The sequence below is a fragment of the Capricornis sumatraensis genome, chromosome 14 (assembly GCF_032405125.1).
Source record: "Capricornis sumatraensis isolate serow.1 chromosome 14, serow.2, whole genome shotgun sequence".
Classification (NCBI taxonomy): Eukaryota; Metazoa; Chordata; class Mammalia; order Artiodactyla; family Bovidae; genus Capricornis; species Capricornis sumatraensis.
The window spans coordinates 32,251,309-32,539,666 of record NC_091082.1 but is presented as its reverse complement, the minus strand read 5'-3'; positions in this window follow the sequence as shown (position 1 = coordinate 32,539,666).

The window sequence follows — 288,358 nt, the reverse complement described above, 5'->3', positions numbered from 1 at the left end:
GACTCAATGGACATGAGTTTGGGTAAACTCTGGCAGTTGGTGATGGACATGGAGGCCCGGCATGCTGCAGTTCATGGATTCACAAAGAGTTGGACAAGACTGAATGACTGAACTGAACTGAACAGTTGTTGTTTAGCCACTAAGTCATGTTCAACAGTTTTGGGACTCCCATGTACTGTAGCCCACCGGGCTCCTCTGTCCATGGGATTTCCCAGGCAGGAATACTGGAGTGAGGTGCCATTGCCTTCTCCAGGGCATCTTCCTGACCCAGGGATTGAACCCGCTTCTCCTGCTTTGGCAAGTGGATTCTTTACCACTGAGCCACTAGGGAACCCAGATGTGTCAGTTAGTATGTGGCAAACTGATGGTAAACCCAGATTCAAAGGACTTCCCAGGTGGCTCAGTGTTAAAGAATCTGCCTGCCAATGCAGGAGACTTGGGTTCAGTCCCTGGATTGGGAAAACACACTGGAGTAGGAAATGGCAACCTACTCCAGTATTCTTGTCTGGAAAATCCCATGGACAGAGGAGCCCACTGAGCTATAGTTCACTGGGTCACAAAAAGTCAGTCATGAATGAGCACACACCCATGATGCAGATTCAAAGACCAAAAGTAGCACCAGCTGTTACTATTACTACTTAATTCAAAAAGCGGCAGAGAAATGTTGACAACAAACTGAAATTGGAGGCAAAGATTGTATTTGTAGATGACTACAAGACTGAAACTTACATAAGTGGTTCTTGGCATCATTACAGGTGAAGGGGATAGATGGAAATCCAAAACTATCTAACCTAGTCATTAAAATAAGTGATGAAAGGGCTGAGCAGCATATTTCAATGACTCTAAACTGCAATGGGTGAATCATTAGAACCCTTAGCAGTAAGGACGTGCCAATGACAAGACTATCTCAGAACCTGGTTGGAAAGGAAATTTTATTTCTAGTCTACCAAGGAGACAGGAAAAAGAGTTTGCAATGCAATGTTGGGCCTGAAAGTAAATTTCTAGCAAGGAGGCTAAGCTTCAAGCTCATAGCATTGCTGACCTGCCATTGGGAGGCAGTTTGTTTGCAACCCAGAGAAGAGAAGTTACCAAGGTCAGTTCCTAAAGTGAAGCAAGTTTGCTGGCTCAGAGGGAGATCACTGGGGAATGGGATCCAGCACTTCTTATGTTGCATTTCTCCAGCTAGGTGGATGCCCCCTCCCTGATTCAAGCTTGCCTTGTTCTCCTTAACTCCCACACTTAGGAGTTCCACGGGTGCGCTGTGCTCTCCTGTTCCATCTTGCCTGACACCACAGGGCTTGGTGTAGCACATTGTTTCTGCAAGAGCGTCTTTTCCCCACCCAATTCAAACTTCTTTCCTCCACCTAACCAACTTCCACTTAGCTTTTGGGATCTGAGAAGTCTTTTGTCCATGCCCAAGAGTAGAATAGCTTCCCAGACCCGCCATAACATATGCTCAGACTTACACTACCCCCAAAGCAACTTGTCCTCCTTTATTTTCTTTGCACTGCCTTGTTGTGAGTTGCACATGTTCCAAACCCCTTATCCATAAGAGTAAAGTACAAAAAGTTCTGAAAACTAAAAGTTTTAATGTTAAGTCTAGTGCAAATTTGAGAGACAGCAATGGCATCCCACTCCAATACTCTTGCCTGGAAAATCCCATGGATGGAGGAGCCTGGAAGGCTGCAGTCCATGGGGTCGCTGAGGGTCAGACATGACTGAGTGACTTCACTTTCACTTTTCACTTTCATGCATTGGAGAAGGAAATGGCAACCCACTCCAGTGTTCTTGCCTGGAGAATCCCAGGGACAGAGGAGCCTGGTGGGCTGCCGTCTATGGGGTCACACAGGGTTGGACATGACTGAAGTGACTTAGCAGCAGCAGCAGCAGTGCAAATTTATCCCAACTGGTAATAACAGTCAGACATTTTGCTGTAGAAAAAAAATTGATGTGTGTGCCTTTGAGATAGTGCCTCAGACCCCATGTGAAAGTGAAGTTGCTCAGTTGTGTCTGACTCTTAGCGACCCCATGGACTGAAGCCTACCAGACTCCTCCATCCATGGGATTTGCCAGGCAAGAGCACTGGAGTGGGGTGCCATTGCCTTCTCCGATTTTAGACATGGTAGTGCATATATGTCAATGCTGCTCTCCCGGTTCGTCCACCCCCCCCTCCTCACTACATCCACATATCCATTCTCTACGCCTGTGTCTCTATTTCTGCCCTGCAAATAGGTTCAGCTGTGTCAACTACCTTCCTCTCTTTCACTTGGTATATCTCATGCAAACACCACTCACAGGTGGAATCTCTGTAAAAGGAGTCCGGGAAGTATGGTGTTTAGATTTTGAGCCTCTATAGTACATGGGACCTGGAGAAGGCAGGGGCACCCCACTCCAGTACTCTTGCCTGGCAAATCCCATGGATGGAGGAGCCTGGTAGGCTGCAGTCCATGGGGTTGCTAAGAGTCGAACATCACTGAGCGACTTCACTTTCACTTTTCACTTTCATGCGTTGGAGAAGGAAATGGCAACCCACTTCAGTGTTCTTGCCTGGAGAATCCAGGGACGGGGGAGCCTGGTGGGCTGCCATCTATGGGGTCGCACAGAGTCGGACACGACTGAAGCGACTTAGCAGCAGCAGCAGTAGTAGTATGTGGGACCACTGAGAAGAAAGGAGATGGCCCTAAGTATCAACAAAAATATCCACCAAGGAAAACTTTACTCTTAACTATTGCAATAAACTGTGGAAAATTCTGAGAGAGATGGGACTACCAGACATCTGACCTGCCTCTTGAGAAACCTATATGCAGGTCAGGAAGCAACAGTTAGAACTGGATATGCAACAACAGACTGGTTCCAAATAGGAAAAGGAGTACATCAAGGCTGTATATTGTCACCCTGCTTATTTAACTTATATGCCGAGTACATCATGAGAAACGCTGGGCTGGAAGAAACACAAGCTGGAATCAAGATTGCCGGGATAAATATCAATAACCTCAGATAGGCAGATGACACCACCTTTATGGCAGAAAGTGAAGAGGAACTAAAGAACCTCTTGATGAAAGTGAAAGTGGAGAGTGAAAAAGTTGGCTTAAAGCTCAACATTCAGAAAACAAAGATCATTGCATCTGTTCCCATCACTTCATGGGAAATAGATAGGGAAACAGTGGAAACAGTGTCAGCCTTTATTTTTGGGGGCTCCAAAATCACTGCAGATGGTGACTGCAGCCATGAAACTAAAAGACGCTTACTCCTTGGAACAAAAGTTATGACCGATCTAGACAGCATATTCAAAAGCACAGACATTACTTTGCCAACAAAGGTCTGTATAGTCAAGGCTATGGTTTTTTCAGTAGTCATGTATGGATGTGAGAGTTGGACTGTGAAGAAGGCTGAGCGCCGAAGAACTGATGCTTTTGACCTGTGGTGTTGGAGAAGACTCTTGAGAGTCCCTTGGACTGCAAGGAGATCCAACCAGTCCATTCTGAAAATCAGCCCTGGGGATTCCTTTGGAAGGAATGATGCTGAAGCTGAAACTCCAGTCCTTTGGCCACCTCAAGTGAAGAGTTGACTCATTGGAAAAGACTCTGATGCTGGGAGGGATTGAGGGCAGGAGGAGAAGGGGATGACCGAGGATGAGATGGTTGGATGGCATCACTGACTCGATGGACGTGAGTCTGAGTGAACTATGGGGATTGGTGATGTACAGGGAGGCCTGGTGTGCTGCAGTTCATGGGATTGCAAAGAGTCGGACATGACTGAGCAACTGAACTGAACTGAACTGATTGCATTTTTACCCAAATATTTCATTTCAATTTTTCTATAGGTCTTCAGGAATTTAAAAAAAAAAAAAAAAAGGAGGAAGAGAAGAACAAATAATCTTCATCACTGGGGGTGGTTTATTTTGTTTTCTGAATTTTTAACAAATATGACTTTAAAAAGTCAAAGTGAACACATAAAAACAGTTATAGCTGTTATGGTTGTGTGAAGCTCCAGTAGAACTGGTCCCCAGTAAAGACTAACCCAGGGACTTCCCTGGTGGCTCAGTGGTAAAGAATCTGCCTGCCAATGCAGGAGACATGGGTAGATCCCTGGGTAGGGAAGATCCCCTGGAGAAGGAAATGGCAACTCACTTCAGTACTCTTTCCTGGGAAATTCCATGTACAGAGGATTCTGGCGGGCTACAGTCTATGGGGTCACAAAAGAGTCAGACATGACTCAGCAGCTAAACAACAACAACAAAGAGGAACCCATGAGGGAAATAGCAGGTTTATGCAGAGAACCCAAGGAGGACTGAATTTATGTGGCCAATTCTTATATTTGGGCCTTATTTTTTTTTTAAGTGACTTCATGCACTCTGAGGTCTTCCTGGACTTCTAGTGCAGTTTTAGAAAACTGGATAAAAACATAGTCCTGGAGCAGTGAGAGAGTGCAATTAAAGACCATAGAAATATTCTCCTCTTAAGGAACTACAGAAATTTCTAAAAGTAGCTATTAAAATTATAATGAAAGTTGCTATTTTTCTGGCCTCAGATGAGCTAAACACAGAAGTCAGTGTTTAGTAAAATGACTGAACGTGTATTTGATCCTGAGTTACGGCTTTAATATCAAAGCTGGACAGAAATGAGCAAACTTTCCTTTTAGACTTTGCACAGTTTGCCTAATCTCTGCTGATACAAACTGTTACAAAACACCACCTTAAACCAGAAGCAACCCCTGGTCAAGATACGAGAATTCAGATCTTTAAAGTCAGCAAGAATAAGCAATTTCATGCCAGTATATTTATAATAAATGTATTTTAATCAACTCTGCTTTTACACTTCCAACCTCTTAAAAGGAAAGGCACCCCATAAACCAAGTCCCATAGGGTTTCAAAATTACCCAGGGTATACTCAGAAAATTAAAATTAATATTGAGCATGAGCACATTGAAAGAGGACATTACTCAGCAAGCATCCAAAGGTTCCAGATTCTTTGAAGTGATCCGTTTCTTTCCAAGATTTATGAACTGTCTGTCAATGAATTTAATTGGATATTTATTGAAATTAATGGCAGCTGCAGCTGATTGAACAGACTTTACTTAAATTTTGTGTTTCTTGTTTATGGCTGTTTTTCCTGGCCTTGCCTTTCCATGTTGCATGCTGATGAAGCCCTGAGCGAAATGAATGGAGAAATCTTCTCCAAATCAAGACATGACTCTCCTCACCGTCCTTCACAAAATGGGAAAATATTACTGATGATAAATCACTTCCTATTCCCAACTCATCACTATTCAGGTTTGTTAAAAGTTCATTTTCATGCACACCCTTGGGAGTGAAGGGCAGAAGCTCCACAGACACACAACCTGTGTTCAAATCTGGATCATCCTCATATTTGCTGTCATCCGAGGTCAAGTTTCTCAACCTTCTCCTTGCCTCAGTTTACCCACTTGTAGAGTAGAACTGATAATAATAGGCTCCCATAGGCTCAGAACCTGCCTAGCACAGGACCTGGAACTTGCTAATACCTCAGTAAGACTTAGTTCTTCTTACTTTTTTCTCTGTGGGAAAAAATGAAATTATATGAATCTATTTTATTCCTCTTGTGATGAACAAACCACTATACTTAAAAAAACTTAAAAACTAGACTCTGCTCTGGAGAAGTTGAAGTCCCTGCTATAAGAAAATGAGAGATGCTTTCTTCCTCTGTTTCTTTTTCCTTCTACTCTTTGCCCCCAGCCACTATTTTGACATATTCAATAAACTTCTTTCTGGGGTTCTGAAGATGCTGCAAATTCTTGAGTAGAAGCGAAACTCTAGGGGAAGTGGGAGGAAGGAGAAGACAGCTTTCTATAACAGATTGTCTTGGACTTGTGGTTAATGTTATGGTTACTTTTCCAAACTCTCCTGCACTCTTTATTATTTTTTTTTCTTTCTTTATTCAGTGAACAGGATTATGTACCTGGCATGGAGCTAGGTGCTGGAATATCAAAGCTTAATTTTAGGAAGCCAGTTCTCAAGAATCTTTCTCACTAGTGAAGAAAGCAGTATTTTACAACCTAGTGCTTCTGGAATCACATGGCGTAGTAGGTATGTGTCCAGACTCTGGAGCCAACCATGGTTTAAATCCTGTCTTTGGCAACTTAAATGTGGGTAAGGTTACTTTATCTCTTTGTGTGTTAGTCATCCAACTGTAAAGTGGGGTTGTAATAGTACTTGCTGCTGCTGCTGCTGCTGCTGCTGCTGCTGCTGCTGCTGCTGCTAAGTCATTCAGTCGTGTCCTACTGTGTGATCCCATAGACGGCAGCCCACCAGGGTCCCCCATCTCTGGGATTCTCCAGGCAAGAACACTGGAGTGGCTTGCCATTTCCTTCTCCAATGTAATAGTACTTACATTTTTAAAGATTAAGTTGTTACATATTATATTATATTATATTATATATTATCTTGGAAGAGTGGCTTATGGTTAACATTAAAGGTTAATATTAAATAAATGTGTACATTTATTACCTTTGTTACAATCATGATTCTAAAGTTTTTTCTTTTTAATTTTTATCAGTTTTATTGGAGTGTGATTGCTTTATAATGTGTTAGTTTCTACTGTACAGCAAAATGAATCAGCCATACATATATACATATCCTCTCCCTTTTAGATTTCCTTCCCATTTAGGTCACTACAAAGCACCGAGTAGAGTTTCTGGTTCTACACAATGCTGTAGAGTATGTTCTCATTGCAGGAAGGCATATTCCTTACCATCTGAGCCACCAGAGAAGCCCCATTATTTTATACATAGTGTCAATGCTGCTGCTGCTGCTGCTAAGTAGCTTCAGTCATGTCCGACTCTATGCAACCCCATAGATGGCAGCCCACCAGGCTCCCCTGTCCCTGGAATTTTCCAGGCAAGAACACTGGAGTGGGTTGCCATTCCTTCTCCAATGTATGAAAGTGAAAGTGAAATTGAAAGTGAAGTCACTCAGTCATGTCTGACTCTTAGCAACCCCATGGACTGTAGCCTACCAGGCTCCTTCATCCATGGGATTTTCCAGGCAAGAGTACTGGAGTAGGGTGCCATTGCCTTCTCCACATAGTGTCAATAGTATGACACTGAAGTTTATTTTGAGAAGTTGTGGAAAAAAACAAGAGGAGGCAGATGCACCAGACAAATGATACATTTGTTTCTGGACCTGTTGAGGTACTTTGTGGTTACCCAGATGGACATTCCTATTAGGCAGTTAGTTGGTAACACAGATCTGGCCCTTCAGCAAGTAATGTGGGCTAAAGGTAATGACTTGGACATCAGCAACATGTGAATGGAAGTTGAAATCATGGACATAAATAGGGTCACTCAGAGAAAGGGTAGGGTGTGAAGAGAGAGATGGTTAAGGACCACATCCCTGGAGCTACATCTATTTAAGACCCTGGGCAGAAAGAGAGGAGCTTGTGAACGCAGAGGCCTGGATAAAGGGGCAAAGGGTAAGCGGGAGCCTGTGAGGGAGGTGAACTGGTGGGAGGCAGCCAGGTCATGAGTTGCCTCGGCTCTTTTGCGTTTGTTTTTCTCGTAATCATCTCTGGCCCTGAGATTTGATTAACCAGAGAGAAAACAACTAACGGCCAGTGAAGCCTGCCCAGGGAAGAGTGGAAGAAGATGGCAGAGAACAGCAATGGCTTAAGCACTGCTCCCATGACACCTTCCCGCCTCACACACCACACCCTTAGTAACACCTTTTGGATTAATTTTTCTTCTTTACCAGTTTAGAGAGTTTAACTTCAAACTTTGGGTCTATCAGACCATATTCAAGATTGCACATATTATATGCCTCAAAACTTGTTTTTAGTTTTAGTTTCACAAGATTACCTGTCCTAAGTTTGTTGTGCTTTATTTATTTATTTTTTTAGCCACACCAACCTGCATGTGGGATCTTAGTATCCTGACCAGGGATTGAACTCCCACCCCTTGTATTGAAAGTGTGGAATCTCAACGGCCAGGGAAGTCTCTTACATTCTAGTTTGAGAAATAGGAGAAAGCAGAAGTAGAAGGCAGTTTCCTTTTAAGAAAGTGATCGACAATGTTCACATTCCATTGGCTGGAACTTTGTCACATGGCTCCACATGGTTGTAAGAGGAAGGGTGGTGAGTGACTTAGAGGTACAGTCGTTATAGACGGGAAAGCACTAGTTTTCTCAATTATCATCAGCATTCCGCTTGAGTAACTTCCATTGGCCAGGAATTGGGGAACTGGTGGTGAACAAAGTCTAGAGAAGGAGATAGATCGTTAAGTGACTGTAACTATTATATCATAGCAGGAGAAGGACAAGATGCCTGGCATAGATAGGGAAGGGGGGCATTCCTGAGGAATCTAAACTATCCAGTTATCCAGAAGAGAGACATGGATGAAGCGATTTTTACATTAAGAGCTAAGAAATGACTAAATGTTACCCAGGAAGAGAGGGTAGCAAACGGAAGTGTGTTCCTGGCAGAAGAAATAAGATATGCAAAAGCCCAGAGATAAGAGATGGTGAGACAAAGCTTAGAGGAGCTGGAATTAGTCCAGTCAAGCAAAAGCATCTTACAGCATAAAGGAAAGTTCTGCAAAGAAGGCTGAAGAGTTGAGTGTGTTTGGATCATCTAAGGCTAAGGGCCTTGAGTCTTTGGGTGATTAGTCGGAAGGAAGAGGTAAAAAAATGAACTCCAAAGACTCTGCACCAAGCAACATGGTGGCTAATGAGATTATTCACTGAGACAGAGGACATTAGAGGTGAGATTTCAGGCTGATGGGGGAGAGAGAGATGGTCCTTTCAGCTCTAGCCACACTGGCTGAGGAGTCCTGATTAGACCTACAGATTTGAGTCATCTGCCTATAGATGAACTGAAGCTACAGGAGTGGATGAATCTCATACAGAATGAGGAGCAATGAAAGCCCTGGACAAACTCCAGAGAAATACAGATCTTTTAGGGGTGAGTAAGAAGGAGAGCCAGAGAAGGGCAAAGGAGGGAGGGCCAGGTGGACAATAGCCATCATGGCAAAGTAAGAGATACAGTCATCTGCTGAGAATGTGGGTGAAGGGTCATCAGCCTTACCCCAGGGCTCTAGCATCATATGGGTTTGCCCAACCTATTCAGAGGAGTAAGCAGGACATCAATTACAATCTGTACTGGAAGTTTCTAGTCTTCCCATTCCAACCAGAAAAGGACGGCCTCCATCTCACTGATATCTACGCTAGTCCTGACGATTGCTTTCCTGAAGAAGTCAAGGGGTTCACATGGACCCTTTTGGGGGAAAGACTATGGACCTCCTAGTTTTAGCACTATGGAAGTAACAGCCTGCAAGATATTTTCAAGTTTATGAAATCTCAAATGTTTTAGCAAAGGCTAGTATTACTGAATGAAGTGAGACTCTCATATCATACTTATAAGATAAAGTTCACTATAGAGTATGTTTCTTGCTCCTTGACTATTGAAGATGTTTCCATCAATGACTAAAAGAAAGTCTTTAATGCTTTAGGAAAATGTGTAATCAGTACAAACTACAATGAAAGTAGACATGAGATTTGGCAGATGACAGTACAATGTTAAAGTGAGGACCTGCTAAAACAAATGTGAGCTGTCTTTGATCTCGTATCAAAAGGCAGCTGTATTTTACTTTTTTCTAATCAATGCAGAATGTACTTTGGCATTTTTGGTCTAAGATATTCTCTATTAATTTCTGTTGATCCAAGAAACTTCAGGGCCACCACTTCAACATTAATAAAATGATATGGAGAAGGATCAAATGTACTATATTTATGACCTGTAATAGAAAAATGGATATTTTCTATAAATGGTTTAGTAAGGCATAATTTGTTGATTTATTCAACGAATATTTACAGAGTGTCAACTATGTTCCTGCTTGGACTAGTTGTTAGCTGCAACCCTCTAAAGGATTTCATGGCACTTAGTGAAACAGACTTCCTTACCCTAACCTGTTAACCCTCACATCACCCGTTCCTATCTTCCTCTGGAGATCTTCTCTGTCTCCCTCTTCAACACTCCCCATGTTCTAATCATGCTGGCTTTCTGTTTTGTTCTCAGCCACATCAAACTTACTCTGGCTTCAAATGACCATCACTTTCTATTCTGCCAGTCCATAAATTTTGTCCCATATCTCTTCTCATGGCTGACTCCATCATTCAAGTCTCAGCTCCAGTTTTCTCCTGGTTCTAAAGAAGCCAGTCTATTAAGTAAATGCCTCTTGCCCAGCACTGCATCACAGTAACCTGCTTTATTCAGCTGGAGACCTTCATCACCATATGAAATTGTCTTGCTTACTTGACTATCTGCTCTTTCTCTCTTCAGAGATAACGTCAGTAACCTGAGAGCAGGAAGTGTGCTGCCTTGTCCAAGACTATATCCCCAGTGCCTAGGATGGCCCTAGATTAGGTTAAGCATTCAATCGAATTTGTTGAATGAATGAATGACTACTGGTTATGAGAAAAATGTAAAACCATGGGAAATGGTAAAACTTAGGGGAAAATGGTAAAAGAAAATGTAAAACCTAAGTAAAAAATAATAATAAATAAACAAGATCCAACATTATATATACACAGTGAATGGAGCTTTATGCTATGCCAAGTCGCTTCAGTCGTGTGCAGCCCTTTGTGATTCTGTGTTCTGTAGCCCACCAGGCTCCTCTGTCCATGGGATTCTTCAGGCAAGAACACTGGAGTGGGTTGCCATGCCCTCCCCCAGGGGATCTTCCTGATTCAAGGATCAAACCAGTCAATGTCTTTTACGTCTCCTGCATTGTCAGGTGGGTTCTTTATCACTAGTGCCATCTGGGAAGCCCCATGCAATCATATATCAGTAGTTTATCTTTTAAAAATCTGGAGATATATATATATATATATATATACACACACACATGTACACACATGTGAAAGATGCCAAGATATAAAGTTAAAGTTGTATTTTAAAATGTTTTTAAAGAAGTTGTATGAAGGCTCGCACTCCAGAAGGCCCAAAAAAATGCTATTAAAAATACTATATTAACATTTATTAATATAAAAATATTATATCAACAAATAAGGAACTCAGACATGTTACAGAAACATGGACAGGTCCAGGATAGCTTTCCTGGAAGCAATTTTTACCGTCAAACTACCTAAGAAACACATGTGTGTCTGTTACTCACAACTCTTTGTCATACACCAGAAGGTTATTCTCCTTGTTTTCAGCCTAAAGCAAGGTTGTGGGGGGCGGGGAATAACTGTAACAGGGGCACCAACTCCCTCAGAATAACTTCCCCTTGGTAGGATCATATGGTGGTGGGTATGGAGCGTGTTTATAGAAGAAAACTTGGGAAAACACAAGCAGTAAGCGAGGGTGGCTTGTGAAAGAAAAGATCTGGAGGGTTTCTATATGTGAGTGCATGAGAAAACATCCTCGGTTGGAGATTTTATTTTATTTTATTTTACTTATCTTTTTTTGAGAACAAAATATTTTATTTCTCTCAATAAAACTATAGTTTACAATAGTATTTACTAAATAAATTATATAATTTCTCTTACAAGCAATAAACTAAATCACAAATATTTCAAAGACAATGTATGTACATGACATAAGGCCTTTTATAAATAGCTTTGCTTATCTCATTTCACTAGTAAACAGTGAAAAAATCTTTATAGAAGCTAATTTTCTATAAAGTATATGCAGACCTATTACACTGATCTTTATATGAAACCAATTTAAACTTTTAATGACATGGGCTATGATTATAACTTTGCAAAAAAGAATAGAATTTAGACTTTATTTACCATTTTGCATGGATGGATCTTTAAAAAATATATGCGCAGATTACATATGTTGCTTATGGATAATCACTAGATGCATGCAAAATGAAATAATGCAAGTGTCAATAGGAAAATAGCACTTCCAGGTCCAAAAAGGTGATTGGCAATGGTATAGAAAGCAGCTTAAACAGAGTTCATGCAGTTCTTCACAGTTCAGCAAGCAACAGCAAATGCCAGAAGACTGTGGTGTTTTTCAGATCTGCTGATCAGCCTTTCCACCAAGGCTCCCCTGACATCTTGCAGACTCCAAGTCCAGTTGATTACGATTCTGTGTGTAGTGGGGTTCGGCCGTTTCCTTTGGGTAATTCTGGAGTGGAGAAACTTCTTTCCCACAACTGTGTTCATGTGTCCTCCATCTGCCAAGGTGGTCATCATTTTCACTTATAAATAGACATCAAGCACGGAGGCATCATCTTGCATTTCCAGAGCATTTGGCTCAGAAGTCAAGTAGATGGTCCCCTCTTCCAAGATATACTTGGTCTAAATTGAGCACAATGGCTGCACAACTGATGCTATGTTAGGAGTCATCTGTCCCCGAAGACTCCTAGAGTAGCCCCTCCAGGATGGTTCCCAATGATCTCCACCTCCTGGTATTCACAGCTTTGCATAGTCTTTGCCCACAAAAGTTGGTCTCTGTGATGAGTGGAGTATGGCGGAAGTGATGGTAAACATCATTTCTGAACTTAAAAGATGAAAGATGTGCTTTCTTCTCAGGGTTTCTCTCTCTGTCTCTCTCTCTATCTATCTTATGCTCTCTCTCTCTTATCACTTGATCTGGGGAAGAGACACCATGTCATGAGCAGCCTTATGCAATCACCCACAAGGTAAAGAGCTGAGGCCTCCAGACAACAGTCCACAGAGACCTGAAGCCTTCTGCCCATAGCCACACAAGCAAGCATGGAAACAGAAACTTTAACCTTAGGCAAGCCTTCAGATGCTTGGATTTGAGGCCAACATCTTGACTGCAAACTCGTAAGAGGTCCTAAGCCAGAAATAACTCATTATGCTGTTCCCAGATTCTTGTCCTTCAGAAACTGTGTCAAATATTAAATGTTAATTTTTTTAAATCACTGAGTTTTGGAGTACTTCGTTATGAAGCAATAGACTTTGAACTCAGCCACTGACAAATCCTCCTCCACACTGATATCTTCTGCTGTCCTCCATGTGGCTTGTCCAGAAGTGCAGCCTCACCCTGCAACTCCATCTCCCTGAGCTGGTAACCAGTTTATCTGGAGTGCCAGCTAATCGTTACAAAGGCACTTCTCCACTCACCAGGACAGAAGGCTCTACATCTTGGGGACTGACGTTACCAATGTTATGCAGTTAAAGAGGCAGCTTCAACAGGGGTGGACCCTTGTTCTACCCCATCCCTCAGTCCCTCCACATAACATCGTGCAGTCAGCATCCTCTCTTTGGATCACTAAGGTTTTCTAATATTATTATCTACCTAGGTATTCAAGACTATTATAAATGACTGCCAAGTAATATTCTCCAGTTTTCAAAATTACAAGTGCACAGTCAACTAAAGAAATAATAATAGACGACAACTCATGGGTCTTGCCCAATCTGAATTGGGTGAGATCCAAGAATCTGAATTCTCAGTGAATTCTTCAATAGGTCTGATTCAGGAGCTCTCTGGAGTTCACTTAGAGAGACACCCTTGGAGCTATTCCTCTGTACTGTCCTGTTTCTCCAACTAAGCTCTAGGTTCTCTTTAGAGACGATTTTCTGTCTCTTCTATTCACCCAAGGCATCAGAACACTGCTGGGTATTCACTGAACTTTCAGTAAAGTGACTTACAACAAGAATCATCATTCAAATAGGCATTTACATTCTGCCAAATGTACCCTGGCTATAACAGGAATGGATGGCAAAGTTCTTGCTTTTAAGGAACGGGCGGCATGGGTAAGGAAACAAGAGAAATGCATTGCAAGTAGACAGTAGTGAACAACTCCAGACAGGATGCAGAAGACCTGCTATGTGATAGGGTACAGGCTCCATCCAACTTTTAGTGGCATTAGAAAGATTTATGATGTCCGAAAAGCTTCAAGCAGAAGCAACATCTGGAGAACACTGGGAGACAAGTGGCCTGAATGTTTGTCCTATTTGTTTTAGAAGCCAAGTGTCTTAGAGCCAGCACATCATTCCTCTGGACTTCAGTTGATTCTTGTAGAGAGCCAGAGTAGTCTGTTAGTATCATAGTTTCCAAACTGCCCTGCAGAGTCCTGAAGGGATCATATGCGGGGAAAGAAAGACATGAAATCAGGTGTGACCACAAGTCTGCTTCCCCGTGCTTATCTGACCAATATGGGCATTTCATGAAAGTCTTAGTGTCACAAGAAGTTCTACTGCTAAAACAAAAAAAAAAAAGAAATGAGGCTTGGAAACATTGCATGTTGACTTCCTTTTTCAAAATAATTTTTTTTTGGAGTATAATTGCTCTGGGCGTCCCTGGTGGCTCAGCAGTAAAGAATCACCTGCCAATGTCAGGAGATGCAGGAGACACAGGTTTGATCCCTGGGTTGGGAAGACCCCCTGGAGAAGGAAATGGCAACCCACTCCAGTATTCTTGCCTGGAGGATCGCATGGACAGAGGAGCCTGGCAGGCTATAGTCCATAGGGTCGCAAAGAGTCAGACACAACTGAAGTGATTTGGCATACACATCAATAGTGTATATGTGTCATGCAACAGCAATCAACACATGTACACTACTGCATGTTGATTTCTGAGAATCCTTTATAAGACATCAACTAGGAGGGAGGTACTATATGGGAAGGGCCTGAAGATGGGGCAAATGGATCGTTAACATTTTCATCTCTAACTTCTTTTATTGTCACCGGCAATGTTGATTTTGCTGAGTGACGTTCCCTTATTAAAGCTCCTCCTAAGGTAGGGAAAGTTGACACATAGAGTTGACCTTAACTTGCTAGAATTAGCCATTTTATATAACATATTTCCAAATGAACGGAAGTTGTCAAATGCTATACCTAAAGCTACAGTACAGACCTGTGGTGTCCATTTGGACAAGTACTTGCCACATGTAACTATTTACATTTAAATTAATTAGAATTAAGCAATTAGTTAATTAAAGAATTAACTAAACATTTACTTCTAGACTGCCCCAACTACACGGTAAGATCTCAATACCCACATGAGGATGGTGGCAACCTGACATGGCATCACGGATCTAGAATACTTTCGTCATCACAGACTGTTTCATTAACCAGCACTGGAATGAGAAATAAGCCAAGAAAACCAGTACAGTTACCCTCTGGCCGAGTCCTCAGTTCGTTCTGTTTCTCAGAAAACACTGAATCTGTCTCTCAATAGAAGATGGACAATCTCCAAGGCTGCTGGTGTTATTTATTTATTTGTCAGCTAAAAAGACCGAGACATTTAAGCTGTTCAGGGTAAGAGGCTAAAAACCAAGCTGAAAAGTGATTAGAAATCAGTGCTTAATAGAAAGCAAGATGGAGTTCAAAATACGCCATAGAGGATCAGCTTTGCAGACATGCCTGGCTCTCAGTGGGAACCTGGAGGGCTTGAGCCCAAGTAGAGGGTAAACCAGCAGTGGAATGAGCCTTACAGAGTCCAAAACCAATACCTGATGGCAATGAGATCATCTGCCCTAATCTAGCTGCCTGTCAGAAGGTAGTGTGACTTCTGTCTGGAAGAAAACACCATCTAGAGCCTCTACCATTGAAGTTATAGCCACTCTATTTCCTGCTTTTCAGTTTAACAATTTATTGTGATTTTTTTTTTTTTTTGAGGTATAGTTGCATCCATCTGCAATGCAGGAGATGCAGGTTCAGTTCCTGAGTTGGGAAGATCCCCTGGAGAAGGAAATGGCAACCCACTCCAGTATTCTTGCCTGGGAAATCCCATGGACAGAGGAGGCTGGTGGTCTAAAGTCCACGGGGGTCCCAAAAGTGTTTGGCTTGACTTTTCTACTAAACAACAACACAGTTGCTTTACAACATTATGTTAGTTTCTGCTGAGTGATGAAGTGAATCAGCGATATGTACACACACATCCGCTCCCTCTTGGATATCCCTCCCACTCCACCCTACTCCCAACCTCTAGATCATCACAGAGCACTGAGCTGAGCTCCCAGTGCTGCATAGCATCTTCCCACTAACTGACTATTTTACACATGGTTGTGTATGTATGTTAATCCCAATCTCCCAATTAATTCCATGTCCCCCTCCATGCCCACATGTCTATTCCCTACATCTGCATCTCCATTTCTGCCCTGCAAATAGCTTCATCTGTACCACTTTTCTAGATTCCACATATATGCATTAATATACAATATTCATTTTTCTCTTTCTTACTTTACTCTGTATGACAGACTCTAGGTCCATCTATGTCTCGGCAAATGACCCAATTTCATTCCCATTTATGGTTGAGTAATGTGCTTAGTCACTCAGTCGTGTCTGACTCTTTGTGACCCCAAGGACTGTAGCCCGCCAAGCTCCTCTGTCAATAGGAATTCTCCAGACAAGAATACTGAAGTAGGTTGTCGTACTCTCCTCCAGGGTATCTTCCCAATCCAGGGATCGAACCCATGTCTCCCACATTTCAAGCAGATTCTTTACCATCTGAGTCACCAGGGAAGCCCAAGAATACTGGAGTGGGTAGCCTATCTGTCCTCCAGGGAATCTTCCCAACCTGGGAATTGAACTGGGGTCTCCTGCATTGCAGGTGAATTCTTTACCAGCTGAGCTACAGGGAAGTCCATGGTTGAGTAATATTCCATTGTGTATATGTATTTTGATTCTTGATGCATAAAATTTAATATTCTAAATTTTCAATGGTTATTATATATCCAGCAGTGTCCCAAATACTTCACAATCATTACCTTAATCATTCTTCTAATAACTTGATCAAGAACAGGTATATTAACTTACTCTCAAAATTCTGTGTTCCAGAATCAGGATGTGAAGCTAGGTCACTTGGTTAGAGAATCTTCACTCTGAACACCATAAAATACTCCCTGTCCACCCTGAATTCTTTCAATCACACAAATTCCTCCATGATGTCAGGAGAGAGAGGGATAAATCACATTTTCTTTATTCCTGGTTTTATTGAGATATAATTGACATGCAGGACTGTAGAAGTTAAAAGTGTACAGCATAATGGTTTGATTTGCGTAATTTGTGAGATAAACACAGAATAAGTTGTTAATAAGTTGTTAACATAAGTTGTTAACATTATTTCAAATAAATACAAGATACAAAAATATTTTTATTTCTTGAGATGAGGATTGTAAGGATGTACTTTCTTAATGACTTAAGTATACCTGAGAGCATCACTAACTATACCTCTTTTCCTCATAAAGAGATTTCTACTTTCTATTTTCTTTTATGTATGCATGCTAAGTTGCCTCAGTCATGTCCAACTCCTTGTGAGCCCATAGGCTGTAGCCTGCCAGGACCCTCTGTCCATGGGATTCTCCGGGCAAGAATACTGGAGTGGGTTGCTGTGCCCTCTTCCTCCTGGATCTTCCCGACCGAGAAATCAAACCCTCATCTCTTAAATCTCCTGCATTGGCAGGTGGGTCTTTTACCACTACTGCCACCTCGGAAGCCCATTTCTTTTATATTCGCTGTTTATTTTTTACAAATTTGAGTATAAATATAGTATTAAAATTGAAGAAACTGTCTTTTGACGAGACAGTGACCCACCTCATTGGCACATAACATCTAGTTGACAATTATTAATGCTCAAGAGAGCAAAGAAAGAGATAGCTCCTCAGGCTGAGCTTCCTGGCTCTGATCCATCTGTATTCTAGAGGCTTCCCAGGTGGTGCTAGTGGTTAAAAAAAAAAAAAAAAAAAAACCTGCCAATGCAGGAGGTGCTGGAGACATAGGTTCAGTCCCTGGGTAAGGAAGATCCTCTAGAGGAAGGCATGGCAACTCACTCCAGTATTCTTGCCTGGAGAATCCCATGGACAGAGGAGCCTGGAAAGCGATAGTCCACAGGGTTGCAAAGAGTTGGACATGACTGAAGAGACAGCATGCATGCCTGCACGAGGAGTGGCAAACTACAGTGCATGGACCAAGTTAGGACTGCAGTCAGTTTCTATATTCCTGGAATAAGAGAGATATTTATACTTTTAAAATATTGTAAAAGAGAAACCAAAAGTGATGACAGCATGTGGTTTCCAAAGCCAAATTTATTTACCCTCTGGAAAAATACATGTCAACCCAGCTTAAGTACCTACAGCATTTCCTTGGAGATCACAGAATCTGAAAAATATATATATATACAATTCTGTAATTTCCAGAAAAAAAGAGTGTTTAAATTCCAGCATGTCTCTGAGTAGAGGCGAACTCAGTTCCACCCTGTCAAAACCAATGCTCTGGGGTTGCTGTATAATAATCCACATGACCTAGAGAAGGACAGAGAAGGGGACTGTGAGATTAGGTTTAGGATCTAATATTTGCCTTTGGAGGGCAAAGACCGCCTCCAACTTCATAGGTGTGCTTGAGCAGATGGGGAACTCCCAGGAGAGAGGTGGGCTGGAACATGGCTTAGAACACAGGCTAGTGGATGACAGAAGAGAAAAGTTATTCAGTTGCTCAGTCATATTTGATTGTTTGCAACCCCAAGGACTGCAGCATGCCAGGCTTCCCTGTCCTTCACCATCTCCCATAGTTTGCTCAGACTCATGTCCATTGAGTTGGTGATGCCATCCAACCATCTTGTCCTCTGTCACCCCTTCTCCTCCTGCCTTCTATCTTTCCCAGCATCAGGGTCTTTTCCAAGGAGTCAGATCTTTGAATCAGGTGGCCAAAGTATTAGAACTTCAGCTTCAGCATCAGTCCTTCCAATGAATATTCAGGGTTGATGTCTTTTAGGATGGACTGGTTTGATCTCCTTGCTGTCCAAGGGACTGTCGAAAGTCTTCTCCAACACCACAGTTCAAAAGCATCAATTCTTCAGTGTTCAGCCTTCTTTATGGGCTAACTCTCACATCCATACATGACTACTGGAAAAACCATAGCTTTGACTATACGGACCTTTGTCAGCAAAATAATGTGTCTGCTTTTTTTATATGCTGTCAAGGTTTGTCATATTTATTCTTCCAAGGAGTAAGCGTCTTTTAAGACAGTAGATGTTGTGACTCATGCCCTCAGTGGTGTCCCTTACAGGCCAGAATATCAGAGACAGGAAAGGACCAGAGTTTTATTTCCACTGAGTTTATGATCTAGGTTTCAATTGCCTCTCCACCTCAGAAATGAACCTCATGAGTATTCAGCGGTAATCATGGAAAGGAAGCTTGTGTGTTTAAGTGAATAGGGTCCCTTATGAGTTTTCTTTTATGGCTCTGTGGAAATGCTGGTGATCCTTGGCAAATCTCCAGAGGCGGTATATAAGCTCTGTCAAAGGCACTTATTCTTTTAATTTCCCCACAACACCAAGTTGTGAATTGCATGCCCTCTTCTCTTCCCTGGAATCTCACTGACCTCTCAATAGCTAATAATCACCTCCTTGTCCTTCATGTCTCAGCTCCAACAGCATTTCCTCAGGGAGGTCCTTCTGACTCTCAGAATAAGTTAGGACTTCCTGCTTCCTGTTTCTGCCACGTGCTGCGTTTTCCCTTTATGACCCTCACCACATTTACAATACAAGTGCAGTATTTCTCTTCCTGTCTAAACCACTAAACACCATGGCCGCAGGAACAAAGGGTGCTTGTTTACTATTGTAACCCCAGGCTATAGCACAGGGCTTGGCACAGAGAGAACCCAGACAGTGTGGAGCGATTAGCAAGATCAAGGATTCGTGCTCCCACTCGATAGATGGGCAGCATGAGGAGAGCCTGGCTCAGAAAAATTAAACAGGAGCCCAAGGCCAAAAAGTTGTGTCAAAGTTAGATTCAGACTCTGAGGTGTTTTGTTTTTTTTTTTTAAAAGACATCCATTTCATTAAAATAATATATTTACTCATTTATACTTAATTGACTGTGTTGGAGCTTAGTTGCAGTATGCACGATCTTTGTCTGGAATCTGGGATCTTTCTTTGCAGTTCATGGACTCCCTCAAGGTGTGGCACATGAGTTCCACAACACACAGGCTCAGTAGTTGCAATGTGCACACTTAGTTGTTTCTTGGCATGTGGGATCTTAGTTCCCTGATCAGGGATCAAACCTACCTCCCCTGCATTGCAAGGCAGATTCTTAACTCCTGGACCACCAAGGAAGTAGCAAGATTCTGGCCTTTTGAAAAGAAGAAGGCTTGTTCTGCCTGTTCACGTCTGTTCCTGTTGAATGTAGTAGGACCCTGGTTAAGTCAAACTTGCTTCTCTAGGTCCACAGTGGGATCCTCCAGCCTCTGAGATCTTAAGACTTGTAAGAGTTGCTTAGGCAATGAGTCAAAGCAAGTTTTGTTTTTCACAAACTGTCCATTCATACAAAAGGAATACATCCTTTCACTTAGGAAGTGAGGAGAGCTATGTCGGTGTAGTTCAGAATGGATTCTGGCTCTGTTCCATCAGTTGTGTTTGGGAGGGACTGTGACTTTGATAAATGCTAGTGAAGAGTCTGGGGTTGATGACTGGATGACATGTCTCCAGATTCATAGGTCCAGAGCACATGGGAGTTTAATGGTCCCATAAATATTAGGTGCTGTCTCTCCCCTGCTCAGAAAGCTCCCAAATCCATTCATCTCAATGTTTTGCTGCCTCCTTCTGCACATTGCAGATTTTTTCCAGGGAAGTTTTATGATTCATTTAAGTTGCCACTCACGTCCACAGGCCAAGATTGGGGGGAAAGGAAGAGAGAATAAAAGAGCAACCTATGAATAGTGTTCCAAATGCCTGCACATTTCTGTCCACATTGATTGAGCTCTACTCTTTTCACTGCCTGAGTTGCTCCTAAATTATGACAGGTGCTGAAAAAGATGCATTAACTCTTTCATGTCAGGAAGACTAGAAAGCGCTGGATCGAAGCTCAAAGAGAAATATGCAAATCAACATCGTTTTGACTGGAGGGTGACTCATTAGAGAGGAGATGGCTTTGAATTTCCTAGTGATGAGACACAGAGCTAGCACAAGTGATTCAGATGAAGTTATCTCAGCCTAGCATGGAATCTTCTACAAATTAGGACTTGACAAGATGTTGTTAGACAAACAGATGAATGAACCACATCCCTGACACCAAAGGACAAGCTTAGCAAATTCCTCCCCAGCACCAGTCTTTACAATCCCTTAGCTTCGACCACCTGACACAACAGTAGCCCTAACTTGTCGTCAGACTACAAGAGCATTCTGGAAGATTACATATGAAGATATGGACTTCACAGCCATCAGGGCAACGAGAGATTCTCATTCCAAACCTAATATTGATTTCAAGCAGACTGCCTGAAATATAGACATCTGGTTCAGAAAGAAAAAACAACAGCAACAACAATAACAACAATGGTCGTTGAAATATAATCGTGTTTTTATGTATAGACATAACGATAGTGCTTTGCAGTTAAGGACTAAACTGTACATATCTCTTTTTAATGAACTCATCATTTTACCAATTTGTCTTTATCTTTTGATTTGTAGCAGTAGGTGAACTTAAAAGGAAAATATTAAGATGCAAAAGACAACAAAGAAATTTAGGAGGAGAATATAAATCCAAATAATACAATTAATTTGTCATGTTACTATACGTGAGTGTGGACCACAACAAACTAGAAAATTTTTAAAGAGATGGGAATACATGACCACCTTACCTGCCTCCTGAGAAACCTGTAGGCAGGACAAGAAGCAACAGTTAGTACTGGACATGAAACAATGGACTGGTTCAAAACTGGGAAAGGAATGCTTCAAGGCTGTATACTGTCACCCTACATCATGTGGAATGCCAGGCTGGATGAAGCACAAGCTGGAATCAAAATTGCTGGGAGAAATATCAATAACCTCAGATATGCTGATGATACCACTTTAATGGCAGAAAGCAAAGAGGAACTAAAGGGCCTCTTGATGAAAGTGAAAAAGGAGAGCAAAAAAGCTGGCTTAAAACCCAACATTCAAAAAATGAAGATCATGGCATCCGGTCTCATCACTTCATGGCAAATAGATGGGGAAAAAGTGGAAACAGTGACAGATTTTATTTTCTCGGGCTCTAAAATTGCTGCAGACAGTGACTGCAACTATGAAATTAAAAAACGTTTGTTCCTTGGAAGAAAAGGTATGACAAACCTAGACAGCATATTAAAAAGCAGAGACATCACTTTGCCAACAAAGGTCCATCTGGTCAAACCTATGATTTCTCCAGTAGTCATGTATGGCGGTTAAGAGTTGGACCATAAAGAAGGCTGGGCACCAAAGAATTGATGCTTTTGAACTGCAGTTGTGAAGACTTTTGAGTGTCCCTTGGACTACAAGATCAAACCAGTCAATCCTAAAGGAGATCAACCCTGAGTATTCATTGGAAGGACTGATGCTGAAGCTGAAGCTCCAACACTTTGGCCACCTGATGCGAAGAGCCTATTCACTAGAAAATATCCTAGTGCTGGGAAAGATTGAGGGTAAGAGGATAAGGGGTAAACAGAGGATAAGATGGTTGGATGGTATCACTGACTCAATGAACATGAGTTTGCGCAAACTCAGACAGATAGAGAAGGACAGGGAAGCCTGGTGTGTTGCAGTTCATGAGGTCACAGCAAATTGGACATGACTTGGTGACTGAACAACAAGTGAGTGTTATCTGAACTGATGTCCTTAAAGGTGATTATCAAAAACCCATTTTATTCTTCACAATATCAGTATCAATCAATCTTCTTCACTATATCATGTAATATATATGTATATATACAATACAATGATGATCAAACAATTATGATGGTTAATAATAATTCACATGAGTATATATAGCATTAGATAACTTAAGTCTTTTCAAATAGTTTCTTTTCATATCATTCTCCCAATCACTCTGGGATTTGGTAAGTAAAGAAAATGAAACTTAAAGACCGTGAGTGATTCATATAACTAATGTCATCACCAAGGGAACAGGAGTACTCCAGCATAGTAATACTCCATGATGGTCTTTATTTCCTTCTAAAATATCATGCTCTGTCTCCACTATCATAACAAAATCAGCAATAGGCACTTCTACCATAAGCTTGTTTACTTTCTGTATAATGTCTCTCCTTGTCCATCCCACCTGTACTATTAGTCCCTTGTTGTCAAAATGATGATGCATAACAAACACTCAAAAAACTCAGGGACTTAAACAAGTTGAGATTCTCACTCATACATTTTTTTGATCAGCTAAGGGTTAAGAGGGCTTCCCTGGTGGCTTAGATGGTACAGAATCCACCTGCAATATGGGAGACCTGGGTTTGGTATGGGAAAAGCCCCTGGAGGAGGGGAAGGCAACCCACTTCAATATTCTTGCCTGGAGAATCGTTATGGACTGCGGAGCCTTGGCAGGTTGCAGTCCATGGGGTCACAAAGAGTCAGACACAACTGAGGGACTAAGCACAGCAGAGCCCAGCACACGGGTTAAGAATTCTAGGCGGGACTCTGTCGACCTTGACTCCAATATGCAGTTCAAGTTCAGATCTTTTCTCATCCTCTGGGCCATCACTAACTGTGTCATATTTTTTATGGTTCTGGCATAAGCACAAGAGGGATGAGCAGAAACATGAGAGGCCTCCTAAGGCCTGAGCTCAAAATAGAAACTCTGCTGTGTCTGTTCATACTCTATGGCCCAAAGTGGACCCAATGGCCAAAAGTAGCGTCAATGGGGTGGGAACTCTCTCTCCTTTAGTGGAGGTGAAGAGTGTGGATTCTTGTTGGGAAAAAAGCATGGATTCCAAGCAAGAGTGCAACATGACCCTAAACAGACCACAAGCATTCATTCAGATTCATTACAATCCTCAGGAAATTCTGTTGATGTGAATTGCAAAACAGAGCTTTTTTAATACCAGCATATGAAATTAATTGACCTGGAAAAGACTATATTCATCAAAAAAAAAAAATCCTTTGAAAGTTGTTTTGCAAAAGAGACTGACAATGGTCAATGAACATGCTAGAGTCAATTGTCTCTCTGTCTTGCTCATTCGCTCCACCCTGCCTATCTGGACATTGCAGGGATTCAAAGCTTGTTTCCTTTGTTGCTACAGAGCAGAGCTAACTCCATCATTCTGGAAGTAGCAGCAGCACCTATGTCCTGAAATGAATCATCACCAGAAGCAACACTTACTGAAGAACAGTTCTGTTGGGCAGGACAACATTAAGAAAGAACATATGTAGCTCCTTGGCCAAAAAGAAAAGGTAAAAATAATTCAAAAAAAAAATGGAACTAATGCTTCATTGGAATATTTCTTGGGATGAGATGATGGAAGCAAGATAAAAAAGGTTTTCTGTGGTCCACGGTGACAGTTACATGATCACGTGAAAGCAGTGACCTTGAGTTTGTCCCTGGACTCACTCATCTGAGCAGTTGTGTTTTCACATCTCTTTAATTATCTATATCAAAGGAAAAAAGAAGAAATCAATTGCTGCTGTTGTGCTAGTGGTTGTTTGCACATATATGTGCATTTCAAAGCCATCTAGCATGCTTTTTCCTGGTTTATGTGACTCAGAGGGTAAAAGTATCTGCTTACAATGCGGGAGACCTGGGTTCAATCCCTGGATTGGGAAGATCCCCTGGAGAAGGAAATGGCAACCCAATCCAGTATTCTTGGCTGGAAAATCCCATGGACAGAAGAGCCTGGCATGCTACAGTCCATGGGGTCACAAATAGTCAGACACGACTGAACAACTTCTCTTCACTTTACTTCAGTAGTTTTTTAAAGCTGTCATAATAATTTGCCACAAAGTAGTGGCTTAAAGCAATAAAGAGTTATTCTATCAGCATTCTAAAGACTACAAATCTAAAATCAAGGTATCCATAGGCCCATGCTGGTCTTCCCCAATGGCTCAGTGGTAAAAAATCTGCCTGCAGTACAGAAGACATGGATTCCATCCCTTGCTCAGGGACATGCCCTGGAGGAGGAAATGGCAACCCACTCCAGTATTTTTGCCTGGGAAATCCCATGGACAGAGGAGCCTGGCGGGCTACAGTCCCTGGGGTCCTAAAGAGTCAGACACAACTGAGCAACTGAGCATGCAGGCCCATGCTCTCTCTGAAGCACTAGAAAAGAATCTTTCCATGTCTCTTCCTAGCAGACGATCGTTACTGGCCGCTGGTCAGTGTCCCCTGGCTTGTGACTACATCACTCTAATCTCTGCTTCCATTGTCACATGGCCTTCATCCCTGCATGTCCCCTCAGTCTCTCTGTATCTAATCTCCCTCTCCTTTCTTTTATAAAGATATCAGTCAGTGGATTTAAGACCCACCCTAATCCAGTATGACCCCTGTTTACTTGATTACATCTGGAAATGTCTTATTTCCAAATAACATCACATTCTCAAGAGGACTTCAACAGATGCTTTTCAGTTCAATTCAGTTCAGTCACTCAGTCGTGTCCAACTCTTTGTGACCCCATGAATCATAGCATGCCAGGCCTCCCTGTCCATCACCAACTCCTGGAGTTCACTCAAACTCAAGTCCATTGAGTCAGTTATGCCATCCAGCCATCTCATCCTTTGTCGTCCCTTTCTCCTCCTGCCCCCAACGCCTCCCAGCATCAGGGTCTTTTCCAATGAGTCAACTCTTCACGTGAGGTGGTCAAAGTATTGAAGTTTCAGCTTCAACATCGGTCCTTCCAATGAACAACCAGGACTGATCTCCTTTAGGATGGACTGGTTGTATCTCCTTGCAGTCCAAGGGACTCTCAGGAGTCTTGTCCAACACCACAGTTCAAAAGCAGCAATTCTTCAGTGCTCAGCTTTCTTCACAGTCCAACTCTCACATCCATACATGACTACTGGAAAAACCATAGCCTTGACTAGACAGACTTTTGTTGGCAAAGTAATATCTCGGCTTTTCAATATACTATCTAGGTTGGTCATAACTTTTGTTCCAAGGAGTAAGCGTCTTTTAATTTCATGGCTGCAATCACCATCTGCAGTGATTTTGGTGCCCCCCAAAATAAAGTCTGACACTGTTTCCCCATCTATTTTCCATGAAGTGATGGGACAAGATGCCATGATCTTAGTTTTCTGAATGTTGAGCTTTAAGCCAACATTTTCACTCTCCTCTTTCACTTTCATCAAGAGGCTTTTTAGTTCCTCTTCACTTTCTGCCATAAGGGTGGTGTCATCTGCATATCTGAGGTGATTGATATTTCTCCCAGCAATCTTGATTCCAGCTTGTGCTTCTTCCAGCCCAGCATTTCTCATGATGTACTCTGCATAGAAGTTAAATAAGCAGGGTGACAATATACAGCCTTGACGCACTCCTTTTCCTATTTGGAACCAGTCTGTTGTTCCATGTCCAGTTCTAACTGTTGCTTCCTGACCTGCATATAGGTTTCTCAAGAGGCAGGTCAGGTGGTCTGGTAGTCCCATCTCTCTCAGAATTTTCCACAGTTTATTGTGATCCACACAGTACAGATGCTCTTAGGAGATACAATTCAACACTATACCTGGATACAGAGGCCACAATGGAATTCCTTCCATGAGATCAACAGGAAACGTTGAGTGTCACAATTCTTCATGTGTTCAGCAAATACTTATAGATAATCCAGACCGTGCCCCAGAGAATAATATGGTTCCTTCCCTACTTACCCAAGTCTCTGTTCAAAAGTCAACAAGTCAGAGATGTCTTTCCTGATTATTGTATTGAAAACAGCTGTGCACCTGCCCCTCAGCACTCTCTATCCTTTATCTTTACTTATTACTTTTTTACAGCACCCATTTCCTTCTGTTGGATTACACATTAATTTGTTTATTTTGCCCTCATTAGCATATAAGGTCCAGGGCAGAAGGGATTTTGTCTTGTACATTTCTGTGTTCTCAAAACTTGTTCATTGTCTAGTATATAGTAGGTATTAAATATCTATTTATTGAGTGAAGGGAAGGATGACTTAATGAATACATTAGCAGACAAAGAAGATTTTTAAATGCAATTTTTTTTTTCCAGAATGGGTTACCATGACTTCTAACTGGTGTCTGTTTCTTACCTTTTTCTCCCACTAGCAGCGTGTTGATCAGCAATAGAGATGAATGGCCTAGTAATTTAAACATAGTTTTAAGGGTCGCAAGCTCATTTTATGCTACTCATTTTAAGTCGTAAATAAATCATTATTTGGGTTGGAGAATTATTAAATACTGTTGATTACCAAAGAAAACAATGATAGCTATATCTTATATGAAAATTGTTCAATGCATGTCAAGTGATTTTCATGACTTCAGAATAATTCTCAATCCAAAGCAATTAAAAATACTCAAATATTAAATAATGATGAAAATAACCCAATATCAAAGATAAAAAATCCCTATCAGAATAATTGGTTAATTTATTGACCAAATGCAAGTTGCCTCATCTTCATAAATGGTTAAACCTTGTTAGTGATAATGCTAAAAAATGTTGGTAAACTTACCAGAAAGGGAGATAAAACAGGAAAGGGTAATAAAAAAGAGATGTATCAGCAGCCGAAGTGACAGCAGAAAAAGTGGCAGAGATGAGTAGTAATGAATGACATTAATGAAAAATAAAGATGACTACTATTTAGAAAGAAGCATTGTCTCGGAGATGACTTAGTGCAAGGAAAAACAAACAAACAAACTCTTGTTGGCATCTATCAAGGAAATGCAGCTCAGGATTACACTTGGACTTTACAACACTGGAGTCATTAGGAAACTACTTGCTCTAGAGTTCTTCATGAGTCTATTGGACCAGTTCCTTCTTAAACATCTGCTTAGTCTTTCTTTTTCTGAAGCTTCAGTCCCCACATCTATGACCTTCTACCTTAACTGTTCAACACTTGACTGACTCTGTTTCTGAGTATCTCCATTCAATGTCTAGGACAGAAATCTAATTAGCTTAGCTTGTTGTAGGACTTTTGGCCCATTAGCCAAGGTGGCTGTATAGAAGGCGGGCTGCCAAGTTGTATTTGGGTTGCCCCTTCTAGGCCGTGAGTGGAGAAGGTCCTTTGGGAAGGAACTCTACAGTGGTAAATGTAACTGACACTTCCAGCACAGAATCAAGCCAGGGCACAACTGGGCCATCAGATTAGCCTTTCTTTGCCTTGTCATTGTTTATGCTCCTCTTTTACCCGTTCCTCAAGTGACACCCAAAGCTGGGAATACACTTCATGTTCCCCCAAACCATACCCTGTCTTAAGTTTATCTCCAGTTTTTCCTTCATAGATAATTTTCTGTGTCAAGCCACAGTGACTTTCTTGCCTATGAAGCATTTTTTTAAAAATTCATAACCAAATGATCAATATGTCATCTATTTATTGATGTATATCATATTTCATAGGTCATTTACTGATTATAGTGCTATGTATATGCTAGGATTTCAATGAAAATTGACTAATGGGGTGAATGTGTCAGTTCAAGCCGTTTGTCTCTCAATTACTGTTAAAAGAATTATCCTTCATGCTGGGAAATGTGAAAGCTAAAAAATCAGTGTTTGGCAAAAATTCTGTGAAAGGAAAATATAAGATTTTCTTACTTCAATACTACTAATAGTGCCATTATATTCAGATGATGCTGTACCGAAAGTACACAAACCACACATAGGAATTGTATGTGATGCATCTTATAGTTCATGCTATGCTATCTATCTTTGAATGAAATTAACTAGGCAGAAGTCAAAATTATTGTAGTTGTTGCACAACTACACAACAAGCTAAATGTAGTTTGAATTTCTGTATATTCTCTTTGAATTTGTTTTGGATTTTTCTATTTTGTTTTATTGGTCAAAAAGAAGATGCAAATATAAGAAGTTTATGCTAACATTAAAACATACTTGAAAAGAGATCTGTGCACACTGAGAAAATAGCAAACATGGGAAAATATTACTGAATAAGTACAATACAAGATCATTTGTGTTATGTAGACTCAACTTACAAAGACATCTGGCCAAATTTGAAGTCAAATTAAAATGCACCAATGCTATAATGCCTTATCTTGCATAGAGTTGATCTATGCCTGATTCTCTATTAAAAGCTTAGAGAACATTTTCAAACTTTGGCTAAATCAAAAGGCAAATATCTACAGCTAATAAAATTATATGACTATTCAGAAGGAGGGTTTTACTATTTCTAAGTGACTAAAAGGTCAAAAAATTAAAAGCAAATAAAAACATTTTAAAAATCTTGACACTGTAGAAAAAAAAGGGGGACTATTAGTTCATGAAAATCATTTCTAAAGTTAGCCTATTCATTGAATATGTCTAATAATGCTAATGTGAGTTATGGTAAACTTTGTAAAATGCTTCTCTGTTGGCTGCCAATTAATCTAGAGTTGCACTCAGATTTAATAAGGGCCACCGTCTTTCAGGAGCAAGCACAGAAAACAACACAGAAAATCATACCTTTAATGACTGGAATATGCAGTTTTCCGGCTTTGAAGAACTCACAAACGCTATTGCATCCTTCCTGTTACAAAAAGTTAAGACGTGTCACTCGATGCCTGTTATAAGGATCAAAGCATCTTAAAAAAGGTTTAGGGAAAACATGACCTGGCTGTTATGTTTTCAGAAGTGTTTAGTGATGATGAAGCATGTGTAGGCTTTGAAGTAGTGTCTGTCCAAATTACATTAGCAGGAATTCTTAGAGCAGTAAGCACTCTTCCTTCACACCCCATCAACAGGTAGAACCCAAAAGAAAAAAGAGTGGAAACAAGATGATGAGAAGCTTGCCATGAAACACAACTTGTCAGTTATATTCAAAACAGCAGTTTTTCTCCATGCTTAGCATAAAGAACAATACCAGTGATGAAATAGAAACGTCTCTTAAAGGTGGAAAAAATAGTATGCTTGTCCTCACAAATTCAAACTTTAATTCACTAATTGACTTTGCAGAAGAGCTATGCAAGTAAAAAGTAAAAGCAAGGAGTTAGTTGTTCAGTTGTGTCTGACTCTTTGCAACTGTAGTCTGTGACGCTCCTCTATCCATGGGATTTTCCAGCAAGAATACTTGAATGAGTAGCCATTTCCTTCTCCAAGAAATCTTCCCAACTCAGGAATCAAACCCAAGTCTCCCTCATTGCAGGCAAATCCTTTACTGTCTAAGCCCCCAGGAAACAGCTATATTATACCACAAAAAATTATCATCATTATTACAAAACCAAAGAGATAAAATGGCCAAAAGAGCAAGTTTATATTCATTCACAAGAACTGTTCATTGAGTATTTTTATTTTTTACCATAAAGGCATTTTCTACTTTGCTGAAGGAATAAATGGAAACAACAGTTTAAAAAAGAAAGAAAGAAAGAAAGAAAGAAAAGAAAATAGACAACCATTATGCCACAGGATAAAGTATAATGTGAGTTGCCAAGGGCCAGTGTTCACTTCCAACCTGAGGAGTTCAGGGAAGGCTTGGTGTAGGGGGATAACATTTGATGGCCTCAAAGGTTGAGTCAGGTGTAAAAGTGTTCAAATGGTAGGACAGTATTCTAGGTAAAAGGAAGCGTCAGTCGAGACCTACCACATTAAAGCACAGCAGGAATAGACGATGTCAGAAGGGAAGAGGTCTTGGGGTAATGAGGCCAGATCAGAGGACCTTAGATATTGAAGGAATGTTCTTTCCTCTGCAGGGTGTGGGGAGTCTTGAAAGGCATCTGGGCAGGTGAGTGACCCATTTGGGTCCTGTTTTAAGAAGAGTGTCTGGCAGGAGTGGATGAGATAAGCTGAAGGCAGGAAATATGAGCTGCAAGAGATCAATGAGGAGGAGTTAGCAAGGTCTAAATAAGAGATCATGAGGAACTAAGTTAGCTGGGGACACTGGAAATGTGGGGGGTAAAAGTGTGAAATATTTCACTGCCAGACCTGTCAGTTGCACAACAGAGCAGGCGTGGGGGACAAGGAGGAGATAGGAATGAATCAGCATGGAGTTACTCAGCCTGTAGTGATGGTGACTTTAATAGTAAGAGGGGAGAGTGTTTGGGTTGGAAGACGTATTTATTTTGAATGTCTGGACTTTGAGAGGTCAGTAGGACATCCAGAAAGATGTCTAATGGACATCATGGAATACAGCCCTAAAACTCAGTAGAGAGGTGAAAGCCAAAGACAGATGGACACCAGAACCTTCCCTTCTTCCTTTTCTTCAAGAAATCAAGTGTATTTTTCAGCCATGCGTGCTCAATCAGCAGTATTATCTACGTCATCTCTGTCTGTGTCTACTTCTGGATCCTCAGCGGTCTGTATGATGAGCCTGTACCATCCTGGGAAATATGAGAATGCTGTCTTCACCCAGATAGGGACATGTGCAGTGTCTTTTAAAAAGCTTTCCATTAAAACAATGTTTTTCTTTTTTTTTCCAACACATGGTATCCATGAAATTTTCATAGCTCATAGTCCCACCACTTCAGATGTTAAATAACAAAACTCCAAGGAGAAGGAAAAACAGAGATCGCTTTATTCTTCTTTACTCCACAGAACACAGCAGAATTTAGGCAAAGAAAGGGTGCATGATATATGTGTGAGGGTTGAATGGTCCCTGTTCCTGACAAAAGAGGGGGATAGTATGAGTTGAAGGGGTGGAGGCAGCTGTGTGGCTCAGGAGGGCTCTGTTCCCAGGGAGAAGGGCAAGGTTCTCAGGGAGAAGGGCAAGGTCTCCAGAAGCCTATAGGATGGTACTGTTCAAGAAGGACCAAGGTATCTCTCAGAGTCAGGGTGCAATAGTTGGCGGAGGCTCTGGACTCTCCATCTCTCCCTCTTCATCCACAGATGGTCACTGGCACTTCCCAAAGGCATGCCCTTCACTGTGTGAAGAGCGCTTGCTTTTTCATGCAGGGTCCTGGGTCCAAGCTCAGTCCCTTAGCATCTGCTCAAAGTGCAGCTTCCCCTTTCCCTCCGAAAACCCCTACCAGAGAGCCCATCTCCTCCTGCAAGGAAAAATGCAGCCTTGGACTTGAAGGACTCTCTGGGAAAACTGTTTCTGTAGCTACTCCAGGTTTCCAATAGCTTGGGTGAGATATTTTGGACGGCTGCATCTTGCTGCAGTGTTTGGTGCTTGCTCTGCCCTACAAGAGCAAAGTCTCTGTGTGTCTGGCATGTTTTCTCCATGCATGCAGGGCAGCTGGTTGAATGCACGCTGAGCAGTAGTAAGGTTCTGGGCAGGAGCTCAGTAGCATAAACCAGGCCCAAGGGAGCAGAGACCATGACCCAGGAGAGTGGGGAGGTTCTTCATCATTGCTATTGGTTGGAGTAGAAAGGAGGGCTCTGCATGTATTCTCTCTTTGTATCTGTGCAATCAGTACTAGAAAAATGAATGAAGGACCAAGCCCAAGGAAAAGAGTCATTAAAGTTCCTTCTTTGGGGATAGTCTTTCAGAAGTCAAGGGAGATTCCCAAAACTCTAGTACTTTTGACTAAGAGTCAAGAGTCTAAACTGGTTGCACCCTTATATTCATAGCAGAACTATTTACAATAACCAAAACATGGAAATAACCCAAGTACCCATCAATAGATGATTGGTTTAAGAAGATATTGGAATGGAATAAAATGTTACTCAGCCTGCAGAAAGAATGAAATATTGCCATTTGCAGCAACATGGATGGACCCAGAGAATGTCATACTAAGTGAAGCAAGTTCAGACAAAGAAAGACAAATATATGATATTACTTATATGTGGAATCTAAAAATTAATACAAATGAATCTATATACAAAACAGAAACAGACTCACAGACATAGAAAAGAAACTTAGGGCTACCAAAGGGGAAAGGGAGGGAAGAAGAAATAGAATAGGAGAATGGGATAAACAGAAACAAACTACAAAACGTAAAATAGATAAGCAATAAGAAGTTATCGTATAGCACAGAAACTGTATTCATTATCTTGTAGTAACCCATAATGGTGTAAATAAATATATAACTTGGTTGTTCCTTTCTTGACTAGGTCACAAAAACCCCACAAACCTAAGCCAGAAATTTTGTATCAGGCTCCAATAGTCTTTTCTTTTAATTCCAGAGCTCTAAAATCAAAGAAGGATCTCTTCTCCAGCCTCTACTCAGGGAACCCTGGGAGGTCCTGAAGCTTAGTAGGTGCTTGGTAGATGCTTAAGTAGCTAAGCTTGGTAACAACCCAACAGGATGTCTCTAGTAAAAGAATGCCTATGGTGCTTTGTTGGCCCATGAAACTTCAGCAAAATTGTGTAATAGGCAAACAGGTGTTCAGAGAGAATTCCATTTTTAGTTTTGTACTCTTAATCAGTATCGGCAACTCTTGATCTCCAAATATTTTATTCTGTTTCCTGAATGTGCTTAAATAAAAATAATACATGTTTTGTTTTTTATTTTTTGTTTTATTTTAGATATGATTTACAGCAATGTACAATAGATTTGTATACCCATTATGAAGATTTGATAGATTTATAATTTTTGTCATATTGTCCTCATCTTCTTTTATTTTTTGTAAATAAAATATCAGCTACAACTCAAAACACAATTTTCCATTGCTTTTCTCTCCCTCATCATTAGGAAAAAAACATTTCCTAAGTTTGGTACATATCATTCCCATGAATGTTTTAAAAAATTATTTTCTACATGGTGACATATTCATAAATAATTTACAGAAATTTAATATCACATACATATCCTTTTGCAACTTGCTTTTTGCCACTCAACATTGCATTTTGAAACTTTGATTCATTTTAAATTCTGTGAATATATCACAATTGTTTTTTTTTTTCCTACAGCTTTAAACATTTCGCCCTATCTCCTATGTGCTTTTGGAAGAGTCCTCCATAATACGAAGCCTAAGTCTTAAACTTTACTTGATAAGCCAAGTGCTCTTCCAAGTGCTTGTACCAGTTTATATTCCCAACAGTACTGAATGTTTTCAGTTCCCTACACTTTTGTCCATATTTGCTATTACTGGGATTTTAAATTTTGTGCCAATTTTGTGGAAATGAAATAGTATCTCTTTACTATGTTAATATGTATTTCCTCATTTTTCATGGTTCTGGGCATATATTTATAGATTTGTATTTCTTTGTAAGTTGCCAGTTTATGTCCACTAAACATTCTCCTAATGAGTGGTGTATCTTCTTGCTAATTTGTAGGGATTATGTAAAGCTATTTATATGTATTGCAAACATCTTTTTTACAATAGCTTGACGTTTTTCTCTGACTACATATGTTTTAAAATTTTAAGATGTGTGGATCACAATAAACTGTGGAAAATTATGGAAGAGATGGGAATACCAGACCACCCGACCTGCCTCTTGAGAAACCTGTATGCAGGGCAGGAAGCAACAGTTAGAACTGGACATGAAACAATAGACTGGTTCCAAATAGGAAAAGGAGTACAACAAGGCTGTATATTGTCACCCTGCTTATTTAACTTATATGCAGAGTACATCATGAGAAACGCTGGGCTGGAAGAAACACAAGCTGGAATCAAGATTGCTGGGAGAAATATCAATCACCTCAGATATGCAGATGACACCACCTTTATGGCAGAAAGTGAACAAGAACTAAAGAGCCTTTTGATGAAAGTGAAAGAAGAGAGTGAAAAAGTTGGCTTAAAGCTCAACATTCAGAAAACAAAGATCATGGCATCTCATCCCATCACTTTATGGCAAACGGATGGGGAAAGAGTGGAAACCACGGCTGACTTTATTTTTGGGGGCTCCAAAATCACTGCAGATGGTGACTGCATCCATGAAATTAAAAGACACTTACATCTTGAAAGGAAAGTTACAACCAACCTAGATAGCATATTAAAAAGCAGAGACATTACTTTGTCAACAAAGGTCCATCTAGTCAAGGCTATGGTTTTTCCAGTAGTCTATGTATGGATGTGAGAGTTGGACTATAAAGAAAGCTGAGCACTGAAGAATTGATTCTTTTGAACTGTGGTGTTGGAGAAGACTCTTAAGAGTCCCTTGGACTGCAGGGAGATCCAACCAGTCCATCCTAAAGGAGATCAGTCCTGGGTGTTCGTTGGAAGGACTGATGTTGAAGCTGAAACTCCAATATTTTGGCCACCTGATTCAAAGAACTGACTCATTTGAAAAGACCCTGATGCTGGGAAAGATTGAGGGCAGGAAGAGAAGGGGACCACAGAGGATGAGATGATTGGATGGCATGACCGACTCTATGGACATGGGTTTGGGTAGACCCCGGGAGTTGGTGATGGACAGGGAAGCCTGGTGTGCTGCGGTTCATGGGGTCGCAAAGAGTCGGACATGACTGAGTGACTGAACTGAACTGAATATATGCCAATATTTTTCTTTAAGATTTTTATTTTGGGGATGTTATTTAAAAAATACTGAAATAAGGATATTTATTTCAAGTATACTGAAATAAGGATACTTCTCTATACTGAAATAAAGATACTTTCGTGTATTTTATCTTGAAGGATTCAAGGTTTTCACTTTGTATGAAAAGAAAGGGAAAGTGCTATTTGCTCAGTTGTGTCCAGCTCTTGGCAACTCCATGGACTGTGGCCTGCCAGGCTCCTTTGTGCATGGATTTCTCCAGACAAGAATACTAGAGTGGGTAGCCATTCCCTTCTCCAAGGTATCTTCCCAGCCTAGGGACTGAACCTGGGTCTTCTGCATTGCAGGCAGATTTTCTGCCATCTAAGCTCTAGAGGAAGCATAACACAGAAGTTTAAATAGCTTGCACAAAAGAACAGTGATTAAAAAGTGGAAATTGGTTGGAGCGAGGAAACACTAACATCATTTTTAACCACTAGGCTATGATGATTTCGCATATTTAGTAGTGTTTTAGAGTATGATTTCAGATCAGCTTAATTTAAGCCAGATAAAAAATTACCATTTTTATCTAGTTTATATATATATATATATATATATATATTTAACAATTTGACATAGGGTGCTGTATATGTACATATGATATAGGGACTTTAAAAAAATTTTAATTAGGCAAATAATCACTCCAGGATGATTTTTAAAAAATAAACTCAGCCCCAGATAAATCTAAAATCCAGGACTATTTTTAAACCAGTCCATCACTTCCTGCCTATTTTTTATGCCATCTTTGTTATACAGAAAAGTCCTATAGTCACTTTACTAAGGTAAGGTTTACATTCTTTGCTTCAGGGTAAATAAGTGAATATATCTAATCACTTAGATAATGTCTACCAGGGGCCTATTGTGTGCTACACTAGAGTCTAGTTTCAGTATTCCTGGGCTAAAACTAATTTCCTTCCCTTACAATATTTATAATATTTGGGATCTACACTAAAAAAATAAGGCTATCAGGCAGGGCACTGAATTACAAAGAGTACCTGGGATGCCCAGGGATTCATTAAAGAGGAGAGAGAACAGGTTCTATCAAAAATATGACCAGCAGCATCTAAAATATTGTTACTTATGGTTTCCTTTCAGACCAATTCAAGTGCATATTGGTAGAAAATGCAGCTATAATCTCCTTTAAATTCATGGATTTTATCTTCCCAGTGCATTTGCCATAGTTTGCTCTTATGAGTCCTTCTTTTCATCTGGAGATCTAAGCCCCTTGTCCCCTGGCTTTCCCCCCCATACTCCATGGTGCTCTTTGCTATCTGTGCAGCAGGGCAGCTCCCCTTGAAGGCTTGATAAGAGCAGTTAGAGGAGTGGGAACAATAATTATTCTTGCCAATATTTATAGTTAAAGTCTCTTCAACAGCTTTTATCAGACATGCAGTGGAGCACTTGCTGCTGACAAGGCTAAAATTACAAAGAGATTCTTTTATTTATTCTTCAGTGGAAGGATGGGAATAAGACTCAAGTTAGAAAAATCAAACTACTCAGCTATAGCATTGCGTGAACACCGAAACCGGAACTCTTGTGCCTTCATTCTCAACTCTCTTGTTACTCAAATCTTTGTCAGGCTATTTTGTCCCACTTCAACGCCCTTGGAGTTTTGAGCAAACTCCAGCGATAGTGAAGGACATGGAAGCCTGGCACGTGGCAGTCCATGGGGACACAAAGAGTCAGACGTGACTTAGCTACTGAACAACTGCAACAAAGCCCTAGGAACTCAGCTTGTGTGTGTTCAGTTGTGTCCAGCTCTGCGACTCCGTGGACTGTAGCCTGCCAGACTCCTCTGTCCTTGGGATTCTCCAGGCAAGAATACTGGAGTGGCTTGCCCCTTCTCACTACAGGGGACCTTCCCAACCCAGGAATCAGAATCAGACCCGTGTCTCTTGGTCTCCTGCATTGACTGATGTGTTCTTTACCACTAGCGCCACCTGGGAAGCCTGAATGGAGATTTACATCATTTAAAAAGAAAGAGGAACTGGGCATACACACCGAGGAAACCAGAACTGAAAGAGACACGTGTACCCCAACGTTCATCGCAGCACTGTTTATAACAGCCAGGACATGGAAGCAACCTAGATGTCCATCAGCAGATGAATGGATAAGAAAGCTGTGGTACATATACACAATGGAGTATTACTCAGCCATTCAAAAGAATACATTTGAATCAGTTCTAATGAGGTGGATGAAACTGGAGCTGATTATACAGAGTGAAGTAAGCCAGAAAGAAAAACACCAATACAGTATACTAACACATATATATGGAATTCTAGAAAGATGGTAACAATAACTCTGTATGCGAGACAGCAAAAGAGACACAGATGTATAGAACAGTCTTTTGGATTCTGTGGAAGAGGGAGAGGGAGAGGTTGGGATGATTTGGGAGAATGACATTGAAACATGTATAATATCATATAAGAAATGAATCGCCAGTCCAGGTTCGACGCAGGATACAGGATGCTTTGGGCTAGTGCACTGGGATGACCCAGAGAGATGGTATGGGGAGGGAGATAGGAGAGGGGTTTGGGATTGGGAGCACGTGTACACCCGTGGCAGATTCATGTTGATGTATGGCAAAACCAATACAGTATTGTAAAGTAAAATAAAGTAAATAGATAAATAAAAGGAAAAAAAGAAAAAAATAAAATACAAAAATAAAAAGAAAGAGGAACTAAAAAGCCTCTTGATGAAAATGAAAGAGGAGAGTGAAAAAGTTGGCTTAAATTTCAATATTCAGAAAACGAAGATCATGGCATCCGGTCCCATCACTTCAACGGAAATAGATAAGGAAACAGTGGAAACAGTGTCAGACTTTATTTTTTGGGGCTCCAAAATCACTGCAGATGGTGACTGCAGCCATGAAATTAAAAGACGCTTACTTCTTGCAAGGAAAGTTATGACCAACTTAGCATATTCGAAAGCAGAGACATTACTTTGCCAACAAAGGTCCATCTAGTCAAGGCTATGGTTTTTTCAGTAGTCATGTATGGATGTGAGAGTTGGACTGTGAAGAAAGCTGAGCACCAAAGAATTGATGCTTTTGAACTGTGGTGTTGGAGAAGACTCTTGAGAGTCCCTTGGACTGCAAGGAGATCCAACCAGTCCATTCTAAAGGAGATGAGTCCTGGGATTTCTTCGGAAGGAATGATGCTAAAGCTGAAACTCCAGTACTTTGGCCACCTCATGCGAAGAGTTGACTCATTGGAAAAGACTCTGATGCTGGGAGGGATTGGAGGCAGGAGGAGAAGGGGATGACAGAGGATGAGATGGCTGGATGGAATCACCAACTCGATGGACGTGAATTTGGATGAACTCCAGGAGTTGGTGATGGACAGGGAGGCCTGGCATGCTGCAATTCATGGGGTCACAAAGAATCGGACAAGACTGAGTGACTGAACTGACCTGAAAAAGACTTCCAATGCAAAGCAGAATATGCTAAATGTGAAGTTGTAAAAAGAGCTTTTAGTGCTTATATGAGAGGTGGCAGGATTGACAAAAGATGGGACAGGAAAGGGAAATTGACTTCATGATGTGATTGACCTTGTATGTTAAGCTCAAAAGTTACATTACTATGGAGCTAGCAGTGAGTAGGCACAGAGTTTTATAAACAAGAGATAGATCTGATCAGTTTGGTTTTTCTAGCACCAAGATTCTGGCAGTGGTTTGTTCGCTAAATGTGGCTCCAGACACCCACAGAGGACCTGTTTAACTTATCAGAAATAAGGACCCCATATACTCTAAATCAACTTCTCCTGGAGATGAGCACAAACCAAAGGAATTTTTATCAAAACAAACAAGCAAACAAACAACAACAACAGCAAAGACCTTAAAACTTTTATGATTTAAAGCTGGTTTGAGGATACCCAAGGTATAGTATGGCCTACAAGAGAAAACCTACTACCATTTAGCAAATGCTTAGGATAAAACTGGAAAGTAATGATGATGTCCTCAGGGAAGGGAGAGGAAGCCAGATTCAGAGGCTTGTTGATGCTTTTTGTTTATGGAAACTATTTCTTCCATAGGTAATCTTCTAGGCATTGGAAATGCAGCAGTGATTTTAAGAAAAAACAAGTATATGAAAACAAAGAAATACATAAACAAGATAATTTCACATCCTCCTGAAGTTTTTGAAGAGATTAAAACAAGGTGGATTGTGCTTTCTGGGAAAAAGCTCATCTGAAGAGATAAAATTTGATATGAGACTTGAATGGGAAAAGGAGCCACTCACGAGAACACTTGAGCAAGCAGTGAGGGGAACTGAAATAAGAGCAATGAGATTATTTTTTGCCTGGAAATAGGCAAGGGTGGTGCAGAACAGCCCTAGATTTTATAGGGACTTAAAGTTTTAAATGCTGTTAGAGTATAATTTTCAAAAGTTGAAATTATGACAAATATCACACTAATATTTTTAGTTTATTAATTTACATACACACACATGCATACGCACGTATGTGTGTGCGCACACACAGTCAGGAATACTGAAATAAATTTGCTTATAGAAGCTAAACTACTGATAACTATAGGGCAATACCAGGCAATGTTTAGAATTAGCTCTCCCACGGGGTGGAAATCAAGTATATCTCTACTAGTATAACACTATTTGCATTTCTGTAAGATAAGAATCATTTGTATTACTATCCATTTTTTTTACAATAAGTTGCGCAATAGGCTCAAACTCTGTAGAATGAGATAATCCCAGAGGACCAACTACAAAACATCCAGTAGTCCATTAAAAAAATCTAGAAATCCCTTTTGCCTTTCCATACTCTTACAATTTCTCCTAACAGAAAAATGGGGGAATTTTTTTTAAGAATTTTAAACAGGAGAGTGGTAGGCTCTATTTCACATTTTGGAAAGATCGCTTTGACTGTATTTTTCTTTTACTGCATTTACTAATTGTTTTATCATTGATTGATAATAAGTTTTGTTTTTTGCACTAGACTGTGAGCTTTGTAAGAGCAGAAATTGTATCTTTTTCACTATCATGCTAAAATATTTCAGCAAAGTACATAGCGCAATGCCTGGCAAAATGGTTGATAGACAAAACATGTTTGTTAATAAAGGAGAAAACCAAAGGACTTGTTGACTGATACAATGCAGTATCCCTAAGGAAGCAGAACTCCAGGCTTCTGGTTTGGGAAGTTGGGTGGAAACAGATGCCATTTGCAGAGTAAAAGATTATAGAACTGGAAACAGACTGTGAAGAGAAGATAACACTGCCTCTTTAATGCCTTTTGGTATCTCTAAGAGAGACCTCCTAGATCTTTAAACCTGGATTGTCTTCACTGTATAGCTAAAATCCATTTCCCAGTCTGGCTTATATGGTTAGATATGGCCAATTGACTAAGTTCTGGCCCATAGAGTGTGATTGGTAGTGGTGTGGGCTCCCAAAAGGAAGCACTCATACATGTTCCTCTTCTTCCTTTTTTAAAATTATTGAAGCATAGTTGATTCACGGGATTATATTAGTTGTGGTTGTACAACATCAGTTCAGTTCAGTCACTCAGTCATGTCTGATTCTTTACAACCCCATGGACTGGAGCACACCAGGCCTCCCTGTCCATCGCCAACTCCCAGAGTTTACCCAGACTCATGTCCATTGAGTCAGTGATGCCATCCAACCATCTCATTCTCTGTTGTTCCCTTCTCCTCCTGCCCTCAATCTTTCCCAGCATCAGGGTCTTTTCAAATGAGTCACCTCTTCACATCAGGAGGCCAAACTGTTGGAGTTTCAGCTTCAGCATTAGTCCTTCCAACGAACATTCAGGTCTGATCTCCTTTAGGATGGACTGGTTGGATCTCTTTGCAGTCCAAGGGACTCTCAAGAGTCTTCTCCAACACCACAGTTCAGAAGAATCAATTCTTCAGTGCTCAGGTTGCTTTATAGTCCAACTCTCACATCTGTATATGACTACTGGAAAAACCATAGCCTTGACTAGATGGACCTTTGTTGACACAGTAATGTCTCTGCTTTTGAATATGCTGTCTAGGTTAGTCATAACTTTCGTTCCAAGGAGTAAGCGTCTTTTAATTTCATGGCTGCATTCACCATCTGCAGTGATTTTGGAGCCCAAGAAAATAAAGTCTGTCACTGTTTCCACTGTCTCCACATCTATTTGCTATAACATGATGGGACCAGATGCCATGATCTTAGTTTTCTGAATGTTGAGCTTTAAGCCAACTTTTTCACTCTCCTCTTTCACTTTCATCAGGAGGCTCTTTAGTTTTTCTTCACTTTCTGCCATAAGGGTGGTGTCATCTGCATATCTGAGCTTATTGATATTTCTCCCGGCAATCTTGATTCCAGCTTGTGCTTACTTCAGCCCAGTGTTTGTCATGATGTACTCTGCATAGAAGCTAAATAAGCAGGGTGACAATATACAGCCTTGATGTACTCCTTTCCCTATTTGGAACCAGTCTGTTGTTCCATGTCCAGTTCTAACTGTTGCTTCCTGCCCTGCATACAGGTTTCTCAAGAGGCAGATCAGGTTGTCTGCTATTCCCATCTCTTCCAGAAGTTTCCAGAGTTCCTTGTGATCCACACAGTCAAAGGCTTTGGCATAGTCAACAAAGCAGAAATAGATGTTTTTCTGGAACTCTCTTGCTTTTTCCATGATCCAGAGGATGTTGGCAATTTGATCTCTGGTTCCTCTGCCTTTTCTAAAACCAGCTTGAACATCTGGAAGTTCATGGTTCATCTACTGCTGAAGCCTGACTTAGAGAATTTTAGCATTATTTTACTAGCATAGGAAATGAGTGCAACTGTGTTGTAGTTTGAGCATTCTTTGGCATTGCCTTTCTTTGGGATTGGAATGAAAACTGACCTTTTCCAGTCCTGTGGCCACTGCTGAGTTTTCCAAATTTGCTGGCATATTGAGTGCAGCACTTTCACAGCATCATCTTTTAAGATTTGAAATAGCTCAACTGGAATGCCATCATATCCAATAGCTTTCTTTGTTCATAGTGATGCTTCCTAAGGCCCACTTGACTTTACATTCCAGAATGTCTGGCTCTAGGTGAGTGATGACACCATCATGATATCTGGGTCATGAAGATCTGTTTTGTATAGTTCTTATGTGTATTCTTGCCACCTCTCCTTAGTATCTTCTGCTTCTGTTGGGTCCATACAATTTCTGTCCTTTATTGAGCCCATCTTTGCATGAAATGTTCCCTTGGTATCTCTAATTTTCTTGAAGAGATCTCTAGACTTTCCCACTCTGTTGTTTTCCTCTACTGGTTTGCACTGATAGCTGAGGAAGCCTTTCTTATCTCTCCTTGCTATTCTTTGGAACTCTGCATTCAGATGGATATATCTTTCCTATTCTCCTTTGCCTTTCGCTTCACTTTTTTTTTTTTTTTTTTACTTTATTTTTACTTTACAATACTGTATTGGTTTTGCCATACATTGACATGAATCCACCACGGGTGTATACAAGCTCCCAATCCTGAATCCCTCTCCCACCTCCCACCCCATATCATCTCTCTGGATCATCCCCATGCACCAGCGCTTCTCTTCTATTCACAGCTATTTGTAAGGCCTCCTCAGACAACCATTTTGCCTTTTTGCATTTCTTTTTCTTGGGGATGGTCTTGATCCCTGTCTCCTGTACAATGTCATGGACCTCCGTTCCTAGTTCTATGGACTCTGTCTATCAGACCTAATCCCTTGAATCTGTTTGTCACTTCCACTGTATAATCATAAGGGATTTGATTTAGGTCATACCTGAATAGTTTAGTGGTTTTCCCTACTTTCTAAAATTTAAGTCTGAATTTGGCAATAAGGAATTCATGATCTGAGCCACAGTCAGCTCCTGGTCTTGTTTTTGCTTACTGTATAGAGCTTCTCCATCTTTGGCTGCAAAGAATATAATCAATCTGATTTCAGTTTTGACCATCTGGTGATGTCCATGTGTAAAGTCTTCTCTTGTGTTGTTGAAAGAGGTTGTTTGCTATGACCAGCGTCTTCTTTCGGGAGAACTTTATTAGCCTTTGCCCTGCTTCATTCTGTACTCCAAAGCCAAATTTGCCTGTTACTCCAGGTATTTCTTGACTCCCTACTTTTGCATTCCAGTCCCCTATAATGAAAAGGACATCTTTTGGGGTGTTAGTTCTGAAAGGTCTTGTAGGTCTTTATAGAACCATTCAACTTCAGCTGCTTCAAAATTACTGGTCAAGGCATAGACTTGGATTACCATGATATTGTATGACTTGCCTTGGAAACGAACAGAGATCATTCTGTCGTTTTTGAGATTGCATCCAAGTACTGCATTTCAGACTCTTTTGTTGACTATGATGGCTACTCCATTTCTTCCAAGGGATTCTTGCCCACAGTAGTAGATATAATGGTCATCTGAGTTAAATTCACCCATTCCAGTGCATTTAGTGTAACACGGTGATTTGATATTTTCACAAATTATACTGTATTCCAAAGTTACTACAAAATAGTGGCTTATGTCCCTGTGTTGTACAATATATCTCTGCTGCTTATTTACCTTATGCATAGTTTTGTGCAGCTTAATCCCCTACCCCTAGCTTGCCCTTTCCTGCTTCTTTCTCCTCATAGGAAGGCACTAGTTTGTTCTATCTATGAGTCTGCTTCTGTTTTGTTATATACATTTGTTTGTTTTATGTTTTAGACTCCACATATGAGTGATAACACAGAGTATCTGTCTTTCTCTGTCTGACGTATTTCATTAATCATAGTATACTCCTGGCCCATCCATGTTATTGCAAATGGCAGAATTTCATTCTTTTTCATGGCTAAACAATATACCATTGTGTGTGTGTGTGTGTGTGTGTGTGTATGTGTGTGTGTGTGTGTATGGGCTTCCCTTTGGCTCAGAAGGAAAGAATCTGCCAGCAATGCAGGGGGACCAAGTTCCATCCCTGGGTTGGGAAGATCCCCTGGAGAAGGGAATGGCTACCCACTCCAATATTCTTGCCTGCAGATTTCCATAGACAAACGATCCCAGCAAGATACAGTCCATGTGGTGGCAAAGAGTCAGACACAGCTGAGAAACTAGTACTTTCAGTTTATATATATATATTCTTTATCCATTTATCAGTTTGGGGGCATCAGATAGCTTCCATATATTAACTAGGTTCTTCCCTGGTGGTGCAGAGGTCTAAGCGTCTGCCTGCAATTTGGGAGACCTGGGTTCAATCCCTGGGTCGGGAAGATCCCCTGGAGAAGGAAATGGCAACCCACTCCAGTATTCTTGCCTGGAGAATCCCATGGATGGAGGAGCTTGGTGGGCTACAGTCCACGAGTCGCAAAGAGTCGGACACGACTGAGCGACTTCACTTTCACTTTCATATTAGCTGTTGTAAATAATGCTGTTATAAACATTGGGGTGCATTCATCCTTTTTGAATTAGCATTTTTGTTTTCTTGGATATACCCAAGTGTAGACATATTAAATCAAATGACAATTCTATTTTTAGTTTCTTGAGGAAACTCCATTTTGTTTTTCATAGTGGTTGCATCAATTTATAATCCCACCAACAGTTTTCTGAAAACTATAAAACACTGATGAAGGAATTTTAAAATGATACCAAGAAATGGAAAAATATCCTGTATTCTTGACCTGAAAGAACTAATATACCTAAGATGCCCATACTACCCAAAACAGTCTACAAATTTAATGCAATCCCTATCAAAACACCTATGACATTTTTCAAAGAATTAGAATACATAATCCTAAAATACATATGAAACCACAAGGGACCCTGAAGTGCCAAAGCAGTCCTCTTCCTTCTTTTACTGACTGTATGTCAACATCTACAGGCACCGTAAAAGCCACATGTTGGATGGCAAAGTCTTGATTATCCTAGGAAAACTGGACTTAGCTTTGTTTCCTCTGGGTTCCAAGAGTGTTGTAAAAAAATGCTTAAAAGGTATTTTTATTTAGCATTTACTTGATTTCGTTTCCCAGTATAATTATGTAGATTTTGATCTTTTTCTCCGACTTGTAAGCCTATAATGTAATGTTTCTCAAAGGAGTGCTATTTGTGTCTTGGACTGGGCGATGCTTTATTGTGTGGGATTGTGCTTAGTTTATTTGCCATCCACTAAATGCCTGTAATCCCAGACTCTACCTCGCCGCACTTCACATGGCAATCACTGTGAAAAAGAACTGCCTTTACTTAACTACCACTTCATGAGGATAATGTCCAGGATGTTATTTTTTCTGTATTAGACAGAATGAACGAACAAAAGAAGTTGGAAAGAGCAGTGCCAATCCTAGCTCTATCATGTACGAGCTGGGTAATTTTAGATAAGTCTCTTACTTCTGTATCTTCATCAGTAAATGAAAGTCAACAAAATCTACTCCATAGGGTGATTTTAAGAATTAGATAATGCAAATTTTGTTTCGGTACCTCCTTTGCTCTTATTTAAATTAAATGAAATTTTAGAAATATTTATTATATCATTCTTTTTCCTGGAAAGTCTACGGCTCAAAAAAAAAGTTAAAGGAAATGTCTATGTGTGTATGATTGTGATTATATGTGCCTATTGGCATTATATTCAGAAAAGCAATTGTGGAAGAATTCCAATTATTTAACACAAAATATTTGTTTTCATTATAGAATTTAATTTGCTGCAATGGTCAACATAACATAAATTACTTTCACCGTTTGAAAAGAAAAATTCCAGGAACATCTGAAACTAAATTTTAACTCAGTAAAATTGGGATGAAGAGCATAGCACTCAGTTTGATAAGTGATCAAAGGGAGAGCTCGTGGCTGTTACTGACTGACTGATTTTTGGTTTTGTGTTTTGTGTTTGTTTTTAGGGTAGAAGTAAAAAGAGGAAGACAATGAGATCTTTTCAAGCTTGTCTGAAAGAAAATGAGAACTACGTCATTGTCTCTTAAAGCACAAATGTGATGAAGCTGCAAGGGGGGCTCTGCGAGGAGGGGTAGTTGACAGTATGTGAAATTGCAGCCAGGCCATTTGTCGTGAGTGACACAGCAGAGACTCTGCTCCGCAGCCTGGGTTTAGAGGGTGGAAGGAGCGGGACACCCTCACAGGACCATGCTACAGCCTCCCCTTCTGCTTCTTGTGCCTACGCTCGGGTTCCCGTGGGCCAGGACCTCGGCGAACTTCATTTGTGCCTGGGGTGTCGGTTTCCTTCACTGAGGAGCACAGGCAGTGGCAGGGGGAGGGGCAGCAGCACAGAAAACTCGGAGGAAGCATTCTGCTCCCCAGGCAGGAGAGTAGCCTTGGAATACTTGTTTACGATTTAGAATGGCTCAGTTGATAAATAATCCACCTACAATGCAGGAGACCTGGGTTCGATTCCTGGCTTGGGAAGATCCCCTGAAGAAGGAAATGGCAACTGACTCCAGTATTCTTGCCTGGGAAATCCCATGGACTGTAGCCTGCCAGGCTCTTCTGTCCATGGGATCGCAAGAGTCGAACATGATTTAGTGACTAAACCACCACCGCCTGATTTTAACTTGACTCATAGTTGATGTTGCATAAATTTTTTTTAAAAGAAAAACTATCAATAACTGAATCAACTTGTTATCATCTTTCCATCAAGAAATATACGTCTATATATAGGTTTAGTGAGATGGAATATTTTACAATTACAGAACACAAAGAGATACAGGGCAATGAAAGATTTGTGTTTAATTAGTGTTGTAAATTATTCTTTAAAAAAAAAAACAGAGAAGATTGGAGAGTTAGGGGAAAATTGTTAGTGAGAGTTGCTATGTCAAAACTAAATGCAAGACAGAGTCAGGTAATCTTCTCTGAACTGTCCTAATACTTGAATATGAGATACACTAATAAATATTGAGCAAATATCATTGTTCACATGCTAATAGCTTTGGTATTGCTGGCATATCATAGACAGAGAAGGAAAATGGATTATCCCTTTCCCCATATATTTCATACACTTCGCTGGTAGAAGTGACAAGGTTGTATGTTTGTTATCCATCAACCAGATTCCCAGAGCACATATTTCTGACAGCACCCTCCCAACAATGGGAACTGCTTTATCTTCTGGCATGTTACACTATTTCACAAATCCCCTACTACACAGTGTTCACAAAGGAAAAATACACGTTGCAATGATGTCAAGTGATAGCTGTTCACCACAAAATAATCACAGGGCTGAGTAACCCCAAGGGGGATGTGAATCTCTGTGACTAGAGATTTCTAGACAAGAAAAATACATTGGTTAACACAGACAATTTGGTGAGCAAAGCATCTAGCCACTTGCTAGAAAGGATAAATTTGTATTTTTTATTTCATGGCCAGTTTTCCTCTTCCAGGAACTTAATTATCCCATGTACACTGTTCGCAGCAGAAGCACAGACAGACACACAGCAGTCTCATTTAATCTATTAGGTTTCATTTTTCCACTCCCTCAAGGTACAGAGACAAATTCCAATTTAGTAATCAAGACTTGAATCATCAAATAAATAACTCCATTTTTCATTCTTGTTCACTGAGCCAGTTGTATGAACAAACACAATTTTTTTTTAATGTCAAGTGTGCAAATGGGCTTACTGGGACATGGTATTCAGAAATTGCATAAAAACGCCCAAAGCATTCAGAGCGCAAGAGCAGGAAGAGTGGTTTCAATGTCCAAAGAGAGAAATATATCTCTGGAGATGGGTCTCTGCTTTAAACTGAAGTATAGCTGAGACTTGGAGAAGGCAATGGCACCCCACTCCAGTACTCTTGCCTGGAAAATATCCCATGGATGGAGGAGCCTGGTGGGCTGCAGTCCATGGGGTCATAAAGAGTCGGACACAACTGAGAGACTTCACTTTCACTTTTCACTTTCATGCATTGGAGAAGGAAATGGAAACCCACTCCAGTGTTCTTGCCTGGAGAACCCCAGGGACTGGGGAGCCTGGTGGGCTGCCGTCTATGGGGTCACACAGAGTGGGACACGACTGAAGTGACTTCATTTCACTTCTTCTTCAGAGTTCATGTATAAGTGATATCACATGATATTTGTCTTTCTCTTTCTGACTTGCTTCTCTTAGTATGAAAAACACTAAGTCCATTCATGTAGCTGAAAATGGCACTATTTCATTGTTTCTAATGGCTGAGTGATACTCCAGATATATCTATGTCACATCTTCTTTATCCATTTAACTGTTGATGTACATTTAGGTTGTTTCCATGTCTTCAGTTCTGTCACTCAGTCGTGTCCGACTCTTTGCTACCCCATGAATTGCAGCACGCCAGGCCTCCCTGTCCATCACCATCTCCTGGAGTTCACTTAAACTCACATCCATCGAGTCGGTGATGCCATCCAGCCATCTCATCCTCTGTCGTCCCCTTCTCCTCCTGCCCCCAATCCCTCCCAGCATCAGAGTCTTTTCCAATGAGTTAACTCTTCTTATCAGGTGGCCAAAATACTGGAGTTTCAGCTTTAGCATCATTCCTTCCAAAAAACACCCAGGGCTGATCTCCTTTAGGATGGACTGGTTGGATCTCCTTGCAGTCCAAGGGACTCTCAAGAGTCTTCTCCAACACCACAGCTCAAAAGCATCAATTCTTCAGAACTCAGCCTTCTTCACAGTCCAACTCTCGCATCCATACGTGAGCACTGGGAAAACCATAGCCTTGACTAAATGGACCAAGGTTGGCAAAGTAATGTCTCTGCTTTTGAATATGCTATCTAGGTTGGTCATAACCTTTCTTCCAAGGAGTAAGCGTCTTTTTATTTCATGGCTGCAGTCACCATCTGCAGTGATTTCGGAGCCCCAAAAGATAAAGTCGGACACGGTTTCCACTGTTTCCCCGTCTATTTGCCATGAAGTGATGGGACCAGATGCCATGATCTTCATTTTCTGATTGTTGAGCTTTAAGCCAACTTTTTCACTCTCCACTTTCACTTTCATCAAGAGGCTTTTTAGCTCCTCTTCACTTTCTGCCATAAAGGTGGTGTCATCTGCATATCTGAGGTGATTGATATTTCTCCTGGCAATCTTGATTCCAGTTTGTGCGTCTTCCAGCCCAGCTGATGTACTCTGCAAATAAATTAAATAAGCAGGGTGACAATATACAGCCTTGACGTACTCCTTTTCCTATTTGGAACCAGTGTGTTGTTCCATGTCTAGTTCTAACTGTTGCTTTCTGACCTGCATACAGGTTTCTCAAGAGGCAGGTCAGGTGGTCTGGTATTCCCATTTCTTTCAGAATCTTCCACAGTTTATTGTGATCCACACAGTCAAAGGCTTTGGCATAGTCAATAAAGCAGAAATAGATGTTTTTCTGGAACTCTCTTGCTTTTTCCATGATCCAGCGGATATTGGCAATTTGATCTCTGGTTCCTCTGCCTTTTCTAAAACCAGCTTGAACATCTGGAAGTTCACGGTTCACGTATTGCTGAAGCCTGGCTTGGAGAATTTTGAGCATCACTTTACTAGTGTGTGAATAGTGGTGCTATAAACATGGGGGAGAATGTATATTTCTGAATTATAGTTTTGTCCAGATATATATATGTTCAGGAGCGGGTTTGCTGGATCATACAGCAACTCTATTTTTAGTTTTTTGAGGAACCTCCATACTGTTCTCTATAGTAACCACTATAGAGAGCCACCAATTTACATTCCTATCAACCATATAGAAGGGTAGAAGGACCTTTTTAAAATTCATTAATAGTTATAGCAGTGCACGCATGAGTGCTAAGTCACTCAGTTATGTCTGACTCTTTGAGACTCCATGGACTGTAGCCTGCCAGGCTCCTCTGTCCATGGGATTTTCCAGGCAAAAATACTGGAGTGGGTTGCCATTTCCTTCTCCAGTGGATCTTTCCAACCCAGGGATCGAACCCAGGTCTCCCTCATTTTAGGCGGACGCTTTACCGTCTGAGCTACCAGGAAAGAATACTAAAGTGGGTTGCTATTTCCTCCTCAAGGGAGCTTCCCCACCCAGGGATCAAACCCACCTCTCCTGCACCTTCCACGTTGGTAGGCAGATTCTTTACCACTGAGCTGCATGAGAAGCCCAGATACGACAGATTATTTCACCCACACAACAAAAACACACCAAATTATGACCCATTAACAAAGAGATAAAAGCAACCTCGAGGTTCTAAGTTAGCTCATATGCAACAAGGGTAGGAATTATTTTGTTTCAGAAAGGTAATCTGTTTATAGAAATGGTTGAGGCATCCATTCTTCATTCATTCATTCATTTATTCATTCATTGAATTAAATATTTTTGAATGCTTGACATGTTCCAGACAGTCTACTCATAAAAGAGATATAAAAATGAGTAAATCAAAATCCTTGCCCAAAGTTTCTTATATAAACAAACAATTACAAATAGTTCAATAAGCTAGTGGTAAAGATATGCTCAGGGCATCATGGAATCATTAAGAAGAGGCATCAGCTCAGTCCAAGAGGGTTCACAAAGAGTCTCACAGAATCTGACACTCAGGAGCAGTTTTATAAAAAATTACCAAAGAAATGAAGGTGGGAGTGGGGCAGGAGAGATAGTGAAGAAGGAGGCAGTGAGAACTATTATTTCTCCTTCCTGCTCTTACTCAAAGAAGACCCATTGTCTTTGTTTGAGTCAGTAGAGAAAAGGGACTCTGAGTAGTGTTTTAAAATGAGCACCAGCAGATGAAATATTACCCACCATCTCTTCCAGAGTAACAATAGCTACTACTTGCCAATAACCCAACTTCATGACAGGAACTATGCTACGTGCTTCACACACTTGATCTTGGTTAATTCTTTCAGCAACCTTAGCAGATTGGTATTTTTATCTCACTTTACATAGTAGGAAACAGAAGTTCAGTTAGATAAGTTGCTTAAGGTTACGCAGCAAATAAGTGGATATTGAAACCAGATTCAAGTTGATTCCAAAGCTTTTGCTCTTGACCTGGGCACTCAGTTCAGTTCAGTTCAGTTCAGTCACTCAGTCACGTCCGACTCTTTGCGACCCCATGAATCGCAGCACCCCAGGCCTCCCTGTCCATCACCATTCCCCGGAGTTCACTCAGACTCACGTCCATCGAGTCCGTAATGCCATCCAGCCATCTCATCCTCTGTCGTCCCCTTCTCCTCCTGCCCCCAATCCCTCCCAGCATCAGAGTCTTTTTCAATGAGTCACCTCTTCGCATGAGGTGGCCAAAAGTACTGGAGCTTCAGCTTTAGCATCATTCCTTCCAAAGAACACCCAGGGTTGATCTCCTTCAGAATGGACTGGTTGGATCTCCTTGCAGTCCAAGGGACTCTCAAGAGTCTTCTCCAACACCACAGTTCAAAAGCATCAATTCTTCGGCACTCAGCCTTCTTCACAGTCCAACTCTCACATCCATATATGACTACTGGAAAAACCATAGCTTTGACTAGATGGACCTTTGTTGGCAAAGTAATGTCTCTGCTTTTGAATATACTATCTATCACTAGACACCTCATTATTAATTACATAGTATTTTCAGACTTATTTTAGCATGCAAATTGAGATAAACTATGAAATGAAGACAGTGTTTATATTTTAATTTTATAGCTAAAAAGACCTATGCACTAGGGTTAAAGACCCATCTTGAGATCAAGCCATAAACTCTAGACCTGGGAACATCACTGTCTTATCCGTTCAGCAGATCCCTTTTCAACAGTTCTAAATGTGTATTGAACACTCTGTCACCCCTATCTTTCATATTCTCCCTCTTTCTATGTCTCATAAAATAACTCAGGTAGATGGTTAAAAATTGAATATTTCCATTTTGTAAATAAGCTCATTTGTATAATTTTGTTTTAGATTCCACACATAAGTGATATCATATCATCTTTTTCTTTCTCTGTCTGACTTACTTCACTTAGTATGATAGTCTCTAGGTCACAGACATAGAAAACAAACTTATGGTTACCAAAGAAGGTAATCAGGAGCAGATAAATTAGGAGTTTGGGATTAACAGATACATACTACTATATATAAACTAGATAAACAGAAGACCTACTGTGTAGCACAGGGTTGTTGTAGTTTAGTTGCTAAGTCATGCCTGACTCTTTTGCAGTCCCATGGACTATAACCTGCCAGGCTCCTTTATCCATAGGATTATGCTTACAATAATATTGGAGGGGGTTGCCACTTCCTACTGCAGGGGCTCTTCTTGACCCAAGGATCGAAACCATGTCTCCTGTGGCTCCTGCACTGGCAGGCAGATTCTTTACCTCTGAGCCACCAGGGAAGCACACAGCACAGGCAGTCGTATGCAATATCTTGTAATAACCTATAATGAAAAGCATCTGAAAAAGAATATATACACCTGAAACTAACACAGCCTAGTAAATCAACTGTACTTCAATTAAAAATTCAATAGTAAGTGGTGTTCAATAAAACGTAAAATTTTCTCAATCCATCCCCTCGCCCGAACCTTCTTTCTAAAAAACCCTTTCTAATGTCTATCATCATCCCACATAATGTATTTATAATCTTTATTTCTTGATTCATCTACTTTAAGCTGCATATATTGACATTTTCTCTTAAGTCATATATTTTCACACGAAAGTTTGAAAATTCTCTACTGTGGCAAATAAGAACAGTTGAGAAATACTGCAATGCAATCATGTTAAAAAGAAAGGGTAGGGGGAGGGACTGTCTCTTAAAGTAACTTTACTTCTCCAGCAGCAGAAATGCAAAGGGGAAATAAATTTGAAAAGAATGCCAGTGTATTCTTTTATGTGGTAACTCTAAATGTATTTCCAGCCATCTTCTTTTCTCCAAAAAATGAAGTACAAGTCCATCACTGACTGTATTTTTCCTTTACCAATCCCTTAATTACATTTTTATATATTTTATCACAGGAACCATTCCTATAAAATTTTATCTGACCCTAGACACTCATATTTACTGAAGACATGCAGCCTAAAAAAGATTAGCTCTGACTCTTTTGAACAATCACAGTAGATATCTCTGCAGCCTTAGTAGTGAGAGAACTAGGGTGGCTGGTACTGGCCACTCTGAATTTATTGCTGAATTCTGACTGCTGCCTGAAAAAGTAGCCTATCCCTCGTCTTGCACACTCCTATCATCTCTGCTGCTTTGAAGATTTCTGCTAAAAATCTGCTTACCTATCACCTCTCTTCCAAATTAAATCACAGCTTCTCTGAGAGACAACCTCAGGACTGCCCTTTGGTCTCCACACTCCCCACATTATCTTCTGATGACCAGTAATGTCAGGTCACTGGTAATGCCGCAGAGCCCCAGCTCTGGGATAGGGTGGTGTGGCAGAGCTACACCTTGACTATGAAGGTCGCTAAAGCTCTAGATTTATACGACCACAGCTTGAGGTGAATTCTAAGAGAGGCCACCAGCTTGCAATGAACTACTCATCCATCCTTCATGCTGTCCTGTGGGAGTGAGAGGAAATAAGAAAGGGGATGGAAAGAATGCAAGAAGATGCTCTAGAGTTGTCTGCAGCAGTGGTCTCTGTTTTCTTAGATTCTGTGTTTGTTTGTTCGGAATCCGTTCATCACAGAGCCAAAATAACGGTCAAAGTTGCTTACATTTCTCTTGTGATCCAACTTTTGCAGGCGTACAATGTTTTCTAAGCCTTAAATCAACCCAGAGCCAGGCACCAAAGGACCAGGGACAGGCTCCATGCCCCAGTGCTATGCTATACTATGTCACTTTAGTGTTGTCCGACTCTTTGTGACCCCATGGACTGTAGCCCCCCAGGCTCCTCTGTCCATGGGATTCTCTAGGCAAGAACACTGGAGTGGGTTGCCATTTCCTCCTCTAGGGGATCTTCTTGACCCAGGAATCAAACCCCTATCTCATGTCTCCTGCATTGGCAGGAAGGTTCTTTACCACCAGCACCACCAAGCCTGTTGGAATTATTCAAGCGAATAGTCAATTCTAAGCTATTTCCTCTCCCGCTTCTTGCCTTTCTCATGGACACCTCATTAAAGGTGGTAGCCTATGCTCATGTGGCCCTATATGGCATACCAGGCTGTGGCCCCTTTTCTTGGGAACTGTAAGTAGTAAATTCTTTCATGTCATCACTCTATCGCCTTTATAAACTAAAACCTGAGAACATATAAAGTAACACATAGGCACCAATCAAGTAGCTTATTCACTTACTAGTCTAAGATGAAAAATAAAACTATAGGCTCCAGAAGAGTAACAACCACCCTCTACTTTGCTTGCAAATTAAATTGCGCATACAGCAAAATTCACTAAGAAGCTAGTGATTTCTGCATCTCTTTTTACAAAGCTCCAAAATAAATACTGTCTGCTGGCCAATATTCCAGTCCCTCTAATCCAAATGTATCAAGTTCATGCAAAGGAAGGGGCTGAGGTTAGGAGAGTAAGAAGACAGAAATGTTATTCTTAAATCAGTGCTTGAGGCCTGAGATCCAAAAGTAATTTTTTTTGTGCAATCAACTCCCCTGACCAATCCTGGTCAATTGGTCAGTTAGTAATTCTCATGGAATGTTCTTGAAGGGAGCTCCAGGGGTAGATGCTAGTGAACTAGGGGATGGTTCACTATTCATTGAAGATCCTCGTGGTGTTTCTATATGTGGGGAAAGTGAATTCGCAGAGATGACTAAATATATAGTTAACATATGGAGAAACTGTGTTCTGGATTCTGACCGTAGGAAGCTATTCTCTTCCTGGACAATAAACATAAATGGCTAGAGACAATGGCTGTTTCTGGTGCTGGATGAAAGCCTGGTAGTCTGGGCCCACTCTATGTGAGGAGTCTTGGATGAACACATAGAAGGAAGGAACTGTTTTCTGCTCAGGTGGTATCTTCAGGCCTGATTTAACCTTCAGATTTGACAGAGAGAGAAGGATGTTGGAAGGAAGTGTCTAATTCTAGATAGTAGAGGAACTGGGAGGGATGTTGAAGGAGGTGGGATGAAGACATGTTTTTAAAACCACCCCTCGGATATAAACTTGAGATTGAAAGTGAAAGCAGTCTTTAAGCCCTGAGAGGAGTCAGATAAACAGCAGAGGGTGGATCCTCTTCCACATTTGAATAATGTGACCCAGAAGTCAGACCTGGGTAGGAATCCTGAATCTGTCACTTGCTGTGTGACCCTGAGCAAGTTTTCTTGTCCTCAAATTCTCCTCTGTGACTTGGAGAAGATAGTAACTTTTGCACGAGACAGCATTGTAAAGCACTTCACATTATGTGAGTTTCACTAAATAATCACTATCATTTGCCACCTTTACAATGCTATGTTTCCTGGAATGTTTACTTTTGAATGCTGGAAATGCCCCCTGCTTTGTGCCAGTCTCAACCTATAGAGAGTGATGCTATCAGCTGGGAATGCCTTGGGGCCCTAATGCTTATGATGGATCTATCCCACAACATGTTTTCCTAGGCCTGAGAGACAATTGTGGCTGGACTGGCTTTTGAAGTTCTTGTTATGATTATAGAGGTACCTCAGCAGCAACTACCAGGGAACTTTGAAAAAACTCATAGGTACTAAAGAATACACTGCATTCCCAGGACCACACAGGGAGGTCCTGTGTAGAGAAAGACAGAGAGAGAGCTTGGACCTGAGCTTCTTCTGCCTTTATTGGCATCAAAGATAGGATTCCTAGGGTTTCACAGGTTCGCTCTTTATTGGTGAACTTTTTTTTAAAGTGAATATCAAAGTGCAGGAAGGGAAAAGCAAATGGTCAGTTACCTAGGTCACAGAGGGCTTTCTGAAAAAGGAACTTTGTGTATGGGGTGGCCTGGCTCTTTTTCTAATTGTGTAGTTGGCAATGTGTTTATTCAAGGTCTCTCTCTACTCAGTCATTCAGTTGTGTCTAACTCTTTGCAACCTAATGGACTATGGTCCACCAGGCTCCTCTATGGAATTTTACAGGCAAGAATACTGGAGTGGGTTGCCATTCCCCCCTCCAGAGGATTTTCCTGACCCAGGGATCAAACCCGTGTCTCTTGCATCTCCTGCATTGACAGGTAGATTCTTTACCACTAGCGCCCACCTAAGAAGCCATTTATACAAGATGGATGCCTTGAAATGGATGTCTCTGAAATCAAAATCAACGTCAAACTCTTACACTGCAATAAAAAAAAAAAGCTAATTTTCAGGCACTACGTCCCTTGCCTGTGCCCTGGCTTAAAAATGGTAGTTTCAAATATCAGCTCCAGCACCTGTGGAATGAATGGTCTAGGAAAGGTAATGCAATCTATCCCTTGTATTCCTTGTTTCTATAAAAGGGAAATAATCATGATGCTCCAAATTTGTTGGGGGAGACTAAAGACCAATACAGATAGACTGTAATACACCTCCGTAGTGTCTGATTGCTTCACCTACCTGGACACGTCACTTCTCTCCATATGCCTATGATCTTTCCTCTGTATCGAGTGGGTAATGATGCGCTTACTTCACTTAGGTGTGGGGTTTATTTGAGTTGACACATGTTCACATGTGAAGAACACTTAGAAGAATCCTGGTCATAGATTACATAAGCATGCAATAAATAGTGGCTATTATTACAATAAGTGCTCAGAAAATAAGAGCTGCTGCTACTTCAGATGAAAAGAATGGCAATGATGATGATAACTATGATGGTAGTGATGAATTCTCTGGTGCCTATTCTAAAGAAAAGAGTTGCTCTAGAATGTGAAGAGGTTTGAAACTGAGCCATATAGTTGCTCCCTGAGGGCCTAGTTGGTGAATAATGTTCTTAAGAAAAGTCCCAACTAAATATTGAGCGGCTGAGTGTGGGGCCCCTAAATATTCAGGTAAAGTAACTGATTGAACAGTTCCACTTAGAGGAAATAGTGTGGCTCAAATATGATGCCCAAATCTGTTATTCCTCTAGGCCCTCTTTTCAGTTTCCATGGAAGTCTTTCCCAACTTTCTTGTGTTTCGCTCCATCATGCTATATCTATATGGGTTTCCCTGGTGACTCAGTGGTAAAGAGTCTGCCTGCAGTGCAAGAGAGCGGGGTTCAATCCCTGGGTGGAGAAGATCCTCTGGAGTAGAAATTGACAGCCCACTCCAGTATTCTTGCCTGGAGAATTCCATGGACAGAGGAGCCTGGCGGACCACAGTCCAGGGGATTGCACAGTGTCAGACACTACTCAAGCAACTAAACAGCAGCAGCAGCCTATATCTAACTATTCACCAGATTTTACAAATTTCATCTCAAATCAACTTTCACATCCAAATCAACTTTCTCCTCTTTCAGTTCTTGAACTTACTTATTTGTACTTATTTGAAAATGCATATTAAGTCTTTATTGGGTTCCTGGCATCTTCAGGGCTCAGGGGACAGAAAAATAAAGACAATAGTCTCTGTTCCTGCCTTCAAGGAGCTCACATTGTAGAAAAGGAAACAGATAGGAAACCTAACAAATACGCAAACAAAATATGTGCAAGTTGTGATAAATACTGATAAGACAAGCAGGCAATAGCAATCAGGAAAAGACAATGTAGATACGGAGTGTGGTGGTTAATTTTATGTGTCAATTTAACTGGGCCATGGGATGTCTAGATAATTGGAGCACACCCATAATTGATTATGGGTGTGTTCATGTGGGTGTTTCTGAATGAGATTAACATTTGAATTGGTAGGCTAAGTGAAGCAGATTGTCCTCCTCATTATGGGTGAGCTGCATCCAATCAACTGAAGGCCTATAAAGTAAAAAATGACTGAGTACGAGAGAATTGGCTCTTCCTATTCAACTACCTTTGAGCTGGACATTAGTCCTCTCCTGTCTTCAGATTTAGACTCAGACTAGAACTCACACCATCAGCTCTTCTGGGTCTCCAGCTAACCAATTGCAAATCTTGGATTTCTCAGCCTCCATAAGCACATGATCCAAATCCCTTTATAGTAAATTTTTTATTTGTATGTGTATGGGTTTCCCTGGAGGCTCAGATGATAAAGAATCTGCCTGAACTGTGAGAGACCTGGGTTTGATCCCAGGGTTGGGAAGATCCCTTGGAAAAGGGAATTCCTAGCCCCTCCAATATTCTTGCCTAGAGAATTCCATGGACAGAAGAGCCTGGCAAGCTACAATCCATGGGGTTGCAAAGAGTCAGACACGACTGAAGTGACTAACACTTTCACTTTTTGTAGATATATATGTATGTGTGTGTGTGTGTTTGTGTGTGTATTTCCATCTCTATCTTTCTATAAAACCAATTAATTTTCTGGAGAATCATGACTACTAAGTGGACTTACGGAAAGTCTGTCTGGAAATCTAACACTTGTGCTAAACTCTAGAGAATCAGAAAAACACAGGCATGATGAGAGCCAGAAAAATATATATACAATAATTCCAATAAAATGGAAGATGCGAGCAAAAGCCCAGGCCAAAAAGAACTAAAATGAAAGCAGTGAGCATGAGATTATATCAAATAGAAAAGCAAGGACCAGATTGCTTGGGTTTGATTGATAGGGAAGGAACTTGAAATTTTCCCTAAAAGCACTGAAAATCTGAATAACAGCCCCTCAATAAATATTTGTGTGACAAATGAATTAATGGATAAGTGGTTATTTCCCAAATGGTGAAAGTAATTTGAAAACTGTAAAAAGAATGACTATTTTTCCCTCATTCCTTGATAATTTTCATTTAGCAGGCCTGGCAGATGAGGGCAAAGCGGAGGATGCAGATAAAAGTTGGCCTTGTCACATCCGACAAGCAGAGGCAATGGATGTGCAACCCCAGCACAAATGAGTTTCCTGATATGTTTGCAGTTTGGATTTTTTATCTGCTGTTGCAGAATGTGTGTGCACTAATGCGGACTACATTTACCAGATATCATAAGCAATGAATCATCCACTCGGTAATGAACAAGGAAACCGCTCTTCTTCCTAGGAAGCCGGTTGCAGCTTTACACAAGAGCACCCTCTTCTGTGCAGTTGCGGCCCCAGATTTCAGAGAAATGGTGATGGTCCCCCGCAATCCTGCTGCAAGCTGCATTCTGACAGTCAAGACTACGGGAAAGCAAGCCCTTCTTAGCTTCTGTCCTTTCTTCCACACTCCCAAAGGCTATAGAATGCAGGATTGACCAGGAACACTTGCCCAAGCATGGGGAAAAGGCAGAGAGTGGAGTTTGGAGCACTTTATTGGGAAGGGAAGTGGAAGCGCTTTCCACCTAATAAAATTCTACCTCATCACCCAACATAACAGGGGTCATCCAGAATGTTCTGGCCCACCAGCTCTGGGAGCCAGGGGAGCCAAATGACACCCAGAGTCCGCAAGGCAGAGAGATACCCAGAGATTAAAGAAGAAGAACCAGAACAAACCCTGCATGTATACTGGTTGTGCTGTACTTTGAGTGAAATGACTTTAAGACAAAAGAATTGGGCTCTGGTACAATCTGGCACTGCTTGTTTGAGGGAAAGTTAGCAACTATCGGGGCACTAAGTACAGAGTACTCAAATATTTATTGAACAAATGAAAATATTGGCTTCCCCTGTCTTTCAGAAGAGGGGAAACATGAAATCTTGTCAGCCATTTGTGTCTTTAGTTTACTAGTTATTTCAGATAACTAAGGTCACAGAGGATAGAATGGCCGCAAAACCTAGTACGTGCTGCATTCAGTCACTTCAGTCGCTCAGCGTCCTACTCTCTGTGACCCCATGGACTATAGCTCACCAGGCTCATTTGTCCATGGGATTCTCCAGGCAAGAATACTGGAGTGGGTTGCCATGCCCTCCTGCAAGGATCTTCCCAACCCAGGGATCAAACTCATGTGTCTTACGTGTCCTACATTGGCAGGCAGGTTCTTTACCACTAGCCCCACCTGGAAGATCCCACCAAAGCCTCAGGAACATACAAAAATGCATTTATGTAGCTCACAGCTGTACTGGTTGGCAGCCCAGTACTATTGATCTCAACTGGGCTTGCCCAGCCATCTGCATCTGCCTGGGGTCATCTGAGAGCTGCTGATCTGGGGTGAGCTCAGCTGGATGGTTAGTCTGTTCCTTAGGACTTTCACTCTCCTCCTGAGATGAGCTGTCTGTCCTTAGGCATATTCTCTCTATGGGCATAGCAGAGGTTCAAGAATGTAGTTTAAGCAAGAAGACACTTTTCAAGACTATACTGCCTTAAAAGAAAAGAATCCCCCCCATTAAAGAAAAATATATATATATATGTACACACACACACACACACACATGTTGTTCACTGTTGTTGTTGTTCAGTCACTCAGTCATGTCCAACTCTTTAGGAAATAGCAACCCACTTGGATATTCTTGCCTGGAAAACTCCATGGACAGAGGACCCTGGCAGACTACAGCCCATGAAGTCTCAAAGAACTGGATGTGACTGATCAACTGAGCACCATAGATATATCTATATGTATATCTATATAGATAGATATATCTATCTATATAGATATATATAACTAAGTCACTTTACTGTACATATGAAATTAGTGTAACATTGTAAATCAACTATACTCCAATTTAAAAGAAAAAAAATTGAAAAGATCCTACTGCTTTATGGCTGCTGACTTCCCATTGGTCAAAACAACTCACAGAGCCAAGTTCACCATTGTTGAAGTGGAGAATCACATTTTTTTGCATGGGGGTCTTGGGAAAGGAGTGACTATTTCTGAACATGAATCTTATGTACTATGTAGAACTGTTCTTGTTAGATGAGTCAAGGCAGGACAAGTTAACATATGTAGAAAAATGGCATGCATGGGGCCTGGACAACTGAGCATATCCTGAGGGCTAATTCACAGGTTAGCCTATATCCCTTAGTCCTGAAAAGGACACAATGAAGTTGACAGTATCAACCTCATTTTATAGAGGAAAAGGTTGAAGCTGTGAAAGTGTTAGTCGATCAATTGTACCAACTCTTTGTGCAACCCCACAGACTGTAGCCCACCAGGCTCCTCTGTTCATGGAATTCTCCAGGCAAGAATACTGCAGTGGGTAGTCATTCCCTTATCCAGGGGATCTTTCCTACCTAGGGATTGAACCCAAGTCTCCTGCATTGCAGGCAGTTTCTTTACCATCTGAGTCACCAGGGAAACTCTGTAAAGGGATGCAGAAAAATTGCTTAAGACCACTGAACCAGGAAGATGCTGAGTCAGGACTTGAACTTAGATCTGCTCAGTTCCAAATCTTATGCTCTTTACCATTGTGACTAAGATTGGGAAACTACCCCAGGAAGTAACCCTGACTGGTCCCAGTTCTAATCTTTAGATGAACATAAAGCAAATGTAGCCCCTTTCCCATAAGCCCATCTTTCTCATATTTTAAAGTCAGCTTCCTTGTCTTCTCTCCTTGAGACCATGAAAGCCTGCTTCTCTGATCATCTTCCTAATTCCATTTCCCTGGACTTCATACTTTCCTAAGCATCCAAGTCTAGAAAAGACATAGATACACAGACCTGGATGGAAGCATTCAGAGAAGACTTTCATAAAGCAGCACACTATAGAATGAAGACAAATGGCTAAAGCAGAAACAAACAAGACATTTTATATGTGCTAAAAAGCAAGATGAAGACTTGGGGAAAGGTAAGCAAATTTGGTTGATACAACTATCAGGTGGTGTTTTGGGGCACACTGATCACACTGTTCCTGGATATTTAGATCAGGGAGCACGTATTAAGAAAGAAACAGAAAATAAGAATACTTAGAACTGACCAACTAGAATGATGAAGAAATCCAAAACCACATCACTGGAAGAATTTTTGGATACACTCAGGCTTTGCAGCTGGGGAAAGAAAAGAGATTTGTTAAAACATGTGAGGGGTTATCATGTTGGAAAAGGGATTAAGGTTTTAGCAGGAAGAGCTAATACTAAATGGTAGGAGTTAAATATTCTACACAATTTGATAATTAGAGCATGAAATATTAGAGCTGGCTAAATAAAGCTATGATTTCCTTGGGAGACAGTATATTTTACTGAAGTTTCAAGAAAAGAGTGGGTAATTAACTTATCAAGAATTGGTCAGAGATTGGAATTGAAGTACACATTGGACTAACTGAACTTTTTTTGAACTAGCTGAACATTAAGATCTTTCCCAAATTTGGAAATTCCATTAAAGAAATCCAAAGAAATAGCTTTTTATTACTATAAATTATAATGATAATAATGGTAATAATAATAATCCATTATTCTTCTATTTTGTAGTATGGAACATACCATCACATACTCAAAACCATTTTGTGGGACAGGTAGAATAGGTGTTTCGTTTCCGTTGTATAGAAGCGACCAAGACTCAGAGCTAAGTGATTTCCCAGGACATTAAAAGTAAGTAAAGGCCAATACATTCATTCAAAGTAAGTAAAAGAATTGAGATTCTTCCAAGAGCTGCGTTATATCAATACTATTGCTATTAAATCAGATCACGAAGAGAAAGTTAATGACCAGTCTAGATATTGTTGGAGAAAGGAAGAGCTGATTTCAGAATGGTCAGCCAGGACTTCCTGTTTGGAGGGCTCAGAGTCATGTCTCCCTTTATTAATCTACTAGGAAACAGCAATGAGCACCCTTAACAAGCCAGCAAGCCTCTTGTACAACTTACTCTTTGCAATTGCCTTGCTTTGACTCTACCCTGAGATCCTTGCCAAAAAAAAAAAAACTTATTTATGATACAGTACAATCAAGGAAACACAATCCAATTGGCAACTTTTTCTTTAACAAACTTTAGAGCTTTGATTGAGCTTCCCTGGTGGCTCAGATGGTAAAGAATCCACCTGCAGTGTCGCAGACCTGGGCTAGGAAGATTCCCTGGAGGAGGGATGGCAACTCCATCCAGTATTCTTGCTTGGAGAATATCATGGACAGAGGAGCCTGGTGAGCTACACTCCATGGGGTCACAAAGAGTCGGACTGAGTGACTAAGCACTCACAAGGCTTTGATTAGCTTTACTTGGTTTTTGAAATTCTGACTTTGAGGGCATTGTTTCCCCAACTGTTTTGTGTATTTCATTTCTGCATCTTCACTTTGGACTAGATAGACACCCCCTCCCTCACTTTCCCCCCTACCTTCCCTTCCCTACAGTTCACCACAGGGCTGAATGAGGGCAAGCAGGGCAGAGGCTCATTCAGCTGCCCCCTCACCCCACCTTCCTCGTGCCAGCCTTCCCCCCAAGGGGAGCTCTCCCTTCCTGAAGTGGAGAGCTGTCCACGCACCAGCAGTACTCCAAGAACCAGCAGCACTCCTTCAGGTTACTTGTTTCCAGGTAATTTTTCAGCTCCCTATCAGCACTTCACAGCCTTGACTTCCCCTACTGAAAGAAGACTAATTAAAATGACAAACCCTGCATTGATTTATTGCCACATGGGTGAAAACAGTACACAAGCTCCACAGTGCTAACGTGCTCGTTGCCCTCTCACCCCTCCCCCACTCTCCACACCTGTTTACCGACCGACCAAGGCAGTGGGGAAATGGTGACATGAGTGCAGTGAGGTTCCCCTGTGTTCCCTCTCTGATCCGGGCCTCTTTACCTCCCCCCATTCCATCTATCCCGCCATCCACCCTTAGAGCAAGGAACCCCCAGAACATGGGAGAATCAACTTTGACTTGACTGAGGCATTCTGCCCATCTCTCATCCAGTCTCAGGGGGACACTCATTATCACTGCATTTCATAGATGAGAGATTTGAGCGTCTAAGAGATGAAGTAATTAACTCAAGGTCACAGGGCTGCTAGACAGACTAATTAAACACGTACACTTGAACAAACCAATAATTCTTCATAAAGCTTTATTCAGTAAATATTCTTTGAATATTAACTACATGCAAATGCTGCTCTCAGGGCTAGGAGATGAATGAAAAGATAGAAGTAAGCCCCTCATGTAAGAAAGTGGGGAGGGCACTCCGGGAGCAGACCTCTGATATGAGATCCTGACAACTCTCCATGCCCTCAGTGAGTCTAGAATGAAGGAGCCAGAAAGCAACCAGGCTCTGGGTGCTCAAGTATAGGATCTCTTCCTGATTTACATCAGTTGAGTTCAGTCACTCAGTCATGTCCAACTTGTTGGGACCCCATGGACCTCAGCACACCAGGCTTCCACACCAGGCTTCCCTGTCCATCACCAACTCCCGGAGCATACTTGAACTCATGTCCATCGAGTCAGTGATGCCATCCAACCATCTCATCCTCTGTCATTCCCTTCTCCTGTCTTCAATCTTTCCCAGCATCAGGGTCTTTACATGATTTACATCATTCCTCTATCTGTTCATTTAGAACCTCTCCTGACTTCCCTCCTTCTACTGCTTCCAACTCATTTCTCTTCTTTTCACAGCAAAATCCTTGTAGTATTATATTATATACACCTGTATTTTTGTAAGGAGGAAGCCTGGCGTGCTGCGATTCATGGGGTCGCAAAAAGTCGGACATGACTGAGCGTCTGAACTGAACTGAACTCTTAAGCAACTTATGTTTTAAAATTATGCAAAGCTGAGGCTGGCACAAAAGCCCCTCCCACAAATTGCCTGTGACCAACCACTCTCATATTTCTTCCTCCACACCCTAAATTCTTTCTATACTATTGCCTTGTTTTATTTCCTTCATATCATTTATCACCATCCAGAATTTTCTTTCTGGTCTGTTCATTAGCTAATTGTCTACTTTCCTTCTACAAGGATGGGTCTTGTTTATCACTGCAAACTTAGGACCTAGAATGGCAGGTAGAATAGAGGAGATCAAGAAATATTGGTTGAATGAATGAATGAATGTATCACTCTGTACCCCGACTATGCACTCTCCACGGTCTTACTCAAGTGTATTTGTTCAAACTCATCAGAGATTTGTCTATCATGTATTCTTATGATGTCTGTGACATTGCTTAAGGGTTTAGACAAAATGTGTAAACTGCCTAACATAAGGTCAGGCATATAGGAAGTACAAAATAATTATATGATGATTATGTAGGGGAAAGGAAGATTCTATCCTCTAAAAAGTTTAGAGTTATTCTGAACACTATGAAATGTGATTAACAAATCATATCGATGCTAAATCCATATGCAAAGACCTTGAACTGGAACACCACTCTTTGCCAGGACAAGAACCACCAAATTCAAATGGATAAGGCAGCAATAGCATTAGAAGCCAGATCAGATGAAAAATGGGTTCCAGACAAGAAGCCTGTGGTGGGAACAAAGGGAAAGAAGGCTGTTGGCATTAAGAAGCTGACGAAGTCTTTGGAGGAAAAAAAAAAGTCTGCAATGATCAAGAAATCAGCAGCTGAAAAGAAGTCCACAGGAAAGAAACCCATCACAGAGGAAAATAAGGCTGCTGCATAAACTTAAATTTGTTTATTTCATAAAAATCAAATCATCTTGGACAGCTAATCTTGAATAAAGCACTTATGGAAGAAGAATGAGAAAAAAAATGAGATTCACAAATGGAATTTTTAATGACAAGCTATTACACTATTGTCTACAGACTCATGAGCTGAGCACCGAAGAATTGATGCCTTTGAACTATGGTATTGGAGAAGACTCTTGAGAGTCCCTTGGACAGCAAGGAGATCAAATCAGTCAATGCCAAGGGAAATCAGCCCTGAACATTCATTGGAAGGACTGATGCTGAAGCTGAAGCTCCAATAATTTGGCCACCTGATGCGAAGAACTAATTGATCGGAAAAGACCCTGATGCTGGAAAAGATTGAAGGCAGGAGGAGAAGGGGACGACAGAGCATGAGATGGTTGGATGGCATCACCAACTTGATGGACATGAGTTTGAGCAAGCTCCAGGAGTTGGTGATGGACAGGGAAGCCTGGTGTGCTACAGTCCACGGGGTCGCAAAGAGTCAGACATGACTGAGTGACTGAAATGAACTGATTACACTAGGTGCTGAGTTGAAAGACCCACATAAGTATAAGCTCTTTTCTGGGTTTAATAACCTACCTGGGTTAAAACCCATACGAAATCTAAATGACCATATGTGTTGAATAATTCAAGACAAGTTTGCTTACCAGGATAGTACAATAATTATTATATAATTGTGATGTTGTTTTCTAGTTGCTAAGCCATGTCCTACTCTTGCAACCCCATGGACTATAGCCCATCAGGCTCCTCTGTCCATGGGATTCTCTAGGCAAGAACACTGGTGTGGGTTGCCATTTCTTCCTCCAGGGGATCTTTCTGACCCAGGGATTGAAGCCACATCTCCTATACTGCAGGTGGATTCTTTCCTGTTGAGCTGCTGCTAATATTTATAGGGCTCTGGTGATGTGAAAATACTTGATACACGGGGTCTTATTTAATTTTTGCAGCCCCACAGGTGCGAGTATAATCCCACCTTTATAGATGATGAAGGAATTCACAAAGTTATTTCCTTTGATGACGCACCAAGAGAGGATGTTGAAGAATCTCCATTTCAAGTCCAAGCGCATTTGCTAGGAAAACTCAGTCTTCTAAACACTAGGTAATGCTAGTGTGGTAAACTGCTCATCTATGTGGGGCTGGCAATTTTGAACAAACTGAACCAAGCATTTAAGTTGGGGTGCTAATTTTTCAAATTCGAAAGCAGTGGACTTGAAGCCATTTTGGATGGCATCATTTGGGAAGACCGCACACAGACTTATGCAGTGAACCGGCTCTGCAGGGACTGTTCCGGAGTGTGTTCAAGGAAGAGGCAAGGTGATGGTATGGGTGTTCCTGCTGTGGATTAACTATAGTCTTATCCAGTACTGATTTTTTTCTAAGGCAATGAAGCTCAGCTGCATGGTTTAGAGCTGTAATATAAAGAAATGAGAACTCATTGCACAATACACTCTAGAAAAGCATCCTTCCATGTTCTTCAGAAGATGTGCACCATTGTCTCCCACACACCATGGCCTGACAAAACGTCATTACACAGAAACCCATGTGTCTGCTATCTCAAAGCATCTGCCTTTGTACATCTGAGGTCTCAGTTTTGCCTAACATCCTGGTTAAACGATACTGGCTTGAGAGGCAAAAAATCTTGTTACCATCAAATTCCATTAGAAATTGGATACACAAAATGAAGTGGGTACATACAATAGAGTATTTAGCCTTAAAAAAGAAGGAAATACTGCCATTTGTGACAATACAGATGAACCTGAAGGACATTATGCCAAGTGAAATAAGCCAGACACACAAAATAAAATACTGCATGAACTCACTTATATGTAAAATCCTAAGGAAGCTCATAGAATCAGAATTAGAATGGTAGTTGCCTGGGGTGGGGGAGTGAGAAATTGGAGGTGATGGTTAAGGCTATAAAGTTTCACTTATGCAAGACAAGTTCTGGAAATCAACTACTCTTAGCATAGTGTCTTTAGCTATCAATACTGTATTGACTACCTGAAATTTCCTAAGAGGTTTTTTCTACCAAGCAAAAAAAAAAAAAAGTAATAATAAAGGTATATTCAGGTTCAATCCCCAGACCAGTTAGATAACCTGGAAAAGGAAATGGCAACCCACTCCAGCATTCTGCCTGGGAAAACCCATGGAGAGAGGAGCCTAGCAGACTCCATGGGGTCACAAAAGAGTCAGATACAACCAACTAAACAACAGTGACAACAAAAGGGGTAGGAGGAAATTTGGGAGATGATGCATATGTCTGTGCCCTTGATAAAGATGATGGCTTCATGGATGAATACTTACTCCCAAGCTCATCAAGCTGTATACATTAAAGTCTACAGGTTTTAACATATCAATTACTGATAAACAGAGTGGCTTTAAAAAAAAAAGAAGAGGGAAAGAAAATGAGAGAGGTACATAAGGGAGAATAGAACATCTAAAGAAGGAGAAAATGGGGATGTGGCTTGGGACAGGTTGATAAAATATTTGAAGATTATTCTTCACTGAGTTTAGAAACTACCTGAATTTCTGATATCACATTCAGTTCAGTTCAGTCGCTCAGTCGTGTCTGACTCTTTGCGACCCCATGAATCGCAGCACACCAGGCCTCCCTGTCCATCACCAACTCCCGGAGTTCACTCAAACTCACGTCCATCGTGTCGGTGATGCCATCCAGCCATCTCATCCTCTGTCGTCCCCTTCTCCTCCTGCCCCCAATTCCTCCCAGCATCAGAGTCTTTTCCAGTGAGTCAATTCTTCGCATAAGGTGGCCAAAGTACTGGAGTTTCAGCTTCAGCATCAGTCCTTCCAAAGAACACCCAGGGCTGATCTCCTTTAGAATGGACTGGTTGGATCTGCTTGCAGTCCAAGGGACTCTCAAGAGTCTTCTCCAACCACCACAGTTCAAAAGCATCAATTCTTCGGCGCTCAGCCTTCTTCACATTGTAGATACTTAATTTTTGTTTACTGAAGATTATTTATACAAATGTGACAAATATCTCCTCAGACAACAATAAAAACACTTCTAAGACTAAAGGCTCAGAGGTAATCAAGTAGATTTCAATGAGTACAGTAAAGCAATCCACATATACAGAGATACCATGACTTTTTTCACAGAATATCTATTCAGATGGGAAAAAATGATTAGGTGTGAAGATTTGATGATTATCAGCTAGCTGGTGTTGAAGTGCATCCGTTCAAGGTTTTCAGAGTCGAGTTATACTTATGACGATGATTATTAGAATATAAAGAATGGGCATATGCATGCGGTTTGGATAAGGGAAGAAAGAAAGAAAACATGAGAAAATGCTTCAGAATAAGACTTGACAAATCAAGTTATACTCAGCTCTAGTTACATAGAGAAGTAGGAACGTCAGCAATAAGATAAATTAAAATGACCTTTGTCAACTAAAAAATACAGTCACAACCTGACAGTAGAGAGTAATTTATTTAGTGGGAAGGTTTAGGACTTCAAGCCCTGGAGACAGCATCTCAGTAGCTCTGAGAAAACTGCTCCAAGTAGGCAGGAGGGGAAGTCAGGCTATATACAAGTTTGCAAAAAAGGGAGCAGGCAGTTGGAACATCAAAGATCAGGTATCAAGTGAAGGAATTTTTCATTCTTTGTATGGGAAGATGTAAGCCTTCGGGCTCACTGAATTCATTCCTCTAATATGCATCTCAGATATCTGGGGCCAATCCTGTTTTCTTGTTCACCTTAAGGAGTGGCAGATGGCTGCTTCTTGCCTTTCCCCAGCTCCTCAGCAATCACCGTGGGGTGGCAGCTAGCAGCATCCACTGGATCCCAGTTTGGGGAGCCATCATTCACATTTGGAGACCAGAAATCATTGATGGCTGTAAAATTTCTTTTTTATTGATATGGTAGGAGATATTTTCTTTTCACACCTTCTTAATAATATGCTCAATGTACCTGATTCTCATTAGAGAAAGTAATAACTCAGGTTAGGAGGAACAGGAGCTTGTGGTCTGCAAGAATTCCCTGTGTTCTCTTCCATTCTAATACCCGCCCTCCCCATGCCACCACATACCAGCCAAAGAAGGAAAGGCTACTGCTGTTAACTGCTAAATGGTCAACTGAACCATGGTCTCCCCTGTCGGTTAAACCAAAGGACATCAACAATTTCCCACCTCAGAGATTTATCTAGAATTTAGTAAAATATCCTGCCCTTAAAGCTGACAAGAACATGGAAGCAACAAACCAATGAATACCTTGGAAATAATCTCCAAGGGTCAATGGCAACTCAAGGCTCCCACAACAAGCACACCTTCCCTACCCCCTCACCCCATCCCATATCTTCCTCATTTTGTTGCTGTTATAGTTTAGTCACTAAGTTATATTTGATGTTTGTGACTCCATGAACTGCAGTATGCCAGGCTTCCCTGTCCTTTCCTGTCTCCCACACTTTGCTCAAACTCATGTCTGCTGAGTCAGTGATGCCATCCAACCATCTTACCCTCTGTCTTCCCCTTCTCTACCTGCCCCTCCATCTTTCCCAGCATCAGAGTCTTTGCATCCAGTGGCCAGAGTATTGGAGCTTCAGCCTCAGCATCAGTCCTTCCAGTGAACAGTCCTGGTCGATTTCCTTCAGGATTGACTGGTTTGATCTCCTTGCAATCCAAAGGACTCTCAAGAGTCTTCTCCAACACTACAATCTGAAAGCCTCATTTCTTTAGCACCCACCCTTCTTTATGGTCCAACTCTCACATGCATACATGACTACTGGAAAAACCATAGCTTTGACCAAATGGACCTTGGTCAGCAAAGTGATGTCTCTGCTTTTTAATATACTGTCTAGTTTTGTCATAGCTTTTCTTCAAAGGAGCAAGTGTCTTTTAATTTCATGGCTGCAGTCATTGTCTGCAGTGATTTTGGAGCCCAAGAAAATAAAATTTGCCACTGTTTCCACTTTTTCCCCATCTATTTGCCATGAAGTGATGTGATCAGATGCCATGATTTTAGTTTTTCGAGTGTTGAGTTTTAAGCCAGCTTTTTCACTCTCCTCTCTCACCTTCATCAAGAGTTCTTTAGTTCTTTTTTGTTTTCTGCCATTGGAGTGGTATTATTTGCATTTCTGAGGTTGTTGGTGCTTCTCCTGGCAGTCTTGGTTCCAGCTTGTGAGTCATCCAGCCCAGCATTTCTCATGATGTACTCTGCATATAAGTTAAATAAGCAGGGTGACAATACACAGCTTGGCGTACTCCTTTCCCAATTTGGAACCAGTCTGTTCCATGTCTGGTTCTAACTGTTGCTTCTTTACCAGCATACAGGATTCTCAAGAGGCAGGTAAGGTGGTCTGGTACTCCCATCTCTTGAAGAATTTTCCACAGTTTGTTGTGAGCCACACAGTCAAAGGCCTTAGTCTAGTCAATGAAGCAGATTTTTTTTTTAATTCCCTTACTTTTTCTTTGATCCAACGAATATTGGCCATTTGATCTCTGGTTCTTCTGCCTTTTCTAAATCCAGCTTGTACATCTGCAAGTTCTTGGTTCACGTACTAGTGAAGCCTAGCTTGGAGGACTTTGACCATTACCTTGCTAGCATGTGAAGTGAGCACAATTTTCAGGTAGTATGAACATTCTTTGGCATTGCCCTTTTTGGGATTGGAATGAAAACTGACTTTTTCCAGTCCTGTGGCCCCTGCTGGGTTTTCCAAATTTGATGACATATTGATGCAGCACTTTAACAGCATCATCTTTTAGGATTTGAAATAGCTCAGCTGGAAATCCATCACCTCCACTAGCTTTGTTGGTAATAACGCTTCCTGAGGCTCATTTGACTTCACACTTCAGGATGTCTGGCTCTAGGTGAGTGACCACACCATCATGATCATTTTTGTATGTTCTTCTGTGTACTCTTGCCATCTCTTCTTAATCTCTTCTGCTTCTTTTAGGTCCTTTCTGTTTCTGTTCTTTATCATGCCTGCCCTTGCATGAAATATTCCCTTGATATCTCCAATTTTCTTAAAGAGATCTCTAGTCTTTTCCATTCTATTGTTTTCCTCTACTTCTTTGCACTGCTCATTTAAGAAAGCTCTCTTTTCTCTCCTTGCTCATCTCTGGAACTCTGCATTCAGTTGGCTATATCTTTCCCTTTCTCCCTTACCTTTCACTTCTCTTCTCTTCTCAGCTATGTGTAAAGCCTCCTCAGACAACAACTTTGCCTTCTTGCATTTCTTTTTCTTTGAGATAGGAGCTTATTTGTCCATGAGACAGTATAAAAAATTTAAAATTGTCTTTACTCAAGGTGGAAATAAAGAAATTGCCGTCATTATAATTTTCAGGTTTAGTCTGTCAGAAAATGATTTCCCCCTTCTTTTCTGAAGAGGACTTTTTAGCCACAGGGCAATTCATCAATGTTTGGGGATACAATGCTTCACCTTTGACAGAGGTCGCCATGCGCAGCATCCCTTATCACCCACTGCTTGTAACACCGCAGAAAGCTATACCCTTCCTGTCATGCTGTCTCTTCTGCAGGCCTGTTTCATCACCTCAGTGAAACTTGTGTTCGATTTGTTACTGAAAATGAAGTTACTTTATCATACTAGAAATAAAAACACACAAAATTTGCTCTTCAAGATGAAATTTGACGGTACTAAGTACCACGGTACCAGGCCGTGTCCTACTGAGTTGTTGGATGTCATTATCTAAAAATGTTAGGTTTCTTTTCCCAGATAAAATGTTGTATGGGTATGCTTCAGAATCAGGAGTGGGGTTTCCTTAGGATGTCACTGACCAGATCATTCAGAACAAAATGCCCCTCCCCTTGACCCTTGAGGACAAGAGGCAGGAAAAGTCCAGTTCACTAATCTTTATGGTGATGTAGCAAAGCATCTTCACTCTCTAATTGTAGCTGAGAAAAAGATTTCTTGGGAACCAGGTGGATTTCACATCATTTCACTTCCTGCATATATGTGATGGGTTGGAGATTGGTTTCAACTTCTTTTTTTCATAAGTTAGAAGTTATCATTGAAATTTCCAAACATGTGATAGATCAGTTCTATTCTATTCTCCTAGTGAATGTATATATCTTTATGACTCAGAATGTTGGATTCTAATACAAATTCTAGGGTGACTTGGAGTTTCAGGCAGGAATGTGTCAGCCCAGGAATTTTGGGTCCAGCCCTGGGTCTCTGGTCAGTCCCCTCCTCACTCCTAGCTGGATTCTACCTTAGGAAGGACCTTCTTGTACTTATTAGTGGGCACTACAGTCTGTCCCTCAGAGCTCAATTTGCAAATCAGCCACCCCTGTCCACCTAGACCACTTAGGTCCAGGGTGTACACAGACCCTGCAAGTGCTTAAAGATGGCCTAGGGTCATTTGGGCAGCAGATTCCAGGGTCCTGACAACTGGGCAGAGTTTTGACAGGAGGATGGATGAGGAAGCCTGGGCTCCTTGCCCATGGGAAGGAACAGGATGGATAAAACCTAGGGAAGAGCCCTCTAAGGCATGGAGGCCAAAGTGGGCCAGCTCTTGCTGAGTCTAAGGGCATAATTGCATTCCAATCCAATTATTTCATTATAGATGGATATCATTATTCTTTTTAAAGATAAATTGAACTTTTAATTTTACTTTATTTTATATAGCTGAAGTCAATGACATTTTGAACAGGATAAGAATCCATTTCTTTTTGGCTGATAAAATTAAGGAGCTATTTTATTAAGCACTACTGATGCATAGTTTTAATCATATATATTGGATTTGGACAAGGGGTTAAACAAAGGGCTTGTTCTTCTCCACCATTTCGTTATGGTCTCAGGGATCTTCTCCACCCATTTTATTAATCAGTGAAAAAATCTGGCCTGCATACTCTGTTGGACTCCCAGTCACCTCTCAGGAGCACCTGACTTGGCTCCTCAGTGATTGAGGAAAACACAAGAGCAAGGGGCTAAAAGACAGACTGGCCAAAAAGCACTCAAATTTCTCTACAGGTTGCCACTCCTACTCATGTGTACAAAAATCTCCATGTCATAGTCATTTCTATAGTGGGCTACTTGGAAGTAATGACAAAGCACACAAAAAAGTGAACGAATTCAGGGCCAAGGTCTAAAATGCATTCTTTCAACAAGTATGTATGGAGTAAGTACTCCTTTCCTGAAACACATCAGGAGACAATCCAGATCCCTAACCATCCCCTCTAAAAAATGCTTTGTCCTTATGTGGCTTATAATCTGGTTAGAAAGGAAGGAAAGTAAACATTACATAGAAAAAAATAAGTAAGTATAATATATACAGTATATTAGAAGATTAAAAATGTAATTTGATCATGCAATAAAGAAATAATAGCAAGATAAGGAGTTAGGGTGGCAGTTTGCAGTTTTAAAGAGGGTGACACTGATTAATAGGGTGATACAAGGAGATCAGTCCTGGGTGTTCATTGGAAGGACTGATGTTGAAACTGAAGCTCCCCAATACTTTGGCCACCTGATGCAAAGAGTTGACTCCTTTGAAAAGACCCTGATGCTGGGAAAGACTGAGGGCAGGAGGAGAAGGGGAAGACAGAGAATGAGATGACTGGATGTCATCACCGACGCAATGGACGTGAATTTGGGTAAACTCTGGGAGTTGGTGATGGACAGGGAGGCCTGCTGTGCTGCGGTTCATGGGGTTGCAAAGACTCGGACACAACTGAGTGACTGAACTGAACTGAACTGAGTAAATGCTTGAAGGACATGAGGGAATTAGCAGTGTGAATATCTGGGGACAAGAGCTTCTGGGCCCTGGAGACCATCAGCACAAAGCCTTAATTGTTCACAAGTCAGAAAGAGACTAGCATAGCCGAGACGAAGTCAGTGGTGGCGTGGGGGGAAGCACAGTGAACGTAATGTCAAAGAGCCAGCAATGGCCAGATCTCTAGGGCATATTGGTTTAGAACAACATAGAACGCAATTTTTAATCTGAGTGAAATGAAAAGCCATAGGAATGTTTTGTGCAGGGAAATGACACCGTCTTACTTGCATTATGAGACCTGTTAGTTTGGAAAGATTGGACTGCAGAGGCACAAGAGTTGAAGCATGGAAATCAGGAGTGAGGCTATTACAGGAATCCGAGAGATGGATTCCTGTTCCCTGGACCTGGTAATAAGAGTAGAGATGGTAGAGATGGTTAGGAGTGGTAGCATTTTGTCATATTTTGAATGTACACACATCAGGAACTTTTGACAAGCAGGAATAGGGGATGGGAGAAACAGAAAAGTGAAGGATAATGCTGAGATTTTTATCCTGAAACAAGTGGATGAGAGAGCCTGACAGAGGAGCAAGTGTAGAGGGACGATCTGGAAGGTCAATCAGATTTCCCAGTGGAGATGGTGAATATATCATTGGATATTATAATCTGCAGTGAATGTATGATATAAATGAGTCATTAATATGTAGATACTATTTAAATCATAAGATTGGATGGAATCACCAAAGACGTGAATAAAGATAAAGAAGTCAGTTGCCAAGTGGGACAAGAAAGTCTAAGAAGTTTCGGAACCCATTCTTTCTGCCTGTTGCCTAGGTTGGTTGTTAATGGCACCTGTGATGTGTGCACCTGCAAAAACATGTTTATCACTTACTGAGCATTTACTATGTGGCACTGTTTTGAGCATTTTGCAATATGGGCAATATTTAATCACCATGTCAAATACATAAAATGGAAACTATCACTAACCCCATTTTACTGATGCCACAAATAAGGCATAGCAAGGTTATATAACTTGTCTAAAATTCCCATGATAAGAAGAGGAAAGTAGTTCCAGTTAGACCACTGGTCATACAGAACCTAAGTTTTTCAGGCAGCCTTATTTTCCCAAGCACAATAGGAGACTGTCAACAGCGAGCCTGAGCATTTTATGAGAATCAATCACCCCCTCCCCTCCAAACCAAACCCCTAGTTAATTTTAGGGCAAGAAGGGAATATTTCAGGAGGATAAAACATAAAATAACATAAAAGTCTCTTGATGGTGTATTATAGAAAGGGGAATTTTCCTCTTGCCCATAAAGGGAGCCTTATAGTCAAGGAGTCATTAGAATTTTTTGTGTATATTTATATACACCCACACACATAATTCCAAAGGCACTTACTTGATTTTGAGTTTTTGCAATGAATAAAGTTAGGCTGTTTGATTAGTTTTATTTCCCAAGTTTCTGCAGAAAGATTCCTGCCAAAGGAAAGGTGACAATCCCAGTCTTAAACCAAACACTTTGTTTTGGAAATATTGTTTTCCAGTTTCCCAGGCATGGTTTCCACAATACTACGAGTGAGAGAGGCAGGATCAGTCACACATGAATTATATGTAATGGGGTTTCCGGAGGAAAAGAGTGTCCCTAATCAAACAAGGGCAAAGGGGATGTGTTCTGCGTCAAGAAAAGCTGTAAATACCACATCAACTATTATATTTTGTAAGCTAAGTGGGAGGAGAGGAGGATTTGAACTTCTGAACTAAGAGAGTGGGAAGCAAAACAGGAAAGAGAGGTGCTGGATATCACTAGTCCTTAGAGAAACGTAAATAAAGAGAATACGAGATGTCACATGACGCACCTACTGCAGTGGTTAAAGTCAAAGAGGCCAAGTACTGGCAAGGATGTGGAGAAACTGAACCTCCACAAGTTCCTGGTGGGAATATACAACGGTACAGCCACTCTAGAAAACAGTTTGGAAGTTTCTTAAAAGAGTTAGATATATACTTGCCATTGTTGTTGTTCATTGTTCAGTCACTCAGTTGTGTCCAGCTCTTTGCAGTCCCATGGACTACAGCATGCCAGGCCTCCCTGTCCTTCACCATTCCCCAGAGCTTGCTCAAAATCATGTCCATTGAGTCAGTGATGCCATAGCATGATGCCATGCCTTCCTCTGTCATTCCCTTCTCCTCCTTTGCCTTCACTCTTTCCCAGAATCAGGGTCTTTTCTAATGAACTGACTCTTTACATAAGGTGGTGAAAGTATTGGAGTTTCAGCTTCAGCATCAGTCCTTCCAATGAATACTCAGGACTGATTTCCTTTAGGATGGACTGGTTTTTATCTCCTTGCAATCCAAGGGACTCTCAAGAGTCTTCTCCAGTACCTCAGTTCAAAGTATTGAATCTTCGGCCCTCAGCCTTCTTTATGGTTCAATTTTCACATCCCTACATGACTACCATAAAAACCATAGCTTTGATTAGATGGACCTTTGTTGGCAAAGTGATGTCTCTGCTTTTTAATAAACTGTCTAGGTTGACCATAGCTTTTTTTCCCAAGGACCCAGCATCTTTTAATTTCATGGCTGCAGTCACCATCTGCAGTGATTTTGGAGTCCAAGAAAATAAAGTCTGTCACTGTTTCCATTGTTTCCCCATTTATTTGTCATGAAGTAATGGGACTGACTGCCATGATTTTAGTTTTTTGAATGCTGAGTTTTAAGGCAGCTTTTTCACTCTCCTCTTTCACTTTCACCAAAGGCTCTTCAGTTCCTCTTCATTTTCTGATATAAGGGTTGTGTCATTTGCATATCTGAGGTTATTGATATTTCTCCTGGCAATCTTGAGTCCAGCTTGTGCTTCATCCAGCCCAGTGTTGCTCATGATGTGCCCTGCATATAAGTTAAATAAGCAGGGTGACAATATAAAGCCTTGACATACTCCTTTCCCAATTTTGATCCAGTCCATTGTTCCATGTCCAGTTTTAACTGTTGCTTCTTTACTCACATACAGGTTTCTCAGGAGGCAGGTGAGGTTGATCTGGTATTCCCATCTCTTATAGAATTTCCCACAGTTTGCAAGGCATTAGCATAGTCAATGAAGCAGAAATAGATGTTTTTCTGGAATTCTCTTGTTTTTTTATAATCCAACAGATGTTAACAATTTGATCTCTGGCTCCTCTGCCTTTTCTAAATCCAGCTTGAATGTCTGGAAGTTCTTGGGTCATATACTGTTGAAGTCTGCGTTTGAGAATTTTGAGCATTACTTTGCTATCATGTGAAATGAGTGCAATTGTGAAGTAGCTGGAACATTGCCTTTCTTTGGGATTGGAATGAAAACATCTTTTCCAGCCCTGTGGCCACTGCTAAGTTTTCCATATTTGCTGGCATATTGAGTCCAGCATTTTAACAGCATTACCTTTTAGGGTTTGAAATACCTTAGGTGGAATTCCATCACCTCCACTAGCTTTTTTCACAGTGATGCTTCGTAAGGCCCACTTGACTTTGCACTGTAGGATGTCTGGCTCTAGGTGAGTGATCACACCATTGTGGTTATCTGGGTCATGAAGATCTTTTTTTGTATAGTTCTTCAATGTTTTCTTTCCACCTCTTCTTAATACCTTCTGTTTCTGTTAGGCCCATACCATTTCTGTCCTTTACTGAGCCCATTTTTGCTTGAAATGTTCCCTTGGTGTCTCTAATTTTCTTGAAGAGATCTCTAGTCTTTCCCATTCTATTGTTTTCCTCTATTTCTTTGCACTGATCACTGAGGAAGGCTTTTTTATGTCTCTTTGCTATTCTTTGGAACTTACAAAAGAATACTTATGATAAAATCCAGCAGTTCCATTCCTAGAAATCCACCAAGAGAAACAACATTTGTCTGCATAAAGACAAGGACACAAATGCTTATCAGTAGCATTATTTACAATAGTGAAAAACTGGAAATGTCCATCCACTGAAAAAATGTCATCCACTGAAAAAGTGGATAAACAAAAGTGGTCTATCCATAGAATAGAATACTTTTCATATTAAAAAGAAAACAAAGTGATGACAGGTACTGCCACATGGATGAAACTCAAAAATATTATGCCAAGTGAAGGAAGCCACATGAAAAGAGGATATAAAAGGCCACATGTTGTGTGATTCCATTCAAGTGTAATAATAAGAAAAGGTGATCCATAGAGACAGAAAGTAGATCAGCTCAGTTCAGTACAGTCACTCAGTCTTGTCCGACTCTTTGTGACCCCATGAATTGCAGCATGCCAGGCGTCCCTGTCCATCACCATCTCCTGGAGTTCACTCAAACGCACATCCATCGAGTCAGTGATGCCATCCAGCCATCTCATCCTTGGTTGTCCCCTTCTCCTCCTGCCCCCAATCCCTCCCAGCATCAGAGTCTTTTCCAATGAGTCAACTCTTCGCATGAGGTGGCCAAAGTACTGGAGTTTCAGCTTTAGCATCATTCCTTCCAAAGAACACCCAGGGCTGATCTCCTTCAGAATGGACTGGTTGGATCCCCTTGCAGTCCAAAGGAGTCTCAAGTCTTCTCCAACATCACAGTTCAAAAGCATCAATTCTTCGGTGCTCAGCTTTATTCACAGTCCAACTCTCGCATCCATACATGACCACTGGAAAAACCATAGCCTCGACTAGACAGACCTTTGTTGGCAAAGTAATGTCTCTGCTTTTGAACATGCTATCTAGGTTGGTCATAACCTTTCTTCCAAGGAGTAAGCATCTTTTAATTTCATGGCTGCAGTCACCATCTGGAGCAATTTTGGAGCCCAGAAATATAAAGTCTGACATTGTTTCCACTGTTTCCTCATCTATTTCTCATGAAATAATGGGACCAGATGCCATGATCTTCGTTTTCTGAATGTTGAGCTTTAAGCCAACTTTTTCACTCTCCTCTTTCCCTTTCATCAGATCAGTCGTTGCCAAATACTGTGTGACTGGGATTGACTGTAGATAAGCCGGAGGGAATTTTGAGGATTATGGGTGTTCTCAATCTGGATTGTGTTGACTGTTGCACCAATGGATAATATTACTAATCTTGGAGAGAGAGCAGGGAACAGTCCTAAAGAGAGATCTTAGTTCCCTGCCTAGGAGTTGGGCAAGAGTTAGTTCCCTGAGTAGGGTGGATGAAAACCAGGAATCCTAGACACTTGACCACCAGGGGCTAGAGGCTAGAAGTGAAGTGGCCTGGCTCATTCTCCCATTTGAAAGCAAGAATGTTTCAAGGAGGCAAACACTGTGAAAACAGATACAAAACTTATTATTATAGACACAGCATAACTTATGGATGAGTACACAGAGAAATAGCTTGTCTATTTAAGTCAGAAGCTAGACAGAAATACAGACCCAGAGAGAAAGGGTGGGTGGCATCCTCTCTGATGAGGAGGAGTCCAGTAAAGAGGTGATTTAAATCACTTATATAGGATAGTCCTTCCAGGCCTATGTTTACTTTAGTCAATTATCTTGTTTCTTTTTTCACACCTGCCTGGGACCCTCCCCATGATGCATGTGCAACTTTTTGCCAAGACGGATCCCATGCAGAGGACTCTGTGTGCATGTCCAATCATTATGGGTTGGTATCCCCTTCCATTTCAACTTTCAAGTAGCCTTCCTGCTCATATCCAGACAGGGACATTTTCATTGACTTCATATTGCTGTTTTTCAGTCGTTCAGTTGTGTCCAACTCTTTGTGACCCCAAGACTGCAGTGTGCCAGGATTCACCATCTCCCAGAGCTTGCTCAAACTCATGTGCATTGAGTCAGTGATGCCATCCAACCATCTTATCTCCTGTTGTCCCCATCTCCTCCTGCCTTCAATCTTTCCCAGCCTCAGAGTCTTTTCTAATGAGTTGGCTCTTTGCATCAGGTGGCCAAAGTATTATAGCTTCAGCTTGAGTCCTTCCAATGAATATTCAGGATTGATTTCCTTTAGGATCAACTGGTTTGATCTCTTTTCAGTTCAAGGGACTCTCAAGAGTCTTCTCCAACACCATAGTTCAAAAGCATCAATTATTTGGTGCTCAGCCTTCTTTATGGTCCAACTCTCACATCCATAGATGACTACTGGAAAAACCTCAGCTTTGATTATGCAGACCTTTGTTGGCAAGGTAATGTCTCTGCTTTTTAATATGCTGTCTGGGTTTGTCATAGCTTTTCTTTTCTTTTTTTTTTTTTTTTTTTTTGCTTTAAAAATGACATATGTTTTTAATCTCGTATTTTTCAAATTTGTTTGATCACAATAGCCTTATTCTCTGTAACACAGTGATACTCCATTGAATGTATTTCAAGAAGCACTTCTGTGTACTGCCAGCGTCCCTCTTTAAATGTCAAGTATGGGGGGGAAAGGCAACATTCCAAGTGTCACCTTATCCCTGCTGAGTTCAGGGTTTCTTTCTCTTTTATTTTTTATTATTTTTATTTTTTTATTTTTATTTTTACTTTATTTTAGTTTTTTTTCATTTCAGCAGAGCTCAGCTTCTGCCACTAGCTTTGTCCTAGAGTGCTGGGGGTGGGGGAGTTAGGAGAACAATGCTTCAATTTTATCTTGACAAACACTTGTCTAGCCCTCGGGCCATCTATCTCCTACCTCTTTACTAAAACTCAGCAAACCATACCCTCAAAATGGTAGGTCTCATGGTTTTAAATTTATACCTCAACAAAATTACTTTAAAAGAGAGGGATAATAATATCAAACAAGACCTTGTGGTGCTCCTGGGTACCAAAGCCTTTCTGTGTCCCCCAGTTTTTGATTACAGGAAATAGGCTTCATTTAGCCTCTAGGACCTTCCCTGAGTTCCAACTCAGCAGGTCCAAACAGATGCTAATTAGGGAAGGGAGGAAAGTCTGAAGAAACAATCAGTTCAGTTCAGTTCAGTTCAGGTGCTCAGTGTGTCTGACTCTTTGCAACCCCATTGACTACAGCACACCAGGTCTCCTTGTCCATCTGAGTAAACTCCTGGAATCTACTCAAACTCATTGCGTCAGTGATGCCATCCAAACATTTCATCCTCTGTCGTCCCCTTCTCCTCCTGCCTTCAATCTTTTCCAGCATCAGGATCTTTTCAAATAAGTCAGTTCTTCACATCAGATGGCCAAAATATTGGAGTTTCAGCTTTAGCATCAGTCCTTCCAATGAATATTCATGATTGATTTCCTTTAGGATGGACTCGTTGGACCTCCCTGTAGTCCAAGGGATTTTCAAGAGTCTTCTCCAAAGATAAAACTCTATTCCCTAGGTTTAATTCAGTGTGGGGGATACAAAGGGGTACAGAGGCCAGATTTAGCTTTAATAAATGATGGATATGAGAGAAACTGGGGATGAAGAATATTCTTGGTCCAATGCTGATTGGCTGTGAGGGACAAATGTGTAGATAGAGTTCAGGGTAACCCCCAGATTTTTGATGAGGAAATGATTGGTGACATTAAACAAATAAAAGGAAGATAATGAGTTTGTTCAGAGAAGCAACAGTTACACTACATGGTTCCCTTCATGTTATAAACACAGTGACTTCCTTTTCTATTTCCTAGAAAGTTTAGAATTGAAATAATTTCATGACCTCTTTTCCTTCACTCTCACTATGGTTCTTTAAAAGAAGCACTTTCAGAACCTTCAAACAGAGAAAACAGAGCAGCATATGAAATCCCAGGCGAGTCTGATCTAGTAAGTGTTACATTTTATTTTAGAAGTGCAGAGGCTCAGATACCTTGGCCCACTGCGTATGTAATAAACCTCTTCCTTTTTTAGCTTCTTCTCTGAAGTAACTGAAGCTCCTTCTCATAGTTACATGAGTCCAGTAGGAGAATAACTCAGGGACAGAAATTTCTACTCATAAACCAGTTAATCCCAGCCATTTCTAGCAGTGACTTAGTTAGACAAAGGGTAGTCTTCCCTCCTTTCCTCTGGAAGAGGAAACGGCAACCCACTCCAGTATTCTTGCCTGGAAAATTCCATAGACAGAGAGCCTAGTGGGCTACAGTTCATGGGGTCGCAAAGAGTCAGACACGACTATCCACACATACACGGTCTTCCCTAAATTTGAAAAGAACCAGCTTTCTAAAAAAATATATTCTTTTAAGTTTTTGTTTGTTTGTTTGTTTAAGGAAAACCTAATAGATTGTTTTCTCAGAAGCTTATATGAGGCTAATTTTTCATTGTGTTCAGTCTCTCATTAGTGTCCAAATCTCTACAGCCCCGTGGACTGAAGCCCATCAGGTTTCTCTGTCCATGGGATTCTCCAGGCAAGAATACTGGAGAAGGTAGCCATTCCTTTCTCCAGAAGATCTTCCCAACCCAGGAATTGAACCCTTGTCTCTTGTGCCTCTTGTATTAGCAAGTGGATTCTTTACCACTAGCATTTTTCATTACCTTAAAACAAACACAGTTAGAACCACAAAGCTAGTTAGAAGCATTTCTCTATCAGTACATCTAAAATGAAGTTAATTGGAGAGAGTCTATGTAAAACTTTTTAACATTGTTTGTAAATAAATAATCTGCAATCAGAGTTTCAAAATAAGAGAAAGGATTATATAGGACTTTTTCTCATATTAATGTTCTGTATCACCAAAAACTACATATTGGCTCTTTTAATACCAGTTTATTTCATGCAGTCATCAGAAGTCATATATAGTTTGAAACTTATTTTATATACTGACCAGAAACTAAGGTTTTGGAAGAAGAAAAAACACTGTATTTATAACTAGAAGTTACAAAAATATTGTAGTATTTGTTTCATCCAGACTCATTTTTTAACAAAGGTGCATTTCCCATTTAGGTGGAAGCTTTCATTTATTCTTGTGAAACGTTGAGAAGCTGTGGAACACAAGTATAGCTAGCAGTGATCTCCTGTCTTGTCCTTGCCTGGGGCAATTCAGGCTCTCCTCTTCTCCCCATCCACCAAGGAGGAACAGAACAGACTGAGAACAGCGCTGCTATACTTTGTAGTTTTTCGAAACGAAGTTTTGACTCAAGCCCTTTGTTAGAAATTCAACAACAACAATCTTCTGGTCTTACGGATCCCTGGATGATCTCTACCAGGTAAAACCTGAAAGGATTTCTGCAGTCTTCACCCATTTTTTTTATTGGGTGACCAGTTATAAGGTCTCAAGAGATAACTGTTTGTCTTTCACACTATCATTTTCCTAAACAATGTGTAAATTCTTTTCGCATATAGATAGCAATAGATTCTTCTGAGTAAATTTTTTAAAGAATGAAAGGAATCTCTTCTTCTCTACAGTGTCTTTTGCCTTCGTAAACCCACAGAAAAGTCCTTGTTCAAAAACTCAAGAGAAATATATCTACCTCTTCTTAATAAGCAAGTCATCCAAGTGAATAGAATCCTGTACCTTAAGGAACAATACAGATGAAAAGGTCTTTAAATGTGATCTCTCCCAAGTGACAGGAGGACAAGGAATACTCTAGATTGCAAAATTTGATGGGGAGAGTAAAAATGAAGGTTCTTATGTCTAAATTACAGGTAATAAGGTGATAGGTATGCTTCACTTTCATACAGTTCTATGTACATGGAATCTTAACTTATTCAAGCAATGGTTATTCAAATTACAAAATGATTCTCTTCTTTAAATGGAAAGCTTCCAACAGATACTTGTTTCTGTTGGCTACTTGAGCGAAGGGCTGGTTCAAAAGAAGGTGGAGAAGTTCATAGCTGAAATAAATAGATTAGACGTCACTGCTCACTGAAGATAAGTCTAATGAATTATCTACTGAAATTAGAAAGATGAATTTCTTCTGATGATGAATTTTTTATGATGATGAATTTCTTCTGAAATTAGACTGTAAAGAATTAGGGGAAACATTTATTAATAAAAATTGGATTTGCTGTAACTATTTTACAAAATGAAGCACATCCAAAACGTCTTCCTTTTTGTAACAGTATCTGCTCCACTGCCTGTGGCCTCTCCCCAAACAACTGTTACTAGCTTGGTCCCAGGAAAAGCAATATTATATTTCTAGCTTGTGTGGTGGGACCGGTTGCCTAGCATTGCAGTAAATTTTACAAAACAGTTGGCAGAAGGATCAGACCAGCTCGGCTAAATGAATTAAGCAATCACCTAAGACTGCAGGGCATATTAAGGAAGAATGTCCACATTATAGTACTTGATACTCCCTTCTCACAGCCCCACTTCCCCCAGTATAATGCTTTGGCTGAGCAGGCTGTAATCTGATATGAAACAAGGTTCTTATTAAGTAGATGCAATGAAATAATGCTGAGTTTTTGTTGCATTAGTGGAGTTAAATGCATTTTATTAGCCCTCATTAGAAGGAGGGAAAACTTGAAGCTAAGGACTCATTAGCCGGCCCCTGTGAGGTAGAGTGATTAAACTGCTGAGGGCCAGAGAAAGGGGACCTGGGCCACACACAGCAAACTCTGAAAGCCTGTCCTCTTTCTCCGCCATGACAACAATGTCTGAGAACAGTTCGGGGGAGAAATGATAGGTCCAACCGCAGGTCAGCTGAAAATATGTGTTTCTTTCTAAAGCTGTTAATTTGACAAAAGGCAGAAGCCTCAGAAAGAAAGCACGATTATGATTTATACCTGAGATTCAAAAGAAAGTCATTTAACTTTGGAGATTTGAACAAAGAAATGCTACCAGCTCTCCAGTTTTAAAGAATATATTATGAAATCTGCTTTTATTCTAGTTTGTTGTTAGGAAAAAGCCACACACACACACACACACACACACACACACACACACACACACACACACACGCATATGCGTCATTGCTCTGAAATAAAAGTTTCTCCCCAAAGTAAAATGAATATATGAAGTTACTTTGCTCAATTAAACTTCACAATGTCATTTTGAGCTAAAGAACTAATGTATTTTAAATAACCGTGAAACTTCAGAATTTGGGAGTTTCATTGTCCTCATCTGTCTCTGTGAGGCAGCTCTATGGAGTGACTAGTTTGTGAGTGCATCCAGCTGATGACCTGTTATTACTTCTTATTACATCTCTCCTCCCTTATTTCTGTCTCATCTGCTGGCGCCCTACCACTGGCTGTTTCACAAACCTAGTACACTCCAAACCAAGTCTATCATCACTTCTTCCAAAGCCCTCCAATTCTCCCTCTCTCTATTAATGGCACCATCATCTTCACAGTCGTCCAGCATTGAAACCTTAGCATCATTTTTATTTTTTCACTTTTAACATGTGGTCAGTTTATGAGTCCTCTAGACTTAACCTCTGAAACACCTTTGTGTTCATCCTCTCTCCTTCATCATAGTTTTACAAATCAGATCATCCTGGGTCATTATTCGAACTATAGCCATAGCCTCAGCCAGCAGACAGGAACTCCTGTCCATTATCCTTTCATTATACTCCATCTTGCACACAGATACCAGAGGGATCTTCTAGGAGCACAGCTCCAAATGGGCAGTTTTTCTTGCTTAAAATCTTCAGCAGGCTTCCACTGTCTAAATCTATAAAGTGAACATGATATGATCTATTGCAGAGTTGTAAAGCTCAAAAACGATAATGGATAAAGCTCCCTACCCAGTAGATGTCACATAGTGAGGGTTCAGCAGTGGGTACTTTTTCTATCTGTTGTCCATATCCTTTCCTCTGACCACACTGAACTGTTCATTGCCTGTACATGCCAGCCATGATGCAGTTTTCTTTTCCTGTTCTCTTTCAGTTGTCTTGGCCTGGAGAACGCTGCCCTCATTGACCCAAATTCAACCTATTTATTGTCCAAGACCCAACTCTTTCCATCTCCTTCTGGATGTAAGGGACTCCTCACTCATCTCAATAACTACAGCCCTTCAGAGAGAGTTTTTTAAAATTATTCTTGTGATTTTCTTATGCTTGCCAAGTGCTAAAATTTAAGGAAAGGATTGACACCTAATTCATTTTTATATCTATTGTCTCATAATGACTGTCAGAGAGTTTTTCTCAGGACTACTTTATGGAACTCTGCAGAGCTCAAGAAATCTGTGCTTGCCTCTGCTGTCCCAGTTCATCTTATGTCTAGGCAGAAATGGAGTGCAGTGAAACCTGAAATGAATTCCAGTTTGTGTTTGTTCGAGCAGCACTTAATGCTCAGATGCTCACGTTAATGTGCAGGAGTCAAGTATGCATTTTCTTGCTTTTCTACCAACTTGTCTTAGCAGTTCAACATGAATAGCCAAGTCTCCCTTCTATTATTATAGAAAGTCTATTTTGGCTTCTGCCTTGTGCATTTTTTATTTTCATGCAGAGATAGCTCTAAAAGGCAATATTTTTTTCATATCCATTTGTGTCCTCTATTAGCTCCCTTGCACACGGGCCAGGACCAGCCACAACCTATGTGTGTGTGACACGCAACTCTGGCACCTCCCACAGTGCCTTCCTCCTGGTGATGTTCAGACCTTGTTCACTGAATAATAAAAATACTCAGGAATTTTTCAGTTACAATCATGATTCTATAAATCTTGATCCTATAAGCTGGCTTTTAGTTCTTTAGTCTAAGAAAACACGGATTAATTTGTATTAATAAAATAGCTATAAAATAAAAATACTGAGAATTTGAAAGTGCAATATTAGGGAAGGGTTCATAACCTCTAGTAGTAGAAGTAATAAAAGCAGAAATTACACCCAGAAGTTACTAGTCCCAAGTGGTTACTATGGCAGGAAGTCTGTTGAAGGTTTTAATGAATCTCCAAAATACCTGTGATAAGTATGTTTATTAAAAAGATAAGAAAATTAAAGCTTGTTTAACTAGTTTGAGAAGGAAAAACCTATTTGATGGTGTAATGAAATAATATGTGGCTAATCTGATGATAATAGAAGATGATTTAATGACTTACGTAAATGTTTTCCAGAGAACACTATGTATAAAATAGAAAGTTGGTTATAAAACAATTTTATGATCCATATATATATATCAAAACATAATAGAAAAAAGAAGCTGAGCAGGTAATATAGCAAAATAGTAAAATCACCTATTTTTGAATAATTAGATTTTGAATGAAGGGACTGAAACTATTTTATTTTTTAATTATTATTATTATTGTTTTCTTCATTGTGTTTTAATATGTGTAAGAATTATGTTATTATTGAAAAAGAAGCCTTTTAAAATTTGTTGCTGACATTATTGCGTGTAAATGTGCTTTTAATTAAACGAAAATTGATGGAATCTGTGTCCCCCTGAATTATTCTTGGGACGTGCACTAGTTGTGCAGGTAAAACTGTTAAAACTATTCTGGACTCGAAGCTGACTTTTTTCCAGAAAGGCCTGGGCTTGTGCCTCAATGTGTGTCCTTCCATGACTTTCTGCACAGCAGTTTCTGACCAAAATGACTCTGACTACCCACCAACTGGCCCATACTACCCACAACCCCAGGGTGGTGATGCAGGGAGTTCCAACAGCTTTTTTCCAGGCAGATGTTAGGTTTGCATATTTCCCCCTACCTTCCTCAGGGACCCTTTAGCTCCTGCTGCTGACAAGGCAGGGTTTCCTGGCCTGCCTCCCTCATGGAGAGACAGTCTTACACTGTCCTGAGTAACACTGAGGCCAGCAGTAGTGAATGATCAAGTTAGACAGCCTAAGGCCCCCTTCCAAGAGTCAGGTCCCATGACAAGTCAGAAAAGAAAAATATCTCCGGAGTCATCTTTCAGAGGAGGAGTAAAATTTGCTCTGCCACTTCAAGGCACCTTAGAGACCACAAGGGATAAAACACAGTGGCTGCAGCAAATTGTGCCACTTTTTACTGGGTTTTGTTTGTTTCAAAACCACAACCTAGAAGAAAATAAGTTCTACAAATTCCCAGAATGAAGTTTCCACAGTGAAGAAGATTAAGCAAAGACTGAGTGGTGGAAATTTTAGAAGCTGTCCCCCAGCTCTGTCCCCTCCACATGTGAGTGCATGCTAAGTCCCTTCATTCCTGACTCTCTGAGACCCCATGGGCTGTAGCATGCCAAGTTCCTCTTAGGTCTCCTGCCTTGGCAGGTGGGTTCTTTACCCCTAGTGTCACCTGGGAAGCCCCCTCACATCGATGCCAATAATTGGCTTTCCTGAGGACTTTAAGAATAAGGAATTGGGGTCATTAGGAAGACCTCTAAGGTCTGAGAACATTTTGAGGAGCACAGAAATAAAGACTAATCCATTTTCTTATTTGGAGAAGACTGAACCCTTCAAGTCAAGCATAGTTTTCTAAGAAAGATGCTGTGAATGTCTACCTTTGATGGCACTATAAAGAACATTCTATGAAAGCATGACAATCTAAAAATACAACTTTTTAAAAAGCCCATTTAAAGTAGCATCAAAAAGGGTTAAACACTTAGGAATAAACAAACAAGGAGGACAAAAAATGTACACTAAAAACTATAAAACTTAAGAAAAAGCAAAAAAAAAAAAAAAGAAGAGAAGGCAGAGGACGCTGCAATACTAGGTGTGGCATTCAATTTCAGGTGCTCAAGCAATGCAACATTGACATCACTTTCTATAATTATACTTAATTTACATTTTCATCTCCTATCTGCCCAGTAATGAAAGGGTTATCTTAGCCAATTCAAAAGTCTTCAAAAATAACAAGTCTTCTTCATCCTTTCAGTAGTTATATAACCACGGTGACAAGAAATATGAATGTATATAGTATATAGAGCATTTAGACTTCCCTGGTGGCTCAGACGGTAAAGTGTCTGCCTACAGTGTGGGAGACTGGGTTCAATCCCTGAGTCGGGAAGATCTCCTGGAGAAAGGAATGGCAATCCACTCCAGTATTCTTGCCCACCCCCCCAAAAAATAGGGGCTCAAAGAAATACTTGTCATTGGTTCCATGGTGTAATGGTTAGCACTCTGGACTCTGAATCCAGCAATCTGAGTTCAAATCTTGATGGAACCTTTATGGGATTCCCTGGTGGCTCAGACGGTAAACCGTCTGCCTGCAATGCAGGAGACTCAGGTTTGATTACTGGGTCAGGAAGATCCCCTGAAGAAGGAAATGGCAATCCACTCTAGTACTCTTGCCTGAAAAATTCCATGGATGGAGGAGCCTGGTGGGCTAGAGTCCATGGGGTCACAAAGAGTCGGACGTGACTGAGTGACTTCACTTTCACTATTGTCTATTAGCATTTACTTTAAAACACATTTATAAAACATTTCTGTGGAAGAAGTAGCAGAGGGATTCTGAACAGTCTTCTCTCACCCCTGCCAACAAATTTCCCTTAATAAAAATGAGAAGCCGATCCCTCCACCTCTGAGCTAATCAGAGGACATTTAGCTCCTTCTGCGCTTGGCTGTTGTCTTAGATTTCCCGGTTGACAGATTTCACAAGAATACAGTAAGATGGACTGCTGCAGCTGCTGCTGCTAAGTCTCTTCAGTTGTGTCCAACTCTGTGTGACCCCATACACAGCAGCCCACCAGGCTCCCCCGTCCCTGGGATTCTCCAGGCAAGAACACTGGAGTGGGTTGCCATTTCCTTCTCCAATGCATGAAAGTGAAAAGTGAAAGTGAAGTCGCTCAGTCGTTCCCGACTCCAAGTTCCATAATCTGTATAACCTGAGGTGAATGTAAGTGTGCCGTGGGGAGTTCTTTTCTGGAGGAATAGTATTTCCAAGTTGTGAATAGACTTCAGACCTGGAGGTTGTATGTGAATATATTTATGAGCTTTCCTAGAATCCATTCTACTTCCCCTTCATTGTATAGCAGCCATGCTGTTTGGGTGGAATTGACCTCACATCCAGAACTATAGGCTCTGATTAGCCTATGACCTAAGCCCTGATCACTATAGTTAATTCAAGAGTAGGCATGAAACCTAAGTTGGTTCATGACCTAAGTGAAGCTTGGAGCTTTGGTTCAATGGTTGAGAAAAGGGACGTCTCCTATCCCTGTATTTGTAGATAGGGATGTAGGGAAGCCCAGTTTGCTGCAGGCAGGTGTCTTACAAGCGCAAGGAAAATTAACCTTCCTTTGTAACTTTAAGATGATGCTGACTCTGTGGAAATAGAGATACAACACAACCTAAGCCCTTTGTGAGAAAAGTGAAGCCCTAGATCAGACCTCACTTGAAAGTCACTTTGCACTAAACCTCCATTTATGAAAGCTGAAAATGGCCTTTAATTTTTAAGCCAGTTTGAGTTAGATTATCTGTAAACTGCAAGAGTAAACACTGGAACAGATGTGGAGAAGAACCTATACTGATTTCTTTAACAATCTCTCTTCTTCCTAAGAGCTTCCCAGGTGGCGTCAATGGTAAAGAACTCATCTACAAAGGCAGGAGACATAGAGACAGGGATTCGATCCCTGGGTTGGAAGATTCCCTGGAGGAGGGCATGACACCCATTCCAGTATTCTTGCCTGCAGAATCCCAAGGACAGAGGAACCTGGCGGGCTACGGTCCACAGAGTCTTATAGAGTCAGACAAGACTGAAGTGACTTAGCATGTGCACACACACACACACACACACACTTCTTCCATAACTTTGAGCTTCAGGAAGAATGTGGGTTCTTTCTGAGTGAATTTACATCTGATTTAGCTAGGTACATGGTGGTACTACTAGTCCTGGGTCTCTTTAAACCAGGGGTTCCAAACCTCTGGGGATTGAGGTGGAGCTGACGTAATAATAATAGAAACAAAGGGCACACTAAATGTAATGCGTTTGAATCATCCTGAAACCACTCTCGCCATGCTGGTCCATGGAAAAATTGTTTTCCACAAACCAAGTCGCTGGTGCCAAGAAGGTTCAGGACTGCTGCTTTAAACTAAATTTCTTAGATTGAGGGCTTTTGGATCTCCCAAGGATGTAAGCTAAAAAATCTACATGAGAGCATGGGAAATTCTGATTCATATTTACTTCAAGGTGTAGCTCTTGAAGTCCCAGTGGAAAGTGGAACCATCTCCCTGTAGACATGACTTCTGCAGAAAAGCCATCAGACCCAACTTCAATGTTTTCATACCTGTAAGCTTTCCCAAGATGCCAGCAAAGGTTTTCTGTATAAGTGGTAGAGACGGAGATAGCTGGTGACTGATTTAAATATTCCAGGTGATTTCATGTCCCAATGTTTCCACTGCTGAGCTGTAGGCTGAAGGTAAATAAAGAATTGATGGAGAGGAAGAAGTGAAAAAGATCAAGGAAGAAAGCAATTTAGCAATTTAGCCTGAAATAGATTACCAGCTATTCAGTTCAGTTCAGTTCAGTTCAGTTGCTCAGTCATGTCTGACTCTTTGTGACCCCAGGAATCGCAGCACGCCAGACCTCACTGTCCATCACCAACTCCCAGAGTCCACCCAAACCCATGTCCATCACGTTCATGATGCCATTCAACCATCTCATCCTCTGTTGTCCCCTTCTCCTCCTGCCCTCAATCTTTCCCAATGTCCAGGTCTTTTCAAATGAGTCAGCTCTTTGCATCAAGTGGCCAAAGTATTGGATTTTCAGCTTCAACATCAGTCCTTCAAATGAACACCCAGGACTAATGTCCTTTAGGATTGACTGGTTGGGGCTCCTTGCAGTCCAAGGGACTCTCAAGAGTCTTCTACAACACCACAGTTCAAAAGCATCAATTCTTTGGTGCTCAGCTTTCTTTATAGTCCAACCCCTACATCCATACATGACTCCTGGAAAAACCATAGCCTTGACTAGACGGACCTTTGTTGGCAAAGTAATGTCTCTGCTTTTGAATATGCTATCTAGGTGGTCATAACTTTCCTTCCAAGGAGTAAGCATCTTTTAATTTCATGGCTGCAATCACCATCTGCATTTTGGAGCCCAGAAAAATAAAGTTAGCCACTGTTTCCACTATTTCCCCATCTATTTCCCATGAAGTGATGGGACCAGATGCCGTTTTCTGAATGTTGAGCTTTAAGCCAACTTTTTCACTCTCCTCTTTCACTTTCATCAAGAGGCTCTTTAGTTCTTCTTCACTTTATGCCATAAAGATGGTGTCATCTGCATATCTGAGGTTATTGATATTTCTCCCAGCAATCTTGATTCCAGCTTTTGCTTCCTCCAGCCCAGTGTTTCTCGTGATGTACTCTACATATAAGTTAAATAAGCAGGGTTACAATATACAGCCTTGATGTACTCCTTTTCCTATTTGGAACCAGTCTGTTCCATGTTCAGTTCTAACTGTTGCTTCCTGAGGTCAGGAAGCAAACCTCCATACAGGTTTCTCAAGAGGCAGGTCAGGTGGTCTGGTATTCCCATCTTTTTCAGAATTTTCCACATGTTATTGTGATCCACACAGTCAAAGGTTTGGCATAGTCAGTGAAGCAGAAATAGATGTTTTTCTGGAACTCTCTTCCTTTTTCCATGATCCAGTGGATGTTGGCAATTTGATCTCTGGTTCCTCTGCCTTTCCTAAAACCAGCTTGAACATCTGGAAGTTCACAGTTCATGTATTGCTGAAGCCTGACTTGGAGCATTTTGAGCATTACCTTATTAGCATGTAAGATGAGTGCAATTGTGCAGTAGTTTGAGCATTCTTTGGCATTGCCTTTCTTTGGGATTGGAATTAAAACTGACCTTTTCCAGTCCTGTGGCCACTGCTGAGTTTTCCAAATGTGCTGGCATATTGAGTGCAGCACTTTCACAGCATCATCTTTCAAGATTTGAAGTACCTCAACTGGAATTCCATCACCTCCACTAGTTTTGTTTGTAGTGATGCTTCCTAAGGCCCCCTTGACTTCACATTCCAGGATGTCTGGCTCTAGGTGAGTGATCACACCATCGTGATTATCTTGGTCATGAAGATCTTTTTTGTACAATTCTTCTATGTATTCTTGCCACCTGTTCTTAATATCTTCTGCTTCTGTTAGGTCCATACCATTTCTGTCCTTTATTGAGCCCATCTTTGCATGAAATGTTCCCTTGGTATGTCTAATTTTCTTGAAGAGATCTCTAGTCTCTCCCATTCTATTGTTTTCCTCTGTTTCTTTGCACTGATCACTGAGGAAGGCTTTCTTATCTCTCCTTGCTATTCTTTGGAACTCTGCATTCAAATGGGTATATCTTTCCTTTTCTCCTTTGCTTTCACTTCCCTTCTTTTCACAGCTTTTTTAAGGCCTCCTCAGACAGCCATTTTGCTTTTTTGCATTTCTTTTTCTTGGGGATAGTCTTGATTCTTGTCTCCTGTACAATGTCACAAACCTCCATCCATAGTTCATGAGGCACTCTGTCTATCAGATCTAATCCCTTAAATCTATTTCTCATTTCCACTGTATAGTCATAAGGGATTTGATTTAGATCATACCTGAATGGTCTAGTGGTTTTCTCCACTTTCTTCAATTTCAGTCTGTATTTGGTAATAAGGAGTTCATGATCCGAGCCACAGTCAGCTCCTGGTCTTGTTTTGGTTGACTGTATAGAGCTTCTCCATCTTTGGCTGCAAAGAATATAATCCGATTTCGGTGTTGACCATCTGGTGATGTCCATGTGTAAAGTCTTCTCTTGTGTTATTGGAAGAGGGTGTTTGCTATGACCAGTGCATTCTCTTCGCAGAACTCTATTAGCCTTTGCCCTGCTTCATTCTGCATTCCAAGGCTAAATTTGCCTGTTACTCCAGGTGTTTCTTGACTTCCTACTTTTGCAGGCCCATCCTCTATAATGAAAAGGACATCTTTTTTTGGGTGTTAGTTCTAGAAGGTCTTGTAGGTCTTCATAAAACTGTTCAACTTCAGCTTCTTCAGCATTACTGGTCAGTGTATAGACTTGGATTACCATGATATTGAATGGTTTGTCTTGGAAATGAACAGAGATCATTCTGTCATTTTTGAGATTGCATCCAAGTACTGCAGTTTTGACTCTTTCGTTTACTGTGATGGCTACTCTATTTCTTCTGAGGGATTCCTGCCCACAGTAGTAGATATAACGGTCATCTGAGTTCAGTTCACCCATTCCAGTCCATCTTAGTTCAGTTATTCCTAGAATGTCGATGTTCACTCTTGTTATCTCCTGTTTGACCACTTCCAATTTGCCTTGATTCATGGACCTAACATTCCAGGTTCCTATGCAATATTGCTCTTTACAGCATCAAACCCTGCTTCCATCACCAGTCCCTTTCACAACTGAGTGTTGTTTTTGCTTTTGCTCCATCATTTCATTCTTTCTGGAGTTATTTCTCCACTGATCTCCAGTAGCATATCTGGCACCTACTGATGGCTGGATGGCATCACTGACTCGATGGACCTGAGTCTGAGTGAACTCCGGAGTTGGTGACGGACAGGGAGGCAACGGACAGGGACATGGGGTCACAAAGAGTCGGACATGACTGTGTGACTGAACTGAACTGAACTGAACTGATTTATAGCATATACCACACCTTTCAGTGTCCTATCTTTTTGCCTTTTCATACTGTTCATGTAGTTCTCAAGGCAAGAATACTGAAGTGGTTTACCATTCCCTTCTCCAGTGGACCACATTCTATCAGACCTCTCCACCATGACACGGCCATCTTGTGTGGCCCCACAGGGCATGGCTTAGTTTCATTGAGTTAGACAAGGCTGTGGTCCGTGTGATCAAATTGGCTAGTTGTCTGTGATTGTAGTTTCAGTCTGTCTGCCTGCTGATCTCCTCTCTCAGTGCCTACTGTCTTACTTGCATTTCTCTTACCTTGGACGTGGGGGTCTCTCTTCACGGCTGCTCCAGCAAAGCGCAGCCGCTGCTCCTTACCTCTAATGCGGGGTAGCTCCTCTCTGCCACGCTTGTGTGCCATTGCAGCCGCCGCGCTCCTGGGCCATCTATTTACTGTTTCCTTTATCTTGCCTTCTTTTGGCTATGTAATTAGGATGCCACATTAGGGATTTCATAGTAATTAATAATACATTTGAAACACGTTTAGGATTAGAAGTGAGTTTGGAAATCATTAAAATCAGTAGTTCTAACTCCTCAATAGTCAAAATCTATTTACATGTAAATCTGTTATAGGAAACAAATAAGAGAATTGTTGTCTTTGAGGCAGGAGATGAAGAAAGGGATTGTGTTGCCCTCATCCAACCCTACCCATTCCTGTGGTTTTCACAAACTTCCTTGGTACCCACCTACTTCCCCTTTGTCTCGTATTCCAGTGCACATCTTCTTGGCTTCCAACTTCCTATTATGTATCCCTATGCACAGAAGGTAAAAGATGAGAAATGCTGGGGAATCCATGCCCCTCTCTAGATTAGCCCTCAACCGACCAATTCTCAGGTGAATCACTCTTCCTGTGGGAGAATTCTGATGCACATGTCCTCAAAGTATGCTCCGTGGATATCTGGAGGTCCTCAAGAAGTTATTGCCATAATAATTTAAAAGTACTGCATAATATTTGCTGTTTTCACTGTGTTGACATCTGTATTGACAATGCAAAAAATATGGTGTGAAACTTTCCTTAGCAATCAGCCAGGGACACTCTATTTTACTAGTTGTACTGGTTATACTGATAGTCATTGCATTAGCCTCCGTCTTGGACTGATGAGGGAAAAAAACCAGTTCCACTTAAAATGTCCTTTATGAAGCAGTAAAAAATTACATTGTATTAAATATTGACCTTTGAGTATTCTATGTGATAAAGTGGGAACTCTATATAAAGCAATTCTGCTCCATACTGAAGTATGACTGTTGCTTCAAAGAAAAGCACTTGTACAATTATTTGAGTAGAAAGAACAAACCATGCTTATTCAGATTGGATACTTGGCAGATATGTTTGCAAGATGGATGAAATCTGACTGTTACTTCAAAGAAACCACTGACAGTATTTGTTTCCAACAATACAATCTGAGTTTTCAAGAGAAAATTAGAGTTTTTGAAAACTTATATCCACCACTGTGAGTTTGATGACTTCCCAAAGCTTAACTGCTTTTCTGATGACACAAGTGGGGATAATAATGAATGTGAATTTTTGAGGTTGTATAATGAAATATGTCAGCATTTGAAATATCTGCTTAACTCATTGAACCATGAATTTTCCTGTGACCAACACATGATCAAAATCAAATATGGTAAAACATTTATTCAAATAATAAAATAAAAACATTGATTTTTAATGAAATGGAGTACAAAATGTTCATGGATGTGGTTTCAAATTTCACATTAAAACTAACCTTTAAGAAATGCTCAGTTAACAAGTTTAAGTATATATCAATCAAGAATATACATAATTATCTGAGAATGAGAAATTTGTATGCAGGTCAGGAAGCAACACTTAGAACTGGACATGCAACAACAGACTGGTTCCAAATCAGAAAATGAGTACATCAAGGCTGTATACTGTCATCCTGCTTATTTAACTTACATGCAGAGTACATCATGAGAAATGCTGGGCTTGAGGAAGCAGAAGCTGGAATCAAGATTGCTGGGAGAAATATCAAGAACCTCAGATATGCAGATGACAACACCTTTATGGCAGAAAGCAAAGAACTAAAGAGCCTCTTGATGAAAGTGAAAGAGGAGAGTGAAAAAATTGGCTTAGAGCTCAACAGTCAGAAAACAAAGATCATGGCATCCGGTCCCATCACTTCATGGCAAATAGATGGGGAAACAGTGGAAACAGTGTCAGACTTTATTTTTCTGGGCTACAAAATCACTGTAGATGGTGAATGCAGCCATGAAATTAAAGGATGCTTGCTCCTGGGAAGGAAAGTTATGACCAACCTAGACAGCATATTAAAAAGCAGAGACATTACTTTGCCAACAAAGGTCCGCCTAGTCAAGGCTATAGTTTTTCCAGCAGTCATGTATGGATGTGAGAGTTGGACTGTGAAGAAAGCTGAGCGCCAAAGAATTGATGCTTTTGAACTGTGGTGTTGGAGAAGACTCTTGAGAGTCCCTTGGACTGCAGAGAGATCCAATCAGTCCATCATAAAGGAGATCGGTCCTGAGTGTTCATTGGAAGGACTGATGCTGAAGCTGAAACTCCAATACTTTGGCCACTTGATGTGAAGAGCTGACTCGTTTGAAAAGACCCTGATGCTGGGAAAGATTGAGGGCAGGAGGAAGAGGGGATGACAGAGGATGAGATGGTTGGATGCCATCACCAACTCAATGGACATGAGTTTGAGTAAACTCTGGGAGTTGGTGATGGATAGGGACGCCTGGTGTGCTGCAGTCCATGGGGTCGCAGAGTCAGACACAACTGAGTGACTGAACTGAACTGAACTGAACTGATACATACATATATGCATGCATATTTAAAGTACTCTTCCCTTTTTCAACAACATAATTGGTTAAGGGCAGTAGTATTTCAACTAAAATATACAGTAATAGACTGAACACAGAGGCACAAGGAAGAATCCACTAGTTTTTTATTAAACCAGATATTGAAGAGATTTTAAAGCATTTTTTGAAGTATAATGTCATCCTCCTCACACAGTTATCTGTATTGGAAAATATGACAACTTTTCATAAAATGTTTGTCATTTAATTAACATGTAATGAGTTGACTTATTTTTAAATTAAATATATTTTTCAGTTTTAATTTTTCATATGATAAATAGTTTTAGATATAACCCCACATGCTATAGTTTCTTGGGGTTCTCAGTAATGAGGATGATAAAGGTGAATTGAGGTTAAACATTTGAAAACTGTAGTTTCTCAGTATTTCTGAGTTTCCTGGTGGCATTCATCTCAAACTCCCAGGGATAACTTTTCTAATAACACACACTTTTTGGACTTGATTCCCTTTTGTGCTCACATCTCCATTCCAAGACCACAATTCCTGGGATCACCTTTCAAATAAACAGCTTATATGCAGATTCTCATAATGAGGTCCAGTTCAGTTCAGTTCAGTTCAGTCGCTCAGTCGTGTCCGACTCTTTGTGACCCCATGAATCGCAGCACGCCAGGCCTCCCTGTTCATCACCATCTCCCAGAGTTCACTCAGACTCATGTCCATCGAGTCTGTGATGCCATCCAGCCATCTCATCCTGGGTCGTCCCCTTCTCCTCCTGCCCTCAATCCCTCCCAGCATCAGAGTTTTTTCCAATGAGTCAACTCTTCGTATGAGGTGGCCAAAGTACTGGAGTTTCAGCTTTAGCATCAGTCCTTCCAAAGAAATCCCAGGGTTGATCTCCTTCACAATGGACTGGCTGGATCTCCTTGCACTCCAAGGGACTCTCAAGAGTCTTCTCCAATACCACAGTCCAAAAGCATCAATTCTTCGGCGCTCAGCCTTCTTCACAGTCCAACTCTCACATCCATACATGACCACAGGAAAAACCATAGCCTTGACTAGACGGACCTTAGTCGGCACAGTAATGTCTCTGCTTTTGAATATGCTATCTAGGTTGGTCATAACTTTTCTTCCAAGGAGTAAGCGTCTTTTAATTTCATGGCTGCAGTCACTCTCTGCAGTGATTCTGGAGCCCAAAAAATAAAGTCTGACACTGTTTCCCCATCTATTTGCCATGAAGTGATGGGACCGGATGCCATGATCTTCGTTTTTTGAATGTTGAGCTTTAGGCCAACTTTTTCACTCTCCTCTTTCACTTTCATCAAGAGGCTTTTTAGCTCCTCTTCACTTTCTGCCATAAGGGTGGTGTCATCTGCATATCTGAGATTATTGATATTTCTCCCGGCAATCTTGATTCCAGCTTGTGTTTCTTCCAGTCCAGTATTTCTCATGATGTACTCTGCATATAAGTTAAATAAGCAGGGTGACAATATACAGCCTTGACGTACTCCTTTTCCTATTTGGAACCAGTCTGTTGTTGCATGTCCAGTTCTAACTGCTGCTTCCTGACCTGCATACAGATTTCTCAAGAGGCAGGTCAGGTGGTCTGGTATTCCCATCTCTTTCAGAATTTTCCACAGTTTATTGTGATCCACACAGTCAAAGGCTTTGGCATAGTCAATAAAGCAGAAATACATGTGTTTTCTGGAATTCTCTTGCTTTTTCCATGATCCAGCGGATGTTGGCAATTTGATCTCTGGTTCCTCTGCCTTTTCTAAAACCAGCTTGAACGTCAGGGAGTTCACGGTTCATGTATTGCAGGAAATCAAATGAAGAGTCCCCAGAAGAACCATGGTACAGAATTGAATAGCCATTGAATTTAACTCTTTCACTGCACAAAGAAGAAACTGATGCCAGTGAGACAAAATGACATCACAGCCAGTGGTACATAGTTTACATGATCCGATAGGTCCCCAGCATTTTTGTTACCCTCAGCCTTCTTAAAGGCAATACAGTCCCAACGCTGCTACATCTGTCCGTTATTATCTTCCCATCATCAGCATACAGTATTGGAGAAGAAGCATAGTCATGCCATGAGCATTGCTTTTCATATTTGTCTGGATATTTTAAGTGCCTTTTAGTGTAGTATCCTTGCCAATCTAGGACATCAGACTTCCTCGGCTTCCAACTCTTGTTGTATTATCAGCCTTTCCCGAACTATAATACTTGAGGTCTCCTATATCTCTGAAGGATAGGAGGTCCTATAGATGGTAAAATATGCCACCAACTTTCAAAGAGCTTAAAATCTCATATTCACCTTGACATCCGTATATGTGAGTTGTTGTTACTTAGTTGCTCAGTCAGGTTCGACTCTTTGGCTACGCCATGGACAGTAACCCCCCAGGCTCCTCCGTCCATGGGATTTCCCAGGCAAGAATACTGCAGTGGGTTACCACTTTCTTCTCCAGGGGATCTTCCCTACTCAGGGGTGAAATGAAGTATTTGCTGCTATATATGGTGAGCAAGAAATGTCATAGCTATCTGTGATTCTGGCCCTCCAACTGTGAATAAGGGCTCTAAAAAGGGAACACAACTCCTGCGGCCCAGCAGAAGCTGTCATACCCCATGGTGACTCCTAAAGAGCTGGAAGGATGCAAAAAGCAGCCATCCACCACATGTGAACAAGGAATTAAGGATATAAACAATCAAGAAATAGGATTTGGCTCCAGATAGCTGAGGTGCATAAGAAATGAATGAATTCAGTGACCTCGGAGGCTTGCATTTTCCCATACAAAGAAGAACACTGAATTCCTTAACTTGATATCTGGTTTCCTTGACCAACAGTAATCTTTGATGTTCAGACTGCCTGCCCTCTTTGTTGCCAGCTTGTATATACCCTGACTCTCTCTCCTGCTTCTTTGGAGTAGTCTTCTCAGAACTACTGAGATGTTATCTCCAGGGCTCGGGATCCTAAACATTCCTACCAAATAAAATAACTATCTATTTACATGTTGTGACTAATATTTTTTTAGTCGACACAAGGATCCAATCAGCATCTCGTGCATTGGCAGGCAGATTCCTTACCACTGAGTTGCCAGGGAAGTCCAAAACACATGAATACTATGTTCTAATCTTAGGTCAATTTACTCACTAGATTCTTTTTTTTCCCCCATTGTTCTATTTCTTATTGATTAGAATCTGCCTTAATTTAGATTTTAGCACATGAATCTGAGGGGCTGTGAGAATGAAAGTATAGACAGAGAGAGCCACAACCAACCTTGATTTCTTAGATTTTTTTTTTTTTGCATTGTTACATGTGTGGATATCTACCATGCATGAGTGTGCAGTCGCTTTAGTTGTGTCTGACTCTTTGTGACCCCGTGGACTAGACCGTAGCCTGTTGCTCTTCTGTCCATGGAATTTTCCTGGCAAGAATGCTGGAGTGGATTGCCATGCCCTCCTTTAGGGGATCTTTCTGACCCAGGGATCGAATCTGCATCTCCTGCATTGGCAGGCGGATTCTTTACCGCTGAGCCACTGGAGAATCCCAAATATCTACCAACTAATGTTTATTCATCACTCATTCTACATCAGTACTTGTCCATACATCTTGCAAAGGGTGGGGCTGGAATTCTTGATGAGAGTTTTAACTCCAGAGACCATACCATCACCCTCTCACTGTCAAAACAAGCAAGATCAGGAGCATAGCCAAGTCACTCTTATACTTTAAATTTTATTTGGTGTCAAATATTTTTACCCACCAGAGATTCCCCATCTGGGTAGTTTGACAGCTCACTTCAGATGTGCAGTTCAGTGGTTTCAAGTCTTGCAATTTCTATTCTGATCTGGCACCATAACCTACAAGATTTTTATAAAGTGAACTATTTATGTACTCTAGAATTATTCACTACTAATAAGACAGCACTACAATACTCATGTCAACTATAAAACAGGGTACAAGAATGTTCTTTAATTTTAAAAATGTGACCCATGTCAACTTTCTTTGGACTGAGGAGTTTAGAACTGATTTGGGACTTAGAGTCCTGAATAAAATTAATGCATTGGAAACAAACACCATGTTCTCTTTCTACAACACACTTCTTGGAAGCCAAGAATTTTATGTCTTCAGGCAAAGTTTATATTATACTCAGGAGTTCACAATGGACCTCATTGACTTGCCAACCTCAGTGGTAGACCTCTTTTTTTTTTTTCTTTTCTTATGAGCTCAAGGACTTATAGAGAGGAAATAATGTACAGTAATTAAAAACTTCTGAGATTCCTGTTGGAAACCCACAGATGAACAGTAATTCCAAAGAGTCAGAGCATTTTATTTTCCCAAAAATGTCTTAAGAAAAGTCTCTTTTTTTTTTCCTATTGGAAAAACCAACCAGGTATACATAACTATTGAGTAGCTCCATGCCACATTCTGTGTTCAGTATATTCAAAGCTGCTGAAGAGAATATACATGAATAGAAACATGACCCGAAAATTGAGTTGCCTTGGGAATGGGGATTAAGACATATTGCCAGTGCATGCTAGAATTGGGATTAGGTGGTATTCATTACTTGGTTTACATGGCAATGATTTAGGGTTTCATTTGGATAAAAATCCCCAAATTAAAATTCTAATTTCAAGTTTAGGTGAGTACTTAACTTATTTTAATTAATTTTTTGACACACTGTATATTTTGTCCTTCCGATTATAGGTTAAATACTCATTCACTTACTTTTTCATTCTCTTAATAGTTTCAAGTGTGTTTTATATGCCAGGCATGGGCTCATTTTGGGGAATGCCAATACAAATAAGACAGGGTCCTTGCATCAAAGTGCTCACAAGTTTGATGAATATATACTTGCAGAAGAAAATATTAAATTAAAAAGTATAAAAAAGAATTTTTAAAGAAGCAATCCTGTCTTGGGTACCTACTGGGTTGTTCACATAGTTGACTATTGGCGCTTGGTGCTGAATGGAAGTTTAACTATTTACCACGGGTCTCAATTCTCCTCTACATGGGCCTCTCCAAGGGCTACAGCGTTTCCTCGCAACAAGGCAGCTGAGTCTACAATGCAGGAAATAGACGCTGAGAGTCATCCTCAGAAATGGACTCAGGACCTACAGAGTATTATTTCTGCCACACTGTATTGGTCAAAACTGATCTCAAATCTGGCCCAGAACCTATTTACAAAACAGAAATAGACTCACAGACATAGAAAAGAAACTTATGGATACCAAAGGGGAGATGGGTGCTGGGGTGAGGGGTATGGATAAATTAGGAGTTTGGGATTAAAATATACAACTAACTACTATATATATATATATATATATATATATATATATATTTTTTTTTTTCCCCCAGGTGGCTCAGTGGTAAAGAATTTGCCTGCCAGTGTAGGAGACACAGGAGACTCAGGTCAATTCCTACATCAGGAAGATCCCCTGGAGAAGGAAATGGCGACTGACTCCAATATTCTTGCCTGGAGATTCACATGGACAGAGGATCCTGGTGGTCACAAAGAGTCAGACACGACAGTGACTGCATACACACATACACTTCTATATATAAAATAGAGAGTCAACAAATATATAGTTGATAGCATGGAGAACTATCACAAGATCTTCTAATAACCTATAATGAAAAAGAATCTAAAAAAGAATATACATATGTATGTATGTGTGTATATATATATACATGGGTGTGAAAGTCACTCAGTCCTGTCCAATTCTATGTGACCTTGTGGACTATAGCCTGCCAGGCTCCTCCGTCATGGGGATTCTCCAGGCAAGGATACTGGAGTGGGTTGCCATGGCCTCCTTCAGTGGATCTTCCCAACCCAGGGATCAAACCCAGGTCTCCTGGATTGCAGGAAGATTATTTACCTGCTGAGCTACCAGGAAAGCCCTGTATATTAATATTTCAATAAAAAAATTTTTTAATCTAGCTATAAAAACTAACTAATATAAAAAGTAAAGGCATGTGCAGATGAAAAATAGAGGAATTGTCAAAGAAAGGGGACCTCTTTAGAGACTAATCTATTACATTAAAAATAAGACATATGTTGGAGTTCAAACCCTCCACAACCATAAGGACTCCTGGTATTAGGCTGATTCACTCAGCTAATCCAGGAGAGAGAGCCTCTGCATCTCAAGGTCCTGAGTTTTAATCATATCTGTAAAGTCTCTTTTGCCATATCAGATAACATATTCACAGGTATGCCTGTGGGAAGCCATTATTCCAATACTACATACTGTACTTAACATAAAATCAGCACTAATTTTTTTCTTTGAATATTTGAGAATTACAGTGCCAAATCAACTGTTCCATCATGTATGCCTAGTTCTCTTACTTTGTTTTGTCTGCAAGTCACTTTTTCATTCTGGCTGTCAGCTTGCAATCTTTCAGTTAAAATAATTTTTTTTTCCAGTCATAGACAACCACTGTTAAAAACTTAATGTGTGTTCTTTCATTTCTTATTTATATGTTTAAATGTTATGTTTATATGTTTAATTTTTTAACAAAAATTACATCTGGATGAACTATCTCTCTCTGGCTTAGTTCACTTAAGGTGCCATGAACATTTTATTCTTGTCACTAAAAATTTCTAAATACATGATGTTAATGACTGCACCATTTTTAAAATATGTCTTTGTTTAATGATTTTTCTCCTTTTCAACATTCAGGTTGTTCCCCTCAAAATGTGCTGAAAGGTCTGAATAAAAGCTTCCAGGTGACATCCTTCCAAAACTATTCTCCCTGTCCTTTTCCACTCAGATCTTTGTGGACATTGAAGGGACATGTTCTCTTGTAGGCAGATGTCCTCTGGTCTGGCTTTTACAAAAGCTAACACACATGTGCAAGTTCTAATGGAAGGTTACCACATCACATTTATGTTTTGTTACCAATACATCAGTTCATTTCAGTTGCTCAATTGTGTCCAGCTCTTTGTAACCCCATGGACTGCAGCAAACCAGGCCTCCATGTCCATCACCAACTCATGGAGTTTACTCAAACACATGTCCATTGAGTCCATGATGCCTTCCAACCATCTCATCCTCTGTCACTCCCTTCTCCTCCCACGTTCAATCTTTCCCAGCATCAGGGTCTTTTCAAATGAGTCAGTTCTTTGAACCAGGTGGCCAAAGTATTGGAATTTAGCTTCAGCATCAGTCCTTCCAATGAATATGCAGGACTGATTTTCTTTAGGATGGACTGGTTGGATCTCCTTGCAGTGCAAGGGACTCTCAAGAGTCTTCTCCAACACCACAGTTCAAAAGAATCAATTCTTCAGTGCTCAGCTTTCTTTATAGTCCAACCCCTACATCCATACATGACTCCTGGAAAAACCATAGCCTTGACTAGACGGACCTTTGTTGGCAAAGTAATGTCTCTGCTTTTGAATATGCTATCTAGGTTGGTCATAACTTTCCTTCCAAGGAGTAAGCATCTTTTAATTTCATGGCTGCAATCACCATCTGCAGTGATTTTGGGGCCCCCCCAAAATAAAGTCAGCCACTGTTGCCACTGTTTCCCCATCTATTTCCCAGGAAGTGATGGGACCAGATGCCATGATCTTTGTTTTCTGAATGTTGAACTTTAAGCCAACTTTTTCACTCTCCTCTTTCACTTTCATCAAGAGGCTTTTTAGTTCCTCTTCACTTTCTGCCATGAGGGTGGTGTCATCTGAATATCTGAGGTTATTGATATTTCTCCCAGCAATCTTGATTCCAGCTTGTGCTTCCTCCACCCCAGTTTTTCTCATGATGTACTCTGCATGTAAGTTAAATAAGCAGGGTGACAATATACAACCTTGACATACTCCTTTTCCTATTTGGAACCAGTCTGTTGTTGCATGTCCAGTTCTAACTGTTGCTTCCTGACCTGCATACAGATTTCTCAGGAGGCAGGTCAGATGGTCTGGTATTACCATCCCTTTAAGAATTGTCTACAGTTTGTTTCTTAGATAAATATTTGATAAAACTTGGAAATTGCTAAAGGACATAAAATAGTACTAAATTATTTATGCCCTACCTAAAAGTTTCTTGATGTAAATTTGAGTGTATTTCAAGCAGAATAGAACCTTCCTGACAGCACCACAATGGCAACTCTTGCTTTTTCTTTATCAACAGAAAATTGTAGCAACTTCACCTGCTTGGTCTAAGTCTTTTCTCTCCCTGCTCCTAACCTGCTCTTGCTGTTGTTTCATTGCTAAGTTGTGTCTGACTCTTTGGAGACCCCATGGACTGTAGCCTGCTAGGCTCCTCTCTCCAGGGGATTTCCCAGCCAAGAATACTAGAGTGGGCTGCCATTTCCTTCTCTAGGGGATCTTTCCGACCCAGGGATCAAACCCACATCTCCTGTTTTGACAGGCAGGTTCTTTACCGCTAAACCACCAGGGAAGCCCAACCTGCTCTGCATTATTCTAAAAACAGATCCATGATCTTGTCACTATTTTTTCCCCTGACTATCAGCAACTCCTCACTGCTCACAGAATTAGCCAGGTATTTGAGGCCATCTATTTCAAGCTTCAAACAGCTTTTTCAGCCTTATTCCCCAATTTCCCCTTCATAAATTGTTTGTTACTGGCAAACTGATAATACTGTTAGTAAGTATGGTTTACTACCTGCCTGCTATGTGTCTGGTGGGTTCCATATACCGGTAGTATTAGATACCTATGTCAATCCTGCAGAGTGTCATTGTTATTTTTATTTTGTATATGAGGAAATAGATTCAACATGTGTAAGGGGAAGTCAAGATTTGAGTCTCCAGTTTTTCCAGGCTACCCTATTTTTTCTGGTTTGTGCCTAAGAGCACAAAGGTCTAATTGACCTTTTGCTTTTCTGGTTCCAAGTTTTTTCTCCAGCTGCCACCTGCCCTGTCCTCCTTTGATTCCCTGTCTGTTGATACCCTGTTCATTCTACAAGGTTCTAGAGCTGTACTCAGTCCAGTGCCTTGAACACCATTAGGTGCTCAATATCCCATGAATAAGTAAATTCACGTTTGCTGTTTCTTTGCAAAAACATCTTCAGATCTTAGGAGGCAGCAATGAATGTCTTTCTCCCCATAGTTCGTGCATATAGTAGACAGTTCAGAAAGAGCTTATTAAATAAATGAAGTCCCCCTACCTCCTGGAACAAAAAGTCCACAGGGCCTTGTACCTCCTGGGGTGTCCAAGACCCCATGTCAAAAATGTATGTTTCGGCAGCAGGAACGCACACGTGAGGCAGGAGAATATGAAAGTACACTGGAAACTGTTCCTAGTTGGGTCAGCTCCAATTTGGCAAAAGCAGGCGTACTGCTTTTTCTCCGGGGCTCTTTCTCCTACCATCAGTTATTAATGCAAATTAGTCAGCAGTGTGCCGTGATGCAGAACACTTGTGACCTACAAGAATTAGAGAGAGAGAGACTGTCATCTCTCAAAAGACCCATGAGGGGCAGCAAGAGTAAGCGATGTGGAGGGAGGTACGGAAAGAGGGACTTCTCTCCGAAGAATTGCCCTGAAATAAGCGCAAGTAAAAATAAATCCACATATAAAACAACAGTACAAATGTTAATAGTATTTTCACAGCTGGATTTCTTTGCCTAAGATACTTAGCACTTACTTTAGAAAGCTCTCTTCTAAACAGGAATCGTCTGATGGATCACAGAAGCTGAACTCTGATGGAACTCTGACTTTGAACTTCACTTTTGCCCAGATGAGAATAAAAATGACTTTTTATAAGTAAGGACCTTAATCGTCATGACTCTGCATCAGGCCGTGGTGAGTGACCTTTATCTCGCAGATGAGGACACAGATGTAGGGCTCAGTTTAGGAAACTATATTCATAACATTCAGCGTATTTATATCTAGATTAGGACTCTGGATTTAGAACACTGGAAAACACCAACTTTGTCTGTTTCCATGGCAACACAAACACCCCACTTGAATAACTGCCCAGTCACTTATCACAGCAGGATTAGTGGTCTTCTAAAAGGATCTGCATTCACATTCCTGGTATTTATTTCCTGAAGATATTAAGAGGCTATGCTATGGTCTTTGGTTTCAAAGACTGATGCCATAGGACATGACTAATCATTATGACGCACTTTGGGGGACTCTCCCCTTAGAAATGCCACCCAAACAGCATGACAATGTGATATGCACATGTTAATAAAAATACAGGCTTCATCTCCAGATGATTGGCAGAAGCTATACTGATGAACATGATAGCTAAATAAATAATAGTAGAAAGGCTTGCAATGATTAAAATGTGTTGATGTCAACTCTCGCTTATTTATCTCATAAATATTTCATGAGTGACGGGACTTCCATGTGTCAGAGTACTAGCTATTGGAATATGCAAGTAGAAATAGACATGGGCCATGTTTCAGTAAATTTGCAATCTAGCAGACACCATTCCTATCACCTAACAGAATATTCATTTAGTGTCTTTTTGGCCAAAACAAAAGAGTTTTCAAAATTAAAAAAAAAAATGTATTCTTACCAGGTATGTGATAATAAAATAGTTAAGCACAGCAGTTATTCCTTCATGATCAAATTAAGAAAAAATTCCTTGTGCATACAGTCCCTGGTGATCACCAGCTTGAACTGGAGTCATGTACGTCACTTGGAGCTCTCCACCGTGCTGTCTCATTTTTCTGCCTAGTCATAGCCCGGATGCCAGGGCTTCTGCCCTGCTCATCCGTGTGCCCGCAGTGTCTCACATATACCTCATGCCTCCTCGTCATGAAGGCAGAGTTGGTTGAAGGACGATGTCATCAGTGAAAGGAAGGTGAAGCTGACGATAAACTGAACACCACAGACAAATGTGAATGTGTTGACTTTTACTGGGTTTTTATTTTTTAAATCATCATAGACTGACATTGGCTTTCCTTGGTGTACAGTTCTATGTGCGTTAATATACTTACAGGTTTGTATAACCACTGCTAGGACCAGGATCCAGAAAGGTTCCATCACTTCCCCAAATCCTCCCTCATGTTCCCCTTTTATGGTCATATCCTTCTCCCACCCACAACCTCTGGCAAACGCGAATCTCTTCTCTATCACTATAGTCTTGTCTTTTGAGACGGGCTTCTTTCACTCATCTTACCGTCTGAAATTCATCCAAGTTGTTGTATGTATCGATAGTTCGTTCTTTTTATTGCTGAATCGTGATGTACCCTATGGTATACCACAGTTAGTTCATCCTTTTACACAGTGAAGGATATCTGAGTGGTTCCAGCTTGGAGCTACTACACAAAAGGCTGCTTATGAACATTTGTGTACCAGTTTTCCTGTGTACATATGTTTTCAAATACCTAGTGTAAGTACCCAAGAGTAAGATTGGTAGGTCATGTGTTAAGTGTATATTTAACTTTATAAGAAGCTGTTAAACCATTTTCCAAATTGGCTGGAGCATTTTTCCATCAGACCATGTGAGTTTAAGGTACTCCACATCCTTCCAACACTTGGTATTGTCAGTATTTTTTCATTTCTGATATTTTAATGGGTGTGTAATAGCACCTCATTGTGGCTTAAAATTGCATTATTCTAATGGCTTATGGTGATGAACATCTTTTTTCATGTGTTTATTTGCTATTTTTAAAATATTTTTGGATGAAGCATCTGTTCATGTCATTTCCCCATTTGTAACTGAATTCCTTATCATTGAACTTAAGGGTTTTAAATTCTGGTTACAAGTCCTCTGTTGGACATGTGATTTGAAAATATTTTTTTTCTCATCTGTGGCTTGTCTTTTTTACTCTCTTAACAGTGATTTGGCAGAGCAAAGTTTTTAATAAACATCATTTTTTTTTCTTTTATGGATGCTGCTTTCGTTTTCATTGCTAACACTTGGCCTAACATCAGATCATAAAGATGTTCTTCTCTTTGCTTCTAAAAACTATGTTTTCATTGTGAATGCATTGATTTTTGAAAAACAAAAGAAATGAGGTGCTCGATAACAGATGGTCTTCATAATGTTGTAGCTTTCTCATTTGGATTCTAAGGAGTTATCGAAGCCTTTTAAACAAACTAGCATGTCTGTGAATGACTCTTTCATCACATAACAGGACCACAGTTTGTTGTTTACGATTTAAAAAATTAACAGTCCAATAAGCAAGTTTTTTGAATATGTCAAATGCATTTAGTGACTATACCTGATCTGAACCAACATGAGACTATTTTTTTTGTCTTTATCCTTCTTAAAAATTTTTTTGATATGAACCATTTAAGGGGGCTTCTCTGTTGACTCAGTGGGTTAAAGAATCTGCCTGTCAATACAAGACACGTAAAAGACGTGGGTTTGATCCCTGGGTGGGGAAGATCCCCTCGAGGAGGCAATGGCAGTTTACTCCAGTATTCTGGCCTGAGCAATCCCATGGACAGAGGAGCTTGGTAGGCTACAGTCCAAAGAATCTCAAAGAGTCAGACCCAACTGAGCATGCATGAATGTGTGCATACTATACTACATATTTTTCTAAGCCTTTATTGAATTTGTTACAATATTGCTTCTATTGTTCATGTTCTGTTTTTTTGGCCGGGAGGCATGTGGGACCCTAGTTCCCTTATCTGGCCAGGTCTTAACTCTTGGTCCTCCAGGGAAGTCCCTGGATCAATAGATCCCTCTTAATGGGTCCTTTATATGTTCTGTTACAGAACTCTTTGTGTGTTAATTATGATCTGAGGAGGGTGTTACATAATATTTAATATATGGACTGAACTACCTACCTAACATCTGAAAAAATATGAGTTCTGTAACACACGTGCTCATAAAGGTTTCAGGAAGAGGGCGATGTACCTGGAATTTAAATGCCTCTCATGATATGATAGCTCTTGTAGCGGCTGTAGGAAACCTCTTCCTCGGGTGTCTCCTAGTCCTTGTCACAAATTCTGGCCGCTGTGACCGACGATGGTTGGAGGGAAAGGACGTACAGTGCTTTATTCATCCTGAATGAATGTGTTTTCTCTTGTTAAAAAGAGGGTTTATGACACCTTTTCCTACTCTTCTCTGTGATAGTAAGTAAAAATGCTGAACAGTCGGCCTCTGAATATCTGGGAAGGCCTTTATTCTTGCATTATGATGCACACATGGACAGAGAAGCCTGGAAGGCTACAGTCCACGGAGTCTCAAATAGTCGGACATGACTGGAGCAATTTAGCACGCATGCACACATGTGTATATACGTACACACATGTGTGTTAGAAACAGGATGGCACACCTGGATGAGGCTCAGAAACAGAGACTTCAGCCCTCTATTCACCAGGACAAAGATGCTGAGGTTGTGTCCATCAGTGCCAGCCTCAGACACATGTGATGTGACTTGACACAGTGCTTGGTACATAGCAAAGGCCATCCTGACCACAATATCTTGCCATTTCATGTGCAGCAGTGACTGGAATTTTCTCTCATGAAGTCAGCCCATTACACTAAAGATGCCTTCTTCTGGGGTAGGTTGAGGGGACATCAGAGACTTTCCCAGCTCTGCACTGGATCACTTTATCATCACCTTGATCCAAGCAGAAGACACACTATGCCTTTCCTCCTCACTTACTCGTGCAAAGATTGACAGTGAGGGTCCGAGATTTGATTCCATCATCTGTCGAAACCAAGTACACCAGGAGGAAGTTCAAGAACTATTCTCTTTAGGTTTCTAGAAGTTTATCTCCACACTTCACAAGTAGAGAATAAAACCAGGAGCCAGGAGCAGCAAGAAAGTGGGGTTTGGCTTTCTGTTCCTTTCAGTTACGTATTTTTGTCTCACAGAGTTCCATTTGCAGAAAAGCAGTTAGACAGGGTCGTTTCAGGGGCAAGGCCATATTTAGAAGCTTGTTTTTGTAGTGCCAAAGGAATCGACACTTCTTTTTTTCTTCCCCAAAGAAAACAGAAGCTCATTATCCTGACAGAGGAAGTCCAGAAGTTTTTAGGTGGAGATTAAACTTTACTCTCAAACACTGAGGCCCCTGTTCTGCTTCTTGGTTAAGAGATTTTAGTAGCTTTTAAAAATGGTTAGCGTGCTACATCGGTCGGCTTTCTAAATAATTTAGAGAACTTGTGACCTGGAGCTTTCATGGAGTTGATGTAACTGTTCTGGAAATCTCTTGACTTGAGCTTGAGACTCACTTCCCTACAGCTGCAGTATGTCCACCGTCAACAGCAGTCTGTACCCAGAAAGCAGGAGGGGGAATGGGGGGTGAAAAAAAAGACATGCTCAAATTCTTTCCTGGGCTGCAGTTCTACGCATTCGCCACCAGGTGTCTGTCTTCACACAAGCAGTCTTTGCTTGTGTGATGTACTGCTTGACTGCTAGATTATTTTTAAAACTAAAGCCAATTTACTAGATGTTGGTACAAGTGGGTATACATGTGCACATATAAAACGAGGTCTCAGAGCCAAACTAAATAATTCACAATTCTTCATCTAAGTAGGAGTAATCAATCGGACCTTGTGTTTATCTTCTGATGTTGTTTGGGAGAACTAATTAAAGTAATTGAGTGGCCAGTGGATTTGCTAAATGGTGCAAAAAAGAAAAATAAAATGAATATTTTTTCCTCTTCCAAAATTTCATCTGGTGTTTCTAAAATTCAATGATCTTAGCATGCAGACATGTTTATGTTCCCAGGAAAATTTCTTTTGGTAAAAAATAGACAAAATTCTATTCTGAGCTGACTTCCTACTCTGGTGAAATGGAATGGTTCAGTTTTATGTTAGCAGAATTTCAAGTTCAATCCTTGGCCCTGATGTGGTTGAAAAATCCCTTTCCTTGGAAGTGCAAGAATTAGATTTGATTTCTTTCATCCCAGAATTAGGAGTGACATTGTAATAGTTACCTGATTGGATAACTCTAGTGGGGTCTCAAATGCACAATGATGGCCTTGAGTCCATGCAACAGAAGAAATGCTGTTCTTGCAGTCACCTGATTGAGCACTTTCAAGGTGACCTCTTTATATCTCCCCCTCGTTTATTTCTTTAGTCAGTTACTGAGAAGATAGTCACCATCCATTTAGGAATCTCCCCCTTTCATTCTTGCTGAGCAAAACATGGGTGTTTCTAAAAACCGTAGAAGTCCTTGTTTATGCTTTAATTAAATTGTACACTAACATAACTAAAACAATCAACTAGTCCAGGAGACATACTTTATGAGAAGAACTGCACTATCCTATACAACCACTTCCGTGGGGTCTTGGGAAGCAGAGGAGATAAACAGATTGTATATCAAAGCTCAGTGTTGAACCTGAAGTCTTCCTTTCCTGTCATCATTATTAATATTTGTTTGGTTTTGCTTATTTTTAAATTTTTGGTTTTGTTTGCTTATTATTTTTGATACCTTTAGGACATTAAAGTCAGTTTATCCAACAGCTATATCCATGAAAGTATTTGCAGCGGGAGCAAAACAAGCCCTCAGCATTGTGCTTTCATCAATACTGGCCTGTCATTTCTAGTCCTTCAAATATTTTTGGACATATTTACTAAAGCTCAGTTTCCTCCCAAATTTTGTGGTTAGTAACATTATTTCTTATGTCATTGGTTTACTAATTTGACCAATGTTTATTTACCACTTACTGTGAACTTCATACTGTGGATAAAATAAAAATGACTAGGAACCAATCCACTCAAAAAAATGACTACACCAGTGAACAGAATTTTCCAATTTATTTTCTAAATGTGTTTCTGGATCCTGTTGAATAAAGTGGAAATATTTAATGTTGCTGCTATTTGTGATGTAAACCAAATATCTGTTTTTTGGTCATGTAATACTTTTTAATAGGTAATTTTAATGTTTAGAGACTATTTTATTCCAATATGTGAAGTATTGAGCCATTTATAACAGTGGAAGTAGAACACAGTGAGGTTCATGTTTACATAAAAGTATCAAGCAAATGATCTTGCCTATATTATTTAAACTAATGGATGCAAACAGAACAGCAAGGATTGTTATACATTCTATAAAAGGGAAAAGAGAAATTCACTTTGTAAAATTATTTTTACTTGGCTTTAGTTGTCTGAACATAATTATTTTACTTTTATTATTACACTTAAGACATTACATCTGTTTCCAAAATGTTCTGGAATGGAAGAATTAACAGGAAACAAGTTCTGCAACTGAAACCCCTTTCCCTCCGAGCATAGCATCCATGGTGATGAATGAACATCAGAGGAAGAAATAAAAAGCAGCACAAAACTGGAAGGAAGCCTCTATATGCTTAGGTGAACCTTGGCTAGAATGAAATGGAGAGGATCCATCTCTGTTTCCTCTGAAAACCATCCTTAAAAATCCCAGAGTACATGCTATAGCCATAGTTGAAAGACCAAGTGAATGTGTTTCTTTCTTTTTTTTTTTTTTCTTACTAGGCAAGAAAACACAGTGGAGAGAAATTTACATTTTTTTGAGGGCTTCAAATCTGGGCCAGTTACTCTGATTTGAAAAGGAATAGTGTTGTAAAACTATGAAAATAAGAAGCAGGAAGAACCCCTGTAAAGCCTGTACAGGGTCAAGGAAATTTAGTTTCATCTATTTGCTGAGCTTTGGCTAATTCTCCAACTATAAGCTTTTACATTCATCTTGCTGTTTTCCATTTAAGGAGGTCATTCGTGAATTCAATCAATTAATGCTTATTGAACATCAGTTCAGTTCAGTTCAGTCGCTCAGTTGTGTCCAACTCTTTGCAACCCCATGAACTGCAGCACACCAGGCCTCCCTGTCCATCACCAGCTCCTGGAGTTCACTTAAACTTACGTCCATCAAATCAGTGATGCCATGCAGCCATCTCATCGTCTGTCATCCCCTTCTCCTCCTGCCCCCAATCCCTCGCAGTATCACAGTCTTTTCCAATGAGTCAACTCTTCACATGAGGTGGCCAAAGTACTGGAGTTTCAGCCTCAGCATCAGTCCTTCCAATGAAAACCCAGGACTGACCTCCTTTAGGATGGACTGGTTGGATCTCCTTGGGACTCTCAAGAGTCTTCTCCAACGCCACAGTTCAAAAGCATCAGTTCTTCAGAGCTCAGCTTTCTTCACAGTCCAACTCTCACATCCATACATGACTACTGTAAAACCCATAGCCAGCACTTACTAATGGGCAGGTAAATGAACGGACATGGGCCCAGTCCTCAAGCTGTTCTCTGTTTAATGAGATCCCTCAACTCACCAAAATTATCATACTATGGATTTACAGTGATAGGAACTCAACTCCAGTAGCTCAGAGGGTTGATTCTATCACACACTAGGGAGTATTTGAGCTTGGCCTCAGAATACAATGAACTTATGGTCAGCCATGAGGTAGGGGAAGGTATTTTAGGGAAAAATGAAGAATATAATGAAAATATAGACAACATGGAATTATATTCTTCGGAAGGAAACATAGAATAGCATGGGTGAAACATATATACATGGGACAGAAGTAGTAAGAAATTAAGACAGAAAAAGTAAATTGAAGAAAATATTTTGATAGTTCTTGATATCATGAAAAGGAGCATAGAAGTTATTATGTAATAGCTACATTCAGAAAATGCTTTACAGTTTAAAAAATAGTGAACCATGACTTTATCACTTAGGACTCTTTAAGATATAAGCAACAGAACATGCAGGATGGATGGTTTGAATAGAAAGAGAATATTTTGGATTGCATAAATGAAAAAGCTCATAGGTTGAATTCAGTAACAAAATGACATCACCAGCATTCATCTTGGTATGGGTCTGAGGTTGGCTCTATTCTCAGACTCCTGGTGACAATGTCTTCCCTTGCTCTGTTGCCATGACCTCAAAGGGACATCATCAAACACCCAGCTAGAAAAGCCCATCTGCTGAGAGCTAAATGGCCCAGGAGGCACTGAGTCCCAGATTCAGTCACACACCGAGTCCTGGAGCAAGCACTGTGGTCAGGGTAAGGGGATGGACCACTGATCTTTTAGCTGAAGACAGACACTTCATCCCTGTCACCTGGAGTCTGTCTGAAGCCCTGATGCCCTCCAAGCACTGTGGCCAAAAGAAAGAGGAATCCTTGTTGAGCCCCCAGACAAATGACTAAAGTCAGTCCTTGAGGAGTGAAGGGACTTGCCAGGACGTTCTCTCCCTGCTGGCCCGCCCTGGTGGAGCCTTCGCGTTCCCTGTTCCCTGCTGTTGTACGCTACCATTTCAGGATAGCACTAGGCACCGACCACCAGATATCTGGCAAGGGAGTGACACTGCCAGGCCCACTTTCATGACGTAGATCTGTGGCAGCTTGGAAGACAGACTGAAGGTGAGAGAAACAACAGATGGGATGAGAGACCAGGAAGACTTCCTCCTCTGAAGGAGGTCAGGGAGAAGGTAAACCAGAAAGGTGCATCCATAGTATCAATTGCATTAAGTGATCTTAGATGGATTTAATGAGGAGGGAGAGGAAAACATACTTTATGCTCCTTGTCACCCTGAAAATTGTGTTAGCAGTGAGTTTTCTGATAATCTGATATTTCCTTAATCCTTTTTGTACCGGCTAGTCATTGATGTAACACCTCAGTCATCCAATAATTTGTCAGAGAATGTGTCTGACTCTCTGCCGGCTAGAGGATGGATACTCAAAAGGCAGAAACCCATTCTTCCTGCCAGAAACTGCCCACCAGAAATTCTGGGATGAGGCTGCCATGAGCAAGGCCAGAACACAGGCAATGGACAGGAGTAGAAAGAAGGAGAGATGAGCAGGATGGACAGAGTGGATGCTGTGATTCTGCCTCCATCCTCTCTTTAAGATTAAGGCAGCTACAATTCCTTCAGTAATGGGAAAGATTCTGCTGACAGCTTCTCAGATTTATCTCCAAGAATTGTCCTCAACTGAAGAGAGTCACCCACTCAAGAGCAGATCCCCTGGAAGTAATAGGAGTTAACGGTGTGTGCATGTGTGCTAAATCACTTCAGTCGTGCCTGACTCTTTGCAACCCTATAGATGGTAGCCCACTAGGTTCCTCTGTCCATGGGATTCTCTGGGCAAGAATACTGGAGTGGGTTGCCGTTTTCTCCTCCAGGGATCTTCCCGACCCGGGGATGGAACCCACGTCTCTTACATCTCCTACATTGGCAGGTGGGTTCTTTACCAGTAGCACCAACTAGGAACCAGTCAGTGGTGGGATATAAATTCTCAGACCCCTTCCGCAAGTCAGGGGAACTCTGAAGGGCCATCTAGCTTCAAACCTGCTAGTCAGACCAGCTGGGGCCTCTGCTGTAAATACATCACCCTTCAACCCACCTCCTCCACCATACATTCTTCACTCTTCTATGGGTTTTTATCCAAAGAGTCTCCCCAGTAGACTTTCTGGATGCACACCTTCTCAAAGACAGTGGACAAGGAATGTTCAGTTGAGATGCCAACAGGAAGTCTGTGCAGATGTCAGGCAGGCAGGAGTTAGTCAGATCTGGAGCTCAAGTTGCAGCTGAGGATACAAACTTGTGAGTCACCAACAGATGGGTAATGGTGAAGCTTAGAACTAGATGGACTCATACCAGGGAAGAAGGGGATTAAACATACAAGAAGGAAGTGCTGTCTCCATTAATCGACCTTTAAGCACAATTCCTTTTCACCCTATACTTCAAATATTCAAGTGCTATTTCTGAAGCATTTTTATTCTGAATAAAATTAACTGCTGACAGTAATACAGGTAGTTTCAGTTTTATGATTATTGGGAACTATAAAATATGTGCAAATGAATATTTTTGTATGTTAAAAATGGTGATGAAATGAAATAAATTTCCTTCTAGTATGAAAGATGAAACATTACCAAGAACTCTGAATTTCCTACGTACCTTTCCTATCACTTCCTCTCTCTATACATCTCAGCGTTTCTTCCAGGGCTAATGCTTAGCTAGTGCACATTGAGATAACCATACCTGAAGTAGTTATACATCGTTAATAGAACCACTACCTTGGGATTCCCCAGCCACTCAAGTGCCTTTCCTGGAACCCTCTGGACAACTCCATTACCCAGCATCTTAAACGAGTGCTCCCTGTATAGCAAGAAGCAGAATCCATTCTACCTGGTCACTATCTATGATACACCAGGGGCTGCAGTGTATAAACAGATAATTATTTGGGAATTACTATTTTAAATGTGGGGTTCATGATTCTCCTAATTTTTTTTGAGGGCAAAAGTCCTTAAACAATATAATTTATTATATGTGTTTCAGTTCAGTTCAGTTCAGTTCAGTCGGTCACTCATGTCCGACTCTTTGCGACCTCATGAATCGCAGCACGCCAGGCCTCCCTGTTTATCACCAATTCCCGGAGTTCACTCAGACTCACGTCCTTTGAGTCCGTGATGCCATCCAGCCATCTCATCCTCGGTCGTCCCCTTCTCCTCCTGCCCCCAATCCCTCCCAGCATCAAAGTTTTTCCCAATGAGTCAACTCTTCTCATGAGGTGGCCAAAGTACTGGAGTTTCAGCTTTAGCATCAGTCCTTCCAAAGAAATCCCAGGGTTGATCTCCTTCAGAATGGACTGGTTGGATCTCCTTGCAGTCCAAGGGACTCTCAAGAATCTTCTCCAATACTACAGTTCAAAAGCATCAATTCTTCGGTGCTCAGCCTTCTTCACAGTTCAACTCTCACATCCATACATGACCACAGGAAAAACCATAGCCTTGACTAGACGGACCTTAGTCGGAAAAGTAATGTCTCTGCTTTTGAATATGCTCTCTAGATTGGTCATAACTTTTCTTCCAAGGAGTAAGCGTCTTTTAATTTCATGGTTGCAGTCACCATCTGCAGTGATTCTGGAGCCCAGAAAGATAAAGTCTGACACTGTTTCCACTGTTTCCCCATCTATTTCCCATGAAGTGATGGGACCAGATGCCATGATCTTAGTTTTCCGAATGTTGAGCTTTAGGCCAACTTTTTCGCTCTCCTCTTTCACTTTCATCAAGAGGCTTTTTAGCTCCTCTTCACTTTCTGCCATAAGGGTGGTGTCATCTGCATATCTGAGGTGATTGATATTTCTCCCGGCAATCTTGATCCCAGCTTGTGTTTCTTCCAATCCAGCATTTCTCATGATGTACTCTGCATAGAAGTTAAATAAGCAGGGTGACAATATACAGCCTTGACGTACTCCTTTTCCTATTTGGAACCAGTCTGTTGTTGCATGTCCAGTTCTAACTGTTGCTTCCTGAACTGCATACAGATTTCTCAGGAGGCAGGTCAGCTGGTCTGCTATTCCCATCTCTTGAAGAATCTTCCACAGTTTATTGTGATCCATACAGTCAAAGGCTTTTGCATAGTCAATAAAGCAGAAATAGATGTTTTTCTGGAACTCTTTTGCTTTTTCCATGATCCAGCGGATGTTGGCAATTTGATCTCTGGTTCCTCTGCCTTTTCTAAAACCAGCTTGAACTTCAGGGAGTTCAGGGTTCATGTATTGCTGAAGCCTGGCTTGGAGAATTTTGAGCATTACTTTACTAGCATGTGAGATGAGTACAGTTGTGTGGTAGTTTGAACATTCTCTGGCACTGCCTTTCTTTGGAATTGGAATGAAAACTGACTTTTTCCAGTCCTGTGGCCACTGCTGAGCTTTCCAAATTTGCTGGCATATTGAGTGCAGCACTTTCACAGCATCATCTTTCAGGATTTGAAACAGCTCAATTGGAATTCCTTCACCTCCACTAGCTTTGTTCATAGTGATGCTTTCTAAGACCCACTTGACTTCACATTCCAAGATGTCTGGTTCTAGAACAGTGATCACATCATCATAACTATCTGGGTCATGAAGATCTTTTTTGTACAGTTCTTCCATGTATTCTTGCCACCTCTTCTTATGTGTTTAGTTTTATATAAAAAATGCTCGTACCATATATATTTTTTCCTGAACTTGTTTTTCTTTCACTCAGTGTCACGCTTGAGGGACCCATCCCTGTTAATGCTTGTGATATATTTTTTTTCCTTTTTACTGGTGTATGAAATTCCACTTTAATTTTTTCCATGTTGAAACTAATTTTTCAGCATCAATTTTTATTCATCAGGTGCTATGTCACATTTGTCTAACATCAAGTTGCTGTTTGTTCATCTATATCACAGACATCTGCCACGTTCATCGCTCTTTCTAATGCTGTTTCAGTATAACTCAGCATCTCTAGGAAAGTTTACACAGATGTCCAAGTATCTGATTGAGAAAATCTTCCTTATTTGCCTTCTGCAAGACCCTTTTGACTATTCTTGGCCCTTTACTTTTCATATACATTTTAGGATCAGGTTTTCAAGTTCTAGTTAAAAAAAATACTCTATGATTTTGATAAGACTAGTATTAAATCAATCAATTAAACGTGTGGAGAAAAGACATAGTTATAATATTAAGCATTGTTAATCATGGACATTGTCTATATTTTCATTCAATTGGGTATTTAAAACTATCCAATACATATTTATAAACTTCATACACATATTTTACCTTTATCCATGAGTATTTTACATGTTCAATTGATGCTATAAATAATGTCTCAACACTGCATTTTCTAGTTGTATCTGGAATATATAGAAAACTTGTATAACTTTCTTACAAGTCTAAAAATGTCTGCAGATTCTTCTGGGATTTCTGTGTAGAATATGATGCCATCTGAAAATAATATTTTTTATTTCCTTCCAACAGTTACATCTATTTTTATTTGAGTCATTATATTGGATAGAACCTCTAAGTTAATGTTGGATAGAATTCGTGAGAGTGGGAAGACATGTCTTATTACTAATTTTAAAGAGAATGCCTTAAGTGTTTTACTACTTGTACAGTGATTTCTTTAATATTTTGTAAGTGCATTTTTTTCAGGTTGCAAAAGCACTCCTTACTCTTGGTTTACTTAGGAATTTTTAAATATAAAGAATTGGTATTGAATATTATTGTGTGTTCTTTCTGTATACATTGAAGCAATCATATATTTTTGTTTGCTTGATTTGTTCATGTGGTGAACCACATTAATAGATTTTCTAACAGTGAACCAATCTTGCATTTCTGCCACATATTCAAATTAGTGGCCATGTATTTGTTTTATGAAATAAAGGATTCTGTTTGCTAATATTTTCCTTAGTGTTTTGCACCTGTGTTATAAATACAGCTTGTCTGATTCCCTTGTCAAGATGTCCTTATCATTGGTTAGTTGTGCAGGTTATACAAGCCTCATAAAATTAGTTGGGAGTGAGTTGTCTCCATTTTTCTATTCTTTGAAATATTTAGTATACAAACTGAGTTTTGCATTTCTTAGAAATTTGAATCACTCATCTCTAAAATCATTCTGTGCCTCATGTCTTCTTGAATTAGTTTTTAAAATTTACAGTTTTTCAGGAATATGTCAATTTCATGTAGATTTTAAAATATATTGGCATGAACTTTTCACAATATTTTACTTGAAAAAAAATCTCTGCAGTTAAGTCTTTTCATTTGTCACATTGTTTATTAAGATCTCTTCCTTTTTTTCCCAAGTCTATCTTGCCATTGTTCAAATATTTTCAAAGAATCAGTTTTGCCTATGCTTACCCTTTCTTCTTTAATGGGTTTCAATTTCAATGATTGCTATTCTTACCTTTATTATTTCCTTCTTCTACTTGAGTAAGGTTTATTATATTGACCATTTTCTAACTTGAAAAGTTGGGTATTTGGCTAATTAAGTTTGGGACTTTCTCCTTTCATAGTATAAACATTTAAGCTTTTATACTTTCTTAAACAATTGTTTCAGTTAAATTCCATAAATTTTCAAATGTGGTATTTTCATAATTATTCTGTGCCAAGTACTTTCTAATGTTCACTATAAGAATTTTGTGAATTTTTGCAAATTTTAGTATTATTTCCAAACTTACAGATTTTTTCAAAGTAAAATGCTTATTTTAAATAATTTTAAATTTATAAGAAAGTTTCAAAGATTATAGTACAGAGAATTCAAAGAGTTTCCATATATTCTGCACCCAAGTTCAGCTATCATTAACATTTTATGTTACCATGGCACATTTGTCAAAACTGATGAACCAATAATAAGTATAAAGTTTATGCATTATTCACATTTCCTTAGTTTTTACCTATTTTTTTTCTGTTCCAGAATCCCATCCTGGACATCACGTTAAATTCAGTTTTCGCTTTTCTTTAAGGTCCTCTACATTGTGACCATCTGTTAGACTTTCCTTGTTTCTTGATGACTTTGACAGTTTTGAAGAGTACGGGTCAAGTCTTTTATAGAATGCTCTTCAATTTGGATTTGTCTGACTTTTTTTCATGGTCAGGCTGAGGTTATGAGTTTTTGTGAGAAGGTAAAGTACCATTTTCATCACATCATATCAAAATACATGCTACTGACATGACTTATTATTAATGATGTTTACCTTGATCACCTGGCTTAAAATAATATCTGTCAGATTTCTCCACTGTGAAGTTATTATTTTTGCCCCATTCCATACTGTGCTCTTTAGAAGGAAATAACCGCACACCATCCACCTTTACAGAGTGAGGAGTTATGTTTCATTGCATTGCAGGATGGGGGTAGGGGGAGTATCTAGATTATTTTTCTTCTGAAAAGCAGATTATCTTTTTTCCCCTATTTATTTATTCAATAAATTATTTATATTACGATAGACTTGCAGAATGTTTATTTTCTTTTTCTGTATTATATTCTAATACTGTGTTATTTATTATGTTTCTCAAATCATTTCAGATTTGACTTATTATGAATTTCGAAAGTTTAAAAGCTATCTTTTCACTATTTATGTCTATCTTAACTGCATTGTGGGCAGAGAAGAGAATCTGTATGCTACTAATTTCTTAAATTTAGTAGAATTGCTTTATATCCTAGTTGATATTAAAATTTGTAAATGATCCAAGTACTGGAAATAATTATTATTTTCTAATTATTTAGAGCAGCTGTCTATATATATTGATATATAACTATATATATTGATATATAACTTCACTAAATTTTTGTCTACTGAATATATATATATGTATATATATCTATATACTCATATACATACACTCTCAATGGTAAATCTATAAATTTCTCTTTGTGTATCTGCCATTTTTTATTTATACATTTGCAACTACATTATTAGGAAATTACTAGATCAGATGTATTTTATTTCCCTGATAACTTAAAGCTAAAATGTTATATGGTAATCCTCTTTATCTTTAATAATGCTTCTGGTTAAAGTCTTATCTTTCTGACAATAAAATTTAACAAGTTTTCTTCTGATTGGTGAATGTCTAGAGTATTTTTTCCATTAATTTACTTTAATCTTTTCTGTGTCCTTATGTTTTAGAGAAAGAAAGTGAAGTCTCTCAGTTGTGTCAGACTCTTTGTGACCCCATGGACTGCAGCCTACCAGGCTCCTTTGTCCATGGGATTTTCCAGGCAAGAGTACTGGAGTGGGTTGCCATTTCCTTCTCCAGGGATCGTCCCAACCCAGGGATCGAACCCGGGTCTCCCGTATTGCGGGCAGACACTTTTACCGTCTGAGCTATCTAAAAGGGAAAACTTTTAGATGTTTAGAGATGTCTTAGAGATCTTAGAAATGTTGGAGATATCTATTGTAAATATAAGATATTTGAATTAGAAAGATATATTTTAGCTTAGAATCTTTATCTTTGAACAGAAAAACAATTTACATTTATCACGATAATTTCATTAATATTAATATAGCTCTAACTCACTGTAAGGTTTCTATTCTGTTTTCTCTCTGTTTATTGCCATTTCCTTGCTTATTTTATAATGTTTGATGTTGTTTACCCCTAATTTTTAGAAGGCATATAGTCTGGATTTTTTTGCAATTATAGAAATTTTCTATGTATATATAACATACTACTATCTATAATTAATGACTACTTTGAATTCTATTCCCAAATAGTTTAAGGAATTTTGAAAACCTTAACTTAACTTAGATTACCATCTTACTATTTTATGTTACTAATTGGTTAATATATTCATTATGCTCTAAGCCCCATGCTGCTGCTGCTGCTTATAAGTCACTTCAGTCGTGTCCAACTCCATGTAACCCCATAGACGGCAGACCATCAGGCTCCTCTGTCCCTGGGATTCTCCAGCCAAGAATACTGGAGTGGGTTGCCAGTTCCTTTTCCAATGCATGCATGCATGTTAAGTCACCTCAGTCGTGTCTGACTCTGTGCGACCCTATGGATGGCAGCCCACCAGGGTCCTCCATCCACAGGCAAGTAAATTGGAGTGGGCTGCCATTTCCTTCTCCCTAAACCCTATGAATTAGACTCAAATACATTGGAGTATAATTTGTACTGCATTTAAAACTTTTCCTTGTTAATATTGTTCTAAATTATATCTGCTCCCCATGCTGCTAGAAATGGAAGTCCTGGCCTAGATTTTTAGTTTCCCAGAGAACTCCTTAAAATTTCTACAGGCTAGAATTTCACAGTTCCTATCTGTCACATAACCGTGACATGTCTGTGTTAATTCTCTCTCTTTAACTTAAGTCTCTTGGCAACTTTTAAAAGTTGCCTTTGCTGCAGAACTAACAGAAGTTTTCCAGAGCCTGATTTTCTTTGTTTCATTTAAAATGGTAATTGTTTTTTCTCTCGTTTCTCACGAAAGTAACATCTCTTCTAAAGAATGAAGCCCTTCTACCAAGTCTTCTTCATCCAAAAAGTGGATTTTTGACAACTGTTCGATTATAGTAGTGCCATAGAACAGTCTGTCATGTGAAACACTAATTCCATTTAAGATCTGTGTTTTGTGTTAGAAAAGAATCAAAGCAAACCCCCACACTCTAGAAAGGCATGAGACATCTGAACATTATTGTAGCAGGCACATCTGGTACCTAAGAAAGCATGAAGAGCTCAGAATATACCTGCAGCCATTACAAATATGATATATAAGTCCAGAGCATGTACACACTGATGGAGAAATATCTCCGGTATGAGACTCTGTTCGTGAAATATGGAACTTATTACTGGGTTTTCAGTTATTAACGAGTGAACCAAAAGGTCTTGTGACTCAGCTGCACAAAAGCAGGTTTATTCCTGGCTGCACACGATCTGTCAACATATCCATTCCGAGTCTAATGTCCTCAAAACCTGGACTTTCAGCCAAGTTTTTCCCGGGGCTCTTAGACTTAGAAAGTCTTACGGTTAACATCTTCCTGCTAAGTATGACCCTAAGCAGAAATGACAGAGTCTGGCTCACTACAGTGTCAAGGGAGAAGGAATGTCCGAGACAGAGTGGCTACCCCAAGACAGGGGACAATTGTCAACATATTCGTCTCTGTCCAGTGGGGAGGAGGGTGGCGTTATTGGCTTTGATTATAGGAGCCGAAGCTGGGGATCCAAGCCAAGTTCCACTGACATATAGGAAGCACACCTTCTGTTGCTTTTATGAGAAATTGTGGGTATTAATATCATAAATCTCAGTGATTGCTGAGACGGGCCTGCATATTGGGGCCCCATTGTTAGTCCGTACATGGCTCAAACCTTGCTCTAACACCAATCTCCTTTCAAATTATTTTGGCAGGTGTGTAGGCTGTTCAGCAGTAATTAGGAAGAAGAATGGAGGAAGCAGAGGCTCCCCCTTCCTTATATAGTTCAGTGGCCTGCTGCACACCCTGTGCTGCGAACTAGCTCTGGAGGGCCAATGCTGGCATCTGGCCTGGGAGTAGGGTGAACACGGAAAGTGATAAAGGACTTCAGGATAGTCGTATCTCCCCATCAGAGCAGACCTGAAACATGTTTTATCCTTACATGTTCCCCTATACTCATACTGATTGTATATATTCACATTTTCTGAAACAGCCATGATTGAAAAGAGCCTATCACGTTGTTCCTGAAAGAACAACATTTAATTCCTTTCATTCCTTTCATTCTTTTGTGTATGCACCAAGTCGCTTCAGTTGGGTCTGACTCTTTGTGACTCTTTGGACTGTAGCCCCAGCAGGATCCTCTGTCCATGGGATTCTCCAGGCAAGAACACTGGAGTGGGTTGCCATGCCCTCCTCCAGGGGATCTTCCCAACCCAGGGATAGAACCTGGGTCTCTTGTGTCTCCCGCATCTGCAGGAGGTTCTTTACCACTAGTGCCACCTGGGAAGCCTTTTTTTCTTCTTTTATTGGTGTATAATTGCTTTACAATGTTGTGTTAATTTCTGCTGCACAACAAAGTGCATCAGTCAGTCAGTTCAGTCATTCAGTCGTGTCTGACTCTTTGCAACCCCATGGTCGCAAAGTGTATCAACTATACTTATATCCCCTCCCCCTTGAGCCTCCCATCCCACCCTGCTTGGTCACTGCAAAGCACCAAGCTAAGCTCCCTGTTCTATATAGCAACTTTTCACTAGCTATCGTTTTTACACCTGGTAGAGAACACTTGGGCTTCCCTGGTGGTTCAGTGGTAAAGAATCCACCTGCCAATGCAGGAGACACAGGTTCAATCCCTAATCCGAGAAGATCCCCTGGAGAAGGAAATAATCTGCTCCAGTATTCTTGCCTGGGAAATCCCATGGACAGAGGAACCTGGCAGGCTACAGTCCATTGGGTAGCAAAGAATTAGACACTACTGATCAACTTAACAATAACATTTACTCTTATGAGACAGCTCATCCCAAATCCAGGTTTGGAAATTTCTCAGAACATCCTCAAATACTCTGTACTGGAATCTGTCCCCATTCAAGTCGAAATGAGTTGGCAAAGCCAGTCCCACTGTATATACATTCTAATGCTCCAGTACCAGAGTTCTCTTCCTTCCGAAATGACTTTCAAGACACCATCCAGGTTTGTGAGCCTACCACTTAAATCAAGTGGGAAAACAAGAGATGAACCTCTCAAGCACCATTCATGAATTCACTTTTTGCTCACCCAGGACTCTTTTCTTCACTGGGTATGACCCTCCTAGACTGAACCAGTTCACTGGGCTTGAAGGATAGCATCTCAGGCATGGCAAATGCTCCAGACCATTCTCTCACTGCTTCCTGTGCCTTCCACTCTTCAGACCCATGGGTGCTGATTTCCAATTTACCCCCAAATTAGAATTCACATGCACTGGATGGTTTTCCCACTTCTAAAGCAGCACTGAATCCTGCCTTTGTGTCTGGAATACCACCAACTCACAGTTTTCATGTGGGGTGTCAGATGTGTTTTCCCCACCACGATTACACCAGTTCTAGACTTGCTCTCAGTCCATGGGGTCGCTGAGGGTTGGACACAACTGAGCGACTTCACTTTCACTTTTCACTCTCATGTATTGGAGAAGGAAATGGCAACCCACTCCAGTGTTCTTTCCTGGAGAATCCCAGGGACAGGGGAGCCTGATGGGCTGCCATCTATGGGGTTGCACAGAGTCGGACACTACTGAAGTGACTTAGCAGCAGCAGCAGCAGACTTGCTCTCAGGATGGATGAGCGATCTAAGGTGCTGCATTCAGGTTTCAGTCTCCCTTGGAGGTGTGGGTTCGAATCCCACTCCTGACAAGCCAGCCTTTGGGCTTCCCTGATAGCTCAGTTGGTAAAGAATCCACTTGAAATGCAGGAGACCCCGGTTCAATTCCTGGGTTGGGAAGATCCTCTGGAGAAGGGATAGGCTACCCATTCCAGTATTCTTGGGCTTCCCTTGTGGCTCAGCTGGTAAAAAGAATCCACCTACAATACAGGAAACCTGGGTGCAATTCCTGGTTTGGGGATCCCCTGAAGAAGGGAAAGACTACCCACTCCAGTATTCTGGCCTGGAGAATTCCATGGACTGTATAGCCCATGGGATAGCAAAGAGTCAACTGAGTGACTTTCACTTTCACTAGACTTTCACTAGAGCGTCCAGCACCTCAGGAAAGAGATACAATTGCAGAACCATCCACTGAGGAGGTTAGGTGTGTACGCTGGTCAAAACCCATTCCTGGCTTTCATTTTTCCTTTTTACTTGCACTTTAAATTACCAATAGAACTCCTTCTTGCTGTGCTGTGCTGTGCTAAGTCGCTTCAGTCATGTCCCACTCTTTGCAATCGTATGGACTGCAGCCCGCCAGGCTCCTCTGTCCATGAGATCTTCCAGGCGAGAATATTGGCATGGGTTGCCATGTCCTCCTCCAAGGGATCCTCCTCACCCAGGGATAGAACCCACGTCTCTTGTGTCTCTTGCATTGGCAAGCAGGTTCTTTACCACTACCGCCACCCGAGAAGCCTGCCCCCTGCTGGGCTGTCTTACAAACCACTTTAGCAATAGTTGCTTCTGTGAGAAGATATGATATTTTTTTAATTAAGCTAGGCTGTTTTCCAAACGGATTTAAAATTTTGCGTTATCACCAAGAGTGCATAAGAATATTCATTTCCTCACATTCCCTCCAGCAGGTGTTATGATCCTTTATATCCGTTACCAGGCTCTTGGGTTCAAAGAGAGAGTACATTGCTACTAGATTTTGTAATTATGTGGCTTCTACAGAATTAGAACATCTTCTCAGGTGTTCGGTAGCCCATTTGCATATGATTTTCAATGAGTTGCCTCTGCGTGTCTCATATCAAATTTTCTGGTAAGTTAAAAAGCTATTTAAATATTATAATATTTCCTTTTGCTCACCCTCCATGTTATATTTTCCAAAAATAATCATTTGTTGACAATGTTTGTATTTTCCACACACATTGTTAATTAAAAATTTTTAACGTTCTAATTAACATTTAAAATTATATATGTGTTGTTCTTGTTCAGTCATCAGTCGTGTCTGACTTTTGTAACTCTGTGGACTGCAGCATACCAGGCCTCCCTGTCCCTTACCATCTCCCGAAGTTTGTCCAAGTTCATGTCCATTTCTTTGGCGATGCCATCCAGTCATCTCTTCCTCTGACACCCTCTTCTCCTTCTCCCCTTAATCTTTCCCAGCATCAGGGACTTTTCCAATGAGTCAGCTATTTGTATCAGATGACCAAAATATTGGAGTTTCAGCCTCAGCATCAGTCCTTCCAGCAAGTATTCAGGGCTGATTCCCTTAAAATTGACTTGCTTTTATCTCCAAGGAACTCTCCAGAATCTTCCCCAGCACCACAGTTTGAAGGCATCAGTTAAGCACTCTGCCTTCTTTACCGTTCATACAGTTCTATACTTATGCAACTTATGGATCACAACCATATGTGACCACTGGGAAGACCATAGCCTTGATTATACAGACCTTTGTTGGCAGAGTAATGTCTCTGCTTTTCAACACACTGTCTAGGCTGGCTCAGACAGTAAAGCATTTGCCTACAATGCAAGAGACCCAGATTTGATCCCTGGGTAGGGAAGATCCCCTGAAGAAGGAAATGGCAACCCATTCCAGTACTCGTGCCTGGAAAATCCCTTGGAGAATCCTGGTAGGCTACAGTCCATGGGGTCGCAGAGTCTGACATGACTGAGAGACTTCATTTTCACTTTCACTTCCTGCCAAGAAGGAATTGCCTTCTAATTTCATGGCTGCTGTCCCCATCCACAGTAATTTTAGAGCCTAAGAAGAGGAAATTTTTCACTACTTCCATTTTCCCCCCTTCTATTTGCCATGAAGTAATGGGGCCAGATGCCATGATCTTGGTTTAAGCTGTCTCTTTCACTCTCCTCCTTCACCCTCATCAAGAGGCTCTTTAGTTCGTCTCTGCTTTAGGCCGTTAGAGTGGTATCACCTGCATATCTGAGGCTGCTGATATTTCTCCCACCTATCTTGATTCCAGCTTGTAACTCATCCAGCCTGGCATTTCTCATGCTATGCTCAGCGTATAGATTAAACAAACAGGGTGACAGCAAACAGCCCTGTTGTTCTCCTTTCTCAACCTTGAACCAATCAGTTATTTCATGCAGGGTTCTAACTGTTGCTTCTTGATCTGCATACAGGTATTCCCATTTCTTTATATATATATGTATGTATATACAAAAGCATCTTTAGATTTTTAATTTCTAGTCTTATCTAAAAAGGCTTGTCTTACCTTTGGATGTACTTGGAGTATTCATTCTAGATTCTCAAATACGTAGTCCCACTTTTAAGGCTCTATTTCATGAAAATAAAAACCTTCGGACATAATGATATTTGCAGAGGAATATTATTTTTAAATGTTTTACCATGGAATAATAAAATATGCTCTCAATCAGAGAAGGATTGAATAAATCAAAGAGAATTAACACCATTAAAAGAAGAAAGATTTTTTAAAAAGAAGAAAGAAAAAGAACTGTAAAAGTTGTCTTTGAGAGATTTCCATGAAATATTTTTGAGTGAGAAAAGCAAGTTGTAGCAAATTATGCATAATATGAAGATATACTTGTAAAAAAGAAATATTTGTTAAAAAAAGAAACACTTGTATGTATGAATACTTACACTGAGTATTTACATATATATATATATATATATCTATATGAGCACAGAAAACTACAGAAGGCTATATACTGAGTTGTTAATAGAGATGAGGGAATTTTCTGGTTGTCCAGTGGTTAAGACTTCACCTTCTAATCCAGGTGACGTGGGTTCAATCCCTGGTCAGGAAACTAAGGTCCCACATGCCTCTGGGCCAAAAAAAGAAAACATAAAACAAAGCAACATTGTGACAAATACAATGAAGACTTACAAAAATGGTCCACATCAAAATATCTTAAAAAAAAGAAAAAAAGAAGAGATGAGTAGGATAATGAGAGGTGGGGAAAGAGAAGGGTGGAGGAAGATAGAATCAGAAAATTGCGGAAGGCTGTTTTAAAGACAATGTACAAGAACAAAAATACTTGCCTTAAAAATCAAGTGACATTTTTAATTTTCATTTAAATATCTTGCATCACTGTAAGGTTTGAAGGTGAAAGTGAAAGTCACTCAGTAGTGTCTGACTCTTTGTGAACCCATGGACTATACAGTCCATGGGATTATCCAGGCCAGAAGACCGGAATGGGTAGCCATTCCCTCTCCAAGGGGTCTTCCCAACCCAGGGATCAAACTCAGGTCTCCCACATTGCAGGAGGATTCTTTAATAGCTGAGCAACAAGGGAAGCCCAAGAATACTGGAGTGTGTAGCCTATCCCTTCTCCAGTGGATCTTCCCAACCCAGGAATCAAACCAGGGTCTCAAAGTCTCCTGCATTGCAGCCAGATTCTTTACCAGCTGAGCTACCAGGGAAGTACTGTAAGGTTTACCTTTCTGAATCTTCACCTTAGGTTATAGAGGAGAGAAAACTGTATTTTATATTAGATGAGTGTGTGATAGAATAGAAAGTACTTAGGCATAGCTTGGCTTCAGCTACTTGGCAACTTGGCATTATGTCTCAAAACCCTGCATGGGTCTGATGATGGCAGGTCCTAAAAAAGCTCCAACTGTTCCTCATCTATGATCTAACCCAGAGTTTCTCAATAGCATGGCTACTGACATTTTGTGTTGGATAATGAATTTCATGTTGTGAGGGGCCATCCTGTGTGATGCAGAAGGCTTATCCGTATCTCTACCCCTATGTGCTAGAGGCCTGTAGCACCCAGTAGTGACAACCAAAAATATCCCCAGACTTATTAAACATTCCTTAGGGAAGTGAAATCATTCCATTTTGAACCACTAATCTCATCTGAATGATTATTATATCTTTTCCTGAAATTTGTTTTTCTGGTAACAAGAGGACACCTCTTAATGATTCCTTTGAAGATTGACCCCTCTGAATTATTTCAGTGCCCTTTATTTTGATTAAGTGTATGTCACCTTATTATTAGCTCAAGAGGGAGATATGATCTTGTTGTTTTCCTGCCAGTATTGCACAAACAAGTTAAGAGTGACTCATCCACTCTGGGTACAAGGAACCTCAGCCTTCAGGTGCTCTGGGAATGTTCATCATAAATCACAATTATCTGGATTGTTTGGAGCTACAATTATAGAGCTAGGGAACAATGACCTCAGATTTTTTGAAAATGAAGGAAGTTCCTTTCTACTTATTTGCTTTATTCCTATAGTAATCACACATACACAGGAACTGCGCTATTCTTTATTGCACTCTTTTATCTTAGAATTCCAGGCTTTTACACAACCAATAATCTAGGGCAAAGAAACCAATCAGGAATCTAAAACCTGTTAGGGTTTTGATTATTTTTGCTTTAAGGCTATAATCTGACTTCATACAGTTCAGAAACCTCTGGAACCCTAAGCAGCCTAATTGTTACAACCTAAGGGAAATTCTCCCCAAATGTCAAATAGAGATTAAGAATTTCAGGTCAGGAACACTTTGGTTTTGCCTCAGGCATAGCTGTCAATGACTATCTCAAATAGCCAAAAAGTACAGAAGGCTGTTGGAGAAGGAAACGGCAACCCATTTCAACATTCTTGACTGGGAAATCCCATGGACAGAGTAGCCTGACGGGCTACAGTCCATGAGATTGCAAAGAGTTGGACACAACTTAGTGACAAAAATAACACAGGGCATGGAAATCCACTCCAGTATTCTTGTCCGGAGAATCCTAGGGACAGAGGAACCTGGTGGGCTACAGTCCATAGGGTCGCAAAGATTCAGACATGACTGAAGCAACTTAGCACACACAGGCAATCTCACTAAAAGCTTTTAATGAAAACAAGTCTCAGATCACATTTTGCTACAAAATAAACAAGCAAACAAACAAAAACAGTCCTGTAAACATGACAATGCTTCACAACCTTTTGTTGTTGTTTCAGTTGCTGAGTTGTGTCCGACTCTTTGCAGGTTAACCCTATGGACTATAGACTGTCAGGCTCCTCTGTCCATGGGAGTTCCCACATCTCTTCCAACTCCTGCATTGGCAGGTGGATTCTTTACCACTAGCACCACTTGGGAAGCCCTTTAGGAAGATTACTTTTAGCAGTCTGGTGGCTACTAAGATTTATTTGGGTTTCCCAATGCAGGAGACGTAAGATTTAAAGTGAAAGTTGCTCAGTCGTGTCCGACCGTTTGCAACCGCATCCCTGGACTGTAGCCTGTCAGTCTCCTCTGTCCATGGATCCTCCAAGCAAGAATACTAGAGTGGGTAGTCGGTTCCTTCTCCAGAGGATTTTCCCAACCCAGGGATCAGTGGCTGATCTTCCCAACCACAGTATTCCAGGTGGTAAAGAATCCGCCTAAGAGCCGTAAGAGAGGTAGGTTCAATTCCTAGGTCGGGAAGATCCCCTGGAGAAAGGCATGGCAATCCACTCCAGTATTTTTGCCTGGAGAATCCTATGGATAGAGGAGGCTTGTGGGCTACAGTCCAAGGGGTTGCAAAGAGTTGGACATGACTGAAGCAACTTAGCATGCACACAGTATTTATTTAAAAGAAACTAATTACTTGTTAAAACAAAACAGCTTACACCAATTCAGAATACAAGTAATTTTTTCTGATCTCCACAACAATATTAAAAATGTTTGTTTATTCATTTATTCATAATAAAACTTTCCTAAATACTACATGCAGGCTTTGCGCTGGGATTACAATGGTAAACAAAAATGCTCCTCGTCTTCATGGAGTTAAAGCACTATAGGAGTGGAGGCACCAGTTATATACTTTAATAAATATGTGCTATTATTGTGTGTTTTGAAGATGAGGTCCATGGTACTATATGTGATCTGCTTTGCTCAGAAGGGCAGGAAAAAATTCCTGGAGAAACTAATGCTTACACTGAGATAAGAAGCATCTTTAGAAGTTAACTTGGTGAAGAAGGCAGAGAATAGTATTTCAAGAGGAGACAGATCATGTGAAAAATCCCTGAAGAGAAGGAGCATGGTGAGGACAAGGAGCAGAAAGCAGAGCAGTGTGACCAACACTGAGATGGCAAATGAAGACAGCCAGGTAGGATAAGCCTGAAAGACAGACAGAGGAAAGATTTTTTTTTTTTTTTAATGCAAAACAAGTTTCACCTAAATCTTACAGCCAATGGGAAACCTTGAAGAATTTTAAGAAAAGATTTGCTGTAGTCAATGTTATTTAAGCAAGAGGTTGACAAAATTGTGTTTTGAAATTATTCTGGCTGAGTTTAAGGAATGGGAATAGAGGGGGCCAAAGAGCATGTTGGCAGGTAATTGAGGAGAGTAGTTAAGTGGCTCAAAAAATGGAATATGATAGTTGGCATTAAGATGCCTGAAACAGTAGTGGAGGAAATGAAGAGAGAAAATTCAAAAATAACCTATTAAGGAATAGTAATTGGACTTTATGATACGTATTGGTTGTTGGGGGGATGAGAGATGAGAGAAAGAGATTGTAAAAATATTCTGGGAAAATTAGATTCATAAGATGAATATTATTTTGTTTAAATTTTAAGTGAACCTCAGATAATTTAACAAACATTTCCCAAGTTCACAGAAATAAACCGTGGCTTAGCCAGAGTTGAACCCAAGTGAGTCACAGCAAAGCTAAAAGTTTATTCATGGCTGAAACAGTTTACAAGAGAGTAAATTTGACCTAGGAAATGAAACACTTTAAAAAGGTCTGGTGGCCTTTGGGGTAAAAATTGGAGACTAGGTACTTTTAATGAAATATAAAATGCATCTCTTACCATAGACCTCTTATTCTACTTTTTTTCATTCACATTTTATTCAGACTGTTTCATACTTTTAACATCTAGAAAACAAATTAAATTTTTTTCTGGAAGAGAGGCAGCAGTATCAGCTACATTGTTTTCTAATCTTTCCAAAACCCAACATGAAAAAAAGACAGAATTTGACTAGACAGCAAAATAAAAAACCCATAGATGATATTTTAAAATAAAACTGGATAACACAATTCTTAAACAATAAAAGAATGAACACAAGCTACTACCAGTCAAGATCTGCATAATTTTAGTATTTGTATGTGTTAGTTAGCCTGAAATATCTGAGAAGAGGAGAAATTAAAAATAGCTCACACAGTGTGGTGGGAAGTGTCATGGGCCAATTTCAGATGAGCAGCTGAAATTAGGAGAGGTTTTTCTCAATGTAATTGTAAATTAGTGAAACAGGCCCATTGTAAATACCAATGGGTCTGTAGTAGTAACTTTGCAATAAATTCTCAAAACTAACCTACAAAATCTTCTTTACAGGTAGGTCCATGTGCAAAGGAGAAACTTCTGGGAGTTGAATCAAGATTGTTAAGAATAGGGAAAATGGAGATGAAATAACAGGAGGTCCTAAAAGTGAGAAAAGGAAAAGAGACAGGAAATCTCAGAAGCAAACAACCATATTTTTTAAAACTACAAGAAGCAGTATCTAACAGAATCCTCTGTGGAGTAAGAGCTTCCCTGAACCACATTTCTTTCTAAAAGTTGGGGAAAATTAGTTTCACACACACACAAAAAAAAAGAACACAGAAAAGACTTGAAGTTAAATTTCATACAGAATTATTAAAATAAAAAAGATAATAAATAATATCCTTACAGGCAAAGGAAATATGCCAGAAAGATAGGCTCTAAAACAGAATATAAGGCTATTGTGTTCAGTTGTGTCTGACTCTTTTGTGACTCCATGGACTATAGACTGCTAGGCTCCTCTGTTCAAGGGATTTCCCAGGCAAGAATACTGGAATGGGTGTCTATTTCCTACTCCAGGGGATCTTCCCAACCCAGGGACTGAACCTGTGGCTCTTGGGTCTCCTGCACTGGCAGGCAGGTTCTTTACCAGTAGCGCCCCCTGGGAGGCCCCAGGATAAACTATAAACTTATCCTCATTTAGAAGAAAGAAAACATAAATAAGAACTGGGAAATAGAAATCAGATTTAGAAATATTCATAAATTTAGTGACGGAACGCAGGAAACAGAAGATTAGATCTTTTCAGAAATGAGGGCTAAACCAGGAAAAATATAAAAACTGCTAAACACAACAGATGATACCTTAAGGAGAAGAGATGATGGAAGGGACTAAGAAAAGCAAGAAAGACCTAGATCCAGTACAGGTATAATGGGAGCCCCTGATGTTAGAAACCAAAACAAGAGAGTATAACAAATGCTAAAAACAATAATTTACGTTTCTTGAAATAACGAATAGCTTGCAACTGCAAATTGAAAGAGTATGTTATGTCTCTGAGAATACTGAACTGGAATGACCAACATCAAGACATGTTTTAGAGAAATTACTGAACCTAAAGGTTTATTTTTGAAATTTCACTAGCTGCTGTGAAGCTGTTGCTTGACAGATCTCATTTTTAATGACCTCTTCAGTAACTTGCTTGGCTGAGGAAAGCCACAATGCCCAACACCATATCCACTTACTAGGGAACTGGTCAGCTCTAGGATTAAAAGATGCAGTTTCCTCTCCCCAGTTGAGACCAGCTGCAGTGCTCCCTTCAGGGTTGGTGAAGCTTTGTTGCGACCACGTCACAGCTCATCTTCTCTCTTTACCCAATTTTCCTTTCTTTCCTCCCCCAACCCCCAGCTAGTGTTAATCCTGAGGACATTCTCTAGTAAACTTCCTCCGTGCTGATGGTCATATCAGTACGGGCTTCCTTCCTAATCTGAAATAGGCAAGTAAGGAAAACAGCATGTGACTTATAAGGGAAAGAGTGTAGTTTATCAACAGGCTATCTGACAGCAACACTTTATGGGAGAAGAAAATAGAGTAACATGTTTAAGATATTAAGAGAAGAAAAGGAAAAGGAAAGTACAAGTGAAAATGAAGTCGCTCAGTTTTGTCCGACTCTTTGCAAGCCGTGGACTGTAGCCCACCAAGCTCCTCCATCCATGGGATTCTCTAGGCAAGAATACTGGAGTGGGTTGCCATTTCCTGAAAGTACAAGGGGCACAGAAAAATTGTTATCAATCTGAATAAGCTCAGAAAATATTATTCCTAATGGGCCTTCCCTAAAGAATTTACCAAAGAATGAGCTTCAGATAAAGAAAGGGATTAGAAACACATATTGATAAAACCTGGAGAGGAAAATTTAATATATAGATAGTTGTACAATTAGGACTAAATGAGGATTAAAAGAGAAAACAAATATAACCCGCAATGTGTGCTGTGTGCTCAGTCGCTTCAGTCGTGTCTGACTCTTTGTGACCCCATGGAGTACAGCCTGCCAGCCTCCTCTGGCCATGGGGTTTCCTGGGCAAGAATACTGGAGTGGGTTGCCATGCCCTCCTCTAGGGGATCTTCCCAACCCAGGAATCAGTCTCGAGTCTCCTGCTTCTGCTTTGCAGGCAGATTCTTTACCACTGAGTCACCAGGGAAGTCCCATAACAGGCGATAGCTAACCACAGATAATGTAGATAGAGTGCAACTATAGAAAGGGACAGAATATGCACTACAAATGAAGTCTATTTTAACTGTCTTAGTGAGTATATGGCTCGTAATAGTATTATTATCATTATTCTGAAACTGTTGAATGTATGTAATGCGAGACAAGCAAAAGAGCAGTGATTAATCTATCCATGATCTGTGTCTTTAAGAATCAAGATTGCCAATGGAGAATAAGAGTTGGCAAGCTATAGCTCATAAGCCTACCACCTTTATGTGTGTAAATGACATTTTGTTGGACTATAGCCACATCCTGGAGAAGGCAATGGCACCCCACTCCAGTACTCTTGCCTGGAAAATCCCATGGCTGGAGGAGGCTGGTAGGCTGCAGTCCATGGAGTCACTGAGAGTTGGACACGACTGAGTGACTTCACTTTGACTTTTCACTTTCATGCATTGGAGAAGGAAATGGCAACCCACTCCAGTATTCTTGCCTAGAGAATCCTGGGGATGGGGGAGCTTGGTGGGCTGCTGTCTATGCGGTCGCACAGAGTCGGACACGACTGAAGCGACTTAGCAGCAGCATAGCCACACCCATACTTTACATATTATTGATGGCTGCTTTCCTGCTCTAATGATAGAACTGAGTAGTTGCAACAGAGACTACCACTACTACAGAGAAGAAAGGAGTTGCAGAAATAATATAGAATCTGTTCGAGAAAAACCAGTTAGTCCTGATTTTGAATTTGACGTATCAGTATGAACACATGGGGAGTGTGTGTGTGTGTGTGTCTGTGTGTGTGTCTGTGTGTGTGAGCATGTGTGCACACCTGTGAGCACATGTGAGTTTATTTTCTAGCTGTGTCCACTGAAGAGGCTTAGAAACAATAATCAAACAGACAGAAATAAACATCTTATTGATCATATTGTAGTCTCAAAACATATTTGACTATTAAAGGAATCCAGAGCTTCCAGGAGATTAGAAATATACAAAATTATCATACTGGATAGTGACGAAGCTGTGAAAAGATCCAAGAGTCAACTTGAAGAGGTTCCATTCTGCAGCAGCTCAATTTTGTGCTTGAAAAAACATACTAACTGCAGTGGATTAAAATCCATTAAAATGTTCATGGTGGTGGTTGAGTTGCTAAGTCACGTCCAACTCTTCTGACCCTATGGACTATAGCCCTCCAGACTGCTCTGTCCGTGGGATTTCCTAGGCAAGAATACTGGACTGGGTTTCCATTTCCTTCTCTAGAGGATCCTCCCCCCTCAGGGATCCAAATCCAATCTCCTGCCTTTCAGACCGATTTTTTTTACCAACTGAGCCACCAGGGAAGCCCTCATGCAGTTGAGTTGATGTTAAAAAATAAAACTAGCAGTTCATCGGGCAATGGCACCCCACTCCAGTACTCTTGCCTGGAAAATCCCATGGACGGAGGAGCCTGGTAAGCTGCAGTCCATGCGGTCGCTAAGAGTTGGACTGAGCGACTTCACTTTCTGCATTGGAGAAGGAAATGGCAACCCACTCCACTGTTCTTGCCTGGAGAATCCCAGGGACAGGGGAGCCTGGTGGGCTGCTGTCTATGGGGTTGCACAGAGTTGGACACAACTGAAGCAACCTAGCAGCAGCAGCAGTTCATCACAAAAGATTATTGAGAAACAATTTATCATCTTAAAAACTTATCATCTTGAAAATTAATGACAAGAAAAATCATTTGCCCTTCCTTTTCAATATAAACTTTTCTAGTAGGTAATCAATTGTAGATGAGGAAGTTTCTCTTATAAAAGATTCTGATCTAATAAATGATAAATTTAGACTGACACCATGGGAAACCCCACATAATATTAAGGAACCTATTCATCAAGCATCAGTTGCCACTAACATCACAAAAAGAGAGTCAACCAGACATCAAATGCCTTCTATTGTAAACATACCACCACCTATAGTCCTACTCAATAAAGAGAAACTGAGTCTGATGAGGATTTGTTTCATCAAATCCACATTGTAGCAAATCTCAATGATAGATGAATGTATTGAATTGAACCTTGTGTTGGCAATCAGCAAAATCCAGACTGTGGGGGCATTCATATCAAATGCTCCTTACTGAAAGATAAATTGTAAAGAACAGTAAGGTATAAAGGGGGTAACTGTGACTCAAAATTATATCTATTTTCTTTAAATGATCAAAGCTATGGTTATTGGAGTGCTCACAGGGGTAATGGGGCTTGCCTTGTGGCTCAGAAGGTAAAGAATTCGCCTGCAATGTGGGAGACCTGGGTTTGATCCCTGGGTCAGGAAGATCCCCTGGAAAAGGAAATGGTAACCCACTCCAGTATTCTTGCATAGAGAATCCCATGGACAGAGGATCCTGACAGGCTACAGTCCATAGGGTCATAAAAAGTCAGGTATGACTGAGCAACTTTCATTTTTTCACTTCACGTGGGTGATAAAACTGCAAAGAAAGTTGAAGAGGAAATCACCATGAAAATGCAAGCCATGGTTAAATTTGAAGGGCGAGAAAATAGAATTGGAATAGCTTCTGAAGTGAAAGCAAATATTTTTTCTTTTAATGCTAACAATGAAGTTCATTTTATACTAACTCATTAAGCCCTACATTAACATTAACTTTGTATAGGTTTTCCATATGAAGAAAATTTTACATTATAGATTTATACAAAGACAGCAAGAGGAATTGTAATGCATTTGAACTAGCCCTGCTGCTGCTGCTGCTAAGTTGCTTCAGTTGTGTCTGACTCTGTGCGACCCCATAGACGGCAGCCCACCGGGCTCCCCCATCCCTGGGATTCTCCAGGCAAGAACACTGGAGCGGCTTGCCATTTCCTTCTCCAATGCATGAAAGTGAAAAGTCAAAGTGAAGTCACCCAGTCATGTCCAACTCTTAGCGACCCCATGGATTGCAGCCCACCAGGCTCCTCCGTCCATGGGATTTTCCAGGCAAGAGTACTAGCCCTAGTTTATTCTAAAAAAATAAAACAAATGGCTAGGGAGATACACTGTTGTGCAAGTAAGGTGTTAAACATATGGTCTACGCTCCCTAACTGTGCAGGAAAGATAGTTCCACTGAGAATTAAGATAGAAAAGTCACTTATAAACACAATTTATAGCTTTACTTGTTTTTGAGTTAAGTGACATAGCATTATGTTTGAAAGTTATCTTATCTAGGTATAGTATGTTTCCTCAAGTCTTTTTCTTATTCTAATAAAACCTTTGCTCTCTGGATGATTGGCTGTTCCAAGACAATTGAAATTATTGTGAACAATACCCAAGCCCAAGTGTTACCTTACTACATAAGTTGACAAAGGGGAAAGTCCATGGTTGATGCCAAAGTCAAGGAACTTGGATGAGAAATGCCGCTTGGTTCCCCAGGTTTTATTAGCAGAAATTTCCCAGAACATGAAAGAAAAGGATAGTGAATATTTAGGAGCTGCCTTGGGTACCCACAAGATGTTTGGTTCATTATTGTGATGTTTCCACAGCTGTCTACTTGTAGAAAGAGCTGCAGGAAATATGTCATCCTTCTTAAAAACAAGCAAGGGACACTAAAGCCTCATTATTGGCCCAAAGCAGGAAATAGAACAAAGCCCAACATAATACAGTTCTGCTGAAAGGAATGTGACTTAGGAAAGAGTGGTAGGTTTTTCTAAGGATTGATAGTCTAAACTGTTCCCAGGCCAGTGTGTTTAAAAGACATGCTTATTTAATGACCAACAATTTATGACAAATTGCAAAGGCTATCAATAGGAGAAGGAAGCCTGTGCATCAAGATGTAATCCTTTTCTGATGCACCAGGAAATATTAACTACTGATGACAAAGAGGTATAAAACAAAGATGATTGTTGACATGCCATTCTTGAATGAATGCCAGCACTGTTACTGCCGTTGGAGATGGGGAGGCCAGGCAGAGTCTCCCATAAGGACAATTACATTAGTTCTAGTGCTGGCTTCTCTACCAAGATCCTTTGTGATCTAAGGGAAGCATTAAACTGCAAAGGAGAGGGCATGTGGTTTTTTTTTAGGTTGGTAGTCTCTTTGTGACTTTCATTAGCAGAGTCATTAGTCAAAATCAGCAGGTCACCTTTCAGAGGAAGTCAAGCCGTGTATATTCTAGGAGGTATATGAGAGCTAAAGATACAGCTTTTAAAGAAAATCTGTGTCCATGTGCCAAGTATAAAATATTACTAGATAGTAATTGACAGGATACTGTGAAGTTTCAACTTTTATCTAAAAATAGACACTTAAAGTAATCTAGTGGTTTTCTTTCCATTGCAGAAATGGTAGCTGTCCTGTATCTCAGTTTGCTCAGGGTCCACTCAACTGTATTACTATCCTCTCATGAGGACGCTTGGACCCACCCCAGTCTTGAACCTCTGAAGCCTAAGCTTCTTGATATATTGAGAAATTCTTCCTCACTAGAGAGTTAGGGGCGCATATTGATCTGTTGCCCTGCACCCAATAACCATTGCACTAAGGGTAATAGACCCTTTGTCCTCTGTGAGCATTGAGCCCCAGATTCAATCTTCCTTCCACAATGCACGTTCTTTTTGCCTGACAGTCTAATTGGCCTTCTATTTCTATTCCCAGCTCAGCCCTCTATTCAGATCAGTCAGATAGATCTTTCCTTCCTTCTCTTCCTCATTCCCTCTTTTTTTCTTACAGAATCATTATTCAAAGGGTGTGTGTGCATTCATGCTTGCGTGTTCCTGTGTGTGTGCGTGTGTGTGTGCTCACTCATGCCTACATACACTACCTATGTTCCTGGATACAAGCATGGAAGATAGAAAAATCAGTAATACTCAGTTTTTGCTCTTACAGAGTTTTCAATCTGGTGAAAGAAAAAGTCATGTAGGAAATTAGCAACAATATGTGTTTAAGAAAACTGTAATGAATGGGTTTCCTAGGTAGTGCAATGGTAATGAATCAATGCAGGAGATACAGGTTCAATTCCTGGGTCAGGAAGACCCCTGGAGTAAGAAACAGCATCCTGCTCCAATAGTCTTATGTGAAAAATTCCATGGACAGAGGAGCCTGTCAGGCTATAGTCCTTGGGGTCACAATGAGCCAGACAAGACTGAGCAACTGACCACCCCCCCCCCCACAGACACACACACACACATACACACACACACACATTCTCTGTCTCTCTCTCTCCCCAATTAAAGAAACAGAAGTAAATGTCAAAGACAGTGTTTATGATCCATGTATTTAAATGCTCCCTGTCTTCTCAGGTCAAGCCCAAGTCTTACTCTTATGTATCTGTCATAGCCCAGAGTATGGATGCTAACAAGTCAAACACATGATTACATGTCATATATATTACATGCTGTATATAGTCTCTATAATTTGTCTTCTTGGCCAGATAATAGACTTCTTGGAAGGCAGGCATGCATTTCTTCTTACCCAGGTTCTCTGACATTATAAATTTCTCCATATAACATTGGACACAAACTAGATAGAAATAATGATAATAGCAAATACTGAGTCCTTGCTACACACTAGGCAATGCTTTACATGTACTAAATCACACACTTATCATCATAAAAAATCTTCTTTATAAAGATAAAGATGTATGTAGAGAGAGGTTAAATAACTCATATGATATTGAAATTTTCAATGGCACCCAACTGATAGCAGTCATCTTCCCAACCAACTTATGAGTTCTGAATCGATTTAGGAATTAACCAAAAATAAGAAAGACAGGATTGATATATCACTTTTTTACTCATTACACCTGCATTCCTGTATTGGAGGGAGTAAATAGCTTAAGGAAAAATGGTGTATTAATTAATACTGAGCCCCAGAACTGGAAAAGTTTACCCACCCAGCTGTGGCAGTGCTGGACTGACGCCTGTGCTCTGCGGGCAAGTTATGTCCAAGAGGATGAGGAGAGTAGCTAAGTTGATAATATGTTAATAGATTGTTTCCAAATTTACCAGTCAGATCTATTTTTCCATACTCCATGGGGGTGCAGCCAGTAAAAAGGAAACAGAAATATGCAGAGCATTCATGATTGAGCTCCTTCTATATGGAGGAAATAACAGTACTTGGGAAAACATTTTCCCCTCTAATATTCCCTAGATGTTTATTCCCCTAGCCTATCAGACTTAGCCATTAAGCCTACTATCATCCAGAATTGCAACTATCCCAATTTGTGGTAACAACCAGCATTGTTGTCTCCATCTTCACGAGCTGCTGCCCAATTCTAGAGGGTATCTTCCTGATCTAATTGGTGAAAAGCTTAGATTTTTGTTCTAAGAAGATTGTAAAATAGATCAGAATCTAATCAACTATAGTCAACTCTATACCAACATAGCATAGCACAGACTTGGGGATGAGATGAAATGAAAACACTAAGATATCCAAATATTGAAATGCAGAATAAAATGATAATAACCTAAAAGTGAACATGACCAAATTTGAACGTGAAGTCCTTGACATTATAACTTTTCTAGAGAGACACTAATGTTCAATGATTAAATTCCTTTCAACTTAAAACATTCAAGATTAAAAGATTTGAAGTCCAGCTATGATTTTTTATATTTAATTCCAGGGAGAAATTAAGATTTAACGATTAAAGCTCTTTGAGACCTAAGATCCAGAGAAGAAATCAAATGTGAGTCAAAAGTCCAAGGAAGTTCAAATTCTCCCACAGCTTTTTACTCATTTCAATGTCAGAAGTGTTCTTGAGGAGGGCATGGCAATCCACTCCAGTATTCTTGTCTGGAGAATCCCATAAACAGAGGAACTTGGTGGGCTATAGCCCATGGGGTTGCAAAGAGTCAGACACAACTGAACGACTTAGCACGCATGCACAGAAGGGTTTCTACTCCCTAAGTAGAATTCCTATGGCTGATAAAGTCTGGGCTGCATCTCAATGGAGTAACAGTAGCTAAGCCAGGCTTCTATTAGCCCAGTGTATTAGACAGTGTATTAGCTTTTTTAATATAATACTTTACCTTTTTAATAAATTCAAGAGTGAATAGAACACACAAGATTATGTAGGATCAGTCCACATCTACCAAATTTAGAAAATAAACTCCCTCCAGCTCTAGAGCAATATCATAGGAAAAATTTTATTCCTAGAACCCAAAACGTGTAGTAATCCACAGTCCCTTATCTGTATTTCCAAAAATCAAATGCATTTCATGGCAAATATTCATGTCAACTGACTGATGTGATTTATAGTTTTCATGTGTCATGCCAAGTATAAATATTTACATATTTTGTGGCAAAAATATGAATGTTAGATTATGGGGTGCTTCTGCAGACAGTATTTGAAGTATTTTGTGATGTTGGATATAATCTGAATAACTCTGAATTCAGAAACACAGAAGGTTTGGGAGAAGGAATTACAGACCTGTATGGTCAAAGAGTATCATGGAATTAGAATAGATGGAAATTTCATTTTCTTCAGTCATACCACATTACAAGTTGTCAGAATTAATAGCCAAGAAACTCAAAGTCAATTGAAAGAAAATTTTTAGGAAATCTGAGGATGAAATTTTGACATGCATTCTGCCCTCTCTTTCTCCAAAAGGCATTTATGACATTGCTATCCCCTTGTGAAATTGGGAAGTTTGTCATAATGGCAGCCCCATCATTGGGTCCTATTTGGGGTGCCTTTCTTCTGTACAGTATTAAATGGCTCCAAAGAGCTCCAGGAGACATCTGACCAAACATGAAAGTGTTTTTCAGCTTCTATTTGCATCAGGTTTGCTATACTTTCATTGTGCAAAGAAAACAGGTGGCCAATTCCAATTGAGAAGAGAAGAGCATTCCAAGTTAGATGGTGACAGGAAGGAGAAAGAATCTGTGGCCATTTATATAACCTATCATAAATTCTTTCCAGATGGAAGGAAACGTGGCGGGGGAGAAACATTCATGGTCACACGGCTAGAAAGTGGTGAAGATAGGGTTTAATCTGATTTTTGATTTGTTGTCAACCCAGATGCTAACTTGTCTCCTCCATTGCTGTCTCAGTGATTGACTCCCAAGTCCTCTCCAGGTCTGGAGTCTATTCATTAGGATGGACTTGGCCAGAATTATGTTACGTGTAAATAGAGCCTTACACTCCATCCCCCCAGGCATGGCTGCTCCATCACTGTGGGTAGTGCTGGGTGCAAGTATGATAAGAATGGGAATGGTATGGGTGACTCTAGGGTAGGCATATACTATAGCTCATGATAAGCCTGAAAGAAGCTTCTCTCCCTTCACCTCATATGACTGTCCAGGTATTCAGACACTGATACCACTGCAGCACATGATTCAGGCATAAAGCAAAAGATTGAGGTCTAATGTTCTGATCTACCCTCTGATTTCATCATGCTATCCTAAGGAAATCCACTTCATGACTTGAAAGCTCAAAATAAGAGATTTATTAGAATATAAGGCTACCTTAAGAAAAGTATAATAAAATGTGATTGCTTCCAAATGAAACATATTTTATTTTCAAAGAAAAAAATTCCCTGGGCTTTTTTAAAAATATAAATTTATTTATTTTAATTGGAGGTTAATTACTTTACAATATTGTATTGGTTTTGCCATACATTAGTGTGAATCTGCCACAGGTATACACGAGTCCCCAGTCCTGAACCCCCCTCCCTCCTCCCTCCCTGTACCATCCCTCTGGGTTGTCCCAGTGCACCAGCCCCAGGCATCCAGTATCATGCATCGAACCTAGACTGGCAATTCATTTCATATAAGATATTATACATGCTTCAATGCCATTCTCCCAAATCATCCCACCCTCTTCCTCTCCCACAGAGTCCAAAAGACTGTTCTATATACATCTGTGTCTCTTTTGCTGTCTCGCATACAGGGTTATCATTACCATCTTTCTAAATTCCATATATATGCATTAGTATACTATATTGGTGTTTTTCTTTCTGGCTTACTTCACTCTGTATAATAGGCTCCAGTTTCATCCACCTCATTAGAACTGATTCAAATGTATTCTTTTGAATGGCTGAGTAATACTCCATTGTGTATATGTACCACAGCTTTCTTATCCACTCATCTGCTGATGGACATCTAGGTTGCTTCCATGTCCTGGCTATTATAAACAGTGCTGCGATGAACATTGGGGTACACATGTCTCTTTCAATTCTGGTTTCCTTGGTGTGTATGCCCAGCAGTGGGATTGCTGGGTCATAAGGCAGTTCTATTTCCAGTTTTTTAAGGAATCTCCACACTCTTCTCCATAGTGGCTGTACTAGTTTGCATTCCCACCAACAGTGTAAGAGGCTTCCCTTTTCTCCACACCCTCTCCAGCATTTATTGCTTGCAGATTTTTGGATCGCAGCCATTCTGACTGGTGTGAAATGGTACCTCATTGTGGTTTTGAGTTGCATTTCTCTGATAATAAGTGATGTTGAGCATCTTTTCCTGTGTTTGTTAGCCATCTGTATGTCTTCTTTGGAGAAATGTCTATTTAGTTCTTTGGCCCATTTTTTGATTGAGTCGTTTATTTTTCTGGAATTGAGCTTCAGGAGTTGCTTGTATATTTTTGAGATTAGTTGTTTGTCAGTTGCTTCATTTGGTATTATTTTCTCCCATTCTGAAGGCTGTCTTTTCACCTTGCTTATAGATTCCTTTGTTGTGCAGAAGCTTTTAAGTTTAATTAGGTCCCATTTGTTTATTTTTGTTTTTATTTCCAATATTCTGAGAGATGGGTCATAGGGGATCCTGCTGTAATGTATGTCGGAGAGTGTTTTGTCTATGTTCTCCTCTAGGAGTTTTATAGTTTCTGGTCTTACGTTTAGATCTTTAATCTATTTTTAGTTTATTTTTGTGTATGATGTTAGAAAGTATTCTAGTTTCATTCTTTTACAAGTGGTTGACCAGTTTTCCCAGCACCACTTGTTAAAGAGATTGTCTTTTCTCCATTGTATATTCTCGCCTCCTTTGTCAAAGATAAGGTATCCGTAGGTGTGTGGATTTATCTCTGGGCTTTCTATTTTGTTCCATTGATCTATATTTCTGTTTTTGTGGCAGTACCATACTGTCTTGATGACTGTGGCTTTGTAGTAGAGCCTGAAGTCAGGCAGGTTGGTTCCTCCAGTTCCATTCTTCTTTCTCAAGATTGCTTTGGCTATTTGAGGGTTTTTTTTATTTCCATACAAATTGTGAAATTATTTGTTCTAGCTCTGTGAAAAATACCATTGGTAGCTTGATAGGGATTGCATTGAATCTATAGATTGCTCTGGGTAGTATACCCATTTGCACTATATTGATTCTTCTGATCCATGAACATGGTATATTTCTCCATCTGTTAGTGTTCTCTTTGATTTCTTTCACCAGTGTTTTATGGTTTTCTTTTCTTTTCTTTTCTTTTTTACTTTATTTTACTTTACAATACTGTATTGATTTTGCCATACATTGACATGAATCCACCACGGGTGTACATGCATTCCCAAACATGAAACTCCCTCCCACCTCCCTCCCCATAACATCTCTCTGGGTCATCCCCATGCACCAGCCCCAAGCATGCTGTGTCCTGCGTTGGACATAGACTGGCTATTCGATTCTTACATGATAGTATACACGTTTCAATGCCATTCTCCCAAATCATCCCACCCTCTCCCTCTCCCTCTGAGTCCAAAAGTCTGCTATACACATCCGTGTCTTTTTTGCTGTATTTCATACAGGGTCATCATTGCCATCTTTCTAAATTCCATATATATGTGTTAGTATACTGTATTGGTGTTTTTCTTTCTGGCTTACTTCACTCTGTATAATTGGCTCCAGTTTCATCCATCTCATCAGAACTGATTCAAATGTATTCTTTTTAACGGCTGAGTAATACTCCATTGTGTATATTATGGTTTTCTATATACAGGTCTTTAGTCTTTAGGTAGATATGTTCCTAAGTATTTTATTCTTTTCGTTGCAATAGTGAATGGAATTGTTTCATTAATTTCTCTATTTTCTCATTATTATTGTATAGGAATGCAAGGGATTTCTGTGTGTTGATTTTATATCCTGCAACTTTACTATATTCATTGATTAGCTTTAGTAATTTTCTGGTGGAGTCTTTAGGGTTTTCTATGTAGAGGATCATGTCATCTGCAAACAGTGAGAGTTTTACTTCTTTTTTTCCAATCTTGATTCCTGTCATTTCTTTTTCTGTTCTGATTGCTGTGGCCAAAATACCCTGGGCTTTTTGATTGGTATTTTTTTCTCCTTCTTTATGCTATGACTCTTTCAACCTTAAAATGTAGGATGACTATTGATCCAGAATTCTTTGAATGAGGTTGATCACTATAGTTAGTTTGTTTTAGCTATTAACACTAAACATCATCTATAATGTGATTCCATATGTTAGCTTTCCTCTGGTTATGGATAATACATAGTGTCAAGTATGGAATTTAGGAAGAAGTCCAGGAGTTTATAGGGTGATAATATTGAAGCAGTGAAGGAGGAAAGTATTTCAGAATGGGGATATAATGTTGAAGCTTTAAAAATAATGTAAGAACGTATGTGACTTGCTTGTCTTGGTTAGAATGTGGGCTCAGATGGTAAGGCCAAGAATTTAAATCATACAACAGCACACTTAGACATGTCCTAATCCTGCTGCAGAATGTCTATATTTTAAGCAGGTGAGAAAAAAAAAAGTGAAGCAAAGTCTGCAGGTAATATACAAAGAGTAGAAAAGCTGCAAATGCCTTAAAAAGTAGAAATATTGGTGACAGATGTTTTTAGATTATTGGAGGTCCCTTACTGCAGACAGCATCTTTATCATCTCTCTGATACTACCTCTTTCTCCAAGCATGTGACAGGCACCATAATGGCTTTCACAAGTGTGCTAGACAAAGGGATGCTGTGAAACAGCAGCATCCCTTCCACCTAGTACCTTCACAGAAGTCTTGTAAATAACTTTCCTTAATCTAGCCACTCAGCAGGACACAATTCTTTTGAGAAAGAAATCTCAGACCATATCATAGTTTCTCAAAAGAAATACTCTGAAGAAGACTGAGCATTAAACCTTTTATGGCTAGTTGATAAAAGCTTTTAGACATCTCTGTCAATCAGAGAGAAAATACATATGCCAGATAGTTTATATTCTTTATACTACACTGACTAGCAGACTGGAAAGAAAGAAAGTCACTCAGTCATGCCCAACTCTTTGCAACCCCATGGACTGTAGCCTACCAGGCTCTTCTGTCCATGGGATTTTCCAGGCAAGAATACTGGAGTGGGTTGCCATCAGACTGAATGACACATATATTTCGGTAGGTAGGTAGGCAGATAGATACATTTCCATTTATGTATCATTGATTCATTTAAATAATTGAATTAATAAGCTTCAGTGAGAATAGCCAGTTCCTGAAGCTATGGAGAGTTTGGAAGCTCCAAAGAGATCTTTTCATAGCTCGAAGGAGCAAAACTGATGTTACAATTTCTGGGACAAGCTAAAAGAAACAATGTGTACATAAAATTGAGAAAAATGGGAGGATCAGAAGATAAAGCAAAACAAGTCATAGATTTTAGGTTGTGTTCAACTTAAATCCATATTCTGGGTGACAAACTCATACCAAACAGTTATTCATTTTCCACTGGATTTCTACTTCTAATGAAAATGGAATAGCAGAGACTGTATTTTTCTTTCCACCAGATACAAGCCTAAGTAATTAATTTGTTGTTGCTGTTTAGTCACTCAGTCATGTCTGACTCTTTGTGACTATAGGCCGCCAGGCTCCTCTGTCCATGGCATATCCCAGGCAAGAATACTGGAGTGGGTTGCCATTTCCTTCTCCAGGGAATCTTTCTGACCCAGGGATCGAACCCGCTTCTCATGTGTCTTCTGCATTGGCAGGCAGAGTCTTTACCACTGCACCACTTGGGAAGCTGTATCTTGTATCTGTGCCTTATAAATGTACATATAGTGAATGCTCATCCAATGGATGAATGGTCATAAGAAAAAATTAGAACTTTTGCTTCCAATGTAAACTCAAAAATTGTATCTATGTACTCAACACATATACTAGAAAATAGAAATGAAAGGCTCTGAGTGGAAGAATTTCTGCCTAAAAAGGGAAATGATCTAGAAAAGAGCCTGGGTTTGTAATTGCCTTCAATTACAAATGAGAAATGCCCTGAATGGGATCAGGGAGCAGCTTTCTAAATTACATCTAAACTTAAATTTTCTTAAAAATTTTTGCTCTTTAGTGCTCATAAAGCACGTTTTACTCTGTCTTTCTGAGTCCTGGACCACTGGTAAATCAACTCTAATTTAAAATATTGTAGCTTTGGTTTGCATTTCTCTAATCTTTAGTGACATTGAGCATCATTTTCCTGTGTTGGTTTGCCATCTGTAAATGGTATTGATGATCCTATTTGCAGGGAAGGAATGGAGATGCAGATGTAGAGAATGGACTGTGGACACAGTGGGAGAAACTGAGAGTGGGACAGCTGGAAAAAGTATCATCGACTTATATACACTACCATGTGTGAACAAATAGCTTGTGAGAAGTTGCTATATAACACAAGGAGCACAGCCTGGTATTCTGCAATGACCTAGAGGGGTGGGTTAGGGGGAGAGGAGGGTAGTTCAAGCAGGAGGTGACATGTATAATTATGGATGATTGGCATTGTTGTATGGCAGAAACCATCACAATATTGTAAAAAGATTTTCCTCCAATTAAAAAATAAACTTAAAAAAAAGAGAAAGAGAAAAAAAAAAGACAGCATTTTAGCTATTGTTCTTATTTATCCCAGTGAAGAGTCATTTCTGATGCTATAAACATCAGATGTTCCAGGTCAGTGAGTGGACTTTCTTTTTTTTTTTTCTCCTGCTTTGGCCATTCTTCCTTGGCAAAGCTTTCCTCAAGATTACAGACAGAACAAAGGATTCCACAGTGGAAAACTTACACTAGGAGTTCCCATCGTTCTCTTCAAATGTCCCAGCTGTCTCTAAGGGCTGTGACAGCTGCCAGCCAGGACAGGAGACAGGAGCTCCTGAGGTGGGGGTGTTTCCCTGCCACATTGTGCTGGATCAGACATAACAAAGGAGCTAACCAGCTGGTGATGCTCAGAAAGCCCCCTCTCTCTCAGTCTATTATATGATGATGAGAAAGGAAACTCAGGCAAGATCGATACATCCTCTGTGTAGACGTCAAATGGCTTGTGACGTTGGTTCTTCGGAACTGTTTTGAGTGAGGATATTCCAGTCTTATGAATTCAACATGAATTTGGCTTGATGCCCCGACAGAATGCAATGTAGGCATAATTTGATCTTCCTGTAATTGTCTGTTTGACTTGGCAATCCAGACGAATTTTTTCCTGTGAAGTGAGACCAGAACGTCACCAAGACAGTGGTTGAGTTAATTAATGAGGCATAATAATGTGCATAATAAAACCTTATAATCTGAATTTTTCTTCCCACTGTTTGTCTCTGTCCTTGTAAAGAACTGCTTGTCTCACTAGAACCCAGGAGTCACCTTTCCTTAAATGAGCCTCTTATTCTTGTAAACAACATCAAGGGGAAGATAATAACTCAAGAACCATCTGTTTGATTGAGTCCTTGACTTTTTTTTTTCATTTCCCCCCATTGCATGTTAAAGGAAGTAAATAGGGGAAAAATTCTAATTATATTGCTGTTTACTGATTACAGGATAACTTTTATTGTATTTATCTTAAATACCGCTTGGTCCACGCCCAAAACTTTTATCATCACTCTGCTCCTTCACAGCTCCTTCTTTTTTTTCTCTCTCTTTAGCATGTAGCTAATTAGATTTAAGCCTATTCTGAAGTCCAGAGGCTTTGCAGTCCAGGGACACCAAGAATCGTTTGTTTGCAATGGTGTAAACAGTCAATTGAGAAACAGAAATATTTTCACAGGTACCAATGACAAGAGCATTAAACACAATGCGTAATTTATGGCTTTAAGTTCTAGAAATTTTATCTGGTATGGTTGAGTTTGGGGAAATCATCAAATACTCTTTCTATTATAAAAATATGGATCCAACAACTTCGACTCTATAAAGAACTATAAAGTGGTAACTATGTGTGGAGTAGGCACTGAGAGAAACCTGGATGTAGCAACAAGAATATCAGCCTTGCCCATCACAAGGGATCTCTACTAGGATCAAGTGAGGTTAAATACATGAATGTTCTCTGTAGATTATAAGAGATTTAGGCTTCCTAGGTGACAGCTGTGGTACAGAACCCTCCTGCCAATGCAGGAGACACAAGAGATGCAGGTTCGATCCGTGGGTGGGGAAGATCCCCTGCAGAAGGGCAGGGCAACCTACTCTAGTATTCTTGCTGGGAAAATCTCAAGGACAGAGGAGCCTGGTGGGTACAATCCATAGGGTTGCAGAGAGTCAGACACAACTGAAGCAACTTAGCACGCAGGTACACATAAGAGATTTATTGAGATTATTATCACAGCAAAGCAGCTCATAGTTGCACTGGCCCCTTCATGACCTTAAGGTTGATTGGTTACCTTATATTTCAGGGTTGGGCAAGGAAATAAGAGTGCACTAGTCAGTTTGGCTTTAGCATTTCCATGGATAATCCTTCCTCAGAGAGAAGAAACATTACTTCCATATTAGGAGTACCAACTGATGCCATTTGGCTGCTATCATTTAACACATGATTTATTTCCATTGAAAGTCCTTGATTTCACAACACCATATTTTTTCTAAGACTTAGTGCCTTTCTCGAACAAAGTCAAAATTTGTCAAAAGCAACTTTTGTTAAAAAGAGAGCACTAAAAAAAAGAGAGAGAAAGCATAAATACTCTGATGCCTGGCACACTGTGTTACATGCCTGTGTTTGGTTTTCATCATTGCCAAGAGTTTGGAAGTAGAAATCTTACTGGAACACAGGGTTTGGACAGAATGGGTGCATTCCACGTGAGTCACAGGCAATGAAGTCATAATTCAACTTCTAGTCTGATCAACTTCTTGAAAATGAGGCACGTCAGGAAACAACAGTTTTCATCAAAGGAAACATTTAGCCTGTCCTACTGCTAAACCTCAGTTAAGTCACTTTTATGTAGATGTATAATACCGCTATTAGGTTTGTTATCTTTTCTTTAATCCATTTTCCACCTCTGGGGAATTGTGGCAAATGTGTGTATTTTTCCCAACAACTCTTTAAGAAGTATTTTCTGGAACACTACATTTTTAGATTAAGATTAATTGAAAATTATTTTAAGAATTTAGTCATTAGGATATAGATACCAGAGAGGGAAAAGTGGATATCACTAACAAATACCTCCAGGATATTGCAAAATTTGGGCATGGTATGACTGTTCTAACTCAAAAGAGAGAGGTACAAATGAGACCCAGTGTCTATCTCCTAACAGTCTACAATTTTAGACAATAGCAATCCACATAAATATATGAAAAAAAAAAAACCCAAGATTAAGATAACATACATTGCATAACAATTCAGGACAAAAATGGTAATAGTGTGTGACAGAGAAAAAGAAAAAAAGAAGAAGAGAAAGTTGGAATTGAGAGCTGTTCAGGGAAATCACAGTTTGAGGCTGAGATTGAGTTAAGAATATATTGACTTACTATTACTCAGAAACATTTTGCAAATGATATTTGAAACATGATATAATTCGTGTACCTTTTCTTTCATGGTATTGGTTTCACCAAATTAGGAAAAACCATCCTTGGTAGAGAAAAGCTCAGTTTACAGTCTAGTAGTCCAGGTAAGTACTAAACAAAAATTATTCAAAACACAAGTCAGTGAAAGCTAAATGCCATATAAATAGCTAGCTGGAATGATTAGAGAAAATTTAATGAAAGTATTGTAATATTTGATATGGGCTTGGGAATCATTTTGGGAATGGCTATTTAATTTTCCTAATCTTTCAATTTTATTTACTCCTTAACAAATTTCTGGCAACAAAAGTCCAAGCCATGCTTCCAGGCAAGAATTTTGTTTGTCTGTTTTTGGGGGTTTTTTTGTTTTGTTTTTTCTCTAATACATTTTATTGCATTTTTAAGTTGGAGTATAGTTGCTTTACAATTTTGTGTTCATTTCTGCTGTACAGCAAAATGAATCAACTGCACTGATATACCCCCTCTTTTCTGGATTTCCTTCCCATTTAGGACACCACAGAGGACTGAGTAGAGTTCCCTGTGCTATACAGTAATTTCCTATTAGTTACATGTTTTATACATGTGCAAGCTAAGTCACTTAAATCATGTCCCACTATGTGCGACCCTATGGTCTATAGCCCGTCAGGCTCCTCTGTCCATGGGATTCTCCAGGCAAGAATACTGGAATGGGTTGCCATTTCCTATGCCAGGGGAGTTTCCTGACCCAAGGATCAAACCCGCATCTCCAGTCTCCTGTATTGGTAGGTGAGTTCTTTACCACTAAAGCCACCTGGGAAGCCCATTGAGTTGGACACAACTAAAGCGACTTAGCACACATGCACACAGTATGTATGTATATATGTGTATATATATATATATATATATATATATGTCAATCACAATCTCCCAATCCTCCACCCCCTTTCCTCCACAGTGTCCATAGGTTTGTTCTCTATGTCTGTGTCTCTATTTCTGCTTTCTAAATAACTTCATCCAGGCAAGAATTTAATGCTTGCAATAAAGCTGGCCTGTCTGCTTGTGCCATTGCTGGGAGTGCTACCAAAGCCTGCTTCACATGCAGCCAGCATGTTTCCACAACTTGCCTAGACTGCTCCCCATCTTTTGCATTAGAACCACATTCCCTGCATTTGTCTCCTTGGCCCTTGGATGCCTTAGCTTCTCTAGCATCAGATTCTGCTCCAATCCCCTACTTTGGCGCTGTTCACCCTCATCCCTTCTATCCTTGCCAGTCTATCATCTTGCAATCCCTTGCACTTCCTTGATGGATCCCCTCTGCTGAGTGATCCTCCTGCCTTGAGCATATTCCCAATGGTCCATATGAAATGAGCTTCTCTGGTAGCTAATATGGTAAAGAAGTTGCTTGCAATGCAGGAGACCCAGGTTCAATCCCTGGGTCAAGAAGATCCCCTGCCCATTCCAGTATTCTTGCCAGGAAAATTCCATGGGCAGAGAAGCCTAGTGGGCTACAGTCCACGGGGTCACAAAGAGTCACACGCAATTGAGAGACTAACACTTTCACTTTCAGCCATGCCCATAGGCCCAGGGAAGAAGATTGATCCTCATCAGAAGCACACGTGATCATTCTGCCATCAAATAATTATTTACTGAGCACACACTATTATTCAGGCTTTATTTAAACAAGTTGCTAACAATATAAATAAGGCCCCTGCCTCCATGGAAATCATATTTGAGTGAAGGAAGTAGATAATAAGCAAATAAACTAATAATTAATAAGATAAATTCATATAACTAATATAAAAACATGCAATGAATAAATACCAGGCAATAATAAAAGTCTGAATTTATTGTTTTCTACATTCACCATCCTCAACACTTTATGTGGATTTAATCTTTAGAACAACTTTATGAAAGAGGGACAATTATTATCCTTTTTTTATAGATGAGGAAACTGAAACTCAGCAATGTTAAGAGACTTCCCCAAAGTTTAACTGATGCTAGGGGTTGAGACCAGGACTTAAAAACAGTCAATATGCTGACTTTAGAACTTATACTTTGAAAGCTGAAGAAGTTGGGAGGGGGTATATTTAAACCAAGACTTCAAAGAGATACAGAAGAGAGCAAAAACACTCTTGGCTTTCCTTTGTCTTTTTGGCAACTTTTCACCCAAGGGAATCCTCCAAATTATATACATCGAGGCCCCTTTTCTCCTGCAAGTTTACTAAAGGCTCTTATCCAGATGGGCTTAATTCTAAACTTGGTAAGTCTCAGAGTCTCCGTAGGTCTCCTTCCATCAGAGTACAGAGCCCTTTAAGTCCAGGCTGAGGGTGTGGTGTTAGACACCTAAAGAGTTGCAACGAGAAGGACAACTTCCTGCATCCATCCCCTTTCTAGGAGGGATCATGGGCAGCTACCATGTGGATTTTCTTCTTCTCTCTGTAGGCTAAAGCAGTGAAAACCCAATGTTCCTCTTAATTTTCTTATCTACAAAATTTTATATGCTTGTTACATCACTTTGCAAAATTGATGAATAATAGAAAACAAAAAAATTGTACTCAATTTCATCACCCAGAAATGTCTTACCCTCCCTGTTATGTATTTTCTTCCTTTATTTTTTCCATATAGATTATGTGTTGAGCTCATACTGCACGTTTGACTTAACATAATATGTAACCTTATGATACACATTTCTGCATGTTAAAGCACATTTAAAAGCTGCATAATATTCTACCATGTGATCATATCACAACCTACAGGTAATTCTCTCAGTGTTTGACATTTCAGTTCAGTTCAGTTCAGTCGCTAAGTTGTGTCCAACTCTTTGCGACCTCATGCACCGCAGCACGCCAGGCCTCCCTGTCCATCACCAACTCTCGGAGTCCACCCAAACCCACTTCCATCGAGTCAGTGATGCCATCCAACCATGTCATCCTCTGTCATCCCCTTCTCCTTCTGCCCTCAAACTTTCCCAGCATCAGGGTCTTTTCAAATGAGTCAGCTCTTTGCATGAGGTGGCCAAAGTATTGGAGTTTAGCTTCAATATCAGTCCTTCCAATGAACACCCAAGACTGATCTCCTTTAAGATGGACTGGTTGGATCCCCTTGCAGTCCAAGGGACTCTCAAGAGTCTTCTCCAACACCACAGTTCAAAAGCATCAATTCTTTGGCATTCAGCTTTCTTTATAGTCCAACACTCATATCCATACACGACCCCTGGTAAAACCATGGCCTTGACTAGATGGACCTTTGTTGGCAAAGTAACATCTCTGCTTTTTAATATGCTATATAGGTTGGTCATAACTTTCCTTCCAAGGAGTAAGCGTCTTTTAATTTCATGGTTGCAGTCACCATCTGCAGTGATTTTGGAGCCCCCCCAAAATAAAGTCAGCCACTGTTGCCACTGTTTCCCCATCTATTTCCCAGGAAGTGATGGGACCAGATGCCATGATCTTTGTTTTCTGAATGTTGAACTTTAAGCCAACTTTTTCACTCTCCTCTTTCACTTTCATCAAGAGGCTTTTTAGTTCCTCTTCACTTTCTGCCATGAGGGTGGTGTCATCTGAATATCTGAGGTTATTGATATTTCTCCCAGCAATCTTGATTCCAGCTTGTGCTTCCTCCACCCCAGTTTTTCTCATGATGTACTCTGCATGTAAGTTAAATAAGCAGGGTGACAATATACAACCTTGACATACTCCTTTTCCTATTTGGAACCAGTCTGTTGTTGCATGTCCAGTTCTAACTGTTGCTTCCTGAACTGCATACAGATTTCTCAAGAGGTAGGTCAGGTGGTCTGGTAGAATTTTCCATGGTTTATTGTGATCCATACAGTCAAAGGCTTTGGCATAGTCAATAAAGCAGAAATAGATGTTTTTTTCTGGAACTCTCTTGCTTTTTCCATGATCCAGCGGATGTTGGCAATTTGATCTATGGTTCCTCTGTCCTTTCTAAAACCAGCTTGAACATCTGGAATTTCACAATTCATGTATCGCTGAAGCCTGGCTTGGAGAATTTTAAACATTACTAGCGTGTGAGATGAGTGCAATTGTGCAGTAGTTTGAGCATTCTTTGGCATTGCCTTTCTTTGGGATTGGAATGAAAACTGACCTTTTCCAGTCCTCTGGCCACTGCTGAATTTTCCAAATTTGCTGGCATACTGAGTGCAGCACTTTCACAGCATCATCTTTCAGGATTTGAAATAGCTCAGCTGGAATTCCATCACCTCCACTAGCTTTGTTCATAGTGATGCCTCCTAAGGCCTACCTGACTTTGGACTTCAGGATGTCTGGCTCTAGGTGAGTGATCACACCTTTGCAGTTATCTGGGTCATGAAGATTTTTTTTGTACAGTTCTTCTTTGTTAGACAGTTAGACATTTAGACTGCTATTAATTTTGTACTAATGTAAACAATGAAGAAGTTGATATCTTGTTGTACAAAACTTTTGTTGTTGTTCAGATTATTTCCTTGGAATAAATATGCAAAGTTAAAATTACTGAGCCAAAATGTATGAATGCAATAAGTTTATCTATGCATATTTTTAAAACAGTTTCCAAGAATACTATATACATACCTAAACTCCTAACGGATTGCACAGTGTTGCCAGTAAGACTGCATCATTGCTAGCTTTGGAGATTTAGAAAGGGAACCAGAAAACTAAAAAGAAATTTTCCCCTAGTTTGTCATTTTCTCCAGGCCCTGTCTTAAACCAACCATCATAGAGGTTTCCTCCAGAGATTTTGGAACTAAGAGAGAGAAGGGGGGTGTTGGCTAAACAGCAGTAGGGAAACATGGAGAGTGGGTAGAATTAGTCTTCACATATAGAAAGTCTGCATAAGAAGAAGAATGGGGACCTCTGGAATTTGGAGGAATATCTGTATCATAAAAGAAATCAAACAGAAAGCAAAAATATGCAGCCAATGGCCAATGCTATCAAAAATAAATAAGTGCTTGGATTATAGCATTTTCCCCCAAATAATTTGTTTTTGTTTGGTTTTTACTTTGGGATGGTTTGGCTCATTCCGTTGAGTTGTCTTCAGTAGTTTTCGATCCATAAATTCTTTCTTAAGTGTGCTTCTCCTCTGAGCCCTGACTCCAAGGAGCAGTGATTAAGCAATAGGCTGAGGATAATTTGGGGCTGGAGATCTTTAGTCACTGCTAAAGATTTTCTCTAATGTGCTAATGTCCTACAGATCCAGGCAAGATTCTGAAAAGACTAGAAATACAGTTATCTTCATTGGAGCTAACATCTTTATTCATTTTGCCTTTGGCAGCAAGATAAGTTTAATAACTACATTATTTATTATCAACTTTGAACTTAAGGATACCTGTAAACATCTCTCTTGCCTGTCCTTGAAATTAGCCAAGAGTAAATCAGGAATTGTGCCAAACAAGGCAATAGAAAAAAAAAATCTATTGGGGAAAAAGAAGGTTGTGGATGAGTCGAATTAAAACCATTCCATTGCCCTCAGAGATGATTTTGAAAATGAAATAAAATAGTTACTGCCGCTTTGAGCCATGACAACATCTCAGAAAATTTGAAAGGCAAGATGCCAGCACGTTAATCAGTCATTAGGGAAAGCAGAGAGTGCTGGAGAAAAAGCAAGAACTACCCTGCAGGAAAGCAAAGAATCACTCACAGAAAAAAAATGAAGAAGAATGGGAGATCTGACCAACCGCCCTGCCTCCAGGAAGAGCCAAATTCTCAAAACAAATGGATTTCCCAACTAATACTGGCTGGAACATAATTTCCCTGGCAAAGTTCCACCATGGGAGGAGAGCTCTTTCCCAGGATCAGGGCTAGTAAGGGGGACTTTCCTGATGGGGAACTGTAGGCCATCCGTCACTAGGGTGGCTCCATGCCTTCAACTGAGTTGGACTAACTGATATTTTAACTTTTGGTCTAGTAAAATTATGAAAATAGGTCATATAAATCTTATTTTTAATATAAATTTTAAGTGTCCCCATTTCAGGCTAGGCTGTATGAGTTTGTGCTGTGCTAAGTCATTTCGGTCATGTCTGACTATTTTCAACCCTATGGATTATATAGCCTGTCAGGCTCCTCTGTCCATGGGATTCTTCAGGCAAGAATACTGGAGTGGGTTGCCATGCCCTCCTCCAGGGGATATTCCTGACCCATGTATCAAACCCACATTTCTTATATCTTCCGCATCGGCAGGCGGGTTCTTTACTATTAGCACCACCTGGGAAGCCCAAGGCTCTATGATGTCATTTCAGTCTTTCAAGGCTCTATGATGTTATTTCAACATGATGTTATCTCAATATTTCTAAAGCTTGGATGACTGGAGGGAAAGACAGAAAGCTATTCAAAAATTGCTAGGGAAAAAAAAATCCCCTTTTGACTATAAAGGTAGAAACAGAAATTCTAGGTCAGGCAGTCTCGTTAGCTGCTTCTGTGAGGCCTCTTGGTCAATTAAGTTCTCATTATCCTTGGTATTACTGTTGGGCTTCCATAAAGTAATCCAGATGCAAGCTTTTTCTCTGATGATGTTGTGTTTTGTTTAATAATGTGCCATGGAGGATGGGATATTATAGAAAACTCACCCCACAGTGCTAGCTGGAGTTCTGGTATTTCAGTGGAGAACATCTGGGAGCCCTGGTCCCCAAAATGGTTTTAAGCAGAGCTGAGGACAAAGAGCTCAATTCAAAGTCAGTATTGATAGCGAAGTGGACAAATGAGAGAGAAATGAACAAGCCTGGAGAGCCAGCTGGGATGAGGATCCAACTGAAGTCAAAGGAAATAGAAGCAATCTCTGGCAGCTTGGCCTTTCTGAACTTCATTTTTTAAAGACTGCATTAGATTTTCATCTGAGGCAATTTGTGGGAAAATGGTACTATCTCCTCAAGTCAGATGCCACTGACTCAGAATAGATGATAAGTGAAGGCCAATGTAGTGTTCAAATACAGCATTTGGGAAATCCTTAAGCTCTTCGTGTTTAATTGGAATTCCATCTAAAGGCAATAGCTGTTTTAAAATGAATTTTGTGTTCCACAAGGTTTCATAGATTTTGTGCAACATAGTTTATTGTGAATAGAAATAATTCTGTTTTCTTATTTGATTAAATACCATCCATATTAGTATTTATTTATACTTCATCTAATGGCTATTAAGGGCTCAGATGCTAAAGAATCTGCCTGCATTGCAGTAGAGCCTGGTTCAATCTCTAGGTCAGGAAGATCCCCTGCAGAAAGGAATAGCTACCCACTCCAGTATTCTTGCCTGGAAAACTCCACAGACAGATAAGCCTGGCGAGCCACAGTCACAGGGTCACAAAGAGTCGGACACAGCTAAGTGACTAATACATTAACCTAGAATAGTTTTCAGTCTATTTTAAAACCTGGTAGAATACACTTTCCCCTCAATTACACCATTCCCTCCTCAACTGTCACCCTGACCTCCCATAGCAACTACAGCTGCAATTTTAGGTCACTCTGAATTTTCTCTTTAGATAGTAGATAATCTTTTTTTTTTTGGTAATCTTTAATTGTTCACTTCGTGCAAACTACTAATATATCAGACAAGATTTGGGTCCAATAATTGATTTTACTCCAAAGAAATTTTTTCCAAATTCTCTCAGACATTTCTTCTAACCCTGAAAGTGAAAGTGAAGTCATTCAGTTGTGTCCAACTCTTTGTGACCTCATGGACTGCAGCCTACCAGGCTCCTCTGTCCATGGGATTCTCCAGGCAAGAATACTAGAGTGGGTTGCCTTTTCCTTCTCCAGGGGATCTTCCCGACCCAGGGATCGAACCCAGGTCTCCCACATTGCAGGCAGACACTTTAACCTCTGAGCCACCAGGGAAGCCTGAAAAGCCCCAATTAATCATAATCACTTTTATGGCAAAGAGTATATAGGGCTGAGTGGAAAACAGTGGCAGACTTAGGATCAGACGGACCTGGATTTTAATATCAGCCTTAACATTTACTTCCCAGGTGGGTCAGACTACCTACAATATGGAAGACCTGGGTTCGATCCCTGGGTTGGGAAGATCTTCTGGAGAAGGAAAATGGCAACCCACTCCAGTATTCTTGCCTGGAAAATCCCATGGATGGAGGAGCCTGGTAGGCTACAGTCCATGGGGTCACAAAGAGTCGGATACGACTGAGCAACTTCCCTTTCACTTTAACATTTACAAGGTAGGGACCTTGAAAGTGAAAGTGAAAGCTGTGCAGTAGTGTCAGACTCTTTGCGACCCCACGGACAACACGGTCCATGGAATTCTCCAGGCCAGACTCCTGGAGTGGGTAGTCATTCCCTTCTCCAGAGGATCTTCCCAACCCAGGGGTCAAACCCAGGTCTCCTGCATTGCAGGTGAATTCTTTACCAGCTGAGCCACCAGGGAAGTCCCCCACACCAGAAAAGCATTAAAAAATCAAATCTGCCTGTAGCTTCTGCTTTGTGAGTGCTAAAGTCACTTCAGTCGTGTCCGACTCTTTGAGACCCTATGGACTGTGTAGGCCACCAGGTTCCTCTGTCCATGGGATTCTCCAGGCAATAATCCTAGAATGGGTTGCCACGTCCTCCTCCAGGGGATCTTCTGGACTGAACCTGCATCTCTTACGTCTCCTGCATTGGCCGGCAGTTTCTTTACCACTAGCGCCACCTGGGAAGCCCCGAGGGACCTTGGGGCCTCCTCTAACATCTCTGTGCCTGTTTCCACATCTGACAGGTGGAGGTAGTACCTACCTCTAGGCATGTTGTAAAGAACAAAGGGGAAAGCCGATGTAACTTACATAGCCAGTGCCCGGCCTGGTCAATTCTCCCAAGAAGTTTGCTGTTTATTCTCATTTTTGCATCTTCCCTCAGGCATCCTTTTGGCCACTACTTTAAATTCAGCATTTCATCCACAATGTACCTGCTCTGTTCCCCACAGCTTTCTGGTCTCTTAAGGACATAGTATAGTCATAGATCTTTTAGACACTGTTGGTGGGTCTTGCTTTCCTATAGTTTGGGCTTCTGGATAGTTATTGCCTGACCTCTGGTTCTACACAGAAATCTATGTGGGATCTGGCCTGGGCAGCACGATAGGAGGACTGGCTCGCGGAACAGAAGAAGCAGCTTTTCCCTTCTTCTGATGGAAACCAGAAGAAGCTGTGTAAGTGCTGCCTCCGCCTCCCATTAACAAGAGCTTTAGCTCTTCCACTGAAATGCAGAAATAACAGTATATACCTCTAAGGGTTATTAATGAGAACATTCACATACAAAATGCTATAGAGATGGAGGTGTTTATGATTACCTGCGTGTCATACCCTTATTTATGAACCATAGCAGCATGTTGCCAGTTCTGTTGTATAATAATAATGTAATTATATAATAACATATTCCATATTTAGCTTATTATATGTCAGAGTCAGAAATCTGTTTGTCACATGTGCCCACAGTCGATTCCTCCCTCCTCTGTGCCAATCAGTCCCCTTGATTTTGTTCCCATTCACCACATGTGAACAAATTGCTTTCAATATTGTGGGGCATAACTAGCTCTCCTCAAACTCCTACCACAGTGCACAACGCAGCACTTGAGACTGCGTGGCTTCCTGCTTTGTTTCTTCTTCTCTCCCTGGACCACATCTTCTAGCTCTTGACTACCATTTTCACTGATTAACACAACAAAGTTCTGAGGACTATCTTTAGTCTCTTAGAGTCATTGGCTAATTCTGTGTTAAGGGAAGCACTATTCCTGGCTTCTTGTGGTTGGAGTTGTCACTCAAACCGGGAACCTCACTTATCCTCTGATTCAGCTCACCCCGGTGCAACTAGTTGCACTGCTCTTGCACATGTCTGTAGCCATAAATTTGCATACTTGAATGTCTTCTCCCGGAGGCATGGCTGATGTTTCTAATTAGACTATACATGGGTCACCTAAATGGGGAAGAAGACATCGCCAAATGTAACTGATCCATTGCACTGTTCTCTTATCAGAGATGACAGTAAGACTTAGGAAAAATTGTGAAAGGCTTTTAAATATGCCATGAAGATTACTGAGTTTCTTTTCAAAAGAAAGCTAAGCTTTGTTTAGTATGTATCCTTCTGGGCTATATGATTCTATGAAGACTGCATTTTTCATTGACTTGGAGCTGTTTTTCAATCAGTTTAGAAAACAGATGTTAATGCTAACCCTTCTTATTCATAGAAATTCAAATGAAATTTTCTTCCTGTGGAGGTGAAATTCATATAACCTTGTGCCCATGGCATAAGTCAATTTTGCATCTGTTACACAAACTCATTTCAGCATCATTGATTGCCTGCTCTTTCCATTCTCCTTTGAACAAGTTTTTAGCATCTTATTAATTGCCTCATTAATTAATAAGTTAAATAAAACCCTTGACACTTTTCATTTTATGTTTGTATGAAAGTCAACATTTAACTCTTTTTTCAAAAATAAATGATCACCTAATAGATTTACTTAGACTTTTATTCCCATGGGAAATCACAGACACTGAAGACTGTTTCAGAGAGCACAGTCTACACTCAGGCAAACTCTCTACATTATTCCAAGTGTTATTCTCAGTTGACTTACTTCTATATCTCTAAAAGCATCATGGAAAGAATTTTAGTCTGCCTTCTTGAACTCATCTATATGCAGCTGAATTCTCAAATTGACATCCTTAAATTTCTGCTTTTGTCAACCCGAAATATCCAGATAAACACACTTACTGCTCCTCCTACTTTTTTATTGTTAGTATTCAAGAAAAAAGTGAAATTGTTAGTCGTTTCTGACTTGTTGTGACCCCATAGACTGTAGCCCACCAGGGTTCTCTGTTCATAGGATTCTCCAGGAAAAATACTGGAGTGGGAAGCCATTCCCTTCTCCCGGGGGTCTTCCCTACTTGGATTGAATCCAGGTTTCCTGCTTTGCAGGCAGAGTTTTTATTGTCTGAATCACCAGGAAGCCCATCAGTGGTCATATTACAGATGAATTTATTGATGCATCTAGAAAAGTCCAGAACATCCGATTTTATGGGGAGGAGTCAGAAACTAGGCAGATTTCTATGAGGAAATCCCAGTGACAGTGACTTTTAGGGAAAGGGGAAAAAACAGAGAGGGTTGACCTGAATTCTTGGATCCTTATCCAAGCAGAGGGTGCGCTGGATCCCTGGCAACTGGAGATTGACAGGTAGTGTTCTTATTTTCTTGTCCATCTTTCTAGATGATCTGTGAGTAGAATCTAAGTCAGTCTAGTTCATTATATCCTCAACACTTAATCAGTGCTGGAAATATTTGTTATATTAAATTTTTAGTAACTATTTTTTAAATTAATAAATGAATGAGTAAAGAACAAAGCAATGAATTAGAGAAAATAGATTATGAGACAACTGGAAATATCAATTTCTTGGATAATCCAAGGGTGAAAGTGAAAGTGTTAGTCACTCAGTCGTGTCCAACTCTTTGGGACCCCATAGACTGTAGCCCACCAGGCTTCTCTGTCCATAGGATTTTCCAAAAGCAAGAATACTGGAGTAGGATGCCATGCCCTTCTCCAGGGGATCTTCCTGACCCAGGGAAAGAGCCCAGGTCTTCCACACTGCAGGCAGATTCTTTACCATTTGAGCTACTCAGGAATCCAATCCAAGGGTAGACTATAGTTTCAAATCCAGCTTCTCACTGTTTCCAAGCCTGACTTGCATTTTTCCCATGCTTATGTTGTGCCTTTGTTTGAAATATCCTCCCAAACCTCCAGACCTATTTAGATACAGAACTCCAGACCTATTTAGATATAGAACTCATTCTTTCATTATAACCCAAATCCTTTTATAAACCCTTCCATTAGGTTAGTCCCTAAAATATGCCATTATCCATCTTTTATTTTTCAAACTTCTTTTTCTCCCAGTTTTAGCAATGTATATTTGACATACAGTACTGTATTAGTTTAAGGTGTGCAGTATAATGATTTGACATACATATATTATGAAACGATTATCACAACAGGTTTATTGACACCATCTCATATGGATACAACATTAAATAAATAGAAAAAAATTTATTCTCATCATGAGAACTCTTAGAATCTACTTTCTCAAAAAGTTTTATATACGATGTACAGCAATGTTAATTGTATTCATCATATCATACATTAGATCCCTAGTAGTTATTTATCTGGTAAATGAAAGTGTATACCTTTTAACAACCTTCATTTCATTCAATTCTCCCACCCCCAAAGCCCCTCCTCTGGTAACCACAAATATCTCTTTTTCTATGAGCTTGTTGTTTGCTTGCTTGTTTGCTTTTGAAGTATAACTGACCTATGACACTATGTTAGTTCCTGGTACACAACATAGTGGTTCAGTATTTCCATACATTTTGAAAGGATTACCATGATAAGTCTAGCTACCATCTGTCACCATACAAAGATATTACATAATGATTTGCTATATTCCCCACGTTTTGCTTTTCATACCAGTGACTCATTCAATTTGTAACTGAAAGTCTGTAGCTCACAATCTTCTTCATCTATTTCTCTCCTCCCCCTATGTGACATCCCTCTGGCAACCACATATTTGTACTCTTTACCTATACTTTTGTTACACTTGTTCATTTGTTTTATCATTGGTTATATTTGTTCATTTGTTTTGTTTCTTAGATTCCACATATAAGTAAAATCGTACGGTATTTCTTTTCCTCTGTCTTACTTATTTCACTTAGTGTAATACCCTCTAGGTCCATCCATGTTTTCCCAAATGTTAAGATTTTATCCTATTAGGCTGAGTAATATTCCATTGTGTGTGTATATATATAATATATATATTCTATTGTGTATATACATATATATACAGTTTTCTTTAGCCATTCACTTGTCGATGGACACATAGATTGCTTCCCTGTGTCATCTATTGCAAAGAATGCTGCAGCGAATAAGAATGCACATATCTTTTTGAATTAATATTTTCATTTTCTTCAGATAAATCCCCAAAGTGGAATTTCTGTGCCCTATAGTGGTTTTATTCTTATTTTTTTTTTTGAGGATTCTCCAGACTGTTTTCCAAGTATCTGCACTGATTTACACTCCTGGCAACAGGGCACAAGGGTTCCTCTTCCCCACATTTTCACCAACACTTATTTTTGATAATAACCATTCTGACAGGTGTGAGATGACATCTCATTGAGGTTTTGATTTGTATTTCTCTGATGTTCAGCATCTTTTCATATGCTTATTACTATTTGCATGTCTTCTTTAGAAAAATGCCTATTCAAATATTCTGCCCATTTTTAATTGGATTCTTTGCTTTTTTGATGTTGAGTTGTATGAATTCTTTGCATACTTTGACTGTTAATTCCATATCAGAAGCATCATTTGGAAATATCTTCTCCCATTCAGTAGACAGCATTTTTGTTTGGGTAGTAGTTTCTTTCTACTATGCAGGGATTTTTAGTTTGATGTAGCCTGATTTGCTCACTTTTGCTTTTGTTTCTCTTGCCTGGAGAGAAATATGCAAAAGAACTGCTAAGACTGATGTCAAAGAATGTTCTGCCTATTTTCTTCTAGAAGTTTAATGGTTTCAGGTCTTACACATAAGTGCATAATTCTTTAATCCACTTTGAGGTGTGTTTTGGGTTTATTATTTGAGAAAGTAGCCCATTTTTATTCTTTTGCATGTAGCTATTCAGTTTTCTCAACACCATTTATTGAAGAGGCTGTTTATCCCCATTGTATATTCTCACCTGCTTTGTTGTAGATTAATTGCCCTTATAACTGTGAATTCCTTTTAGGCTTTCTATAGTGTTCCATTAATTTATGTGTCTGTTTTTATGCCAGTACCATACTGTTTTTTGATTAGTGAAGCTTTGTAGTATAGTTTGAAATCAGGGCTCATGATACCTCTTGGTTTTTCTTCTTTCTCAAGATTGTTTTTTGCAATTGAGGGTCTTTGTGTTTCCATACGGATTTTATGATTATTTATTTTAGTTCTGTGTAAAATTCCTTTGGCATTAATAGGTATTGCATTGAATCTGTAGATTGCCTTGGGTAATATAGTCATTTTAATGGCTATATTTTAATCATTTTAGTATTAATTCTTCTAGTCAGTTAGCACAGTATAGTTTGTGTCACCTTCAGTTTCTTTCCTCAGTGTCTTATATGCCATCATATAAAATATCTCTGAATCTGATAGTTTTTGAGGTTTATCTCAGTGTACCATATGTTACCACTATGTACTTATGGATCCCTCCCTCCAAAATAAAGAAGGTTTTTGAGAGCAAACGCTGTCTTACCTCTCTATTCCTTGAAATGCAGAGATGATTTTCTTATACATAAGAGGCTTTCAACAAAATGGTCTTGAATTAATGAATGAATAACTGAACAAGTGGACATATCTATACCATTTGTTGCAGTTATCTCCACCAGATGTAAAGGGGCAAATTTAGACCATTACCAGAATATCACAGATTGAAACAAACTTCAAAGTCCTTCTCTGAAGAAACTTATACTCAAGATCCAGACTTGCTTGTTCCTGGGAGTTTAGCCATCTAGAGCTTCTTCAACATTTCCATTTTTCTCTGCTGCTAGTAAACATGCAAATCTTCAAAGATCTTGCATAGACTCTTCAAGAGATGTGCTGTTGAAAGGAGCATGTTCCCCTATTGACCTTTACCAGCAAGGCTGCTGTGCAGAGAATGTTCCAAATACACTGCATGCTCTGGTAACACCAGCCCCACATGTTCTGCACTGATGGATGGTGGTTTATAAAGTACTGTAAATACTTGGAAGGATAATATTAGAACATGAAGGATGAGCTTTTATTTTTAAAAGACACATGGATGAATTAACTATTTTGTTTCTCAGTAATGCTACTTATTTTCAATTATGTTATTTATTATGATTAAAATATTTGAAATAAAGGACACAAGTTTTTTGCTTTTTCTTTTCAGAAAAAAAAATGCTTTAAGGTTGCTTGTCCTATGCTTTTTAGTTATAGTTGTGACTGGATCATGAAGAAACAATCTACATACAACCCAGAAGTCCTGCAACTGTGTAATAGCATGAGAACACTGGTTGATAAGGTGGAGAAACCTTCTCATAATTGCTGCAAATCAGAGATCCTAATTTGCGATAGGACCACAACTTCAGTTTTGTTAGAGTATCTTTCCTAAACAACTTAGAGTTAACTTGTCTATACCACAAGGGAATTATTTGCTGGTAGGTCTATTCGAAGGATAGCCAGACCCACCTTATCTCATTAGCTTCTATATTTGCTGGAGCTGTTAGCTTAGGAGAATACAAGTCACAAAAGAAGTTTGGAGGTGCAGGTGACATCAGTGGTTGCCAAAACCCACTTGGAAAAGCTATCCACCCTCATTTGCAGGAGTCTGACCTCCACAGCAGCCGTCATAGCAATCCTTTCCCAGTTGTTCCAAACTCAACTGGGGCCCATGTCTTGGCCCTCTGGTTTTTCAGGGAGCCTGTCCATGCAAGGAATATCCAGCACAAGGGCTGTTGCAAGCTGTCTTCCTGATTTAGAAGACTCAGGGGAGAAACAAAAGCCATCTATAAAGGCCTTTTAATTTTTAACATAAGCTTCGGCTTGAGTTGTATAGTTATCTCATTGGTCATCTTGATCTGAAGTCCATTCCATTCCCCAAATTCATCAGTGTGTAACTGCCACATCTGTGGAGACTTTGGCACCTGCAGGGTACCCCAAGAGGGGCTCTCCAAACAGATGGTTTTATAGGCAGTGAGCCTAATGGCAAAAAATTCAAGATTTGTTTTTCAAATAAGTGCATGTTAAGTGAAAAAAAAAAAAAAAACTTTACAATGTCAATGAACCAGAGAAAGTTTTGTTGGTTAAAAGGAGCCTTATGAAAAATCTATCATACACCTTTGATTTAGAAATATAAAGAGAAACAGATTGACTTAGACTTAAATAAGGGGCAGAAAGACAAAAGTGACAGTCTCTAATGAATGTCATACCTATGTTCTGATTAAGGACTCCTTCCAGCTGTAATGTTTGTCTCTAATGAAGAAGTGTTTCTCAGTTTAGAAGCTAATTCCCAGAAATCAATTCGGAGGCCAGAACATGTCTTGGGTTTAGGTCGTGTGTCTGCTCACTTTGCTTTAAATCTCAGAGGGCCATAAAATCAAGTGAAAGCAGGACTGGATTAGAAATCAACGGCTTTGAGCTCTGAACCATATCCTTCTGATACATTGCTTTGAGGTCCTTGACTTCTACTATTCATGCTTTGGTTGTCCCATGGGTTGGTAGAACCAGAAGTTGGTAGAACACTGAACAGGTGCTAAGATCTGAGCTCTGTAGAGACGGGCATCCCAGCCATGACTGTCAGCAGAGAGGCAAAAAGGAGAAACATACTACCCCTAGACAGCGTTGGCATGTAAGATATCCCCTCATGCCAACACAGCTATTCTGGCAGCACAAAGCTCCTTACCCCTACCCCCGCAAAAGTAACTTCCAATGGTTTCTGAGAATAAGTGGTCACTATGCTTTTCTCCCTCTCCTCTACCCAAACATAAATGACTCCTTATTTTACACACAAAGGCAACTAATGAGAAATTTTGTTGAAAGAAAAAAAATCAACATTTTTCAAAGATTTTTTCATTTTGAAATTTTTATTTAAAAATAGTATATATTATAGGGTAGAAAAGAAAACTTAGGTGAACTTCAGTGATTAAACAGGATACTTCAAAAACTTTTAAATTTTTCTTAGACTTTAAAACTAGATGCAAATCTAGGTTTCAAAGCTGGCTAAATTCCAGATTTATACTGCAAGATGCTAAATAAGCAGATAACAGCATTTCTCAACTCTTCACTGCATTCTTAGTACCAGTCTATGTTTGCATTTTTAATAGTGAATAATGTACTAAACCACATGGCTTGGAAGTGAATTGCTGCACACCTTTCAGCTGGAGGCCATGCAGTGTAGTAGAGAAAGACAGTGTATGAAACACAAAGAAACTGGAATGATGGTCTCTGCTGTACCCTAACAGCCAGGTTTCCTGGGGCAAGTTTCTTAGCTCCTTTAACTTCAGTTTTCTCATCTCAAATTTTAAAAAATGACTTTAATGCCCTGCTTACCTCTGAAGTTAAAAAGAAAAGGTATTGTGGAGGGAGGTCCAAGAGGGAGAGGATATATATACACATACAGCTGATTACTTCATTTGCAGCAGAAACTAACACAGCATTGTAAAACAATTACACTGCAATTAAAAAGAATACATTAAACATTCTCTATGAAATTCTAAAATCATGAGTATGCATCTTTTAGTACCTCCCTGGTAGTCCAGTGGTTAGGACTTCACCTTCCAATGCAGAGGGTACAGGCTTGATTCCTGGTCAGAGAGCTATGATACTATATAGTGCAGAGCCAAAATACACACATACACACACACAAAAACAGAAGCAATGTTGTAAAAAATTCAATAAAGACAAAAAAATGGATTTAAAAAATAAGTATATATCATTCATATCTAAACCCTTCTAAAAAAGCAACTTTGGTGAAAGATTGACTTGCTGATTGAGTCCTCATGATTTTTGTGGAAGAAGAGACACAGATCCATTCATGGGTGAACTCCTCAGCCAGGTTTAGACACTCAAACTGAAGGAATAAGCTTTTAGTAAGTGTATCTTCATGATTCGCCCATCGCTTTATTAAGGTAAGATTCCCATCTCTTGTGAGGTCCCCTTTTCTCCATTCAATTCCAATCACCTCCACAGAGGACCCCATGTCTGAACTGGTCATCCTTTAAGAAGCACAGGTACAGTGCTTCCTGAATGACCCCTTTATGTGCCCTGTGATGGGACCAAATGACTGGTATTTGGGTAAACACAAATCAGAGCAGCCTAAAGTAAAGTCTAAAAGTCTTTGACATACCCTAGTTTATGACCAAAATGCAAATAAGTTTTGCATTTGACTCCATATATATTATGATTTTTTTAAACAAAAAAATTTTAAATGGAGACAAAATTTTAGTAATCATTATTTTTTCAGCAAAATGAACCATAGTTTTGCTTTAGCTATCTTCTCCTTCTCCCTCTCCCCACAATTCCACCTAACGCAAGAGTATCTTTCTTAAGAATTATGTCCCCAAATTCTCTCTCCTTGAGGGCCTTGCATTTCAATAAGATCTCTTAAAAACAAAATTCTAGAAAATAGTACAGTTAAGTGAGGGAAGAGCCAGTGTAGGGAAATTCTTTTTCATAGAATTTGATCTTAAGGAGTTTGATCTCATAGAGTTTAATCTCGAGGAGATAAACCAGTCAGTCCTAAAGGAAATCAAACCTGAATACTCATTGGAAGGACTTATGCTGAAGCTGAAGCTCTAATACTTTGGCCACCTGATGCGAAGAGGTGACTCATTGGAAAAGATCCTGATGGTGGGAAAGATTGAGGGCAGGAAGAGAAGGAGGCAACAGAGGATGAGATGATTGGATGACATTATCGACTCAATGGACATGAATTTGAGTAAACTCTGAGAGACAGTGAAAGAACAGGGAAGCTTGGCATGCTGCCATCCATGGGGTCACAAAGAGTCAGACATGACTGGGCAACTGAACAACAAACTTCTCCAAGCAACTGATGGGATTCCTGGGCAACTCAGCTTACAGACTCAGTCTAGCCACCTTCTTGGGGAAGACCTACAGGCAGCTGTCCATATTCTCAGGGCTATTGGGGAGACAGTAACCCAGAATGTGGTACTTCATCTCTGAAATATCACTGTCCTCTGAGAAATATATGTCTGGGTTAGTCCTGCTCAGAGATGAGGTTTCTGAGTAGAACTTTTTGCTTTTTGCACAACTGATTCCTTTATTCCCCGGGAAGAGACTGTAGATTTGCCAAATGTGCTATGGCTCAGGAGGGGAAGACTAGAAAGTGCTGGGCTCTGTTCTGCCCAGTGTCATCCATGGCAGGAACAACAGCGCCATATCTGACTGATGAGGGGTCGCGTGCAGTCGCCTCACATCCAAAACATGACACATATGCAAAGCGAAGGCAGGCCTCAGTCTCCCACTGAGGGACAGCAGACAGTGTCTGCCTGCACAATCCATCTCCAGGGCATGTGTGAGGGAGGCGGAGTGGAATGGGGTAATGTGAAACATAAAAACGTACAGCTGAAACCCAGAGTCACAACTGCAAACGGCCCTTAACCAGCACCAGGCCTCATCTGCTGGGAGTGTTTGAAGTCTGTAGACAGAGGCTGGTGCCATTCCACTCTAATTTCTCTTGCTGGAGCTCATCAGCTGTGGAATGCAGAGAGACTAAGCCTCTGGCTACAGCCTGCTGTCAGGAACCAAAACCAGGTCCCCAGGACGGGGCAGTGCGTGCCCTAGATGACCCAGCTGTCTCCCACCAGCAAGAAATTCGAAAGGGGGCTGGCAGAGGTGCCCATGAGGTGAAGGGCTGTGACTGGGTCTGTTTGTCAGGTGGGAGAAAAGCAAGTCAGGTTGTGAAGATGGAAAACAGAGCCTTATAGACAAAGGGCAAAAGAGGATCTAGAGCAGAGACTTCTCAGAGATGTCCTCTGAGCTCTTGCCCTCGGAAGTGTCCCCAGAGAGAAGAGTGGAAGCTTGGTGTTTGATGGGACATTCTTCTTTCTCCAGGGTGCTCTCTTGGGAAGGGTTGTACAGTCTGAACGCTGTCTTCTGTCCTTTCTGCATTATCAGAACACCAGAAGCTCCAATTGCTAAGGGAACATTAACTAAAATCTCTGATCCATGTCATCCTGGAGTTGCTGGTAATTAATGTATGGTTCAACTCAATCCCCTGTCCTGGACCAGTCCTCCAAACCACAGAGGTTCCTCAGTCTCTTCCGCATGAACTCTGGGCACTTTTGGATCTACTTTTCTTTCATTTTTCAAGAACTTTCTGGCCCTTCGTACAATAACAAAACATTCAGATTTTCTTATTGCTGTGTTAATTTTGTATTTACAGGGAGCTCGTCTGTGACTAGAATCAAGAAAATAAACCTACAGACAAATCCTGCAAAAATAGATGTCATATTCCTTTCAAAACATCTAGCCCTTACTTGGCCATCTGCATTTATCATGCTGTTAAGGGAGAGATTCTTTAGTTTTCATTCCTTATTTCATTCATTCACCAGTTACATATGGAGATCTATTATGCGTCAGTTTTGTTCTAGTTGCAGATCAATTTCTGCTTAAACGTAGATTCTTGAAGAGTAGTGTGTTTTTCAACAACCAGAACCTCGATTTATTTATTACAGGCAATTCTCAGTAAATAATTTGGAAATGTACATGGTCCTGTCAACTACTGACCTCCCAGAGAAGATTTGTTTAGCCAAGATTCCATGTATTCTTAGTCATTCTGTCTAAAACATAAATTACGTCCAGAGAAGACAGTTATAGGTTTGTTTCTCTCTGCTTCTCCTCTCTAAATTCAATTTAAAACCTTGGAAATAATTTAAGACACAACCAAAAGAGAACCTTGGAAGGTAGACACATGAAGGAAACCTGGTTAGGGACTCCAGCACTGAAGGAAAAACATAACACAGTCCCAGTGCCTCTTACAAACTCCCACCCAGCAGAAGAAGGTGACCCAGAGTCTGTTTCCTCACAGCTAATATAGCAAAAAAGGTGGCCCAGGTAGAGCCATTCCTACCTAGGAGGCAAGACCAGCAGCTCTAGCAAGAGATCCCCACTGACGACACATGGCCAGGGGAAACACTGTCCTTTTCACCAGGACTGGGATTCTCTTCACCTGCCCAGAGATGGTTGACAGTGTGTCAAGTGGGAATCTCACCACAATAACCACTCTGGTTTAAGAAACATTCTATATCTCCTCTGGACTTGAGCATTTCCTTACCATCGAGAGATACTAGGCAGCTAGGAATGCCTGCAAAGGGGATTCTGCCACAATAAGAGGCCAACTCGGGAAGCTCCTTGTCCCCACAAACCTGAGACTCCCTGCAGCTCCTGCCCCTAAGACAACAGGTGACCAGGCAGCATCCGGAAGAGAGAACCTTGGCACGACAGATGTCCTGGACCAGGAAGCCTCTTCTTTCCAATGGACCAGACACTCCCTTACTTTACCATGGTACAGGCAGCCTGGAAAAATCTGTACATTTCCTAAGCAGCAACCAATGACAGTCTCATCTACATCAGATACACCAAGCAGACCAAATTAACACAGCAAAAGTGAAATAAGCTTGCCATTGGAACCACAGCCCACAGTGGGTCATGGCCACAAAAGTAGGCCACAATCTGTATGTTAAACCTAAACAGAATCACCTGCTAAAATAAAAGATTTATATATAAGCCACAGATTTCTGACATGATAGTTCAAATGTCCAGGATACAGTAGGAAATCACTTGTCAGGAAAATCACAACTTGAATGGCAAAACACAGTTGAATGATGCTGCCATCAGAATGAGAGAAGTGTCAGCATTATCTGAGAGGAAGTTTAAAGCAGCCATCATAAAAATGCTTTAATACACAATCATAAATTATCGAGACAAATGGGAAAAAAAATAACTAGAAAGTGTGATGAGAAAATAGAAGGTATCATAAATGAACCAGATATAAATTATGTGAAAAAATACACTAATAAAAATTGTGAAACTTGCTGGATATGCTCAGTAGTAGAGTTGAGGTGACAGAGCACAAACTGGTGAATTTACCTAGTCTGAACAATAGAGATAAAAGAGACTGGGGGAAAAATTGAACAGAGCCTCAGTGACCTGTGCAAATATGACAAAAAAGATCTAATATTGAATATCATAAAAGGGGAGGAGAACCAAAATGGAACATAAAGAGTATTTGAAGCAATAATGTCTGAAAACTTCCCAGGTTTGGAGAAATATAGATAGAAATATAGATAGATCGATTGATTTCAACAATCTGAGCAAACTCAAAGAAAGCCACACCAAAACAACTTCTGAACAATAAAGAGAAAGGAAAAATCTTGAGCGCATTCTGAGAGAAAGAGTGTATCACCTGTTAGGAAAAAAAAACAACGTCAAGGCTGTATATTGTCACCCTGCTTATTTAACTTATATGCAGAGTACATCATGAGAAACGCTGGGCTGGAAGAAACACAAGCTGGAATCAAGATTGCCAGGAGAAATATTAATAATCTCAGATATGCAGATGACACCACCCTTACAGCAAAAAATGAAGAGGAACTCAAAAGCCTCTTGATGAAAGTGAAAGAGGAGAGTGAAAAAGTTGGCTTAAAGCTCAACATTCAGAAAATGAAGATCATGGCATCCAGTCCCATCACTTCATGGGAAACAGATGGGGAAACAGTGGAAACAGTGTCAGATTTTATTTTTGGGGGCTCCAAAATCACTGCAGATGGTGACTGCAGCCAGGAAATTAAAAGATGCTTACTCCTTGGAAGGAAAGTTATGAGCAACCTAGATAGCATATTCAAAAGCAGAGACATTACTTTGTCGACTAAGGTCCATCTAGTCAAGGCTATGGTTTTTCCAGTAGTCATGTATGGATGTGAGAATTGGACTGTGAAGAAGGCTGAGCGCCGAAGAATTGATGCGTTTGAACTGTGGTGTTGGAGAAGACTCTGGAGAGTCCCTTGGACTGTGAGGAGATCCAACCAGTCCATTCTGAAGATCAGCCCTGGGATTTCTTTGGAAGGAATGATGCTAAAGCTGAAACTCCAGTCCTTTGGCCACCTCATGTGAAGAGTTGACTCATTGGAAAAGACTCTGATGCTGGGAGGGATTGGGGGCAGGAGGAGAAGGTGATGACCCAGAATGAGATGGCTGGATGGCATCACGGACTCGATGGAAGTGAATCTGAGTGAACTCCAGGAGTTGGTGCTGGACAGGGAGGCCTGGCGTGCTGCGATTCATGGGGTCGCAAAGAGTTGGACACGACTGAGCAACTGAACTGAACTAAACTGATGCCAGTGACAGTAAATTTCTCATCTGAAACCATAGAAACTAGAAGAAAGTGGCACATTTTTCAAGTGGTGAAAGAAACCCTAACCCTGTCAGGTGCAGATTCTGTGTCCTGGGAAACTATCCTTTCGAAATGATGAGGGGGATACAGACACTTTCAGGTGAAAGAAAGCTAAAAGATTTCCTCACTAGACCTGCTATAAAAAGGACACAAATGCAAGTAAGTCCCAAATTTTACCTGAAGTGGGAAAATGTTTATATCTGTAGGCTGTTCACAAGTCATATGCTCAGCACTTAAAAAAAGTATGGAATGAGAAACAACATAAGAACACTGTAAATCAGTTAAGACAGAATCCTAAATATTCAAGTAACCAGTGGGAAGGCAAGGAAAGATATCTAGAAGGAAAAAAAACACAAAGGAAACAAATAATAAAATGGCTGACTAAAGCTCTAATATATCAACAATTACTTTAAATGTATTGACAGAAAGGCTAAATAGGTCAATTAAAAGGCAAAGATTGGTAAGATGAGTTTAAGAAAAAAAAAGTATACACCAACCCAACCAAATGCTGTTTACAAGAAACTGACTTTAAATTCAACAATTAGACTAATGTAAAAATATAGAAAAATATATTCCATGAAAGCACTACTCATAATAAAATGCAAGGATTGTCTTATTAATATTAAAATTGTACAGAGGTGAATTCAGCAGAGATATTTACTAGAGGCAAAAAAAAAAAAGAACATTAAGTAATAATTAAAGAATCTATCCACAAGGAAGATACAACCATTCTAGTGTGTATACACCCAAAAAAAATGAGCTTCAAAATACATAAAGCATATTCTGATAAAGCTGAAAGAAGAAATAGATAAGTTCTCACTGGGCACTTCAAAACTCACCTATCAGCTTTAAAAATTTCATAAACAGAAACCTCAGTTAAGTGGAGGTGGAAAACCAGAAGGGGGAGCTCTTATGCCCTACCTTGATAGCCAAGCCCAGCAAGAAGACTCCTTCCCTGGCAAGGTCTCAGCCAATGAAATGCCTGTTTCTTTACGACATTCTTCCCAACTTCTTTTCTTCTAGGTAAAAATGCTCTCCTTCCCTTGTGCTGTAGGGACCTGCATATGGCTTTCCGTGGTTGCAGACCCCAAATTGCAATTTTCTGCTGATCCTGAATAAACCTATATTTGTTGGAGAAATATTTGGCAGGTGGCTCAGACAATAAAGAATCCACCCTTAATGCAGGAAACCTGGGTCAGAAAGATCCCCTGGAGGAGGGAATGGCCACCCACTCCAGTATTCTTCCCTGAAGAATTCCATGGACAGAGGAGACTAGCAGGCCACAGTCCATGGGGTCGAAAAGAGTCACACATGACTGAGCAACTGATACTTTATTTCAGGTCAACGTAATAATTTATACAACTACATCACAGAAAATCAACAAGGATATGAAAGATCTGAACAACGCAATCAAGCAACAGGATCTAATTCCTACATATAACCCAATAATAGCTAAATACACATTTTTTTTCCAAATGAGAAGTGTATGTTCACCAAGATATTAATAAATTATATCTTGGGCCATAAAACAAATCTCAACATTTTTAAAAGAATTGCAATTATATAAAATATGTTCTCTGAACAAAATGGAACAAATCTAGAAATTGGTAACAGAAAGACAAGAGAAAAATTTCCAAACATTTGGAAATTAAACTTCAGGCTCTTAAGTCATCTGTGGGTAAAAGAGCAGTCTCAAATGCATATTTGAAATATGAAATATGTATTTGAAATATTAAAATACAAATAATGAAATAAAAGTGAAAATGTGTCAAATATTCAGAACATAGGTAAATCTGTTCTGAGAGAAGTGTATAGCACTAAATGCCTGTAGAACAGATATTTCAGTAAAGAGAATATTGACCAGGAAAATAAACACATGGAAAGATAATAACATCAATAGTTATTAAGGAGATGCAGATTAAAACCACAGTAATCTATGTCTATGCACGCTTTAAATTGGTTAAAAGGAAAAGTAGTGATAACAGAAATATCTCAAATTTAATATAATCTAAGTGCCTTCCTCAAAATATTAGAAAAATAAGAGCAAAATAAATTTAAAAAACAAAGAATAGAGATAAGAGAAATCATCTAACTTTAAAAAAGTAAAACAGAAAAAAATCAATAAAACCAAAAGCCTGTTCTTCAAAAATATTAATGCAGCTTACAAACCTCTAGAAAGACGGATTGGGGTTGGAGTGGAGGAAAGAAATGGGAATAAAGGGGAATATTATAATACTGCAGACCCTCCAACCATTAAAAGGATAGTAAGGTAATAGTATAAATAGCATTGCAGTCATAAATTTAATACCTTTTAAGAGATGGACCAATTCCTTGAAAAATCACCAACCAAGAAACTCAACCAAGATTAGACATTATAAACATTCCTATAACCATTAAAGAAATTTAATTCATGATTTAAAAGCTCTACTAAAGGAAAATTCCAGACCAAAATGGTGTTACTAGAGAATTCTACCAAACTTTTAAAGAATAAACACTGGTTTTACACAATCTCTTCTAGATATCAGAAGAGGAATGAACATTTACCAATTTATTTTATAAAGTCAGTCTTACAAATATATTTAGAGATAATAGCATCCGTTCCCCGCCTCCAAAACAAAAATGCCCTACACTGTCTCTCATGGTTTAAAGTGGACATTCATAGGTGAAAAAAAAATAAAATAAAATAAAGTAAACCCAACTTCAAAGTAGACCTAATACCTCACACAAAAATTAACTCAGAGTGAATTATAGACCTACAGACAAAATGCAAAAATGTAAATTTTTAGGAAAAAAAGCATGGGAGAAAATCTTTAGGATTTAAGGCTAGGCAAATATAATATTTGGAGAAGGAAATGGCAACCCATTCCACTATTCTTGCCTGAGAAATCCATGGACACATGAGCCTGGTGGGCTACACAGTTCATGGCATCATAAAAATGTCAGACACGACTTAGCAACTAAACAACAACAAACATAATATTACTTAAACCTGATATCAAAAGCATGATCCATAAAAGAAAAACTTGATAAATCGTACCTTATCAAATTCAAGATTTTGCTGTTAGGAATATGGAAAAGAATTTTAAGCTGAGATAAAATATTTTCAGATTTCATGTGTGCCAAAAGAATTGTGTCTAGAACATATAATGAACTCTCAAAACTCAGCAGTCAAGAAAGAGAAAAAAAATCAAATTTCAAAAAGGGAAAAAGACATATGCAAATATTACAGTAAAGAGAATACTGATGTGGCAAGTAAGCACATGGAAAATAATAACATCAATTGCTACCCAGGAGTTGCAGGTTAAAACCCCAGTTAAAACCCCTCTCTACACTCTTTACACTGGTTAAAAGGAAAAATAGTAATAGCAGAAAATGCTGTATGTGAGAAAATTAGACAATCCATACATTGCCTGACAGAATATAAAATGATATAGCCACTCTGGAAAATAGTTCAGCCATTTCTTATAAAACTAAGTGTATAATTATCAAACAGCCCAGCCGTTGCATTTGGTGTATTTATCCCAAAGAAATAGAAAACCTGTATTCATGCAAAAACTTGTACTCAAATATTCAGAGCAGCTTTACTTATAATAGCCAAAAGTAAAGACAACTCATATATTCTTCAGTGGATGGATGATTAGACAAAACATAGTACATCCATCCATGCTATGGAATACTACTCAACAATAAAAGGAGTGTGCTCTTGATACAAATAGCAATTGGATAAGCCTCAAGAGAATTATGGTGAGTGAAAAAATAAACCCTCTAAAGTTACATATTATATGTTCCATCTATATAACATTTATTAAAAGAAAAATAGAAATAGAGAGCAGGTATAGTGAGTCGTTTCCCAAGTAAGTGAGAGGCAGGCAGGTGTGACCGTGAAAAACACTGAGGTAATAGACTCTTGTATGTCATTATAGATATGTGTGATATACATGCCTATATACCTATACATATCATAAAATTGTACTGAACTAAATGCACACACAAATGAGCACAACTTACTTATTTTATACCTAATACATTGTAGCTCTTAATCTCCTTCCCCCATGTTGCCTTTCCCCACCCTTCTCCCCACTCGTAACCACTGCTTTGTTCTCTGTATCTGTGAGTCCTTTTCTGTTTTGTTTAGGTTCCACATATAAGTGAACGGGCTTCCCTGGTGGCTCAGAGGGTAAAGAATCTGCCTGCAATGCAGGAGACCCAGATATAATCCCTGGGTCACAAAGATCCCCTGGAGAAGGGAATGGCTACCCACTCGAGTATTCTTTCACGGAGAATTCCATGGACAGAGGAGTCTGGCGGGCTACAGTCCAAGGAACCGCAGAGTCAGACACGGCTGAGCAACTGACACTTTCACAATGAGTGAAAACAAACAGTATGTGTCTTTCTCTGTCTGACTTATTTCACTAAGCATAATTCCCTTCATGTCTGGATGTAATATCTGGCACAGGAAATATAGCCAATATGTTATAATAACTTTATATGGAGTGTAATCTATAAAATATCATATCGCTATATTGTACAGCTGAGATTAATATAATACTGTCAGTCAGCTATACTTCAATAAAACAAAACAAAAAGGAAACCAAAACAAGCACAGTAAAATTCAGAAAATGTGTAGGAAGAGTATAAAAACCACTCTTAGTTCATGGACCGTATCCACAGAGAAGCTTGTTGAAGAGGACTGAAATGATTCTCACTTCCATGAGGACATAAATAAGGCCACATTACTGGAAAGGATTTTAGGTAAGAAATCCGAACTACTAGGTCACTGTAAAGGACAGAAGACAACAATGACAACCACTAATTGAGGGAAACGATGGGGAATGGCTTAGAGGAAACAATTTCTCTCTGCCATTTGTGCCACTAGTATTGAGCACGAGGAAATGAAGAATGGCGGGCCAGTTTAGGAAGACGTTTTTTTTATGGGGTTGAAACAGTGATCCTCAAGAAATTGTTTTAAAGAGTTTTGTAAAGTTATGCTCTCTTTTACATGGTTTTAAGGTGACTTTATATTTTTTTTATTATGAGTTTAAATATTTATAGAGGATGAAATTAATGTGTCAATACTGACATGTGGACAGCTGACCTTAGTTCAAGAATATCTGCACCAGGAGCATTTACGTGTTAATAAGGGATCATGCATTTTAAATGGTTGTATTTCAATTACGTCTAGGTATTTTGAGATATTTGGGGATAGGTAGATTGTCATACTTCCTCTAAAATTTTAGTTCACTTAACATTTAAGCTACTAAGTTATATGAGGCCTGAATTTATCTATTGTATTAATTCCTGTCCTTAAATTTAGACTCACTCTTTTTTCTTTTTTTTTTCTTCTTTACAGTATCTTATAATTTTCTCTCACCTGCCATGCAATTCTTTCTTTTGCCTTATCTATTATTATTAACATAAATGGAATCATGCTAGTGTAAGCTTGATTGCCACTGTCTTTTAAAAATGCTTAAGAAAGGACATGATTAGAAAATATAAATTTGGCTTACACAAAACATCTAGAACTTATCTATTTCCATCATAAAATTTCTATCCAAATAGCCTTTCCTTCAGAATTTACTTCTTTTAATTTATTTTTTAATTGGAGGAAAATTGCTTTACAATGTTATCTGGGTTTCGGCTGTACAACAACATGAATAAGCCATAATTAAAGATAGATCCCCTCCCTCATGAGGCTCCTTCCCCTTCCCCCTAGGATCCTGCACAGTATATGGGATCCTAGTTTCCTGACCAGGAGTCAAACCCAAGTCCTTTGCATTGGAAACACAGTCTTAATCACTGGGCAGCCAGGGAAGTCTTAGACTCACTCTTTTAAGAAAGGAAATTTTGTTTTTCTAAGTTGTTATTATTGTTCAGCCGCTCAATCATGTCTGACTCTTTGCAACCCCATGGACTACAGCACAGCAAGCATTCCTGTCCTTCACTATCTCCCAGAGTTTGTTCAAGCTCAGTCCATTGAGTCGAACATCCTATCCAACCAACTAATCCTCTGTCATCCCCTGCTCTTCCTGCCTTTAATCTTTCCCAGCATCAGGGTCTTTTTCAATAAGTTGGCAGTTTGCATCAGGTGGCTAAAGTATTGGAGCTTCAGCTTCAACATCAGTCCTTCCAATGAATAGTCAGCATTGATTTCCTTCAGGAATGACTGGTTAGATATCCTTGCAGTCCAAGAGACTCTCAGGAGTCTTCTCCCACACCACAGCTCAAAAGCATCATTTCTTCAGCACTCAGCCTTCTTTATGGTCCATCTCTCACATCTTTACATGACTACTCGTAAAACCATAGCTTTGACTATTCAGACATTTGTCAGCAAGTGATGTCTCTGCTTTTTAATATGCTGTCTAGGTTTTACCTTGCTTCCAAGGAGCAAGTGTCTTTTAATTTCATGACTACAGTCACCATCTGAAGTGATTTTGGAGCCCAAGAAAATAAAGTCTGTCACTGTTTCCAATCTTTCCCCATCTATTTGCCATGAAGTGATGGGGCCAGATGCCATGATCTTAGTTTTTTGAATGTTGAGTTTTAAGCCAGCTTTTCCACTCCCCTCTTTCACCTTCATAAAGAAGCTCTTTAGTTCTAAGTACTACAAATCAAATAACATATTTTTAAGTACTACTCATCAAATAACACATATTTCATTGAAATGGAAGATCATATACATTTCATTATTAACAGTTACATGTGTGGCTCTCTGTTTCACCAAAGAGTAATAAAAAGCAGAGTAGCATCATTATGAACAGCTTAAGAGTACTCTCTGTTGGGCTAGTGTATAAAATATACATTTAAATGATCCAAAAGAGTGGAATCAAATTATTAAATAATTTAATAATTATGTCATTCTATGTCATTCTCCATAACACCCCTCCGAAACAATGCACTGATTTTCTTATATCAGAGATATAAAATAACAGCTTGAATGTTAACATTTCTCACTTTTCAATTATAACAGATTCAAAAATCAGGTCAGAATTTTGGAAATGGAGGATCAAAGGCTTGAAGCTCTATATTATCTACTTTTAGCTACAGTATAGCTACATAGAAGTTTCCCTGGTGGCTCAGATAGTAAATAATCCACCTGCAAAGCAGGAGACTTGGGTTCAATCCCTAGGTTGGGAAGATCCCCTGGAGGAGGGCATGGCAACCCATTCCAGTATTCTTGCCTGGAAAATCAACATAAAGGAGCCTGGCGGGCTACAGTCCATGGGGTCACAAAGAGTCAGATGCGATTGAGTGACTAAGCACTAAGTGCATAGTTACATAAGCATGTATTTATTAAATTTGTCCTAAAACACACTAGATGGACCAATATCAAAATCCTTCATTACAACCTAACAACAACAGAAAATATAAGCCAAATTTTAAAAATGGGCAAAGGACATGAATACACATTTCTCCAAGGATGATACATAAATGGTGAGTAAGACCATGACTCCAGCACAAGCTGGAATCAAGATTGCCAGGAGAAACATCAATAATCTCAGATATGCAGATGACACCACCCTTATGGCAGAAAGTGAAGAAGAACTGAAGAGTTTATTGATGAAAGTGAAAGAGGACAGTGAAAAAGCTGGCTTAAAACTCAACATTTAAAAAAAACTAAGATCATGGCATCTGGTCCCATCACTTCACGGCGGATAGATGGGGAAACAATGGAAACAGTGACAGACTTTATTCTCTTGGGCTCCAAAATCACTGCAGATGGTAACTGCAGCCATGAAACTAAAAGACACTTGATCTTTGGAAGAAAAGCTATGATCAACTTAGAAAGCATATTAAAAAACAGAGACATCACTTTGCTGACAAAGGTCCATTTAGTCAAACTATGGTTTTTCCAGTAGTCGTGTATGGATGTGAGAGTTGGGCCATAAAGAAAGCTGAGAGCTGAAGAATTGATGCTTTTGAACTGTGGTGTTGGAGAAGACTCTTAGGAGTCCCTTGGACTGCAAAGATATCAAACCAATTAATCCTAAAGGAAATCAGTCCTGAATATTCATTGAAAGGATTGATGCTAAAGCTGAAGCTCCAATACTTTGACCACCCAATGTGAATGAATAACTGACTCTCTGGAAAAGACCCTGATGCTGGGAAAGTCTGAAGGCAGGAGAAGGGGATGACAGAGGATGAGACATTGGATGGCATCACCAACTCGATGGACATGAGTTTGAGCAAGCTCCAGGAGTTGGTGATGAACAGGGAAGCCTGGAGTCCATGCTGCAGTTCATGGGGTCGCAAAGAGTCAGACATGACTGAGGGACCGAACTGAACTGAACTGAAGACCATGAAATAGTGCTGAACATCAGTGGTCATTAGGAAACAAAACACAGGAAGATACTACTTAGCATTTAGAATGGCTATTTTGTTTCCAAAATGGAAAATAGCTAGTGTTGATGAAGATGCAGAAGAAGCAGAACCCTCAGGGTTTGCTTGTGAATGTGTAAAATTTTACAGCACTATGAAACAGTTTGGTGGTTTCTCAAAAAGTTAAACAGAATCACTATATGATCCAGTGGTCCTACTTCTAAATATGCATCAAAGAAATCGAAAACAGAACTCAAATGTTTGTACACCAATGTGCATAGCAACAGTATTCACAAGATATGAAACAACCCAAATGATGTACTTTAAAGGTTGAAAATGGACAGATAAACAGAATCTGTAGAGTGAGAGAGAGACGACAGAATATGATTCAAACTTTAAAAAGTAAAAATTGTGATACATGCTACAACATGGATGATATCTCAAAATATTGTGTTAAGTGAAAGAAATCAGACACAAAAAGATAAATATAGTATGAATTCATATATCTGAAGTACCTACAGCAAGCAAATTCATAGACATAAAGTAGAATAGAGGTGACCAGGTTTTCAGGGGAGAAAACAGTGGGGAGTTATTTTTTAATGGCCACAGTTCCTATTTAGGATGATGAAAACATTCTGAAAATGGATAATGGTGATGTTAGCCCAGCATTGTGAATGAACTGTGCATTGAAAAATGATCAAGATAGTAAAATTTATTAGTATGTGTATTTTACCATAATAAATAAAAACAACCACAATAACCTACAATTTGTTGCTGTTTTAGTCACTAAGTCATGTCCGATTGTTTGTGATCCCATGGACCTCCAGACTCCTCTGTCCATGGGATTTCCCAGGCAAGAATCTGGAGTGGGTTGCCATTTCCCTCTCCAGGGGATCTTCCACACCTAGGGATTAAACCATGTCTCCTGCATTGCAGGTGGATTATTTACCACTGAGCCACCTGGGAAGCCCAAACCACCATTTTAATAAAATAGGTAAAATTTCTATGGCTAAAAATAATATCAATGATGCAGAACAAACAAAACCACTGACGGAATTGTAAAATGGTACAAACATTTTGTAAAACAGTTTGACAATATCTTACAAAGCTAGACACATGTTCAGCTATCCTTAGTTTTTATTGAAGGGAAACAAAAACAGATGTACACACACAGGTTTTTTAAAAAATGCTCATAGGGGCTTCCCTGACAGTCCAGTAGTTAAGATTCTGAGCTCCCATAGTAGGGGGCATGGGTTCTATCCCTGATCAGGGAATTAAGCTCCACATGTCTCACAGCATGGCCTAAACAAAAAATTCCTAATAAACTTCTTTCAATTTCAGAAGTATTATTACTTTCAGAAGTATATAGAAGTATTATTCATAAAAGCAGAAAACAAAATCAATTCACATGTTCACCAACTGATGAAAGGATATGTACACACACACAGACACTGGAAATTTACACAGCAATAAAAATGAACAAAAATGTCTTGGAGAATATCAAGATAATTTTGCTGAGTGAAGAATTACAAACAAAAAAAAATCCTATACACTCTATCACTCTATCTATGTAATTCTAAAAGTAGGCAAACCCCAGTGATAAAAGTAAAGTCAGTGGTTATTTGAAGATGGAAATCAGAGTGGGTTTGAAAGGGGATAGGAGGAAACTTTTTGATGTTGTCATATGTATTAATTGCTTTATATATTGATTGTAGCCATATTTATACAACTGTATGAACCTATGGAAAGTCATTAAACTGGATAATTTAGAAAAAAATCACTCATCTTTCTCCTGTGCCATATTACAAACCCTGGATTTCAGCATTTCATTGTCACCTGTCCCATAGAGTGTGAGAAGGAATGGGACAATGTCTAAGTTTGCCCCTTTGCTCTGTTCAAACCTCCTAGCTTGCATAGTTTTCCCTAATCCCTAATTACTTACAGTTTTTCTCTGAAAGGCTATAGCATTTCTTTTGAAAGCAAAAACATTCCACTTTTAAACAAAAATAGCAATCACAAATATATCCACTTAGTTTTGGCTTTGGCCTCTAATCCGCCCACCCTCTCATGCTACCACTGTTAACAGTGGTAGCATGCTAACAGTCCCTACCACTGTTTCATCAAAAACGTTAGAACAAGGTAAACCACCCTGACCACAGCCCATGCTCAACTCCATAATCATTATGTAATTTCTATCATCAAACAGTGTTTAACCAATGTGTGAACACATTCTTCAGACATGCTTAAAAACATATGGAAAATGGCTTTTAATTCCTTTGCATTAAGCTTATCTAGCAGGAGAAAGCTGGGGGCCAAGGTAAGAGTAGAAAGACTAGAGGAAGAAATAACGGAAAGGCTATAATGTGAAATTATATGAAGCAATATATTATGTACTGTAGTGTGGGCCTTAACATTTCTTTAGAGAACAGCCATAATAAACAACATTCTACTTGAAGAACTGTGACACCTGCTACTGATTTTTCTCCTCTCAAATTGGAAGTTATTGGTGGAATTCTACAAACAGAAGAGGGCCTGGCTATGGCTTTCAGACAGCTGGAAAATGTGGTTTCAAGATGTCTGAGAGAACCCAGATGGTAGCCTGAACACAGAGCTGGTTAGGGGAGGAAGACCTGGAGGGACAGACAGGCAGAGAGAAGCCTGGAGAGATGGAGGGAGAGAAACAGTAAAATCCAGATTCAATTTCTCATGGCAAGGCTGTGCTGCTTGTTTAACTTGCTAACTCTCTAACCACTGCTCCCGTATTTTGGATCTAATAAAGCCCCAGTAAGATTTTTACCCCAAGCACCCTTTTGTGTTTAATTGTTAACCTCGTACGCAATTGGAAGGAAATTTAATCCATGTGTTTCTACTCATTTACACTTAAATCATCGGAATATGGTGTTTTAACCCCAATTTGTCATTCACAGAAATTTTAGAGACTTAAATAAATCTCTGGAGGCCTGTCCCAATCCCTCTGCCGCTCCTTTGTGATCCTCAAGTAAACACATGTATTCGAATTCAAGAGTTTGAGGGTAAGTACAGAGATTTGCAGGAGGTTTCAAAGCAAACTTTACCTCCCTTTGTTGGTTCCCGTCCAACTTTAGAATGAATCAACCCCCTCCCAGGCACAGTTCATGAGCAGGCCCACTGGTTCAGAGACATGACAGAAAACCCTCCAGGCTGTATCTCTAATGATCCTGAAGAGCCGTATACTGATCTCAAACCTTGCCATAGCTACAGTCCACACGTGGTTCTGCTGGTTCAAGGAACTATTGGGATACACTCCCATCTGTAGCCCTGAAGATCCTGAAATGGTTTCAGTCCCTCTCAGCCACAGTCCACAAACAGTTCTCCTGCACACGGACCAGACAGGAGACACCCATGTCTGAACCTCAGGGATCCTGAAAGGGCCCTCTATTTGGCTCCAAGCACTTCAAACACAGTCATGGACAGTCTAGTACACCCAGAGACTTGGTAGGAGACACACCCATTCAGAAGCAGGCCTGAAGACAAATAATGACTAAAGAGATTGAAGCAGTAGCCAAAACCTCACAACAACAACAACAGAGACATCCAGGTCCAGATGGTTTCACTGGTGAATTTTACAAAACATAAAAGAAGCATAAAGCCAATCCTTCTCTAAGTCTTTCACAAAAAACTGAAGAGGAAACACTTCCAAACCCATCTTACAAGCCCAGCTTAATCCTGATACCAAAGGCAGATAAGGACGCCACAGGAAAAGAAATTTGTAAAAAAAAAAAAAATTTCTTAATGGATATAAATGCAAAAATTCTAACAGAATACTAGCAAACCAGATTCAACAGTACATTCAAGTGATCATACGCCATGATCAGTCTTTTTATTTGGAGCGTTTAGTCCACTGAAATTTAGCATAGTTTTTGATAAGTTATAGGTATGGTCTTATTGGGCTTCCCTGGCGGTTCAGCTATAAAAAGAATCTGCCTGCCAATGCAGGAGACCTGGGTTTGATCCCTCAGTCAGGAAGATGCCCTGGAGAAGGAAATACCAACCCACTCCAGTATTCTTGCCTGGGAAATCCCATGGACAGAAGAGCCTGGTGGGCTACAGTCCATGAGGTCACAAAAAGTCAGACACGACTTAGCAACTAAACAACAACATGTACTTATTGCAGTTCTAAATTTGCTTCTTTTCTTGTTTTCATAGTTCTGGGTTTTTGTCCCTCCTTTTTGTTTTTTCCTTGAGGTTTGCAGATTTTCTTTAGTGGTATCCTTATGTCCCTTTCTAGTTTTTGCACATTTATTATAGGTTTTTGATTCGTGCTTAGCATACATGGGGTTTATATATGTTGACCAATAGTTAGAACTACTTATTTACAACAGTCATTTAAGTTTAATCACATTTTAAAAGGTCTACCTTTTTATTTCCCTCCCCAACATTTCGTGCTTTAAAGGTCATATTATTACATCTTTATATTTTTCCTTCCACTGTTAATTTATTGTGATTATAGTTTACAATTTTTGTGTTGTAATCTTCATAATAATGTATTTAAGGGTTGATCCTCAGCCTTTATCATATATTTGAGCTTACTTGTGGGATTTTTCCTTTTTTGTAGTTCCTTTTTATTCCCTGTTGGCTCCGTGGTAAAGAATCCTCTTGCCAATGCAGACACACAGTTTTGATCCCTGGGTTGGGAAGATCCCCTGGAGAAGGAAAGAGCAACCCACTCCAGTGTTCTTGCTGGAAAATCCCATGGACAGGAGCTTTGTGGGCCACAGTCCATGAGGTCGAAAAAGAGTCGGACATGACTTAGCAACTGAACAACTAATGAATTTAATACAATTCTTTCCCATAGTATCTTACTTTTTGATATAGCCATTTCTTTCCCACTTAGAGAAGACCCTTAAACATTTCTTTTAGGGTAAGTTTTAGTACTGAAGTATTATATTTAGGTTTTGCTTGTCTGGGAATTTCTTTATCTCTCCTATTCTAAATCTTACCGGATGGAGTATTCATGTTGAATAGGCTGCAAATTTTTCCTTTACACCACTTTGAATATATCACACCACTCCCTTTCGGACTGTAAAGTTTCTGCAGAGAAATCAGCTGATAACCTATTTACTTATTTAGTGTTAGTTGCTCAGTCATGTGTGACTCTTTGCTACCCCATGGACTGTAGCCCTCCAGGCTCCTATGTCCATGGAATTCTCCAGGCCAGAATATTGGAGTGGGTAGCCATTCCCTTCTCCAGGGGATCTTCCCAACCCAGAGATTGAACCCAGGTCTCCCTCATTGCAGGCAGATTCTTCACTGGGTGAGCCATCAGGGAAGGCCTCTTTTTTTTTTTTTTTTCCCCTTGCTGCCTTTAGAATTCTCTGCTTATCTTTCACTTTTGACACTTTAATTATGATGTTATAATTCTTAGTGCAGCTTGAATTCATTCTATTTTAAATCCTCTGGGTGTCCTGTACTTGGATATCTGTTTTCTTCTGCAGGTTCAGGAATTTTTCAGTTATGATATCATGAAATATATTTTTGACTCCCCTCTTTTCTCCTTCTTATGTTTCTAGGACCCCCCTAATGCAATTTTTAGTATATTTCGTGTTATCCATTTTCTATTTATTCATTTATTTTTTTCCATTCGGATTTGGTGATTTCCATTATTCCGTCAACCAGTTTACTTCTCGATTCTTCTGTATCACCCAGTCTGCTATTAATTTCTTCTAATGTGTTTTTCATTTCAGTTATTGTATTCTTCAGTTCTCTTTCTTTTTCATATGTTCTTGTACCTTGTTAAAATTCTCACTGTCCATCTATTCTTATTCTTAATTCACTTAGCATCATTTTATTAATGATTTTAATTGTTTATTTATTAAATTATTTGTTTCTGTTTCATTTTTGTATGGATTTTCTCTTGCTCTTTTGGCTGAGAAAAATTTCTTCTGTCTTCTTATTTTGCTTAACTTTTTTGTCTCTATGATTAGATGAGGCGTTACCGACTGCATGAAGTTTTGAAGGCATGTCCTTATGTTGGAGCATCCCTGTAGAGTCTGAAGGCGCCCAATGGTTTTGGTGGGAGAGCTGGATTTTGACATGAACCCAAGTCACATCTTTCCTCAGGGTGTGCTGGCAACTATCACCTCACTGGGAGATAGGGCTATGGAAAGAGTGGTTAGAACCAGAGGTAGGAGTGAGCCCAGGCTTCTACTCTGCTCAGTGGCTGTCCCCACCCTATCAGGGGTAGGCCTAAGAAGCAAGTTGCTGAAGCAGAAGCGCTAAGGCTCAGGTTCAAGCTGGTTCTGTTCCCTTTAAGTGTGAGCACTACCCCAGCATAGCCCTTCCCAGGGTGGCAGTAGGGATGAAAAACCCATCTGCCAGTGCAGGAGATATAAGAGATGAAGGTTTGATCCCTGAATTGGGAAGATCCCCTGGAGGAAGGCACAGCAACTCACTCCAGTATACTTGCCTGGAGAATCCCCATAGACAGAAGAGTCTGATAGGCTACCGTCCATGGGGTCACAAAGAGTCAGACACGACTGAGAGACTTAGCACAGCACCCCAGCATACTTGCCCTTGAGAGGAGCAGTAGCAGAAGCAGAGGGGCCATGGCAACTCTTGAATATGTGATGGTGTGTGGGTTGTGGCCGTCTCTCACAGACAGAGTTCAGAACTGCTTCTGACATGCTGCCTGTGTGTCAGGAATGGCTGCCCCTGCCTTGCTCAGATGCCACTCATATCTGAATCTCCTTTATCCCTCACGGTCAGTCTCTTCCCTCAGCCTCTGCTGTTCCCCCTTCATGTGGAGCTGTGCTGTAGGGCAGGCAGGTCCCATGTGGACTCTTGGAGTGTATCAAGGGCAAGCTGTGGCAGTCTGGCTGCAGCCAGTGGTCAGGGTTGCTTTTGAGGCATTGCCTGTGTAAGTGCCAGTAATGGCTGTGCCCTCTGTCCCCAGCTCAGATGCTGCTTTGAGCCTGATCTGGCTTTGTTCTGATGCCTGAGCTCTTTCCTTGGTCATGGTGGTTCTTGCTTAAATGTGGAGCTGCAGTGTGAAGAAAGGGCGGCTGGGGCCTTCACTCAGATTAGGCTGAGACGTTCGCAGGAAAGAGTCAGCCATCTGTGCAGTTTTAATCTGTCCTCTCTGCCCTGTTTCAGGAGCAAGCAAATGTTCCGGTGCTCCTCCCAAGTGGACTTTTCCTATAGTCTTTGCATTAGTCCCATTGGCCCTCCAACCAGCCAAGGGGGCGCGTCTTTCCATATTGGATCTCAGGGCTGGGGCACCCAATAGGATAGCTCAAAATGCTGACTTCCCAGGGAGGATCTCCATCCATGTAATCTCCCTTTTCCTCCAAACCCCCTTTCTGGGGGCACAGGTCCCAACTTCCTGTCCCTGTCTTTTCCCTTCCTACTTGATTCCATGCAGATCTTTCTTTCAGCTTTGGTTGTACAGGGTGCTCTCTTTCAGTTTCCGGTTAGTTTTCTGTGAGAGTTGTTCTGCGTATAAATGCATTTTGGATCTGCTCGTGGAGGGAGGTGAGGTCTACCTCCTCCTACTCTGCCCGCACAATCCCTTCCTTTAAACTTTTATGAATGTGTCTGCTTATGCAATCTTTAACTCATCCTTTATTTCTCAGCTCAGGCTTTTATCCCACTGTACTTTCTGCTTAACACCATTAACTATATTATATTATGGAGTTAATATCATTATATTTATTTATTTACAACTCTGTACTTCCCATTCCTTGAGAACATAGACTGTGCTCTCTACCAATTTATCATCAACCCCTAGCGGAGTTCCTGACACAAAAATTGACTCAAGCTTAAATGTTTGTTAAATTTGCCAAACACTTTTATGTACTTTATGTCCTTTCATAACAAAACAATCCCCATAACAATCCTGTGAGGCGGGTATTATTATCCCCATGTAAGCGTGGAGGAAATTAAGGCTTAGGGAGATTAAGTGATTGGGACAAGGGTGTATAGTTAATAAATGTCATAAATTTGACTGTAGCCAAGATCTTTTAAATACCGAAGTCTATATTCTTTCCATTATGCCACAGTTGCCTTTTGAGATGTTTTGTCTCAACTGAGGAAATGACCATCATCACCATTTTGCAGGTCGAGTAAAGCAGACTCTGAAATTCTGCCACGTAATTCAGTTCTCTGGCAGCAGTAGGAACCAAGAATAGGAAACCAGCATTACTATTCTGCCTCATAGTCAATTCATTTGCATGTAATTAACACCATGTGTTTCTCGCTCAAATGAGCCTACAAATAAGATGAACATGGACCAACATACCAGTCTAAATCCTCCTCACAGTGGGCGAGTTTGGTATTGTGCAGGACAGAGAAGAAATATTTATAATAGACATTGTTTCCTTTTGCTTTTTACCTAACACACTTAGGAAAGTTAACAATAGCATGCTTCAACCCACTCTAGTACTCTTGCCTGGCAAATCCCTTGGACGGAGGGGCCTGGTAGGCTGCACTCCATGGGGTTGCTACGGACACGACTGAGAGACTTCACTTTCACTTTTCACTTTCATGCATTGGAGAAGGAAATGGCAACCCACTCCAGTGTTCTTGCCTGGAGAATCCCATGGATGGGGGAGCCTGGTGGGCTGCCGTCCTTGAGGTCACACAGAATCGGACACGACTGAAGCGACTTAGCAGCAGCAGCAGCAGCAGCAGCAATGACTTCTCACCCCACGATAGACACATTCTCCCATTCTCATCCTCTCTGTCTCATCTTTCATATATTTTTCACCTTGGCACCATTGGACATGAGGAACCCCAATGTGAATGTTAAAACCTCTGAAATTAGCTTCTGAACTCCTTCAGTATGGGTATAAAACTGGGATTTACAGCAAAAGCAGGTATATTCTATTCAGTTCCTAAGTTGGAGGATTCTAAAGAGAATACTCAGGCATCCTGAAATACTCAGGGAATAAAGAACATTTTGCTTCTATCTTAACCACCTGTGATCTTTCCAGTGTAAATAAGAACTCCCTGGGGTCTCTCACAGCCCCAGCACCCATTTGAATCCACTGTCATCTCAACTTCCTTAGACATTTGGCAGTTTCTGCACCTTTCCTCTATAACTTAGTCCCAAGGTTTGGTCATCAGAGTTCATTCCTCTGCTTTGATTTACACAATGGCTCAAAGGGCTCAGCCTCAATCACTGGTTAGCAAGAAACAAAGGAGTTTTGTGGTCTTACTAAAAATCTGTTTTAAAGCAAAGAGTGGTTCCATACATCTATGGCTCATTGACTTCCATGTTGGAAGTTAGATACTGACTCACCTCTAATTCTGAAGAATACTTTTCACTCTGGAGTCAGAGAATTGCCAAATGAAAAATTGAGCTTTCAAAACATAAGAGCCCTGAGTTATTATTTTGCAACAAGAATATGAAGAAAATTGGCAAAAATTAGCCAGAATCTGGTAATAAGAAAGAGAGAGAGCCGAGGAGCAATAAGATGTCTAAACTTAGAATAAGGAGTCATCATGATCATGATGCTATGTTTTACCAAATACATCTAGAAAACAGACTTTGAAGGAATCCCAGAATCCATTAGAAATGTTATAATTTCAAAACCTGAAAGATTTGAGAATTGACTGAGAATGTGAATGATGGACAAAGGTGAGGGATAATCATCAAAGAAGTATTAGGGGATTTTCCATCCCAAAAGCTCAAAGATAATGTAATTCAGAATCAAATGATAATATCTTGAAAAGGATGGGCTTATTTTATGGTGCCTAGTTCACAGAACCTCTTGTCTTTCCCTTTTGGCTGTCTTAGAGAGATAATTGGCTATGTTCTGTACTGTGAGGGTATAATGTCCCTGCTAACCATCAGCTACAAGAAGGCTGCTCATTACTACTACAAGTCCTAAGTGGTCCTCAACTTCTAGAATGGAACTGGGAATACTTTTCTTTTAAAAAGTTAAATAATAAATGTTGAACACTAAAGATTTCATCAGATTTATCTGAAAACCTGGTAATGATTCAATAAATGTTTATTAAATTAAGAAGTGAATAAATGCAGAAGGATAATAAATTTTGGTCCCACAAATAAGAGTTCTCTGGCTTAGGAGGAAGAATTAAACGATTTAGTACTTGAATGCTGACCACCACCATTGCTTAATAATTAATTTTAGTACTATATATATCTCTTTCTACAATTTTTATTAAATCAATATTTGTTTCACATGCTAGATAGAAAATGTATTGCATCTGTTAGGTACAATATTCACCAGTGATATAAAAATTTATACCTATACTGATTACATTTTAATTAGTAGATAAATAAACAGAATATCATCATAATGGAGGTTAAGTTCTATAATAGCAGTAAAAACACTTTTCAGTGCAAATCAAAAGAGAAATATACTTAATAGATAATCTCATTGAATTTTGTTTCCCCATGCCTAATATTGGAATTTAAATTTTTTTTGGACAAACGAATGAAGGGATAAATTGTACAGCATTGAATTTAAACACCCTGGAGAAGAAAATGGCAACACATTCCAATATTCTTGCCTGGAGAATCCCATGGACGGAGGAGCCTGGCGGGCTGCAATTCATGGGGTTGCAAGGAGTCTGACACGACTGAAGTGACTTAGCATGCATTGAATTTAAACAACTCACACATGAAAATAAGGCTGGGGCAGTCTTTCTTGAGGAATTCTTGGGTTCCCACTAAAGAGGAGATCAATCTGGGGGCCTCAAGTCTTAAATCTAGTTCATTAGCAGTATTTGAGGTAAGAGGCATTGTTCCGTCCTAAGACTGCAAGGTGGCAAGATAGTGAAGACTTCTCCTTAAGCGAAGCTGGAAGTTCATCAGACCTGGCCTCTCTAGGAATGAAATCAAAGCTGAATCTGTCCTGGAGAATTCTCTGCCCTTTATAATTCTAGACGACACAAGTTGAACAGTATTCATTTCTCAGAACCTCTACCAGTTAAGTGGCTGGGCTTGTGTGCCAGACCTTGTTGAAATCCACACATTGGGAACCACCAGAAACCTGAAGAATTCCACAAAAGCAAATGTACAGCCTGTAGTCTGACTTCGGTAAATACTCCCCTTTCATCATCTCCCAATTGGGGGAATGGAAGGAAGGGATCAGATCACTGACTCTTCACATTTCGAGCACCTCCTAATGAACTTTAGGGGATAACCTGGCAGGAGAGGCAACCCTCCATTCCTTTTAAGAAACTGTAAAATCAATGTCACACTTCAATGTCACAGTATGAGAATATCAGCTCAGAAAGTTGCTGGTTATTTAGCAATCAACCCCATCCATGGAGTTATAATTACAACTAGACAACTAAGTTGGTTCAAGATATCTGTCCTGGACCACTCCCTTCCTATGCTCAACCTGCTGCTTTTACTCTTGTCTACTCACTCATGACCCATTCTTCTATCCGCTCCTCATCTCTGATGCATCTCCCAACCTCCTTGGCTTTGGAGAATGTCCCATTCCTTTTAGGATCTGTGACCTTCTGATCCCCTTTGGTTGTTACCCTCACTAGTACCCACAGTTTTGGTAGCTGTTTCTTCCTCCACTTCTACCTCACCCCAAGATCTGGAGAGGAGGTCTGGGGCACCAGAAACCATAAAAATGCTTCCACAGCAGTCTGCTGGTGGAACTCAGGACCCCAGATTCAGAAATAGATGTGGTCCAGTAGAATCAGCAAACACTCTGAGACAAAGGCCTGGATTCAACTGCTGGCTAAACCAGTGACTGGGTGAACTTGTGCAAGCTCAACTTTTTTTAAGTAACCTCATTCATATAATAGCAATGACAACATAACATTAGGTCCAGAAAACCTCTCCAAAGGCACAAAAGAATAAGATGTATGGATATGCTTTCTAAGCAGTATTCACTCTTATTTGGCACTCGAACCAGCTTGAATTGGATCTTACAGAAACAAAAATCTGCGCCTCTGGTCTTCGTAGGTAACAGCAGGGAGTAGGATGCCCCTCAGCCGAAGAACTGATGCTTTTGAACTGTGGAGTTGGAGAAGACTCTTGAGAGTCCCGTAGACTGCAAGGTCAAACCAGTCAATAATAAAGGAAATCAACCTTGAATTGGAAGGACTGATGCTGAAGCTTAAGCTCCAATACTTTGACCACCCAATGCGAAGAGCCAACTCTGGAAAACACCCTGATGCTGGGAAAGATTGAGGGCAGGAGGAGAAGGGGGTGACAGAGGCTGAGATGTTTGGATAGCATCACCGATTCAATGGATATGAGTTTGGGCAATCTCTAGGAGATGGTGAAGCACAGGGAAGCCTGATGTGCTGCAGTCCATGGGGGTCACAGAGTTGGACACAGCTTAGCGATTAAACAACAACAGCTGATACTAGGTGATTTAAAAGCAAAATTAAAGTGCACGAGGCAGGCAAAAGAACCATACTTGAGTGAAATAAAGAAACTTAGAAGAAGCTATTATTTGAAAGATTAGAAAAGTAGAAGAACTAAGCAAACAACCCTGAAGCAACTGCCCGGGGAAGGAGCAGAGTTGTAAACAGTGATGAGCACAACAGCACACCAATGTCAGCCCCCAGCTGTGGGGTTGGAAACGCAATAGAAATCCCCGGCACCATGATCTCTTTGGATCCATCCACCTACACAGAGTAGAGACAACAAAAGACAAGAGCTCTGTGATGGAAGGAACGTGAAGACTAAAATTCAAGAGGGAGCCATGTAGCCCAGAGGTTAAGTCTCATGGGCTGAGCTCAGAGGGCCAGCTTCCAATCCAGCACTTCTGATCCTCATGCCAGACTGCAGTCAGCATGATCCATCATCCATTAAGAGAAGCCTAGCCTCACCATCAGCTTGGAAAAAAGAATTAGCATGGCACTGTTGCCACTGATGAAAATAGACTGGTAAATTTGAGCAATTTCGTCTAAATTTGCCCCTATTAAATTCACATGTGCAGCAAAGCAGTTGGCGCCTCATATCAGTTACAACATGTGGATTTTGGAAAGTGAGACCATGGCCAAAAAGCAGGGGATGGGGGCTGTTAATTGTAAATGTGCTTTGTAAGCAGCCCTAAATCATCAAGGAGAATTGTTTCCCCATTGTACATGGGTGCACATGTGTGAATATGTGTGAGTATGTGTGAGTTTACATGCTCACACAGACCCCTTAAAACACACAAAATATACTGCATCTTTGACCTTTCTCCTCAGGAGTATATCAAAGAAACTTCTTTTCCCTATTGCCTACATTGTTCAGTCTTTCAGATTTGTACCATGGGGGCAGGGAGGGAAGCTAAGTACAAAATGAAAAATTCTATTTTCTTGATGGCTGCATACCATCTACAGTGAAGCACAGATGTTTAAATTGTTGTTGCTGTTTAGTTGCTAAGTCATTCCTGACTCTTTTATGACCCCATCGTGGGGCTCCAGGCTCCTCCATCCACAGAATTTCCCAGGCAAGAATACTGGAGTGTGTTGCCATTTCCTTCTCCAAGGGATCTTCCCCACTCTGGTCTCCTGAATTGCAGGCAGATTCTTTACTGCTGAGACTCCTGGGAAGCCCCAGATTGTTAAATAACCACCTCCTCTTTCACTTTGGACTTTTGCTTATGACTTTGCCTTAGACCTTCTCCACCAGAAAACAATGCTGGGTAATTATCAGTAGTTTCAATTAAGGCTGGAAAAGGAGAGGGCTGAATTTGGTATCTGATGATAAGAGTAATGGATTGTCACTACTCAAAAGACAAAATGGATCCTATGTTATGAGAATCTTTGAGCAGTAATTAAGTTTGTTGAGGAAAATCCTAATAACCTGGGTGGAATCATATCTATGGAGCTGAAAATATGACCAAAATGTTTTTTAATTACCATTAGCTTGCTTCCTAAGCCCTCCTGTGTGCTCAGTCCCTTCCGTCATTTCCAACTCTTTGAGACTCCGTGGACTGTAGCCCACCAAGCTCTTCTATCCATGAGATTTCCCAGGCAAGAATATTGGAGTGGATGGATGCCATTTCCTTCTCCAGGGGATCTTCCCAACCCAAGGATCGAACCTACATCTCTTGTATTCGCAGGCAGGTTCTTTACCACTAGTGCCATTTGGAAGCATATCAATTTTTATAATAGAAAGTCCCAAGGATCAGGTTTTAGTCTCACAGTGAGCATAAGCTGGCACATCTGTGCCCACAGAACCCCCCTCTCTGAAAGGGTAACATTGTTTGTAGTCTGGGGGCTGGTCTGTTTCTGGTTTGCTGACCCTTCAGGGCTCACTTTGGATCAGCTTTTCCTCCTAATAAAGTCTTAAGCTTTTTTCTATTACGCTATTTAAAAAGTCTTTTTTCAAATTTTAAAACGTATTCAAAGTCTACGCTTCTGGTTGTTATGTTTAATGTGATCTGTTCACTGCTTATATCTTCTGTGCCTGTTACATGTCAGCACTCAATATTTGTTGAATGAAAAAATTCAATATGACTTCCTTTTTCTGCCAATGGAATGAATGAACATAGATGCCCTTCACTTCACAGAAGACAAATTCAACCTCAGAGGAAGACTCCTTGTCAAACTCGAGTCTATGAATAAAGTTTATGGATAAAGAAACCTTCAGAGATCTTAAGCCCTCAGCCTCAGACAAAAAGAAAAACACACTATCTTGTGGGTCAGAATGCCCCCTCGTTCCGTGTATGTCCCTCTGAAAATTGAGTACTTTTACAAATCATAAGATATCAATGTTATTAATAATAAAAGTACTTATTTTGAATGTTTAAAACATGGGAAATATCATGTCTGTCGTTTTATATACATTTTTCTTGGAAGCTTCTCACTAACCCCATAAAGTAGATGTAATTATCAACATCTTACAGACAAGAGACTGGAGTTCAGGTAAGTAACCCTCCTCTAGCCAAGCAGCTAGTAAATGGCAGAGACAAAATTTGAATCCAGTTTTAAAACCTGTGATCTTAAATACTACCTAACTTCACCTACAAATACATTGACTAATGATTTATGATTGGTTATATATAATACATAAACCATAGACACAAAGTAGAACAGTGAGGAAGCCCGTGTTGTAACTGTGATGAGGTTATCATGACCTTTCGGCTCCGTGATTACAAGACGACAGCATCAACCCCAACTGAAAGTTTCTTCCTCCTAGAGTCCGAATCTTGAAATCAATGGGAAGGACATCTGACAGAGGAGCAATAGGCAGAAAGTCCAACAGGGCATAAACAGTTTGGAACCACCTCCGATTTAAGTTAGTCATTTCTTCTGGAGAGCCGTCTCTGGGGTTTACTTCCTCTGAGTAATGGGCTCACACTCTGGTGATACTTGTCCCGGATGCTCCCATGTATTGACCCTAGCAAGGTTGTTATCCAAGGAACAAAAGCCTTAGCCTGACTAACATTCCTCCTAACAGGCTGGATGCCTTGAAATTAACCATAACTGTTGGTATATCATAATGGAGCAAAGGCAAAAGAGTGATGAATGAGGATGAAAGCTAAACACAAACATTTAAATATATTGAGACTGTATTTATAGAAAAGATGCTACCAGCACCTGGTTTGTGTGTCTATGTTTTGGGAGGTGGGGCAAAAGGTCAGTACATGTACTTAGTAGGGCAAGATTTTAATAGCACCATCATTATACTGTGACCAGAGGCAACTAGTATTCATCAGAGAAATATTAAGATCCAGGCACAGCGAGAGGCTGAAGAAAGAAATGGATATAACCGGTTGGTGCCAACCCCCAATTCTCCAGCTTGTTGATGGAAAAATCACCCAAATGACTCTCTCTTGACCCAGTATTTGACAGGGAGGTATTGGATGGCAGTTATTCCTAAAAAGAGATCAGTATTAAAGACGAGGAAAGACAGCTGGTCGAGTCATTAACCATCGTAGTTTCAAAGCCTTGGTATTAATATAAAGCCTGGTGTTTCTTTCAAATGTAACCTAGAGTTCTAGAAAAGACTAAACAGTCTCTGTAGAATTAAGACGGCCCTAGAGGAAGAGATACATATTCACAAATAAAAGGGATAGCTTTTACCTGTTACAACTGTCATCCAGGAAGCTCATAGAATATACTTTCAAAATCATTTTCTTTAAGCACTTTCAGAACAGTTCACAGCAGGCATGCCTGATTATTACTCTGTGGCATAGAGGAGAACCAAAAACTGAACTCTAAAATAACTATCTCTGGATTTCTTGGTGACTAAAGGATGCTTCAGAAAATGGGTCCCATATGACACAGAGGACCTGAGAGCTCTATGAGAAGCAACCTTGATTTCTGAATATGAAGAGAACATAAAGAATAAGGTGCTATTTTGCAGAATAAAAAATGAGCCTTGAACTCAATTTATATGTTGAACAGCCCCCAAGAGATCACACCAATGAAGGAGCAGAAAAGGGGTCCCCCGTACTCCAAGACTGACTATGTCAGGTAACAGATTTCAATTTTTTTCTGGATCCTGATATCAGGAAAAAAAAAAAAAAAAACTGTTATGGGGCGGGGGGGGGGGGGGCGGGAAGTCAAGATGAGTAAATAAGAGGGAAAAGAACTAGTGACTTTTGGACTTGGAAAAACACTCATGTGTTTTGAGAACGAAGACGGAGCAATATCATGAAACAAGTTGTCTGTAGAGTGAATTAGTGACACCAGCAGTTGCCTTGTGTGCCAATGTTTCCCTTTCCTAGCCCAAAACAGTTTCCAGTTCCCACTGATGGTTGCTTCTGAAGCGTTTCTAGAGAAGACAGTTGATGCAATGACCCAGATTCGCCCTGCTTGGGTGATAGGACAATCACTCCCTCTGTATCCCTTCAGATCCCAGCCCATGAACGATTTTTGTTTCTCTACCTACCCCCACCCTAGGCCTTCCCAGTTGGTGTTAGAGGTAAAGAACCCGCCTTCCATTGCAGAAGACGTAAAGAGCAACCGGTTCAATCCCTGGGTCAGGAAAAATCCCTGGAGAAGGGAACGGCTGCCCACTCCAGCATTCTTGCCTGGAGAATTCCATGGACAGAGGAGCCTGGAGGGCTAAGGTCCCATAGGGTCGCAAAGAGTAGGGTACGACTGAAGCAACTTAGCATGCACCTCACCCTGAATAACCAATTGGGATTTTGGCAACAAGCAGAGCTGTTCCCTGTTCCTGGCACTGAGAGCACCAGGCTGCACAGACACTCCTCCAGTCAGCCCGGGGGAAGAAACGGAGAATGGATGTGATACAGAAGCAAGTCTCCCGGGAGTGCCTGTGGACTCAGGGTTTATAACTTGTTTGGCTTTTATTGTTGCTTTTTTTTTTTTTTTCAAAGGCCAAACCCTTAGGCCACTGGCTAACTGATTTATCCTCTCTAGGCAGTGCTGGCCAAGAGAACTGTTCCTGTGGCCAGAAAGGGGAGGGGCTGCTGGGTCACACTGGAATGTTGAAGATCGTTAACATTCTATCTCTTTGCTCTGTGCTGTAATCTGCATCTAACCACAAGAATGTGGCGGCTTTGATGCTCTGATGTTATCTTTCTCCATCTCTCACACTCTGAGGAAGGAGCCTGGAGTTCTCTGGCTTTCACTGCTGTACAAACTGGCTCATCACCAGAGCAGATTTTTCAGTCTTTTCCTTCTGCTCCACATAGGCATCTGAGCTCTGGTTCGAGCACTTATTAGCTAGTGGCAATTTGAGTAAGAATCTACAGAGCCCTCCCAGACATCTGGAATACACAGGAGCACACACACATACCCACACACACACAAGATGGTTTTTCACTGAAGTTCTCTCTGTTGGGCAAGTCAGTGGACAGCACTGATAGTTTGTGCGTCACTAGATGGGTCAGTTGTAAGATGTCATGTCCCCATGGGACTCACAGGGAAGCATTTCACCCTGGATGGCAGTGCAAACTGCTCCCAGGAAGACAAACAAAAAGAGAAGCCTTTGTATTCAGTAATTGTTCCTCATTCAGTCATCGGCTTCCCTAGTTGGGCTGAGAAGCTGTCTTGGCCCTCTTTGATCACCCTGTTAGTTCAGTTTCCCCTGGGAAGATTGTCCAACAGGTTTCCTGAGTGGTGTCCTAGGCCAAAGGGGTACCCTAGAGAACTTAGTTACAGAGACCAGGACCTATGTGCCCTGTATTCTATTAGACATCTTTTTCCTATGGGATGAAAATGCCTCCTTTTCTTTATTTTTCCTTTTTCTCAAGAATTGCTACAAATCTGTAGTTTACAAGTCTGATGAAGTTTTTGTTTTATGTTTAAAATAAAGCCTCCCCCATCCCAGGAAAACTGGTGCTCAAATCTTAACTGTTTGTCCAAATACTTGACATCAACTTCCTCTTGGAATGTATTCTATCTGCAAGAGAAGGGAAAAATAAACCAAACAGTTTGTTGCTTATAGGTTGGTAGGAAAAGGCCTTCACATGATAAGCCCAGACTTCTATTTTAAGGCTTTATTTTTCCAAATAAATCCATATAAACAAGGGGTTTTGGAACCTAAGCTAGTCATCAAAAAGCTATGCTTCATGCGGTAGCTGAAACCAAGGCTGGGGTTTGCTGGGCAGGATTCTGGTAAGATAGGCTTCAGTTAAAAAAAATAATAATCCAAAACCCTTTCTCCCTATATTCTCATTCTGTAGTCTTCCCCTTCAACTGTCAGAGGAGGCTGGATAAGCAAGAACAGAAGGTGTCCCAGGTCTTTTCTTTATGGATGCTGAATCTGCATGAAACCATGTGCATATTGGCAGGTGAGGTCCCTCAAGACAAAGGGGTGATGGGAAAGGACAAAGTGTGGGTTTTCACAAAGCCATCAGTTGGGACATTCTATAAAAATATTGTTTATAGAATGGAAAAGTGTTTATGGTCATATATTCTTTTAGCCCTTTTGTTTCCACCGTCCTCACTCCAGTAAAGACTTTTAAAAATTGGTTTGGGGAGACTGACTTTTTTCTATTGTAAAATGTGTGTGTGTGTGCACTTAGTCTTTCAGTCATATCCAACTCTTTGCAACACCATAGACTATAGCGCACCAGGCTCCTCTGTCCGTGGGATTCTCCAGACAAAGAATACTGGAGTGGGTTGCCATGCCCTCCTCTGGGGGATCTTCCCAACCCGGGAATCGAACCAGGGTCTCCTGCATTGTAGGAGGATTCTTTACCAGTTGAGCTACCAGGGAAGCCCTTTAAAGTGTGTTCACAGAAACAAAAGTGAGAAAGCCATTCTCTGCTTCACTGTGATGACTTACCTGTGACTTCTTTCCATTCCAAAACCTTTGTTTACATGAACATTTACAAAACCAGACTCCTAAAGTACAGTTGCAATTATCTGGGCATTCTGAACTTGTATTAGACTTGAGGCATGCCACTGAGGAAGCTGCTATATAGAATGGATACTCTCTCTACTTTGTCCCAAGTGCTTTCCATTTTATCATTTTGCTCATTCTGTCTTCGCTGCAATCCACGAGGCTTTATTTACACACTATCCCAGAGGAAACTAAAACTCAGGATATATAGGTTACTTCCCTAAGTTTACTCAGCTAATACTTTAAAGGAGCTTGAAATGTAAACGCATGACTATCTGGCTACAAAGCCCATATTTTAAAATTTTAGTTGTGATAAAATATACATGATATGGGTGACTTTTCTATGTCCAGTGGTTAAGACTTTGCCTTTCAAAACAAGGAGTGCAGGTTCAATCCCTGGTCAGGGACTGAAGATTTCACATGCATAGCAGCCAAAAAACCAAAGCATAAAACAGAAGCAATATTGTAACAAATTCAATACAGACCTCAGGAATGATCCACATCAAAAAATTCTTTAAAGTAAACTTTACCATTTCAACCATTATTAAACATACAGTTCAATAGAGCTAAGCCCATTCATATTGCTGCACAACTAACCTCGGGAAATTCCTCATCTTCCCAAACTGAAACTCTGTACTTACAAAGAACAGTTTCCATTCTTCCCTGTGCCAAGCCCCTAGTAACCACAGTCTACTTTCTGTTTCTATAAGCCTGAATACTCCAGGCATGTTATATAAATGGAATTATTATGCAATGTTTATCTTTTTGTGACTGGCTTATTTCACTTAGCATAATGTCTTCAAGATTTATCATTGTTGCAGCATGTGTCATCAATTTTTTGTATAATGTTACAGATTTCATTTTTATAAATTATGTACCTATCACCATAGGTTTATATTTATATCTATGCTTTTGCCTTCTAGATCCCATAAAACAAACAAACAAAAAAAGTTGAATTACAAACAAAATTACGATAACTAAAATTTTATATTTGTCGTTTGCCAGGAAACTTTATATTTTGTGTGTTTCCTGAGTAAGTATCTACTGTCCTTTTGTTTCACTTTGAAGGAGCTCTCTAACATTTCTTGTTGGGCAGGTCTAGTTAAATAATTTCTCCAGCTTTTCTTTGTGAGAATGTCTTAATTTCTCCTTCAATTTTGAAAGACAGCTTTGTCATGTATGGAATTCTTGTGTGTGCGTTTTTTTTTATGCTTTAAATATATCATCCTGTTGCCTTGTAACCTACAACATTCAGTTCAGTTCAGTTCAGTTCAGTCGCTCAGTCGTGTCCGACTCTTTGCGACCCCATGAATCACAGCACGCCAGGCCTCCCTGTCCATCACCAACTCTCGGAGTTCACTCAGACTCACGTCCATCGAGTCCGTGATGCCATCCAGCCATCTCACCCTCGGTCGTCCCCTTCTCCTCCTGCCCTCAAACCCTCCCAGCATCAGAGTCTTTTCCAATGAGTCAACTCTTCGCATGAGGTGGTCAAAGTACTGGAGTTTCCGCTTTAGCATCATTCCTTCCAAAGAAATCCCAGGGCTGATCTCCTTCAGAATGGACTGGTGAGAAATCAGCTGAAAATTTCACTGAGGATCCCTGTGCAGCACAGTCACTTTTTCTTACTGCTTTCAAGATTCTCTTTTTGTCTTTAACTTCCATCAGTTTGAATATGTCTGTGGACTCAACCTACTTGGAATTTGTTGAAATTTTTACATTATAACTCATCTCTTTCCTCAAATTGGGGGACTTTCTAACCATTATTTCTTCAAACAAGCTTCCTACCCTTTCTCTTCCAATCTCTCTCTCCCTTCTTATGGGTTCCCATAATGTGTATATTGGTCCTTTCATTGGTGTCTCATGTCTCTTAAGCTCTCCTCACTTTTTTTAATTCTTTTTTTTTTTCTTTTTGTTCCTCAGACACCGTAATTTCAAATTATCTGTCTGTAAGTTCATTTATTCTTTGTTCCACCTGCTAAAGTTTTCTGATGAACAACTTTTATGACTCTTTTCAATTTATTTATTGCACTTTTCAGTTCCAGAATTTCTATTAGACACTTTTTTGCAATTTTTATCCCTTTGTTAACAATCTCACTTTGCTCACATGCCATTTTTGTGATTTCCTTTAGTTGTCCATGTTCTCCTTTAGCTCATTGAGTATATTTAAGACAGTTGGTTTGAAACCTTTCTCAAGCAAACCTGAGGCTTGCTTTCCTGTAGTTTGGTTTGGGGATATGTATTTTATTCCTTTGAATGATCCATGTTTCCCTGTTTCTTTGTATGCTTTGTGATTTGTTGTTGAAACGAACATTTGAAAACCCAGTTACTGCCCCCAGTCTGTGTGAACTAGTTCTGTGCAGGAGAATATCTTCACTAGTTAGCCTGGCATGAAGGCTGAAGGCCTTCTCAGGCCTTTGTGGACCTATGCGTATGCGTTTTCCCTGGACATATACGTATGCATTTTACTCCCAACCCCCTTGCATACGTGATTGCTTTTAAAAATCTTAATTTCCCCACATCTCACAGCTATTTCTTCTCAGGGTCTTGGATGTTCTATCATATTATTCCACCCTACAATTTCTTCTCCCAGATGCCCACAGATATTCGACCCCCCTGCAGATCTCTTGGGCTGCAGCAACCACCTTCATCGTCCTCTAATACAGTCTCAAAATTATGCCACTGTTCCCATTAGCACTCTGAGTCAGTCAAAACAGATGCTACTCCCTTGGGTAGTTTTTAGACAAGCAAGAACATTGCTTAAAAGTTCCATTCTTTTCTCTCCATCCTGACAGAGGAACTAGGAATCAGGTGATTTTTCTCCTGATTGTGACAGCTGTGCTGGAGAAGCAATGGGACAAGGATGAGCAACAGTGCAACTTTTTTTTTCACCATTTTGAATATGTTTTTGTTTTCCCCGTGGGTAGGCATTTGCTTGACTGCTGCAGATTCTTCACTTATTTCTAGCATTCTCACAAAGCTACTTTAAGTCTGTATGTTGCTGTTTACTTGGTGTTTCCACTGGAGACCAAGGGCTCAAATCTTCTTAGTTTGCCATCTTGCTGACATCAGTCTCAAGTCCATATTTTGTAACTACACTATGTTGCTTCCCATATGAAGTCAGAGCAATACAAAACAGAGCCATTTAAACCATTAGTGTAGTTAAGTCAAAAGCCTTGAAGCAGCGCAAGTTTTGAGCACAGAGAGAAATGATCAAAGCTAGAATAGTGAAAAGAAACTTCATGGAATACAGGGTAACTAGATTGAGCCTTATACACACACTTACACACACACACACTCAAATGCATCTCACGGGACAAGCTTTTATTGTTGAGGACCTTCCATAAAGATAGAAACCCTGAGTCTCCAGATCCTTCTAAAATAATTCTGAGATTTTTTTTTTTTACTCCAAAGATGAGGAAAGGAAATTAGTTTCATCATAGTAAAGGATGGGGCCAATTTGTTTGTTGCTTTGCTTTGTTTCATTTTGTTTTTGTAGACTGAAAACTGATATCTAGAAGTAAGCTCTAGGGTCTTCAGTACCTGTGGAGGCTTAAACATAATGAAAACCCATCACTCACCATGCAAGAGACTCTGTCATTAGCGAGGAATGAGTAGCTGCAATCTTACAGCCTGGCATCTTTTCAAGCATGTGCAAATTGCCTGGACCAAGGCTGAGCTGAAATTTAGTGTCTGAGACGGTGCCATGGGTTGGGTTTTAACAACTAGTTCGAAAGGTTTGTATTTTACTTTGTGTTGTTTTCAATTGTTCCATTTTCCAGATGTTTATTCCTAGATAATTTCCCACAAAAATAGGGAAACTCCTTTTGAAAACCTGGATGTGTCAGATTCCTTTGGGCCAGACGTTTTAGACTAAACTAAATAAAACTGGGAGGGAAAAGGTGCTTGCAATGTGTTTGAAGATTCTGAAGAAATCCTCTGTACAAAAACAACAAAGGTGGGACCAGGAAACAAAGTATTAATTTCATGTTCCCCCATTAGCTTACCACCTGTTCTTTCTGATCTCTACTCAGCCGGGAGAGGGGAAAAGGCTAATCTGTAGCACATTTATATCAACAAGCTTGCACCAAACTCTGCCTAATTATCCCCCTTGAACCTGTGTCCTCTCACTGGAAGGCAGTTTCGCGACCTGGCTAAGAGCCAACAGCGGCAAGCTGGTCTCCATAAGCAGGGCTAACAACAGCCCACTTTCACTCCAGGAGCACCATAATTGCCCAGAGCAGTTTACAGATCCATTATTTTATGGCTATATTTCAGAAGAAGGAGTCAAAGGTTGGCAGAATGCGATTCCTAGCAGTGCAGTGTATTGGACCAGCTTCACTTTGGACCCCAGATCATTTCCTGGTGAAAATCTCATAGGCTTCCACCCCGCAAATAGCTGTTTTCCTGACAAAGGGCTATATAAGAGCTGTGGTTACTGGGTGGTGGTGTGAGGAAATAGAAGGAGCACTTGACAGGGAGTCAGCATCCCTTTTTTAACCACTCACCTCCCGATAAAACCTGAGTAAGACACAAAATTGTGGCACTCAGAAGCGCAGCTACTTCCACGTCTGCAGTTCTGTTGGATAAAAGACAATGAATAGAGGCAACGAATATTTATTGCAAAACCCATTATGTGCTGGAGACTGTCCTCAATCCCCAGACTACAAAACAGGGCCCCTGTCCTTTATGCATTCCAACTCATTGTTCAGTCACTCTTAAATCGTGTCTGGCTCTGTGACCCCATCAACTGCAGCACACCAGGCTTCCCTGTTCTTCACTATCTCCCAGAGTTTGCTCAAACTCATGTCCACCAAGTCAGTGATGCCATCCAACCATCTCATCCTCTTGCCCTCCATCTTTCCCACCGACTCTTTGCGACCCTGTGGACTGTAGCCCGCCCGGCTCCTCTGTTCATGGGATTCTCCAGGCCAGAATACTGGAGTGGGTTACCATTTCCTTCTCCAGGGGATCTTCTTGACCCAGGGATCAAACCCAGGTCTCCTGCATTGCAGGCAGACGCTTTATCCTCTGAGCCACCAGGGAAGCCCCTCTTTCCCACCATCAGGCTCTTTACATTAGGTGGCCAAAATATTGGAGCTTAGCTTCAGCATCAGTCCTTCCAATAAATATTCAAGCTTTATTTCCTTTAGGATTGATTGGTTTGATCTCTTTGCAGTCTAAGGAACTCTCAAGAGTCTTCTCTAGCACCACAGTTCAAAAGCATCATTCTTCAGTGCTCAGCCTTCTTTATGGTACAGCTCTCACATCTGTACATGACTAAAGGAAAAATATATGGACCTCTCTCAGCAAAGTGATGTCTCTGCTTTTTTTAGTACATTGTCTATATTTGTCATAGCTTTTCTTCTAAGGAATGTCTTTTAATTTTGTAGCTGCAGTCGTAGTGACTTTGGAGCCCAAGGAAATAAAATCTGCCACTGTTTCTACTTTTTCCCCATCTATTTGCCATGAGAAGATGGGACTTGATGTATGATCTTCATTTTTTTGAATGTTGAGTTTTAAGCCAGTTTTTTTCACTCTACTCTTTCACCCTCATTGAGGGACTCAGTTCCTCTTCACTTTCTGCATTAGAGTGGCATCATCTGCATATCTGAGGTTGTTCATATTTCTCCCAGCAATCTTGATTCCATTTGTGAGTTTTCCAGCCCAGCATTTTGGATGATGCACTCTGCATATAAGTTAAATAAGCCGCTCATAGGAGACAATCAATAAACATGTGTATGATAAGATGTCAAGTACTGTAGCACTATAGTCAGTGGTGGGGCTAAAATAAAGGAAACTAAGGGGAAAGTGTAGAAAGAGAAGAGGCTATTATTTCAGACGTGGCTCTGAAGGACATCTCCCAGAGGTAATATTTGAAAAGAGACCCAGCTTAAGGAGGGAAAGAGCAGAATGAGTGCATAAAGCAAGAGCACTCTAACAAGGGAACAGTCTTCTGATTCTGTGACCTGAGATATAACACCTTTTCCTGAATGTGTTCCATCATTGTGCAAATGGTGTTCACCTTACTTGAGACTTTCCCCAGTTTTCTTATCTCTCTCCTAAAGCAAGGATGTTCACAGTGCCTTTTAGTTACACAGGTCCAGACAGGTCCAGAGTCACCATGGTTTTGACCAGTAGTGATATCAGCTCAGTTCAGCCTATTGAGCCTTTTTCTTTAAAAAAAAAAAAAAAAGGAAAAAAAAATATATATTCACATTTCATTTTCTTATTTTTTGGCCATGCTGCACAGCATGCTGGATCTTAGTTCCTCAGCCAGGGATCGAGCCCACATCTCCTGCAGTGGAAGCATGGAGTCTTACACTGGCCCACCGGGGAAGTCCCATATTGTGCCCTTCTTGAGAAGATATTATGGGTACTTTTGACTAAACTCCACGGTGCTCTGATTTCCTCAAGGATGGTCTTACAAAGATGCCCAACATCCCTCTCCTGGGTCGCAACTGAGAACTCAAGAGTTCTACTTCGTTTTCCCAGATGCATGTGGCCGGGTTGCCATACTCCTCTCAACTCCTATCGTTGACAATGACTTGGCATTTCAATGAGAGAAGTGAGTTTATGGCTACTTCAGCCTTAATCTTAGCAGAATCACCACCCTGTGCTATTTGTCACAAACCAAAAAGGCCAATAAAAATAGGCTGTAAATTGTGTGAATGACACGAACAGTGAAGAAGAAACAACTCAAAGTGTACAGTAGGGTAATGATGTGTCATTCATTGCCACTTCACAGGAAAAGAGTGCAGTTTGACATTTGTACTTTCATCTTTCTATATTAAAATGTATCTGTATTAGAATGTATCTATATTAGAATGATCTAGCTTTAAACAATTCATTCATAAATATTTGTGTGAGTCTGGGTATGCTGCTAGAAAAAGTATTTATATAACCTGGAATGTATGTATGACATGGAGTCTATCAGAATACAATAGTAAATTGAATTATTTGTCTGAAACTTCATTCCCTCCTCTTTTTCCATTACGCATTCCATCTACTATTGATACTGATGGTCCTTAAATTGCTTAAGAAAATAAACCCATGTTCCAAGCGTGAGTGAGGTCCCTTATTCTTCTGGTGTCTACTGTGAACAAGTTATCCTCCACCCTCCTGACAATCAAGTCCTCCAGATCTTGGAGAATGATGATTTCTCATGGGAACAAGCAAGAAAGTTATCCTGTTCCAGGATTATGAATGTGTAAGTGTGACTGAATTCTCCTTCTCTTGGATCAAATGATTAGGAGCCCCATGTTCAAATGAACTGCTGGGTCATTTGCAGCATTTCTCAAAATGCCAGAATTACTTAAAAATAAACCTCAGAGATAGAAGCATGATGACATAACATAGGAAGTCAGTTTCCTAAGGTACCCTTTACCCTGTTCCAACCAGCCTCCAGAACAGAGAAACAAAGTACAGGTAATCCAACGGCTGAGGGGAATGCTCAGAAATGGTTCTCACATTATAAAGTCATCACATCCTTGTCATCCTCTCCTAAGATATCAGTCTCTAAGAGGAATCCAGATAAGAATAAGCCATTTCAGCCTCAACCCTTAAGGCATTCACATTCTCATGAAAATAAGCACTTATTAAGTGTACTAAAACAAGGTAAACGACCGTGATGTGAAATTGGCAAGACCCACTATAAGTACTACTGAAATTCCAAGGAATCCAAAGTACCAGGACAGTGTGCAGGTCCTCTGATGCTGTCTCTGGCCTCATCTCTGCTGTTCCCTTATTGTGTCCTGTCATGTTCCAGGCAAACCAAATGAGTTGTGATAGTGCCATGGAGCCATCTCCTATATGGTGGGTGCTAGGAGATGTGAGAAGGGGCCAAATAAATGTAAAACAGGATTCTTGCCTCAGAAAGTTTGTGCTTGGTGGCAAAGGTAGGTCTAAGAAAGAGATGACTCAAATTTTAAGTGGTGCATTGGTCTAAAAAAAAAAAAGTTCTTTAAATTTGCATCATCAGCTTTATAACTTCAAAATGCAGATAGGAAAAGCAAAAGTCATATCTACTTTAATCTAAAGGTTCTGCTCTTTGGCTTAATGTGGGTTAACATGGGTAGTGCTGATCACTTTTTGCGTCTCTCAGAAAATAGACTCAATTCTAAGCATTATTTCCCTCTGGTGAACTAAAGTCTCAGGCTCAACCAAAAGCAAACCTCTCCTTGAAGGATACTAGTGATAAACTGATAATTTCTCTGGCTCTTGTCTAGTCAGGTTAGACTTCAAATCAAGTTAATCTCGTTTAAGCTGAGCATTCTTAACAGTAACACCAAGCAGAATGACAATAAACTGTTTTATTTTTTTTTTTCTAAACCACATCAGACACTCAAATGCCAGAATCACAGGCTTGGATATACCACTGAGTATAGGAAAGTCTGCAAAATTCATCAATATCCCAAAGGTGTTCCAAGATATTTCCTCTCCTTCCTGATATTTCAAGCTGGGGTTTCTACAAGAAGTTAGAGGTAGTGCAAAGGCTGTCGCTTTCCCTTACTGCCCATCTTTTTCCTGTGGTTTCATTCCACACCGATTCTGGGGAAGTCATAAGAATATTACTGGTAAAATGCCTCAGTGATTCAAGGATCCATTTGGGTCTATATCATAGGAGACACCACCTTAAGGAATTGGGAGATGAGACATTATTTTCAATAATGATGTATTCAACGTTTATCAAAAGTCAAATTGCTTAGTGAAAATAAATGTTTTCAATAAACTTGTTTTTAGCTTTGTATTTCAAAGTATCCGCCCATGAAATGATATCTTCTGTCTTTCTCAACTCTGCTGGGATTACACTTACTATAGTAAAACTCTAGGAGTTATGTACTGTACATAATAAAACTGATAGTTTATTAAGTTCAATAATAAAACTCAGTACAAAACAAAGGCTGACATATTAGAGAGGTAAACCACACTGACCCAGACTATACCTTTATAGGTTTTTAGCATCTGTAGGTAGTTATGTGGGCTTTTACTATCTCCAGTTCAATATAGTCTTCTGATTAAAAAACCTACTTACTACTTATCTGGTTATTCTTTTATTAGCTTGCAGTCACCATGCATTGCAGAATGTAATTTAGTTATACACCTTGTCTAGAAGCAGATGGGAAGAATGCTTTGAAAAAAAATGAACAGTTATTCATTGAAAAATATAAAAAAAGAAAGCTGAGAAGCCAAGGGGAGTCATGATCCTTTGAGAATGCTGGCTTTAGGAGAAATTTTTCCCTTGGGTAGAAGATTGGCCCTCTGCAGCATGAACAAAGTCTTCAGCTGTTCCCCTGGGCCTAGGAAGACAGACGGGGTTTATGTAAAGCAATGGTTGAGCCCGAGACACGAATATTGCATGCTGGCACTTGGTCCATCATGCCCAGTATCTCCACGTGGGTCCTTTCTACCAGTGTTTCTAATACACACTAAGGAGTGAAAACAAGGGAGCCTGAGATTTACTGGGAAACTCACCCAACTAAAATTACACCATCCAAATATGTAGGTCTGTGAACAATGGGGCTATGTCAAAGTAGCTTTCAAGGACAAGAACAAAGAGGCTGGTTAGCTCAAATACCCTCTGTAAGAAGCCTGGAGACTTTTTCTTTATGTAGATAAGAAGGCAGAAGGTATCTAAAGAGAGAGATTTCTTTTAATGAACTGCTTCACACGATTGCTGGAGGTTAAGTAGTTCCATGATCTGCCATCTGCAAGCTAGAGACCTAGGAAAGCCAGCAGTATAATTCATTCTGAGTTCAAAGGCCTGAGGACCAGAGGAGTTGATAGCATAAATCTCAGAAGGTTCCAGATCAAATAGGCAGGAAGGCAGAAAAGGGGGTAAATTCCTCCTTCCTTGGCTTTTTGCTTTATTCAGGCCTTTGATGTATTGGATGGCACCCATTCATGTAGAGAACAAAACCGACTTTACTGATCCACAGAGTCAAATGGCGATTTCATCCGAAACACCCTCCCAACACATCCAGAAATGACATCCTGTGCTTCGGTCAAGTTGACAAAAAAGTAACCATCACAGATTTTTAAAGCACATTTCCATCTATTATTAAACACTTGCATCAGACCTTAAAGATGAATATTGTCCCATTTGCAGTTTGAAACTGAGATTCAGGTAATTTGCATAGGTGTAAGCACTATTATTTTTGTAAAATCATAGAATTTTTAAATTAAGAAATTGATGAGATATCTTACTTCAATGTCCTCAAATAGAAAATCTGAGCTTCTCCTTTTCTACTACCAGAGAGTTTAAGGATTTATGGTGAGAGGCTTTGTGGTCTTGCAGTGACCTAACAACTGATCCAGAATGAAGTCCAGATATCCACAAAGCAGTCAAGGGATCTTTCCTGAGGCCCAAGACAAGGTGAAGAATAAAGTGCTGGCTATGTGCATACTCCCTTTATCCTGGGCTGAGAAATGGCATAGGCTTGATCAGAAGATACTAGAGGAGATGGTGGTGGTCAGGGGATCATTCCAAGTTCCATATTCACTGCCCAGTCAGAAATAACTCTACCACGTGGACCCAAAACTACACTTACTGGAGTCCTCGGTTTATGATTGTGTAGCTCAAGTTCCCTGAGGTGCTGACTCAAAGATGCTAATTAATATAGAGAAGTGAGACATGGGTTCGATCCCTGCATCAGAAAGATCCCCTGGAGGAGGGCAAATAACAACCCACTCCAGTATTCTTGCCTGGAAAATCCTATGGACAGGGGAGCCTGGCAGGCTACAGTCCATAGTGTTGCAAAGAATTGGACACGACTGAGCAACTAAACAAGAGCCATTCACAGAGAAGACTGATAACTGAAGGCTGCCAACCAGCAGGACTCCCAACAGTCTAAGAATAAGCCTATATCAGGCCCAAAGGGAGAGGGTTGGGCTGGGTGGTATATCGCAGTATACAATGATGAACAAAAGCTCTAAGCACAATCCACTGCCCTGTCCCCACATTATCTTTAATGAGCTGGGCTTTAGATGGTAAGAAAGCCTTAGATGCTTTCTTTACTGATTATATGACATTGTACATTGCAAGTACTTACACATATTTCTCGCATATTGTAAATGCTCATTGACTATATGGTTACTATTACTATTTATTATCATTATTAATAAAGGCCTTCTCAAGACTGCAAGTTGAGTCAAAGGAAGTGCAAGGACTCCCTGGAAGCCTTATTCTCTCTCCCTTTTTCAGGTCTTTATTGAATTTGTTACAATATTGCTTCTGTTGTTTATGCTCTGGTTTTTTGGCCCTGAAGCATGTGGGATCTTAGCTTCCTGACCAGTGATCCAACACAACCCTGCGTTGGAAGGCAAAATCTTAACCACTAGACCAACTCGTGCACTTGTGAGTAAAAGAACACAAAAGTATATGACAATAAGCTATTGTGACAGCTGTCTATACCATCTTGAATTTATATTTCCATTGAATGGAGGTGGAGGATTAGATCACCTCTTGTGTTAAGCAGCATTTTTATTTTGTAGGAAACATTAGCAGAGATAAAGGACTTCATTCTATGAAGCTATAGTCAAATATACGCCAGGAAAGGCATATATGCCACTATTTAATACAAGTTCCAAAATCTCCTTTATTATTGAGAAAGCATTTGTTTCTGACTAAGTGTAAGCACACAGTTAGCACAGGAGGGTCATACATGCTAAACTGCTTCAGTCCTGTCCAACTCTGTGAGACTCCATGGACTGTAGCCCACCTGGCTCCTCTGCCCATGGGATTTTCCAGGCAAGAATACTGAAGTGGGTTGCCATTTCCTTCTCCAGAGCATCTTCCTGACCAAGGGATTGCACCCACGTCTCTTTTATCTTCTGAATTGGCAGGAGCACCACCTGGGAAGTCCAGAGGGACATACAGTTCAGTTCAGTTAAGTTACTCAGTCGTGTCTGACTCTTTGCGACCCCATGAATCGCAGAAAGCCAGGCCTCCCTGTCCATGAACAACTCCCAGAGTTTACCCAAACTCATGTCCATCGAGGCAGTGATGGCCATCCAGCCATCTCATCCTCTGTCATCCCCTTCTTCTCCTGCCCTCAATGCCTCCCAGCATCAGGGTCTTTTCCAATGAGTCAACTCTTCGCATGAGGTGGCCAAAGTATTGGAGTTTCAGCTTCAACATCAGTCCTTCCAAAGAACACCCTGGACTGATCTCCTTTAGGATGGACTAGTTGGATCTCCTTGCAGTCCAAGGGACTCTCAGGAGTCTTCTCCAACACCACAGTCCAAAAGCATCAATTCTTCAGCGCTCGGCTTTCTTCCAACTCTCGCATCCATACATGACCACTGGGAAAACCATAGCCTTGATTAGATGGACCTTTGTTGGCAAAGTAATGTCTCTGCTTTTCAGTATGCTATCTAAGTTGGTCATAACTTTTCTTCCAAGGAGTAAGCATCTTTTAATTTCATGGCTGCAATCAACATATGCAGTGATTTCGGAGCCCAGAAAAATAAAGTCTGACACTGTTTCCACTGTTTCCCCATCTATTTCCCATGAAGTGATGGGACCGGATGCCATGATCTTCGTTTTCTGAATGTTGAGTTTTAAGCCAACTTTTTCACTCTCCTCTTTCATTTTCATCAAGAGGCTCTTTAGTTCTTCTTCACTTTCCACCATAAGGGTGGTGTCATCTGCATATCTGAGGTTATTGATATTTCTCCCGGCAATCTTGATTCCAGCTTGTGCTTCATCCAGCCCACCGTTTCTCATGATGTACTCTGCATATAAGTTAAATAAGCAGGGTGACAATATACAGCCTTGACGTACTCCTTTTCCTATTTGGAACCAGTCTGTTGTTCCATGTCCAGTTCTAACTGTTGCTTCCTGACCTGTATATAGGTTTCTCAAGAGGCAGGTCAGGTGGTCTGGTATTCCCATCTCTTTCAGAATTTTCCACAGTTTATTGTGGTCCACACAGTCAAAGTCTTTGGCATAGTCAATAAAGCAGAAATAAATGTTTTTCTGGAACTCTCTTGCTTTTTCCATGATCCAGAGGATGTTGGCAATTGATCTCTTGTTTCTCTGCCTTTTCTAAAACCAGCTTGAACATCTGGAGGTTCACAGTTCACGTATTGCTATAGCCTGGCTTGGAGAATTTTGAGCATTACTTTACTAGCATGTGAGATGAGTGAGATGAGGGACATACACTGAGGCTTAAAAGCCCACACTCTACATCTGTGGTTGGTGACCATCTGCCAACCACCCCCCATTCTTCTGATACTGGTACCCAGATTTTCCTTAGAGAACAAATCCTCTCACCATTCCTTATCACTCACTTCATCGCAGAGAACTTTCTTTCCCCCAGTAAGGCCAAAGCAGGAGCTCCAAGTCAAAATAGCCCATCTCACTTCTCTGGGGAATTTAATGTAGTGATGAATAAGATAAAGCCAGAAAAAAGTTGGAGCTAGTTCATCTTATTGGTGGTTGCCCAAATAAACATTCTATCAGCTCCTGTTCCCTAAACCCCTTGTTCCTGGAATTTCTGAACCCTGGTCTAACACTTCATTGATTCTGTGAGGGTTCTGCCTTTCTAATGAATTCCTCTTTCTTTCTTACTTAAGTTAACCAAGGTTGATTTATATCATATGCACCCAAGACTGTAGGATGAATAATTAGACTTCTTTAACCAACCAAATCCATCCCTAATGATAAGACCTTGGAAAATATACTTACTTTCAATAAAGAAAGGAAAGACAAAACTGTAGCTTACGTGTGGCTTCTTCATCTGGGAAGATTTTATCAGTAAGCTGCAGTGAGAGTCTGAGAAAACAGGATACCTCCACCGAACCCTTGAGTGAAGATCGATTTTTAACTATAGCATATGTATTTTATTTAAACAACTCAGAATTGTTCCCATATACAGCAAAATCTATCGATAAACTCATATTGCATTAAAAATGCCAGCACTGTCTATCAACAGTGCAACATTTAGTGCATGAAACTTCAATTATATCTAGCTGGTCTATTGGGCTGAAAATCTGAAGAGTCTGGGTTTATCTATTAGAAAGGGGCTTTTTTCCAGAATGTCTTTTCCTTAGGTATGTGCTTGCATACTGCTGTGGTTTATTTTATATCAAGAAGCACATTATAAGACAAGTCAGAATGTAAAGGGAAGTCTTCAACAGTAGAATATTTTTTCAATAAACCCTTAACCTGCAACAAAATTAAATTCAGCAATCCTTTATTGAGCATCTGCTGTGTACAGCTTGCTAGAGTAGTTTCTTTGGGTGGCTTTTAAGTGAATAAGGCAAAATCCTACTTGGAAGATGTATATGATAAGTCAATGTTGCAAGAAAATAAGGCAATTAAATCAGTATTGGCTTCCTGAAAGAAATAACATTTGAGCTAGGATTTGAATAGCATTTGCGCTAGGAGCTGATGGATAAGTAGGCTATCAGAAGATAAAGAAAAGGGATTGGGGTTTATAGAAATAAAGAATAACATAAAAAATTATTAACATATGGTGATGAAAACAAGCTAGCTAGCTGGATTATCTGGTATATGCACAAAAGTAACAAAAGATTAAGGTGCAAGAGTAGATAGCCACCGTCCTGAAAAGTGTCATAAATGCTTCAGTGATGTGTTTGGATGCATTTCTTCTTTCCATAAGACAGGGCCGAGGGTACCTACAGGATCACACTAGAACACTTGATTCTAGTTCCCCTGGAGGTTAAATTTGGGCCAAGGGAAAGAGGCTTCCCTCTCTATCATGACACAAAAATTAATTTGAGATACAACACAGACCTATATATAAAAGTTAAAACTGTAAAACTTCTAAAATAAGAAAACGTAGGTGTCTCTTTATGACCTTGAGGGAAGTAATGATTTTTTTTAGACCAGGTACAAAAAGCACTAAACATGAAAATACTAGGCAATCAAACCTCATTACAAGTAAAAGGTTCTGCTAATCAAAAGTCACCATTAAAAAAAAAAAGAAAAACAAAAAAGTGCAAAAAATGTTTGCAATACACTTTTCTGACAGTTGAAATTTACCCAAACTAGATAAACAAACAACTTCCATAATTAGATTAAAAAGACAACAATAAAACTCAGATTAAAAGAAAGCCTTGGAGTCAATATTTCACAAAAGAAAATACACGAATGACCAAATTAATATTATGAAGTTACTTAACACTTGTTAGTCATGAGGAAATGAAAGTCAGAATCCACAGACAGACCATACTGCATGCGTTTTAGGATGTCTAAAGTTAGAAAAACTGACATCACCAAAATTGGGGATGGATGTGTAGAAACTGGAACGTTTATCTACACCTGGTGGGGTGTAGTATGGTGCACCTACTTTGGAATATAATGTGGCTGCCTTGAATAGAGTAGAAAATACACCTTTCCTGTGACTCAGCAATCATATTCCTAAATACTTGCCCATGACAAATAAAAACATAGGTACATAAGAGATATATCCAAAAATGTTTCTTGCATCTTTATTCATAACAGCCTCAAACTGGAAATAACCCCAAAAGAGAAAGTATAAACAAATTGTGTTATATATAATGGAAAGCTTCTCAGCATAAAAAAGAATGAACTGCAGAAGTTATTACCAAATATACTGGTCTCAAGAAAACTTTCTACTCTTAAAAACATTGCAGAGCCAAAAAATAGCCTTTCAAATGTGGCTTACAGCTCTCAATATTTAACGTATTACCAACTGAGAAATTTAAAAATGTGTGTAGTCATTATTTACTTTAAAATAACAATAATAATCTTATTACAGGTTAACATAAATGAAATGTCTATGAAAATAATATTTTTCAAAACAAAACATTTAGTGAGAACAGTGATACTGTTTTACTTTTTGGATCTTCAGTGTCTGGCTTAAGAAAAGGTAAAAGATTATCTTATCAATTCTTCATTCAATATTATGCAATACCAGTACTTCATTTATCCTTGGGAGAATTATACTATACTCTCATGAGAGAATAAGAGAAAAAAAGGTAAATAGCACCTTTTTTAATCATTATAAAAATATTTTTTACTTTACAGACCCTTTTTAAAGAGTCTTAAGGCGCCCTAATGATGCATTTTGGGAATCACTAAACTATTGGTACACAGAACGATAGGATGGATTTCAAACACATACTGAGCCAAAGAAACCAGACGCGAAAGCTACTGACTGTGTTCCTCCATTTGTATGAAGTTTCAGGCTAGGCAGGATAACTTACAGTGACAAAAATCAGGATGGTGGTGGCCTATGTAAAGAGAGGGTTGGCTTGGAGAAGAATAAGGAATTTGATGGAAATGTTCTATATCTTTATTAGAGTGGGGTTGCATCAGTACAAACATTGAGTACTGATGAAAACACACAGAATTGCCCTCTTGAATCTGTGTACTTCACTCTACTATGTTTGTATTAATTTTAAAAATCAAGAGAGAGCCAAATACTGGACTATCGTAGAACATAAATGTTGATTGAAATTGAACATTTTCTAAGGTCTCTTATGTTGCTGCTGTTTAGTCTCTAAGTCATGTCCAGCTCTTTGCAACCCCATACACTATAGCCTGGCCAGGCTCCTCTGTCCATGGGATTTCCCAGGCAAGAATGCTGGAGTGGGTTGCCATTTCCTTTTCCAGGGATCTTGCCAACTCAGGGATCGATCCCTCGTCTCCTGCACTGGCAGGTGGATTGTTTACCACTGAGCCACCAGGGAAGCCCAAAGTCTCTTAGAAGGAAGGTAAAACTATCTGGCTAATCTCATAACTAAAGGAGGGTACAGATACTAATCTTATAAAGTTTAAGTTAAATATGTATGCTAAAATTTCTAGAGTAAGCATTAAAAGAACAGAAACAGAGAGTGTAGTTTCTGAAACAGTAGATAGTGGAAGAATGCATGAGGCAGTACATTTGCAGGATCGTGACATTTCTATATATTCAAAATAAGCAAGACAAGGGGATGGCAGAGGGAAGAAGAAAGATAAAACTGGACAAATAGAAAATACAGAATTAAAAGTAGAAATCGCATCACTGTGGCACAATGAAATGAGCTTACTGCTGCTGCTAAGTTGCTTCAGTTGTGTCCGACTCTGTGCGACCCCATACACGGCAGCCCACCAGGCTCCCCCGTCCCTGGGATTCTCCAGGCAAGAACAGTGGAGTGGGTTGCCATTTCCTTCTCCAATGCACGAAAGTGAAAAGTGAAAGTGAAGTTGCTCAGTCATGTCCAACTCTTAGCGACCCCACAGACTGCAGCCTACCAGGCTCCACCGTCCATGGGATTTTCCAGGCAAGAGTACTGGAGTGGGGTGCCATTGCCTTCTCAGTGAAATGAGCTTAGTCCATGTCAAATCCTTAACTGGATGTACAAAGCTGGATCGGTCCCTTGATTTCCTTTACAAAGTAAAGAGTTTAAACAAATGAACCTCTAAGTTCTTTTCTCTAGTTTTGCTTTTTTTTTTTTTTTCCTCCTTCTTTTTCCAGGGCTTGATTCAGGACAAATTCTTACTTAAAAATCTCATTGCAGATGACTAATAACCATAATTCACATTAAAATATTCACCCTTGTGAGGTTCAAATTGCCTTTGTTTGTTTTTCAGAATGTAAACTCTGAAGCCCTTGGTTTATCTGAGATCCTTTAATGTAGTGAAAGATTTGGCTTGAAAATGCTTTCAGTCAAGATCCTCACAGTAACACTCATTTAAGAACCAGATAAATAAATCCCCCACTCCTTCACTTAGTCCCTGGATGTGCACAGATCCCTTGTGCTCTTTCCTAATGTTTGGCTCATTAACAAATTCATTTGATACTTTCCTTGGGAATTTCCCACCTCTGTTGGGTGAATTGGGGCAAACAGCTTATGAGAGAGTCCTGCCTCCCTCTTGAGTGGTGCTGGATGGTGTTAGAGGGCAGCGCAACTCCCTTGAGGACCCCAATCTGTCCTTAATTACTAGTGCTAGCGGAAAGACTGTAAGCCCTCCCGGATGGTATCAGGAAGCTAAATGAGTGCTTCTAGCTGCTCACCTTTCAATGCAAACTGGGGAAAAAGAAATGGATTCTCCATGGCAACTCAAAGGAGAAAACTTACAAGTGTTTGCTATGAGCATTATAAATTGTTACTGGATTTTTCTTTGAAGTTATTTCTCTTTTTCTAATTTATTTATTTTTAATTGAAGGATAATCACTTTGCAGTATTGGGTTAGTTTCTGCCAAACATCAGCATGAACCAGCCATAGGTATACATATGCTGGAGTTTTTTCTTTACTACAAAGAAAATGCATACGCATCAGGGAATCACAGCACAGGGTTACATCAAGAGATCAAATCTTTCATTTAACTTTTATTTCTCTTTCTGGGAAAACATGGTTCAGTCTCTCATGCCTGTTTCCCTACAGAAAAGATTTATAATTGGGATTGCTGGAAGATTCCTTAGGGACCAGCTGTTCTCCAGAGAGCACCACAGGGAGCACTGGCAACTATCAGGGTGAGTCCCTTCCTCAGGGGTCATCGTTCTGGCCTCCAGTAGTATTCGTCTTCCAAATTCCGCTTTATTCTATTTAATTAGCATATTCCTTTGAGTTTGAAATTAGCACCACTTCAGTATCTTGTTGATAAGGGAGGCAGCCATTCCATTCACTTGGATAAGAGTCCTAGTGGGGACCCACCAGGAGCAGCTGGTCCAGAAAGTTTTATCTCCCAAAATAGAGTACTCTCTAAATTACAAAGGCTTAAGTATGATATTATCATCCACAGCTGAATATCTTGCATTAAGCTCTGAGTAAAATATATAACTTAACCATAGATATGGGTACTTGATACTTCTTTTAGCTTCTTTTATAAAATGTTATATATTTACAAACTTTAAAAAAGCCAAATTGTATTAAAAACTTTATAACAAAAATATCTACATCAGGGTCACCAACAATTCTGTGGCCAGGAAATTAAATTGAAGGAAATGTGGGTGCCATTTAGTGAGTGGATGCAGTGTGGCTGCCCCTGAAAGGTCAGCATGGGGAGTGATTGCTCCAGAGAGGAGAGGGCAGTGTTAACAAGAGCTGGGGGACACTCAGCCATAAGGATGACTGCACCGACTTGCTGGGTAGAAAGGCACAAATGGAAGAGCAGAGAACCTCGGCAGGCTACAGTCCGTGGAGTCGCAAAGAGCTGGACACCACTGAGAGAATAACAGACACAGGGAAGAGCGGTGGTTTCCAGACACAAGCCAGGCTCTGCTCCCCACACCACAGCACCTCAGAGCTGCTCAGCCATGACTGCCTGGCTTCCCACATTCACCCCTATGAGGCTAGCAAGTTTGGGGGCTAATTCCCAGATAGCTCAGTGGTAAAGAATCTGTCTGCCAATGCGAGAGACACAGGAGATACGGGTTTGATCCCTGGCTATGGAAGATCCCCTGGAGAAGGAAATGGCAACCCACTCCAGTATTCTTGCCTGGAGAATCCCATGGACAGAGGAGCCTGGCAGGCTACAGCCCAAAGTGTCACACAGAATTGGACACAAGTGAGCATGCATCCACAGACTAAACCCAGCTTCTTACTCAATCTTACATTGAGGAGTAAATCAAAAAGGTGTTTTTTTGTTTGTTTGTTTGTTTTTGTTTTGCAAGCCTTAGGGATCTCTCACATCCACACATGACTACAGGAAAAACCATAGCTTTTACTAGAAGGACCTTTGTTGGTAAAGTAATGACTCCGCTTTTTAACATGCTGTCTAGGTTGGTCATAGCTTTTCTTCAAAGGAGCAAGTGTCTTTTAATTTCATGGCTGCAATCACCATCTGCAGTGATTTTGGAGCTCAAGAAACTAAATTCTCTCACTCTTTCCACTGTTTCCCCATCTATTTCCCATGAAGTGATGGGACCAGATGCCATGATCTTAGTCTTCTGAATGCTGAGTTTTAACCCAACTTTTTCACTCTCCTCTTTCTCTTTCATCAAGAGGCTCTTTAGTTCCTCTTCACTTTCTGCCATAAGGGTGGTGTCATCTGCATATCTTAGGTTATTGATATTTCTCCCAGCAATCTTGATTCCAGCTTGTGCTTCATCCAGTCTGGCAATTCACATGATATACTTTGCATGTAAGTTAAATAAGCAGGGTGACAATACACAGTCTAGTCAAAGCTAGATTTTTCCAGTCTAGTCAAAGCTATGGTTTTTCCAGTAGTAGGGGATGGATGTGAGAGTTAGACTTTAAAGAAAGCTGAGTGCTAAAGAATTGATGCTTTTGAACTGTGGTGTTGGAGGAGACTCGAGAATCCCTTGGACTGCAAGGAGATCCAACCAATCAATCCTAAAGGAAATCAATCTTGAATGTTTATTGAAGGACTGAAGCTGAAGCTGAAACTCCAATTACTTTGGCTACCTGATGCGAAGAACTGACCCCTTGAAAAGACCCTGATGCTGGGAAAGATTGAAGGTGAGAGGAGAAGGGGATGACAGAGGATGAGATGGTTGGATGGCATCACTGACTCAATGGACATGAGTTTGAGTAAGTTGCAGGAGTTGGTGATGGACAAGGAAGCCTGGAGTGCTGCAGTCCATGGGGTCACACAGAGTCAGACATGACTGAGTGACTGAACTGAACTGATGGGGCTCTGCTTTTCATTGTATATTACCTCATTAAATGAGCACCATTCCATGAGGGAAGGATAGATACCCCAATATTTTGCCAAATACCTTTTAGTTGGAATGATATTACTGACAGAAGCAAAGCATTCTCTCTTTCCTGGGAAGTCCTTGCCTCCCTTCATTGTAAATTCCACCTTATCACACAAATTTCCATATTGTTACAAGCCCAGGAAGCACTTAAGACACAATGAGAAATAGAGCCCTGCCCATATTCCTTCCTTCCTATTCGCCTCTTTTTTTACCCATTTACCACCAAGGGTGTCTTTCTACCAGCTGAGGAATTATGTGATTCTTAGCACTATAGTGTTGTACAAAACTGCTTAAACCAATGACAGATTTGTCTACCTACCCTCAGACTCACACTGACAGGCTCATTCCTGACCATGTGTACGAAGGCACTGAGAAGAAATCTGAACACGACAGCTATTCTCAAGACCCACCGATGACAGCTATGTGGGTCTGGCTGATTTTGCTTCCAGAAAGTTATTTCTATCAGATCACAAAAAGCGACTGGGAAAATTCTCCCTGAACATATGGATATCTCCGTGCCCTGCTTCTGTTCTCCATAAAATAGAAATGATCAACCACACCTCAAGGATTACTGTATGGTGTTCTCAAATCTCTGAACCCAAAGGTTTCCATGGAAACACTTACATCAGAAGGCCCAATGATCAGGAGGAGTGAAAGAACAGGACGTCCTGTCCCTTTCTGACTGTCTTGACACGGGTCATAGTTATAGTCTTCCACATCATGTAGTTAGTCCATGGGGTTTCATGGACAGAGTTGCTTCCAGTCGCAGGAATCCTGACTCTGTGACATGAAGATAACAGCATTCACAGTGGAGGACGGCCTTCACTTACCTCCTCAGAGTGTTCAAATTGCTAATATCTACATTTCCTCATTTGCCTCTGGTAACAGGGCTAGAAGAAGGTGGGTATTAGACACCCAGTGCATTTATAAGAAAGGAAAGAAAGTGTTCAAGTGATCTGTCTTAGGCTACACAGTTTCTGACAAAAACAACTTGAGTAACTGGAGTCCAGATCTAGACATCTTTCAACTGCACCAATAATTCCATTAAGATTTTTCAAGCACTGGGTAAAAGCCAGGCATCCTACTGGGTGTTCTCATTAAGGCAGTTCTCACGTTTTCACAGCCCAGAGAAGACTAATGACTCTCTACTCTATAAGACCTCACAGTACAGAGTGCATTTTATTATAACACTTAGCATCTTCTACTCATATAGTTATTTTCCTCTCTTTCTCCTAGGACTCTGAGATTTCCTCAAAATCAGGTTGTTTTTGTTGTTGTTCAGTTACAAAATCATGTCTAACCCTTTGTGACCCCATGGACTGCAGTACCCCAGGCTCCCCTGTCCTTCACTATCTCCATGAGTTTGCTAAAACTCATGTCCATTGAGTCAGTGATGCCATCCAACCATCTTACCCTCTGTTGCCCTCTTCTCCTCCTGCCCTCAATCTTTCACAGTATCAGGGTCTTTTCAAAGGAGTCAGTTCTTTGCATCAAGTAGACAAAGTACTGGAGCTTCAGCTTCAGCATCAGTCCTTTCAAAGAATATTCCAGGTTGATTTTCTTTAGGATTGACTCATTTGATCTCCTTGCTATCCGAGGGATTCTCAAGAGTCTTCTCCAGCACCACAGTTGGAAGGCATCAATTCTTCGGCACTCAGCCTTCTTCATGATCCAACTCTCACATTTCTACATGACTACTGGGAAAATCATAGCTTTGACTAGATGTACCTTTGTTGGCACTTTGATGTCTCTGCTTTTTAATATGCTGTCTAGGTTGTTCATAGCTTTTCTTCCAAGGAGCAAGTGTCTTAATTTCATGGCTTGCAGTCACCATCCACAGTGATTTTAGAGGCCAAGAAAATAAAATCTGCCACTGTTTCCATTTTTCCCACATCTATTTGCTATGAAGTAATGGAACCGGATGCCATGGTGTTAGTTTTCTGAATGCTGACTTTTAAGCCAGTTTTTTCACTCTCCTCTTTCACCCTCATCAAGAAGCTCTTTAGTTCCTCTTTGCCTTCTGCCATTAGAGTGGTATCATCTGCAAATTTGATGACCTTGGTGTTTCTCCTGGCAATCTCGATTCCGTGAGTCAAGACTGTGAGCCGTCCAGCCTGGCATTTTGCATGATGTACTCTGCATAGAAGTTAAATAAGCAGGGTGACAATATGCAGCCCTGACATACTCCTTTCCCAATTTTGAACCAGTCCATTGTTCCATGTCCAGTTTTAACTTTTGCTTCTTGACCTGCATACAGGTTTCTCAGGAGACAAGTAAAGGTGGTCTGGTATTCCCACCTCTTTAAGAATTTTCCACAGGTACCTTGTCTTACTCAACTTTGTATCTTCTGCATTCATCCAAGTGCCTGGAACCCGGGAGACAAGAGATGTGCAGAATAAACAACAATTATGCTAATAAAATAGACTCAAATATTAACAGTGCTAAAATAAGGCTTGAACAAAGTTTTATGGAAACAGAAAGGAGAACATGACTAAATCTACCTAGAATCTTGGGAAAGCGTCACAAGGAATGTGACTCTAGAGCCAGGATTTCATGAAATAGGACAGGGAAAGACATTCTAGGTGCAGGAATTTCATATACATGTCCGACACGTGTATTAAACATGGCCCTGCCTGGCCTAAGAGGCTGTACAATGCCTGAAGAGGAGGCACAAGTAAGGACAGAAATGTGATTACAGTAAAGAAACCCATGAACTAAATAAAAATAAATTTTAAGTAACTAACATAAAGTAAGCAAAATTAACAAATTTAAACAAATGAACATGTATTTTAATTTGCATTGATTGCCTTAATTCATTAATTAGAGTTTAAAAATGTGTCTCTAATTACAGCTCCGAAGAATATTTTTAAAGTAAGATTTAATAAGGGGGGTGGGGGAGGAAATCCATACACTGGAAGGCTGAGGCTGATGAGTTAGAAGCCGCGGCCCGTTGGCCAGTGCCTGCCGGCCTCCCCCAGCAAGCTTTCTCTACGCTGAGGCTCCGCCCCCGTCGCTGCCTGGGGGGCGTGGCCCGACCTCCAGGTTGGCGTGGCAGCACCGCCGCACCTGGCACGCATTCCCCGGGCTGCAGCCGCACCTCGGGGGCAGGCCTGCGTCTGAGCTGCAGAGCCTTTAGGGATCCCCGAGGCCCTCTCAATCAATAATCCCCGGGGTTTTTTATGAGGGTTGGATTATGAGGATTTGGAAAGGGGACGATTAAGCAGTACTTCAAAGACGAGCTCTGGCCGCACCTGCAGCATTTATGAAGATCTATTAATAGAAAGCACACGATTTAGCAGTAATCCCTAATTCAGAGAAAATCAATGATTTATGCCTTGGGGTCCAAGAGGCACTGAGGACTTTGGTTCATGGGCTGCCCGGAGGCAGGGTGTGCTGGCCCCACATCTGGACACTCATGATGCTGGGTCACCGAGGCTTGGGGGGGACTCTTTTGGCCCTACCAGTAAGTGGAAAAGAGTTCTGCAGACTCGCAATCAGTCCCTCCCTCGCCCCCCTTTTTTTCCGTTTTTCCTCTATCCTGTAATATCAGCCGTTTTGGTGTAGGATCTAGGTAAATCTCAGGCCCTGCTGGTAGTAGTATAGGGCCAGTTTGCTGGAAAGTCACAGTCGGTCTAGGGGTCTGTCTGTAGCCAGACCCCAACCCTCCTCCCTCTTCCTCACCTGGTCGTCACCTGGAGAATGATGGAAGTCACACCAACAGTCATCAGAGTACCTTGTGAGTGGCACGGGAATTCTAGAATTCGTCAGAGTCCTATTGGATCCTAAAGGTTTATGTTTTTGAATTTCTCACTAGAAGAGTTATAGAACAGATCCATTCATTAATGTCTTAGTTCATCTCAGAGAGCCAAAAGCCCTTTGGATATACTTTCGCTGATTAAAACAAGAGAAAAACGTGTAAATCATGAGAGGAAGGATTCAGGTTATAATCTAACACTAAAATGAAAATTCTGCAAATAGCAAGGATAGTAAAATAGTCCTTTGTTAGTTTTTAAGAAAGAAATATTCAATAGAAGGTGAAGGGTCGGGGGAGTGGATATTTTCTTAAGAGAGAATTTGAGACCAGAGGATTGTTCATATTCATGGTATGATAATCAGTTTGCAAAAGATCCAAAAGTGTATTTCAAATAATCCATTCAACTATTTAAAAATGAACAGGTATGTATGGACATTTCTATTAAAGTCTTCATTTCCCCTCCCATGCACATATAAATATATTCTCTACCATTAATGTTGAATTATTTAATTAAATCATCATGTATATTTTAATGCAGCCCCCAGGTAACACTATGAACAGTATGAACAGAAATCTGATGCACAATACCCAAATTTCAAAACGTCATAATATGGGAAGTGGTTAAACTTATTGCAAAGAAGTATGTGCCATCCCAGAATTCACCACAGGGCTCCTTTCTGTAGACGAAGATAAGTTTATAGAGCATCAGGGTGGAGCAGGAGGGAACTCAAGCGATGGGTAGAGAGGGTACAAGCAAAACCCCACACCCCTGACTTAGAGCAGCCAGCAATGAGACCAATCTCAGGATGGAATGCACTCAGTGGGGAAGAAGAAATCAGATTCAATCACATAATTTGCCTTTGCAGTAAAAAATTTTCTTTGTTATAGATATGTTATGTGCAGATAGATTTTTTTAAAAGTAACCAACATGCAAAGTATAAAGAAGAAAATAAAAATTGCCATGCATTTCACTGCCTGGAAATAACCATTGTTATTATTTGGTATATTTCTTTCCATTATTTTTTTTTCCTGTGCTTATCTACTTAGAGAAAGATGATACAGACGTAAGCATGAAAGTTGCTGTGGTTAAACAAAGTAGGGGGTCACACTTGGTGTTGCTTTGCATTGTGCTTTTTCTCTCCATACTATCTCATGAAGGTTTCCCATGCTATTAAATATTATTTTAAAATATAAATTTTCATGGCTTTAAAACTTAGGTTGCAAGTTTATTAGTTTCCCCCTTTTGCTAAGAGTTTATTATTAACTTTTCAATATTTTCAGTAGCACAGGTATGAACATCCTAGTTTATCCCAGAGAGGTCGTAAAATGTTATGTGAAGACCACATACTCCAGAGCCAGACTGCCCAAGTTGGAATCCTAAGTCTACCACTAGCCATGTGTCTTTGGGCAAAATTATTTAACTTCTTTCACCTCAGTTTCCTTTTTTTTCACCTGCAGTCATAATAGTACTCAATTGAAGAGGTATGATTAGAAATTAATGAGTTAATGTATGTAAAGTTTTTAGAACCTTAAGATATCACCTACTGTATCATAAGAGCTATACAATCATTGATTGCTATAATATAATGAGATAAGCTTGCTTAATTTTATTCTAATTTATCCAGGATCACCCTGTATGTTTCAGGACGAATGTTTCAGGGATGATATTTATTTCTGAAACATTCATACTGATTTTTCAGAGCATTTGTGTATTTCCTTATTTTTATTGAATTACAGTTGATTTCTGTGAAGAAGCTGAGCTGTGAAGAAAGCTGAGCACCAAAGAATTGATGTTTTTGAACTGTGGTGTTGGAGAAGACTCCCAAGAGTCCCTTGGACTGCAAGGAGATCCAACCAGTCCATTCTAAAGGAGATCAGCCCTGGGTGTTCTTTGGAAGGACTGATGCTAAAGCTGAAACTCCAATACTTTGGCCACCTGATGCAAAGAGTTGACTCACTGGAAAAGACCCTGATGCTGGAAGGGATTGGGGTCAGGTGGAGAAGGGGACGACAGAGGATGAGATGGCTGGATGGCATCACTGACTCGATGGACGTGAGTTTGAATGAACTTTGGGAGTTGGTGATGGACAGGGAGGCCTGGCGTGCTGCAGTTCATGGGGTCACAGAGAGTCAGTCACGACTGAGCGACTGAACTGAACTGATAGTTGATTTGCAACTTAATTCTGCTGTACAGCAAAGCAATTCAGTCATACATATATATGCATTCTTTTTTGTCTTTTTAATTTAATTTTTATTTTATATTTGACTTTGGTTGATTTATAATGTCATTAGTTTCAGTTGTACAGCAAAGTGAATCAGATATATGTATACATATAAGCCTTCATTTTTTAGATTCTTTTCCTTTATAGCTCATTACAGAGTATTGAGTAGAGTTCTCTATGTTATACCGTAGGTCCTTGTTGATTATGCATTCTTTTTATATTTTTTTCCATTATGATTTATCACAGAATATTGAATATACTTCCCTGTTTCAGAGTATTAGCCATCGCTCATCCCCCACACTGGGTGCAGATATGGATACTGGAAAGGTGACAAACATGACGTCCAATTATCTGGACTCCTTTTTCCATGACACTGTCATCCTTTTGGTGTTTAGATGTTCACGACCTAAAATAGGGGCTTCCCAGGTGGCTCAGTGGTAAAGAATCCACCTGCCAATGCAGGAGACACAGGAGACCTGGGTTTGATCCCTGGGTTGGGAAGATCCCCTGGAGGAGGAAATGGCAACCTACTCCAGTATCCTTGCCAGGAAAATTCCATGAACAGAGGAGCCTGGTGGGCAACAATTCATGGAGTCACAAAGAGTCAGACATGGCTGAGCATGCACACACGTATATCTAAAGCAGCATCACTGAAGACTCAAATCCACAATCATTTCTTTCTTGCTTTCCTCTCCCCATCCTCTCTCACATCCACACTCCGACTCCTAGTCCAAGCCTTCCTCTTCCCACCACAACTGACATAAATCCTCAATCACAAGTAGATCAAGAGGAAAGAAGTTAATCCTGGGCCCACAAGACCTATCTTTGGAGTCATTTCTGACCATAATGTCCAAGCGTGTTTGTTACTTTCCCTTACAGTGTTTCTTTTGTTCTCCTCAGGGCTATGATTTATGCTTTAGGCTGAATTCTATTTAGGGACATTGTTCCTCCTCCTTCGGAAGGCATTGGAGGGAGAAGAGGAAAAATGTACTCTACATGTGTATCTACAGGAAATGAGGAGGGCTCGCTCTCTCTGCGGAGAGCTACAGTTTGGCAAACACCTCACCTCGGGATTTCTGACATTAATGAGGTAGCAAGGAGTGGAGAATTGCCTGCTGAGAGACAAACTTCAGGGAGATGGCTCAGAGCATCTTGCTCAGCAGAACTGATAAGATTAAACCAACCGTAACCCAGTAAACAAACCGCTTGGGAAAGACCAGAAATATGTTATGGCTTTTGCTCCAAGAAATGTAACTTTGGTGCTCTGTGTGTTGGACAAGCTGAGTTATGTGAAAGAGGACTAGGTCAGAAAGCAAACCAAGGGCCTGTTTTCCTGTTTAAAAATCTGCAGCCTGGGATTAGCTTTTATAATCTTGTGGAATAAAACTCACAGGAAAGGAGGCTCCTAAAATAGTTCTGCTGAGATCACTCTTTCCTTTCTGCACTCTTTCTCTCTTTTTTTGCCTTCCGTTGAGTTCCATACCTCTTCACAGACCTAAGGCGAAATTCCCAGCTGGCCTGAATCCAGGCAGATATTTTTAATAGGGTAATTCTATACTCTGTGTACTCCTTTCTGTTTAAATGAGTCAGCAAGCCTTTACCAATGTTGTGTTTATTTGCTTGCTGATGAAGGGGCATGCTCAGTCGCTGAGTTGTGTCTGACTTTTTGCGGCCCTATGGACAGTCGACCGCCAGGCTCCACTGTCCATGGGATTTCTCAGGCAAGAATACTGGAGCGGGTTGCCAGTTCCTTCTCCAGGGGTCTTCCCCACCCAGGGATTGAACCTGCATCTCCTGCATTGGCAGGCGGGTTCTTTGCCACTAAGCCATCTGAGATCATGTTCTCCCTTAAAGGACTGTGTATTTAGCAGCAGAAAGGCCTGTGTTCAGGTACTGTTTCTGGCTGTACCAATAATGTGGCAAAAGGGGGCCATCAAGCCTTCACTTACCCATTTGTGACATGAGAATCCTGCCAGCCAGGCCTACTATATAGGATCATTGTAAGGATTAAAAGAGATCATGTGTGTTTGCATGAAGCACTTCATAAATTTAAAAGTTCTCTCAAGTACCATACCAACTGTACTTCCCAAACCCAGGTAACTCTTCCAAGGCAAGACAGTCCTAAGGAAAATTTTAAATTCGTTCCAGATGATATGCCCCAATCATTTGCCTGGTCTCAGTCTTAATTGGCTGGTTCTGTGGGTTGAGCTTCTCCCTTCGTTAAACTGTTTGTCTTTGACCTTTTCATAGCATTCTTTCCTTACTTCTGACAAAATTAAAAAGCCATCAGAAACAATGAGGTCTTCATAAGCTCTGAATGCTAAATTTGGTGGTCAGTTGACTTCAGAGGTCAATGTATCTACACACCAGGCAAGAAAATTTAGACGTAAATATGGCTAGCTCTGAAAGGCTAGTTTTCAGAAGGTCTTTTTAAGTTCCCTCCTTGCCTCATACAATAATTGGATGTCTTGTGACCATAAAAAGCAATAAAGCCCTGGCCATTTGTCAAAGTACATTCATTGGAGTATAAAGACTCTGTAGGGTGATAAACTAGTGATAAATAGGAGGTGCCTGACTATTTACCCTATTTCTGAAGAATGATATGTGATTGGGTACGTGACACACCCTGGAAAACATGAGTTTTCAGACTGATATACTTACTTACCTGAGGAATATATCCACTATAGAACAAATACAAGCAACCAAAGAACATGAAGCTCTAGCAATGGAATAGCTGGCAATGGACACACAATGTAAAAACAAACAAACAAAAAAAAAAAAACACAATAAAAATACTCCAAGAGATAATGATACTAACAGTAAAAATCAGAAGCAAGTGATCATAAGAATCAAGTAGATATACTAAGTATATAAAACATAATAACTGAAGTAAGGAATCCAATAGGTGAAATCAATAACAGAATGGATAACGCTTAGACAGTTGGGTAATCAGAGGGGAATAAGAAAAGAATACTGTCTTTTATACAAAATATAAAAGAAAAACTAAAAAAAATAAAAATGCTATACAAAATATAAAGGGAAAACTAAAAACTGTATGCAAAATATAGAGGAAAACCTAAAACACTAAAAACTAGAAGTATCAGTGTACAGATAATGCAGGTGCAAAATAAGAGAAATAAATACAAGGGGGAAAACATTTAAAAAATCATAATCAACTTTTCAGAATTAACAAAACATGAAATGAAATAATTTAGTTTTAAAAGTCTCACAGCATACCTAAAGATATCAAAGATAAAGAAAACATTCAAAATGCTTCTAAAAGTAAGAAAAAATAACTTACACAGGAAATAGTGTCTAATTTATACCATCTTACTGGCAAGAAACTTGGATCCAAGAAGTATTATTATGGATAAATTTGTAGCTTGATATACAATTATCATGAAATTTTAAAAGTCTAAAATATATTAACAAGGAAGTCAAACCAATTATACAAAAAGGAAGAATTCAAGAAAGATAAAGATAAGGTTCAATTAAAGTAAACTAGTGGAAGAATGGGAAAAAGACAATAAAATAGAAAATAAAAAATAAATACAAATAGACTAAAAATATATAAAAAATAAAAAATAAGTAGGTTCTTTGGAAGAATTAATTTTTAAAAAAGAATCTTATCAAAACTAATAAAAAAAAAGAACAACAAATAGAACTTACCAAACAGTAGTAAAATAATATTTTAAAGTATTATGAATATATGCAGATTTGCTTCTGGAGAAAATATGATGTGGCAAAACTGAGGGAAGAAAAATGGAAAACATTGTGCAATGAACTTTAAGAACAATTTAAAAACTCTTCTCCAAAACACCCTTAGACTCACGTCTCTCAGTTCAGTTCAGTTCAGTCGCTCAGTCGTGTCCGACTCTTTGCAACCCCATGAATTGCAGCACAGCCATCTCCCAGAGTTCACTCAAACTCATGTCCATTGAGTCGATGATGCCATTTACTTGAGTTCTAACAAACTTTTAACTGGAACGTTTATTCTTGTTTTATGTAGTGTTTTCCAGAAATTGGAAACAGAAAAGCTCTACAGGCTATTTTATGAAGTTAGTATTGATTCCAACACAAAATGAAAAAAAAAAATTCAGGGGAAAAACCTTATTTCCATTTGAACATAGCTCGAACAAATCTTAGATTTTTAACTAACCAAATCCAATAGTACATTTTTAATTGAATCAAGATTAAGTAAAATTTAGGCAAGGATGGTTTTACAAGAAAACAATACAAAATACCATACTAACAGACTAAGGAGAAAATTCAGAGGATAACATCAATTGGTTGGGGGAAAGTATTGAGTAAGGGCTTCCTAGGTGGCATTAGTGGTAAAGAATCCACCTGCCAGTGCAGGAGACATAAGAGACAGGGGCTGGATCCCTGGGTTGGGAAGATCCCCTGGAGATGACTACAGCAACTCACTTCAGTATTCTTGCCGGGAGAATCTCATGGACAGAGGAGCCTAGCGAGCTATAATCTGCTATGGTCCACAGGATCAGAAAGAGTCGGACATGACTGAAGTGACTTAGCATGCACACACACTGGATAAGCCTCAATATGTATTTATGGTTAAAAAAATATAACAAATTTAGAATAGAAAGAAACTTTGTTTTTAAAGGTTATATAGCTGAAATATAGCAAAAATGTTATTTTATACAGAAACTTTAGAAACGTGATCAATAACAAGAAGAGAATGCCAAATATCATTGCAACTATTATCAGACATCTATAATTGAGTAGATGTTTACTGTTATCGAGCTTCCCTGGTGGCTCAGACGGTAAAGCGTCTGCCTGAAATGTGGAAGACCCGGGTTCGATTCCTGGGTCGGGGAGATCCCCTGGAGAAGGAAGTGGTACCCCACTCCAGCACTCTTGCCTGGAAAATTCCATGGACGGAGGAACCTGATAGGCTACAGTCCATAGGGTCGCAAAGAGTCGGACACAACTGAGCGACTTCACTTTCACTTTACTGTTATCACTGGCAAATTATATGATGAAACAGAAAATAAAAAGTGTAGGAATTGGAAGGGGGAAAATGTAATGGGCATCATTTGCAGAAGGCTCCACTTCATGGGCTTGCCACTCAGACCCTTCACTTTAGTGCTCTGCCTGTGCTTGAATTCTTAACAATTTTATTTATGAACTGTTAAGTGCAACTAATAGGACAATGGAACATGCGTGGGATCAGAGAGGAAGTGTACAGTACACTCTTTCTTCCACTGCCTAAGCACATAGGGTTCATGATGCCCCATGGGCACAGACTTCTGGCAGACCCACAATGCACAAGAGTTCGCCAGCACTCACAAGTAAAAGATAAGCATGTACTATTGATGACAAAGTAAGTGGGGTCCTGACAGCCAGGAGAAGACATCCTTTCAGTTCAGACTCAGAACTTACTTTAAATGCAGAAGGAAGGCAAAAATATTCTACGAATCATGAATGTAATGCAGCATAATTGTGAAACTGAATTATACTCTTAAAAATGTTTTAAACAGTAAACCTTATGATATATATGTTTGCAAAAATTAAAGCATCTAAGTACTGAGACTTCCCTGGTGGTCTAGTGGTTCAAACATCACCTTCCATCATGGGGGGTGGGGGTGGGGGTGCATGTTCAGCCCTTGCTCAGGGAACTAAGATCCCACATGCCTTGTAGCCAAAACACGAAAACATGAAGCAGAAACAATATTGTAACAAATTTAGTAAAGACTTTAAAAATAGTCCACGCCAAAAAAAAGTACTTAAAAATCTTGATAAATTGATAGATAAGATACATAATTTTAATTTTTATTGTTCTGATTAAAACAGGATTTTTATATATTCATGTTTATGTCAATTGCTAATATTCTATTAATGTATTCATCTTTTATTTATTGACTGGTATAGAGTTTTCATTATATTAAGATTATTAGTATACAAAGATAAAATCACACACACAATTATTTTCTATTTTTTTTCTCAAAGATTATTTATTAACTATTCTCACTCATGATAGAAAAAAAAAAGATAGTAAATAAAACTGATATAAGATGAAAAGCCAACATTTCTTCCCCAAGGACCTCAGCTGGATTATACAGAATGGACCACTATGGGCTTCATGTTTACAGCTCGCATACAGGAGAACTCAGAAAACAGAAATCAAGAAATGACAGCCTAATATTCTTTCTAAGGTATAGGGTCTCACCTGGTGCAATTAAGTCATGAGGATGATTCTTCTGAACAAAAGGTTAGAATGCTTGTAAGTCAAAGAGTGACATCCCTGCCAAGTAGCTACAGTGCTACTTTCAAAATGTCTTAATTATTGTAGAATTTAAATACATTTTAAGAATTTTAATTTAAAAAAAGAAAGAAATTTGAATGGCTAAAGAAACCTATACTCTTTCATTCATGTCACTTCCCTGTATGAACCAAACACTCATGCTAAAAATTATGACACAGAACAAAAGGTAAAGATAGGGCAACCCGTAGCTCCTTTTCCTTTCAGTCCTTTATTACCCAGTGAGTAGAAGGCTGAAAGTGTTGGTAGAATGTTCAGCACATATCAGGAAGTGAAATAAAATTAGTTGAGTTGGTCCTATGCATATCGTTTCCACTGTTCTGGTAACATATGCATGCATGAGCTATGAAAAAATGTTTAATTCTGAATACAAATTAAACCCTCTCATAGTTGCATTTTTAAGGTGGCATTGCACAGTATAAAATAAACGGTAAAATTTGAGCAGATGATTAAAAAATTTAATTTCGCTTTACTTAGAACAATGTTCAATAGCTAAAGTGAAATACCACAGCAAGCCAAGAGAGAGACCACTGAAAAAAATTGTATATTTTAGTACTCTTAGCAGCTACCTTTATTTTTTCCTGCTTTTTAAATAAAGGGCCCTGAATTTGCATTTTGTCCTGGGCCCTGCAACTTATATGGCTGCTCTTTTTTGCAGATTATATGATTGTTTACATAGGGGAAAAAAAGAATAGCCAAACTCTTAGAAGAACTGAAAGAATTTGGGATCTAGTTTCAGCACTTTTAAAAAGATCAATATCATGTCTCCAAACTATCAGTAATCAATTATAAAATATAAGAGCTTTATGTTTTATTAAAGTATAAGATATTATTTATAAAAGCTAATAAAGTGTCTAAGATCTAACTTAACCTGAAGTACACAAAGCTTCTAGAGATAATTTCAACATCCTAATAAAAGCTCTAAAGGAAAATCTGATTAGTTAGGCGGTCCAAGTTCTTGGATGAAAAAATGAATGTTATAAAGATGTCAATTCTCCCCTAATTAATCTACAAATTTAAAACAGTCCTCATCACAATCCCTGCTGGAGATTTTTATAGGTATATGGAGAATAAATGTATATGAAGAGCAAAGGCAAATTAGTTGAAAGTGAGAACTAGAGCAATAAAAACAAAACTAATCACAGGTCAATGGAACAGACTAGAAAGTTATAGTTATTCCTCAGTCACTAAGTCATGTCCAACTCTTTGTGACCCCATGAACTGTAGCCCACCAGACTCCTCTGTCTATGGAATTATCCAGGCAAGAATACTGGAGTGGGTTGCCATTTTCTTCTCCAGAGGATCTTCCCAAAGAAGGAATTGAACTCAGGTCTCCTGCATTGCAGGCAGATTCTTTACAAGGAACCCCATAAAATAGAGCTTACGCTCTATTATGCCCCATAGAACATAAGAGCCCATGAAAATACCTAATTGTGCATTTGAACTGTTCTTATGAAAGAAGAAATGCACTTAAAGCCAACTATTATTTGTTCACTCCTGTCTTATGAGCTATGCTCAATAGGAATATGCTAGCAAGTTACAATTAAGCAAAAAAAAAAAAAATAGACCTTTTCCTAAAGAACAGCTTTCCTTCCTTAGAAGGGAGAGTTTTTAACAGTGTCACACACACACAATAAAAACAGGTAATTACTTTGGTTAAAAAGTATGCACAAGTCTCACTTGAAAGTTAACAAATGGAATAAGAATGCTTTGTGGGAATGCTGACTGACTCAGTGCTTTTTATTTTCCCAATCAACAAGTTGTCTCTTGACAAATGTCATTTCAGTGGCCTCTCGGGTATTACCCTGTTCCTAAGCCAATGAGAACACTTCTAAAGTTTCACCCTGTAGTTTGATGTTTACAGGACTTTCCTGGTGATCATCCTTTGTCAAACTAAAGATGACTTCTTTATATTCTTATTAGGAGTATTTTTCAGGTGGGCACTAAGTTCTCTATTAAAATTACTATGTATTTTTGTGTCTTTTAATCTAGAAATGTGAAACATTACATTACAATCGATGTTTTCTATGTTGAGCCATTCTAGTATGACGTATTTCTTTTTTTTTAGAAGCTGCTTGATTTTACTTGCATATATTTATTTATGATATATACATGTGTGACCATGGGTAACGTTTATCTATTCGATTTTTGATACTCTTCAGTTACGGTGGCAGAAATATGGTAGCCTTTCTTGCTTTATATTTTTCTAGAGTCATCAGGTTCATACATTCCAAATTCAATGATGGAAAAAGTGGTAAGTAGGGGGATTCCTGGGCTTCCCAGGTGGTGCTAGTGGTAAAGAACTCGCCTGCCAAGGAAGGTAGGAGGCATAAACGACATGGGCTCAGGCCCTGGGTGGGGAAGATCCACTGGAGAGGTTATGGCTAGCCACTCCAGTATTCTTGCCTAGAGAACCCCATGGACAGAGGAGCCTGGCAGTCCACAATCCAATGGGTCACAAAGAGTCGGAGACAACTGAAGTAACTTAGCAGACACACTCACACCCTGGAGAATTCCCTGATGGTCCAGTGATTAAGACTCTGCATTTTCCAGTGCAGGGGACACAAGTTTGATTCCTGATCAGAGAACTAAGATTGTGTACACTATGAGGTCCCCTTCGCAAAAGAGAAAAAATAAGTGATAAGTATATTCTCTAATTTGGAAATATTTTGCATCTGTTTTTTCTTCTTTGTTGATTTATGATGTGATTTTAAATAGCTAAATATTTATCTATTTTATTGATGTTTTTAAAAAAATTCTTTTTTGTTTAATTGAAGATTGTTATTTTTATTAATTTCATAGCTTTATATTCCATTAATTTCTGCTTTACCTTTATTAGTCCCCTTCATTTACTTTTTACACTTTTTGTTGTTATTTGCTAAGTCGTGTCCGACTCTTTTGCAACTCCATGAACTGTAGCCTGCCAGGCTCCTCTGTCCATGGGATTTTCCAGAAAAGAATACTGGAGTGGATTGCCGTTTCCTTCTCCAGGAGATCTTTCCGACCCAGGGATCGAACCCCTATCTCCTGCATTGGTAGGCAAATTCTTCACCACTGAGCCACCAGTGCACGTGTATTCTTTTTAATATTTTTAATTGAATGCTATTTTATTTATATTCTTTCTTGTTTTATAGAAAAAAATGCACTAAATAACAGAGAGTCGTTTGAGTAATGAAATTTTAATGCAGTAAATTGATTTTATATGTTTCTAAATGGTCTGCAACACTACTATGACTTCTTAAATCCTAGTTTTATTTTTATTAATTTCTAAATGGATATAATATTGAACTTTTTTCAATATCTACTTTTGCATTATAATTAGAGAACATTCACCTATTGATTTGAACTTATGGAACTTATTGATATTTTTCATAAATATAGAACCAGTTTTTCCTATCTGTTTGAAGAAAATCTGTTTTTCTTGTTTCTTCATTCATAAGTTCTATACACATATATTTAACTAGTATTGTTAGTTTGATTTTTAAATTATCTTTAGCTGTTTAATTTATAAATTTCTGAGAGACAGTGACAAACCAAATCACCATCATGGAATTTCTGAATTTCTTCTTGTATTTCCTGCAGATTTTGCTTTATTTAATTTGATGTTCTTTTTGGTGAATTGTTCTTGCCTCAGGCAGGGCTTTCGGAAAAGGCAATGGCACCCCACTCCAGTACTCTTGCCTGGAAAATCCCATGGGCGGAAGAGCCTGGTAGGCTGCAGTCCATGGGGTCGCTGAGGGTTGGACACGACTGAGCAACTTCACTTTCACTTTCCACTTTCATTCGTTGGAGAAGGAAATGGCAACCCACTCCAGTATTCTTGCCTGGAGAATCCCAGGGATGGCGGAGGCTGGTGGCTGCCTGGAAGGGTCACAGAGTCGGACACGACTGAAGCGACAGCAGCAGCAGGCAGGGCCTTTGCACTTGTGTATGCGTTGTGTGTAGAGAATACATTATGCTGTTCACTCTGCCTAGGAACACTTTCCCTACCATCTCATCCCTAACATTCACATGACTTGCTTACTCCATTCAGTTCATCTCTTCAGAAAGGTATTCCTGATTACCGTACTAAAATAGAACCCTTCATCATTTTTAATCTCCTTGATCTCTTTTATTATTATTATAGCACTCTGCTGCTGCTGCTGCTGCTAAGTCACTTCAGTCGTGTCCGACTCTGTGCGACCCCATACACGGCAGCCCACCAGGCTCCCCCATCCCTGGGATTCTCCAGTAAGAACACTGGAGTGGGTTGCCATTTCCTTCTCCAATGCATGAAAGTGAAAAGTGAAAGTGAAGTCCCTCAGTCATGTCTGACTCTTAGTGACCCCATGGACTGCAGCCTACCAGGCTCCTCCATCCATGGGATTTTCCAGGCAAGAGTACTGGAGTGGGGTGCCATTGCACTTTAACCACTACCAATTACATTTATACATTCATAAATTTATTTCTTATCTTCTTTCACTAGAATAAAAGGTTCTTGAAGGCAGCAAATATGTTTGTCTAGATCAGTGTTATATTCCCAGCAATTTGACAATAGCTGGCACATTGTTGATGCTCAAAAAATAAATGTTAGTGTTAATAAATAAGTGAATGAATGTACACTTTTCTCATAAGAATTCTGTTTATCTCATTTAATGATTTTTGCTTGAGTTTTGTCTACTATTAATAGTTTTTGTGTTTGGTACATCCTTTATATTCATATCAAAAATTTTAGAAATATTTTGTTTCACCTGGACCAGCAGCATATATCTAGTTTTTGCATTTTTATTCACTTTAGCAAATTGTGTTTTAACATAAAAATATAACCTACTCACATTTATTATGGATACTGATATATTTGGACTTATTGCTGTGATTTGAAGTTGTCTATTACTATTTTTCCCACCTTTTGTAGTATTAATTGATAGCTGACATGTATGGATATTTTTGCATTCCAGTCCCCTGTGATGAAAAGGACATCTTTCTTTGGTGTTAGTTCTAGAAGGTCTTGTAGGTCTTCATAGAACCATTCAACTTCAGCTTTTTTGGCAGTAGCAGTAGTGGGATAGACTTGGATTGCTGTGATATTGAATGGTTAGCCTTGGAAATGAATAGAGATCATTCTGTCATTTTTGAGATTGCACCCAAGTACTGCATTTTGGACTCTTTGGTTGATTATGAGGGCTACTCCACTTCTTCTAAGGGGTTCTTGACCACAGTAGTAGATACAATGGTCATCTGAGTTAAATTCACCCATTCTAGTCCATTTTAGTTTGCTGATTCTTAAAATGTCGATGTTCACTCTTGCCATCTCCTGTTTGACCACTTCCAATTTACCTTGATTTATGGACCTAATGTTCCAGGTTCTTATGCAATATTGTTCTTTACAGCATCAGACTTTGCTTCAATCACCAGTCACATCCACAACTGGGCGATGCTGTCACTTTGGCTCCATCTATTCATTCCTTCTGGAATTATTTCTCAACTCTTCATCAGTAGCATACTGGGCACCTACCAATCTGGGGAGTTCATCTTTCAATGTCATATCTTTTTGCCTTTTCATACTGTTTATGAGGTTCTCAAGGCAAGAATAGTGAAGTGGTTTGCCATTCCCTTCACCAGTGGACCACGTTTTGTCAGAACTCTGCACCATTACAAGCCTTACAAATAGATGAGAAAAGAAGAGACTCTAAAGGCAAAGGAGAAAAGGAAAGATATAAGCATCTGAATGCAGAGTTCCAAAGAATAGCAAGGAGAGAGAGATAAAAAAGCATTCCTCAGTGATCAATGCAAAGAAATAGAGAAAAACTGTAGAATGGGAAAGACTACAGATTTCTTCAAGAAAATTCAAGATACCAAGGGAACTTTTCATGCAAAGATGGGCTCAATAAAGGACAAAAATGGTGCAGACATAACAGAAGCAGAAGATATTAAAAAGAGGTGGCAAGAATTCACAGAAGAACTGTACAAAAAAGATCTTCATGACCCAGATAACCATGATGGTGTGATCACTCAACTAGAGCTAGACATCCTGGAGTCCAAAGTCAGGTGGGCTTAGAAAGCTTCACTACAAACAAAGCTAGTGGACGTGATGGAATTCTGCTGAGCTATTTCAAGTCCTTAAAGATGATGCTATTAAAGTGCTGCACTCAATATGCCAGCAAATTTGGAAAACTCAGCAGTGGCTGCAGGACTGGAAAAGGTCAGTTTTCATTCCAATCCCAAAGAAATGCAATACGAAAGAATTTGCAAACTACTGCACAATTGCACTCATCTCACATGCTAGCAAAGTAATGTTCAAAATTCTCCAAGCAAGTCTTCAATGGTATGTGAACTGAAAACTTCCAAATGTGCAAGCTGGATTTAGAAAAGGCAGAGGAACCACAGACCAAACATCTAGATCCAACATCCACTGGATCATAGAAAAAGCAAGAGAGTTCCAGAATAACATCTGCTGCTGCTGCTGCTGCTGCTGCTGCTAAGTCGCTTCAGTCATGTCCGACTCTGTGCAACCCCACAGACAGCAGCCCAGTAAGCTCCTCTGTCCCTGGGATTCTCCAGGCAAGAATATTGGAGTGGGCTGCCATTTCCTTCTCCAATGCATTCATGCATGCTAAGTCACTTCTGCTTTATTGACTATGCCAAAGCCTTTGACTATGTGGATCACAACAAACTGGAAAATTCTACAAAAGATAGGAATACCAGACTACCTTAACCTGCCTCCTGAGAAATCTGTATGCAGGTCAAGAAGAAATAGTTAAAAACAGACATGGAAAAACAGACTGGTTCCAAATTGGGAAAGGAGTACGTCAAGGCTGTATATTGTCACCCTGCTTATTTAACTTATATGCAGAGTCCATCACGTGAAATGTGAGGCTGGATGAAGTACAAGCTGGAATCAAGATTGCCAGGAGAAATATCAATCACCTCAGATATGCAGATGACACCACCGTTATGGCAGAAAGTGAAGAAGAACTGGAGTGCCTCTCGATGAAAGTGAAAGAGGAGAGTGAAAACGTTGGCTTAAAACTCAACATTCAGAAAACTAAGATCATGGCATCCAGTCCCATCACTTTATGGCAAATAGATGGAAAACAATGGAAACAGTGAGAGACTTTATTTTCTTGGGCTCCAAAATCACTACAGATGGTGACTGCAGCCATGAAATTAAAAGATGCTTATTCCTTGGAAGAAAAGCTATGACTAATCTAGACAGCATATTAAAAAACAGCGACATTGTTTTGCTAATAAAGGTCCATCTAGTCAAAGCTATGATTTTCCCATTAGTCATGTATGGATGTGAGAGTTGGACCATAAAGAAAGCTGAGTGCTGAAGAATTGATGGTTTTGAACTGTGGTGTTGGAAAAGACTGTTGAGAGTCCCTTGGACTGCAAGGAGATCAAACCAGTCAATAAAGGAAATCAGTCCTGTATATTCATTGGAAGGACTGATGCTGAAGCTGAAAGTCCAATACTTTGGCCACCTGATGTGAAGAACTGACTTATTGGAAAAGACCCTGATGCTGGGAAAGATTGAAGGCAGGAGGAGAAAGGAATGACAGAGGATGAGATGGTTGGATGGCATCACCAACCTGATAGACATGAGTTTGAGCAAGCTCTGGAAGTTGGTGATGAACAGGGAGGCCTGGCATGCTACAGTCCATGAGGTTGCAAAGAGTTGGACACAAATGAGCAACTGAACTGAACTGATGAATATTTTATACTGTACAGTGTACCAAATCATATTCCAAGTACTTTTTAGTTTTTATATCTTTTGATTTACATTGCAAGTGAAGAAAGGCTTAGGAATATCCAGTAACTTGCTAAAGGTCCAATAACTGCTAAATGCCAAACCCAGGCTTGGATATTATCAATCTATCTCTAGAAACCATGACCCTAACCTTCAGATTATGCTGCTTCTCCTGTCTGAGTTTTCTTTCTCTCTCACAAATGATTTGACTGTACATTTTACTTATACACCTCTAATGATAATATGTAAATTTCAATTAATTGTATTCCAACATATTTTCAAACAACATGGATATTAGTTTCTACAACCCATCCCTCCTAAAATATATGAGACCACCAGCATGCTTCCCTCATTGCACCTATGCTCAAAGTTTTGTTGATATAATCTAGAATTTTTATTTCAGGTCAGATTGTTATTAATTTTATTTTTCATTATACTTTTTCAAATTGCTGGCCAATAATTTCTGCCTGATAGTCTAGGAAGATTTGTCCACTTACTTTCTCGATAACCAATATTCTTCATCCAAATCCACTCTCTTACCTGATCCCTTTCATTTAATTTTCTGGAAATTGATTATAGGACCACTAATGTTTTAATTTCCTAAATGCTTTCCTTCTCTGATTATTTTCTCTGTCATAACAATATGTCTTTGGTTTGGCTGAAACAGTATTAAAATTTTCCCAAAGTTACTTGGTAGAATTTTTTCCTAGTCTTCTATTTTCACTCTTCTGCACTGATTCTATTTCCTCTAGTTCCAATTATGTTTCTTCATTATGTCTTTCTTAAATACTGTATATTGTACTCAAGTGATTTTTCACTGTCCATCCAGATTTATGACAAGGATGATTGGTATTGATAGCTGTCTTTGATTTTCTCTGTGTTGTGGAAGTTTGTTTTACCACTTTAACCTGAATGGATAGGGATACTAAAGAGCAGACTTCCCTTTAGATACATGAATGAGAAACAGGAAATCCCCAATTATCAAAATGAAAAAGACTTTCCTGGGGAGTATAATGTTTTATGGAGTATTTCACTCCTGAATATAATTGAGTTCTTGCATCACTTTGGATTTCTAAAGTTATTAATAATGCAGGATCTTCTCCATTTTTCTCCCAAGTGCTTCCCGTATGAGTATACTAAGATATTTCCAAATGATACATGATATTAATCATTCTGATGAAATAACTTTTGAGCATTTTCTCTAAAACATATGTTAAGTGCTTTATTTGGATTACCTCACTTTAGTCTCAAAACCGCTCTATGAAGTTTGTGCTTTTATTGCCCATGTTTCAAAGATAATGAGACCAAGGCTGAGCATGATAATGAAACCCATGAAGACTAAATACCTTGTCCAAGGTCACAAAGTTAGTAAAGGATGGAGCCAGTATGTCGATCCTGACAGGCTGACTTAAACATAGGTGCATACTGCCTCTCTCTGATATGCTGCCACTTTTCTCTGTTGTAATGTGGAAAATGGAATCTTCTTTAACCCTTAATTGAGTCATGAAGCTTAGAGGAAAATTCCAGGAAAAAAAAAGTTTGGGTGAGACAAAGGCATGGATTATAGGAAGGTGTGCCTTGTGCATTGAGGCATGGAATTCCTATATCTGCAAAGGCTGACTTCTCCTAATGGCTTACCCAGGCCACACTTTGGAGATTTAAGGGCCTGTGATAGCTCAGTTTCAGGCTGTTGTTATGATTTATAGCCAGGATATGGCCCTGCACATAGCAGTCATGTGCCATTCTGTTTAGACTCGAGTGCTCAAAAGATTGCCTCTTGTCATTTCAACCCCAGTTTAATAGGAAACACAAGCCACCCTGGAGATGACAAACCTATCGCCTGGTTGGATGTTCAACTCCTCAGCTCTGCAAAGCTTGAGCTTTCTATTTTTAGAGTTTAGTGCAGTTGAACACACGCTGGGTGAGTTTTGTTTAAGGCCTCCTGCCAGACTTGACTTCCCACACACACCAGCCAAAGAGGCAACACGGCAGGCCAATTAGCCAGCAGCTGTCTGTCAACTGAATAAATGAGGTGAGTAGATAGCAAAGGGCTGTCTTTGCCACAGACAGTAAGCAGACACATGGATTAACTCTTCTGGTCTCAGAGCTCTGTAGGGTAACCCACACTATTTATTCAATTGGACTCCTTGATTTTTATTAGAGGAACTTGATGACCCTACCTTTGGCAAAGTAAGGGGATCTCACCTTAATTGCCACAGAGAAAATCTGTTTTCCAGGTTATCATGAGATACTGCTAACATGAAACTGCTATCAAGACTCTGGTTGTGAGAAATGATTTTTATGAAGAAATGCCTTAAAATTATATATAATATCATAGAACAGAATGCTTCAAGAGATAAAACTCCACAGTCTGTCGGTCTAGGCTGATTATCTCAACTCCCTTCTTCCTAGCTTTGTGTTTTTGAACAAATTACCTGACCTTTCTAGTATGAGTTTCCTAGCTGGCAGATGAGAATAACAGTTCCCACATAATGGACTTGCTTAGAGGATTAAGACTTCCCTGGTGACTCAGACAGTAAAGCGTCTGCCTACAATGTGGCAGACCTGGGTTCAATCCCTGGGTCGGGAAGATCTCCTGGAGAAGAAAATGGCAACCCACTCCAGTACCCTGGCCTGGAAAATCCGATGGACAGAGAAGCCTGGTAGGCTACAGTCCATGCGGTTGCAAAGAGTGGGACACGACTGAGTGACTTCACTTTAGAGAATTAAATCAGATAATCCTTGTAAAGTGCTTAGAACAGTACCTGGCACAGAGGAGGAGTTTAGTGGATGTTGATTGTTGTTATTACATATCTGACATTTTAACCAACCTGTAGAACCAATAAGGTAGGATTATCATCACAGTTTTTACTAATGGTCTAAGAAAGGATCTAAGTAAAAGGGTCAAGTTCACATATTTTGAGTTTAACTGAACTGAGACTCAATCCTCCACTGTTTGATTCTAAAATCTTGGAGTTTTTCAAGAGCTTCACCAAACTTTATTCCCTGTAGGACAGCTTTCTTCTGACTTGTTCTTTGGCTTTCTGCCAAGTCCCCACAAGTCTAAAATGAGACAGACTCATTACATCTGTGATTGGAGCAAATGAAGGGCTCATGTTAGGACTGTTGTCTACCACATCACACAGCAGTTTATGTGCTCATGAGCGAAATTCCTTGGGAATCAATTTTTGATAAAATTGTGCTCTTTCTGAATAAGTGGTTTGTTTTATTTTTCTTACAGAGAACTGTCTCTAATCATGATCTTTCTTTGTTTTGGCCATTAGGAAGCTTAGAGTCAATTTGGTTGCCCTTTTCTAGTCTTTCCAACTACTTATCTTATTCCAGATTTGTAATACCCCTTTTCTTATTCCCTTCTTTCATTCCCTTGATAATATATTTTATCCCATTGAACAGAATACATTTTAGAAACTTCTACAGTGCCTTTTAGAAAAAACAAAAATGAACATATAAAAATTCTAAAAATATAGTTCAATATATGTTCATCTCATTTCTTGGATTTGGCCTTAGCTAGTCCCATTGAGTCCAGCATTTTCCCAGGGCTAGAAAAGCCCCACTGAAAATATGAACACAATTACTTAAAGCTTCATGATATCTAGTATGCTAATAACAAGCCAAGGCTAGGCTGATTTAAACTAAATCAGCAAAATTTATGAAAATAAAAAATTTCATCATCAATCATATGCTAATTTATTTCATACACAAATGATTGACTGCTAGGGGTATTAAAAAAAATCCAGGGTAGGTAACAAGTACATATGCGCTCAGTCACATCCAACTCTTTGCAACCCCATGAACAGAGGAACCCGTAGGGAAGAATACTGGAGGCAGTTGCCATTTCCTCCTCCAGGGGATTTTCCCAACCCAGGGATTGAACTTGCATCTCCTAAGTCTCCTACACTGGCAGGCACATTCTTTACCACTGAGCCACCTAGGAAGCCTGTAGGGAACCAGAAGAGAAAGCAATTATATCAACTTATGAACAACCCTTCCTCTTCATTCAAAGCTGGTGCAAGTTCCCCTTCACTGTGCTCTCTGCCTTGTATTTATCACACTACAATGTAATAAGTGTTGTTTCTTGATTTTTATTACTTTCCTAAGCCCAAGATAGCACCATAGTGATACATTGAGAGATGATATAAATAATACAAAGTCAATGCATTTTCTTGAATGAATGAATCAAGGGTGCAGAGGAAAAACACTCAGTAGAGTTGGGTAGATGGGAGACTTGAGGATTTCTGTCTTAATAGACACATGAACATTGTGTCTACTAAGTGCAAATGTGTAAGCCAGTCAAAGAAGAAGAGGAAGGAAATTCTAAGCAAAGGAAATTCTAAGCAAAGGAATTCGTGTGCACATCATGGAAAGTATGATGTGCTGGGGGAATTGCAAATATTTCAATTTGTCTCCCATCTGGGTTAAGACGGACTAGAAGAGATGAACTTGGAATGTGAATTTTATCTTGTGCCTTATAGAGAGTCAGTGATGAATCTTAGGTAGGGGAAGGGGCAGGCTATGAGATGATCGTGTATGTGTTTTAGAGAGATTACTTTGACTCCAGTGAGGACTGGGGATGGATGGCAGACATTTAGGAGGCAATTACATCAATCTAGGAGAGAAATGATGAGGCTTTTAATTAATTAGGTAGTGGGAGTTGTGATGTAGAGAAGGGGTATACGTGAGGTTTTAAGGTAGTGGAGTCAACAGGCTTAGTGATCAATTGCAGATGGAAAATGTGGGAAGGGGAGGAGTCCTCAATGCTTCCCATATTTCTATGTTGGTTAACAGGATGGATGTTGATGTCATTTTTCTAAACAAAAAAATTAAAAAAGGAAGGTGAGGGGAGTGTGATTAAGTGAACTTTGGACACATTGCCCTTGTGATGCCATGGGTAAGGCCAAGTAAAGCAGGCTTTTAAATGCAAGGATCCAGAGCTTCAAAGATTGATTTGGCTAGACAGTGCATAACTTGGGATCTCCCCCAAGTTAGCTTTACACAGTCAGTGTAGAGCTGACTGTGGAAGACGTGAGCAGAATGTATTTTCTAAGCAGATTAGAAAAGGGTAAAGGATAGAATACAGTGAGACAATGACCTTTGGGAGATGAGCAGGAAAAGAGCATCCAACAAAGGCTGAGAAAAGCAAATGGGAGAGAAAAATTCTCAAACCAAGAGAGAAAAAAAATTATCAAGAAATCAGGAGAGCCTTTCATTTCTAGCAACTTGACACACTAGATATCCTGAACAATCCTCCTTCTGGAAAAAAATGCTGGAAAAATTTTTTTAAATATTTTCAAATGAACCAAACCGGTCAGTAAGAAATCCTCAGAAGCAAAAATCATAATGCAAGTATAGATCCAGAGAGTCAAGCTGGCACTGAGGAATAACTATTGAGCTCCAGAGAACTTGAGCTTTCACCTGGAGAGCCACGCAGCGTACACAAAGCAGGAGCAAATAAGAGGAAGAGTCTAATAGGAGATGCTTTAGAAATGTGAGAATCTTATTATAGTACGAGAGTAAAAATAAACAAATCAGCTCAGCCAAGGGAGAAAACCAAAAATCTTGCCCAGGATGAGTTGCGTCTCTTCAGTAAGCAAAGGGGAAAAATATCACCCTGAGAAAAAGTTTCTTCCAAGAATTCAGAATTGTGACCTAAATCTTACATTGTTTCAAAGTGAAATCATATTAAGGAAAAGAAAACCATGAATACTAAAACACAAAGTAAACATCAAACTGAAACAATAATCAACAGAAATAGCAGAGGTCTGCTCTCACATTAACAAAGATTATATGTTCTAAAGTTGTCAAGCAAAGAGCAAAAACAGAATGTTCCACGTATTAAAGATATTAAAGAGCATATTAAACATACAATGCAAAGTCCAAAATATTACTAATCAAATTTATGGAAGGAGGCAAGTTCAAGACTGCAAGAGAGGTAATATTTGAAGATATTATGGTTAAAATTTTAAAGAATTGATTAAAGAAACCAATTTTAACTCCAGGCAAGCTACAAAATTTCAAGCAGAATGTGTTTTAAGGCACATTAGTGAGAAGGCAATGGCACCCCACTCCAGCACTCTTGCCTGGAAAATCCCATGGACGGAGGAGCCTGGTGGGCTGCAGTCCATGGGGTCGCTAAGGGTTGGACACGACTGAGCGACTTCACTTTCACTTTTCACTTTCTGCATTGGAAAAGGAAATGGCAACCCACTCCAGTGTTCTTGCCTGGAGAATCCCAGGGACAGGGTGGGCTGCCGTCTATGGGGTCGCACAGAGTCGGACACGACTGAAGCGATTTAGCAGCAGCAGCAGCAGTGATATGCAATATACCAAAGAAGAAGAGAACATCTTAAAAGTGGACAGAGAGAAAAGAACATTCATGGTAAAAGAGGGAGAGCAACATCTGAATTCTCAGCAAAAATAGGCAGTCGAATAAAATACTCAATGTCCTGAGAAAACAAAGCTGTTGTTCTAGGATTGTTTATTCTCTTTCAGGAATAAAGAGAAAATATGAAATTTTCAGATAAGCAAAACAAGAGTTTGCCATCAACAAGACTCTATTTAAGAAACTTTGAAAATGTATACTTAATAAAGGAGAAGGAAATAGTGCAGATAGAAGGCAAAAGATAGAAAAATAAATAATGTGCAATGAAATTAATAAGTATGTGGGTAAACATCAATCATTAATTATTTTAAAAATAGCACTAACATATATGTTAGATGTTAGTGTTATTTTTATAAATTATATATATACTAGTATATTATTAGTATAATGTATAAAATATATATGATAATTATATATAATGATTATTTATATGTATTGGTACAATTACAAGAGATTGGAATGTTCTTAGATGATCTGTTATCTGAAGAGAGGTAACAATACCAGCTATATTTTATAGCTTTATAGCTTTATATTTTCTTAAGTACACATGTTAAATGCCCAGAGAAACTTTAAAGCACTTGAAAATTTTTTACTTTATCTTATAAAATTATTTATAGTTTGACAGGACAATTTCAATTATTTCTGCAACAATTCAGATAACACAGGCATAAAGCAATCAATGTTTCTTAAAAATCAGAGAGTGACCAATACTGTCAAATGTACAAGAAAGTCAAGTAAATTAAAGAGTAGAGTTCTCCTAGAATTTAGAAACTAGAAGTTTCTTTAACAGCTAGAAATCTTGAAAGAAGGAGTGTCAGTGCAGTCGTGAGAGTGGACATCTGACTATGTGAAGAAGCAACTGTGGGTAAGGAAATGAAGATAATGAGCATCAATCTTTTTTCTTTTTTTTTTTTTTTAAGAATTTTGACTACAATGGGAAAACGAAACAGAAAAGTGTTGGATGCAGAATCAAGAAGAATTTTAAGTTTAGAGATATTTGAGTTTATTTATAGGGTAAGAACAGTAAGCAATTGCCTGGGATTAGCTGAGGATGGAAAAAGAAAGATAATTAAAGAATCCACATCCCCAGATGCAGAGTACAGGTGGAGAGGATAGGCCAGAAAGACAACACCTTTCCGTTTATACAAGGATACAAGGAGCAGACTAAAATAAATAGAATCAGAAATGAAAGTGAAAATACCCTAAATATCATAGAAATACAAAGGATCACGAGACTACTATGAATAATTATACATCAACAAATTTGACAACCTGGAAGAAATAGATAAATTCCTAGATAGATACAATCTTTCAACACTGAATCATAAAGAAATAAAAATATGAACAAATTACTAGTAAAAGATTGAATCAATAATCAAAATCTCCCAGCAAACAAAATTCCAGAACCAGATGGCTTCCCTGGTGAATTCTACTAAACTCTCGAAGAAGAATTAATACTAATCTTTCTCAAATTCTTCTAAAAAATAGAAGGAAGAATGCTTCCAAATTCATTTTACAAGGCCAGCATTACCCTGATACCAAAACCAAACAAAGATGCCATTAAAAAAGAAAATTACAGGACAATTCCACTTCTGGGTATTTAACAAAAGAAAGCAAAACACTAACTTGAGAAGTTATTTGCACATCCCCTCCCTGTTTTTATTACAACATTATTTACAATAACATTATTTGCTTCCAGATATGGAAGCAAAGTAAATGCCCCTTAAGAGATGAATGAACAACATTGTCTCTCTCTCTCTCTCTCTCTCTCTCTATATATATATATATATATATATATAGGCTTCCCAGGTGGCACTAGTGGTAAAGAACTCCTGCTGCCAATGCAAAAGACATAAGACACATAGGTTCCATCCCTGGGTTTGGATGATCCCCCGGAGAAGGAAATGGCAACGCACGCCAGTATTCTTGCCTGGAGAATCCCATGATCAGAGGAGCCTGGCAGGCTTCATTCCATAGGATCACAAAGAGTTGGACGTGACTGAAGCAACTTAGTGCACACACACACACTCATATACATATATATATGTATGTGTAATTTTTAAGCCTCTGAAAAAGAATGTAATCTTGCCATTTGCAACAAAATGGATGGAGCTTGAAGGCATTATGCTACGTGAAATAAGTCAGGCAGAGAAAGACAAATGCATATGATCTCATTTGCATGTGGAACCTTGAAAAACAAAAACAAGCAAGCAAGATAAAACGTAGCTCATAGACACAAACAGTTTGATCGTCACCAGAGGCAGGAGGATGGTGGTGGGAAAAATAGATGAAGCAGATCAAAAAGTACAAACTTCCAGTCTGAAAATAAGCCATGGGAATATATGTACAGCATGATGATTATAATTAATAAATATGCAATGTAATTCCATACTTGAACGTTTCTAAGAAAGGACTTTGAATAACGAGGATACAGGGTAAGGATGGGTACAGAGATTTTATATATATATATATAAAACTTTATGTATATAGATAAAACTTTGTAAGAATCTTAAAAGAGGGAGAGAGAAAGCAGCCTAGGATAAGTATTTACGAACAGTGAGATATATTGAGAACTGCTGTTTAGGGAAGTAGAGTGGGAACTAATATAAGACTTATGGAATCTCAAGTCATGATTCAGAGCCTAACTGAGGTTCAAAATGTGACATCTGAAAGGGGACATCATACATGGTGGTATTATCTTTCCCCAGCAGTGCTCAGCAGGACAGCAGTCAAGGAAGGAGAAGTTTGAATTCAGAGTTGGGATTTTGCTGGCTTTAGGGTCAAAAGCACAAGGAGGCTGAGCTGGAGCAGAGGGAAATGAGTAGTGAAGCTAATGGAGTTTCGGGTCCAGGGCCTCTGATGTGTATGCCTGCGAGGACCCACAGAGCACTCACACGGTCACGCAGTTTCTTAAATTTTACGAAAGTGACATATTCAGTTGGTCAAGACCAATCTCTTTTTCCACTCTATTTTCAGATCTGTCACACTTCCCCGCTCTTCATGTGACAAGCACTTCTGTGATCCAGCTTAAGGGAAGCCAAGTTAGGGGTTAGGTTTAGTAGAATATGTTTATAGGAGTCACAGACTGTGCCATGTATAAGTAAGTTGTTGCTGTTTAGCCACTGAGTCGTGTCCAACTCTTTGCAGCCCCATGGACTGTTGCCCACCAGGCTCCTCTGTCCATGGGATTCTTCAGGCAAGAATACTGGAGTGTTCTGTCATTTCCTTCTCCAAGGTATCCTCCCAACCTAGGGATCAAACCCTCGTCTCTTGGCACTGACAGGTGGATCAGTGCCACCCTCTTTACCACTGAGCCACCTGGGAAGCCCATAGGTAAGTTACCATTATATTGCTAATTCCAGGGGAGGATTGGCTTTCAGAAAGTTCCCACTGCTCCTCATCACCTGAACTGTGATGTAGATTCAGGACCAAGAGTCCTCTCGGGGTGTGCATGGGTCCTGCAGAATCCAGCACAGAAGGGGTATGAAAATTGGTTGATGAAAGTTGATGATTCAAAGAGCACTGAAGATTAGTCGTTGCACAAGAAAACCTGTAACACCGAGAAATCTTAAAGCCCGTAAATGAATGAGGCTTAATAGAAATTTCCCCAAATTTGACAAAAATCCTAAAATTACTGTAACAAGTTATAAAGCTCAGGGGACGTCTCTGGTGGCCCAGTGGTTAAGACTTCACCTTTAAATTCAGGGGGTTTGAGTTTGGTCCCTGGTTGGGGAGTTAAGATAACACATGCCTTATAGTCAAAAAACCAAAACATAAAAAAGAAGCAATATTGTAACAAATTCAGTAAAGACTGAAAAAAGTTACAAAGCTGAAAGAAAATGTTCACTATGTATTTGAAATTGTTTTATTATAAATATTTCTCTTTTATTATAATTGGGGCATTATACTGATTTTTAATTATGTGTTTATTTTTTGATACTTTATTTATCATTTTTTTCCAGCTTTATGATGACATAATTGACATATAACATTGTGTTTGGATAAAATGTGATTAGTGCGGTTCTTCATCATCTTACTTCCTTAAGTCATTGAATGCTTATTTTCAGAAGAGTAATGATTTGTCCAGTGTAGACAATGCTCCTGGAAAAGATTGAAGACAAAAGGAGAAGGGGGCAGCAGAGGATGAGATGATTAGATAGCATCACCAACTCAATGGACATGAACTTGAGCAAACTCCAGGAGATAGAAGGACAAGGGAGACTGGCATGCTGCAGTCCATGGGGTCACAAAGAGCTGGACGTGACTTAGTGACTGAACAGCAACAACAACAGACAGTGTTTCAGGAGGAGGCAACGGTAGCCAAGATAAAAGATGGGACTGCTTTATTCTTGTGGTCTTCCTGATTCCATATAAATAGTTAATATTACTATTTATTTATTTTTGGCTGTACTATGCAACCTATGGGATCTTAATTCTCTGACCAGAGATAGAACACAAAGCCCTAAACACTGGACCACCAGGGAATCCCCAGTTTATATTATTTTTGACAATTTCAGGATAGTAAATAGAATCTTATGAAATATTTGCTACAAAAAGAAGCACTGACTGTGATCAGATTGAGAACCACTGTTTGGACCAACCAAGTATCTAGGGCTTAGATTCAGTCCTCAGAATTCTTCTCTGTGTCTTTCACCTCTACATGAATCTCCTTCAACTTATGACTCTCAACCATCCTTGCCAGTTTGAGGAGAGTGGGGCTGTGTACAGAGGTCTGCACCAGGGCATTCTATGGCTTTCTTCCAGTTGACGGAAATCCACCTGAAACCACTTTTCTCTCACTCTCTCTGTTCCTCAAAGACATCGGTTTGTTTCTGCCCCAGTGTTTTTGCATACTCTTTTCAGATTTGTACATGTCTAATATCTTCTTGTTCTCAGTTCCCAGCTTTAATAGAAGCCTTGGAAAGGCCTTTTGGATGCCCTGTATAAAGCTGCCCCCACAAATGCTCCATTACATGGTCCTGTTTTGGCTCCTTCATCACACTAACCACTCCTGAAAATCAACTTGTGGACGAAGAAGCTATGGCACATATATACAATGGAATATTACTCACATAAAAAGAAACGATGCTGGGTGATTTGTAGAGAGGCTGATGAACCTAGAATTTGTCATACAGAGTAAAGTCAGAAAGTGAAAACCAAGTATCATATGTTAATGCATATATGTGAAAACTAGAAAAATGGTGCATACAAACCTACTTGCAGGGCAGTAATACAGACATAGACATGGAGAATGGACGGGTGGACACTGGGGAAGGGTGGGGGTGGGATGAACTGGGAGACTGGGATTGAGATATGTGCAAGTCATGTGTAAAATAGACAGCTAAGGAGAACCTGATGTATCACACAGGGAACTCCGCTCAGGGCTCTGCGGTGACCTAGAGAGGTGGGATGGGGAGGGGATCCAAGAGGGAACGGATATATGTGTACATGCAGTTGACTCACTTCCTTGCACGGCAGGAATATCACAACATTGTAAAGCCACCCTACTCCCCCCGCCAAAAAAAAAAAACTTTAAAAATTAAATTAACTGATTCACTTTCCTTTTTAGTGACCTTCCCTTTCCACTGAAGTGCAAGCTCTATGACAGCAATCTGTCATTTTCAGCTCTGTGTTGCCAGTAACTACACAGTATCTGGCATATAATAAATGTTCAACACCTATTTCAGAAATGGGTGGGGTCAGCTTCAGGCGGTGATAAGTTGTGAGGGGCCCACACACTGCAGTGAACTGTCCATAATGGGGAGGTTCAGCTGGCACAGTACAATCAGTCTGCACCATCTGCAGCTGTCTGGGGATCACATTTCCAAATCACCTGCTCTGGCCCAGGCTGCAGGAACTGAGCTGTCAGACAATGCCTGGTAATTACCCCAGACTCATCTACACCTTCCCTGTCTATGTCCTAATTGAGGTTTAATGACTTTAGTCACAGAAGAGGACTTTTCCTGCCTTTCTAGAGGTAGATTCTTTCATCTGAGAATCAAGCCAATTAGTCTAGCATCTGGGGTAATTGACAGAAGTCAGGCCTGACTGCATGGAATTCCCAGGCCGAACAGGTCTCTGTGGTTGCTGTCAGTGATGTGCCTGTCGGTTTTCAATGTAACCGGGGTGCACTTTAGAAGATGAGGACAGAGGCAGAGATGGGAGAAGTCAGAGTATCTGAGGTGTTTATGATTTAAGCTGCACACGACCTTTCTCTACACCTGCTCTGCTTAAACGCTGCTTCTGCTTTAAAGACAACAAATTCATTACATAAAATTAGGTATGACTCATTTGAGTGTCCTTTGATTTTATCCTTTTAGCATAATTTATAATCCATTTACAGTCACAATTCAGAGACCTAATTATCATACTAAGTGAGGTTTCTTCTTGAAATTATTTTTCTTCATTATCCTGACCCCTGCCTTTCCTTTTGCCACGCTCTCCTTGGCTGCCCAGTCACGAGGCCCAGCAAAGGCAGTGCAACGAAGCAGCTTCCTCGAAATTAGATAGACTGAACCCAGGACGAGAAGGTTACCAAACTCTAACTAAAAGAGGTAGAAACAGAGATGTGGTCTCCAACCCAGGAACACCTGTGGAAATACTTGGCCTTCTAGAACCTTCAGATCCCCTGTAATGAATGGAGTGATCAGCAAGCACACAAGAGGGGTTGACACCAGTCTTTCTGGACCGCCTTTGTTTGTGTTGGATTGGATCCACCCCGGAGACAGGCAACAGCTTGGGAGATGGAATACTGCTGGGTAAAGTGATGCCCTGCAGTCAGCTCCGGGTGAGATTTTAGTTCTGCCCTAGGCGCTGGAAACCACCCTGTGGCTTTAAGCAACCCCTAAAATAGTCTCACAAAGAGTAGGATGATTATCACCAACAGAACTTGGCTGTGGAGCAACTGGTTCACTCAGATTTTCCTTTAAGTGTGAAACAGAAGATTATAGCCCTCAGAAATATTGTTTTGAGAAGGGGGAAGTGTGCATGCTTATTGAATTATTGGGTGATGTTCCAGTACGCATTGGAAAAAAGGAAGTGGTGGGTGGGCTTTGGAAAGACTGTGAATGAGCATGGCCTCTGCTTATTCATATATTTTAAATCTGGGCCTAAAGTGGCCATCTCCTGGGTCATATTACAGGAGAAGAGTAACAAACATGCACAGGTTTCTTTTTTAATATTCAGACATCAGAGGAGTGATAAACCATGAGGGTCGTGTCACTAATTCTTAAAAATACTATTCCAATCAATCAACCTATAAGTATTTCCTAACCCATTTGAATATACTAAGGGTGCTACAGAGCACAGGGCAAAGGAAAATTCACAATGGTTGGTTGAATTATATCATTTACAGCAAAAGTACTCTAGGGAATTCAGGAGGGAGAGAGAGAGGACAATAATTGCTAACATTTATCGAGTGCTTCCTATATGTCAAGCACTTTGTAAATAAATACCTGGCAGGCATTAACTTACATTGTCAATCCTCGCAACCCTCTATAAAGTGGAAACTATCATCATATCCATCTTACAAATGAGGTCCTGATACATAAAGAAGTTAAATAACTCCTACAGGGTACACACCTTTTGAATGACATACTCCTTCTTTTGGGTGACATAATTCAGTCATACAAAAAGATATAAAAAACTATGTTAAAAAAAATACATGTATACCCATCACCCAGCTTGAGAGATGTTATTACTAGAAGATAATATCCACTGGACTCTAAATATCTTCTGGACACTGTGAAATCTGCTGTCAGGATGGTTGAACAGAGTGATACTGGTTCTTAGGCCACTCTGGCAATTTCTTGAGGCTCACCATTCTTTCAGGCTCGTGTTGCAATTGGTGATAAATTGAGCTGTCATCAGATCTTTGCATCAGTTTCTCATCACATACAAATGTTATAATGAAAAGGAGAATGGTGGATAATACTATTTAGGAAAATAAAAGTCAGGTTTCTTTGAAGAAGGAATCTCTTATCACAAATCTATAGCCACACACGAAGGGACACCCCCTGCTCTTTGCTCAGCTGCACGTCGACATAGAAACTGCTCTCTGGGTAACTCTCCATTCTCCTTTACAACTTGAGCCTCCAGAACTGAGAACACAGTCTTGTTCCTGAGTTTCAACTGTAGCATTTTCGAGTTTCCTGTGCCTACAGTTCTGTAGAGAATGTAAAATCATTCACAGGAGATCAAATTTAAGACAGCAATCACTGCCTACTACTTCAGTAAAAGACTCTTAGGGAGTCCATTTCTTGAGTATTTGTCAATGTCCTCTGATCCCTCATCAATCATTTCCTGTTGAGAACATGGAAAAGTTCTTGAACAGTGAAGATATTTCAAGAGAGATGTTATTGCGTGAGTGTAGCTGCAAGCCTCAAATATCTCAGAGTAAATCACTTTCCTTTTTTGCCTCTACCCCCACCAAAGTGGGGTTTCCCCAAAAGCTCAGTGGTAAAGAATCAGCCTGCAATGAGAGAGACAAGGGTTCAGTTCCTGAGTTGGGAATACCCTATGGAGAAAGAAATGGCAACCCTTTCCAGTAATCTTGCCTGGAGAATTCCATGGACAGAGGAGCCTAGCGGGCTCCAGTCCACAGGGTTGCAAAGAGTCGGACAAGACTGAAGCGACTAAACATGCATTACTAGATGAAGCCCTCTGAACATCTTTCTCTAAACACACCTCTTCTTCCTCCTTCTAGAATTAACCACCCTCCTAAATACAGTAAGTCCTCTACGTATGAACCTTCATGTTAAGATCTTTCAAAGATGTGAACAACATGCATTCACATGTCCAATCACAAGCTAGTTCCCATGTCTGGCATACATTATCCCGTGCATGCATCCTCTATAAGTGCTTGTGCTTTTGTGGACTTTACTGAACAGTACTATATAGACTACTGGAGTATAGTATCTTTATTTCAGGCCCAAGATGTCCAGAAGCAAGTGTAAAAGCAGCAGTGATGTAACTGGTACTACTGTATTTTTCCAAGTACTGTACTAAGATGTAAAATATTTTCATTATTTTTGTTATTTTTTTATGTATTATTTGTGTGAAAAGTATTATAAAACCTATTACAGTTCAATACTATTTAGCCAATCATGTTAGCTGGGTTCCTAGGCTAACTTTGTTGAACTTACGAATAAATCGGACTTTTTAATTTTTTAACTGAGTCCAACTTTTTAACTGCTACCTTAAACTGTATCCCAAAGAAACCAAAAGGATGCTAGCCCTTGGAAATAGAAATGGACATGTTTGACTTGAATGGTGACTGGGGTTTGGTTCAGCACAGAAAAGGGACTTATGGCAAGGAGAAGACATGCGGAGAGACCAGAAGGTTGGATTAGGGAAAGAGGTCGAGTACACACTTGACTGGAGGAGAGGGGGTACACTGACAAGTGTGAGCACGTTGCTCAGAATTACAACTGATATAGAAGAAGTTACAGATATAGAGCCAGATCATGAGTGGCCTTGATTGATGCACACATTTGACACGGGAAAAATAAGACAGCAAAGTGGAGTCATGAATAAATGATGCTTCCCCAAAATTCAGCAGCCAATCACATCAGTCTTGTTTATAACCAGACATAAGGCCTTTCTCAGGGTGTGGCACACTGAAGATGCTCAACAAACGTGTGTTCCATGAAAATTTACTGACTAAATTACTAGAAAGCCTGCATCTTCCTCTGGTTCATCAACGTTGCCAGACATCTGAGAGAGAGAGAGAGAAGAAAGGAGAAGGAAATTTATCAGGCAGTCAAAGAAATTTGCCAAGAGGCAGGGGCAGAGAATCTGGGCCATTTCCCACAGAACATCAGCACATCTCAAATCCGAATTTGAAGGAGACGAGTCTTTGTTCTTTTGATGGAAATGCCTTGACAGCCTTTGGTGATACCAAAGTTCAGCTCCAAGAACCGGGCTTCTTTGCTTTCTAGATAGGCCTAATTAGAAGATGCGACCATTCTCACTGAAGTGAAAGTCACTGTCATGTCCGACTCTGCAACCCCTGGACTGTATGTCACCTGGCTCCTCTGACAATGGGATTCTCTAGGCAAGAATACTTCAGTGGGTAGCCATTCCCTTCTCCAGGGGATCTTTCTGACCCAGGGGTCGAACCCAGGTTTCCCACATTGCAGGCAGATTCTTTACCTTCTGAGCCACCGGGGAAGACCATGGCCATTCTCAGTCAGTCAGTTCAGTCCCTCAGTCATGTCCAACTCTTTGCAACCCCATGAATTGCAGCACACCAGGCCTCCCAGTCCATCACCAACTCCTGGAGTTCACTCAGACTCATGTCCATCAAGTCGGTGATGCCATCCAGTCATCTCATCCTCTGTCATCCCCTTCTCCTCCTGTCCCCAATCCCTCCCAGCATCAGAGTCTTTTCCAATGAGTCAACTCTTCCCATGAGGTGGCCAAATTACTGTAGTTTCAGCTTTAGCATCATTCCTTCCAAAGAACATCCAGGGCTGATCTCCTTTAGAATGGACTGTTTGAATCTCCTTGTAGTCCAAGGGACTCTCAAGAGTCTTCTCCAACACCACAGTTCAAAAGCATTCTTTTGAACTGCTTTTAGCCATTCTCAAGGGGCTCCAAATCCAGAAAGTTTCAGTCCTATAGGCTTTTTTACTTTCCTTAATATTCTATTCTATTGTCACATTTCTGGAGCTTTATCCAGCATATTACCTTCATGACTTTCTATTGTTTATGGACTAAAATCCAAATTTCCTAGCATGGCATATAACATTGAAGAATTTTTATACTTTGGCCTGTGTTTATCTTTCCTGCTTCATTGTCTCTCATTAAATTTATGCCATGCCAGGTGCCCTAACTATCCCCCAAGCAAGTTAGACTCTTTTCCTCTGGATATTCACTTACATGGTTCTCTCTAGCCAATATGTCCCTCCCTTCGTTTACCATATGCAACAACCCTTCATTTTTCCCAAGGTATAAATTAGATGTCACAGCCTCTATGATGTCTTCCCAACTTTCCTCAAAATTGAATTAATTTCTCCCTCCTCTGGGGATATATGTCTATTACAGCATATGTCCCATTGCATGGTATTTATTGGACTACATTTCAGCACAGCTAGACTACAAATTTCCCAAGGGTAGAGATGTAATATCTGAAACACCAGTTCCTCTTAGCATATAAAACATTACATTTATTTCTAATTAAATATCTCAGGTCTTTCCAGGCGGCTCGGTGGTAAAGAATCCACCTGCAATGCAGGAGACACGGGTTCGATCCTTGGGTGAGAAAGATCCTCTGGAGAAGAAAATGGAAACTCACTCCAGTATTCTTGCCTGGGAAATCCTGGCAGGCTATAGTCTGGGAAAGAGTTGGACATGACTTAGCGACTGAGCATGCACACAGGTATCTTGGCAGGTAATATAAAGTGTACATACTTAGTTCTAGGGCAGTGTTGAGGCGCTTAAATATATTCAGAAAGCACTTTTTACCACTTGATCAACCTTCAGTCTACTGTGAGAACACCTCCTTTTTCATGGTACCAACTTTGGAAAAACACCGCCATCACCTGGCAGAGGCTGCCCCTGTGAATGTGCGTCAGGAATGTGGGTGCACACCGCATCCCTCACCTCATCAGACACATGTGGGATTGAGACTGTCTTTCCCAACGAGTCAGTGCACAGTGAGGGAATTATGTTCCAGGACACTGTTCATGATTCAGCTCCACAAAGCCATCATTCTGATTAGTCAAAGCTATGGTTTACCCGAGAGTCATGTATGGATGTGAGAGCTGGACCATAAAGAAAGCTGAATGCTGAAGAATTGATGCTTTTGAACTGTGGTGTGGGAGAACACCATAGAGAGTCCCTTGGACAGCAAGGAGATCCAACCAGTCCATCCTAAAGGAACCCAGTCCTGAATATTCATTGGAAGGACTGATGCTGAAGCTGAATCTCCAATACTTTGGCCACCTGATGCAAAGAACTGACTCTTTGGAAAAGACCCTAATTCTGGGAAAGATTGAAGGCAGGAGGAAAAGGGGACAACAGATAATGAAATGATTGGATGGTATCACTGAATCAATGAGCATGACTTTGAGCAAACTCTGGCAGTTGGTGATGGACAGGGAAGCCTGGTGTCCTGCAGTCCATGGGGTCGCAAAGAGTTAGACATGACTGGGCAAATGAACTGAACCAAACTAATAGAATCCTCATAAAGATGTGGGCTTTAGTTATAATCAAACTAATCCCAATAAACTACATAGTCCAACTATTCACCAAATACAGTATTAAGGTAATAAATGTTAAAAGCCATCTATATATGATGCCAAGCAACTTGCACTCTCTGTTTCTCCCCAATGAATAGACCTATATATCTATTCCTGGGGGGTTCTAGTTGTGGCCATAAATTCTTAAAATTTTAACGACAAGGTTTTTCAATTACAAATACCTAAGACTTTTTATGGAGAAATCCAGATAGAAAACTACATAATGGGAAATACAGGGTCTTTAGAGTACAGATCTCTGATTTACCAATGACCCCAGAAGGAGCCATGAAATTCAATTTTCATTCTCTCCATCTTTGGGAATGCCATGCACTTCTCCACTCATCCCAATCCCTCTTCACTAAAGCATGAAAGTGAAAGTGCAAGTCACTCAGTCATATCCAGTGCTTTGTGATCCCATGGACAGTAGCCCATCCAGACTCCTCCATCTATGGAAATTTCTCAGGCAAAAATACTGGAGTGGGTTGCCATTCCCTTCTCCAAGTGATCTTCCTGATCCAGGGATCAAACCCAGGTCTCCTGCATTGCAGGCAGATTCTTTACCATCTGAGCCACCAGGGAAGCCCTAACTTCTTTACTAACTTGGCAGTAACTCAACTCTTGGGGCCTAAGGAACTCAATGCTGGGACAGAGGGTTACTTAGGTAGATTAATGGGTATAAATTATCAAATTTCAGCTTTTCCTTCAATAGGTTTCATAGGTGATTTCTGGACTATTGTCCACTGTCATTATTGGAAGATGGCTTTTTATTTGCAAATAATAAGCTTATAAATGAACTCTTTAAACACAACCCATTTCTAAGGCTGTCTGCATCCACCCATGTTGAGGAACCACATAGGAAAACAAATTCATATGCCTCTTGTACCCTGTTCTAAAGGAAACCTTTCACAATACAACATGTAGTAGCTGGCTCCGGCAGTGCATTCATATGACAGACAGTTGTCCATTTTGCTATTAGTTAATACTTCTGCCCAGGAGCAGATTTTTATATTTGCTAAAGAGACATGTGGTGCATTATGGAGGCTCTCAACGTTTCAATAAGTCAGTGTCCTATTATATGGCTAAACGCAGGGTAACTGCTTAAAGATGAATGACACTGTTTGCTGTTGTAGAAGACATGTATCTTCAGAGGAAGACAAACAGTTGATTAAAAGAGAATGAAGACATCTGGGCATCTGGTTCCCCTTTGGGGACTCTATTAATGTCACAAATAAACATGGCTTTCAATTTTCAATTAGCAATGATTTTGAGATAGAGTGACCTGTGTGAGGACTGAAATAATGGATTCAGAATTGTCAAAGGTCCTCCTAAATATCAAGGGAAAGACTGTCCAGAGATTTGGAAGTTACTTACCTCACTGGAAGAGGAGAGAATAAGTGAGTAAAGCTTCTTCAATCATCATTGCCAAGAGGTGAGACTGAATTCAAGCAAACAACTTGGGAGGTGCATTGCCTCTTTGACAAGTTGTTATAAATGATTAACCAGGAGGAGGAAGACAAGAGAAACAAGGGGAAAAAAAGATAAGAAGGAAGAAGAGAAAAGGGCAGAAGGAGAGGAAGGAAGGGGGGGGGGGAAGACGGACCTGAAATAAAAATGTTTAATCATAAACTTGTTCATATTTTTATCTGGAGAATGTCACTAAATAATATAATATTCCTCATTCGCAACTGAGATTGGGAAAGTTGACTCTCAAAAGTACAGGAAATGCTCCCTAACTCAACATCATGTGTGCATGTGTGCTCAGTCGTGTCTGACTCTTTGTGACCCCATGGATTATAGCCTGCAGGCTCCTCTGTCCATGGAATTCTCCAGGCAAGAATACTGGAGCTGGTCGCCATTTCCTTCTCCAGGGGATCTTCGCGACTCAGGGATCAAACGTGCATCTCTTGTTCCTCTTACATTGGTAGGCAGGTTTTTTACCAACTGAGCCACCATAACATAATATATTCGAGGTGGTGTTTCAAGTGCTTAAGGCATTCTGAAGCATTCAAGCCTCACAACTACCCAGGTAGTGGATGCTTTTATCATCATCACCATGAATCAACATCATCAACCTTGTTTTACAAATAAGAATATTGTGGGGGAGGGGAGGTTAATTAGTTCGTCCATGACACATAGCAGGTGAATGCAGATCCAAGATCTGGGTACAGGCATCTGGCTTGAAAGGTCTTGCTCTTAAATACAACATATTATTGCCTCTTGATACAATGCATAATTAAAACATTTTCAGACCAATGTTGTTAATGCAACAACAAAATACCTGGGTTTTTAAAAAATAATATAGTAATGATGAGACATGAGCAAGTGCTCAAAATTATGACTCCTATCAAACTTCTCTACTGGAGATTGACACATTTTGTTGAATTTGTATGTTTCTTGGTTTGCTCTTCAAAGTTTACTATAGTGCCTAGTCCATGCAGGGCTTCCCAGGTGGCGCTAGTGGTAAAGAACCTACCTGCCAATTCAGGAGATAAAAGAGACGTGGGTTCAATCCCTGGATTGGGAAGATCCCCTGGAGGAGGGCATGGCAACCCGCTCCAGTTTTGCCTGGGGAATCCCATGGACAGAGGAGCCTGGCGGGCTACAGTCCATGGGGTCGCAAAGAGTCAGACACAGCTGGAGCTCCTTAGCACGCACACCAGCAGGGCTCTGACACCCAGTGTTTATTACTTAGGGAATCTGACAATGCATCATGCTAACAGACAAATGTAGACAATGTACGTCCCTATGAACATGGTCTTCTTGCAAGGGATCACGAGAAACAAAATCTATGTGCATACATATATATGTGTGTATATGTATACGTGTATATGTATCTTCCTATGTATATTTTAATATATCTCATATACATATATGCAATATATAATCTTTGCTTACTAGGTATGGAGTGCTAGCACATTTTATCTTATTCCTCACTTACTAAAGGATTGAGTCAACTAAGTGACACAACAAGGAATCAAAGTAAAGACTGAGCTCAGCTTCTGTGGGTCCCTAGTCACCAGGAGATATGGTCTTTTTTAATTGGCTAGTCTGTGCCTCTTGTGAACTCTGTCAGCTCAGCCAAGTTACCTACCTTCTGTGAAGTCCTTTCCTCATATGTGACTTATAGATGACAAAGGCTACTCCATCATATTGTTATGCAGATTACATAAGATACATTGAAACAACATTCAGTATGCAGGAGCCAAATAGCAAAATGTTAGTCTTCCTTCTTATCAATAAAACATTTGAAATTCCCAAAGATCTTACTTTGTCCCAAGTGTCTCCCTCCATCTTGCCTGTCAGCTCTTCTATCCAAAATTTAAAAAATAATAAAAGTTCGGTGATAATCTTTACAGTTTCTGAAAACTATTGAAAACCCCAATTTCCTTCTCAAATGTGAATTCAGAGGCACAAAAGCTCAGCTTCTGTGAGAGGATGGCTGAGAGAGAGCGTGGCTCAATTGCGTAACTAAAGCAGATGGTCCATGACTCTATCTTATCCAAAAGCTATGTCATTCCCAAAGTCAGCACTTCAATCAGCAGGCCCTGACTCACTGGTAGGTCATAAAATTCATTTACAGGGTTGCAACCAGCATTTTTTTTTTTATAAAATAGAACAAAAATAAAACCAGATAGGTTTTGAAATGTCAGCATTTATGACATACTTGTAGATAAGACAGGTCATGTTTTGCACAACTCATTTCAATTGTGTTTAGTCTGCGCACAATACATTGCAACGCAATTCCAATTTCAACTCATGGGTGGTTTCTTGAAGATGAGCGTCAAAATCAAGGGACTGTTAAGGAACCTCTTTTGTAACCTAGGCCAAAAAAGGTTGACGTCCATATATTAATTTGGTTCAGAAGTTGCCTAATTCTTTTAGAAGTATCGCTCCACCTCTGTTGAAGTTTGAAATCTAAAATTAATTTATTAATGGTTGGAATCCAAAGGCCCAGGAGAGTTGGTGTCTGACTTCTTATTACTAATTTTTAGTGTAGTTCTCATCACTTAATGCTCAATATTCTTCAGTACATTTGAGAGGGGTCGATAAGTTGGTGGACTTGACAAACGCATTCGGGGAACTCAATACAAGCGTCTAAGTAGTACTTTAAAACTCATGACCCTTAAGTTCCATGAGGATAGTATCCCTATTTTTTCTCAGTTATCTTTCATCCCCTCTGCTCTTGGTCATTGTGCATTTCCAAGTCCCAGCAGATTGCTTGGTATAGTCTAGGAGCTAATTTATATAGACTGAGTGAATGAACAGTAAGTCTAGCTTTGGATGGCAAAGCAAAATGATGATCTCCCCTAACAGTCAAATCCATTTAGCTACTTCAGTATACTTCTTGTTCACCTAAAGATTGAAGAACTCAGCCCAAATTTTCTCAACCATAAATGGTCCTAACAGTATAAGAACAAGTTACATGACACCACAAGGAAGCAATCAGTCAAATGGAAAGTGCGGTTCATTTCTACAGAACAAAAATAGGGGTAACACTAACAAACCTACAGCATAAGATTTAAGAAGAAAAGGAGGAGAGGAAGGAGAAGAAGAGGAGGAGGAAGGAAAAGCAGAACAACTACTCTTTAGAACAAAAAAGATTGAGAAGCAACTAGTAGAATGAGTGGAACTTGCTCGGATTCTGAACTATAAGACGTATTGAGGGCCCCTGGGGCAAGTAAGTATGGATTTGGTACTAAATTATTTTAAGAAATTATCATTAATTTTTTAGGTATGATATGGGCACAGTGATGATGATAAACATAGAATGCCCTTATCAGTTAGCAATTCATGCTGTTTACAGGGGGAAAAAATATCTGTGATTTGTTTTTAGATCTCCAGATAAAGAAGATGTGGATGTGTGGAGGAGGATTAGATAATATAAGATTAGCCAAATGTCCATTATTGTAAAAGTTGAAGCACAGATACATGGAGGTTCTCTATACTGTTAGCTCTACTTTTGCATACATTTGAGAATTTCCATATCAAAACATTACATAGAGTTAGCCCTAGCAGAGGAGAAACGGACCAGGCAGAATTTCAGGGCTACGATTTCATGCTCTCTTGAACAGCAGTGCTCCAGGGGGCCCAAGATGGCCTTTACTGGGTCTTGTGCACTGACTTTGAACATGTTCCAAATGTGATAATCTGGTACTGCTCGCTCATTTTTTTTTTTTTTAAGTAAAAGATCATAGGCACTGTTAGAAGCATCAAAGCTTCATTCTATTCATCTTGAGCAAAATGTTGCTCCCAGTACAGCCTTTTCCTTGAAAGAGGAGGAGGGTAGCAAGAGGCTGGGGGTGAGAGGTCGGGGAGGAGAAACGACCATTGAGTTTTCCACGTTCGGGAGAATGGCAGGGTCCATGGGGAGACAGTAAATTGAAATTAAGGCTGTTTCAGGCAGCCTACAGGATGTGCCTGCAAATGTAGACATATCTAAATGGTGAAAAAGTCTGTTTGTGCCCATTCATATGAAGTGAATGCCTTGTAATGTGCTCCAGCCCCTGGGAATGGTGGCGGGATTGAGGAACAGAGGCCGGAAGAATGGGATGGATTTGACATAAGTACTTTTAAGCGCTCTGAAGGCTGGGCTCCTCCCTGCGGTTTAATAGCAAGGTCCCCTGGGAGCTACAAGGAAGGAGCCAAGTGAATCCCTACAGCTTTTCGTTTTAAGGATAACAAATCTTAAAGCAGGTGTGAGTTCAGAAAGATCCTTTTACTCCTTGTTTTCAGTCAGCTGTGGCTGGTCGGCTCTCTGTGTATTATTATCATTCCACAGAATGAAGCCTGGGGTAAGGGAAGGGAGGGGAGGCAAGAGAAGCTGAATAAACAAAAATTGCTTCGAGTGACTAATATTCATTAAGTCCGCTGGTCATGCGCTATGAAATTTATTAAACTGTGGTTTCCAAGAGAATGTATTAGAGTGGAGTTAATGAACACAAATAAAAAAGAGGCCTCCAGGAAATGGTTTCCTGGGGGCGACTTGAGATTGCTGAGTAATGTGACAAGAGATTATGACGTTAAAAGCCTCTGGTATCATCTAGAAGGCTGATTATTGGAAGGGGTTGCCCTCAGTGGAGGAGGAGAGGTAGGCAAGAGACTAAAAAGTCTGACTTGTCTGAAAAGGGGGCCTGAAGCAGCTCACTTATATTCATTAAAGAGGCTCTGTGCTGAAGGCCTCTGAACTTTAGTGCTGCCATCTGGTGGAAAAAATGCTTGTTGAGGCCAAAGAATAAAGATGGCAACCACCATCTTTAAAATGTCAGTAATTTGCGTGATAGTGGGGAAAATTCTTTGTGGTGTGAAGAGCAAAGACCACTGCTTCTAAAGTCATCAGCTCTGCATAATTAGACTTAAATATTGTATAAAGAGAGCTCTGGCATCCCATTCTGCTCTTCTTTTCTTTAGGATTTTGGGTATCTATTTCATATGATTAATTTTGTAGAATCCTACCCAACATGTTGGAGAAGGAAATGGCAACCCGCTCCAGTGTTCTTGCCTGGAGAATCCCAGGGACGGGGGAGCCTGGTAGGCTGCTGTCTATGGGGTCGCACAGAGTCAAAGAACATTTGTTTCATAACCTAGTTCAGTTCTCCAACCAGAAACCTGGGGGCCATCCTTGCCTCTCCTCCTCCTCCCACACCAGTCATCCAATCCACCAGCAAATCCTGTTGGGTCTAGAGTCCCAGTATACCAGGACCGCTTCTCACCGTGTAAATTGCTAAGACCTGATTTGAGCCATCGGCATCTTTCTCCTGGGTGACTGCAATTCCCCAAGTTGTGCTTCTTGCTTCCAGCCTTGCAATCTACTGCCTATTCTCTGCCAGCTGCCAAAATGAACCATTGTTGTTGCTTATTTACTAAGCTGTGTCTGACTGTTTTGCGACTCTATGTAGCCAGGCTCCCCTGTCCTTGGGATTTCCCAGGCAAGAATACTGGAGTGGGTTGTTATTTCCCTCTCCAGGAGATCTTTCTGACCCAGGGGTAGAACCTGGGTCTCCAGCCACATCTTCTGCATTGCAGGCAGATTCTTTACCACTGAGACACTGGGGAAGCCCAAAATGAACCACTGGAGTGTGTGAAATCATTTCACTTCTCTGTTCAAAATCTTCCCAAGTCTCTCATTATTTACAGCTTTAATGAGAGACATACAAAACAAACAAACAAACCTCCCCATGACTTCTAAGCTCACTTGGAGCAGAATCTAAAGTCCTACAATGCATATCATTGTCCTAAGTGATCTGCCCCAGCTCCCTAACTGTATCTCTTTGCTCTCCACTCAGTGTGTTCCAGCCACACTCTCCTTGCCAGTCCTCAAAGAAGACATGAATGTCCTGGACTCAGTTCCATCTGCCGGGACTGCTCTTTCCCCTGGACAAGGTGTGGCTCTCCTTCCCTTTCTCCAGGATCTCTCTAATCCAATATTACCCTACTAAGGAGACCTTCCATTACCATCCTGTTTAGAATAACACCTCTTCCTGGTCCTCTCAACAGTTTTTATTTCCTCTCTTTGATCAGGTTTTATGAACATCTCTTATTGTCCCCTAAAATGTTATCTGGGAGAAGACAATGGCACCCCACTCCAGTATTCCTGCCTGGAAAATCCCATGGATGGAGGAGCCTGGTAGGCTGCAGTCCATGGGGTGGCTAAGAGTCGGACACGACTGAGCGACTTCACTTTCACTTTTCACTTTCATGGATTGGAGAAGGAAATGGCAACCCACTCCAGTCTTCTTGCCTGGAGAATCTCAGGGACGGGGGAGACTGATGGGCTGCCATCTATGGGGTCGCATAGAGTCGGACACAACTGAAGCGACTTAGCACCAGCAGCAAAATGTTATATATTTACATGTTTATGTCCTTATTTTCCATCTTCCCCAAAACCTCTACAAACAGAACGTAAGATTCCCTGGTGGCTCAGAGGGTAAAGCGTCTGCCTGCAATGCAGAAGGCCTGGGTTCGATCCCTGGGTCAGGAAGATCCCCTGGAGAAGGAAATGGCAACCCACTCCAATACTCTTGCCTGGAAAATCCCATGGACAGAGAAGCCTGGTAGACTACAAATCCACGGGATCGCAAAGAGTCAAACATGACTGAGTGACTTCACTTTCACTTTCCATGAAAGCGGAAGAATATAGTGCATTTAACATGGTTCGTTTGTTTCAGAAACTGCAAAGGCAGGCCAACCTGCTCACAATCCTTAGAGACGCTGGCTGCCTATAAGCCCCCATATGGCAGGATTTTTTTCTGACTTAGTTTCTCTCTGTTGCCGGCACCTAGTACTATGTCTGATAAATGGTATATATATCATGTTCTCTTCTTTAAGAGCATTGTTGAATTATAATTTAATCTACTCATTATAAGTGTACATTTCAATGATTTTTTAAGTCAGATTTATAGAGTTGAACAATCAACACCACAATCCAGTTTTAGAACATTCCCTTAAACTCCAAAAAGTGTACTCATGCCCCTTGTAGTTCATTCCCATCACTCTCCTCAGCACCAAGCAGTTAATATCCTGCTTCTTGTCGCTAAACTTGTGCCTTTTTTGGAGATTTTATGTATATGGAATCATACAATATGCAGCTGTTTATATCTGGCTTCTTCAGGTCAGCATCATTTTTTGAGGTTCATGCATGTCAGTTAGTAGAATCCTTATTTCCTTTCTATTGATAAATAAATACTGCCTTATACTGACATCAGTCATCATTTTATGGATATTTGGATTTTTCCATTTTATGCTTTGAATGTTCATATACACACCTTCGTGTGGAAACGTTTTCTTGGGTAAGTTCCTAACAGTGAAATTGATGAGTCATGTAAATTTATGTTTAGCTTTTAAAGAAACTATCAAACTGTTTTCTAAAATGACTATGCATTTTATATTCCCATCAACAATGCATAATGGTTCCAGTCTCTCTACTTTCTCATTAACTCTTGGTTTTATCTTTTTTATAGTTATTCTAATCAATATATAGAGGTATAACATTGTAGTTTTAATTTGCATTTCTCATAAACTAATGTTCAACTTTTTTAGTCACAGTAATTATTAGTAACTTGAATATCTTCATTGGTAAAATATCTACTCAGATCTTCTGCCTATTTTTACGTCAGATTATTTATCTTACTGAGTTGTAAGAGTTCTTCATGTATTTTGGGTACTAGTCCTTTATGAAAAAATATGTATGACTTGCAAATATTTTCTCCTTATGTGTGTCTTGTCTTTCTATTAGGATAATGGTGTCTTTGGCAATACAAACAGTTTAAATTTTGGTAATGCTCAATTTATCAGTTTTTTTATGGATCATGTTTTGGAGTTATGTTTAATAATTTTTTTCCTACTCGAGATCACAAATATTTTCTTTGATATTTTCCTCAAGAAGTTGTATAGTTTTAGCTCTTACATTTTGATCTATAATCCATTTTGAGTCGATGTTGCATATGATATGAAGGTTCCATGTCCAGGTTTTTCCACAAGGAATACAATAATCCTAGCATCCTTGTTGAAAAGACTATTGTTTCCCAGTTAATTGTCTTGGCATTCTTTGCTAAAAATCAATTACCCTTTAATGAAATGAACTATTTATGGACTCTTAAATCTGTTCCATTGGTTATTAACTGTATCCTTACACCAATAACACACTGATTTTTTTGTTTTTTGCTAAGATGTTATAGTAAGTTTTGGAATGAGGTAAAATAATGCCTCGAGTCTGTGCTTATTTTCAAAACAAATTTTGGCTATCTAGGTGCTTTGTATTTCCTTATAAATTTTAAGAGAATTTTGTCAATTTTTGCAAAAAATATTTGCTTGTATTAGAGACTGCATTGATTGTATACACCAATTTGTGGTGAGTTGCCATCTTAATCATATTGTTGCATACCTTTGGTTGAGGTCCCGAAGTAGTTGTTTTTATCAATTTTGTCCAACTTGATGGTTGCCTTTAGAGAGATTTGCCAACTCTGTCACACAACCATGCATGTGAATTCTATAACCCCAACCAAACTCTAAGCTCTAGGAGGCAGCTGCCATATTTTCCATTACTTTGACACTCATTAAATAAAGTAAATTGCTTTTTTCTATCATATAATGTGCTGTGATGGAAAGGATTTAATAGATGTTGGAGAGGATATTGCTTGTAGATATGGCAGGAAGAATTGCAAAACAAGCATTGTCAGCATTATTATCTTCAGAAAGAGAGAAATGTCTGACAAGCTTCACTGACTGAGGTCAGACAAGGCCCAGGCAAGGAAAGTCATGGACACCAATCCAGTGTTGCAGAGTGTGTTCTCCTTCAAAGACAGGAAAAAAGAAAATAAACCTAAATTCCTATAAAATGGAATTTGGTCAGTTTTATGGGGACTTCTGGAGAGGAAAAATATATAGGGATATTTTTCTAAAGTATGTTGAAGAAAATTTATCTCAGGCATCATTTAAGAAATGGGACTATAATTATGTTTCTGTCATGTTTTATATTGAGATATGTCTGAGGCTTGGGAATGGGTTAGAGGGCCTTTCAAAAGTCCCTCCTAAGAATCTTCAAATCTTGATTTATGTATCCTTCTACCACATCCATATCCATAGCTGTATTTTCTGAGTTAAAGCACAAAAGATTTATCAGTTTTTAACATATGAGAACCCCACACATTTATCTCTCGAGTGTCATAATGGTGGACTTTCACAAGGCCCCAAAGCTTGGCACAGACTTTGAACTGTGTTTTTATTTTTATACCTTTCCTGTATTGAAAGACACATAGTGGAGAGAAGAGCGAACTATGGTTAGAGAAAGAATACAGCTGATACCCAGGTTGGGCCACCCAGAACGCACCAGGATTAATGACAATTTGGCCTGACAGCATCCTGACCGCAAGAAATGAAGTCACCCTAGGAAGTGTTTTGGAGAAGAAAATTAAATCAGCAGAGTGGAAAGGGGAAAAAAGAATTAAAAGCATAAAGTCTAAACTATACATTGTCCAAGTATTTCCCCCCCATTAATTTTGGAAGCCCTTGAGTGTTTCCAGGGAAATTTAATCTGCATGTTTCTGACCCATTTACACTTAACTCACCACAACATTGTTTTCTGAGTCATTTGTTGTCCAAGAAGCACTCTGAACCTCGTTCATAAAGACTTTTATTAAAGTGATTGTTTTCTTTTTCCTTCAAATGAAATTATGCTTTTCCAGATTGAAATGAACATTGAAATGAACCCTAAATTTAAAACTTGTGACATATAAGATGGAGCCACTTTTGATCATAATGTATTCCTAGTCAGGTTTCCAACCCAAGGTGTTTTGGTCTTGGCAGCATTACAATAAGGGGTTGAAATGAAAAGACACAGGTTTATTGCTCTTTGGATAGACAAAGTGAGCCCTCTCAGGCCTGTTTTTTTTTTTTTTTTTTTTTTAAAGGCAAAGCTTTTAAGGAACCCCAGCCAGTCTAACAGTCAGCCCTTCTTTAGAATCCATTGCAAATAAAGCTCTGAACTTGAGTACACTGGAAGGACTAGAAATGCTTCATGATCTTAAGGGCTTTGTGGCCCAAGAGACTAAACTGTAAAATGAGGGCAGCAGTAGCTTCTACCTCGCAGGATTTCAGTGAGGATTAAATGAGATAAATCATGTCAGGCAGCAGTCCTCAACATTTTTGGCACCAGGGGCCAGTGTCTTTGTGGAAGACAAATTGTCTTTGTGAAGACAATTTTTCCTGGGATCAGGGCAGTGAGGGGGTTGGTTTCAGGATAATTCAAGTGCATTAATTTTTAGGTACCTTACTTTTATTATTATTAATTGATATATACAATGAAATAACTATACAACTCACCATAGCGTGGAATCAGATCATTAGGCATTAGATTCTCATAAGGAGTACACCACACAAATCTCTCACTTGCGCAGTTCACAGTAGGTCTGCACTCCTATGAGAATCTAAAGCAGCCACTGATCTGACAGGAAGCAGAGCTCAGGTGATAATGTGAGCAATGGGGAGTGGCCGTAAATACAGATGAAGCATAGATTACGCCTACCACTTACTTCCTGCAGTGTGGCAACATCTCCAATCAGTTGACTTTAGGTAAAGGAGATTACCTCAATAATGTGGATGGGCCTCATGCAGTCAGTTTCGAGGCTTTTAAGAACCAAAATTGGTTTCTTGGAGGAAAAAATTCTGCCTAAAACTCCGTCATCAATTTCTGCCCCAGTTTCCAGACTGTTGCCTTACCCAGTGTATTTCAGACTTAGCAGCCCACACGAACTGATATGATGTATCCATCCTTAAAGATGCTGATAATTTCTCCCTTAGAGTAGAGGCTTGACCCAGAAAGTGAGTGTTGTGCTCAATAACTTCCGAAGGTGAAGGTGAAGTCGCTCATTTGTGTCCGACTATTTGCGACCCCGTGGACTGTAACCTACTAGGCTTCTCCGTCCATGGGATTCTCCAGGCAAGAATACTGGAGTGGATTGCCATTTGGATCTTCCCGACCCAGGGATCTAACCCAGGTCTCCCGCATTGGAGGCAGACGCTTTAACCTCTGAGCCACCAGGGAAGCCCTAAGCTACCTAAATTGTTTCACTTTTCTATTTGGAGGAAGAAGCATTGACTTCACTGCCTGTCTGTCACCATTATGATCTAAGGGTGTAGAGGTTTGCTTGCCCTGTTTGCGGCAGTGTTACCAAACTGCACATGATACAACATTTATTCAGTCAACAAACGTTTATTGAGTGCCTCCTCTGTGCCAGGTACTCAACCTAGACACTGTGGAGTAAAGCTGTAAAAAAAAGGCAAAAAACCCTTGCCCCTGTGACATTTACATCCTCATGAGGGAAGAAAACATGCAAACAAATAAATAAGTAAAATATATTATTGATTTGATGATAGGTTCTTTGGGGAAAAACAAGTCAGGGGAGGAGGCAGGCAATGCTAGAGGTAGGCGTCATTGAAATAGGTTGGTGAGCTGAGTCTTCCTTAAAAATATGACCTTGGAGCAAAACCAATGTATCAGTGATGCTATGTGAAATTGCCAAATATTTCTGTTTTAAAATGACAGAAAATTCTGACTCATAATGGTTTAAACAATAAAGGAAGACCATTTTTCACATAACAAAAATAATAAGTATAGCGGGGATTTGCTGAGCATCCACAGTGTACCAGATACTCTTCTGAGCAGCCCATGTGTATGCACTCACTTAAGGCTCGCAATCAGCCTTATAAAGTAGGTACTTTTTGTATCCTTGTTTCATACTCGGAGAGACCAAGGCTCAGAGAGAGTGAGACTTTTCCAAAAGTTTCTGTGACTGGCAAATGGCATAGCTCTACAAATTTGTTCCTGGCCAAGTTTCTTTCCTGCCCCAGATGTCTGCCCATGAGAGAAAAGGCAGGTAGGTCATGCCAAGCTCTGTCCCGGGTCTTCCCTGTGTCTCTCCTTGCTCCAGTCTCCTCTCTGTTTTGCCTCATCCTCAGCTGTAGTGAGATGGCTGCAGCTTTTCCATGGGTCACACTTGGACACAAGGGAGAAAGGGACTGTCCTTCCTGGGTCACCCCAGGAAGTGCTAGGACACTTATCTTCACGGAACACTGAAAGGCAGTGCGTCAATGGGCCCATTCCTAGACTAATCACTACTAAGGGGGAATAGGATTAACAGGGTTAGATCAAACTAATTTTTTTTCAGGAATGGCAAGGATGTTGGGATTCAAATGAAAGACTTTGCCAGTGATGTATTAATGGCTTGTGTTTGTATCACTTTCCTCAGCTGAGGTCCATCAACAGAAACGAGTAAACATTATGTCTTTCACAGCTAGAGTGCATGCTGTATGTCACACTCCACCTTGGAGAAACTGCATGTTTGATCCATTGGATTCTGTTGTGGATTTTGGACGTGAACCCAGGATAGGCAGTGGTCATATAAAAAACGCCACAGCTCCAGTAGGGGCACGCGCTGCAAATTCTCTTCTCAGTCTTCAAGATTTTAGTGTTGAGCTGTTTTATACTGCTCTCTCCTAACTGACATCACCAGAAGTGTTGATAACGAGAAGGGCTGTTTATTTTGACCTCATGCATCAAAGTGACTGGATTTCTTATCAGATGTTTTCAAAAGCTTTTAGTCTGACTAAAGACCATCAGGAGATTTTTGGCTGTGTGTTAAACGTGAGAGTAGAAAAAGGCCACTGAGTGTATTTCTGAAATCACACTTGGGTAAAAAAGCAGAAACTACACAAATGGAAATTATTCTGAAATTTCTCCAAAGATAGTACATGATTATTTCAACAATAACTTATTTTATAGACTGTGCTTGATAATGTTTATCTGGTCCATTATAAAACCAGCCAGTCAAAATGCCTAATCACTCATGCAATTTCGTTTGATACCAAACACTAATAGGGAGATTTTCATTATCAAACAAACTTGGATTTTAGCCCTATTCAGCATTTGCCTCCAATCAAACTTACTATCTCCCTTTTCAGTTTGGCATGGGAGTACGATATTACAAATATCTATATTGTCCCAGCACCCTATAATGGTATTACAATGACAATTTTATTAGGTCCATAAAAATTTTGCAACTTCCCCACAGCACACTGTAATTTCACCAACAGTTGTAAAAGGTCTTAAATTATATTTGTGCAAAATTGAGATGAATGGGCTTGAGCATTAATGCATTTCTCATTGTGTAATAGGGACTTTTTCTTCCCTCTCTCTTTGCCAAGAACAGAGAAAAGACTATCCCATTCAACTATTTGTCAACTCCCATTAGAAACATTTAATACTAATAAAATTTATGGATTCAGTTTCCAAAGGATACTGCCAGAAGACTTCATGATTACTCCATCGGTACTTAAATACAACCATTGTTCACCTTATAAAAATCTATATGCAGCCTGGCAGGTATAAAATGTAGCTTTGTGTGCTGAGTCAGCATCATACTTTTTTTTTTGGTTGAAGTAGAGTTCATGAAATAAAAGTAAATGTGTTCTCGAGCCAGTGAGGAAAGATTGATCTGAAAATATTCCCCCAATAAATATGAAACTGACAGACTATGATGCTATATGCCTATTCTCAGCTGAAAAAGAAATAAAACATGATTCAATTGACTCCATAAGTAGGGACTAAGTGAATTCACTTTCAAGGTTTTATATACATAGTCACAAATGTTAGCTTGAGCATGTAAATTACAAAGGTTAAGTAAAGTGCTGCCTTTCAAATAGGAAGACTGAGCCAAGTAGACCCCTCAAGTAGCATTTCTAGAAGTCAAGATGGCTTTGCCTCTATCCACATACATGCATACTGTCGTTCTTGGGATCTGATTCTTCAAGCCATAATTGTTTCTTCCTCTCAACTCCCCACATAACAATGTGACAATTTCTGATTTGTATAATTGTTATTTGTGTACAAGCCTTCTCATTCCTAATAGGAGCTCCTTATTTTATTTTGTTATTATCTTTAGCTAAGCTACAATGAATTGTAAATGGTAGGTATTTCTCATGTATTTGCCGAATTAACAAATGAAAAAAAAAAAAAAAGAATGAATGAAGTGTCTGTCACCCAGAGCTATGCAATCTGTAGTAACTCATGGAGCTAACAAGTTCATAAGAAATAGTATCATGAAAGTAAGGAATTTACAACTGTGACGCCCTCATAAGTATCAGTGTTTATTAAGCTAAATGATGGTGCAGAGGAACAGAAGACAGTGGTGATTAAGCTGGAATATAAGTAGCCCTAAGGGTATACACTGTCCAAGGGGCTATTGACTTGGGTAATTTTAAGAGAATACATTTTCTCTTTCTCAGCTTCCATATTTGGTTTTTAAAAATCTCTTTGCTTGAAGAAATGTCTAGAGTTGACATTTCTGGTCCATTCTTCCTTCTGCCAATTGACAAAAGACAGACATACCTCTGATCCTGAACCTTATGATGGTGCGTTTTCCTGAGGTGTGAAATCCTTCAGTCCTCCCCCGTCAAACAGACCATTTGAAATGTTGGTGTTGGTGAAGGCTCCTGTGCCTACAGGAGACACCTAAACCAGTGAGAGGGTGCCTTATGTTTTCCTATCTTATGTACTTATGCATATAAAAGCAAAGTGTGGCATTAGACCCTAAGTATTATCCATCCATTTAGGATGTTCTGAAGTTAGATATATTTTAGAGTGCAAAAGCAAGTGAGATAAAGATTTTTGTTTAATTATCTTGTTCTTTTCCATCCTCCAACTAGTCTCCAAAATAAATAAATAAATAAATGAACTGCTCCTAAGGAAGAGTTCTGCAAGAGCAAAGAAAAAAAATGCTGATTAAGAAAATTATATATTGAAGGCAACTGCAACTTTGTAATACCCAAGCACAAACTCATGGCACATTTTCCTGCCTTCTTAATTCATCTTTAAAATTCAAAAGTGAAATGGCTGTCAAAAAATCAGTGATTGAATAAGTTAATTTGATTAATTAAAATATGAAAATGTTAATATTAGCATTTAATTATATTAATTAATATAATTAAATTAATATTTATATTAACTAATGTAAGGAATTATACTTCCAAAAAACTAAGAAAATGAAGGAAGACCTAACTGAACTGCCATCTGATTAATTATTTAAAATATTTTTTGATGATAGATCTCTTAATTGCCTTTTAACACTTAAATCAAAAAGCATTCATTCCCATCTAATTTATTACGAGAACAAAATATCTCAATGCTACATCTGTTAAAATAAAAAATAGAAATAGTATTGATTCTGAATTCCATTTGTCTGGTAATTAAGAGAACAAATAGAGAATTTTTAATCTCCTATCATTAAAAAATTTACATCCCATAAAATTTTGTATTACTGTATGAGTAATAATCATAAATTGTAAGATTATAAGTAATTTTAAAATTGTGATATAATTGTGGTTTTTGATTGACTATGCACTAATAATGTTTTGTGATAATTGAATGATTCAACACAGCAGAAATTGTTTCCAACATGGAGCCTTGTGGGCACTGAAAATTTAAATTAAACATTTAAAAGATATGGTGTTGCTAATAAGAGTGGTATGGTGTTCAATAACCATAAAACAACTGTTAAATTAGCTCAAAATTCTGTGAGAGAAGTGGAATGATAATATAAATTAAGAGAAGAAGAAGAACCTCTAAAATTCCCAACTGTCACAATAGGGCTTAATTATCTATACGTAAGTAGGTGATGGTAGAATCAAATTTTTATGCTATATACTTTTGGAAGTGGCACTAGTGGTAAAGAATGGGCCTGTCAAAGCAGGGGACAAAAGAGATGCAGGTTTGATCCCTGGGTCAGGAAGATCCCTGGAGAAGGAAATAGCAAGCCACTTCAGTATTCTTGCCTGGAGAATCCCATGGACAAAGGAGTCTGGAGGGTCACAGTCCATGGGGTTGCAAAGAGTCAGCCACGACTGAAGCAACTTGGCATGCCAAAATAGTGAGGTAACAACTTTATATTGTCAATTCCTGCAACATGCAAGTAATTTTCATAGTATTGCTTAACATATTATGCAAAAATTTAGGTGCCAGTATAAAGATGAACAAATGACATTAGTTTTAGACATTCTTATGAAAAAATGTAATTAAAAAAGATTGAAGTTATCTAATTTCAAACTGGTCTCTATGCTGAGAAAATATCCAGTTTAGTGGGAAAGAAAGAAAGCATAGATAAAAATAAATATACTCAGTATTCCAGCTTTAATTTCTTTTTTCTCTCTGAGGCTGAAAGTACAAATCTGATCATTAACTCTAGTAACTCCATTCAACAACACTGCTCAGCCATCTTGGGCCAGGCTCTAGTCAGATGCTGAAAGTATAAAGGTTGACATGACAAGAATGTTACCCTGATAGGGTTCACTCTCGGGTAGGTGGACTTCCCAGGACAAACCAAACTGACTAGAAAATGGCTTAAGCACTTCAGCTACATTAATAGATTTTAGTGATTCCTATAATGTGAATTCTTTCTGACCAATGATTTATTTCTTATAAAAATGGTAAAATTTTTATCATGTGCCAAGTTCACAGCAACATTATTCACAATAGCCAAAAGATAAAACCAATCCAAACTTTCATTACTGGATAAATGCAATGTGGTCTGGGCATTCAATGGAATATGATTCAGTCTTCGAAAGAAAGGAAATTCTGAGACATGCTACAACATGGATGAGTTTTGAAGATGTGTTAAGTGAAATAAGCCAGACTCAGAAAGACAAATACTGTATTATTCTATTACATGAAGTACCTAGAGTAGCCAAATCCATAAAGACAGAAAGTAGAATGGTGGTTTCCAAGGCCTGGGAGTGGGGTGGGAGTAGGAAGGAATGGGGAACTATTGCTTAATGGGTATAAAGTTTCAGTTTGGAAGAATGAAAAAAAATTCTGGAAATGGATGGTGGTGATGGTTGCATGACAATGTGAATGTGCTTAATACCATTGAACTACACACTTGAAATAAGTAAAACAGTGCATGTTATCTTATGTATGCAGAGAAGGCAATGGCACCTCACTCTAGTACTCTTGCCTGGAAAATCCCACAGGTGGAGGAGCCTGGTAGGCTGCAATCCATGGGGTTGCTAAGAGTCGGACACAACTGAGTGACTTCACTTTCACTTTTCACTTTCATGCATTGGAGAAGGAAACGGCAATCCACTCCAGTGTTCTTGCCTGGAGAATCCCAGGGATGGGGGAGCCTGGTGGGCTGCCATCTATGGGGGTGGAGCAGAGTCGGACACGACTGAAGTGACTTAGCATGCTATGTATGAGTGTGTGCTAAGTCCCTTCAGTCATGTCTGACTCTTTGTGACACTATGGACCGTAGCCCGCCAGGCTCCTCTGTCCATGGGATTCTCCAGGCAAGAATACTGGAGTGGGTTGCCATGCCCTCCTCCAGGGGATCTTCCTGACCCAGGGATTGAACCTGTGTCTCTTATGTCTCCTGCATTGGCAGGCAGGTTCTTACCACTAGCGCCACCTGGAAAGCCCATGTTATGTATATTTTATCACAATAAAAAAGTGGTAAAAATGAATTGATTCACTATTTAATTACATACCTTTTCAAAATATATTTACTAAGCACCTACTACATTCAGGCACTATGCTATTGACACAAAAACTAAAATATGATTCCTGTCATCAAGGATCCGAGTCTAGCCCTTTCGAGTGTGAATCTAGATTGTATTACCCAAGGAATGTGAATTTTCAAAATGAGAGCAAACAGGTAAATCAAGTCCTTGAACTAAGCTTGAGCTTAGCTTCTACAGCCTGATTATTCCTTTCAATCAAATTAACCAAAGCCCTAATAAATGCATACTTCATGATAAGATAGCTTTTTTGCTTTACTCACATGCAAAATCTTTAGGTAGAATTAGTCACACAACTGAAATTCTTGAGACTCATATCTGCTTCTTAAGCTACATGATACAACACAACAGATTGTCTTTAGAATGATCAGTAATTGCACCATATTCAACTTTCTCAAAAACTCTATAATTGTTAAGCCAAAAATAAAACATAAAAAATTCACCCCTGTTTAACTCAGATCAAATGAGCTGGAGAGAGCTGCCAAATCTTGCTTTGTTTTATGATCTGTGGAGACGGCCTTAGTCGCTCTTCTTTTCAGCATTAGGGGAACTAGGTCTCTCCTGAGTATTATTCTCCCCAGATAGTTCTCTTCTTTGCTGCAGTCAGAGGATGAGTTGAAAATGTGGTAGGAAGAAAATCCTACCCGATTCCCTTCTGAAATAACCAAGCAACAAAAAACAGGGCATCAAGGGCTATTACAGGAAATGACCTCAGAGAGAATCAATTCTTTGAAATCACAGATTGGAAACAGAGGCTGTGGGGAGAGATAGCTCCCAGGAACCAGAAAGGCAGCAATACAGATGATTTTTTTAACTTTTTATTTTGTATTGGGGTATGCATGCAGGCTTAGTCACTTCAGTTGGGTCCGACTCTTTGCAACCCTACAGACTGTAGCCCTCCAGGCTCCTCTGTCCATAGGATTCTCCAAGCAAGAGTACTGGAGTGGGTTGCCATGCCCTTCTCCAGGGGATCTTCCTGACCCAGGTATCGAGCCCGCATCTCTTACATCGCCTCCATTGGCAGGTGGGTTCTTGGCCACTAGCGCCACCTGGGAAGTATATTGGAGTATAGCTGATTAACAATGTGCTAGCTTCAGTCATACATATATACATGTGTCCACTCCCTTGAAAACTCCCCTCCCATGCAGACTGCCCCATAGCATTGAGCGGAGTTCCCTGTGCTATACAGTAGGTCCTTGTTTGTTTTCCATTTTAAATATAGCAATGTGTACACGTCCATCCCAAACTCCCTAACTCTCCCTTTCCCCCATCCTTCCTCACTGGTAACCATAAGTTTCTTCTCTAACTCTGGGAGTAAACACAGATGAATGTTTTAACCCATCTCCCCTAGCCCAGTTCTATGCTTAACAATTTAATCCTCCTGAATCTAAGGGGTAAACGTGGAAAATTCACCCCAACCAGTTACTTAGAATTGCTTAGAGCAAAATAAAGAAGTCACTGTTGATTTCAATGGTGGTTGAATGTGTTTACGACATTTAGTATCAACACTAAGTATGCTCAGAGTCTGGACAGCTGCTCCAATACCTTGCACTGCTGTCTGCTTGGTGAGGAAAATCAAGAATGACAGCAGCTAGCAAAGACCATCTCAGCATTTTTGGGTCTTCCCCTAGAGCAAGACTCTCTTCCCTAAACGAGTACAGACATCTGCACATCACGATTTGCTGGGGAAGAGAGTGGCTGGCCACAAACAGCCTGTGGAATCCAAACTAGAATCCAAATACAAAGAGGAGAAAGATGGTACAGAAAGAGTTGCCCCCAAACCCCACAAATCTGCCTAACTAGAAAAGCGAGGAAGAGAAACTTGATTTCCAAGACACGCTGGGAAGACGGGAAGGGATGTAAAGTTTTCTGTACGCCTTCCCAACCAAAACCCCACTTGCAAAATAGAGTTGTTATAAAAATAGACTTAAGGATAATGGGGGCCTTGTAGCTGGGGGAGCAGGAAGGTACAGCTGACCAAATTTAGTAAGAATAAAGACTTTCACAGTGAGGTTTTTCTGTTTTTTGATTATCAACGACTACTCTGATGCTTTTTTTTTTCCCTTCTCAATATTCTCTACAGTAAATCAGAAACCACATGACCTTCATTTCTCCTGCTGTAATTTACAGAGATGCAGTATAGCAAGAAAAACAAATGATACTGACTCAGATTCCAAAGAACCCAAGGATCAGATTTCCAGGCAATAGTTGTGAATAGCATTTATCCACCATGTAATTTTCCTTTTCAGTGTGTGTGTGTATGTGTGTAAGCCTGGGTCTAACAAACAGAGGGTGGAAATAAGAGGGTAAAGGAAATAATAGTTTCAGTTATCTGAAGAGAAGGCTTTTTTTATGCTATATAGAAATGCTGTAAATCCCACCAAGTTTACTTGGGGGCTCACGAATGAGAGAAGGGGAAGAAAGTATGAAAGGAAGGAAGGGAGGGACAGAGAAAGAATAAAGAAAAAAATGAAAGAAGGAAGAGAAAGAAAAAGAGCAAAAAATAAAGAAACGTACTTAGGTGAAAACCACTACTTGGGAGAAAAGCAAAGTGAGGCCACATGTTGGGGAATAAATGGGTTTCCACATGTGAACGCCAATATATTATTGACTTACCCTGAGTCATAAATATGACAATTTGCCTCATTTCATAGTGAGGTCAGTCTCAACCCAAATAAGCAGCCATCCTCTGCTTACTTAATGTTCCTAAATATGAGCTTTCCCCAAAGCTCTCCGCGCATATAATATAACGCCATGTGCATATGCAGTGGGGAGGAGGGATCGGGGAGGTGACAGAAAGCAAGCTGTGAACACAAAGATACTTTTAAGCCGAATACTTGTACATGATATATAGAACAGAAGATCGTCCATCATGGTTATTGAAACTGTGACCAGCAAAGCTATAAACCTGACACGAAAGAAGAGAAAATATGACTTGTTAGGTTGAAAAAGCACCAAAGAGGGAATTATAAAAGGGAAAATTTCATGACAAATTAGTTTGTATTTTTTGTTTTCATTTCTGACACATGATAGGAAATGCTATATGTTTGCTTAAGGAAGTGCAAATTTCTCCACTTCATCCATTTAAAATCCTCACCCTTAGGCCTTTTGTACTGAAGCATAAAGTTTGGAGACCTTAAAAAGTCATAATGTTTCCCCAAAGAATTTGGCCTCAGAAACATATTACAATTCAGAAGGGCTAAAAATGAAAAGCCATTTTACAGCAATCTGGCAGTGTCTGCTTCAGACGGCTCGCAAGGAGCATCAATTCATTCTCATGGTTTCTTTACCATATTTGATGAAATATTAGATGCGATTGAAACAAGCGGCTCAAGCAAGAAAGTCATAAACTGGGAAACAGTGTTGTAAAACAAAAGTGCGCTAACGTGAAGTAAGTCTCAGATTGGAAGAAAAATGCCCGGTGGCTTGCTCATAGACTAATCACACAATGAGCTGGAAAGTTACAGATGTTAAGGACCAATCTGCTCTTTTATACACATTCCTCTTCTGGGAACTAAGATTTGGAACTTATTAATAACCATTCCCCCAGCTCTGGGGAGTAGATAAAGCAGAGCAAGTAAAAGAAGAAAGCTTAAGTTCAAGAGAATGTACTGAAAAGTCCCTATTTTAGTATGCTCTGAAATTTCTGTGGGAGGGGAGGGTGGAGGTGGGTGGAGAGGGGAGGAGTGAAGAGAAGACAAGATGATAATAAGGAAATTCCCCCCATGCAACATATTAGTAGCTACATAACAGTAATATTGCACAATTAACGAAATGATGATACCTTTCAGTTAAAGCTGCAATTTAATCTTGAAAGACATCAGTTCTCTCTAAATCACTCTACAAAAAATTATAGAATTCTACAATCCCAATCAAAATCTCAACAAAATGCTTTTAGCCAAAAAAATTATTATAAAATGTAGTCTAAAGAATGAACAAGCAGAAATCGCTAGGAAAATTCTAAAAAGGATGATTAATGAAGAGAGGTATATTTATCTTAACAGATATTAAAATTAACTATAAAATCATTATCACTAAAACAGTCTAGTATTCAGGCAGGAATAGAATTGAAAATAAAAATAATACCAACATATATGTAAACTTAGTTTATATCAAACACGGAATTTCAAATCAGAGCAAAAAAAAGATGGAGTATGCTTATAATAATGTTGGAAAAATCTGTTAGTAATTTATAAAATAAATTAAGCCACATCTCAACTCACTCCTGATTCCAATATAAATTTTAAATGAATCAAATATTTAAGTAAAAAGAAATGCAAACATAAAAGCCCTAGGAAAATATGGGTGAGTACTTTTATAATTTTGTGATGGAGAAAGCTGTTCCAAGTATAACAGAAAATTCAGAAGCCATAAAATAAAATGAAATCTTGCTGCATAAAAATAAGATGAAATGTATGAAAAAAAGAAATCAACAAAGTCAAAATACCAAAGACAACAAACTGGGAAGTTTTAATAATACTATATTTTCACCTCAGCAAATTATGTGATATAAAGGAATGCATGCATTTAAGCTAATATAGCTAATATACAAAGAGTTCTCAGAAATAAATATAAAACAATCCCAACAGAAAAAATCATATGAAGAATATGTACATGCAAATAACCATAGAGATTTTAGGAACACATGTAAGAATTAAAGATTTTAAAATTAAAATTAAAAAAAATAATAAAGATCAAAAAAAAAAAAAAAAGAAATACAAATATCCAGGGACTTTCCTTGTCGTTCAGTGGTTAAGACTCTGTGCTCCTGTGGTTTGATCCCTGGTCAGTGAACTAGATCCTGCATATCACAAGGCATGGCCTAAAGGAAAAAATAAAGAAATATAAATATTCAACATCACTGAGAAAAATATTCAATTTCACTATTAATTTTAAAAATGCAAATAAAATGCCAAAGACATATCATTTCTATCCATCAGATTTGCTATGATTTTTAAAATAATTATAGGATCCCTCAAGAGTCCTATAATAGCTTCTAAAGTGTTGCTTTCGTGCTTGCTCTTCTATAGAGAATTCTTACAAGAGGCATCATTTTAAAACGTAAACCACATTAATTCCAGGAGTTGGATCCTGACTACCTGGGTTTGAATCTTAGTTCTGCCTCCAACTCATTGTGTGAATTTGAGCAGTTCATCTAATCTTTTTATGCTTGTTGTGTTATTTGTAAAATTAAGATGATAGTGATACTGTCTAGTTCTTGCACTGAAAAGATTAAGTGTATTATTAACACATGGAACATGCTTGGAACATCTTGTATATAGCAGACCCTTATCAAGTATTAGCGATGAGGAAAGTGCTGCTGCTGATGATGCTAATGATGATGATACCACAGTCCTACACAGAAACTTCCGGTGGCATCCCACCAAACTCAGAATAATATACAAAACGCTTATTGCAGCCTTAGAGGTGCTACAGAATCTGGCCCCTGCACATCTCCAATCCAGCTACTGAGCCTCCTCCACTCAGTTGAAGCCACACTAGCCAAAAACTTCATATACCCCCTTCACTCTAAGTGTCTTTATAATTGCTCTATTGGGCTTCCCTGGTGGCTCGGCAGTAGAGAATCTGCCTGCGAATGCAGGATAAGTGGGTTTGATCCCTGGGTCAGGAACATCCGTTCATGTTTTCCAAACTATGAATAGTAATTAGCTCTCACTAATAGAATCAGTCACTTCTTCCTTGCTTCCTTCCTTTCCTCCTGATATCTTTTCTTCATTCCTGATGTATTTGTTCCTTTCTTCATTCCTTCCTGGAGAAGGAAATAATAGCCCATTCCAATATTCTTGCCTGGAGAATGCCATGGACAGAGGAGCCTGGCAGGCTACAGCTCATCGGGTCTTAGAGTCAGACACAAGTGAGCGACTAAACAACTGCTTTATTCCTAGCCCAGACCACTGTTTGCCCGAACACGTTTTATTGTTTCCTCCTCAGTTCTCTGCTCCAATGGTCACCTCCCCAGAAAAGATTTCCTGAAACACTCTATCTAAATTGGTCGCTACCTCCAACCGTGTTGAATACTGCTGTATGTGATTGATTAAAACATAACTTAATCCTACTTTCTAGGGAGCAACTTAGCTGTTTATGTTATAACTTAAAATTAATACTCCCTCATATCCAGCAACCTCACTCTCTTTCCTTAGTATAAGGAAATAAATCTGACAAGCATGTAAAGAAATATACAAATGTTCTTTTCCATCAAAACATGGTCTATAATAAAGAAAAACTAGCACAATCTAAAGGTTAATCAATGATCAATTTGCTATAAAAAAAAGATACCCCCAAACTTTATGATTTCAACAATAGCCATTTATTCAGCTAACACATTGTAGGTTGGCAAGTTGGCAGAGTTTAGCTGGATGGTTCTCCTGTTTGGCTGGCCTCACTCATATGTCTATGATTAGCTGTCAGCTGGCCTTGTTCACATAGCAGTTTAGCAGGATTCCAAGAGAACAAATAGAAACATGCAAGGCCCCTTTGGATGACTAGGACCAGATCTTGCATAGTATCATTTATATTTTACTTTTTCAGCCAAAACAAGTCACAAGGACAACCCAGATTCAAATGATGGAGAAACCGACTCCACTTCTTCATGGCAGGAACAGCAAAACCACATAATAAAGGAGCACACAGAGAGAGAGGTAGAATATATGGCCATTTTTCAATCCATCAAAATAAAGAATGTGTTGAATAAACGATTGACACAAATTTTGCATCTGTTAAAAATGATGATGATCTATATTGATTGGTTCAGAGAGATGCTTATGGCATCTTTAAATAAGCAAAGCATAGTATTGCCAAACATGATTTATACCCTATGTACAAACATATCTATACATGTAAAAGAAATTGGGAAGGATGCTTTCCAAA